The sequence below is a fragment of the Lissotriton vulgaris genome, unplaced genomic scaffold (genome assembly GCF_964263255.1).
Source record: "Lissotriton vulgaris unplaced genomic scaffold, aLisVul1.2 SCAFFOLD_1201, whole genome shotgun sequence".
In the NCBI taxonomy this organism is placed as follows: domain Eukaryota; kingdom Metazoa; phylum Chordata; class Amphibia; order Caudata; family Salamandridae; genus Lissotriton; species Lissotriton vulgaris.
The window spans coordinates 158,918-447,275 of record NW_028254650.1 but is presented as its reverse complement, the minus strand read 5'-3'; the positions used below and the strand labels follow the sequence as shown (position 1 = coordinate 447,275).

The 288,358-nt window shown below is 46.4% G+C and overlaps 2 protein-coding genes and 1 pseudogene across 7 annotated transcripts; 1 reads left to right on the top strand and 2 right to left on the bottom strand.

The window, feature by feature from the left end:
- Nucleotides 1-37,027: 37,027 nt before the first annotated feature.
- Nucleotides 37,028-40,873, bottom strand: LOC147659478 (uncharacterized; annotated as a pseudogene).
- A 38,285-nt stretch (nucleotides 40,874-79,158) lies between these two features.
- LOC147659476 (uncharacterized) lies at nucleotides 79,159-282,874 on the top strand. 6 transcript variants are annotated; one of them, XM_086951726.1, is made up of 4 exons: nucleotides 79,179-79,457; nucleotides 116,973-117,075; nucleotides 167,851-167,950; nucleotides 276,783-282,874. In XM_086951726.1, exon 4 carries the CDS (start codon nucleotides 276,855-276,857, stop codon nucleotides 278,148-278,150), a length of 1,296 nt encoding a protein of 431 aa, XP_086807852.1. In that variant the 5' UTR covers nucleotides 79,179-79,457; nucleotides 116,973-117,075; nucleotides 167,851-167,950; nucleotides 276,783-276,854; the 3' UTR covers nucleotides 278,151-282,874. The 6 variants fall into 6 exon arrangements, 5 of the variants coding, with proteins under 5 accessions (XP_086807851.1, XP_086807852.1, XP_086807853.1 ...); XM_086951725.1 differs by lacking the exon at nucleotides 116,973-117,075 and having other exon boundaries at nucleotides 79,159-79,457; XR_015307232.1 differs by lacking the exons at nucleotides 116,973-117,075; nucleotides 276,783-282,874 and adding an exon at nucleotides 202,964-203,228.
- Nucleotides 89,529-91,670, bottom strand: LOC147659477 (uncharacterized). The gene has a single exon (XM_086951729.1). The coding sequence runs from the start codon at nucleotides 91,612-91,614 to the stop codon at nucleotides 89,563-89,565; it is 2,052 nt and encodes a 683-aa protein (XP_086807855.1). The 5' UTR covers nucleotides 91,615-91,670; the 3' UTR covers nucleotides 89,529-89,562.
- Nucleotides 282,875-288,358: the final 5,484 nt, after the last annotated feature.

The following is a 288,358-nucleotide window of genomic DNA, read 5'->3' as shown; positions in this document are numbered from 1 at the left end:
AACCCGCCATCAGTGCACGGCAACAACCACAATAGGATCTGTGAGAGGACCCATTAGGAGAGTAACAGATCTGTAAGGTGTGATCGCCTATCGGGACTCAGGGCGAGCTGCTTCTTCATTTTCAGAGTCGCTGGGGGCGCAATAATCCAGTAGAGCCTGTACTAACGTCTCCCATTCCAGCGCTGCCTCCTGCGCCTTCTCATTATGCTGTCTCCTAGCTAACTGGTACCTCAGCGTGCTCTCTCCCGCTGCCCATTTCAAGAGTTCGCTGTGCCATCGGCCCCCCGTCGGACCAGCCCGTGCCTTCCAGTTCCTGGTCACCTCTCGTTTAGCAAGGAGAAGCCCCAAATCCATGAATTTACTAGTAATTTTATTTTTGGGGGTATGTGGAAACCAGTGCAAGAGTCCCACCGCCGCATCAACCGATAAGGATCTCCCTGTTACCTCCTCCAGGGTCTTCCCCACTTCCGTCCAGTAGGAGGACAATCCTGGGCAGGACCACAACATGTGGAGGAGGTCTGCCTCCGGCGCCTGGCATCTGGGGCAGTCCGCAGAGCCCGTAGCAAAGTACTGTTGGATTTTTGCCGGGGTCAGATATGCCCTATGGAGTACGTAGTAGTGGACCAATTGAAAGCGGGCATGGCGCGTGCCCTTCCAGGCTCGCCGCACCAGTTGGGACCAGGTCGTCTCCGGGATCTCCTTACCTATGTCCTCCTCCCACCGGGTTCTCAAAGTAGTGAGGGGGGCCAGCCCCTCATTGATTAGTCTACCGTAGAGGCAGGTGACCGCCTTCACCGTACCAGCGGACATCATGACGTACTGGCACACCGAAGACGTAGGGGGTTCCTCCTGCCCGTGCTTCCAGTGCGCCTGGATCGCTCGGACCAGGGCCGAGTGCAACAGAAAGTCGCCGCGAGGAACCTCGAAGCGGTCAATGAGCTCCTGAAAGGGCAAAAGCGCCCCGTCCTCGTAGAGGTCCCCTACCAATTGTAGGCCCGCGTCCTCCCAGTCCGCCAACCGCGACCAATCACCGCCATGGGGCAAAGCCGTCAGCATGCCCAAAGGTATTTCGGGCGCATACGGTGTTCGCAGTTGGCCCCGGGCGTGGACTCGGTTCCAACACAGGCGAATGGTCTTCTCCTCCAGCGATAAGTCCTGTAAGGCCAAACGCTGTTGCAGCTCTATGAAGGAGAGAACATGTCTGGCCATCCCCGTGCCTCTCCTGTTCTCTGGGCCCCGGAATTCCCCGGCGATTTCCTGGGTGAAGGTCTGCAGTTGCGCCGCCAGGTAGTACTTTTCGAAGTCCGGCACCGCAAGCCCCCCCTCGTCTTTCGGCCTCATCAGGGTCTTGAAGGCCACTCTTTGGCGGCCCGAACCCCAGAGGAATCCGACCACCATCGACCGTAAGAGTCTAAATGTGGCCGGCGGGACCCAGATCGGTAATGCTCGGAAATAATACAGCAACCGGGGGAGCGCCACCATTTTGAGCAAAGCGATCCGCCCTGCCACCGAGTGCGGCAGCGTGGCCCAGAAATCCATACTACCCCGTAGCGCTCGGGTGCTGCGAGCAATGTTCCCATCCAGGAGGTCAGCTGGGTCATGGTAGACGTACACCCCCAGGTATTTAAAGCAGTCAGGTTCCCATCTAATCTCTCTACCAATAACAGGGCTGGGCGTGCCTCTGCGAACCGGGAAAAGACAGGTCTTAGCCCAGTTTACTCGAAGGCCCGAGACCTCCCCAATTAGCCGTGAGCGCCGTCTCAGCCCCCTGCAGGGCAGCAACCGGGTCTTCAAGAAAGAGCAACAGGTCATCGGCGTACAGCGAAATGTAATGTGGGCCGAAGGTGTCCACAGGCCCTTGTAATGGGCTCCCGACCGGAGTAGCAACGCCAGTGGCTCCACCGCCAACGCGAAGAGAAGCGGGGATAACGAACAACCCTGTCTCGTGCCTCTCTCCACCGGGTATTGTGAGGAAACCAGCAGGCCTACCCGAACCCTGGCCGATGCCGAGGCATATAGGACCATTGTCCACCTGATGAACCCCTCGCCGAGGCCGAACCGCAGTAACACAGTGCGCAGGTAGTCCCATTCGAGGCTGTCAAAGGCCTTCTCCAAATCTACCGATAGGACCACCGGGCACGGGGCGTCCACGAGCGGTTCTCCCAGCAAGCGGAACAACCTACGGATGTTCATGGTCGTGTTTCGCTTGGGGATGAAGCCAGCCTTGGCTTCGTGTACCAGAGCGCCCATGTGACCTAGCAACCTCGAAGCCAAGATGCTGCTCAGTATTTTATAGTCGACCGTCAGCATTGACAAAGGACGGTAGGACGCCGGGTCGGATGAGTCCCTTCCCGGTTTGAGAAGGGGAACCACCAGGGCCTCGCACATCGAGCCGGGGAGCCGACCAAGCCTCTTCGCCTCTCTGTACACTATCAATAACCTTGGTGCTAGGAGATCAACGTAAGCTGCATGAAATTCAACAGGAAGACCGTCTAGGCCCGGGGTCTTGTTCCTTGCCATCTTTTTAATGGCGCTGCGGATCTCCCCCAGTTCAACGTCGGACCCCAGGGCTTTCGCTACGTCCGGCTCCACTGTCGGGAGCTCCAGGGGTCGTAGATAATCATCAAGCAGGTCAGGGTCCCTGGCAGAACGACTGCGGTACAAGCGTTCGTAGTAGTGCAGGTAACAGCTCAGAATCTCAGGTTGAGTGTGCACTTCGGTCCCATCCGCCATGCGCATGGACGTCGTCAGTGAGGTCTGGCGCGTAGGGTTGGCCAGCCATGCCAGCAGTGCGCTCGACCTATCCCCCTCTGCAAGGGATCTAACCGTATAGGCCTTGTAGTCGAAACAGCGCAGCCGTTCGACCTCCGCCGCTACCGCTTCTTTCGCCTCTGCCGTGCGCTCCTGGAGTTCAGGGCGCCCGGGGCGGCGGAGTTCCAACTCACGGAGTTTCCGATTCGCAGTATCCAAGTCGTCAAGGATAACTCGCCTCATGCCTACCTTCTTGGAGATGCAGTAACCCCTCACTACCACCTTAAAAGCATCCGATTCCAGCGCCCTCGAGCTCGCAGTGCCCCTGTTGGACGCGAAGTATTCCGAGATCTTATCTCCTAGGTCCGCTTTGAAGACACTGTCCTCAAGGATCTCGGGACGCAACCTCCAGGTGGGCACCGCAGGCACGCCAGGGAACCAGCGAAGGTCCATCAGGAAGGGGTTATGATCTGAGATGGTCCTGGTCAAATATTCAGATCGGATCGCCGCGGAAACCAGTTCAGTCGAGCCAAGAAATCCGTCCAGTCTAACGTGTAACTCGTGCAGTCCCGAGAAGTAGGAATAGTCTCTCGCGCCGGGGTGTTGCGCCCTCCAAATATCCGTTAGACCCCAGTGCGTCTGCCAGTCCCTACGACCTTTAGCCACACGGCGGACCGGAGAGTCAGGGAGGGGCGGATGCGAGCGGTCAGCTTCCACATCCACTACTGAATTGAAATCTCCACCGAGCAGGAGGGGCCCGGAGAAGAAGTGGGCCAACGAGCCCGATAACCTGGAAAAGAAGGCAATCTGGTCCACATTGGGTGCGTAAACACAGCAAACGTTCAGGTCCCTCCCCCCCAGAGTGCCCGAAATGGCCACATAGCGCCCCTCCGGGTCCACCACTGACTTCGTGACCTGGAAGGGAACCCCAGCCCTAATCCAAATCAGCACCCCCCTAGCATACGCGGAGTATGAAGTGCAAAAGACCTGCCCTCTCCACCTACGCTGTAGCGCCGCCCCTTCCGCTTTGTTCAGATGGGTCTCCTGCAGCAGCGCCATTTGTACCCCTCTACGCACTAAATAAGCGTGCACTTTATGACGTCTAGACATGGTGTGAAGCCCCCGCACATTCCAAGTAACACATTTCACATTAGCAACATCAGCCATTGTCCCATATTGTTCGTGCAAAGTCTCCCCATCTGGGTCCCGGCAAAGAAAGAACAACAATCAACCCAGCACCGATGGCGGCCATTTTCCCCAACCAAAACTCAACAACCCCCATTCGACCCAAACTCCCACCCACCCTCCCCAGAACAGGACCCAAACAGCACCATCTAGTTCCCATCCAAACCGTACCCTCAAAAAAAACCCTGTCCCCGACTAATCCTGCGGTCGCCACCGTAGGAAGGCCTTAAGGGCCAGGTGCGGGCTGGGCGTTGGCAGTGGGCCCTCGATGCTCTGGCTACCAGGACTAAAGCAAGCCCAAAACAGTACAGGAAACCCTCAGGGCACGAGCAAGGCACCCCACCCCCACCTCCCCGGGAATCATGATCAATCGTCGGTCCCCGCCACCCCCGCTTCGGGCCCCCACCCAAACGGATGCAGCTCACCCCATCAACGTTGTCCATCAAGAAGGTCCTCAACCGAATTCGGCGTGATCACCGGCGTGTGGACGCTATCAGTCACCGACTCCTCCGAGTCCGTTGGCTCTCCCTCGTCGCCAGGGTCCGCTTCCTCTTCAATAGTGCCGTCCCGTGAGCCAGACAACGCAGATAACGCCTCCAACACTCCCTTCCGCTCCGTCGATGTCTCCGCAGTTGAGGGTCCTCCCGATCGGCCACGGCGACTCCGAATCCTCTTGGACCGCCGTCTCTGTCTCGGCTCCACCGCCAGCTGAGATGAGGAGCCAAAGCCATCTTTCCCGGCTCTATACAGTTCAAGCCAGTTACAGACATCCTCCGGGGTATCAAAAAATTGAGTCTTGTCATCAACAATGATGCGGAGCTTTGCAGGAAATAGGAGCGAGTATTGGATGCCCTCGCTTCGGAGCTCGCGTTTGACCGCCAGGAATGAGAACCGCCTGCGTTGGGTCTCATAGGTGTAGTCCGGGAAGATGTTCACCTGGTTGTTCGCCACCTTGAATGGGCCATTATGTCTGGCGGCATTGAGGATGAGGTCTCTGTCCCGAAAGTGCAATAACCGTGCCACCACCGGTCGCGGGGCTCGGCCCTGCTGCGGAGGTCTCGCTGGAACTCTATGCGCTCGCTCCAGAGTGTAGAAGGAGGACAGACCCTCCGGGGCCACCGTGTCTCGGAGCCAGGCTTCCAAGTAGGCCACCATGTCGCCATCCTCAATCTTCTCCGGCAGGCCCACCACTCGAATGTTGTTTCGCCTGTTACGGCCTTCTGCATCCTCCGCTCGCTGCTCCAGAGCAGTAATCCGGGATAGGGCATCCTTCATCGTCGCGGCCAGGGTACGCTGCGCCGGCTCCAAGGTTTTCACCGAGCCCTCCACTTCCTTGACTCTGTCCGAAAGCTTGCCATGATCTGCTCTAAGGAGGCCCAGACTCGTCGCCACCTGAGCAATGTCCTGCTGGAGGGCCGAGCGTGTGGTCGCAATCGCCTCTAGGACACGGTCAAATTGTTGTTGCAATGGTGCGCCACCATAACTCTCCGGGTCTCTACGTTCCTCTTTGTCCGCTGTCTCCGAGTCCGATGCGGCTGGGGTAGTCCCCTTGGCTCCCCTTGGTTTCCCCATGTCGCAGGAATCACACTGTGTGGACCCAGCCAGAGGCGCCACCGAGTGCGGGCTTCGGCTATGCCTCTCCCGGCTATTGGTCTTCGGGTCGAGGGCCGGCGATCCCCGTCTCCAGGGTCTATCGGGCCTCCACAGCTTCGGCCCGCGCCACCACCACGTCTTCGGAGGGCGCTGAGGAGGAGGCGGAGACAATCGGCGCCAGGTCGGGCAGGCCCGCTCGGCTAATGAGGACCCGGAGCGAGGGTCACCAACACCACCGGAGACTTTGTGGCGCCAAGGGGCAGTGCCTCCCATTGGAGTGGGTCGGTCGGGGAGATGCAGCCAAATGCGGCCTAGGGGGGTCGGTGCCGCGGCCAGGGCTTCTAGGCGTCCGTGTGCCGAGGACCCCTATAGTGAGGGCATCCGACCCTCCAGGCGCGTTGCCAGAATCCAATCAGATCCGTACCCCAGGGAGACGAAAAGGTGGAGGGTGCGCTGTAGCTAGCGATGCTCCTCCAGTTCAATGGTCCCGTCCAAGGGGACAATGAGGTCCGGGCGCCATGTTGGGTCGCACTCCGCGGATCCACCAACTTCGATTTTCCACCGGATCACCTCATATTCGGGCCGTACTAGGTGCCCCGGCAGGTCCCAGTCGATCCGATCAACAGTTTGCGGGGGTTAGGGTGCCCCACGGCCTCCGATTTACAGGATAATCCCGGGCACAGTCCCGGAGCCGAGCTCTCAGGCGACCATCGCCATCGGCGCCCAAGCCACGCCCCCTACTACAAATGTATGATGACGAGGCATTATCTTATGTCGATGACATCTATCTTACAGACGACGACCTGGAGACACATTCGAAAAGAGTGAACACCATAATACTTGGGTTCGCAGCTGAAGGGTACAAATTCAACTTTAAAAAGTCACGAATTACCCACCTAACTGTCTTATTTTTAGGATATGAATTATCAAGTGAAGGCAAAAGCCTAGCAGACAACTTCTTAGAGAGTTATGGGCTACACTGAAGAAAATCGGGGTTCCACCAAAACGACAACTAATTAGGCTACATTCAGGGAACTTTGCTAGGATAAGATGGGGACCAAAGGGAGAACTAACCCAACCGATTCCGGTGAGAAGAGGAGTAAGACAGGGGTGCGTACTGGCACCAGCCCTCTTCTCACTGTATGTAAATGATATTCCTAAATTCATATTGGATTGTATGTATGATTCTCCACACCTTGGGGGCGAAGCGGTACCGGCTCTCTTATTTGCAGATGATACTATTTTAATTTCCCAAACCCCCAAGGGACTCCAATGCTTAGTGGATGCTTTTAATAGTTACTGTTTGCAGAAGGGTCTTGAAATAAATTCCAGTAAGACTAAATACATGGCACTAAACCCACACAAGTCATTTAAAAAGAATATTATTTTAAACCAACAACCATTGGAATATGTAGAAAGTTTTAATTACTTAGGAATTACCCTAGACAGCAAAATGTCTTTGAAAGGACAAATCGAAAAGAGTAGAATAACGTTGCTCCAGAATTTGATACCCATATTAAAAAAACATGAGGCTAGTACATCCAAGGCTGTATCACCCGCATTGGAGGTATACAAATCTAAAGCCCAAGCGGCAGCTCTTTACGGGGCAGAGATTTGGGGATCCCATTGTAAAAAGAACTTTGAGCGGGAAGGAAATAAATTTTATAGGCAACTACTAAAACTTCCAACAAGGACACCATTGCTCCCAGTATTTATGGATCTGAATACAAAACGTACAGACCACTGTGCAGCATTAAGACCATTATTATTTTGGATCAGCATATGGTCAACTCCAGAACTGACTCATTATAAAGTAGGGTTGGAGGAAATTATAAAGCTAAAACGATGTAGAGATATCCCGTGGTTAAGACATCTCATGACATGGATGCAAAAGTTAGGTCTATCTCATTATTGGGAAGATCCTCATTGTTTAATGGGATCTTGTAAAAAAACAACTAAAACTGATATATTGGAAACACATAGCAAATAGTCTGGTACACAGTTCGTCCACTGGACCTTTATCTATGAGGTTCCTAGCCTCCAAAGATGTCGCTTGTCTAGAGCCTTTTTTGGATGAGATAGAACCACCACTAGCAAAATCCTTATTTTGCAATTTAGATACGGAATTCTGCAAATAGGTGCCAATACATTTAGATGGAATGGGGAAAAGGGGGGCAAGGGAAGTGATTTGTGTCCCCTATGTGCAGAGGAAACAAAGGAAAAAGATGCTCATTTACTATTCTTTTGCACAGCATATAATTCCTCAAGGAAAGGTTGGATTAAACCCCTTTGCAGATATCTAGGTATTAGGAGTTGCAGCGAAGCTGAGTGCATTTTAAGAACTGATTCCTCTCAAATAATTGTTTTTTCTGTAAGTAGGTTTCTATTTAATGTATTTCTGATAAGGAAAAGAATGGGGTTAAAGTTTTAAGGAAAAATCCCACGTGAATGAGACTTATAATATTAAGCTGAACAAGAAATGCACTTGCACTTTCCAATTGGTTAAAAATTCCATGTGACTCAAACATCCTGTATTTGTTTATATATGTACGTTTTTAAATTGTTTTAATGGATGCTTAGCTGTTTTATTAATATTTATTTATTACTTAGATAGGTTTTATGTCATGTAGAGGCTTTGATTACATATGAACATTCGTATCTGCTACCTGTTGCTTCTGTGTCCCTATCGCTCTTGATTATGTAAGTGGAAAAGGAAAATAGTAATATTAATGAAATGTTGATTTTAAGGTATCTTTAATAGTTGTAAATTGACCGAAATAAAGATTAAATGAAAGAAAGAAGTGTGCAGTACTCCAAGCTCCAAAAACGCTGAAGAACTTACAATCAATTCTAGGTTTCCTGAATTTCGGAAGAACATATATTCTAAATTATGCAGAGAGGGTTAAACCTCTCTACGAATTAATAAAACCTGATTTCAAACCAATTAATTGGACTCAGAAACACACAGAAATTTTACGTTCATTACAAACAGATATGTTAACTAAAACAAAACTGCAAACACGCGCAAACGAACGCAACCTTTAAATCCGAGTCATCCAAGGAAGATGCGGATTCACATACCTGACCTCTAATGAAGGAGAAACTGTACCAATAGCTTATAAATCACACTTGTACACACAAGCTGAAATGAAATTCAGTTGTACTGAAAAAATTCTGACTGCGGTTCAAACTGCTGTAGCAAAAGAAAGAGCCCTAGCCCAAGGGAAGAGCATATCTGTTTTAACAGCAGTATCAGCCCTTGAGGCAGTAACAAGACCAAGCATTCCGAATACTAAATCTTTAGATCCAAAATGGATACAATGGGAAAATTCTCTTGCTGCAACAGACGTGAAACACGCATTTGTTCCCAAAATGAAAAAAAGTAGAAGATCTGGAATACGAACAGGAATGTCCTCTGCCGACCGAAATTCTGCCTCTCGAACAATTCACCAGTGTAATCTACACGGACAGATTTGCACAACACTACGTTGTGGAAAAACAAATTTACAATGCTGCGTGTGCGATTGTCAAAGGCAGCTGGCACTTAAGTAAATTCAGACCGATGATCACTAAAACTGAATCACTCAGAAACTGTACAGCTCAGCGAGCTGAAATAAGATCTTTAAAGATGGCACTTGAAAATGTCGATCGCGAATTCCCCACACTAATAGTGTGCGATTCGCATTACTGCGTCCAGTCTTATAATAATTCCATGCAGACCTGGATTGAAAACGGTTACAAAGATGAGACAGGTGCCACAATAAAGCATAAAAAGCTCTGGGAACAAGTAGTTCTTTTACAGAAAGAACTACGAAAGACTCATGTGATACATACACAGAGACATCGACGTGATGGCGTTCACATTGCAGGGAATTCATTGGCTAACAGAGCCACGGCAACAGCTGTTCAATCGGCTTCCGTAGCTACAAAAAAGCGTACTAAAAAACAAATAGATGGTGAAACGCTACTAGCAGTAAAAGCCTCAATGGAAGGCAACTATGCGGCGTTACCTCTAAATTATCCACTCGGAAATACATACATAATTGATGCGAACTCCGTTCCTTTTGCTCAAATCCCTGGAGTGGAGGATAGGGTAATTCCAAACACGAACCGGAGTGTCCAACGTAGTCTTAATAATCTGCCAAGAAATTCTCTAGGAGATATCACTCCATACGAACTTTTGTTTGGTACTAGAATGATCATTCATGATCTCGATTGTCAGACTTCAGTGGTGAAACAAAAAATCCTTTGATATCAAAGATCGTTTGGCTGTTTTACAGGACTTAAATAAAACAAGAAGAAGTCTTAGTAACACAAAGCTAAAGCCAACAGCCACTGAAGAAAAAACACCTGTCCCAGCAAGACCTGTCTGGATTCCAAAGATTGGGGATCTGGTCAGAGAAAAGATCGCGGTGAAGAAGGAATTTGGGCCTTTTTACAGAAAAGCAGTACCTGTCTTAGCTGTCAGCGGAACAAGATCAGTAGTACTACCGCCCCTTGCTGGTAAAAAGGAGAACAGAGTTGTATCCATCGACCTGGTAAAACCACAACCATGTGGCCAATAATAAGTAGTAGGCCCAGTGGACTCCCAAGAAGTAGCAGAAGACCAAACCTTGCTACGATCCAAGAGGTTCAAACAGAGAGACTAATCACATTTCATAAACCTGCAGTGAATAAAAAAGGACTATGCAACAAAGCCATGGAACTTGTGCCTCTTGAAACCCAAATTGCAACAGTTTGTCAAGAAACACCTGTCTATAATGATGTAGCCTCTGAACATACATATCCAAAGATTAATGAAAATCCGGAAGCAATTCCAACAATTGACAGAACTGAATCTGGCTACTTAATCAATTTCGATGACTTTTCTGATGATCCAAGTGAACATGAAGAAACACCAGCAACAAAAACTTTCAAAGACAAAATTACAGAACTCTTTCATCAAATCAAAGAAACATATCTGATTTCACCATGGATTGAATTATGGATTGTGTTAGGTGTACTTTTCCTCCCACTCTGACTCATTTTGGTTTTAATCTTGGGAAAATTCATTGATGGAAAATATAGTACAATGGACACAGCAAGTCAGAACATCAACTTGGTTCTAAAACCACACAGATCGTCTCACATCGAAAAAAGAGAACTGTCATCAGTGAACATCACAGCCATTCCAATACCTGGTGGGGTAGCATGGGACAAAACTGATTACCAAATCTATGGCCCGATTGAGCTCTTGAAATATCCACACCAGTTCAAGGTTTCCTTAAGTGACTTTGTATCACCTAGTACTTTCTCTGATGATTGGGACTTTGAAAATATAAATAATATGATGTCAGATTTAAAAATGTCAGCAAAATTCACAGAACATGATTATGTACAGGGTTCATCAAATTATGAAGAAATGTACTGTTTTAATCATTATGGGCATCACTATTTGCATAAATCTGCTAATCCTAGAAATGTTTTTACTTATAATCAATGGGAACATTGTCCAACACCACCAAAAGGCAGTTTGAAAACCTTTTATGAGAAATTCCCATACTTCTCAGGGTTTAACAACACTGATCCAGAAACGTTTTATTTTAAAATACCAAATAAGACAGGAATGAAAAACATGTTGACAAATACTAAATTGATTTATTCTGAAAAATGTTATGAAAAAAATGTCTACATTTGGTTTTGAATTTTGGAAAAAAAACATTGAGACAAAAGCCATCTGGGGTACAAAGGACTGGCAGGTACAAGGTTTAGAATCACTATTCAGAGCTTGCATGATCCCAGAACAGATAATATTCCTGAATGACACCATTTAACAAACAACCTGTCTTGGCTTAGCCAAGATAAAAGACTTAAACAAATTGTCTATTCCAAAGCCCATACCTGATAGTAATAGCACTACAGATGTGGCGATAGACGTATCCCATATTTTACACCAAAACAGAACTAATCCTGATTGGAAAAAATGGTTGGTCTGGCCCACAGACACTAATAACTGTCAAGATAGATTCCTGAACAAAACACAGGGGTTCAAACAGACCAGGCCAGACCCAAGATATTCCCAGAGACAACATCCAGGGATAATTACAACATACAGTGTAGGGAAACTATGCCCCGAATGGCTACAGAAATCCACACTGCCGGAAATTAAGCAACACTTGACTTTACTTAAAGAAGGTGCTGACTTGCGAGATTTCATACTGGGACCTCGCAAAAAACAGCGTCAAAAACGGTTCATATACGACGGTATATACGCTGCGTACAACGAAGCTTGGAAATTAATGCAAATTGAAACTGCTGAAAAAATACGAGAAATTTATCGTATTAATTTGGAAAAATCACTGTCTGTAGTGGACAATGGGCTAACGACTCTGTACTCCAGAATTTATTCACTGGACAGCATTGTATCATCTGCTATTGATATAATAGAACAGGATATGCTAATGTTACAACATGGCCAGTCCCAATTACGTTCTATTGTACAATTAGGCTGGACGTTAAAAAACCTCCTTTCAGGCTACGTGCCATGGCGTCTAATCAACACAACGTCATTATTTTCTATCTTTAAACTTACAGATAAACAAATCTCTGTGGCACAAAAAGGAGCAGACTATGCGGTGCTGAGCATTGAAAAACTAGAGAAATTACCATTGACAATGTCAGAACGACCTGTCATTGAATGGATAATGCATGGTACAATTACAATTCCGATAACGACTTTTCAGTTTCAATATTGCCAAAAGTATATACCAGCAGGCCTGTATGAAAGGTTGGTTAAAGGATACATCAAGTCAACCTTGAATTTACCTTATACACATAGATGTTATAGTGAAGGGAAAAAAGAGGTATTTCTTAGTGGTAAGAACTGTAAAAATTCACTAAGCGGTACACTTCTGTGTCAAGGTATTAACTTGCATGGAGCCTGCGAAGGTTCATCAAACAACCTTTCATGTCACCTGCACGGCACTCCTGCAACACAGATAGAGCCTTTTTTCAGACAGCTTTCCAACGGCAGCTACGTTATAATAAGTGACCACAGCTGTTGTGGCATGGTGCCAGGAAAAGCCTATCTCGTGAGTGTTACTTCCAGGGTCATTTGCTGTATGCAAGTATTGTATCCAAACAGCAAACCAGACAAGGAGGCAGCAATATGGCCTTCTCTGAATATCTCTTCTATTCAAATTGATACTTTAAGCAGAATGAAGTCTATTCTTTTACAGACAACTGTGCCTTTAACCTCGTCCAAAGAGACGGATGATCTGCAAGTTGCAAGGACAGCGGCAGAGATACATACCCTATTATTGACAAATTGCCCTGTGCATTTTGTAGAAATGTTAAGTCAAATCTTAAACATGTCTGATACCAGTGGCATCGCACATGTATTTAAGACAATTTCTTCGGGACTATTAGCACCCTTTGAAGCAGTCCTGAACATCTTCCCGAATTTCGTGCACTCTGTGTTCGGCGGCCTGCCTCTCATCTTGGGACTCGTAGCAAGAATTTTATTTTTGTTCCTTCTGCTTCGATATGGCAAGTCAAGTCACAGACAAAACCCAGGCAACAATGGAAGAAACGATCCTAGCGATGAGATACCGAGAAAGGATTACTAAGTTCCTCGGCTTGACGAAGCTAAGAGATCTGAATACTACCTGGTTTCTTTCATTCAGACCAATCTGGCAAGATTGCATCTTACCTGTACTACGATGCCTGCTATGCGGAGAAGAATGCATGTTGGACGTCTGTCTTACACTACCATCAGCAGTACCTATGGATATCGATACTTTGCTTGGTTCGGTAACGGCTCATGCAACGTGTTGTCCCCAGCGGTTACCTATTCTGATGACGGCATTCGTTGAGACCTCACCATTACGATTAGGTGGCGGTGAGGTACAAGATGAAAGTGGCAGACAGGTACAACCTTCTGAGAACATTGCTGATCCAGACATCGATGATGGCAATGAATCTCACATCTGCACTATTTCTACTTTTTCGGACTTGGTCCAACTTTCACCTACTGTTGTAGACAAATTCTTTGCCAGCCTATCTGAACTTATGTTCTCCCCTAACAACGAGAATAATTTTTTTAACAAAACATGAGCACACAACGTTCCCTGAACTCTGAATTCGGCCTTCAGTTTTGATAAACAACACTTCTGAAAACATTGGAACTATTTTTTCTCTCTTCCCCTGAAAGCGAAATTATTTTTCCCGTTCCCAAAATATTTACCTTTTTTTGGCACATGGTACTCTGCTTAAAGTAGAACTCTTCATAGAGAACAGAACTTCTATTTTTAAATGCTCTAGAGAAAATATTTTGACTTAGCCTCTAGCACATGTACAGTCTTGTATAAATATGTGATGAAATGGTCTCGACCTTCTCTTCTGTATTAAGAGCCATTTCATAAATGTAATTTTCGCAAATCATTCAGCCAACGTACCATATGTGCATTAACTGAATGTTACCTCTGCTTGAAAACGTACAGTATGATACTCATCTTTCGTGTATATACCATTTCAAATGCATTTAATGTATTTTGGGGTGGGTGGAAAACACATGCATCGTTATATGTTTAGTATTGCTTAGTATTTAGTAATGATGGATATTGTACGTGGAGTGGGTTTTGTGAACGTATCTAGGACCCTATTTAAACATTCCCGATTCATGCCCTTATGTGGTTATAACAAATCATATCCTTATAAAGGCATAAGAATCATATCTATATTTAGTCATAGCCAATGCAGTCTAAATACGACAAGGCTACTCCCATAGACTCCTAGAAAGAACAACACGTTCTTTAAACAAACCAAGCCTCCAGCAGCCCGGGAATTCCCCCTGCTTTTGTTTTGATTTGTCTAAGAACTCCTGGAGTCCTAAAAGAACTGCAAGTTCTTAGTGAAGTCTTATGTCCAACCTTACGTCAAACTCGACACCTTCCAGGTATAAATATACCAGCATCTGCCTTAAGCAAACACACAGTGGTTTGGAGCAGATCAGCTATCTACTTACCTGAAGCCCAGCTGTAATGAGTGCCGAAGGAAGCCGACCCTCCCATTGACGCACTGACAGAGACGCTGTCTTTTCTCCTGCCGTGAAAACCAGCTCCAGTGTTTCCAGTCACCCTTGCGGGTTGCTGGGAGATCGAGTCCTGAGAAAGAGATACAAGACCTCCTTCATTCTATAACCAAGGTACGGAGCTGATTAGATCCTTAGAGAATTCTTGATTCAGATTCTTGGCAAAAACTATCTTAACTAAAACTATATCTCACTTACTCCTTCCCACGTACTAGGCTAAGGTTAGGTTCACCGGGGTAGGCGTATTTTAGAAACACCAGTTGAGCACGTTTAGTCAACATTTATCATTGTATGTATTTTATCAGTTTTAAGTATCTTATGGCTTAGAAACCATATCAATGCTTTTACAGTGTTATTTCATAATACTCCTTTTACTGTACTCACTTTACTTTATGACAAGTATTGCAAGTGTGGCAATTCACTTCTCTCGCATGAGAAAGAAGACTGCTCAATAAATAACCACTTTTATTGAAAACGCCCGTCTCTCTATTTCTTTGCACTCCTGGTGAAACTAAGCATGCACGATTGACTGAGTGAAATAGCTGTCTATTGTTTCCGCGACTCTGGAGATATACTCCTTATTCTGGAGGGAGCAAAGTTGTCATGTTTATGCGGTTGTCAGAAACTAATCCCTTCTTGTCTATTCAGGAAAGTTAACACCTTCCTGTTCACTCGAGAAAGTTTCTAGTGACCACTGAGCTAGCTGGCATTCATAATTTAGTCTAACATATTCAGTAGAGACCTAGTCGACCTTAGTCCTACGTCTAAACTATCGTTTATGTTATTCCAATGCGCAGAGCCTATTGGGAATATAGGAACTTTGCTCTATTCAAACAATAAACATGTGTTAACCTGTTGTATTTTTGCAAGGCAGGCTTCTACTTGAATTACAGTAAATTCAATTACTGCTACACAATATACAAAAAAGTGCTGTAAAGTGATGCTATGAGGGGGAGATGGGGCCAGGATATGGGCCTGCTCAGATGAGAGTGTAGCTTGTAGCCTTATTTTTCTAGCTATTTTTGAGAAAAAGCTTTTTTTCTGGCTTGCTAGAGGAAACAATGGTAGGATGTCCAAGAAATGTAAGCAAGAGAGTAGATGCTATTCCTTCCACTCCTTCCCTGGGCAGTCCTAATACAATGAAGGCCGAAGAAGGTCCACCTCTGACCCAGACCTCTTTCTTTTGAGGAGATCTGCAGTCCAGGACTTCTCCAACATGGGAAAGTACATTTCTTTACGGCACAGGAAGAGGGCTGCACTGCTCTCAATATCTTCCTCTCGTTTGGTGGTGACTGACAGTCTCCAGGGACAGGAGGTTTCTCTACCTGTTCCCTTAAGGGACTCCTTCCTGGTAGATGCATTTTAGATTTTACTGGTGATCTCAAGGGGCCATCTAACATCATGGATCAATCAGGTCAGGTGAGGTCAAAAGGTACTTTATTCAGCCACTGAAAGCCATAAAAGCAGACATTTCAAAAATACATTTCACCAAAGATACAATCAATTAATAAAACCAAAATCATACGAATAAATATAATAAAAACAGCTATACAAATCAATAAAATGACCAGCGTTGTTGTTTCCGGGACCAGATTTTTTTTCACAGCACGGAGTACAATATATAAAGTGCAACAGTGCTAAGCATAAAACTAATTGCTGTGAATGATATAACATAAAGTGCACATAATGACACATGCTAAACCCTGAGCACAACCTGCAAAAACAGGCTAGCTACTGCGGAGACAGTTCTTCCTGTGTCTAATGGCCCCTGTTAGGAAGCTCGCAACCCCTGAACAGACCAAGGGAGAAGATAACATTTGAAGATATAATAGTGCAGGCCTGACTCGGGCAAACTGACAGTTTCTGAGCAGCCGAAGTATAAACTTTCTATGCAAGGGGTCATAATAGTCACAAAAGAAGATAAAATGTATGGAATCCTGTCTGAGAAATTGTCTCATGGACAGGGTTTTAAAGTGCCAGGTTTTGCATATCCTTTGGGAAACGCCAATAGCCAGGGGACCAAATTCGAACGGAATCTGGTCAGCACAAAGCGATGATATGCATTGCTAACGAAGAATACATACGGTTGTGCCTGTTGACTCAGACTCAATGTGGAAAACTGTCTGACAGAAGGCAAGGCTAGCTCTTTCTCTTCCCTGAACCCCAGCTTTTGTCCAAGAACTGCTGTTTGGTATCTCTAATAGCTGCCTTTCCCAAGGGCCCGGGGTTCAGATACAGGTCGGAGCAGCCAAGCCATTTTGTCCGCTCCATTATATATTTTAGCCACGGAATGTGTAATGCCCCTTCAAGCGCGGAGCAATCCATGATTATAGATTGATTTAGATTAGGGTCAGGACAGGCCCAGATTCTTCAGCCAACACAACAGTGGGGCTACCGCTATCAAGTCTGAGATGTACCTCACCCACAGTTCCTCGTGTGAAATAAATGTCGAAGTGGCAGGCGGGACTCCCAGGAGCTTACACATGAATTTATTCTCATCCCCCTGGATGTCCTTCACATTCTTGTAGCCCCAGACGTCACACCCATATGTGGCCATATGGATACTTTTTTATTTATAGATCTTCAACAGTGCAGGGATATGTTTTGACCCCAGTCTTTTTGCAAAATTCATTGTATGTATGTATGTATGTATAACACACTTATAAAGCGCTCCTGTCACCCAACGGGAATCCTGGCGCTGTGATCTAACAGATCCTGAAACACAGTCAATACTATATCAGCAAGCTACACTATCCTAGGGAACAGGTGAGTTTTTAGTTATTTTTAAAAGGAGAGAAGGTCTCCTAAGCATCTGATCAGCAGTGGCAGATCATTCCACAACTTGGATGCCGTAAAGCCAAAGGAACGGCCACCCATCCACTTTCTCCGGATCTTGGGTACAACTACCAAGTAGTCTGAAGCAGAGCGGAGAGATCTAGTAGGGATGTACCAAGAGAACATCTCCTGTAGGGGCAGCGGTCCCAAGCCATGAAGGGCCCGGAAGACCAAGCATAAAGCTTTAAACTCAACCAAATGGGCAGCCAGTGCAAGTGCTGCGGATGACGAGTCAAGACGTCGGCGGGAAAGTGCTAATTTGGCAGCGAAGTTCTGTACCCATTGTAGTTTGCCGAATGCCGTGACAGGTGCCCCCAAAAGCAGTGCATTGCAGTAATCGAGTCTGCTCAAGATGATACTGCGCACTACTTCTGGTCTGGCATGGGCGGGAAGCAAAAGGAGAATCTTCCGCAGGGTACGCATCAGCCCCATGCAGGTAGACACTGTTTTATCAATGAAACCATCCAGTTGAAGATTAGGTTCCATTGTCACACCCAGGTTTCGAACCGAGTCTGCCGCTGCTACCGTGCCCTGAAAGGAGGGGGGCCAGAAGTCCTGCGGTAGAGGGCGCGGGACACGGTCCACTGAGCAATGCAGCACCTCCGTCTTGGAGCTGTTGAATTGCAGCGAGTTGTTACTCAGCCATGTTGCCGTGGTGACCATACAATGGTGAAAGGTCTCCTGTGACACCGCATCCTCCCCCTCAAAAGAGAAGATGAGTTGGGTGTCATCAGCATAGTTCGTGACTGCAATGCCAAAAGATTTAATTAGCTTGACCAGGGGGCGGAGGTAGAGATTAAAAAGAATGGGGCTAATGGCCGATCCCTGGGGTACGCCCTGACCAACCCTTCTGATGGTAGACTTGAAGGGAGGCAGGGCAACCACCTGATGTCTATTGGCCAGGTATGAGACAAGCCAATCCCGGGCCAGACCCATCACACCAGCCTCCTCCAATCTCCTGGTCAAGATGGCATGACTGACCGTATCGAACGCTGCCGACATGTCAAGCAGCACTAAAAAGGCTGCTCGTCCATAGTCGGCACGTGAACGAAGGTCACTCAAAACAGTCACCAAAGCTGATTCGGTTCCATGCGCTGGCCTGAACCCAAACTGCGCCACATCCAGACAGTCATTGATTCCAAAAAAATGGACAGATGTTTCGTAACCAGTTTCTCCAAGATCTTAATCGGAAAAGGGAGTAATGAAATGGGTCTGTAATTAGCGGGCATAAGGGGTCCAGTGATTCTTTCTTCAGCAGCAGAGAAACTACTGCAAGCTTCCAGCTGTCCGGGACCTGGGCGGAACCAAGAGACTGGCAGCAGATTGCGTGGAGAGGAGTGAACAACTCTTCCCTAAACATTTTCCAGAGTTTGTGCGGAAGTACATCAAGGGGGGAACCTGAGGACACACTATCCGCTAAAGCGCCAAATTCTGTAAAGGAGGAAAGAGGAAAACTATCCAATCTTGATTTCCCCGCCTCCATCTCTGATGTAGATGAGAGAGCAGCCCCTGGTGTCATGGGACTCAAGTTAATCAAGATGGTCGCAATCTTATCTTCGAAGGCCTTGGCCAGCGAGTCGCATAGTAACTGAGAGGCTGGGATAGCTGTAGTAGCACAGGCCGGTCGTGAAGCCTGAGCTTTATTTGAGGCTGACAATAAAGTCTCCTCTAGGAACCTCGCTTTTGCACACTTATTCTGTGACTTATAAGCTGCCAGCTCCTGCTTAAAAAGGACTTTATCCGATGCCAGATAGTGTTTCCTCCATCTCCGCTCTGCACGTTTACACTGATGTTTAAGTTGGAGGAGCTCCCTCGAAAACCATGCATGGCAGTTTTTGTTCTGTCTCGCGTTTTTCTTAGCGGGGCCAGATTGTCCAGAGAGGCTGTAATTTGCTGGATAAGGGAATTATAACTTTCATCCGCATTGTCTCCCAGCTGAAAAGCTTCAGAGAGCAGATTTGGTAGGGTTGCGCCTCTCAAGAGCCTTGACCATTGTCTCCCAGTCTTAGCAGTTCCCGTGCTACTGTTCTTAGAGTAGCCTACCAGGAGAGCTGCAGAGAAAAGAACTAGGGCGTGGTCCGTCCAGCATTGCGGTAGGATGTTTCCAACCCTCACCTGACTAGAGTCAGCAAAGATCAAGTCCAAAACATGTCCCCTCTGGTGAGTCTTAGAAAGAACCAACTGCTCCAGATTAATGTTACAACATGCCTGGGTAAGGTATGTGAAGGCTGAGTCTGTTGGCCCATCTGGCCACAGATTGAAGTCCCCCAGTACCATCAGTCTGGCATGGGAGTTTGATAGATCGTAGATCAAGTCAGTGAGGTCGGACACGGCAGACGTAACACCAGCCGGGGGTCTATAACATAGGAGACCAGCGAATAGCACCCCCCCTTTCCCTTCAGAGAAAAACCCATCAGTTCATACTCCGTGATTCTCTTAATTTCTAGCTGGGAAAAGTCCAGCGATTCCCTATAAATCAACCCTACGCCTCCTCCTCTAGCCCCAACACGAGGATTACGTCTAATCTTATATCCTGGGGGGCAGGCTTGCCACAATTCTACTCCACTATCTGTCCTCGTCCATGTTTCCGTCATGAATAAGGCGTCTAACTCATGTTGTTCTATGAGTAGCGCTATCTCTGTGTGATGCCTGCACAAGGATCTCACATTTAGCAGACCACAGGCCAAGGAATTGTGGCTTTTAACAATAGTAGAGGGCTGGTGTTCTACGGAAACACCAGGTTTCAGGACAAGAAGATTTTCTTTCGTGTAGGTTAAGCGCATAAGGGAGACGGGGGCAGCAGTTCCAGCCGCCAGCGCATCCTGTGCGTGGACGTGCGCAAACGGGCTTACCTCTGGCGCACCTCCACCAACTGCTCTGGCTAAGACATTATTTTTGCGTATTCTTTGTGCACACCAAGACCCTTGTTCATCAAATAGTACCCCTAAGTATGAAAACATGGGTACTTTAGTTAGCTCAGCCCCTTTACAGAAGAACTTAGCCTTGGCAGCCTTTCAGGGGCCGATGGACATAGTGTGTGATTTAGCGAAATTTGGGGTTAAATCTATTGAATCCATAAAAACTATAAAACCATATAAAAGTTGTTGGAAGCCCACAGCGGTTCTAGCAAGTAGGACTGCATCGTCTGCATACAGGAGTGCTGGGATCATCTTAGTCCCAGCTCTAGGAGTGTCTTTGCTGCTGGATAATACAAAGTCCCATAACTTATTGATGTACAATGCCTTCTGAGATCATCACCGATGTGCCAGGAGGTGCGTTAAATCGCCACCGGCCCTCCCGCAGTGGGGGACGTGTCACTGGGCTGCCCGCTCTGCCGTGAGGGGAATGGCCTTTCAGAGTTGTTCTGCAGCCTACTTTGCCACCAGCCTTGAGGTGAACGGCTCCAAAGTCATGCTGCCCAGCCCTCCTGCACTCCAGGCCGCACAGTGAGGGGAACGGCTCCTGTGGAAACTACAAGATGCTGTGGGCATCACCGCTGCGCCAGGAGGCGCGTTAAATCGCTACCAGCCCTCCGGCGGTGCGGAACACGTGAAGTCCGGGCCAAGGGCGGGCATGTCCTTGCCCGCCATCGCCAGGAAGAGGCAGGGCAGGGCCAACACCCTTTCATCTGACTATGTGGACCTTGTGCAGGTACTGTGAGCTCAGGGATCTACTTGTTTTTTTCCCTTAGATAGTTTTTAAGACCAAGGTCTGCGCTGTTACCTGTACACTTTAGTACTTGTGACCTTGACGTTTTTGGAGTGCCCATATGGACTACGTATATATAAAAATCAAGGACGATTTTATATGTGGAGACAGATCTTTTTAATTGCATATTGCATTTTAGCATCCCCTATGTGATTAATTGCACTGTTGATATGCTAATCATTTACAGTATAAATTCCTAAATATAGTCCTGAGGAATATTTTAAATGTGTTATTTGTACTTTTTATTGTAATTTCACTGTATTTTGCTCATTTTTTATTGCACTAGTCACCTTATCTTCATTAGCGAATTTGCACTGTATCAGGGAATTTAATAAATAACCCTGAATGTTCACAAGCAGTAAAAAAATGAGTAGGCAGAAACTAATCGCAGTAAAAAGTGTGTCAGGAACTCTAGATGCCTTTTTAACGAGGGCTGAATCTGTCCTCATTAATGAAATTAAATCAACAGAGCACAGGTTATCATTGGAGCCTTTTACTTTGCAAGGCTTTCTCTTACTCCTGCCTTTCCTGATGCTCTGTCGGTCCCAAAACAGGACACACCTTTAGATCAGCTGAGTCAATCTCCACTTGCTGACACAGCAACACCAAATAATTCAGTCTCCTCTATATCTTTGGAGCCGGAACCCAGCCCTGTTAAATCCAAATTGAGACCTAGAGGGCAGAAAGCAAAAACAAAATCTAACCGCCCCAATAACTCACCTGTTGTAATAAGGAAGAATCGGGGAGCAACGAAGCAAAATAAACCCATTATGGGTACAACGGGGAGGAGTGATTTAGTTGTTCCCATCACAGGTGTTGGTAGTGAGGGAAATCCTACCACTTCGATTCAGAACAGCTCAGGGCCATCAACTGTCAGTATACTGGAGGGGGACTTTTGGGGTAGGCTTGAAACTATGTTGACTACCTTAATGGACCCCATTTAAAAAAATAAGTACAGTAGAAGACAGGCTGTCCAAATTAGAAAGGCTGATGGTGCATATCCCTCCTGATACTCCGACAGTAAGTTCAGACAAGTCCAATGCCCAAGTAGTTATTGAAGTTGTAAGCAATGGGCGGAAAGGAGAAGGGGTAGCCCCCAGTGTCAGGCTAATAGCCAATAGCCAATAGCAAGGTGCTAGATAAGAACAGTTCAACTAGTCTGAGGACCCCCAGTATAGACACTCCAGTCCCCATACAGCAGGCAACTAAAAGACTTGGGCCGACTATGCCTCAGAGGGACAAGAGATTAGAGGGCAGGTCTCCTCAGGTGACGACACTCCCTACTATAGATCTCCCACCCGAATCCACTCCATATGTAATGATTTTGGGGAGTGTTCCTGCTCTCCCATCTGGAAAAAGTGAAGATTTTGGGCAGCTATTAAATAAAATAAACCACTGATTTACACATAATACTACTGTGGGTGCTCATATATCTAATAACATACTCATGGCCCGCAGGGTCAATTGGATTGGGAGCTCACGTAAACAGGGGATTGGTGAGTGTATTATCATAAATTTTGACAACCCCTATACTGCAGGCCGTATACTTTCTAGGGATTGCAGTTTCAACCCCTTAGTGGGCTCTGTCATCAAGGCACTACCTTTGGGCCATCTCTAAATAGGGACATGACTGTAGAGGGCCAAGGGGAACCCCTTTTTGGGGGTGACCAAATAAGACCATAACCTAGCCACCACTCTATTCCCCTGGTGCAACCTCTGCCAGTTGCGGATAGGCAATGTGGCTTTGACCAAAGATTGGTCTCAAAGAATAGATTTGCTGCCCTGACAGGCATGGAAGACTGCTGGGCCCTGTATCTGCAGGGACCGAGCCGGCCGCACAACCACAGGATCCAAGGGAGGTAGCTGTAGGGCTTCCAAGGCCGAGTTTGAACAACTTCCTATCCTGGAACATAGCAGGTTGGCAGCAAAGGTCCAGGATCCAAGATGGGTATCATTTGTTAAGCAATTTGCGGTAATTAGCCTATAGGAAACGTGGTTGGTAGACTGCGACCTTTTCCTGGAAGGCTACAAGGCCTTCTTTGTCCCAGCTAGACCATCTATGAGTGGGAGACCAAAGGGTGGTCTAGTCACTTATACTTCTGTGGCTATTGTTTGCAAATTCCAAGTTATGCCCACTACACATTCAGGAATTTTAGCAATAATGGCCCGAAGGGGGTTATCAGTTGGGGAATTGTCAATTTTTATAACTCATTCTCCTCCCTGCCCGAGCCTAGTAACATAACTGCCCTGGGAGAAATTATAAAACAATCCTTGAGATGGTACATGCTCTGATTAATGAAGTAGATCTGGTGCCTACAATAATCATAAATGACCTGCGCACTAATTTTCCCGTGCCCACATTCAAAGGACAGGGGTGGAGGTCTTTTATTGATTTTATTTTAATCTCGTCCTCCCTACATTCTTCGGTTAATAATTTTAAAATAATAGAGAGTGAATTTAGCGACCATAACCCCCTAACTCTTTATATGACAGGTCCATTGGCAGAAAAATTTGGGGATGCACCAAAGAAGGGCCTACTGCGACCAACTGATGGAAAGCGCAGACTAAAATGGTCTCAAGTATCCCCAGAAACAGTTTATGATAAGGTCAAAACAGTATGTGCCGATGAACTGTTTCTTTGTATAATGGAGCGGTCGTCGCCAAAAGAGATCCTCGGCGCATTTAAGTCCATTTCACAAAAGGTGGCTGAGCTATTATCTGCTCCAGCTAGAGGCCACACTTTGTCCAGTCCTAGATGGTTTGACTCCCATTGCTCAAAAGCAGCCAAGAGGTTGAGGGAAGTCCTGTCAACTAAACCTAGAATTCAATCTGATGTCTCTATATGTCACAGGGAATACAAGGCAGCCCTTTGCACACGAAAGGGAGCATTGAAGGATGAAGCGTGGAGGGAGCTGATCGATTCCAGCACTCTCAGAAATAGCTTGAAGTTCTGTAGCGTTGTGAAAAGGTCCCTGTTAGATCACGAAGGAGGGGCCTCGAATCACATATCACTGAGGAGAAGTGGGTACTTCATTTTGAAACTATGTTTGATTGCCCGCCTGAGCATAATTACAGGAAGTCCCATGACATGAAGGAGCCAGTAATAATATTTGAGATGGGTGAGATCATGGAAGGCATCACAGGATTATCTGCTGGAAAATCACCCGGCCCTGACGGGATCCCTCCAGATCTATTTAAGTCAGACCCCTCTTTTGGGTGCTGATACTGGAGTCAGTCTTTAATGCGGCAGCAAAGTATGGTTATCCCCAGTCCTGGCAACCTCTACCATAGTTCCCGTTTTTAAAAAAAGCAACAGAAACAGTACCCACTGTTATAGACCTATCTCGCTTATTGACTCAGTGGTAAAAGTAGTGGGACAGGTCCTCCTTCAGAGACTATCATCCTGGGCAGAGGACCATATGATTATGTCGGAAGTTCAGTACGGGTTTCGACAGGGACAGTCTACTGTTTCTCAGTGTCTCAATTTATTTTTGATATTAAGAAAATACACTGCTGCTCGCTCTGGGACCATTCACCTTGCCTTCATGGATCTGTCATCTGCATTTGACTGTGTTAACAGGAATAAGCTTTGGCAGTCCATGAGGGCAATGGGAGTGGAGAACAGTGTAGTTAACTTTCTTCAGGACCTGCACATTTCCACTAAAGCTAATGTCAGGTTCTCACAGGATTTGCTGGTCACAAGGGATTTTAACATTAGAAAGGGAGTCCGGCAAGGTTGTATTTTGGCCCCCTTTTTATTTAATGTGTATATTAATGAATTGGACAGTGTATTAAGGGCAACAGGTGCTGATTACCCTAGTGTAGGACGGCGAGGGATCCCCATCCTGTTGTATGAGGACGATAACGTTCTCATATCCAGGACTGAAATGGGGTTACAATCGCTTTTATCAGCCTTTTTTAGATTCATGTCAGACAGGGATCTTGGAATTAACAATTCCAAATCATATGTCATGCAAGTGGGGCGCTCGGGGAAGAAGAATTTCCAATTTAGAGTGGGTGACTCTAAGATTCCCCGTACAAATGTGTTTTCTTATTTAGGGGTCCTCTTCGAGGATAAGCTCAAATGGGGTCCCCTTTTACAGAAAAAAAGGGGATCTGGTTAGGGTGAATTCAGCAATCTTCAATTTTGCTTCTAAACTTGGGAAGAAACCTACAGGAGCTATGCTACAAGTGTATCATTCCAAAAGCCTGGCCATAGCCTCATATGGTAGTGAAATATGGGGATACAATGTTGGAGAAACCCTTCAAGTAGCGGAAAATAACTTTTTGAAACGCCTACTATGTGTTCCACAGGGTACATCCAATTTAGCAATTCACAAGGACCTGGGGGTCCCCTATGTAAATGATGTACTCTCTGCGGCCCCTGATTTTTTTGGCTAAAATGTTGGTTGAATATAGAACTCTCTCTCACCCACTTTATTTTAAGAGATTGTATGTCTCTTGACAACTTGGCTTGCATTCCGTGGCTGAGTTATGTTAAAAAAAGTTTTGGAGGGTTAGGGCGGGGGGACCTATTCACCAATCCTGAATGTATCACAAAGATGGATCTGGAAAGCCTTCTTGTCAGTAAGGAATATGGAAAGGGAAGCCAAGGAGGTACATAATGCTTAAAACAACCCCAAGGGCAGAACGATACCTCATCGGGTCTTTGACGACACATGAGAAATTTCTGTTAACTAGGTTTCGGCTGAACCTTCTTCACCTTTTGCTCGCCAGACCCAAAGGTTTTACTAGAGGTAAAGAGGCAGCTCCCTGCAGCTGCGACAGACAGTCTCCGTAGGATATGCTGAATTTTATGTTTTTATGCAAATTATATGAATTTCCTCACAAACGCTATCTGGTTCCTATTTTAAAAATAATGAGTTTTAGACAGGCTCGCCCAGCATTGGTGTATCTGCAATTACTGAAAGAGGACTGCATATTTTTTATAGTGGGGTTTTTAAAAGCTATTGTTAACTCTATGAATTATATGGATGTGTAAAGAGTGTTTACTCAGGCTTTTTATCTATTTATTTAATTTTTATTGCTGTTTTAGTTGTCATCTTAACTTATGCACTGTCACTTAAATAGTTTTTATTACGTGTAACTTTTATGGTTTGAACCAAAAACCGAATAAAGTTTTTTTGAACTTGAACTATATCTAACCGCAGCCATAGTGTTTTCATGGACAGTGTGTAAGAAAGCCACCAATTCTATATCCAAACCCATGTCACCTAGGATCAGCCATAATTTGGACCTATTTAGATGCTCAAAGGCCGATGTTAGATCCATAAAGGCCAAATGTAAGATTCCCTTCTTGGCAATAGTATATTTCCCAATCACTAGGTGAAGGTTAAGGCATTGATCTAATGTCCCTTTGCCAGGCCTAAAGCTGTACTGTAGGTCAGAGATGACATTAAGATGGTCTAGCCACACTGCTAAGTGATCCAATACCACTTTCCCCATGATTTTGGCAGCAGAATCTAACAACGAGATCGGTGTATAACAGGTGGGGTCATCCTGTGCACCCTTTTCAAAAATGGGGATAATGACAGCCATTGCCATGAAGTTGGAAAGCCACAAGAGCAGGCCGCGTTAAAAACATGAGCCAATATCTTTGCCTAAACAACAGGGTCGGCCTTATAAAGGTCAGTGGGTACCCCGTCTGGGCCGGGAGCCTTACAGCCGGATGTCGAGTTAAGGGCTTTGTGGACCTTGTCTCCACTAAAGTGAAAGGGAGTGCAAACTAAGCCAATATCCCTTTGTCCCTCAGGCTCTTCTTTTTTTTATTAATCTTTTTAATAAGCAGTTGTGATGGTATATTGACAAATCATAAACCACACAGCAATGACATGTGAAAAGCAAAATACTTGCAACAGATCATAAACAAGATCACTCAATGATCTGGCATAGGACAGTCAAAGAATCTCTATCCAAAACATGTTCTTGCAATTCAATCGAGGGAGAGATGCATATATCCCCACAGTACTTGTTCCAGTTCGCCCACTTACGATCCCATTTCGAGGGACAACCTCTGTGCTTGAAAACGTCCTTTTCGGCAATCATGGTATTATCCATATCATTGGCCCACTTTGAATATTTAGGAAGATCTCCAGATCCCCATCCTTGAGCTATGTTTCGTTTAGCGAGGACGAACCCTAATGACACCCATGTACGCTCTGTGTGAGTCAGGTCCGTGGCATCCCACAGATTTAATAGACACAGTCGCTGGGAATGAACGATGGTCTTCCCACACCCCCGCCATTTTTGAGAATATTTTCCCCCAATAAGGCTGAAGCTTTGGGCACTCCCAGATTATGTGAAAGAAGGTACCCTCGCGTGCATCCTCTAAGGCAACGAGGATCGGAGCAACTACCCATCCTGACCAGTATGTGTGCTGACAGATATGCTCTATGTAAAGTTTTCACCTGTAAAGTTATAAACGCATTGGGATGGCCACCTCCCTATGGGAGGAGATGGCTTCTTGCCAGTCGTCGTCCTCCAGAACTCCCAGGTCTGTTTCCCACTGCTGTTGAAGGTGTACCAATGGGCTGGGGTTGTTATTGATTAGTTTGCGTTAGGTGAGCGAGATCGCTTTATGTGTCAGGGGATCCGTCAGAAGCCTATCCTCCAATGGAGAGGATTCAGGTATTGTCTCCCTGCTAGTGACAACAGTGGGGATTGCATGTCGAATTTGGAGGTAGCAGAATGTCTCTGACTCAGCCAACTGGTAATCTTTTTGGAGATCAGCAAATGAGACCATAGCATTTCTTTTCCATAGGTCCCCAACTGAAGAAATACCAATCAGGTCCCACTTATCAAAGGCTGGGCACCTACTCAAGATACCGAGCTGTTTGAATTCCCATAGGGGTGTGAGCGCTGTTAGTTTCTTGTGCCAACCCAATTTCTTTGTTGCACAGTTCCACTGTCTGTGCAGTGGGGCCGGTAAGGTGTTGTGTTTTGGGGATAGAGCACACTGTTCTCCCCCCTAGCCATTACCTATCTGACCGTGCAGTATGCCGGCTCCGGTTGTGGGGCGAACACGCATTGGTTGACCACCGCTAGCTTGGAGGCCCAATAGTATAGTTTCAGGTTTGGTAGCCCAATCCCCCCATCATACCACCCTCTAGTCAGTTTATATGCATCTATAAGTGGGCTTTCCCCCTCCCATACACGAGTTCAGACCTTGCGTTCCACGCTGACAAAATAGGCATCAGGGACTCTGTAGGGGGTATCTTGTAGGGCGTACAAGAATCATTGGGGAGCTAGCATCTGATACAGTGCTGCTCTATCCAGCAAAGTAAGAGGCAAGGACCTCCAGTGGAGTACGTCTTTCTGGAACCTGGCCAATGGAGGTTGAAGATTAGCGTCATTGAATTGGACAGGGTGTGGGGTAATATAAATAACAAAGTAGCGAAAGCCGTCAGTGGCGACCGTGATAGTAATGTTTTTGTGCAGCCGTGGTACAGGGCCAGCAGCATGAACATAGCCGACTTTGTCCAATTAATAGTGTAGCTGGAGTGTGAGCTAAAAATTGCTATAATATGCAAAATTCTGTGGATCGAGGTTGAGGGAGTTGCCACGTATAGCAGGACATCATCAGCATAAAGTGAAATGCTGTCCTCATGCTGGTCTGTCCACTTCAATCCTCTGATCATGGGGTCACCTTTGACCCAGGCTGCTAGTGGCTCCAACACAAGAGCAAATATAAGGGGTAACAGGGGGCAACCCTGCCTAGTTCCCCTTCCTAGACAGAAGCTATGGGAGGTATGCTGGTTAGCTATCCCCTGCGCCGTAGGACCGGTGTATAGTAGTTTGACTCACCGTATAAAGCAAGGACCAAACCCCAATCGTTTGAGGAGTGCAAATTAATAGGGCCATTTTATGGTATTGAATGCCATTTTTGCATCCAGTGATAGCAATGCAGCGTCCTCTAGGATGGTATTAGTTCTCCCCATCACCCCGTGAAGTCTATGAAGAATAAGGGCCGTATTGCCGCAGGCATGAAGCCCAATTGGTCGGGATGGACAAGCTGGGTTATAACTGGTAATATACGATTGGCCAATGCCTTTACCAGGATTTTGGCCTCGGCTGGCAACAATGAAATAGGCTAGAGTGTGGGGTCAGTGGGCCACTGGTCCCATCCTTGTATGCACACTCGAATTCCTCTGTGTGTCACAGGGGTTTCAAAAAACTTTCAAAAAATAATTGCAATAGTCGGTTTAATGATGAATTTCTTTGTTGTCAATCATTAATATTTTTCATTTTTCATTTTTCATTTGCATAATATGATACCATCCTTATGTATATCCAATGCATTTCGGGGTTATCGTACACCCCTTCATCAGGGAAAGGACAGTGTATCATTCAGAATGTTCGCGCATGATTCTGGTGTTGGTTAGTAGGTTCCTCCTTTCATGGACGCTGGTTCTGGCGGAACAATGAAATAGGACAATAGGATCCGCATCGCATCACCGCTTTACCAGGCTAGCATCAGTTCGCGAGGTAGTAAACCAACCTTGGTAGCTCACTAGATGCATGGCGTACGAAGCGGGCGTTATATTGGAGGACACTAGTTTAAAAATCTCTATTGGAGTTTTTCGCACTCTCAACATGCTGCTCACGTCTCTGCTTTGGGCGAGCCGGCGTAGCAGAGTACTTATATTACTATGAGGCGCAGTTACAGCCTGCGGCCCGGTGGTTCACGGATGTGGATAACTGGGAGACCTGTCTCCTTGCGGGTAGGGCAGACACCCAGAGGCTACAGGTTGCCCTAACGCAGGGCAGGGGGGCGGACGAGACTCTTCCTTATGTTGTGCATCACACGGCCGGCATCTGGCAGCGGTTTATTGAGAGAGTCTTACGGAGGGCACCATTTCATAGGGAGCTACCGGTCTGTATACTGGCCCCCTTCATTGCCATGGAGAAATACATGTCTTTCCACTCCTGGCGGGAGGGTGGCTGTGAGGTTCTAGCGGACCTCTACCCCGACTCCTTCCTAACTTATGAGCAGGCAGGGGAGGCCTTCGGTCTTGGGAGGGGACACTAGCTACATTATCAGGGACTTCTGGATGTAGTGAAGGTTACCTGGCCTCAGTGTCCGGATGCACCACCAATGACCCACACCATAGACATACTCCTCTCCTGCGGTAAGGGGCGTAAACTGGTCTCTCTACTGTAGGAGGCCATGAAACAGGATTCCACCCCACCGGTGCCGCCGTCCTGGATGACCTGGGAGGCGGATCTCGGTACTGCGCTGGAACAGGGGCAGCGGAAGCGTATAGGTTCCCTTACGCGAAAGGTCTCGTGCAATGCACGGTTCAAATTGATACACTTTAATTTTCTACACCGCACCTACCAGTGCATTTCTGGGGATAGAGGGGACAGCTGCCCCAGATGTAGCGCAGAGAGAGCGGGCTTCTTACACTTAGCCTGGGACTGCCCTGCGGTCAGGCGTTTCTGGGTGGGGGGAGTGGATCGCATAGTTACCACTACGGATCTTCAGATAGCGATGGACCCCTTGCATTGTTTGCTTGCGTTAGTCCCAGGCCCAAGAAAAGGAAGCTCTCATACAAGCTTTTACAATTAATATTGGTGCTCGCCCGGTGCAGGGTAGCGATCACTTGGATGGGTCAGAGGGCTCCAGAGGTGCCCATTTGGCTTAGGGATGTTAGAGAGTGGTCCCTGGCTGAGGAAAACACATGCAACTTACTTGGCGAGACGAGAAACTGAAAGACGACTTACTCGCCTGGCGAGTCATGTGTGCCTCAGGACTAGCGGAGAGGGTGCCCTCCTCCCATGGCGAGTCTGACAGTGCGAGTAGCGGGGTGTGTACGCCTGTGGAGTCGGGGTCAGATGGTGAGGGAAGGGGTGTCCCCTAAAGTGCTATACCACCTGTAGTTGTGATGTGCTTGGCTGCTTCCTCTTGATATATGTATTTCTTTGCTATTGGGTTCCTTTCCCATGTGTCTGTTCCTCTCTGGATGCTGCCTACATTCCTAACTGCTGATAATGAGGTTGTCGAACTGTATACATACATTGTAGTGATGCCAATGGGGTATTGTTGTATATGTTGCGAAAACTGAAAAATAAAGGTTTAAAAAAAAAAAAAGCTCTATTGGAAGCCTATTGGGGCCCATAGCCTTGCTGGACGTATTGCCCCCAATGGCTGTCGTTAATTCCTCCTCAGTAAGATCCCTCTCTAGGGCATCTCGATCGTCCAGTGTAAGCCCGGCTACCGGAATGGTGGACAGGAGATCCTGGAGTCCTGTGGGGTATTGCGAGTGGTGGAGGAGTATATAGAGGCAAAGTAAGAGACAAATGTCTCAGCAATATGCTGTGGGTCTGTCACTGATTCCCCAGCATCCATCTCAATGAGGGGAACCCATCGTTGAGCAGTCTTCGCCGTTCTACCCTCAGGCTCTTCTTGACTGGCACCACTGTAGATATTTTTGAAGTGCTGTACCCAGTGCTCAGCGGATATTGTGCAGTCTGTGTTAGAGTTTAACGTGTCGGAGAAGAAAAAGCTATTAATCAGAAACCAGAACGTTGAGCTATCAGCCCAGATGCTTGCTTGACTGAGGGGCTCCCAGGCCTGCTCTCTAATCTGCTTCTTCCTCTCAAGAGCTGCAAACTTATAAGCCTTCCTGCGGCTCCTGACTACTGCTTCATCCCCTGGATTTTTTTGAGTGCCTGCAATAGCCTCCTATGGGCCACAGAACAGGTGCCATCACACCACCTCATAATCGTCGGGCGTCTTGCCCTACTCTCAGTGGTTAAGTTAGATGCTATCTGCTTGGTTATTTTATCAAAAGCCTCTAAGATAACACTATCATGCATAGTAGGGTCCATATACGCTTGAATCTCTGTGGCACAAACAGCATACAGGTTGTCCAGGAAGCTTTCCGGAGTAATCCTTTCCCACTTCAGCCTACATGCTTGATCTTTAGTGCTAATATTTGGGTTTGGAATACAGCTAACCACCACCCCTTTTAGAGTGTCAGAGTAAGACATGGATCAGTCAGCCTCCACAGCCCCATCTTGTTTCCATGTCAATTGTTTCTCTTTGGTCAGGATAAAACAGCATCTGGGTCTATTTCACCAGGAGCTCAGGTAGCTCGACTAACCTGCATGCTATTCTGGTGAGAATCTAGGTTCCTCCATCCCTAGTAGCAGAAATGTAGGTCACCCCTTTCTGATGTATAGGCAGACCCTGGGCTTCTCCTGGCCTTACTCACAATGTAAATGGAGACCACTGGGGAGTATGAGCCACCCTTAACTGTCCAGAGCAGAGGCCAAGCTAGATTGGCAGACACTAGGGGGCCTGTGGGAGAGCCGTTAGCTGGAGCTGGTAGGAAGAGACTGTGTCTCCCACCCAGAAAGTAAGTACTCTTATGGCCCTCCGGAGGCAGTCAGGTGACATACCCTTGCATAAAAGAATACACGTTTCATTTTCTTAGAACATCAAGGCTCAATTGATTGGCTGAGTGTGGGTTGTGATGTGAGCTTTGCAAACCTATGGTTGAGACTGGGCTGTGCATGGTGGTACTAACAACCAACAAACAAATATAAGTGTGCATACACATGGAATAATTGTTGTTCCTAATCACTCAAATTATTATAAGTTGAAGGAAAATAATGCAAAGAAAAAGTGAGTCCATGATAGTGGGTTACCATAGAAGGTGCAAGCAACCAGCTATACATGCATGACGGTATTAGTTACTATGTCCCTGCTCGCTACCAAAGATTGCTGGTTCACATCAAGTAGGGAAATATAAAATGCTGGGTCTGTACAAACTGTATGGCTTGTGTTTTAACACCTGGGGTAATATTACTTATTTATATTTTAATTTATTGTTTTAAAGCACCTGCCTGTCACCTTAAGCCATGTCATAAAGCTGGAATGTGATTCGATTTAAAAGACTCCGTGAGGCCTTCAGAAATGAGAGGTGGAACCGTCAGTCGCTGGTGTAGGACTTCAAAGATTGAGTTATGTGGGATCCTCAATACCGTTTTGGTAGAGTCCAGTCTCTCTGTGAAGGAGAATGGTAGCACCTCAGAGAACTTGATGCAATATGAGTGATTCCTTAAAGAGACTCATTCTCGAGACTCACTTTTCTATCACTTAGATCATTTGATCTTGATGCAGTGCTACTCCCAAAAAAAATTCTGAAACCATATCACTTGTCCCTGAAACACCATAACATACATTCACTAACCAGTGGGGCCCATATCACTGTGAGTTTCGTACACACAATCTTCTACCACACTCTAGGGATCAGTGAATCTCAATGGAGAGCTGCTGTATCATAGCGAAATGTCTACATTCTAATTAAACGTTTATACTATTTACACCTGCAGTTTTTGCGAGTTTACCATGGTTTTATCATCAGAAAATATACATTTAGACATATCGCCATAAGGTTCAATGGGTCTGCTAGTAAAAAACTCAGGCGTAGGAAAACTCAAGACCAGCTTTAATTCTTCATTTATCTAATTTTTATTAAAGCAAATTTAACATGTCTAAAAGTTTCTTCTCTTTTATTTATTTATTTAATCTTCAAATGACATTTTAACGGAAGCTTAGTTCAAAACAGTTAATTTCATTTATTTTTGAGAATTTCAGAAATAACGTTAACATTTTAAGTTCAGAACGCAAATATTAGCAAAAGACAGACAGTTTCCAAATCCATTCTCCTAACTCCCTAACTAAAATCCCTCACTAAAGTGCCATTCCTGCAAAGAAAAATTATAGGTCAGAAAGAATCTTACATCACAGGAACTTCAGCAATCCAGCAGCATCTCTGGTAGAAATCAAGAAGAAGTTTTTTACTTGGTAAAATCAGCACTTTTTATACCTTTTTCACTAGCTCTATCTATCTAAAAGAGTAACTTTTAGAGAAAAGTCGGGTCCTCATTGGTCAGTTTGGGGGGGATGAGCATAACCTCATTGTCACATTATACATTTCTTTCTGTCAGGGTTTTTTTAATGCCCCCATTGTCTTTCATAGTCCGGCCTAGTAGAGTTTCCTTAATTTGCAACTTCAAGTAAAGTTCTCACGTTCAGGACCATGGCTCTCATCACTTGGCAGCCATCTAAACTTCAAGGCCACAGCGGCCTTGAACCGCCTTCTGTACAGGCCCAAGCAGTCCGCATTCATTCTCATCTCTTCTGCTGCGCATGCGCTCTGTCTTTTGCTGTCACAGTAAACCAGTGACTCCATTTTGTCACAGGCCTCTCGAGTCAGAATGGGAACTATCATAGAAACAAACACAAATAAACGTTAATTTAAGAAAAATAGCCTTTCTGTTTACCTCCCCCTTACTAAGGTTTTCCCTATTAATAATTACCCAGCAAATAAGCGACATTTATGCGTATTATACTCACTTAGGTCCACTTTTCTGGCCGCCACAAATACATCGATAAAAGCACATTTATGCTTCATTCCGTTATATTAATGCAGCACATTAGTACAGGACACGACAAAATTACATCGTTAGTTAGTTATAATTGCAACATAAGCAGAGATTAATTCCCACATGTATGTGTATGTTCAACTTTTTATTCTAGGTTGATTAGTCTCATGCACCACTCCATTAGTTTAGATTACATGTTATCAAAGTGTGATTTCACAAGGGGTATACAACATTTTGTTTCTCCACCTTGCTCCATCAACTCCCCCCTTTGGTGATTTATCACTAAATATCTCCCAAAACTTGCACATTTTTATCAAAACATGTTCCAAGTTCTTCAGATTAATAAGCCTTTATACTTGAGTATCCTTTTCTTTAGTTTCTTTAAAAATCTTTTCTCGGAATTCCTCCATTTCTATATCACCTTTTTCTCTCTCCCTTTCTCGTTTCACTTGAATTATCTTCTTTAATGACTTTCTAACATTCCTTCTTTTTCTGTATATGCAACATAATCTTATCACTAACATAACTAATACTATTGGAATTAGTATTTTGCCTATAATTGAACTACCTATTTCTTGAAACCTATGTTTAACTGCTGTAAAACTTCTACCAAGACGATAGAGAATACCATCAACCTCCAGTGGTTCAATTTCTCCATGTAACGTTGTAATGTTTGTTATGTACTTTTCAATATTTTGACTTTTATCTGGAATATAGGTACAACAGTGTTGCACCTTCAATATCCCACAGACTCCTCCTTCTTTTGCTAATATAATATCAAGAGCAAGACGGTTTTGCATTACCATAGTTCTCATAGCAATCATTTCGGTGTTTACCATTAGGAATCCACCTGCTGTGTCTGTTGACAAATGATCTACTATCGTTGACAATCTTCAAATTCGGTTTGCATTGAAAGATATTCCCACTGCTGGTATCAGTGCTCCAAAAACATCACCTATTATTTCTATAACACTCTCTCTTTTTCTACGTCTTAACGGTTTACCTATCTCATGTATGCCATTTGTTCCCCTATCTACATGAAAGATTTTTGGATAGACCAAACCCACATAGGATGTCCTATACCAATGGTCAGGCAATCTATAATAAGCTTAGTTTCCACAAATGAAATAAACACCAGGAAAAACTGGATCATCTCCTCCTTTAAATCCCCAACCCCCTATTATTCTATAGGTATCTTTACATTGACTTGCTCCCACAAAATAATTATCGTAAACAGTATTATCTCTCCTGATACAAAATTTTCCCATTAGTGGAGTGTCAATATTTATAGCTACATTCACATTTCTCTCATCAATATTTTCATCATTGAATGTCCAATATTTTGATTTCTCATGTTTCACCCTTTCTTTGCGCTTATAAGCTATTCTTCTTTCCTCAACCATGTCTAAAAATACCTTTTCTTCCACTCTCATTTTACATGTCAGATTATTTTTAAAAGCATAGTCATGACTTAATTCATCAATTTCTAGAAAGTATTCTCTCATAACTGTAGCAGGCTTTCTTTTATTCAGTGTCTTATCAATTTTTACCTTTGCAAATACTTCATCTGAGTTGGAATAATGATATTCCAATTAACCTGTCTGGTAAAACAGGCTTGCAATCACACTACATGTAATCCCATATGTAAGTGGAAGGTGATGGTATGTCACCCCCTCAGAAACAGATGCAGGCAATTTCACACACACATAGCAATCACTTGCATCCATTGTCCTGATATACTCTGATAACAATTTTGAAAAAGTATTTTTCGAAAAGTCACTTATTGAGCTATCCTGATGTACTTCCGGCCTATATACATGCTGTTTGTTAGACTTTGACTCTGTCTCCTGTTCACTTGAACTTACATTCTTTTTCAATTTCAGTAAACTATCCTGGAAAGGAATTACAATAGCCAAAATTATCCATATCATTGTTAATAATCCAGTGCAAACCATGCATAACCTACACCATTTTATAATATAGAACATTTCGTCTTGTACTCGTTATTCACCATTTTAAAAAAAAATGTACACAGTGATTTTTCTAACAATTATTCTTCGACCTTGTGTCACTTATAGTTAGTTTTGTTACCTCTAACAATTTTTCTTCGACCTTATGTCAATTACACTATTATTTTTGTTTTCTCTAACAAGTTTTCTCCAACCTTATGTCACTTACAAGTTTCCACTTCCCTCTATAATACTTTTTTCTTTATCAGGATTTTCAGGATCTATTCTTTTTATCTTATACTTTGAGCAACGGTTGTCTTTTTCAACAATTCATCTCTTTACTCACTTTTCCCACTTGTCTTTGGGCAACTCAAATCTTCTTGGCTACTGTTTACTTCTTCAATTAACGGTAAAACAATATATGTCCAATCAGGTGATTTGTACTTCTGATTTGGTCTTCTCACTCTTTTTGGTCGGTGTACCACTTCAATCTTTTTTCCCAAGGACTCTCTTTGACTGGTTATTTCATGCACTTGTTCTTCCTGCTTTCTTTCTCTGTTAACCAGTTTAATTTTCGGCTCATCATTTTTCTTAGGCCAATTATCTCCTTTACAGAATCTTTTTGTCTTAGGCTCTGTGGTGTTATGTTCCACTCTCCAGGCCCTTTTCCTTGGACTCTTTCTCACTGAAGTTTCATCTGCACTGTCGTCAGTTTCGCTTTCAGTGTCTTCGACAGTTTCATTTATAATAAACTTCACAACGTCTTTGTCTTTTCCAGAGTCAATTTTCTTTTCTGACAGTTCTTTCACTCTGTAAGGAACATTTCCATAACTGGTACTTGGAATCTCATCCTTGTCGTGAGTTACTTCCGCTTTTCCAGTATCAGGATTTTTGTTCCTGTCTTCTGAGTTTACAGACTGTTCTTCAGAGTTTTTCTGATCACCAGTTTTCTCTCTGTTCTGCTCAATGTCCTCACTGGTGCTTTCTTCTACCAATTCTTGATCTTCAGATTGATCTTCAGAATTTGGTACTTGAACAGTTTCTTCTTCTCCGTCACTAGAACTAGCCTCTGAAACCTCCAGATGTCGATGTTCTTGTCGAGCTTCAGAATCTGGACCTTCCTCTGGTTCACCTTCAGAATCTGAATCAGTGGTACTTTTACCTTCGTCTGGGTTTTCAGGTTCAGGCACACAGATTGTATGGCTCGCATGAACCCACCTCTTCACTCCAGCACATTTAACTGCGGTTGTGCTAACCAGGATAACCTGTCGTGGTTTCTGCCAATGAGGCACCAAGCAATTTCTCCTGCGGTGCACCTTGATTCGGACCCAGTCTCCAGGCACTAGGTCATGAGCTGTTTTTTTCTCTTTCGTGTCTGAATCAGTTCCCACCTGATGGAACACAGAAGTCACTACATCAGACAGGTTTTTGCAGTAATCCAGTATGATGTTATCATTAATAGTTAACAACTTATCAACTGGTACATATGCCTGTCTCATTGTTCTACCCATCAGAATCTCATGTGGACTCAGTCCAGTTTTCCTGTCAGGAATGCTCCTCAACGTCATCAGAACAAGTGGCAAGGCATCTGGCCACTTCAATCCTGTCGCCAAACACATTTTTGCAATCCTGTTTTTAATAGTCCCGTTTACCTGCTCAACCACTCCTGAAGCCTCAGGCCTGTAAGCACAGTGTAGCCTTTGGCGTATATCCATTGCTTTACATACCATTTGTATGAGCTCATTTTGGAAATGGGGACCACGGTCCGTTTCAATGGTCACCGGAAAGCCAAATCTAGGTATAATCTCTCATAGAAGTAACTTTGCAACAGTTATTCCATCATTCCTCCTTGTGGGGAAAGCTTCCACCCACCTTGAGAACAAACAGACGACCACCAGAACATATCTGAGTCAATTACACGGTGGCAATTCAATGAAATCCAACTGCATTAGTGTAAATGGACCTCCCTTCCGTCCTATGGTTCCCAGACTCACAATTGTTTTCCTGTTTGGATTGATCTGCTGACACACCAGACACATCTGGCACAGACTCTCTGCAATCATCCTGAATCTGGGATTGTACCACGTTTGTCTAAACAGACGCAACCTGGCATCTCTCCCAATGTGAGCTTGACCATGGTATGCTCATGCCATATTTGAGATCATACTATCAGGCATTACTGGTCTTTCATCTTTATAAACCCAGATTTCATCTTCCTCTCTTTGTCTACATCCTGCTTTTAACCATGTATTGTTCTCCTCCTCATCTGCCTCTTCCTGCATTTGCCTCACCTCCTGCCAAGTTTCAACTACTGTGGTTAGCATTAAAGGACTTGGAACATGTTCTTTCTCTCTGTCCTTATTAATTGAAGCCAAATTCTTTGCACATTATTTTGCAATTGAGTTAACATAACGATTACCTTAGGGTGATGTAGTCATCCCCCTTTTTGTGTTCTGCACACTTGACCACAGCAATTTTGTTTGGTAACTGAATTGAATCAATTAGCATTCTCACAAACTCAGCATTTCGTATGGGAGATCCTTCAGAAGTCAAATAATCTCTTTGGGACCACAGTTGCCCATAAGCATGGACAACTCCAAAGCCATACTGACCGTCAGTCACTATGGTGACCTTGATCTCTTTGCCCAATTCACATGCTCGAATCAAAGCAATCAATTCCGCTATTTGAGCAGAACGGATCCCTTTCAGACAGGATGCTTCCAATACTTTTTCTACAGTGCACACGGCATAAGCTGCACTCAAAGCACCATCATCCGTTCTCAGACAAGATCCATCCACAAACATCACATAATCAGACTCAGATAAGGGCTCATCTCTGATATCTGGTCTTGGTTTGGTACAGTATTCAAGAACATCCAAACATTTGTGATCAACCTCACCTCTTACCTCAACTTCCTGGACATCAGGCAATAGTGTAGAAGGATTTACATTTACACATCAAGAAATTGCCACATTTTCTGCTCCTAGAATTGTCTTTTCGTACTTGGTGATCCTGCTATTGGTCAGGTATTGAGTCTTTGTCCTAGTGAGGAGCATCTCCACTGAGTGAGGTACATACACCCTCACAGGAAACCCATCACTATCCCTTCGCTTTGTTCTACACTGACAGTTGTAGCTGCCACTGCTTTCAAACAACCTGGCAATGCCTTTGCAACAGGGTATAAAACAGCTGAGAAATATGCAATTGGCTTTCTCAGTTTTCCATGTCTCTGAATCAATACTGACAATGCACATCCTTCCCGTTCACTGCAATACAGTTCAAATTCTTTTTCATAATTTGTCGTCCCTAAAGCTGGCGCTTTGCAGAGACTCATTTTTAACTGCTCAAATGCTTCCATTTCAGTTTTAGTCAGAACAATAGGGTCTCTGATATCTGCTCTGGTCAACCTCTGCAATGGCTTTGCCATTAGTGAAAATCCACTAATCCACTGTCTACAGTAACCTACCATTCCCAGAAACATTCTCACTTGCCTTTGAGTTTTTGGTGGTTTAATTCACTGTATCATTTTAATTATTTCTGCAGTAACTTGTCTTTGGCAATCTTATGACCTAAGTATTGCACTTCTTTCTGACAAAATTGTAATTTTGATAGAGACACTTTATGTCCCTCTTCGGCCAAATCATTCAGCAATGCAACAGTATCAATTATGCATGCATCTTTTGTCTTTGATGCCACCAAATGGTCATCAATGTACTGAACCAATATGGACTCTCCAGGCATACTCAAACTCTCTAATGATTTCTTCAGCAACTGATTAAAGATTGATGGACTTTCAGTATACCCTTGAGGAATTCGGCACCATGTCAAAATACGATCTCCGAACCGGAACGCAAATATTGGCTGGCTTTCTGGATGCAATAGAACTGTGAAGAACGCATTACACAGATCTATGACTGTATACTATTCTGCATCATGGGGAATTTGATATAAAATCACTGCTGGAGTTGGTACAATTGGACAACATGGGACAACTATCTTATTAACCTTTCTCAAATCTTGCACAATTCTAAAGGTTCCATTTGGCTTTTTCAATCCCATTATTGGTGAATTACAAGGACTACTCTCTATTTCTCTCAGTATTCCCTGCTCAATCATCTTGTCAATCACTGGGGTTATTCCTTCGATTATTTCTGCAGTCATTTTGTACTGGGGAATATTCGGGTAATTTGCACCTTCTTTTACTGAGATTTTTACAGGGTCTACATCTTCCATTAACCCAATATCTTCTCCTGTGAAATCCCATACTTTCTCTTTCACTGTCTCTTTCAATGCATCGGGTATCTTTTCTAGGTCAAACACAGGGAACAATTTATTCTGCTCAGCCTCAACCATGAGCATAGTCATTTTATACAGGCTATCTTCATCTGGGGTTTGCAATTCTATGCCATCTGGTGAACAATATATGGCACAGTTCATCTTGCAAAAGATATCTCGTCCTAACAGATTCACAGGACTACTATCACATACCACAAATTGATGCATGTCTTTGAAATTCCCAATCTCTATTTCAACTGGTTGAGTCAAAGGTGTTTTTATTTGTCTGTTAGCTACACCTACAACTTGGATGCTGTCTCCTGAGAGAGGAATATTTTGGACTTCCACTGATCTAACAGTGGAACGGGTAGCACCCGTGTCCACTAGGAAAGTTATTTCTACATCATTCACCTTTCCATTCACAAATGGACCAGACTGATCTACCTCAAGAGTGGCTCCAAGCACACACTCTTCTCCCTCTCTCAGGTACCGTCGGAAACTTTCATCCGACTCACTTCCACCCTCCTCCTGTAACCAATAATGGGGACACGCATTCACTCTGTGTGGTCTTGTTACCTGCTCACCTCCGCTGAATCCTGTCTCTGCACTGTATCTCTGTTTGTTTACACTGTGTTGAAGTGGCGGTTGTGGCACCTGACTTTGTTGATTTACTATCTGCTGTTGTTGCGGTTGCTGCTGGTCTACCTCATACTGCACCTGTGGATTCAATTATGTGTTTTCTGGATTAACTCTTGGTGGATACTTACACTCTTTTCTCCAATGCTCTATTCTGCCGCAATTATAACAGGGATATTTCTTCTTCAATTCTTCTATATTTCCTACTAATTTTGGTTTTCCAAAACTACCTTTCGGTTTTCCCTGTTTTGCATCAGTGCCTTTATTATCCAATTGCGCTACCTGCTCTGCCACTTTCACCTGTGCCCACATAGCGTTTTCTTTTAATTTCTTTTGCTTTGCATCAATTTCTTCACTGCAATATTTGGCCTTTCTCAAAACCTTATCTACTGTGCTCGACTGCCATCCTATTAAGGTATGTCGGATCATGTCTCCAATTTCCGGCCTCAATCCATACACAAATCGGTATACAAAGTGACTCATGTCTTTCTCACTTAATTCTTCATATCCACTGTACTGTTTAAACACCAACAACAGTCTCTCATAGAATGCATGTACAGATTCTTTTGGCTCTTGGGTTGTCCTATCTATTTTAACCTAGTCTGTCTATTTTGGTGGAATTTTATTCTTCAAGAACACAATCACTTGTTCGTATTTTCGCATTACATCTGGTGATGGGGCACCTGTCACTTTGTCACGGGGGTACTCTTCTCTTGGCCAATCTACAGATATTTTACATTCAGTCCATAAGTCTGCTGGCACAACTAGGTCGAATAATCCATCCAAATCAACCCATAGTACTTTTGAAACTTTCACAAATCGATGCACCTGTCAATACCAATCCACTGGCTTTTCTCTCAATCTAGGGAAATCATTTGTAAACAATAATATATCCTGTCTGCTCCAAGGAACATGTACATATCCTCCTCCAGCTATTTCTTTCATGGGGAATTCTTTTGCAACTGCCTCTTTTTCCCTGACTGGAAACGCTAGGGTAGATTTATCACTAATCTCCTCTTTCTTCTTTGCCCATTTAACTCTCCATTTACTCACATCTCCCCATTTTCGCAACATCACAATTAACTCTTTTATCTGTGTTAGTCTTCCAGCAGTATCCATGTTTTCAATGTCCTTTTCTGAAAAATCTACTCTATAGGATTTCTGCAATGTTTTATTTTTGGTAAACTTCACTCCAAATTCATTTGCCAATCCCTCCAATTGATCATGCACTGTCTTTGCTTTCCAAGTTATACTTTTACACATGAACATCAGTTCATCATCTTGGTACGTTTTTAGTCTGTCTGTTCCGATTGTTCCAATAATTAATTCTTCCATGTCAACTTTTATAATCTCGCTACATCCAGTACTTTTGAATCAAGCTCTTTCCATTTTAAAGTTTTAATCCAATCACTTAGTTCCTGATCTGATGGTCCTACAGGGGTTTGCGTTAAATCTATTTTCTCTACGCTCCTTTCTGGTGTAGCAGAGTCAGATTCTGCTCCACTTGCATATTTATTCGGTAAACTCTGATTAAAAGTTAAGTCAGGCGGATTTACATTATTTACTCGTTTAACTGCTGACAAACCTGGATAAATGTTTCTGTTCAGCTTTTGTAAGCCCTGCCCTAATGGGATTGTTAGACTTGGTTCTTTTACTCTCTGATTTTCAAACACTGGAATCACAGGCCCTATCGTCACTGGGACTGTCACTGCTTCTATATTTTTCGTAAGCTCTTGTATCTTTTCAGTTAACTCATTTGTAGTTCGTATATACTCTGCAGTACTTGTTTGTTCCTCAACTTGTTTTTCTGCTCTTTTAACACTCTCTTGTTCATGACTTTGTTTAGGGTTACCGAAAAGTCTTGATTCTACTATTGAGGTATTTGGGTTGTATCTCACTTCTACTCTTTCTGGTACATCTCTAAAATGTGAAAATTTGCCTTGGGGTTACTGTCAAGCCCGCCCTGGTGTCAACACGCTGTTCTCCACTGCCAGGTATAAGACTCAAGAAGTTTCCCTGGTTTTACCGTTCCTGTGGTTGCAGAAACTCATTGATTCAAGAACGGTATAACAGGCTGGTCAAGTCAGCGTTGTGCCGCTCTAGCGCAAGGTTAGCGTTCTAGCCTTTCTTAATTCGAGCGGCCATTTCGTGCACGCTTTCCCTGAGCACTGCGCACTTCAACCGTCATTCTGAAGCGAGCGGCAGCATTCCGGAGAACCTCTTCTAGGTTCTCATTCTGGTTGCCGTTCCGTTGGATTTCATCATCTGGTGAAGATTCTTCTTGTCTGATTCCTCTCAGCCTGTCACGGGTCATCCCTGAGTCGCAGTTTTTCCTGTTTTGACCCTTCGCCTCGACAGTTGTGAGGTAAGCCGCTTCGGCTATTCCTAGCGGATTATCTTCCAGTTTTGGTTTCCTCGATGGAGTTCGTCTAGCGCATCCTTTGTATGATATTAGCGCTTGGAATTTCAGAGACTATCAAGTGATGCTGTGTTTAGTCCTCGTCAGAACTCAAGCCTTTTCAGTTCCTTCGCAGCATCTCTGTCTAGCGACTTAGTCCTTTGAACTCTACCAAGCAGTCGCACCTATGAACTCTAGTGCCAAGAGTCATTAACGAGACTTCGTTGGTTTAAATCATCAGAGCAGCCTTCTAATCACCACAGAGACTCAAACATTGATCATATAGCGGAATTCCAGTTTGGAGCTTGATTCTCTACCTTGCGGAACTACTTCTTCCCTGAACTGTATCCAGTCGGAGAAGTGTTTAGGGGTTATAATATATGCGCATATAGGTTATATCTTTATTCACACCAAGTGATGTCCTGGCTTCCACTGGAGTAAAGTCTTCTTCCACTATCTGCTATTTGAGTCTTCAAAAGAGAGCAGCTCAATCCACACTCTTATCAGGTACTACTTGAAACTGTGATGTCATTGAAGAGTAAAAGGTCAATTGAACTGTGAACTGTGAATTGGGAACTCCAAGCCTTGAGAGGACGTATTAATGTGTGGTTACTTTTACAGGTGTCCTCAACACATCGCAATCTAGACGACACCAGGGTGTGGCAGTCTCTCTTGTTTGTTATCCACTTCCCCTTTCCCTTTCGTTCCTGGGCTCAGAGGATTCTGGGTGCAGGGGCGATTGGGAGTTGGGAACATATCTTCTGAAGACCCCCGCTAGATCGCCCCCACAGACCACAGGAGTACAGGTTAGTCCTCTTGACAGATTGAAGTGCCCCAATAGACACATTGTGCCTTCTGTCTGGGCGAGATGGCTGAGGGTTGGGATATGAAGGCTTTGACCTCGGTGCTTGAGGGCATGCAAAAACAGTTAAGCGACACTCAGGAGGAGATTAAAAAGTCAAATCAGGAGACTAGCTATTTACGGCAAAGATTAGACGAGTTAGCTATTAGTCCAAGTCCCAGTTTTGAAAGATCAAAGTTTCAGAGTTTTGCTCCGTCCTCGTCTTCTTCAGAGTTAACTACCCGAGTAGTACATGCCATGTCACCTACTATTCCTTTAGCTCCTCCTGAGAGGTTTCATGGGGATCCTCATAAGGCCCAAATTTTCCTGACACAGTGCTCGTTGCACTTTTTGTGCAAACCCATTTTGTTTAAGGAAGATCAGTCCAAAGTGGCTTTTGTTCTGTCTTATCTGAGTGGAGATGGAGCAGCATGGTCTCTACCCTTGGTATCAGCAGATGATCCAGTACTCTACAAGTTCGAAGACTTCAAAGCCGAATTTCTACGCATTTTCGATAGAAGGACCATTTCACAGGCCACCGACAATGAATTGTTGGATCTAAGACAGGGCAATAAGGAGCTGGTAGCTTATATTGCGCAATTTAATCAACTCATCGTAGAGACCAACTGGCCCGCTGCCAAGAGAGCCGCCATTTTCTACAGGGGACTTAAAGATGAGCTCAAGGATGGTCTAGCTCAGATTCCCAAGAGACCAACGGATTTGTCGGAGTTAATCGATTTAGTGTTGCACATCGATCAGCGGCAGTCAGAAAGGCGGAGTGAGAGACGCAAGGATTTCAGGTCGGTTCCGCCAAGGTTGGATCGAGCTCGAACCGAAGTCAGTAAGAGTCAGGAAGTCACTCAGGCTGAGGAACCTATGCAGATCGGATCAGTGCGGGGTCCTCTCAGCATGGAAGAACAAGAGAAGCGTCGAGCAGGAAGGCTGTGCATGTATTGTGGCCTACCGGGCCATTTTGTTCGCGAATGTTCTAAGAGGCCTAAGAAGTCTACGTTGGTAAAAGATCGGCTCCACCAGTAGACGGAGTTGCACTGGTGGAAGCGACACAAGAGTCAGCTCCAAAATCGCAGTCTTTGGCCAACACTTTACAATGTTCAGCACCCCATCTCATTCTGTCCAGTAGGATTCAGTTTGGAGAAGCAGTTCACCAAAACATCTCAATTATGATTGATTCCGGAGCTACTGGAAATTTCTGCGATATTCAATTTGCTAAATCCTTGGGAATTCGATTTGAAAAGAAATTAAAGCCTGAGCCCGTACGAGCTGTTGACGGAACAAACCTGTCTTCTGGGCCCATTGTAGCAGATACGGGGACCATCACGGTATTAGGTCCAGGGAACCACCGGAGTTTGGTGCGATTCAATTTAATAGACGCTCCACAGTTTCAATTAATTCTTGGTCTGCCTTGGCTCACCGAACACAATCCCAAAATTGACTGGGCCAAGCGCACGCTGGATATGTCATCAGAATATTGTCAAGAACATTGTCAAGCATCTTCTCCAATGGAACTTCATCAGTCCATGTCCTCTAGTTTGGCAGATCAAGTTCAAACCATTTGCTCTTTGGAGATTCCGGAGATTCCTGAAGAGTACCTTGACTTGAAGGAGGTGTTCAATGAACAGGAGGCGCAGAAGTTACCTCCTCATCGAGTTTACGATTGTCGCATTGAATTGGAGCCAGGAGCAGCGCTTCCATGCAGTCGCATTTATGCCCTTTCAGAACCTGAGAATGAGCATCTCAAGGAATACATCGAACAACATTTAGCCAATGGATTTATACGGCCATCCCAGTCTCCAGTGTCGTCTCCTCTCTTTTTTATCCCTAAGAAGGATGGATCTTTGCGAACCTGCATTGATTATAGAGCGCTCAATTTGGTCACTAAAAAGAATCGCTATCCTTTGCCCCTCATTTTGGAGCTCTTGGACCAGGTCAAGGAAGCATGTATTTACACAAAACTAGATCTCAGAGGAGCTTATCATTTGGTTCGCATGGCCGAAGGAGAAGAATGGAAGACTGCATTCCGCACCCGGCTGGGATTATTTGAATACCAGGTGATGCCTTTTGGGCTCTGCAATGCCCCAGCTGCGTTCCAGCACTTTGTAAACGACATTCTTCTGGAATATCTGGATCGTTTCGCAGTTGTGTACATTGACGACATTTTGATTTTTTCAAACAGTCGAGAAGAGCATGTGAGTCATGTACGAGCCATTCTGGAAAGATTACTTGAGAATCAGCTGTTTGTGAAGCTTGAAAAGTGTGTTTTCCATTCGTCCAAAGTAGAGTTTCTGGGATTCATTCTGTCGCCTGAAGGGGTGTCTATGGATGACACCAAATTGCAAGCCATCAAGGGTTGGCCAGCTCCTCGATCAGTCAAGGAGATACAAAGTTTCCTTGGATTTGCAAATTTTTACAGACGATTCATTCATGATTTTTCAAGTAAGAAGAGCCCCATAACTAAATTGTTGCGGAAGAACGAAAAATTTGTGTGGGAGTCAGCAACGGAAGAGGCTTTTCAATCTTTGAAGGGGGCATTCACCACAGCACCTATCCTTCAGCATCCTGACTTGAATGTTCCCTTTTTTGTGGAGGCAGATGCCTCGAATTTAGCTATTGGAGGAATTTTATCTCAGCGACATAAGAACACTGGTCAGCTTCATCCAGTTGCCTATCATTCACGAAAACTCACCCCTGCAGAGATTAACTATTCAATTGCTGATAAGGAGTTATTAGCGGTCAAGGACACCTTTCAGGTCTGGCGGCATTATCTTCTGGGAGCCAGACATCCCATTACAGTTTTCACTGACCACCGAAATCTCCAGTTTCTGAAGTCCGCGCGAACTTTAACTCCTCGACAACTGAGGTGGTCACTCTTCTTTGCAGACTATGATTTTGTCCTAGCCTATAAGCCCGGAGCAGCAAATGCAAAAGCAGACGCCTTGTCCCGGTTGGAGTTTGGAAGCGAAGCTGAGCACCAGGCGAAGAGTTTTGTTATTCCCACCGAAAAGATTGTGGCCACCTCCGTGGAAGACGATCTGGAAGACAGGATCCGTGTGGAATTTTCCCAAAAGAAGTTTGAAAATTGGATTACAGAGGGTCCTGACCGAGAAATCAAGGAAGGAAAGCCTTATCAGTCGGGAAAGGTGTTTGTTCCCAGCGAAGATCTTCGAGTAAAAATAATTCAGCAGTTTCATGACCATCTATTAGCTGGCCACAAGGGAGTTGCAAAGACTTTGGATTTGATCAAGAGAGAATTCATTTGGCCGGGCATGGAAGCTCAGGTAAGACAGTTCATAGCCACTTGTGAGCAATGTGTCAAAGGAAAAGTCATGAGACAACTCCCACAAGGTTTACTCCAACCCATCCCAGTGGCCCCATCTCCCTGGCATACCATCTCTATGGATTTTATTGTTGATCTCCCCTCCAGTCAAGGGAGTACAACTATTTGGGTGGTGGTGGATCAGTTTTCCAAAATGAGCCACTTCATTCCGTTAAAGTCCCTGCCGACAGCTCCTCAGTTAGCGGAACTGTTTGTCCAACATGTGGTCAGGTTACATGGTATTCCCAAGGTTGTGATCTCGGACCGTGGTCCCCAATTTGTGTCCCGTTTTTGGAGGTCTTTTCTAAAAGGAATGGGAGTGGACTCTCGTCTGTCTACCAGTTTTCATCCGGAAACGGATGGACAGACCGAGCGGGTGAACCAAGATTTGGAACAATATCTCCGTTTGTACCTTATGGATCGGGAAGGCGACTGGCCTTCCTTACTTAGTACTGCGGAATTTGCGTACAATATTTCAGTCCATTCTGCCACATGTTTCTCCCCGTTCTTTTTGAATTCTGGGAGGCATCCTAACATGAGAGTAGGAAAAGTCGATATAGAGGTTCCGGCTGCCCAAGAGGTTCTTTCTAACTTACAACAAGCTTATCAGTTGGCCTTTTCTAATCTTTCTAAGGCTAAGGCTAATTATAAGAGGTCAGCGGATCGTAAAAGAAGGGACAGTCCTCAGTTTAAATCGGGAGATTTGGTCTGGATCTCTACTAAACACATGAGACTTGGGGGGACTAAGAAGTTCCAACCGAGGTTTGTGGGCCCTTTCCCGGTGGTCAAGATGATAAACCCTGTCAGTGTAAGAGTCTCCCTCCCCAGTACAATGAAAATCCATCCCACCTTTCATGTCTCCTTGGTCAAGAAAAGTCCGCCTCAACTACGGCGGGAAGCCCCTCCAGTACCAATATCGATCCAGTCTTCAGAAGAGTTTGAGGTTAAAAGAATTTTAGATTCCAAGCTTAAGAGGGGAAAATTGTTCTACTTAGTAGACTGGAAAGGTTATGGTCCCGAGGAAAGATTAGTGGCAGCATTCCACAAGACTTTCCCTTTGAAACCTGGAAGGGGGGTTTTGGTGGGGGGTACTGTCAAGCCCGCCCTGGTGTCAACACGCTGTTCTCCACTGCCAGGTATAAGACTCAAGAAGTTTCCCTGGTTTTACCGTTCCTGTGGTTGCAGAAACTCATTGATTCAAGAACGGTATAACAGGCTGGTCAAGTCAGCGTTGTGCCGCTCTAGCGCAAGGTTAGCGTTCTAGCCTTTCTTAATTCGAGCGGCCATTTCGTGCGCGCTTTCCCTGAGCACTGCGCACTTCAACCGTCATTCTGAAGCGAGCGGCAGCATTCCGGAGAACCTCTTCTAGGTTCTCATTCTGGTTGCCGTTCCGTTGGATTTCGTCATCTGGTGAAGATTCTTCTTGTCTGATTCCTCTCAGCCTGTCACGGGTCATCCCTGAGTCGCAGTTTTTCCTGTTTTGACCCTTCGCCTCGACAGTTGTGAGGTAAGCCGCTTCGGCTATTCCTAGCGGATTATCTTCCAGTTTTGGTTTCCTCGATGGAGTTCGTCTAGCGCATCCTTTGTATGATATTAGCGCTTGGAATTTCAGAGACTATCAAGTGATGCTGTGTTTAGTCCTCGTCAGAACTCAAGCCTTTTCAGTTCCTTCGCAGCATCTCTGTCTAGCGACTTAGTCCTTTGAACTCTACCAAGCAGTCGCACCTATGAACTCTAGTGCCAAGAGTCATTAACGAGACTTCGTTGGTTTAAATCATCAGAGCAGCCTTCTAATCACCACAGAGACTCAAACATTGATCATATAGCGGAATTCCAGTTTGGAGCTTGATTCTCTACCTTGCGGAACTACTTCTTCCCTGAACTGTATCCAGTCGGAGAAGTGTTTAGGGGTTATAATATATGCGCATATAGGTTATATCCTTATTCACACCAAGTGATGTCCTGGCTTCCACTGGAGTAAAGTCTTCTTCCACTATCTGCTATTTGAGTCTTCAAAAGAGAGCAGCTCAATCCACACTCTTATCAGGTACTACTTGAAACTGTGATGTCATTGAAGAGTAAAAGGTCAATTGAACTGTGAACTGTGAATTGTGAACTCCAAGCCTTGAGAGGACGTATTAATGTGTGGTTACTTTTGCAGGTGTCCTCAACACATCGCAATCTAGACGACACCAGGGTGTGGCAGTCTCTCTTGTTTGTTATCCACTTCCCCTTTCCCTTTCGTTCCTGGGCTCAGAGGATTCTGGGTGCCGGGGCGATTGGGAGTTGGGAACATATCTTCTGAAGACCCCCGCTAGATCGCCCCCACAGACCACAGGAGTACAGGTTAGTCCTCTTGACAGTTACATTATTTCTCTTATCTGCCGATGGAGCATTGGGTGTAATCCATAAAGAACCTGGTTGATATGGTGGCGGTCTCCTATTTATTAATTCTTCTAATACAGCATCCTCTGATTCACTGTCACCATAACATTGTTTCCCTGTCTCTATGTTTTTCCTCTTTTCTGTGCATTTTCGCCCTTCATAATCATTCACTAATCTAACTGGAAACATGCCATCACACATGTCAGCATTTCTCCATCTACGCATTCTACTCTCATGTGTCTCTCCCCATAAATTTCGAAATCTACCTCTTGGTCTGACATGTCCTTTCACTCTTTCGCTTTCTAATTCATGCATCTCATCCTCCCATTCAACTAAAGCTTCAAACTGAATTGGTCTGTGTCTTGGGTCAAGATTCATCATCTTTTGTTTCAAATTTCTCAAAACTGCCACATCAAAAGATCCTCCTTCCAGGAAGGCTAACACACCATCATTTCTGGTACATCGTGTCCAATTTTCTCATTAAACACATGTATGGTAACCATATTTTGACAACATGTAGGAAGCAGGCGTTTTCGGCGGAGGAAGCAATTTTCCCTCTCTTGTGACTATCGCCTTATCCTTTCCAAACACATTTTTCAATTTCTTAAACCATGAAGGTTTTTTCTTTTCCTCTCCGTAATAGTAATCCATTTTTCTGTAAATTCCCTGTCTTTCAAAAGATTGCGTACTTCCCTGTTGCTGTTTCGTAACACCAACCTATCACAGCAAGGTTTACATTAACGCACCAATTAGAACAAGATACATCTATGCAGTGCTTAACTAATAGCTTTCGCTGCTTTCCGTGATGCACCAATCAGCCTTTTCCCTGTCTCGGTAATGCAGACCAATCCCAGCGCGACACTTTTGACGTCACCAGCGCTCCGGCTTCTGCAGCGCCGACTGACCCCTCCTTTACAGGATTTTTCAAGAAGTCGTATTTACAAGCTATTTTACAAAATCGGTTAGTAACTTACACAAAACAACTCCATTTGTCTGTTTCTCTAAAAGTGATAGAATGTTCTCAATCGCACATGTATTCTGTATTTCCAGTAGACAGCGCTTACCTCTTCTCTACCACAGAATTTTTACATTCGCCGATAAAGTAGCACCACTTCCTCTACTTTACCCTTCTCTCAAGCTCGGGTTAAGCTCTATTACTCTCCGAACAGTAAGTTTTAAACCAGGATACGCAATAATCACTAAACTTGAAGGCTAAGACTTTATAGATTGTCCTCACTATACATTTATCCTTTCACACTTAGTGTCCCTAAACAGTGATATACGACGATACCACCACAGTATACGACAATACTACTTTTTTTTAAACACACTATGGGATGTGCGACTGCATTGCCACACTTCCTCTGCCTGCAGACAGAGTGACCAGCTTCACGCAATACTCAGAAGCCTTTTCAGGACTACATATAACGTAATACAAACTCAATAGATGTTAGTCATAATTCTGTACAACAAAACTCTTATTTAGCACTTTATACATAATCCTAGCTAATTTCTACAGCAACCACTACTCTTCTACCAAGCTTATAACTGATGCTGCGCTACTCCAAAAAAAATTCTGAAACCATGTCACTTGTCCCTGAAACACCAGAACATACATTCACTCACCAGTGGGGCACATATCACTGTGAGTTTCGTACACACAATCTTCTACCACACTCTAGGGAACAGTGAATCTCAATGGAGAGCTGCTGTATTATAGCGAAATGTCTAAATTCTAATTAAATGTTTATACTATTTACACCTGCAGTTTTTACGAGTTTACCATGGTTTTATCATCAGAAAATATACATTTAGACATATCGCCATAAGGGTCGATGGGTCTGCTAGTAAAAAACTCAGGCGTAGGAAAACTCAAGACCAGCTTTAATTCTTCATTTATCTAATTTTTATTAAAGCAAATTTAACATGTCTAAAAGTTTCTTCTCTTTTATTTATTTATTTAATCTTCAAATGACATTTAAACGGAAGCTTAGTTCAAAACAGTTAATTTCATTTATTTTAGAGAATTTCAGAAATAACGTTAACATTTTAAGGTCAGAACGCAAATATTAGCAAAAGACAGACAGTTTCCAAATCCATTCTCCTAACTCCCTAACTAAAATCCCTCACTAAAGTGCCATTCCTGCTAAGAAAAATTATAAGTCAGAAAGAATCTTAAATCACAGGAACATCAGCAATCCAGCAGCATCTCTGGTAGAAATCAAGAAGAAGTTTTTTACTTGGTAAAATCAGCACTTTTTATACCTTTTTCACTAGGGCTATCTATTTAAAAGAGTAATTTTTAGAGAAAAGTCGGGCCCTCATTGGTCAGTTTGGGGGTGGATGAGCATAACCTCATCGTCACATTATACATTTTCTTCCTGTCAGGGTTTTCTAATGCCCCCATTGTCTTTCATAGTCCGGCCTAGTCGAGTTTCCTTAATTTGCAACTTCAAGCAAAGTTCTCACATTCAGAACCATTGCTCTCATCAATTGGCAGCCATCTAAACTTCCAGGCCACAGCAGCCTAGAACCTCTTCCGTACAGGCCCAAGCAGTCCGCATTCATTCTCATCTCTTCTGCTGCACATGCACTCTGTCTTTTGCTGTCACAGTAAACCAGTGACTCCATTTTGTCACAGGCCTCTCGAGTCAGAATGGGAACTATCATAGAAACAAACACAAATAAACGTTAATTTAAGAAAAATAGCTTTTCTGTTTACCTCCCCCCTTACTACGATTTTCCCTATTAATAATTACCTAGCAAATAAGCAAGATTTATGCGTAAAATACTCTCTTAGGTCCACTTTTCTAGTCACAAATACATAGACAAAAGCCCATGTATGCTTCATTCCGTTATATCAATGCAGCATATTAGTACAGGACACGACAAAATTACATAGTTAGTTAGTTATAATTGCAACATAAGTAGAGATTAATTCCCACATGTATGTGTATGTTCAACTTTTTATTCTAGGTTGATTAGTGATGCACCACTCCATTAGTTCAGATTACATGTTATCGAAGTGTGATTTCACAAGGGGTACACAAAATGTTGTTTCTCCACCTTGCTCCATCAATCTCATGCTTCTTCCTGTTAAATTTCATTTGAGTTATTAGGGCAGCGTTTTCTGGTCTTGATATTTAGAAAAAGGTACGGTGAGGTGCCATGTTCTTTTTTTTCCACTTCTGTTGAGGGTGTAGGACTAAGGTGAGAAAATGTCTATTATATCTCTTTGTACGTGATTTTCCACAAAGCTTTGGACTGATGCTGCTGGCTTTTCGATTCTGAGAGTGCACTGAAACCTGCTAACCAAACCTCAGTGTTTGTGCTCTGACCCTCAAGAGTATATGTTTGATTGGCGTGAACCCAATAGCACAAGTTAACCTACTTATAAGTCCTTAGTATATGGTACCAGGGTGATCCAGGGCCTGCAAGCTGAAGCGTCCCTCATGGGCTGCAGCACTTATTGTGCCATTATAAGTGTGACAAAGTAAAACATGTCTCTCAGACTGCCACTACGACTGGTAGAGAAGTTGTAGACAGCTAACTCACCTTTGCCATTTAAACTAATGACAATGTCCAGACCTCCCTTTTTAATATATATAAGTCACACCCAAGGTCGACCTATCGGGTCCTCAGCCAGGGTTCTGGCTTAAAAAGTAGAACATATATTTTTGAATTCCCTAACTGTAAAAACCACAAATTGTTGTTTTTACTGTGTAAAGGCTAGTAGCCCAGTGGAGAGTACATGGTTATACTATGACAACTCAGCTATGCTAATTCCTGAACTGGACTACTAAAGTTGGTACTTCAAGGTATCAAAGGAATTGTTACATTAAACCTGTTTGATTCCCAAGTCAAATTTAATATACAATTTATGTAAAAGGCAACTTTAGAAAGTTGCCACTCTGTTTCCAGTGGCCATTCACAGATGCTGGCAAGACAGCCTTCTGTCCTTCTGGGGACAGGTGTGAACAACTCCCAGGAAAGGACACAATAGAGGCCTGCTGCTAGAAGAGGTGTTACCTCACCCTGGCAGGAAGCCATACAGAATGTGAGCCCAAAAGGTGAACTTCAAAGGGGAAGCCGTCTTTGGAAGGTAAATAGTGGACACACACGAGAGGGACTGCTCTTTTGTTCTGGTAGACAGAATGGCATAGGAAAAGAGCTGCCCAATGTTTTGCTGTGGGCTTGTAGCCCTCAGGTAGCCACAACTCTAGTGTGGGCTACCACACTCCACACACCGAGAGAAGGGTCCTGCCTTCTTGGAAGTGGGTAGAATATTTCACTTTGGGACAGCTAGGTGCCACACATTGCAGGAAGGCTGGAAATGACCTGGTAGCCCATTGGCTAATAGTCACCACATCCCAGAAGGCAAGTTGTGGGCTTAAAACTGGCACCCTGTCCTCATATCACTTCTGTACTAAAGAGAGGACTGAAGACGAACTGACCCACTGCACCTTTGACCTGGAAAACAGAGGCTGCAACAAAGATAGAACTATACCTACTGCTCCTGGGCTAGCAAAGAGAGGACTGTGCCTGTGGTGCCCTACTCAAGCAAACGTCATTCCTTGAGTCCCAGACAGAAGAGGTGAACTTCAAGAGCCAGTTGGCTGACTTTCGATTAGAGCTCCAGGGTCACAAATGCTGAAGAAGCTGTCTTACCAAGTTAGTAGCCACAATTTGTTGACCTAAGCTGACTGCTGAACTGCAGCCCATGAGACCGAACCTTGACCCTCATAAGGTGCACCCTAGTCTACTGGAACTGGGAGAGTTGTCAAAGTGCAGTTTGGTCACCCAAGACAGACAATAGCTGTAGTTAAAGGGAACCGCTGATATTGTTCTGACTAGAGTCCAGTGCACCAGTGGCAAGTGGTTTTTGACTGGACTTCACCTGGACTTCAAGGAACATCATCCTATGTGGTTAAAGTTACCCCACTGTGTTCATGGACCAAGGGTGGCTCCAGGGTCCCCCCTTCGACTGGATCAGCATTCTCTGCATCTTGTATCCCTTTCTTCAGGACCACTCCATTGATGTCTATGGTGGTTTGCCAATAGAGCCAGGAACTGAACTGGAGCCTATTTTGTCTGCAAGGTAACTGTCATGCTAAGCCTCACTGATCCCCCTGACTTGCTCCCTGTTGGAGTTGCTGAAACCATCCATCCATCCTTTCATCTGTCCATTTACCCATGCATTCACTCACCCTTTCACCCAATCATCCATTTATCCACTCATTTACCCACTCATCTATCCACCCTTCCTTTCATTCTTCCTTTCAATATTCCTTCCTTCTTTCCCTTTAACCATTTTCCTTTCTTCCTTCTTCCTGCTTGCTCTAATATTGATGCTGTATTCCTTTACAACGTTAATTATGAGCTTGTCTGCTCAATTGCAGGCAGAAGAGATACATAAAGAATCCCATCCTCTCTAGCTGCTAAAGCAGGGAGTTCACAACACCCCTGAAACTCCAGCAGGCTACAGCTTAGCCACAGATACGTACATTACTTTTCGGTGAGTGTCGAAGACACAGCCAAAAAAACAGGACATGGAGAGGAAGGGTAGATTTTTATAACTTTAGTTGTAATTTGTGAGTGTGTCTCAGGCTCACCGCCTCTCAAAAAGTAGTTAATCATTTATTTGTATTTATTTTATTTTTGCATTTTTATATAGCGCGGACATGGCCTGAAGGCATCAGAGTGCTTTACAGTAATACCATGATACAAGGGTACAACAAGTTACAGTTACAATAATTACATTCAGACATATTGACTTTTAGCTGCGACCAGGACAAATGTAGCAATTGGACAAGGGACGTACATGGTTCAAGCATTTATTAAGATGGTGGGGATACACAATGAAGTTAGTTTGTATGCTGGATAGAGTACTTGGGTATGGTCGAGGGTGTCTGTTCAACAAGAGGAACTTGAGGTCCTTTTTTTGAAAGGTGGCTATGCAGGCTGTTAGGATGACTGGCTCATGTACCGTTCTAGACTGAAGGCGAGGGGTTCAAGAAGCAGGGATTGGGTTTTTCTGGAACCCCTATTTGCTCCAGAGATTTTCAGTTTCTCACGTAAATAGGAGGGTGAGTAGGAGTGCAACACTCTGTGGGTAATGCAGGTGGTTTTGAATTTGGCCCAAGCTTCAATGGGGAGCCATTGGAGGGTTAGGGATATGTGGTCACATTTCTTGAAACCTAACACGAAGCACCCTGCTGCATACAGAGTTGCTCTCAGTGGGCCTAGATGAACTTTGGCATTGCCTAAGAGAAGGGCAATTCCGTAATCTAGTCTGGAGAGGATGAGGGATTGCACCACAGTTATGAGGTCTTGTTCTGGGATCGGTTGTCTGATGCCCCACAGCTGCCTGAGATGGTGTTGTGTGTTTTTGACCATGGCTGTGATGTGACTGTAGAGGTTTAGATGATTGTCAAGGGTGATACCAAAGAATCTAGAACTCTGGACAATTGCAGGGCAGCCACCCAAGGCCAGAAAGTTGGCCTTATCTTCCTGTATTCAATACAATAAGTTTGAGCACCATATAAGATGATATAAGCATGCCAATCCAGTGTTCATAAAGTTTCTATAAATATCAAAGACTCAGATGGGGGGTGGAGCTTGCCGGCGAGCGAAATGGCAGCCTGAGCCGTGAGCTCCGCTGAGTAGTGCCATTAATCCTACATTATCCTGCCCTCATAGTGTTCCCTGTGAGGCAAGAACATCGCCCTTGTTATCAGCGAGCTTGCCAGACGCCAACGAAGCCATTGCGGATCCCCTGCGGTGCCTAGTTCCGGTGTGCTGGCGGACTGGACGTGCCTCAAGTGCGGGGTGTGAAGCAGCGGCCTGGAGTTTGAGGCCGGTCCGTGCTGCGTCGCCGTGCATGCGGCGAGCGTGGCTGCCCTGCACCGGTGGCGACCGTACAGGTTCCTTGAGGTGGCCGCACAGGCACAATGAACACCGGTGGTGCCGGGTGGCGCGGGCTGCCCCCCTCCACCCTCTAGGCACCTGAAGAGAGACTGGATCGGAGCTGGGCCCGGCTCCTTGAACGACAGAGGCACGTTCGCCCTGAGTGGTGTGACGGCGCTTGAAGAGGCCCAAGCTCGCCGCCATTGGAGCCCTGCTGGGACCCCTGTAGCGGCTGTACCATCACTGGCGGTGATGGGGGGCAGGTAAACCTGGAGGCCCTGGTGCGAGAACGCTGGTCCCTAGGGGGGCCTATAAGCCTTTGGTGGACTGGGCAGGCGCCCCCCCCTTCTAAAGCCTGGTAGGAGAGCACAGTAGGCGGCTGCGGCGCCCCTCTGCTGGTGAGGTATCACAGGAGGGGGCGCCTGGAACTCGAAGAGATCGGGCTGCTGGTCCTGGGGGTGAGAGTCGTCTTCCTCCGAACGCTGCCATACCTGTGAGTGTCTTGCCGTCTACTGGTCTCCCGGTCCCCGAGATTGTGAACGCCTGGGGCCCTGCGTTGGGCGGTGCTGATGCCTAGGTCCTTGCCGGCGTGAGTGAGTTGGCCTGCCCCTGCGACTGAACTGAGGCGGGAGAGGCTGGATTGAGAGTGACGCCACCCCACAGAGCAGCCTGAAGGAGCACGGGGCTACGCTGCTGCAGCTGGATTGGGGACCATCCTGGAGGTTCAGTCGGGCACCCATACGCAAACTCTGCCCCTAGATCTAGGGGGGCGCCCCAGGGGGCCGGTGTAACCCACTATCTGCACTGGGTTGTTGCGTTGTGTTGTGGCCAGACCCATCTGGCGGAATCCACAGGGCAGCATGGGGAGAAATGACGGATACCAGACTAAAATGAACTTTGAGCAGGGGCGCTCGAAATCCCAGGACCCGGCTGGAGAGGCAAAGGAACACGCGCCCACGGCTCCATCGGAGGACCCTATCACGGACATTAAAAGCCTACTAATGGCAATGGAGAAGGGTTTGCAGTCCATCATGGCCTCGCTAGGCACAAAAATTGACGCACTCACGTACAGGATGGAGAGGATGGCGGAACACCTAGATAAGCATGCCGAGAGATTAGATATGTCCGAAAGGAGGATCACTGAGGTGGAGGAAGACCACACTGAAATGGACTCGGGGCAAAAACAACTTGGAAAACTGATGCAAACCCTGCAGGACAAAGCGGAGGACCTTGAAGCTCGTTTGCGGAGATGTAACCTCCGTATAACGGGCCTGCCGGAGACGACCGCCACGGGGAACATGGAACTGTTTGTGGAGAAGCTTTTGGTCACCGTAATTTGTAATGGAATGGGCGCATCGCTCGCTGGGACCCCGGCCACGTCTGGGAGCCCCACCCACACCCAATAATTGCAAAACTGTTAAATTATAGAGACAGAGATGTGGCACTACACCTGGCGTGTGAAAAGAAGTTGTTGCAATATGAGGGATCGGAGATCTCGATGTACCCAAACTTTACCACCAGGGTCCAGGAGGCCAGGAAACACTTTGTCCCCTACAAGCGGCAGTTGCGGGAGCTGGGCCTAGACTACACCATGCTGTACTCAGCCAGACTGAGAGTGAATCGGCAGGGGAAAACCCATTTGTTTACTGACCCAAAGGCACTGCAGCGCTCACTGAAGGAGTGGTCGCCAGCGCACCGCAAAGACTCGGCTACTGTCCCAGCAGAGGAGGAGTTGGATGGGCGGCTGGATGAACAGGACTGAGATAAGCTGTCTTGTGTTGCGGGGGGAGGGGGCGGCAACTTCGCGATTTGTTGGACACTGGGTGTTAGCTACTGTCATTTATTCTGCATTCGCAGGGAGTTTGCTGCGACGGGAGGTGCTCAGGTCCTGCGGAACTGTGAAGTGGAGGTGAGGCGTAAAGTCACACTGCCCCTATGTTGGGGCGCATCTGAGAAGCAAGAATGGTCCCCGGGTGGAGCGCATGGCCTGCTGAGATGGGCCTGGGCCTCCGGTCCTGGATGCTATAGCTCAATATGTGAGTAGTGACACTGAGTAGATGGTTTGAGAGAGTAGCGGAGGGCCCACGGGTTCACACTGAGGCATACCTTTTGGCACTACGGAGGCGGGGCGGAGCGGTGACTGGACTTATGGAACAGTTTGGTATCGTTTGATTGCGAAGCAACCTCTGCCCACGAGTGCTGTGCACCTTTCTCACCACCGTTTGGGGCCATTTGTTTTGGTGGGGGGTGGGGGGCTCTACATTCTGTTTGACCAGTTTGGGGGTGGTCAGCTGTGGGTGAAGGGGGGAATGTTTGGACGCGAGGGTGTTCCGTTGAGAGGTTGGGGGGATTTGTAGATATGCGCACACTGCTTAGTACACACACACACACAGAGGGTGAGCACACGTACTACCTAGAGACTGCAAAGGAGGTAACCATGATAGAGGGGGCACTTCTGACCGGATGTGTGAAATTGGAGCTGACGTTATGACTTGCTGCAGGGGGGATGACAGTATTGGGTGACACGGTAGCCCCACGGACGATTGACTCATTCCGGGCCTTCTCTTGGAACGTCCGGGGTCTTAATGATAACCGGAAGCTCCGGAAAGTCCTGAGTTATCTGCAACGACAGCAGATCGATGTTGCGCTCCTGCAGGAGACTCATCTTCCCCCAAATAGCTCAATGTTAGGCTGCAGGGGACTCACTGGGAACTCCACTTCGGCGGGCTTTACATCGCATGCTAGGGGGGTACTGACGTGGGTTAACCCCAAATCACAATATACATTAGAACTATTGAATGCTGACACGGCAGGTCGCTTTGTGATAACCCGTTGTAAAGGGCACGAGTTGGACCTGGTGCTAATCAATGTGTATGGGCCGAACTTCGATTGTCCAGAATTTTATGAGTCACGGGAGACCGTAGCCGGCACTTACCGCCACATGCAACTCATATGGGGAGGGGATTTTAACTTGGTACTGGATCCGAGGCTAGATAGATCGGCTGGCCCAGCTCGCAGGCCTTCTGCCGCCGCGCGACAGCTAGACTGCACCATAACTAGCTTAGACTTGGAAGACGTTTGGAGGGCGGGCCACCCAGAACAGGGTTGATACACTCATTACTCGGCCTACCACAATATTCATACCCGAATAGATTATTGGCTTATGTCATCATCATTGATGAACCTGCTGAGGTGCTGTAGGGTACTCCCGCGAACGCTCTCTGATCACTCGCCACTTCTATTGGTCCTTGCCACCCCTAGGAAAGTTATCACCTGGCACTTTCCGCCCTATTCCCTACTTGATCCTCTTTTCAGGGGGGAGATAGCGGAGGCAATAGACACATTTTTCTAGACGAATCTTGGCTCGGTGGACAGCTTTCAAACTGTATGTGAGGCATTTAAAGTCTACATCCGAGGCGTAGCGATATCCAAGCACTCAGGGGTCCTTCGGTCCATTAGGCAACGTGTGTCCGATCTAGAGAAACAGCTGGGTCAACTAGAGGAACGGCAGAGGGGGGAGGCGGATGCGGATGCGGCTACGGAACAGGAGATCAAAGTAATACTTGAACAGTTCAATGAGGAAGCAGACAGGGAGATCCAGCACATGGGAAAGTACGCAAAGGCGCGCATATATGGTGAAGGTGACAGACCAAGCTCGGTTTTGTCGAGAATCCTGAAAGGGAGGAGGGGCCGGACAATGGTTACGTCAGTTCGGTCAGAGACAGGAGACGTTCTTACGGATGAGACAGATGTCGCACGCAGGTTCAAGCAGTATTATGCAGATCTGTACTCGTCCAAGAGTAGGGCGATGGGAGGTGAGATATTGGATTATTTAGAACACATTGAGCTCCCGAACACACATAGAGAATTCCTAATGTGCCCTATAGAGAAGGATGAAATAATGGAGTCATTGACAAGCATGAGAGCTAATAGTGCTCCGGGGGCGGATGGGCTGACGGTGGGGTTCTATAAAGCCTTCCTGGACGTACTGATCCCCCACTTGCAAACATTGTTCGATGACCTGTGCGAATCGGGCTGTATGCCACAATCGATGAGTGCCCTGAACTAGACCTCCTCAAAAAAGGACTGTCCTTTGTACTCACCATCCGCCCCAACTTTATGGAATTGCAGACTGAGCTGCTGAGATTCTTTAGACTGATTCGTCTCAAAGCCTTTTTCCAGCTACACCCCTCACCCTCTATTAGTTCCAATACACATTTCCCCCAACCATCCACTTTCTCACCCACTGCCAGTATGATTCCATCTGAAATCATAACTTTTGAAAAACTAGTCCAAAAAGATCTGTGTGACATAGAGAAGAAAAAACTCTACATTCCATATAATATCTCACGGCAGGAGAGAGACGCCATCAGTACGCTGAAAAGCAATTCATCTCTCATAATAATAGTCTGGAACCTTGACATTACCACACTAAACTTGTTCCTCCATTTGCTAAACAATAACTGTGCAGACCTAACCTTCACCCTGACTCACGACAAAACACAAATTGCTTTCTTGGACTTAATAATCTATCACAATGAAGGCGAGTTGTTAACACGCCTCTACAGAAAGCCTACAGAGCGGAATACTCTCCTAAGCTATAACAGCAATCACCCGAGAGCTCTGAAAGACTCATTGCCCTTCTCTCAATTTCTAAGAATAAGGCGCAATTGCTCATCCAATATAGACTACTTCAGGGAAGCGAATATCTTGGCCAACAAATTAAAAACACGTGGCTACCCAAGAAGGTTAGTTAAAACCGCTTCCAAAAGGGCATGGTATTGTCCTCGTGATGCTTTGCTAACACCAAAGACACGGGACAAGACAGAAAGGATAGCCTGTGTAACCACCTTATCCCCGGTCTCAAATAAAATCCGAAAGTCTATTCTCCAACATTGGCCGACTATAAATGCAGGCCCGGTCAACCTAGAGAGGCCACTCTTTGCCTTCCGGAAAAACTAAAACCTGAGAGATCACTTAGTCAGGGCAGCTTTACCAGCCCCCACACCCAGAGTAACTATAGAATCTAACTGGGGACTTCCACCATTGTTGGGACATGTGAAATGTGGCAACTGCACTGTCTGTGAATATACAATTGAGGCACGTAACTTCTTTCATTATGGCATTTCCTTCGAAATGAAATCTTTCATTTATTGTAACACTTGCAATGTCATTTATGCGATAATCTGCCCGTGCCCGAAAATGTATGTGGGACAAACCACCCAAAAAGCAAAGACACACATCTGCCAACATGGGAGCCGTATCAGATGTGGAACTCCTAATGCTCCCTTGGTTGAACACTTTTCAGATTTAAACCACACTGCAGATGACATCCGATGGACAATCCTAAAAGCCATCAAGCTGCCACAAAGAGGAGGAAACCTGTCTCAACTCTTGAACCGAGAAGAACTCAAGTCCATAATCCAGTTTAACACCATCCAGACTGGATTAAACAGGAGTGAGGATTGGACAAATCTGCTTTAGCTGTAACACGTGTCAGAGACATTGCCTCATTCTATGCTAGATGTGTCACCTAGCTGACCAGTGAACACTGAATCATGCCCGTTTCCATAATGTTGCAGAGCCTTTTATGAGCTTTGTATATCATGTGTATAATGTAATTTGTCACCATCACACAATATTCACATTTGTCACTTGCGCCGTACTTTATGCACTTGACCAACACTAGCCTTATAAATTTCTGTTCGCCGCCTAACGCAAGCTGCTGCTTGATCCAACACACCGGTTGCTCTTAGGCCGCTATTTTAATTATTTTAATAATTCTCCGAATCAATTCACTCCCACTTGCGCCGTTTTTCAATTAAGCACTCTTTCACTTGCGCCGTGCGTTCTCCCTTCATCCCATGCAACCTTGAGTTGGCATTCACCGCCAACGCACCACTCCAAGATGGCCGATCCATAGCCCATAGCCACTATTGATCCATCAAACGCCCTGATCACATGGTAGGGGTCACATGATTGTGCAGCCTTAACCTAAGATGGCGCGCTCATTCCCCAGGAAGCATTTCACACGGGGAAGCGCCAGTGGACCCACAACGCGGCCAACTGCTCAACAGATATTATTCTACTTATCGGTAAGCATTTTATCTGCAGGCAAGCCGACGCCCGCCCCTGGATAACGAGCCCCATAATTAACTGTGGTACCTCCCCTCAGCGGATCGCTTTATTCATCGACCGCCACCCCATTCCAAGGCCGGACCACGGACCCGCCATGAAACCGAACACCGATCCTTGAATCGGTAAGTCGTTAGCTCACTGGCATATTGCTCCACTGCCCAACAGTCCTTAAATCCATTGATTCTCCTTTTCAGCAGTTCATAATCGAAACGCATTTAACCTTGAAGCCATCACCCCGCGCCCCCTCTATAAACTGCAACACCGTGCTATTCTGGACCAATCTTTGCACGCATGGTATGTTTCATTTAACCTTTTGTCCACCCTTCCAACCTTGGTCGCATTAACCTCCCTAACCTCTAATAAATTCTATTTCAGCGCCAGTGTTAATTCACGCCCAGCGCCGAGGCCCCCACGCCTCTTCTGCCCGCAACCGGTTACCTCGCATTGTTGTAGAGGTAAGCGCTGTCCCGTGGCAACCCGTCCAACTCGCTAAATCGTGCCTCTCTCAGGCCACCACCTGTCACTGTACACCAGTAATAAGCATATGTACACGCTGTCTTACTCCTCACTTCCACAGAGGTTACAGTTTCTCACGGATATTCGTCCTCACAGAGGCACAACGTAATCGCTCAAGAAAAGTTTCATTCCAAGCTCCACCACACTGCAGTCCAGAAGATTGCAACTTACCAGTGTGGCTGAATTGTCTTTCGCGATCCCCGGAAAGCCACGTGCATGACTAGATAATCCTTCACTTACACAGTTAAGTGCACCAAGCACCAGGACTCCGCTCTAGTATATTCAATTTAAGTAACACGCCGGCTGGCAACATCACTGCACTGCGAATCCGAATTGTGTAAGTATGAAATGTGGCTCAGTTGACCTCTCTCTATTGCACTAGAAAGCAACCTAATTTGTATTGCTTTTCTGTTTTTGTTTCCCTGTTTTCCTCCCCAACAGGCATACATAATGTAGAATCAGGCAAATATACTGTTAAGTCCTGAAGATGATCCCTCTGTAAATTGAGCACCGGATCGAAACGTCGACTCCTTTTAGTAGACATACAGTTAACTAATGTATACTATTGTTTGTATGTGCTACTCTGGGAAATACTGACAACTTTGATGCAAAACAGTGCCCAGTCTGCTCACTTTCTTTGCCTGAAGAAACTTTCTTTTTGACTATACTTTTTTTTCCCCATTTCTTCCTACCTTTTAGTACGGTACAGGATTGTGCTTTACTGCAACAAAAATGTTTGCTGCTAAAATGTATTCTAAGTTCTAAACACTTGATTCGTTCTAATGCAAATTCCTTGCCCGGCTGGGCAAAGGAAAGGTATATAGCAGCCTATTGTGGTCTATATAACATTAATATGAAATATTGTTTTAAGTTTAGGACCTTTGTTTTCGAAAAATAAACAATCGATGAGGGAGGCCATTCTAGTGGCAATCCTTAAGCCGGGCAAGGCACTAGACGAGTGCAGCTCGTACAGGCCCCTCTCCCTACTGAACATTGACACTAAGTTATATGCCAAGGTGCTGGCGACCCGATTGGCCCTCCTCGCCCCGTTGCTGGTAGCACCGGAACAGGCGGGATTTATCCCGGCGAGGAATCTTACATACAACATAAGAACGATTTTCGGCGTGATGCAACATGTTAGGCAGGACGTAAAGGCGGTGGCAGTGTTTCTCGATATGGAGAAGGCTTTTGATTCGGTGGAATGGCCCTTCATGAGACATGTTTTAACTAGGATGGGGCTAGGGGCGCCGTTTTTGCAAATGATTGGAACCCTGTACGACAGACCAACGTCGAGGATCCGCCTTGGTGACCTGGTTACTGACCCCTTCCCTATAGGCAGAGGGACCAGTCAGGGGTGTCCACTGTCTCCCCTACTGTACGCCTTAGTGGAGGAGCCTTTGGCCTGCGCTCTGCGAGAATACCATGGGCAGGAAGGTATTGGTTTCCCTTCTTATAAGATTATAGTCTCCATGTACGCGGACGCCACGCTATTGTATGTTCGCGAGCCTGAACATAACCTTGGGGCTGTCCTGCGTGAAGTTGTGCATTTCGGTGCGCTATCTGGTCTCTGAGTTAATTGGACGAAGTCCCCGGTTTTTCCATTGACCCCAGTCACGCAGGAGTTCGAAGTGGAGTATCGGCTGCAGTGGACAACGGAGTCCATTAGGTATCTGGGTATACAATTGCATACACACTCTGATCAGGTGTTTAGAGAGAATTACGGTGTGGCTGTTAGCAAATTGGAGGATGACGTGGAAGCGTGGTGTAAGCTGCCCCTGTCCCTGCTGGGTCGCATCTCAGTTATGAAGATGGTAGTGCTACCGAGGATGTTATTTCTTTTTACCAACCTTCCCATAGTGTTGCCCTGTGCGTTCTTTCAGAGATTGAATCGACTGATGGTCAGACTTGCTTGGGCGGGCTAACTACCACGGGTGAAATGAAGCAGACTTACACTACCATATAGGATGGGAGGCCTGGGAGCTCTGGATTTAGAACTATATTACAGAGTAGGGCAGGGGGCGCTCCTGCATGCATGGGTACATGGTAGCCCGAATAGCCCACATCTGAGAATGGAAAAATTGTTTGCGGACCCGCTACCTTTACCTGTAACAATATTTCAGGTGGTGGACCGCAGAACGGGCATACTAGACTACATAGCATCTACCAACCACGCGTGGCATAGTCTATTGCAGCACCAGGGCGGGGCACTGTTATACACACCGTGTATGCCGGCGGAATGGGCTCACTGGTTGTCCCCCTGCAGAGATAGGGGAGTGATTGGGGCATTTCACGCGCTCAATATTGTCAAAGCAGGAGACCTATTTCAGGAGGAGAGGTCTAAGACATGGGAGCAAGTACGGGGCACTGAGGGTACTGAAACTCTGCTGCAACGCTTTCATTTCCATAGGGTGCGAAGAGCCCTTCTAGAGCAACTGGGAGAAGACCTTGCGGAACCCCAGGAGGTCCCCAAATTAACTTTTGTCTTAAAATCTGAAGATCCGGGGAAACTAGTAACTAAATTATACAGAATAGCCCTATCCCATAGAGAGACGCAGTACACAGCGGTGCGCCTGGCCTGGCAGAGAGACTTGGAAATGCCAATTGGTGACGATATGTGGCGGTATTGCTGCAAAAATAGTGGGCAAATTTCCCTCCATGGTAGACATAGGGTGTGGGCGGGTGGGGGGGATTGATGGTTGCTGGGGATTGTTCCTTGTCTGGATTTCTGAAACTTGATAAACCAATTAATAAAAAAATATATATATCAAAGACTCAACAGTGGCATTATAACCACCCTCATGTGTGCTCAGCATTAACTTTTCTTCGAAGAAAAGTTAAGGCTGAGCACACATGCGGGTGGTTATTATGCCACTGTTGAGTCTTTGATATTCATAGAAACTTTATGAACACTGAATTTGAAATTGTATGACCATCTGAAGAAGATATTGTATGCCATACCTTGAAGCCCTGAAGCAGTCTCTTGGGAGACGAAACGCGTTGGCTATGATCATTTATTTATGGAACATTAAAGAAAAAATCCTTTTATGAAAAATAAAGAGAAACTTCGCCAAGAAATATACATCCTGGATCTGGACGTTTCTTTATGCGCCAATTGTTTTTTAATTTTGATGTGACACGCTTATGTCATCTTTTATGGTGCTGAAACTTATTGTATTGAATGTTGCTGTAGGACTTGTTCCTATTTTTGGAGAGCATAGAGGGAAGAACTCCCTGATTTCGTGCACTATTTGACATTTAGACTCATTATTCATTTGTTGAGTGCGAATCCAAATAACCTCTACCCTCAGTTTTTTGCTTATCTTCCTCTACCAGGGTTTTTGCTTTTTGAGGTGAGATCAAAAGAAATGTTTGTTTAGTTGGGTTGAGTTTTAGATGATGGTTAGACATCCAGTTTTGAATCTTGAGGAGTGTGATTGAAAGGAGGGCATGGTCTTCAGGGGAAGAATTTTTCATGTAAGTATCATCAGTGTAGAGGTGGAAGAGAATCCAAGCGTTTCTGAGAATCACACATAGTGGTTCTAGGTACAGGTTGAAGAGGGTTGGTAGGAGGATCCAGCCTTGAGGGACCCCTTGATGTAAATTGAATGGTCTCGAGAACGAGTTGCCCATTTTCATAATATGGGAGTGGATGGTGTAACTCTCACCTGGAATTTCATCACGGGCGAGATGTAAGTCCTGATGCCAAGTCCCAACTTCCTTCACCCACCAAAATGCCCAACAATGTCAAAACAAAGAATGGTGCAATGGGGGAAGAGGGGAAAACAAGGGAAGAGAAAAATCCTGTGCAAGACGAACTTATGGAGGATGGGTAAGCTTCGGATAATTCCTACAGGTTGTCTACATCGAAAGAAAAGAATATATGTATAAGGTTTAAATGGGATAGACTGTAATTCTGTGATAATGTTGTTCATATATATATATATATATATATATAAAAATATATATATAAATGTAATATATATACATATATATATATATATGTATATATATCTTTGTGTATATATATATATATATATATATATATATATATATATATGTATATATATCTTTGTGTATATATATATATATATATATATATATATATTCACTAAAAAACCATAGGTTTTAGGCCTTATATAGTTAGGAATTAACATATAAAAAACCATTGAAATTCCTCCTATATAGTTAGCTGGACATTTTATTGACATAAAACCCAATGAAATTCCATATATAGCTAGTTGCAATAACTATATATCGCGCACCCGCAATCCACTGCTGATGATGTCACATATTACATCATTCATGACAAGGTCAGTGACATCACTGATGACATCACTGATGACATCATCCAGTGACTGTGTGTTTCTGTAAAGTTTAAATATGTTTTACATATTGAAGAATGAGTGGATGTATAAGTGTCTGGATGAAGGATTTAGTAGGTGCGTGACTGACTGAGCGAGTGAATGAATGTGTCTTACTGAATGCATGGGTTAATAACTAAACTGTCTGAAAGTGTGCATCAATATGTCTGTTGTTGTGCGAGCTGCTGCATGTGTTGATCAGAAGCTATATGAGTGGCTATATAGCTTATTGATTGGTTGCCCAAGTATTTGTATGGAAGACTGAGTGTGTGTGTAACTGGCTGGGAGGCGAGTGACTCTGTGCAGATCAATGTGTACTTGTATCAGTAATTGTATAAGAGAGTAAGTATGTGTTAGTATATGTTTGAAAAAGTAAGGTGTTCTGTGTTTAACTGTATAGATGAGGAAATCGAAGTGTGATTGATTCTTTACAGGACTGACTAGGTGTGTGAGTAACTCCATGGATGAGTGGCAGTGTGTGAGTGTCTGCATAGCTGTATGAGTGCATATGACAGTGTTGTAATAATGAGTGACTGTATGTACGAGTGATTGTATGGGTGAATGAGTGAATGTGTGCGTAGACGTAGGAATCAGTGAGTGCATATGTAGTAACTGGGGGGCTGATATTGCACTTGGAGGGCTTCCTACCTGTGGGCAGACGCTGGTTCTCTTGCTCCTGGGCTCCTGACGCTGTAGTCTCGCCGCCGCCGCTTTCCACCTCGCGGCTTGAGACTACATTTCCCAGGGTGCTTTGCGCCCACTTCCTACTTCCGGTTTCCGGCCACAGCCCGCCCGGAGGCGCTACTTTAACTGGACGCTCCCTCGGTGGAGCGGGGGCTGATATTGCACTTGGAGGGCTTCCTACCTGTGGGCAGACGCTGGTTCTCTTGCTCTTGGGCTCCTGACGCTGTAGTCTCGCAACCGCCGCTTTCCACCTCGCGGCTTGAGACTACATTTCCCAGGGTGCTTTGCGCCCACTTCCTACTTCCGGTTTCCGGCCACAGCCCGCCCGGAGGCGCTACTTTAACTGGACGCTCCCTCGGTGGAGCGGGGGCTGATATTGCACTTGGAGGGCTTCCTACCTGTGGGCAGACGCTGGTTCTCTTGCTCCTGGGCTCCTGACGCTGTAGTCTCGCCGCCGCCGCTTTCCACCTCGCGGCTTGAGACTACAGCTCCCAGGGTGCTTTGCGCCCACTTCCTACTTCCGGTTTCCGGCCACAGCGCGCCCGGAGGCGCTACTTTAACTGGACGCTCCCTCGGTGGAGCGGGGGCTGATATTGCACTTGGAGGGCTTCCTACCTGTGGGCAGACGCTGGTTCTCTTGCTCTTGGGCTCCTGACGCTGTAGTCTCGCCGCCGCCGCTTTCCACCTCGCGGCTTGAGACTACATTTCCCAGGGTGCTTTGCGCCCACTTCCTACTTCCGGTTTCCGGCCACAGCGCGCCCGGAGGCGCTACTTTAACTGGACGCTCCCTCGGTGGAGCGGGGGCTGATATTGCACTTGGAGGGCTTCCTACCTGTGGGCAGACGCTGGTTCTCTTGCTCCTGGGCTCCTGACGCTGTAGTCTCGCCGCCGCCGCTTTCCACCTCGCGGCTTGAGACTACAGCTCCCAGGGTGCTTTGCGCCCACTTCCTACTTCCGGTTTCCGGCCACAGCGCGCCCGGAGGCGCTACTTTAACTGGACGCTCCCTCGGTGGAGCGGGGGCTGATATTGCACTTGGAGGGCTTCCTACCTGTGGGCAGACGCTGGTTCTCTTGCTCTTGGGCTCCTGACGCTGTAGTCTCGCCGCCGCCGCTTTCCACCTCACGGCTTGAGACTACATTTCCCAGGGTGCTTTGCGCCCACTTCCTACTTCCGGTTTCCGGCCACAGCGCGCCCGGAGGCGCTACTTTAACTGGACGCTCCCTCGGTGGAGCGGGGGCTGATATTGCACTTGGAGGGCTTCATACCTGTGGGCAGACGCTGGTTCTCTTGCTCCTGGGCTCCTGACGCTGTAGTCTCGCCGCCGCCGCTTTCCACCTCGCGGCTTGAGACTACAGCTCCCAGGGTGCTTTGCGCCCACTTCCTACGTCCGGTTTCCGGCCACAGCGCGCCCGGAGGCGCTACTTTAACTGGACACTCCATCCGCGTCGCAGGACGCGCGCGGGACCGCGCCGGGCTAAGCCCGGGCAAAGGGCGGGCCCTCTGTGGCCCTCATAGGCACGAGGAGGCCGGGACGGGCCACCCCACTTGGCCTTCGACGAGGAGGTAATCCCACTTATTGTCCACTCCACTGACTATCACAACTGGCCTGATACTGTTACTCATACCCATAAGGGAGTTGTTACTTACTATATCCCCCTGGTTGAACCTAAGCCCCAAGACACAAGACGGTCATGGTATTGTCATGGTAGTACGATTGAACAAATAGTACAGCAGTTTGTCTTGTTATTCTTGCATTGTTCACCCTACACATTCCCCTATCAGTATGGATCCCCCTTCTGAAACGTCTAATACAGCGTCCAATCCTTCCTGGCTAGACGATCTAAATAGTATGTGCAATATCAGGTATACCTTAGTTACCTCACCCCATCTGGTAGCTAACGTCAGCTCGCTAGCCGACATTGGCAGCACACAGGGGCTTCTTCTGACACCCATAAAAGTAATAGCAAAAAGCACTACCCCCGTTATGGTTACATCTGGTAAAAGGAAACATGACGGGGTTGGAGAAAGTGGGTCCCCAAACAAAACATCTAAACTGCAAAGGGCATCATCAGATTTTAACCCGCCTGTTATCATGGAGGTGTTAACTCCTGATCTGGGCAAAAAAGTAGATGACCCTGCATCCTCTCCCCAATTGGTCTTACTGACCATGATTGAACAGTTGATCAAAACTATTATCCACCCTTTGATCGACAAAATCAACACCTTGGGGGACAGACTGACGGGGATTGAGGAAACTGTCAAACTTAACCAGGCAAACACAGTAACTTCTAAGTGTTTACCACAGGTTGGTCTTCCTGAGTTGCCCAAACAAACTACGCAAAACCCGGTTGCCCAATCACCTGAAACTGTCTCCACTACTGTGTATCCATCTGTCCCTGTCCCTAAAGCTCCATCTATACCTGCCTCAGAACGTATTGTTGAGCCTAGATTAAAAAGTACTAAGACTCTTCGTATCAATCTTCCCCCAGTGGCCGCTCCATTCGTGTCCATTCTATCGGGGGTTCCTCCCCTGAAACATGGTAAATCTGAGAGATCGACTGATTTGCTAAACAAAGTTAAGTTCTGGCTATCAAAGCACAGACCCCTACCCCACAATCTTGATGGCAGGATAGTCAGCGTGAGGAGAGTGGGATGGTTGGGTCCCCTTCGTAAAGATATTGGTGGGGATCTGGTTTTAATCAGATTCAGAAGTAGACTAGTTGTCCCATATCTCCAGTCTTGGCAGCCCCAGGAAGGTGACGGTCCTATAAAAACTTGGGACCTACATGACTTCTATCCAAGTGAATCATTTATCCCCTCCCGGGAACAAAATGTCGATCACAACATTAAGCAGGGTTATAGATTCTGCCCATCAAATGAGCACATTTTCCCATCTCTTAATTTTTATCCGCAATGTATTTTGAAGCATAGCAAGCTACCTCAATTCAACCCTTTCTCGCCATATAACAACTGTCAATACTAGGCGGGTGCTTACCGTGTAAACTTCTTAGTCACTAACAACAACTGGATCAGCATATTTTACTGGACCTAACGAAATTTTGTTGCTTTTAAAAATGTATGTTGTTTGTTAAATTATGACTGTGTTTTTTATATTTTGTACGCTTTTATGGTTGAAACAAAACCGAATAAAGCTTAATGAGTAAAAGTAGTAACTGGTATTGGTGTGTCATGATGTCATCAGTGATGTCATTTGAGATGTCATCAGTTATGTCATCAGTGATGTCATTTGAGATGTCATCAGTGATGTCATCAGTGATGTCACTGACCATGTCATGAATGATGTAATATGTGACATCATCAGCAGTGGATTGCGGGTGCGCGATATATAGTTATTGCAACTAACTATATATGGAATTTCATTGGGTTTTATGTCAATAAAATGTCCAGCTAACTATATAGGAGGAATTTCAATGGTTTTTTATATGTTAATTCCTAACTATATAAGGCCTAAAACCTATGGTTTTTTTTAGTGAATTTCATTGGTTTTTTAAAGGCTAATTCCTAACTATATATAGTGTATAACCTATGGTTTTTTCAGTGAATTTCATTGGTTTTTTAAATGCTAATATATAGATATGTAAGGGCAGAAACCTATGTTTTTTTCAGTGAATTTGCAAGGTTTTGAAAATGCTAATTCTGTTAGCGGATAACGTTTAAATATGTTACTATCCTTGTGGGACCACCTGAGCAGCCCTAGGGATCCGATTTTTGATGCATGAACGATGGTTGGATGCATGATGCATGAATGATTGTTGGGTGGATGCATGGATGGATGCATGCATGATAGATGGGTGAATGGATGCATGAATGATGGATGGATGCAGGATGGATGGATGGGTGGGTGGATGGATGTGGTGCATGAATGGTGGGTGGGAGGGTGGGTGGGTGTTGGATGGATGCATGATTGTTGGCTGGAACATGGATGGATGGCTGGTGAATGCATGATGGTTATTTAAGCACAGTAGTGGCTGAAAACCATAGCTGGCAAGGTTTCAGATTGCTGTGTGTGGCATTTTCATAAATTCACCGTAATTATGAGTGACATTTCAACAAATATGAGGGACACTTTGTCGCAACCAAAATCAAGCAATGAAAAACAGGAAAACATATAAATAGGAGCAGTTAAACCCATTTGAGCAACAAGACATACTAAGAAGATGTTAAAACTGCTGGAAAGCAAAGCACCAGAAACTGAAGCACCTAGTCCTGTTCTAAACTGTTCGTACTGTTATACAAAACGAGGACTCGTGTCTGTACCAGTCATTTATAGTGTGTGCTGTGCCACTGTAAACAAAAGAATCTTTCTGTAAATTTTAGTGGTCAGTTATTGTAGTGGGCTACATAATCTTTTTAAAAAAACTGCAGTTTGCTTGCCACTTGCTCACCTCAGGTACAGAGAATAACGAGCAGTACCTCAACGTTCGCTGGGGTATGGAATGTAGCCACACTGTGGTAGTAGCGCGGGTGTAGCCAGGGACTGAGCCGGCCAACGGCCCGTCCTCTCTCGGTGCGCAGGCAGCTGAAGAAAAGGACAGAAAGCCCGCCGGCAGGCTCTCGCCTCCCGCGCGGTCTCTGCCTGTCTCCTCCCTCAGTTTGAGGGAAAGTGCTGTGACCGCGCTCCACTGACAGCACCAGAGGGAGGCGGCCAGCGCTCCCTCCGCGGCAGGCACCGGACCTCCCTGGGCTGACATGACGTGCTGACCGAGCCGAGTCATGATGAAGGGTGGGGGCGGGCATTGCCGGCCGGCCGCGCTGGGATTGGCCAGCCGGCCCCAGCACTTCCGGGTCACCGCGGACAGCGCGGCGGCCCGATTTTAGGCAGGCAGGTGGGGACCAAAACGAGCTGAGCAGTCAGCTGGGCAGATGACGCTTCTCTTACAGGTGGCAGGGCTCCCTCCCATCACGGGAGCCCTGCAAAGTCAGCTGTTATTATTCACACAGCTCTGATGATGCACCTCACGTACGGGGCTGACGGAGTTATTATTCACACAGCTCTGATGATGCACCTCATGTACGGGGCTGACAGTTATTATTCACACAGCTCTGATGATGCACCTCACGCACGGGCTCACAGCTGTTATTATTCATACAGCTCTGATGATGCACCTCACGTACGGGGCTGACGCAGTTATTATTCACACAGCTCTGATGATGCACCTCATGTACGGGGCTGACGCAGTTATTATTCACACAGCTCTGATGATGCACCTCACGCACGGGCTCACAGCTGTTATTATTCACACAGCTCTGATGATGCACCTCACGCACGGTCTCACAGCTGTTATTATTCACCCAGCTCTGATGATGCAACTCACGTACGGGGCTGACGCAGTTATTATTCACACAGCTCTGATGGTGCACCACACGTACGGGGCTGACGCAGTTATTATTCACACAGCTCTGATGATGCACCTCACACACGGGCTCACAGCTGTTATTATTCACACAGCTCTGATGATGCACCTCACGTACGGTCCTGACGCAGTTATTATTCACACAGCTCTGATGATGCACCTCATGTACGGGGCTGACGCAGTTATTATTCACACAGCTCTGATGATGCACCTCACGCACGGGGCTGACTCAGTTTTTATTCACACAGCTCTGATGATGCACCTCACGCACCAGAGGATGATGGAGTGCTCATTGAGGGTACAATTGCACACACTTGAACTAGATATTGCCCCACTTGACAAACCGCCTGAAAGTAGTGGTGAAAGGGCAGCCTGGGTAACCCTTCAGCAGAAACACCCCCCCTCAAAAAAAAACCACAAAAAAAACCAAATCAAGATCCCTCAAACCGCTGTGAAAAGGGGAGCTAAATTTCTGGGTCAAACGGGGGCGGCTGGGAGATCTAGGGAAAGAGAACATCCTGGCAGGATGTTTGCCTCAGAGACAGGGGAGAAGGGACTCTTGAACAAGCACATGGGTTAAAAAAATGAGAAGACATGGTACTTACAGACACACATTAGAGACGTTCATGCAAAACTATTTTGCATTACATATTACATGGGACAGTTAAACCCCAGACACAACTTCAAGATACCAAACTTCAATAGCAAAGGCATAGATAGCGAACTAGAGGTGGCCTATGTAGTTGTAGCCTCATTACAATATAGGAGAGTAAGGCAACTAAAATACAAGTGTAGGAGAAAATATCTAGAACTGACAGTCTGAAGCTGCTGACCCTCAGTGTGTGCGTGTTTTGGGGTGCATGCATCCCCAGGCTATATCCATAGTCTAACAGATGCCATTCCCTCGCCTACAACAACCCCCATAACTCACACCTCAGCTGGTTCTGGGCCTCGCAGATCCCTGCTGTAATTGCCCTACAGAACCGGATTATCCCTTCGCCTCCACCCACTAACGTAGCTCATCGTTCTAGTTGCCCTTCACATGCTGGTGGCTGTATTCACCACAACATCTTATGCCACCCACTTTCCACAGTTACTCACCTGCTGCTGGTTGTAGTTGTTCTGCTGCTGCTGCAGAAAGGCGGCCGCAGCCTGGTGCTGTTGCTCCTGCAGCTGTGGACTAGCCGGGGAGCGCCGGTTCTGCGGCGGTGGAACACTCATCTGCGGTCCGGAGAAGAGTCCCCTGAAGCCAGCCAGGGCCTGCAGGGCGCTGTGCGGGAAGCTCTGGAAGAAGGCTCAGTCCGGCTGAGGAGGAGGGCGGTGGGTAGTAGGCGTCCTCCGACTCCTGCAGCAGTGGACCTCCGCCATTCCCGGGGTGCTGCATCGGTGATGGCGAGGAGGTCTGCACAGACCAGGGAGTTCCGAAGCCTGGCAGCGGAGGCGGCGAATAGCCTATGGAGGATCCTGCGGCAGGCGCCGGACTGTGCGGCTCCAGAGGGAGATTCCATGCCGGGGATGCGGGGAGGCGAGGGCATAGCATGGGATGGGGGTCGACCCCCTCCTCAGTGGACAGCAGCAGATCGGCGGGGCCGCCGCTCTAAGGGGAGGTGGCGGGCAGGTACTGAAGCTCTGTCCCGGATTTACCCAGCTCCGCGGGGCCGCGGCGGCCGATAGTCCCCTGTCTTGTAAGGTTTCTCGTGGCTCAGTAGCGGCTCGTCCCGCATGGGCGTCTCACCGTTCTGGTGGTGCTGCGCTGCAGCCGCCGCAGGCAGGAAGAGCGAGGAGATGCCGCCACCACCAGGAAAGAGGGCAGATCCCGAGGCGGATAGCGGATATGCTGATCTGCCGCCGCCGCCGCCAGGCAGGTCAGCCGTCGGCAGGAGGCCGAAGCTGTAGTCCCCCATGGAGAGAACGGGCCGCCGCAGTGCCGCCATCTTCCTTCTTCCCCCTCGCGGCGGGGGCGGGCATTTCCAGCCGGCCGCGCTGGGATTGGCCGGCCGGCCCCAGCACTTCCGCCGTAGTCCCCCATGGAGAGAACGGGCCGCCGCAGTGCCGCCATCTTCCTTATTCCCCCTCGCGGCGGGGGCGGGCATTTCCAGCCGGCCGCGCTGGGATTGGCCGGCCGGCCCCAGCACTTCCGGGTCGCCGCAGGCAGCGCGGCGGCCCCATTTCAGGCAGGCAGGCGGGGACAGTGCGCGCACGCGTGCGCGCTTATAGATATATAATTGCTTTTAAATGCAATTTTCTCAGCAAATACTGGACGGATTTACATCATTTAAAAAAAAGCGTAATCTGCGAACCAGTCTCTTCCATTTTGCCAAATTTCAAATAATTCTGTTCAGCCGTTCGGGCTGTAGCCGAGTCTAAAGGTCCTATGGAAATTAACATGGGGAAAACACGTTTTGGGACCCCCCTTTTTTCTCAGCCCCCACTTTACGAATCCCCCCCAAACTTTCAGGGAAGGAGCGGAGCGGAGCGAGCCATCTTCTTTGAGAAATTTGCAAAGATTCATCAACCAGGGCCAAAGTTATTCCCAATAGAATGTTGCGGATTTCCTATGGAAACCAATCCTAACTATATATACCTACTGGCTATCGCCAGTAGGTAATGTAATATATATATATATATATATATATATATATATATATATATATATATATATATATATATACAAAATTTATATCAGGGTTAACTACCATTTAATTTCCGCCCTCCCACTGAGGATTTAATGCTGGTAGAAGCAGCTATCTTTTCACTAGACAAGTACACATGGAAATGAGATCTCCAGAACTTTGTGGACAAGTCAATCAGATACGTAACATCACCCATTAAGTAAATAATGTACAACTTAGCATTACAGTCTGTTTGCAGATAATGTAAATTCTTTGTAGGTATTTTGTTTCCTTCTTTTCTTGCAGGTTTTCCTGGAGCGGCGAGACTAGTGCCTGTGGGATTATGGACACCCCGATACGGCGACAGCAAGGATCAAGAGCTGGCATTCAAGAACGTGGTGAGGAGCCTCCGGAAGTGAAGTCCAGTGACCTGGAAGCAGGTGAGTGAAAAGATAGGATGGATGACGCGCACAACAACTTGAATGCGTGGCGCTCTTCCGCCTGTGCCATCAACTTTTATTTATGGATTGCTCCGCCCCGTCTGCAAATGCAATCAGGAGTGGAGCAGTCGTGACAGTTGGTTAGGTAAGAGGAGAACCAATTGTGGACTGTGCCTCCATAGCCCATTCATTGTTCACAAGTGTGAAATAGGTCCAGATGGTTTGCCCAATGCAGTGGACAAGTCCAGGAGGACCAGGAGGCAGGAGTTACCAGATTCGAGGATTCTAAAAGAGTTGTCGACTATTTGTAGGATCGCAGTTTCTGTACTGTGGCTCGGGTGGAAACCTGATTGGAGAGAGTCTAGGAAGCTGTTTGATTGAATGTGTGAAGTGAGTTGGGAAGTAACACAACTTTTAATGACTTTGACTAAAAATGGAAGTGTGGAGCCTGGGTCGAGAGATTGTTTTTCAAGACAGGATAGACTTGATCCACTTTTAGCCGTTCTGGAAATAGTCCCTGTTGAAGAGAGGAGTTGACTGTGTTGATCCTTAGGGGGAGTAGGCGTGTGCAAGCTGATACACCCGGGAATGGCATCCTGAAGGTGGCTCAAGGGTTTCACTTTGGAGATTGTTCGCTGTAGGTTTCGTTCGGAAATGGGAGAGAAAAGATGACCACGAATAAAGGACCTTGCACTGTAGAATCTCCGTTTCTGGAGGTTCACTGGTGTGTAGCGAGATATGTATGTCTGACTTTTCTATCAAAGAAATCCACAAAGTTGTTTTAGCAGGCCACTGATGGCTCGAGACTGAAGTTGTGGAGAGGTTTCTAGTTTGTGCGAGAACCTCGAACATTTGCTTTGGTCTGCTCTATGCAGAATTCACGAGTGCTCTGAAGTGAGAGGATTTGGCTCTAAGGATTCAGCCCTTGCACTGTATTCGCACTATGTGAAGCTTATTCATACTCATGTGAGAGGGTGCTAATCTACATTCTTTCTCACAGTTTCTGATAAGCTTCTTTCTTCGTAAAAGTCTGTTTGAGTGTTCATTTGACACTCCCCGCATACGCAAAAGCAAAATTGGTGGTCACTCATTCTCCTACATCGCACCGAAGACATGGAACAACTTCCCTCAACACATTAGAGGCACCTCCTCACTTCTTAAGTTCCGCAAGAAGCTGAAGACCTAGCTCACCATACAAGCACCTTGGAACCACACACCTACAATAGCTTGGATAGCCTCTTAGGTTATTAGTGTACTATACAAATCAACATAACATACTATAACAATGAACAGTTATAGAAATGCACTAGGTGCAGGCTGCTTATTACTATAGTCTATATCGTGGAAGCACGTTATCAATCATAAACCTAAATCTTTTAGCAGATTTTTTGTAGTAGCCTATCTACCGTGTGTAATGTAAGTTTTTAATGTAATGACTATAAAGTCACAGTACTTTCTGACACAGAATGGGTTCTTTTACCACTAAAAACTATTCTCCACAACACCAACCAGGATATAATTTGGGTCTGTCTAGCTACTATGCATTGATGTTTCATAATGTGAAATTTCTCATTGACTAGTTGAAATTGAATTTATTTTTCATTTAAGTTGTGCATTATTTTATATGCAGTTACCAGGATGGTGAATAGAATATGTTATTCTTTTATATCCACGCCTTTGCGCCTGTGCCACTCTCGGAGACCCCACCCCTATTGCACAGGTAAAGTAACAAGCGGGACACGCCCTCAGTAAAAGCCGGAAACGGGGCTCGGTAGTTGATGCAGAATCGAAACCCGGGGCTTTCCACCTTAATTTTACAAAAGGCGACGCCACAGATACGTAAGCGCCAACTGTGACCTGAAGGCTAGAGACGAGACAAAATCTCTGTGCCAACCGTGCGACAAGGGGAACCTGCAGCCGACCGAAACTCCTCTTACTTTTCACCAGCAGAAGCTGTGTTTTCGCCGTCCCTAATTTGCGACCTCTGTACCTATTGCAACTTGAACTTCGAAATTTACAGATTGGAGCACGGAAACATATTTAACAGGTCTGTACTCAGCTCAGGTACGACACTTGCGTGAGCGCTCGGCTCCTGTGTTTGATCAGAGAAAGACTTCGAAATAGGTATTTTGAAAGCTTATCGGATGACTCCATATCATGCCGGACACTGTTTCTGTTCTATCGATTCCAATAACAATTAATACATTCTGGTTTACCTCAAATTCAATTAGTTGCAAACATGTACATTCCGGTAAACAAGTCCTAAAAACAGAAGGGAGGGACTAACCTAAGTATTCAGTATGCAAGGGGCATCACATCAGGGCGCGTGCCATCGCGGCGCGTGTGACATCACAGCGTGTGACATCACAGGAAGTGGCATCACAAGAAGTGATATCAGATCTTAAGCCCTTACATATGTTTATCAGGTCTATCATGAGTACATTTGAGCACATTTTGAGTATACTTGCAAATCCTCCTGATTTAGGCAGAAGATTCCCACTTTTTTAAGCTTCACATAAACCAATGTTGCCTTTTGTCAGCGTAAAGCTTCCAATACCCATAGTGCTTTAAAAGAAAAAATAGTGATATTTAAATTATTACAACGCCTCCTCAGGGGTAGGGGTAGTAAGCGTTACATAAATGCTATTTATGTTGTGCAAATACTGGGAAAGGCCAACACATATGCATGCACTGTAAGAATGTCAGATCTCCTAAATAGAGCCTGGACAAAGTGAAAAGCTGCCTCTCAAGTCTGTGTGAAGTGCTAACAAGGTGTGAGCCTTTGTTTACCATAGAGCCTGAAAGTGTGCGTGTGAGAGTTTGTGTCTGCATATTCAAGTAAAAATCCTAAGAGAAATCCGACAAACACCTCACCATCCCCGACCTACTGCATACTTACTACAGAATACACTTATTGGAGGGGTGTAACACCCCAAATAACACCCCTCCCTAAGTTACGCTTCTGCATATAGTAACCTTAGATTCTTGTCATGAAAGAAATAATCAGCAGTTGTAATTGTAATTGGAAAACTCTGGTGAACCTGGTTTAATCTACAGAGAAAACCCTTGGACTGGATTAACTACTCGTGCATGGAAGTATGCAGTTTGATGCCCCACTTGACTCTGTTTTGTCTGCACCAATAGAGGGACTGAAAAAAACCCAGGAGTTGGCCCTGGTTGCAGAATAATAAACACCTTAGTACGCAGTGCTTTAAATGGGGAAAGAAGAGTGCAGGTACTCATCAGATCGAGCTGGGGGCGTGTGAAGGAGGCGGGGCTAGAGGCGGGACTAAGCGTGGGTCTAATAAAAAACATTTGAAGGGTCACAACACTTTTTTTCTTTTGTGTGAAGTACTCCATTAGAGAGTGTGTTTTCAAGCCATCTCCCTTGTGTATGCCTTTCCTCTGCACTCAGTGTTGTTCTGTGTTGACTGACAGCTTCTCCCAGCCCCTCACTTTTACTGTGCTCACCCACCTGCTTTTTCACATCTCCTCACCTCTGCACTCCATGTTGCTTTTCCCCAACCCATGTTTCTTAAGCTCCCACACAGTTAAAAAACACTGGCAAACTCAACAGGTCACACAAGTGAGGCCTACTGACTTTGCCAATGCTTGTATTCATTGTTGCTTTTGCTGAGGGCATTAGGTCCCACTGCCGGAGACATAAGTAAAATCAACAGGTTCCACAGGACAGGTCAAGGGCTTGGCCAAGAGTCGCATCTCTAACAGCCTTGATGCATGCGTCACACAGAGAACGTCTGGCAGCCCAACACAACACTTGTTAGACAGCAAAACCTGGGGGAGGATTTACTTGTTTACAACCCTACCGGGTGTTTGTTTAGCAGGTAAAAGTACACAAATAGAGGATGAAATGCTGCCCCCTCCAGAGGGTACAGTGTGCTTCTCTTTACAAGCCCGTGCTCCACAGCGGATGTACTGTAATGTGGTAGAGGGGAGAGCCCCTCAAGAGCAGCTACATGCTCTGCCCTTAGGTGTGGTAGGATTCCCACCAGATGCCGGGGGCTTCCTTTGAGTCTTGTGAAATACCACTGGGCAAGTCCTATAGGGTGCATTCCATGGGAACGCTGCCATTTTCCCCTAAAAATCAGCTGTCTAGCCTTTAAGGTGATAACGCATATAGATACCGGCATGCACAAATGAGTGCATACTGTTTTTTCCTCCCCTCCTTGCACCCCACCTTTTTCTCTCGTCCAATGGCTGTGCACAGTTTCATTTCATTCTTCAAGCAAAAGTCAGAGTGGAGCTGCGGGGGCTCTCTAAGAAGTTGTGAAACAGATCAAAACCTCATAAAGTAGCAAAAAGGTCTTTCAAAGACCTGTGAAGTACTCGGTTGCGGCTGTGTGTGCGCCCGGCAACCTGTCTCAGCTGGGCTGCCACACACGGCGCGGGCGGGGTCTGGGGGATGGAGGAAGGGGGGCCGGGGGGAGGGGCATTGTTGTACTGAAGTCCAATGGGCATTGTGCGCCTGGGTCACACGTTGCTCTGCCTTGGCGCCATGGCGTTACTGCCCTCCTTGTGAAATCACCAATATGTGAGCATGCGCCGCAGTGTAGAAATGCGATGCATGCTCACGACTATGTGTGACTGACTACCAGTACTCTATTTGGTAACGGAGAAGTGGCGGTACTCTTAGGGGGAAAAAAAGAAGTGCCGGTACTCCGTACCGGTGAGTACCGGCCCGGGTTGGATTGGGATTAAAAATCAGCCTGGGCACAATAAAAAAAAAATTAAAAAATGACCCACATTTGCATTTTGCCTTTGCAAAACACTGCTTCGGCGAAGTTTTATAAAAAAAAAGGGGGGGGTAAAAAAAATGCACAGATTAGCTTGCAGTGGTGAAACACCCCTGAATACAAGTGAGGCCACTTTTGCTCCGGCCCCCTGCCCCCGCTCAATAAGCATATGTTAATGGGCGGGCCCCAGTGAGAGAAGGGAGTGAAACCTCTGTCCTTAAAAAGGGAAGTGATTGAGGCCCATCTGCCTCCAAAAGGCCACTCAGGCAACCTCTGGTGGCATCCGAAGAATGCAGAAACCGCCAAATCGCCCCCCGGACTGCTAAGAAAAGCACCCCACAGCTGGAACTGGACACCGGCCCCTCGGGCATTGCCCGAGTGCCCGCGTTACCAATCCGACGCTGGTACCGGCCCATTTAAAGCACTGTTAGCACATCATTATTAGACCATCCATCAGAATAGCCCTGATGGAGGAGACACATAAAGTGAACGCTCTCCCTGAGGATGGGCAGGAAGAGGACCTACTGCGGCTCAAGTCCCTTGAACAGACTGGGATGAAAAATAGGCCTGGGAACCTAACTAAAAGTGGCACCCATTAGCGAAGCAGATAGCTAAAAAAAAATAAGCATTTGCAATGTAACCGGTCTCTCATTTTCGAGTTTTAGAGCTATTGGCATTGTAAATTACATTGCCTTTTATTTATTTGTTTAAAAAACATGCAATAATAAAAGGCCTTATCATTTACAATAATAATAGGTTAACGTTTTGAAAATGTGAGACCTATTGCATTGCAAATGCTTTACTTTTTAAAGGTGACAGGTCTGATACTCTGTCATATATGGGTATGTTGTAACCGACGAAAACACTTCATTAGCATATTAACATATTGTCCGATAATTTCCTCCATGTTAGATGCTTGAACAAAATTTAAACATACATCCCGCCCAAGAAAACAGAATTTTGCAATTCTCATTTCTTTAGGGGTGACTGCAGCTACTTAGCCACACAAACTTTGGCACACTCCTAAAGATCCTCACCCAGTCTCTCATTCACATCTCATTTCCAAGTAATGAGTTTGGGAGGTCAGGTTGTTGAGTTAGTGAGACAGTAGTAGTGGTAGTAATTTTATTTGCACAGTTAATTAAAACCAATGCAATGCAATACAAAACATGAAAATTAAAACACAATATAAAATCACATATGTTTAAAACCATCATTGTATGAACATTTATGTTCTGTTCTTAGTAATTATAAAATCATATCAGCCATTCAGTTATCTCTCAGTATTTGAAATTAAGTATAATTTGTGTTACAAGACAAGTTGGAACCAAGTCAATTCAAGATTCTGGCCCTGACATTTTGTCCCCCACAGCCTTTAAAAATGTTACCAGGCCGCAGCTCAATTGAGGGTCCTGAGATGCAAAACAAGTTAGTACTGCGCTCCTTCGTGTACGTATCCCAAGCCGAATAAAGTGTGGTTTTAAAAGGAGTTTCCTCTCATCCAGCAATTTCTCACAAGAGCATAGTAAGTGAATCATATCTTCTTCTATATGACCGCATAGCCGGCATGACAAACCTGCTTTCTTTTTTAACCAGTGCGGGAGATGCTGGATGCAGGGCAGCAGCCCAAATCTGTATTTTAAGAAGCACATTTTTGTCTTTTTGGCATAGCCCAAGCCCAAATAGTTCTGAGGAGCTTTTGCAGAGTAAGAATTCAAAATCATCCAAGCATGCGTTCTTTTTGCAAAAACTGTTTTGTCTTGTACCCACGACTGGTGTTTGATAGATTTCTTTACCAGTTTATTGAAGGTTTTATGGTCTAAGGAGGATGCCCAGATCTGTTCCAGCCCGGTGTTTACAAGACTTTTTGCAAGATATTTGGCTGCAGGCGAGGTCGAAGTCTGCTCTATTTCCCTCCATAGATGTTCATTCAAGGTTCCCTGTGCAGATTTCCTCACTTTGTCCCATACACAGATATAGGCCCCATGGCGTGCCAGGAGCTGTTGTTGAATGCCGAACTCCAGCCTAATCTGTGATGGGGAGGTCCACTTAGGAAGACTAAAGATGATTCTATATGCAGCTGTGATTGTATTGTCAAGTATTGTTGCATCTCTGCCTCGTAAAACCTCGCTTCCATAAGTGATTGTTGGCAGTAGTTTTGCTCGGATAGCTTGTACCAATGGTGTTAATGATGGACCAGATAGCTTGTTATTCAAGGTTTTTAAAGCAATTGCCAGAACTATCCCTTTGCCTTTGATGCAAGACCTTTGTGCAATGAATCGGCCGCCGTTGTCGATTTTCACGCCTAAATATTTATATATTGACGTGTCTTTAATGCGAGATTTGTTCCAGAGCCACGTGAAGGTTTTTCTTTTTCTTTTACTGATGGTCATAGATTGAGTTTTCTCAAGGTTAACTTTTAGATCATTTGCCTCGGAATAGCTCTGAGTGATGTTCAAGAGTCTTTAAAACCCTACTTTAGTATGGCTTATGAGAACAATGTCGTCCGCATATAAGAGGCATGGTATATTAAGCCCTCCTAGTTTGGGGGCATGAGAGTTGCAGTCAATCAGATTTGGCGCCAGGTCGCCCAAGAACAGGTTAAACAGTGTTGGGGCCAGGACGCAGCCCTGCTTGAGGCCGTTGTTTGTCGGTATGCGCCTGGACAGCAGTGAGCCGTCCCCCACCTTTATTCGTATCCAGGTCTCCGTGTGCAGGTTTATTAACAGGTCCAGCAGCGGTTTTGAGATCCCCCAATTCTTTAGTTTAGACCACAGGAGATTCCGATTGATGTTATCGAAAGCCGCTTTATAATCTATGTAGCAGAGATGTAGTGGCAGTTTTTTCGTCTCTGCCTTATCTATTAGTAGGCCCATGGTTAGGATATTAGTCGTCGTGCCCACTGTTTTGACAAAGCCTGTCTGATAAACCGGTATCAGCGATTTCTTTGCAGCCCATTCCTGTAGTTCCTCCAGCAGTAATCCTGTGAAGTACTTCGCCTCATTATCTATTAGGGCCACTAGTCGGTAATTTTGAGGAAGAGCCCTGTCCCCTGCTTTGTATATTGGGGTTATAATAGAGCCCTTCCAGGAATCTGGCAAGATGTTCGAGCACCTGATTTCCAAAAAAAGGCGTTCGAGAGCTGCTGCCCAGTAACCCGCATCTTGCTTGAAGAGGATCGGGGGGATTCCATTAGGTCCCGGATCTCCTTCCCTTCTACCTTTTTTAATTTGACATTCAATGCTGTGTTGGAGCGTTGAGATGTTGTTAGGTTCGTATTTGTCTTCAGTTTCGGTGCGCAGTTGGGTTTGTTGTGCAATGTTGGCATTGTCGACTGTTCTGTTATCTAATGTAAATAGGACCTTGTTTTTAGGAGGTTCTTGATTGAAATGCGTGTCAAGATAGGATGCCCATATTTCCTCTGTAATGTTTGATGAGACCCCCAGGTGTGCTGGACGTATCAGCGAGTTAATGGTTTTCCAAAACCTCGCCCCATCATTCTGTTTAATGTCTGAGTGCAGTTTTGCCCACAAGTCCTCCTCTGATGATTTGGTTGTGTTAGTGAGACTGGGGTGTGAGAGGCTTTTTATATTGTTTCTTTTTTCGTGGCGTAGCCAGTCGACTTGATAGTCCGCTTTAGCCCACTTCCAAACTTATGTCATTAAGTAATATATATGAGTGTGTGGAGTTTTTAAAGAGGTGAAGATGATTCAGGCTTGGTCATATTCCTCAGGGAGGGAGACATGCATCTCCACATCACACAAGGGCACGGCATAAAAAAGGAGCTGCTCTTCCATTATTCTGTTGTAACTGTTTTCACAGGAAACACTTGGGGAGTGCCTACAAGCAGCTGGGAATTGGAAAGCAAGAGAAACTGATTGCACAGACGCAGCATGTTTCCTGCCACGCAAGTGTACAGTGCATCCTACCGCTGAGGAATGGACTCTTGATAAAGACACTATACAAGTGGTAGGAAATAGCCTGGGCCGCTGGAATTATGCAGCATGGGATGGCCAAAATACGCGTCAGAGTTGAGTAAATTATGCAGCAAGAAAAAGCAATATATGCCTTGTAATGCGGTATATTTTTGGGAAGCATTACTTCATTATTTTTCAATTTTACTAGATTATGTGGCAAATGATGTACTATGTGGCAAATACGGCAAATCTTTTATTATGCAAAAATCGCTGTGGCCGCACAATCGCATAATTCCTGTGGCCCTGGACATAGCAAACCTACAGTCATTTGCAGAGTAACTTCAGTTCTGATTCTGGTGACCAAATTCTGTAAAGTCATCAAAACGTTAATCTGGTGAGATCAAATCTGAACGAACCAAACCAGAAAAATACAGCTCTTATGAATGGCAGAACTGAAGCATGTTTAATTGTCAAAAAAGAAACATGATGAAACCTGGAGGTATTTGGTATAACGTCGAGAATTTGATTTCTTTGTTTTAATACAGGGTGCTAAAGAAGGAAAAAATAGAAAAAGTGTATCCGCTTAAAACAAGGAAAGCTAAACACAAGAAACCATAAATTGTGCATGAACACAGCTAGAATAAGCCTCCCGCCTTTATCTAGAAAGAGGTAACTCATCCAGACAGCAGAATCAGGAGGCGGAAGCGCAGTCAGAGAATGTAAGGAAGGTGATCTGAGAAAGTGGGAGAGAAAGGAGAAGCATTCAAATCTCTACTGAGAACCCCCTCAACTAAGAATGAGTGAGGACTGAATGGAGGGTGGGGAAAATGGAGCAGAACGGTCCGCGCTAGCAGTGGGAAAGGGGATAAAACAATGAAGGGGGGGGCATAGAGAATAGGCCGAACCACCCGTGCCTATTCCTTCAAGTTACCCAGATTATCTTCGAATGAATGGAGAAGTGTCATCGAAAGTAAAGAAACCTTCTGCTGCTGTCCGTCATGTCTGCAGGGGCTATATTAGAAGCTGCTGACAGTGGACACGGGCGCCATTGCTAAAGTGCCACAATTTGCGGTTGCTGGGTAAACAAGCATTTACAATGCAATGGTATCGGCATTATTAAAGGTAGAGCTATTGGCATTGCTCATTACATTTTTTTCATTTTTTTAAAAAACATAAATAAATGGTATTGTCATTTACAATGGCAATAGGTGAGCATTAGAGAGTAGTAGAGAGTATTCGCGGACACAGAGCCACACACACACAGACAGAGCCGTGCACACACACACAGACAGAGCCGCGCACACACACACAGACAGAGCCGCGCACACACACACAGACAGAACCGCGCACACACACACACACAGACAGATCCGCGCGCACACACAGACAGAGCCACGCACACAGACAGAGCCACACACACAGACAGAGCCACGCACACACACACAGACAGACAGAGCCACGCACACAGACAGAGCCACGCACACATACACACAGACAGAGCCACGCACACACACAGACAGAACCACGCACACACACAGACAGAGCCACGCACACACACAGACAGAGCCACGCACACACACAGACAGAGCCACACACACACAGACAGAGCCACGCACACACACAGACAGAGCCACGCACACAGAGGCACAGAAAAACCGGGATGACAAGCAGCAGAGCTTGTGCTTAGTAACCCAGTACAGAGTGCAGACACCCTGCTCTTTCAGATGTAAACACTTGCAACACCACAATCCTCATCCAGCAACGAAAGGCTGGTTGGAGAAAGATACCACACCAGTTCGCTTCCCCACCCAGATCCTTTACTTTAGGCTCTATCCCCACAACCCCATTACAACGCATGGTTCCTAAATCCCTACCTTAAGATGTTTTGATTTCGCCTCCGGAGTCGAAGCGATGGGGTCGGCCTGCGTGCCTGCGGCTCTTCTTGGACAGTGTCTGCTTCCTGCGATGGTGTGAAGGGGAAAGTCTTGACCCCTTCGGTCAGTGGTCACCACCTTTAGGTGTGGCTAAAACTCGCACATCACCAACACAGCACTTCACTGAGTAAAAAAGGAATACAAATGTAAGATACCAGACGTTCCAGTTGGAGTGGCACTTTATTTTCCAATTAACAAACAAAGAGCTAAATGCATATCAATTCAAGCAACAATGTAATTTTCTAAATATGACCCAGACTTCGCTCTATCTGGTAAGAATGCTGGATGACTAATGCTCAAAATATCTCAAAGAAATACTGGAGTGAAATGTATTTAAAAAACATAAACACAGATGATCAAAGATGCTACACTACTGAGTACAAGAATATAGAGCCCAACTATCTATGGGCCAACCATCTGAGACAGGTCCATTGTCATAGATTGCATATTTCTATCAGAGCCCTGAATTATGAGGGCAGGGCAAAAAAGGTGCAAGTAGATTTAGCTAAGACACAACATTTTGCTACTGATTCAGTGTCTGGAAATGGCTGAGAGTGAGGCCAGTTACCTATGTTAAAAGGAGCCTACCATACAGGAATATATCCATGAAGAGAGATAGTTGAAGGGTCAGAGATCTAGAGAGAGAGAGAGATGGGCTATCTGCCCTGGGAGATCCACAACCTGAGTGAGGCGTCGACGTCCCAAGTCAGATAGTCTTCGGCTAGCCGAGAGATCCTTCCACGCTCGTGCAGCTGGGCATCCGCAGGAAAGGTCTGCTTTCAGATTTGACAGTTGGGCCTGTTATACCCAAATTTGAGGAACTAGGGTTCTACGATGACGCTGGCCCCTGGCCTTTTGGTGCAGGTGGTTTAACCACAAGTGTTTTGGACACCGGAAGGAAATGTTTTCAGTACATTATGTTCCGTACAGAACGTCTTGTACTTTTGAAAGAGAACATTTTGTACCTTTGAAAGAGTACATCTTGTACCTTTGAAAGAGAACATCTTGTACCTTTGAAAGAGAACATCTTGTACCTTTGAAAGAGAACATCTTGTACCTTTGAAAGAGAACATTTCCGGAACCTCTTTCTAAACACAATGGTTACATGTTGTACATTACTAAAAAAGGACATTTTTTCTGTCACGCGCATTTCTACATATTTGAAAGTGTGAATTTCCATGATAGATGCTGTTTATCGCTAGAAATTGCTGCTTATACTTGTGCAAGCTATGTTTCAAAATATAACGTTAGCAGAGGTTTCAGGAAGCTGTACCACGTGTACCAGGGTAAGTGTGTGTGTGTGTGTGGGTGTTGGTCTGGGAGCTGACAGTGAAGCTAAACACTCTTTTGAAGGCCTATTTTCATCTTGTTTATTTTGGTGCACAGAAACGTGTGTTTGTAAGCCTGCATGCATAGTGGGCCCTGGGGCCTTTATTTACTAATGAGGAAAGCTAGTTATTTTGGCATGTTTTCAGATTTTTATCATGCAGGGCCCACATCAGACCTTCATGTTACCAAGGCTGTCAGAACTTTCCTTTCTGGTGGTGTTAGATGGTAGAACGGGACCCTCCATCATCTGCCCCCTCTTGTTCATTTATGAACACACTCTTAAGTGAGTATTTTGTTGAATTTTCTGCTAATGGTGGAATCCATGGCATGTCATTGACATAGCACTTAAAACTAGTTGGACGTGCAACATTTTCGTCTGACCTTAGTAGTTGGATATACTGTTGACCTGATTTGTTGAGCAGGCGCTCATACTGAGTAGCTGCAGTGTCGTTGCTCAGTGTGTCTCTACCTGGGGGAAGAGGTGGGGCTGATGGTACTCCAGAGTGTGTGTCAGGTGGTGCTGGATGTGTACTACATTGTCCTAGCTCGATCATTTGTACCTGTTCTCCATTCCCGTCCCCAGGAGCCCGATCTATGTCTTCATATTTTGGTGTCTGGTAAATCCCTGTCCTAGCATAATTCATCCCTACCGCTTTTGTGCTCAATCTCTTGATACAGTGACTCCCCAGCTGAAAGGTGCAACACAGAAAGACCATAATCCCGACTATGGGTATCATCAGCTTTAGAATAGCAGTTAGCCAGGAGGGCATCCAGTCAAAGTCGAACCAGTTCGTTGGGATAATGTCTGCAGGGGCACCTCCTTCCTCGATCATTTCTTTTCCCAAGTTAGTCAACTCCTCAATGGCCCTTGATATGGATCCGTTGTCCTCGTCGTTTCCAGGTATGAAAGTGCAGCAGGATTTCCCTATTTGATGACACAGACCACCATCTTTGGCCGTTAGCATGTCAAGGAAGTAGCGATGTTCCAGAACCATTAGTCGTAATGGGCGCAGTTCTTCCCTTATTGCATTTAGGCCATCCCTGGTGCTGTTTATTGCTTTCATGACCTCATAGCGAGTTACTTCCAGCCAACGGGCAGTAGCTTGAGTTTGAAACATTGGGAATGCCCCTCCGAAGAAAAGCTGGGCCTCGCTGAAGAGGCGGAACTCTTCTGGGACCTTACCACGGGCTTCTCCTGCAAAGTACTCTGCTGCTCGCCGGTGTCGATGGAGGAATGTCAGGTCACCCGTCATTGGATGTGACAGGATGTGGGAAGCATTTGATGCTGGTACGACCAGATGAATTTCATGCAAAGTTACCAAGGTACACAGTCCGAGCCACTGAGGAGGTAGTTGGGGATAGAGGTGCTCTCCGCAAGCCCAGTAATAATCCATTAGAGTAGTGGTGCCGAACTGCATATCGAAGCTGAAAATCGTGGAATTACAATCTGTGTTGCGCCCAACAGCCACCGAGCCATTTCCTATGAAACAAAGAGAAGGGTTTTTTAGTTTGAATCCTTTTTTATGTTCTGGCATTCCTTCCCCACTCCACGTGTACCTCCCGCTCTCCTCAGCCCATATTTGACCACACTTTTCCCCTTCGTTCCCGTCCGCCCAAGGGGGTCCCAAGGCTGCCGCCTTACACCAAAACCCTCCGGGGCTCTGCCACTTGTTGTTAAGGTAGACCTGCGCTAGGAGGCGTAGCATTGTCCTATCCTTGCATGTGCAGTGGCGTTGGCCTGGGGGGTGGGGGTGTCTATATGATAGGTCACATCCTGTCCGGGGTGTGTTGTTTGTTATGTACCCACGTTTCCTAATGCCCTGTTCCTGCCAATCCATGTCCTGTACCCCTGTCCTTCGCATTTCTTTGAATTCCTCCCCGAGTTCAGCTAGGTCGGTGACAACCTTGTGCACAGTGTAAATGTAATCCCATGTAGTGGTGTTTACAAAGACTACTTCCTTTCGGGCTGAAAGGACCCGAATCTGCCCTTTTATCCGGCAGAGGTACAAGTGAAGAAGGCATGTGGCTATGTGTGGTGGAACTTCCTTGGGAAAAATCAGTCTGTCAGCCCCTACTGCATGGGGAATGTAGGAACATACGTAGCAAGACTCATTTGTTACTATTTTCCCAACTGCTGTCATGTCCCTGTACCAGGAGTTGTCTACCATAGAGGAGTGGACTGAATGGTCCCTTACTATTTGGGGTAGGCTGAGCATGGGCCCTAGGCCTTCTTGTATTTGCACGAGATGTTGGAATGTTTTTAGCGACATTCCTTTGGGCTTGTGTCTTGTGTCTATATGGGTGCCGGGGACAAACGGGGAGGGGATACGGGGTTTCGATTTTGTCATGTATGGGGGTATGGCGAAGGCAAATCTTCGTGGTCTATGGTGGCGGGGAGGGTGGCGACGGGACACTCGTTCTGTGGCGTTGGTAGCTGTATTCCAGGGACTAGTCCTTTCCTCTGGGGTACTGAGTGAGAGCTCAAGGTGCACACTAATGGACGTGTTGCTAGCAGTGCTGTTTTCTGGGAGTTCAGGACCTAGTGTGCTGTGTGGTGCTTTTTGCTGTTTGAGTGTGACCGCTGGTACAGTGGATGGAACAATAGGCAGTGAGGCAACTTGGCTGTTTCTATCACTATAACCTTTTACAGCAAGAAAAAAGATATACCAGTTGAATGTTGCTAGTGCCACTCCAACAATAATACAAAACATAAGAACAGTGAGTATACATAACTTTGCTTCATAGGCGCTATATTCGTGGACGTCTTCTTCTTCTTCTTCTTCTTCAATGATGGATGGAACGGTGGATGGGAAGTCGTCGTCCTCATTCAGGGGGATCATGGCCATGTTGCTTCCCTCTTTTAGTCCATTGGCTGTTGCTGCGCAGGTGCAGGATCGAAGCGGACGTCTCTCCTGTGGATCCATGCTTTCCTTTCGGCTATCCGGATGGCAGTTGGAGAAGAGTCAATCACTTCAAAGGGTCCGTCAAACTTAGGATCTTTCCAACGCCTGACGTGCCTCCGGATGAAGACGAGAGTTCCAGGACGGATAGGTGGGAGCTCAGGATCGATGGGGCCCTTCTCCTTCCTTTTGGATACCTGGACAGAGAGGAACTGCGCAGCGCGGGTTAGTGTGCACAGGAAGTCATAAAGCTCAGCCTTAACAATCTCAGAGGATGACTCGCTATCAGTTTTGGGCCTGCTGGGAGGGACTGCTACATTTATGGATCGTCCAGTGACAAGTTGGTGGGGGGTGAGGTGGTGATCCGAGCTCGGGGAATTTCTTAATGAGAAGAGGGCCAGTGGGAGACAGTAGAGCCATTTTTTGCCAATGGTGGCGCTAATTTTGCTTATTTTGGTTTTGAGTAAACCGTTGAGGCGCTCACAGATGCCATTGCTTTGGGGGTGGTAAGCGGATGTCAGCTTGTGTCTGATGCCTAGCATTGTGGTGAGAGAGGAGAAGATGGCGTTTGAAAAATGGCTTCCGTTGTCAGTCCTGATGGCGGAAGGAATTCCAAAGCGGGAGATGACGTCACGGAGCAGGAATGTGGCTGCTGCTTTGGCATCGCAGTGGACGCATGGTCCAGCTTCGATCCACCGTGAGAAGGGGCATACTACCACAATGAGATATCGGTAATTTTGGCACCGATCAATCATGTCGACATAGTCAAGGTGGAGTTCTTTGAATGGGCCAGAAGGTTTAGGAATAGTGGAGGCAACGGTTTTGAGAGTTGGGTTTGGGGAATACTGTTGGCAAATGATGCATTTGTTAACAAATAGCTGTATTAGTTCATAAGCATTGGGAATGAACCAGTCTGCTTGTAATGTGGTGGACATGTTATCTCGGGAGACATGTGCGGGAAGGTGAAGTTGATCTAACGCTACCTGTAGTAAGGCTTGTGGCATGACAGGTTTTCCGGACATGGTCTGTCTGTAAATAAAATCAGCAGGGTCCTGCTGTACTCCCCTCTTTTTCCATAACTCTTTCTCTTGTGGTGGTGCACTTTCTTGTATCTCTCTGAGATGCAATTGGGCAATGAAATCGTATGGTTGTGTGTCATCGAGTGGGCAGAAAGCATTTGGATCAAGAGGGGTGGTGTTTGTGTCGTTGTTGTTGTCTGTGTGTGGTGTTAAGGGTACACTGTCTTCATTTGTCTTTGTCAGTTCTGTTGGTGTTACAGCTTGGGCAAGTAAAATTGGGGTGTTGTGTGGGTCATGCTCAGTGAAAGGTAGGGGGGGTCTGGCTGCAGCTTTGGCTGCCCAGTCTGCCAGAGCGTTGCCTCTGGACACAAAGTCTTGTCCATTCGTGTGAGCAGCACATTTGACAACGGCTACCTCTGTTGGAAGTGTCAGGGCTTCTATTAGTTCTTCCAACAATTGTTTGTGACATACCGGTGTTCCATCTGATTTGAGGAATCCGCGCCTTTTCCAGCGCAAGATGCTTGAGTGTGTCGTTGTTGTGACATATGCAGAGTCTGAATATACAGTGATGCGGTCACCAGCCCCGTTGTTTAAAGCGGCAATTAGTGCCACTAGTTCAGCGGCTTGGGCGGAGTAGTGCGATGGCAATGTAATTTGTTGTACAATGTCTAGGGAGTCAGAGGACTCATGCTGCTGAGCCCTAACCACTGCGGCTCCTGTGTATCTGATCCCTGTTTCTTGGTCTATTGTGGAGGACCCATCTACAAAATATACAGTGCTGTTTAGCAGGGGGTCCTCTTTTGCTGCTCCTGACTCATCGGGACAATATGTGGCACAGTCATGGGTGTCATCATCAGATGCGGCAATGGGATGGGCAAAGAATGTGGCTGGGTTGACTGTGTGACATTTAACAACCTTCAGGGTGGGTAACGACAGTATGACTTCATAACCTGACACTCTTTGTGTTGTCAATGTTGTTTTAGCTTTCTGAATTATGGCAAAGACAGCGTGCTCAGTGTATAGTGTCAAAGGGGATCCCATGACAATGGGTGTGCTTTTATCCACTGCGAAGGCTGCCGCAGCAAGAGCTTGCTCGCAGGGGTAATGACCTTTCATGACTGAATCTAGCATTCCGCTGAAGTAAGCAAGGGGCTTGTGGCCCATTGGGTATTTCTGAGTGAGGACGGCAGTCATGACCTGGCCATTGCAGTGGGTAAAGAGGTAGAATTCTTTTGTGTAGTCAGGTGTGCCTAACACTGGTGCGTTTGTTATTTCATCTTTGAGCTGTTTAAAGGATGCTGTCATTTCAGGTGTCCAGTCTATTTTGTTGCGTCTGTCTTTGGCTGCTTTAACTGCTTTCAACAAAGGGGCAGTTATTGTGGAAAAATCAAAGACCCACTGGCGGACATAGTTCACTAATCCTAGGAACTTTTGCATGTCTTTGACAGTTTGGGGCTCTGATGTCCCTTTGATGGCTTCAACTCTGTCTGGCGTGACCCGTCTCCCTGATGCTGATATTAACTGACCGAGGTATTGTACTTCTGTTTGGCAGTACTGAAGTTTGTTTTTGTCCACCTTGTAGCCTCTGTGAGCTAGTGTGGTGAGCAGAGAGACTGTATCAGTTCTGCACTGGGATTCTGTAGTGCTGCAGAGCAAAATGTCATCGACATACTGCAGTAAGGTACTGTGACATTGGAAGTTCGATAAGTCCTCTTTGACGACTCTGTTGAATACGCTCGGGGACTCACAGTACCCCTGAGGCAAACGCCGGTAAGTCATTTGCACCCCGCCGAATACGAAAGCCAATAGGTACTGACTGTCTGGGTGAAGGGGGACGCTGAAAAACGCATTTTTCAGGTCAATCACCGAAAAGTATTGTGCATTCGGGGGAACATTGGTGAGGATGACGGAAGGGTCTGGGACAATGGGAAATTCTGGTACCACTATGTTGTTAATTGAGCGCAAATCATGAACTAGACGCCACTGATTGGTCTTGCCCTTGCGCACAGGAAAAAGGCAGGTGTTAACTGGAGATACACATGGGTATATGACCCCTTGATCTAGCAGGGCTTGTATTGTTGGGGCAATGCCTTCCTCTGCTTCCTTGGAAAGTGGGTACTGTTTTATTCTGGGTAGGATCGCGCCTTGTTTCAGTGTTATCTTAAAGGGAGTAGCAGAGCGGATGAGGCCCACATCATTGGGACCAGTGGTCCACAGGTGTGGCGGGACTTGAGCTAAGTCAGCTTCACGCACTGAGTCATATTCCTGCGGGCAGTGGGCGTTCTTTTTTCTACCGTCACCGATAGAGGTACCTCATCCATATAGACAATCTCTGTTATTGGATGGTTGTCAGGATCACCAAAGAGCTGTTCATCTGAGATGTCCCTCACTTGGTGTCCGGGGTGTATGAAAATTACACACGCCCAGGAGCGCATATTGTCGTCTCCTGCTATGAATGCCCCGTATGTAGGTGTAATGTGAAGAGCATGTATGCCTAGGATCATGCTTTTGTCCCATATGTGAAAGTGCTGGGACTCCGGACGAAAGAGAAATTCCTTCGGGAGCTGGACAGTGCGCTGGTGCAGTTCAGGTGTGTTGGCTACAATGATGTGTACCGCGGTGGAGAACGCTTGTTCATCCACAGGGCGAGCCCTCATTTGATCTGTCAGGGAAGATTGAGCTGTGAGTGCCATCATTCTAGCTAAGGGTGTGCCAGGTATAGAGCAAACCATTGTTCCGTTCTCATGGAAGTGAATAGTCATGTTCAGTTTAGCCATTAGGTCTCTCCCTAAAAGGTTGACTGGAGAGTGTGGTGAATAAAGCAGTTGTTGCTCCAGCACCCGGTCTCCTATTTGCAGGGGTACTGGCTTTGTGAAGGGGACCCTTGCTATTGCCCCAGAGAATCCCTGTGTGTCCGCTACTTGATCAGAAATAGGCAGGTGTCCGCCTGTAATGCAGGAGTACGTGGCGCCTGTGTCAATGAGGAAGCTATATGTTTTGTTATTTATCGTGACCAGGACGGTGGGGTCATCTTCACCGCTCATGATGCATGATAAAACTGGGCACACAAGAGTTGTCTGTGGGCTGTCCTAGCGTGAGTATTGCTGGATGGTGCCTTGTGCAAATGGGTTATTGGAAGTGATTACCACACCACCTGGTGGTGGGGCAGCTTGGGCTTGGGGCATCGCTTGGTACAAGGATGACTGTTGCTGCAGTTGCACGGGAACTTGCATCATTGTGGATGGCTGTTGAGCTTGGGTCATTACAGGTGTTTGGAGCTGTGCTAGTTGCATATTCTGCTGCGGTGCTTGTTGGGCATAAGCATACACCATCTGGGGTGCCTGTGCGTACATTTGTTGTTGTGGTTGTAACTGCAGGGGTGCTTGTTGGGCGAGACCCATAACTTGCTGGGCTTGGTCTCGAATCCTAGAGCGACACTCTCTTTGCAGGTGTCCCACCTTGTGACAATAGAAGCATGTACGTTGGCCTGACTGTGGTTGGGCCCTTTGCTGTCCATTGCCCCTTCCCTGCATCCCGGTATTTCTATTGTTGTTGTAATACTGATGTTGGTCATTACTGTAGGCCGGTTGTGGTGCCAGATACTGCACCGGGGGCTGTTGTTGGATGTACTGCACTGTGGGCTGCTGCTGGGCTTGCACATACTGTACTGTCTGTTGTGGTGGAGTCTGCACATACTGTATGGCTGGCTGTGGTGAAGTCTGTACATACTGTATGGCTGGTTGTATTTGTGGCGGCTGCGGCTGTGCTTGCGCATACTGCACGGCAGGCTGCTGCACTTGCTGTGGAGGGGGCTGGGGATTGTTGGCGAGGACATTTCGAGCGTCCTGTGGAAAGGTGGTGACAGCTGTCATTTGGCTGACTGGTGCCGCCAGCATGAGATTGTCCACTGTATCCTTTTTCTTATTAAGCTTCTGCTGTACTAGCTTTGCGGCTGCATTTTCAATGGCTAATTGTCTACTTTTTTCCTGTTCTATTTTCTTTTTGCAGAAATGTATGATGTGGTCCTGTATTTCAGGCCATGGTTTTGCTTCCATGGCTACTACCCCATCTAATTTCTCCTGCACGTCGTCTGGCAATCCCCTCTTAACCATGTGGTAAAAGAGCCTGCTATTTCCTCCAGTTGTATTCCAGGAGTCACCTAGCTCTTGATGCCATTTTTCTTTCATTCTAGAAATGAAATTAATAGGGTCCTCATTTGTTTGCATAGTCAGAGACATGAGAGACCCAATGTCGGGAACATCAGGGTATTTTAATTTCAACTTAGTCCAGACTGCCGCCCTTATTTTATCAAATGGTTCCCCATCATATTTTGTCTCGTTCATTGTTATTAATCCTCTACTGATACTTGTGAAAATTTCTTCTGCTTCCCCTCCCATGATGGATATAAGCAAACTTTTCATGTCTCCAATCCCTGGTTTGGTGCCGGTGGTGTTCTTCTCTAGGGCCACTATCCATTTGCTGGCACCCTCTGTGAGGGGTGGAAGGTTCTTTTTAATGGCTTCCTTTTCTGCATAAGACCAGCAGTTATATATGGCGGGGGCCCCTGGGGTTTTGTATATTAGCGGCATCTGGCGGCTAATCCCTACACCTGGATATCTTGGTCTTGTGGTGTCGTATCTTATGGCATATTTCTGCCAAATTTCGAGACTGGCTCGCATATAGTCGTAATCCCAGTCTTCATCCCCTACACCCTCCAGGATACATTCTACAGCTGTGGCCATATGCTGTGGTTCGAAAGACCCTTCCCTTGGCCAGGGGATCATCTGTGGGGCTAGGGACTCTGTCCATCCGGCCAGATTGTCTGTGAAGGGGATGACAGCGAAGTCTGAATTCTCGCCTATCTCCACTATTTGGTTGGGAGTAAGGTCCTTGTCCCGCAGGGCACAAGGCCTGCTGAGGAACATGCCATTGCCTGTTCTAGCTCGAGTGTTTCGCATGGAGGCAGTGCCGGTGACTTGGTATTTGATGGGAGCGCCATTGCCAGGGGCATCGTATGCGATGTCCTCTGGGCGTCCGTGTGTTCCCAACACAGTTAGTCTTTCTACCTCCGTTGTCCTTTTCTTCTTTTTCCTCACTGGGTCCCTTGTGTTTGATAATTCCTGATTATCAAAGAATGGGTTTATTGGACGTTCTGTCTGATTGTCAAAGAATGGGTTTGTTGGTTGTTCTGTCAAGCTTGGGGCGCGTGACGGGCTGAGGGAGTCTCTCATGGCTGGGGCGGATAGTTGAGCAAACGGGTCTGCTATGGGCGCGAGATGCCGAGATGGTGTGTCAGGGAGTGTGAAATGGACCTGTGACGACCCCATGGGCATGGGTGTATGGTCAGGCGCAGTAGTCTGGTGGCTCTGGGAGGGGGACCCATGGTACTGTACTCCGGGTAGTCTTTCATAGTTTCCCATGTCCCGAGAGGGACCCGCTTTTTGCATGGATGTGGACGGGAAAGGTAGTGTCTGTAGTTGACCGTGGCCTGGGTCCCTAGTCCCTTCAGCACCTCCAAAGGGATCGGCCTGTGATGTTTGCTGGGTGGGTGACGTGTTGGGGTGAGTGATTCTGAGAGTCTCAGATAGCCTGTCGCTGATGTGTTCTAGCTTACATGACGCGCGTCGCATTAGCCGCATTAGGTCGTCATGGTCAGGGTCGTGTGGTGCTTCACTGCTGATCATGTCTGCTCGGGTATCCCCGTTGGGACTGCACTCTAGGCTTTTATTGAGCTCTGTGGCCGGTCTCCAGTTGTCATAATGGATCAACTCAGGTGCCGGCGGGCCCTGTGTCTCCCTGTCCTTATTTTGTTGGTGAACAGAGGCGAAGGTTATCAACGGTTCGGCTGTGTTTGTGCCGCAAAAGGGCATATCTTTTTGCGAAGTGGGCCCTTGGTCCTGAGAGAGTGGAGCATTGGCCTCGCGGAGGCTATTGGGATCATGGTAGTGCGGGAGTGCATGGCGAGAGGAGTGGTGTGATGACGCGTGTGAATTGTTTGGTGAGGCGATGGACCTACAGTCCGCATTTTCGTCCTCCTCCTCACCCGGTAGGGCTGGGACGGAGGTGGGGTTCAGTTGCAGTGAAAACTGCGCACTTATTTGTCCTGGCAACCCTGGGACTGTGGCGTGCAGTGTTGGACTGCCACCGGCGGCAGGGGTTACGTGGAGGGGACTGACTGGGGCTTGCATTGTGATGGGTGTGGTGGTTGGACCTGTGACGGGGAGTAGTGGGCCACTGCTGATGCCGGGTGGCGGCGATGAGGCAGTACTACCGTCACCACTTGGTGGAGGGTGTTCGGGTGTGGAAAAGAGGTCACTTGGGAGTTGATCGTATCCGACAGTGGGTAAGGAGTTAGTTGTGCTCTGTAAATCTAGTTCTTTGTTCTTTGCTGATCCTAGGGCAGGGTACATGCCATTGGCCTGATATGGTGGGGGCGCAGAAGGTGCAGTGGGCAGGGTGGCAGGATGCTCTTGCGTGTTTTCTTTAAAAATACGCCAGAGAGCTAAGGTTTCTTTCCTTTTTTGTAATCTGGCTCCAGAATATTTGGTGTTTAGGAACGTGGTGGCGTGCTCGAGAGTATTTACGTCAAAAGAACCTTCAGAGGGCCACGGATAATCCATATTCTTTGTTAATTTGTGAAGCTCCCTACAGTGTTTGAGTATGCGTTTTTCTTGGGCACTGAAAGTTTTCAGGACATGTTGGAGTGGTGTTGCCATGACAAGATATTTGTGGGCCGGCAAGGCAGGGACTTCAATGTGGGGTATTGGCCACGCTTCTCTAGAGATCAGGCACGAGTTCTTCTGCTACTCCTGCTAGGGCGTGGTCATAAACCTCCTTTTGCAACTCTCTATTTTGTGTGGGGGTGCAACCAGGGAACTGGAGTTGGCCACCAAAGCAGGCGTCTGCTATCTGAGACTGGAGTGGGTGTCTGGGGAAGAATCCTGACAGGATTGCTGGTCCTCCCAAATTTGCAAGATGCACAATAAAATATATATGATAGCCGTGCGGTGTTTTATACACGGTGGGGTTCTGTATCCTATTCATGAGGTTACTTAGTGCCTATATGGTTGCTGCAGACCTGTGTGAGATACCGTCTGATGTATATATGAGAAACTGAGCAACCCTGCCTGGTTGTGTTTTCGCCTAGACGTTGTGAGGGCTAGGGTCTGTGTGCTGTGAAGTTTGTGCAGGACTAGAGTCGTGAGGAGGCAGGTCTCTGATGAGTTCTTCTCCTACTTCAGTACAGACGATGTGGTAGAGTATGAATCTTAAATCTATTTCGTCAGGTCCCCTGTATTTTCCCTCTGGGGAGAAGTCAGGGAATTCAAGATTGTGACGGGCAAAGGCGTCGCGAATTTTGCTTTGCAGTGGGTTCCGTGGCCAGGAGGACTCGAATACAGTGGGAAGTTCTAGGCCTGGGGATAGTAGGCGGATCCTTATATAGATCCACTCTGGAGTTCTATGCACTGACGTGCCAAATATTCGTTTATCATAAACTGCCTGAAGAGCCTGCATGGGGTTTGTTTCCTGTGATTTGATTAGGCAAGTGATGCAGAGGTGTAGTGAGTGCTGCTGTGATCCTTTACTATGGGGGCGGTGGTGCGTGGAACTGTTTGTGTGGGAGAGCCTTTACTACAGGCTCGGCGGGGCGTGAAAATGCTGGTGCGAGAGATAGAGTGACTTGACGAGGGTAGGCGTAATCGATATTGAGTGCCCGAAATATTGAGAGAAGAACAGTGCTACTGAGGGGTGTGACGTGTACGAAACAAGAGGGGTGGCCGTCAGAAATGCCTACAACGTTGTTGTTTATCAGGAATATGGTGATATGATCAGTGGTATGATCGCACATTCCCTTATGTGAAAGTTGGAGCAGTGTGATGGACTCTGCAGGTGTGGCAGAATGCTGGGGTCAGGATTTTATGAGGGATCAGACAGAAGTGCTCTCAAAAGGGGTAATGTATCTTCGTTGGGGCCGGATGGTTGAGGAGAGTTTGGTCCTCTTCCTTCTGGCGGTGGGATGTATACTATTTCAAATGTGGTACCTGACAGTATTGATTCCAGTGAAAAATCGTTGTTAATGGTGAGAATTGAATCTCGTGAAGACTCGTCGTCAGTGATGAGAATGGGTGAGGTAGCAGGGTGATATGGGTACTCTGGGCATTCAGGGGGAAGTGAGTGGGGAACAGATAGGGTGGAAGAGCCAGAACTAGAGGTGTCCTCTGTATATAACTGCTGAGGGGCAGCGGTGTCTGGGGATGGTGGGGTAAGAGATATGTCTGGAAGTTTATCAAGAGCTTGGGTGGAGATATTAAGTTGGGTGCCTGGCGTAAGATTAGCTCCTAAAAGCGTCCAGGCGTCTTTGAGTATGGTGCGGTCTTTGTCGGTAAGGGATGTGAACTCGTTGGTTGCGGAATTGTGAAGTAGGTCAGGTATGCCGTGAAGGAACTGAATGGTACACTGATGAATGTGTGGGGGGCTAGTGGACATTACGGAAATAGGCGGGTGTAAGGCATAACACGTATAGGCAAGGGATGTAGGGAGGCAAGAGAGGATGAATGACTTCTTCCCTCCTGTTGGCAATCAATTGTGAAGCAAATGATTGGCACAAAATGGGCGAGCTATGTGTGGAGAAAGGAAGGGCAATGTGGGAAAGGCAATGCGAACAATGAGGCGTGCGAGGAATGGGGTATTTATAAGGCGTGTGGTACACTGTATCTAGGTGAGGGGCAGGGCAGAGAGATGAGTAAGGGAACAATGGGTCACAGGGAAGGGAATTGGTGTCACAAAGCACAGATGCTACTTACACAAAGCACATGAATGCAAGAGCACATGTGACATAGAGCAGGGCAAATGAACAAAACATAAAATTGAGAGGGTCAATATTGAACATAGTACATAGTCAACAAATGACAGAACAATAAATACTGATGACATACAGAGGATGCATCCTGAAGTACACGATGTAGAAGAACAGATGAATCACCAAGATATAAAAGAACGATGTAGATATTAAATGTCAGTACGTGAAGAGCAGATCAATTACCAATATGAAATAAAAGAACAATTACCAATATGAAATAAAAGAACGATGTAGAAATTAAATTTCAATACTTGAAAAGCAGAACAATTACCAAGAAGTGTCACTATTTGACAATGTGATAAATGACCTGAAGATATCCACGACCTGGGTAATAAATTCCAGCAATGGAAAAGCAGAGATGTAATACCTAAGAGCGTGGAAGAACATGAACGTCACCAATGTAGAGATGTAATAGCAGGGGAAGAGAGAGACAGTGTAAAATAATGTCAGCAGCAATGTAAGCACAGGCAGGGGCAAGGGTGTGATAAATGTGAAGAGGAGGGAGGGAAAACCAGAGTGGAGTGAATGAAAGAGGTAGGTATGGATAGGGAGAGAGAGATAGGCAGGGGCAAGGGTGTGATAAATGTGAAGAGGAGGGAGGGAAAACCAGAGTGGAGTGAATGAAAGAGGTAGGTATGGATAGGGAGAGAGAGATAGGCAGGGGCAAGGGTGTGATAAATGTGAAGAGGAGGGAGGGAAAACCAGAGTGGAGTGAATGAAAGAGGTAGGTATGGATAGGGAGAGAGAGAAGTGTAGCAGTGGTGGTGAGAAAAAGAATGAAGGAAGAGCACGGAAGAGGAGAAAAGATGAGCGAGAGAACGTGTGTAGAGTTTAAATGTTATAGACGGGTGGGTGCTCGGGGGAGCTGTGAGGCAGAGTGGCGCTGCTGCGCCAGGGGAGGAAGTGAGTCCGCGATGAGCGGAATGAACCACAGATAGCACAGAGCAGTTCCTCTTTCTGCTGGTGTGAAAGGCAGGAAGTCCGTGGGCGTTGGCTGGGGCGCTGGCTGGGTGGCCGTAGGAGCGGCTGGGAAATGTACAATAATACAGCCAGACCGTGTAAAAATAGGTCTGGAGGAAAGTAAAGCGAAGGCAGAGCCCTCATTGAAGAGGGGTGGACAGAAGAGGGGTGGACAGTAAAGCTGAGAAGTGGAGTGAAGGGAGGGGTGGGTGGGGGAGTAGAAGGCGGTGAAGAAAAAAAAAAGGTATGACGATGAGAAAAAAAGGGAAAGAAGACAGTGTAGTATTTTAGTAAAGATTGAAGGGACGCAGGCAGTGGTAAGGGTAGGTGGCAAGGATGCCAGAGTGTGAAAGGTAGGTGGCAAGGATGCCAGAGTGTGAAAGTCAGAGTCAAACGACCCCCAGTGGAGAACCTAGAACCTCCGACCCTGGATAATTCCAGGGGACACCCAGCTCCCAAGACTCGACTTGGAAGAGGGATCAGGAACCTGCCCACAGAAAAGGGGCAGGGTGGGTCTCAAACCCGAGCCAGGACCTGTACAGTCCGGACCACACCCAGCTCACAGACTCAAACTGTCGAGTGGGATCAGAAACCTGGGGGAAGTTGACAGGAAAGAGTAACCACAGAGGCGCTCTCCTCGGCCTGGAACCGACAGAGAGAGAATTGTCTGACACCGACAAACCACAAACCACAACAGCAATTGTTAAGAACAGATATGTGCAAAAATGAGGCGCAGAACCATTGACATGAAAATCGTAAATGACAAGTTAGAAAATGTGACCACTGAGGGGCACAGAGGGTTCTTGGATCGTGACCATGTGCAATTCTGTGGGGGGGTTAGGAGTCTAGGCCAGAACCAGGCACACGGGGCCCGCACAGCCAAATAGCCAACACCGGGACTCAAGGGGGGAAAAATAAAACGTTCCTTGACTCACCAATGGTAGGCAAGAGGCTGCGGCGGGGGCACCCAATGCGGCTCGTGGTAGACCACCGAATTCCTCCTCAGAATGGAACAGGCAGGTACGATGAAGTTGGGCGCCACGTGTGAAGGGGAAAGTCTTGACCCCTTCGGTCAGTGGTCACCACCTTTAGGTGTGGCTAAAACTCGCACATCACCAACACAGCACTTCACTGAGTAAAAAAGGAATACAAATGTAAGATACCAGACGTTCCAGTTGGAGTGGCACTTTATTTTCCAATTAACAAACAAAGAGCTAAATGCATATCAATTCAAGCAACAATGTAATTTTCTAAATATGACCCAGACTTCGCTCTATCTGGTAAGAATGCTGGATGACTAATGCTCAAAATATCTCAAAGAAATACTGGAGTGAAATGTATTTAAAAAACATAAACACAGATGATCAAAGATGCTACACTACTGAGTACAAGAATATAGAGCCCAACTATCTATGGGCCAACCATCTGAGACAGGTCCATTGTCATAGATTGCATATTTCTATCAGAGCCCTGAATTATGAGGGCAGGGCAAAAAAGGTGCAAGTAGATTTAGCTAAGACACAACATTTTGCTACTGATTCAGTGTCTGGAAATGGCTGAGAGTGAGGCCAGTTACCTATGTTAAAAGGAGCCTACCATACAGGAATATATCCATGAAGAGAGATAGTTGAAGGGTCAGAGATCTAGAGAGAGAGAGAGATGGGCTATCTGCCCTGGGAGATCCACAACCTGAGTGAGGCGTTGACGTCCCAAGTCAGATAGTCTTCGGCTAGCCGAGAGATCCTTCCACGCTCGTGCAGCTGGGCATCCGCAGGAAAGGTCTGCTTTCAGATTTGACAGTTGGGCCTGTTATACCCAAATTTGAGGAACTAGGGTTCTACGATGACGCTGGCCCCTGGCCTTTTGGTGCAGGTGGTTTAACCACAAGTGTTTTGGACACCGGAAGGAAATGTTTTCAGTACATTATGTTCCGTACAGAACGTCTTGTACTTTTGAAAGAGAACATTTTGTACCTTTGAAAGAGTACATCTTGTACCTTTGAAAGAGAACATCTTGTACCTTTGAAAGAGAACATCTTGTACCTTTGAAAGAGAACATCTTGTACCTTTGAAAGAGAACATTTCCGGAACCTCTTTCTAAACACAATGGTTACATGTTGTACATTACTAAAAAAGGACATTTTTTCTGTCACGCGCATTTCTACATATTTGAAAGTGTGAATTTCCATGATAGATGCTGTTTATCGCTAGAAATTGCTGCTTATACTTGTGCAAGCTATGTTTCAAAATATAACGTTAGCAGAGGTTTCAGGAAGCTGTACCACGTGTACCAGGGTAAGTGTGTGTGTGTGTGTGGGTGTTGGTCTGGGAGCTGACAGTGAAGCTAAACACTCTTTTGAAGGCCTATTTTCATCTTGTTTATTTTGGTGCACAGAAACGTGTGTTTGTAAGCCTGCATGCATAGTGGGCCCTGGGGCCTTTATTTACTAATGAGGAAAGCTAGTTATTTTGGCATGTTTTCAGATTTTTATCATGCAGGGCCCACATCAGACCTTCATGTTACCAAGGCTGTCAGAACTTTCCTTTCTGGTGGTGTTAGATGGTAGAACGGGACCCTCCATCAATGGGTAGCCGTTGGGGTGCCGGGATATGCCATGCACCTCGAGGCTGGCACGGAGCGGCGACACCCCGGCTTTGTACCCTTGTCATGAAGGGCGAACCAGCTCCACAGGCCCAACAGAGCAGCAAAGAAGGATGAAAAAACCCAACATTGCGATGGTCCAGCCGCACAGCCCCTCATCGATGTTTGTCCTTCAAAGGCCCTTCACTCACTGAGGGACTTTTCTCCCCTGCCGAAAACGTAATATTAATTAACACGGAGGAAACCCGCTTTCAGCAACAAAGAACGGAAAAAAACATCAGTACCTCCCTGCTATGACGTCGGAGACATTTACACACTTCCTGAGAAATCGGGCGTGCAGTCGATTTGTGATTTACAACCTTATAACCGGCTGAGAGACACTGCCTCAGAGTGAGAACCCTAAGCTATTCTCCCCCCCCTCCTCCCCCAAGTAAAGTCAGACCGCCCAACACACACAGCGAGCTGCTCGTATTAAATACCTGACGGTGCTTCACGCACAGGGTGAGGTATAAAGGTATGTGCTTCAGAGGCAGGTGCGCGAGGCACACCCCCAAGCAGTGCTTCTCAAACAGACCCACTGAGGGGGTGCCTGAAATTAGAAAATCGACAATCGAGGCAGCGCCTATAGTCGGGGGCTGTGGCATGACTGGTGTGTGGTGAGCCTCACACTAATAAAGAGGGGGCGCAGCAAGAGGTGTTACTTGCTTAACCAGGGTGTGCTGAGCCTAGCACTGCACATGAGGTGCTGTGGGTTACTCTAGGCACACAGCTGGGGGAGGTGGAGGGGCGGGTTGTACTGGACCACAGTGAGACCCACATAGTAAAGGGAGCGGGGAGGGAAGCGCCCTGCTCAGGGGACGTAGCAAGATGGAGGTGGCTCAGGGGTGAGGTAGTACTGGACCACAGCGAGGCCTAGACTGTACAGGGAGGGGAGCAGCTTGCTCATGGCACGTGGCACGAGGGCTAAGCTGTGTCCCTGGTGTGAGTGAAGCACGCACTGCACGGCGAGTGGTACCATCTGCTCGCGGTGCGCGGCGCGTCTTTACTACTACGTGGTTGGTGTTGCACTGCAAGTGGAGATGGTGTGGGGGGTGGGGGAGGCTGGCTCGCGACGTCCGGAGTGATGAGTTCCTGTGTCCGAGCCCCACACAGCACAGAGAGGAGGTGGCTTGCGTGCAGCAAACAACACAAGGGGCGACCTGTTTCCCTGGGGTAGCACATCGTGGTGAGCCTTGCACTTTGCTGGTTGCACATAGCACGTGGAGGGAGGTGTTAGCCTGGCACGGAGCACGAGAACTGGGGCAGTACTGGGTACTGGTGAGCTCCACATCGCCCAGAAACTGAGCCTGCCTGTTCCTTGCGCACAGCACGAGAGGTAGGGGCACTGAGGCTAGCTGGCCCCACACTGCAGATGGGGGGAGGGGATGGTGTCTCCGTGGCACACAGAGCACGTGAAGTAGAAACACAGCTAGACACTTACTGCAGTCCGACCCCAGCACCCCCCATGGATTATCGTCAAAGGGTGGTGCATTTGCATAATTACCCCCCAAAGCCAGACCTATGCTTGGCAGGCTGGGTCCACCCTCTAGCTGCCGGAACGAAGCTGAGGAAGCACACCGAGAAAGCACAGGCGCTATGTGCAAAACGCAGCGCTTTGAACGGGCAGATTATCTCATGCACTGAGTGATTACCCGTCTTCAGTTTCAGCACTTCTTAGCAGGTGCGCATTACATTTAATGGGAGAGGTACTTACTCAGTGATACGTTCCTGCACTTATGGCCATTTCAAGCACTGGCAAAATAGAACCGACCTCGAATATTATGAATTATTCTCGGGTGCACCGCCGCTGCCTGTACAGGAATCCCACGGCCATGGCAGCCTCTTAAACTTGTCTGAGAACAGGAACCCGGCCTTATCGCCGGCCTTTCCCCGAGGGACGGGGGCTACACAGGAAAGGGATGTTAGCGTAAAGGGAAAAGACTGAAAACAAGAAGAAAAAAAAATGGCGGGCGCAAAGCTCTGAAATTGTCGGAATCGGGGGCTTGTTTTTTGCTGAGTGACGGATGACATCACAGATAGAAAGAACAGAAAAAACACGCCCCTGAATCCGAAAAAGACGGGGCTTAAAGGGAGTGACGCCCCTCTCCTCCAATGGTTGGCCAGCATTTACTAGGCCAGCCAATGGAGAAAAGGTGCGGGTTCCAAGCCCCCTCTAAGAATCATTAAATCTCGGGCTCCGCCCACTGCTATGCAGTGCCACGGTCCTCGACCTAAAAAACGATGTTTAAAAGTTGCTTTTGGCCAGCCCCAGCACACATGAAAAGCACGCGCTGACATGTTAGATTTGAAGTGCGGGCGACTCATTGAAAAAACAATAATAATGTTAAAAGTTAAAGCACGACATTGCAGAGATTTAAAAATAAAAAAAAAAGCAATACCATTTGTTAACCTGAATATGGCTAGCGATCTATAAAACATCCACTTCAAATGCAATGGTTCTCGCATTTACGAGAGTATAGCTCAAATTCTCGTGAATGCGAGACGTATGGCTTAACAAAGAAGCGGTCGCCATTGTCTTGGCTACTTGGAAAGTGAAGGCGGCATGGCGCGCTGGATGTAAGGAAAGCATGTTGTGCCTGCAGTAGTGCAAATCCCATTAAAGAAAATAGTGCTTACAGACTAAATAAGACATTCCGTGTAACAACAGAAGTAAAAGGGCCAGTGGCCATGGGAGGCTTCAAATGAGGACAAGCATCGACTAACAAGGCGATTAAGGAATCAAAAGCCAGCATTTACATAGGACAAGGATACAAGCCAATTCTCAAATCCATTCTCTAATACCGCATGCCTCGCAGAGCAGCGCATGAGCGTTGACTCTAGCTTGGCCTAAGAAGGGTACTATCAGGGAAATCAACAGAAAAGACTGACCCACCTGCAAATGAACCAGCCCACACACTGATCTGTCAGACCAGCCCATCGGGCATTGCCTAATTGCCCTATAGGCCATTTTGTCTCTGTCTGCCCAGGCGCTGCAACACAGGAGACTTGCTGGCTTGTTGAATTTCTTAATTTCCTTACTTTGGCCCTAATCAGTTACAGGGTGGTTTTCGTATCCTGGAGTTAGTCTCCCGCACGTCTGTGCTTCCGTTCTTCTGCAAGCACAACCTCCTGCTGTTCCCTGCCAGAAACAGGATGTCGTGAATGACTGAAGGGCTGACCTAGTCAGCTGCTTTTGTGCCATGGTACTCCATCTGTTACATTACACTCCCCCTTCCTTCAGAAAATGCCATCTCCCTTAGTAGTTTGTTATATTTCTTCAATCATTCTGGTTGGATTCTTGTGGCTTCATTTCGATTGGCATCTCATGGAGTTTCCTTTTGTATGCCCTGCTTCGTCTTCACTGTCTGAGCATGTGCTGCAGTGACGCATTCTTTTCCCTTGTAGTGCTGCTAATAATATGTTTTAAAGTGTGAGATGATCTGAGTTGTCTGCTTGTGTCCTGCTGCAATAGTTATGGTATCTTGCTTCACAGGTAGACTGAGCAGAGTGGCATCATATTCAGCATCCCCATTCCAGTGATGCTATTGCTTCATGAAGACCCACTCACCTTCTCAAACCTCTTGGCTTTGAGCATGTCTTCAGGAGTCCCTGTATAGTTTCAAAATTTCTTGTTCCTTTCGAAACTTGAGCTGCACTTCAGAGGCTCTCCTTGTCTTCTCGTGATTCAGCATGGTTTTTTAGCTGGGTGTTCTTGTCCTGCGGTCCCATGCAAACATGAGGGTCACCCGAACCATATTGCTGTGTGGCTTGTTTGTTTATGCTCTCTGGATAGTGCTCAGCAACTATTGTAGATATTGATTATTGCTTGTTGTATATTCTGTTTCAAAGTCTGCATGAATCGTTCTACCATTCTATTTGATTGGGGGCCACAGTGGTGTTGTCTTCCAATGTTGAAGTTCAGGTGATTTACAAAGATTGTTATTAGTGCCTGGTGACAGTAATGATGTGGAAGTGTTGCCCGTGGATGACAATGTGGTAGTGCTTACACACCAATACTACTGCCAAGCTCTAATTGTTTGGCCTGGGAGAAGGAATCCCCACATCTGACATACTGCACCTGGCTTGGGTACGATTTGTAGGCAGTCATACCCTTCACCGGTGCTGTGGTGGGATGGCTTCTAGGCTCACTAGACTGGCATCTTTCGTGATTTGATGCACAGTGTAAGGTCAAAGTAAGTCATGTTGGTTGTATGGATCACTCTGTCTTTGATCTCTTGAAATGCTTATTCACATGTTGCGTTTCACTCAAACCCACACCCTTGCTTGGTGAGCTCTTGCAGAGCTTTGCTGATGGTGCCATAGTCTTTGGTGTACCTTGTGCCATCGTTGGCTATTCCGAGAAGGGATCTAATGGTGCTGACATTCTTGGGAGCTGGGAAGTTACTGAGAGCCTAGATTTTATCTGGGTCTGGTTACATTCCTTTGTCTGAGAAGATGTGTTCATAGAATTTCAATTGTGTTTTGTGGAATTTGCACTTGGTTGCGTTGCAGGTTTAGGTTGGCTTTCCTTAGTGCCATGCACACTTGCTCTAGGGCGTGGTCATGTTTCTCCGGCGTGGTCTCACACAGTAGAATGTTGTTGCTGTAGTTCAGGACATTTACGACCGAGATGATGACACAGCGTCTGGCTCCCTAGAAAATTTCAGTTCACAATGGTAGCCCAAATCTGAAGCATTTGTAGTGAAATAGGCCAAGGCAAGCGATGAACGTTGTGATGTTCCTCAAGTCTTCATGAAGCTCCAGTTGATGATATCCCTTATTGAGGTCCAGTTTGGAGAAGATTTGCCCATGATTGAGGAGCATAAGCCCTCAGCTAGGTGGGGCCCAGGGTGTGGTTCTCACTGGATGGCAGGGTTGGGTATCCACACGTCGAGCAGAAGTATACCTATCCCTCTGTATCTCATATCAGGACTACTACTAGAGGGGATACCCATGGGCTTGGGCCTTGTGGTTGCACAGTGATATCTGCTGTGATTAGCTCTTGTAGATGAACTAGATTTTTCCTGTGGTGTTGGGCCATGGGCTTGGCAGGCTCATTTATTTGTAGTTTTACAGTAAAGTCTCTCATCTTTCCTAACCCGGTTAAGAGTTTTGAATGTTTGTGCTCAGTGGATGGAAGGACCTCCACCATATAGAGCATGGGTACTCATAGTACGGCCCGCGGGCCATCAGCGGCACCGCAAGCCTTCCCTGGCGGCCCGCGGACCTTGCAGACAATTTACCCGTGTTAAAAAAAAAAATCACAGTGTCTGCAAACACTAGGGGCCGAGACTCTGCTGCTCTGTGGGGGACCGGGAATTCCGTGATAGTCAGAGTGGAGCAGCAGGGGCAGGGGCGCTAAGAGGTGAAAGACAAAGGCCTCATTAACATACAAATGGTCTTTTAAAGACCTGTGAAGTGCTCGTGCAGCTGTGTGTGCCCTGAAGCTGTCTCAGCCCGGGCACAGACAGGCAGGGAGAGATGAAGAGGGTGACAGAGGGAGATAGAGGGAGGAAGACAGAGGGAGTGAGAGAAAGGGAGGGAGACAGAGGGAGAGCGAGGGAGGGAGGTAAAAGAAGGGAGATCGAGGAAGGGAGGGAAAGGGAGGCAGAGAGAGGGAGAGCGAGGGAGGTAGGGAAAGGGAGACAGACAGAGGGAGAGCGAGGGAGGGAGGGAAAGGGAGGCAGAGAGAGGGAGAGGGAGGGAAAAGAAGGCAGTTAGAGGGAGAGCGAGGGAGGGAGGGAAAGGGAGGCAGAGAGAGGGAGAGCGAGGGAGGGAAAGGGACGCAGACAGAGGGAGAGCGAGGGAAGAAAGGAAAGGAGGGAGGAAAAGGGAGGCAGACATAGGGAGAGCAAGGGAGGGAGGGAAAGGGAGGCCGAGAGAGGGAGAGGGAGAGCGAGGGAGGGAAAGGGAGACAGACAGGGAGAGCGAGGGAGGGAGGGAAAGGGAGGCAGAGAGAGGGAGAGCGAGGGAGGGAGGAAAAGGGAGGCAGAGAGAGGGAGAGCAAGGGAGGGAGGGAAAGGGAGGCAGAGAGAGAGAGGGAGGGAGAGAAAGGGAGGCAGACAGAGGGAGTGTGAGGGAGGGAGGGAAAGGGAGGCAGAGAGAGGGAGAGCGAGGGAGGGAGGGAGGGAAAGGGAGGCAGAGAGAAGGAGAGCGAGGGAGGAAGAGAAAGGGAGGCAGACAGAGGGAGAGCGAGGGAAGGAGGGAAAGGAGGGAGGAAAAGGGAGGCAGACAGAGGGAGAGCAAGGGAGTGAGGGAAAAGGAGGGAGAGCGTGGGAAGGAGGGAAAGGGAGGCAGTGAGAGGGAGAGTGAGGGAGGGAGGGAAAGGGACGCAGACAGATGGAGAGCGAGGGAGGGAGGGAAAGGGATGCAGACAGAGGGAGCGCGAGGGAGGGATTGAAAGGGAGGCAGACAGAGGGAGAGCGAGGGAGGGAGGGAAAAGGAGGGAGAGGGAGGTAGGGAAAGGGAGGCAGAGAGAGGGCGAGGGAGGGAGGGAAAGGGAGGCAGAGAGAGGGTGAGGGAGGGAGGGAGGGAGGGAAAGGGACGCAGGCAGAGGAAGAGCGAGGGAGGGAGGGAAAGGGAGGCAGAGAGAGGGAGAGCGAGGGAGGGAGAGAAAGGGAGGCAGACAGAGGGAGAGCGAGGGAGGGCAGGAAAGGGAGACAGAGAGAGCGAGACAGAGGGAGAGAGACAGAGAAAGGGAGAGGGAGGGAGACAGACCGGGAGGGAGACAGACGGAGGGAGGGAGACAGACGGAGGGAGGGAGACAGACGGAGGGAGGGAGACAGATAGAGGGAGGGAGACAGACAGAGGGAGGGAGACAGACGGAGGGAGGGAGGGAGATGGAGGGAGGGAGGGAGGGAGGGAGACAGAGGGAGGGAGACAGACGGAGGGAGGGAGACAGACAGAAGGAGAGCGAGGGAAGGAAGGAAAGGAGGGAGGAAAAGGGAGGCAGACAGAGGGAGAGTGAGGGAGGGAGAGAAAGGGAGGCAGACAGAGGGAGAGCGAGGGAGGGAGGGAAAGGGAGGCAGACAGATGGAGAGCGAGGGAAGGAAGGAAAGGAGGGAGGAAAAGGAAGGCAGACAGAGGGAGAGCGAGGGAGGGCGGGAAAGGGAGACAGAGAGAGGGAGACAGAGAGAGAGAGACAAAGAAAGGGAGAGGGAGGGAGACAGACCGGGAGGGAGACAGACGGAGGGAGGGAGACAGATGGAGGGAGGGAGACAGACGGAGGGAGGGAGACAGACAAAGGGAGGGAGACAGACGGAGGGAGGGAGACAGACGGAGGGAGGGAGGGAGATGGAGGGAGGGAGGGAGACAGAGGGAGGGAGACAGACGTAGGGAGGGAGACAGACAGAGGGAGGGAGACAGACAGAGGGAGACAAACAGAGGTAGGGAGACAGACAGAGGGAGAGCGAGGGAAGGAAGGAAAGGAGGGAGGAAAATGGAGGCAGACAGAGGGAGAGCAAGGGAGGGAGGGAAAGGGAGGCAGAGAGAGGGAGAGCGATGGAGGGAGGGAAAGGGAGGCAGAGAGAGGGAGACCGAGGGAGGGAGGGAAAGGGAGACAGACAGAGAGGAGCGTGAGGGAGGGAGGGAAAGGGAGGCAGAGAGGGGGCGAGGGAGGGAGGGAGGGAAAGGGACGCAGGCAGAGGGAGAGCGAGGGAGGTAGGGAAAGGAAGGCAGAGAGAGGGAGAGTGATTGAGGGATAGAAAGAGAGGCATACAGAGGGAGAGCGAGGGAGGGAGGGAAAGGGAGGCAGACAGCGGGAGAGCGAGGGAAGGAAGGAAAGGAGGGTGGAAAAGGGAGGCAGACAGAGGGAGAGCGAGGGAGGGCGGGAAAGGGAGACAGAGAGAGGGAGTCAGAGAGAGAGAGACAGAGAAAGGGAGAGGCAGGGAGACAGACCGGGAGGGAGACAGATGGAGGGAGGGAGACAGACGGAGGGAGGGAGACAGACGGAGGGAGGGAAACAGACGGAGGGAGGGAGACAGACAGAGGGAGGGAGACAGACGGAGGGAGGGAGACAGAGAGAGGGAGGGAGACAGACAGAGGGAGGAAGACAGAGGGAGACAAACAGAGGTAGGGAGACAGACAGGTGGAGACAGAGAGAGGGCGACAGACAGAGGGAGGAGGGAGGCAGAGGGAGACAGAGAGAGGGCGACAGCCAGAGGGAGAAGGGAGGTAGAGGGAGAAGGGATAGAGAGGAAGGGAGACAAAGAGAGGGAGACAAAGAGAGGGAGACAGACAGAGGGAGACAAATGGAGGGAGAGGGAGGAAGACAGAGAAAGGGAGAGGGAGGGGGACAAGAAGAGGGGGGAGACAGAGAAAGGGAGAGGGAGGGAGACAGAGAAAGGGAGAGGGAGGAAGACCGAGAAAGGGAGAGGGAGGGAGACAGAGGGTGACAGAGGGAGGGAGGAGGGTGACAGACAGAAGGAGGGAGGAGGGAGGGAGGAGGGTGACAGAGGGAGGGAGGAAGGAGGGAGGAGGGAGGGAGGAGGGAGGGAGGAGGGTGACAGAGGGAGGGAGGAGGGTGACAGAGGGAGGGAGGAGGGTGACAGACAGAGGGAGGGAGGAGGGAGGTTGAGGGTGACAGACAGAGGGAGGGAGGAGAGCGACAGAGTGAGGAGGATGACAGAGTGAGGAGGACGACAGAGTGAGGAGGGCGACAGAGTGAGTAGGGCGACAGAGTGAGGAGGGTGACAGAGTGAGAAGGGCGACAGAGTGGGAGAGGGAAGGAGAGAGAGGGAGACAGAGAGGGAAGGAGAGAGAGGAAGACAGAGAGGGAAGGAGAGAGAGGGAGACAGAGGGAGAGGGAAGGAGAGAGAGGGAGACAGAGAGGGAGAGAGGGAGTGAGACATTCAGAGTGAGTGAGACAGAGGGAGTTAGGGAGAGAGAGAGAGGGAGAGAGAGGGAGTGAGAGGGAGTGAGACAGAGGAAGAAATAGGAAGAGAGGGAGGGAGAGAGGGAGAGAGAGGGTGAGAGAGGGAGAGAGAGGGAGAGAGAGGGAGAGAGAGGGAGAGAGAGAGATGTGTGTATGCGGGGTCTGGTGGCTCAGTGGACGAAGGCGTCCGCTGCAGGGAACTTTATTCAACCTCATGTCACAGTTTTTGTTGTTGTTACTCTAGCCCCGCCCCCTCCTCCACTGACCCCGCCCCCACCGGTGCAGCCCTCAGACACAAACAACACTGTAAATTTGGCCCCGAGAGCAAGTTTGTGAGTACCCATGATATAGACGATGGCTAAGAATTTTTGTTGTTGTGCTGTGGGCAGACTTGAGAAGGTAATGAGGGGAAATCGGTCAATCAGTTACATGGATCTCAGTCTCAGGGCTGCAGTCTTTGTAGGTGAGATTTATTGTGAACTTGAAGAGACATGGAATTGGTTTCTTAGCCATCCAGGTGTAGACCTGCCTATTGGTTCTCGATAGTCTGGGCTTGAGGTTCATTTTTGTTGCATTCTGTGATGCAGATATAGTTTTGTCACGCACCACAATTTAGTGCAAAACAGGCAAAATGGTCTCACATCAGAAGATTTAATTGTGGATATTGCTTTCTTGCTGTGTTGTTATGAGCAATCATTAACAGATATTTGTCACTTCCTTGAGTGTAGGATAGCCGGGAGATGCTGGTGGAACATCTGGATAATAACATGTCGTGGTGTTTGAGGTATAATGGGGCATTGATGAACTGCTCCTTTTGTCCCTTATAGGTTTTGCATGGTGACTATTTGAGAGTTCCTTTAGTTCTGCCAGCACCTAGTCTCTTTGCACACTTTCCCATAGTTTTGTCGATTAGCGCTGTAGACTGCTAGTGGACAGCCAGTCCACTTGCAGTCTATGGCACTGATTTGAGTGCCACAATGGGGTGGATGGACCCCTTACTTTGAAATACAACTATAGAATATATGTTGGCTCTCTGGATATCTTAACGTATAACATTTATGAATGTCTATGGACTGCATCAAGTCTGCATCATCTGTCTTCTTTTGGGGGTCAGTGATTTGCTGATTCGCATTCTTCATTTACTTGGGACCAAGAATTATGTTGCGTTTCTGAATTTTAACCGATGATATTACTTTTTAACATAACTTGCCCTGAAGAAGTTCATTGCTATGGATGAAATGTGTTAACTGTTTCTGCTGTAAATTTGGCAACGGCTTTTAGAAGAATGTGAAAAGAATAAAGAGGAATTGAACATACTTTGGATTTCCTTCTTGACATTTTTTTACACTGTTATTATTTGTGGAGCACCTTTATTTTGTTTAAATTTGAATGGTCCTGTTTCTAGGGCTGCATCTTGGCAGCAGGTTCTGAAATTGTGTGCACACATTTGATTGAATCACTGTATTACTAATTGCTTAGGGACATAGGATAGGTGCGGCGACTTGCGTTCTGCTGCCGCTTTTTGGCTTTAGTCAACTAAATGCCCTCCCTTTTTCTGAGAAACCAGGTTGAATGTGTAGTGTTCGTGGTCCACGTAATTTTTTGCTAAACATTTTGTATCAAGGGATTTCCATAATTTTTGATAGATGGATGATTGGACCGTGACCAGCTCATTGATGATTTGGCATACTTTAGAATGTATCTTTCATCTTTTTCTCCCATTGCTTCAATTAAGTTGTCGAATTCCTCCAACCATTCTAACAATCTGGGTCTCATGTTGTTGCCTGAGGTCAAGATAAAGTGGGGTGGAGAAATGACGCTGATCCTTCTCCTGGTTTCGTTTCAGGGACTTGATTGTTATTGTTTTTACCTCTGTCTTGTGTATGTGTTTTCCTTCCCCCTTTGTGAGGTTGTTGTGGGTATACTATCCCCCTTCACTGTAGTATTTGGCTTTTCTTTACCGTACCCTGCTCTAAAATTTCTGCTTTTCTGTTTTAAATGAGGTCGCTTGACCTCAGTATGGCAGCCCTGTAGTTTGATAAGGGCTGCATGACTCTGGAATTGTTTTCTTTGTTTGGATGAGGTTGCCTGGGCTCAGCATGATGACGTCTCTCTTTTCAGTTAGCCATGTGACATTGATATGGTGTTTCACTGTTTTGAATGAGGCTCCATGTGCTTAAAATGGCAGTGCCTTTTTGGTCATTCACTTTAGAGGTAGCACGCTGGCTGGAGAGCATTTTCTTTTGTTGTGCAAACCATGTGCTTTTCTCATTTTGATCTCTCACTTGCTTTCTTCTCTAGTGAGTTCAGTCTACTGAAACACCTGCTAGTTTGTTGAAATTCTAAATTTCTTTACTTCAACCCTATTCTGTTACAGGGTGGTCTACGTATGCCAGAGTTAATCCTTCCTCCTGCATCCAGAACCTCTGGCTTTTAGCTGCGGGAAACAGGATGTTTTGAATGGCTGCAGTGCTGACCTCGTAAGTCGTCTTCGTTCTGCGGTGTTCCATCCGTTACATAGCACCTCTCTCATTTGGAGGGACTTGCTGTCCTTCAAGTCATCTTAACCCTCCTAACTAGCAAAAAGCCTCACATAGACTTCAGTAGGATTACACTCCCTTGAAACTCCCTCACCTTTCAAAAGATGTTTTCATCTCTGTGGGTTTCATGGATTTACCCTTAAAAAGCACTTGATTTCGCAGACTATCTTAGGTTAAAGGTGTGAACAAAATGCATGTGGATTGTTTTCTCATCCTGTTGCTGGTTGCCTCCAAGTTTTCCAAACAAACCTGCTAGTTACTGTGAAAACCCAGTGAATCCAGAGATCTTAAGTTTCACAATTCCAAGCATAAGTAGGAAACTCTATTGAGGATTTCTGTTTGCATTCTGGTACTTGGAGTCCTACTTTTATAAAGGGATAAAAAGCATTTAATGTACCAGAATGTGAGAATAATACAGTGCATGGATAAACTTCTCACACTTGGATTTGGGTATTTTGAGAGGTCCTCCAAGGAGCCAGTAAAATGGTTGCTCCCTCCCTTAGGGCTGATTGCGTTCACAAGGGTACTCTCACATTGCAGCAGCTGTGAGGCAGCACTCTCACACTGCAACAGCGGTCCAGATACACGTTCCAGAGAAGGACCAAAACAATATGATCTCTAAACGTGTGGTGTATTGTTTTTATGAGTTGCAGATTTTTGACAGCTGTCAAACACACCTATTGTCTATGAGATGCTTAGAGCCTAAGTCAAATGTCGGTCGGAAAGCCTGACCGCTTGTCAGAGGCTTTCTGACTGACATTGTAGGTTTAAAGCCTGACCGCCTTTTTACGATGATATTGGTGAGAGTTTAAACCAGCTGGGGAATCCATTACCGTTCCGACTGGCTCAAGGAGAACTTCGCCCAGTCGGTAAGGCCTCACAATTCCTTAAGGACAGTGTTTTTGCTGTCGTGATTATGATGTTGGTTTCCAAAAGCCAATCCATGTCGGCCTTTCTGATATGGATGGGCAGTTGGAAACTGACTTTAAGGGCCCCTACCAGGGCCCCATTCCCCCCTGGCTCTCCGCATTTGGCATTGGGGGGCCAACATCTCTGCACGGTGTGGCAGGCATCCTGAGGTGCCTGCCATACCGTGGAGGGTTATTTGGAAACATCACATTTTCTATGGGAACTTAGGCTCCAGGCGTTTTCCATCCGCCGCACACGCTCCCATAGAAAAATTGATGTTTCTACCACTCTGTGTGCGGTTGCATCCAAATGATGCGGTTGGATCCGCCGACCTGATTTCAGTCAGTTCCCATTCCGCAACGGTTTCAAGAAGAAGTGAGTCTGCCCAACATTGTAATCAGGGCCTGTATTTGGGCTTTGGGGCCCCTTACACCCACTGGCTTTTTTTGACTAAGCTGTTTTTAGCCATTGACTTGCGACTCTGTCACTCATAGCTTGGCTCGGAGTAGAGATATATCTCTCTCACCTGATGCTATGGTGTAGCTTTTCACCTCCTATAGAGCACTTGCACTGAAGTGCTAGAGGGACTGTTGTACAGCTCAAAGGCAATGATAATTACACTTGAAATAGTTTGTGTCACACACATGTTCCCATCCTGTTTTTGGTTGCCTCGAAGTTTTCCAAACAAACCCCACTAGTTACTGTGAAAATACACTGAACCCAGAGATCTCAAGGTTCACAATTCCATGCATTAGTAAAAAAACTCTGTTGAGATTTTCTGTTTGCATTCTGGTACTTGGAGTCCTAATTTTATAAAGGCATAAAAAGCATTTCAAGTACCAAAAAGTGAGAAGAACACTCAGGCCTGGATAAACTTCTCACACTTGGATTTGGGTATTTTGAGGGGTCTGCCAAGGAACCAATACAATGGTGGCCCCCTAGTTTAGGGTTGATCGAGTCCCCAGGGGCACCCCCACATTGCGGCAGCTGTCAGACTGTACCCTCACATTGCAGCAGCGGTCCAGATGCACTACCCAGAGAAGGACTAGAACAAATTAATTGTTAACATGTGTGGTGTATTCTATTTATGAGTTGTAAACTTTTGACATCTGTCAAACATGCCTGTTGTTTATTAGATACTTAGTTTGGGCTTTGGGGCCCACGTTTCAGCCACAGGCTCTTGTTGGCAAAGATGTTTTAGCTATTGGCTTGATACTTTGTCACTCACACCTTGGCTCGGTGTAGAGAGATATCACTCTCACCTGATGCTATGGTGTAGCTTTTCACCTCCTATGGAGCACTTGCACTGAAGTGCTAGAGGGACTGTTTTACAGCTCAAAGGCAATAATAATTACACTTGAAATTGTTTCTGTCATGCACATTTTCCTTAGAGAAAACCTTTTGTTAATTTATCAGAGATTTTAATTTAATGTTTTAGTCAGGACTGTTGTGCGAGCCTTACTTTAAAGTGGCAGCCTGTTGTGTTGTTCTGCAAAACAAATCCCCAAGATGGCAACCCCCTAAAGTGTCGTGAGACCAATAACCGTATCGATCTTCCTTCTGCAGGGCGAATGATACCATATCTATATTCAACAATGGGATCATTCTACTACAGTCCTCGAATGAAAACCGGACTCTAATTGAGAATATCTTCCCTACTCTTAAAATGAGGGTTCACAACAAGCTCAATCTCTCCACTCAAAACCACCCTAAAGCTCTTTATGAAACACTATCCCCCCTTTCAACCCATATGGCTACCCCAATTTCAATCAGCCCACTTCCAGCCACAAGCGATTACCTCTCGACTAATACCACCACTCCCACTCCAGAACCATCCTCTCAGTCAGAACTTGAGAATAGTCCATCATTTTTATCGCCCCTCTCCCAAAAACCAGAACTAGTACAGATCCCGACTTCATCGAACATCTACCTCCCCAAACACCCCTTCTGACCTCCTCAGGGTGTCCCAGCGAGTGCTGTCCAAGCAATCCCACAACTCTCCTATACACATGTTACAACAAGGCCCACAAACCTATACTCCAGCACCATTCCAATCTTAGGTCACCCAGATCTACTGACCATATCCCCACCACTTCTTCTACACCTCCACCCTCATATCAAATTATCCCCATGTATATCCTCAACAAAATTGTCCAGATGCACATGCAAGCCAGGCCCCCATTGAAGATTACTACCCCCAGTATGGTGCAGCTTATTTTTTCCCTCCATCTCCTGACCTCCAAACCCAACCCACTACTACCAGTAAATACGATTATTGGGAAATGCGATTCAACAAGATCGATCGTAGCCTACGCCATCTAAAGGATGATCTCCAGAGACTCACGTCCATTACATCAGATCTACAACTCTCACAAGGCTCAAATAGTACCACGGTATCCAGAACTGATCCCGATACAGATATGCCCACACTCCATGTTCCACACTTATCCAAGCTTGGTTCGGAGTCTATACCATTCCCCAGTGACCTTTCTCGTCCTAAGAGATTGAATCATGATCTATCGAACAGTGAGATCCATGAACTCCTCCACTCTTACTGGACCGAAAATAATATTAACAAGATTGAAAAAAATCTAATCCAAGCAAACCCATTCAGAGAACCGAGCTACAATCACAAAGTAGTACTCAATAACAACCTCAAGCATGTCAGTATATCACAAACGACCTCTCACCATTCTAATAATCAGTTGAAATGCATGCTCCTTAATTGCAGATCAGCAAACAAACATGCAGCGGATATTTATGACCTTATCCTCTCATGTAAGTTTGATATAGTTATTCTCACAGGAACATGTGTAAACAGACCTCTCATCCCATCATAGACCTACTAGTCCCCCCTAGTCACAAAATCTTTCGACTAAATAGACCAGAGAAAACAGGTGGGGGGATAGCATGCATCTACTGCAACTCTCTCTCAGTAGCTCAATCGGAAACAAACACTTTAACTACATACGAATATCTTAGCATCAAAGTAGCTTGCAACAATACATCCATTTATAATATTCACACCTTCTAATACCCTTGGGCGATAACTCACTGTTCATCGAACAAATCTTGGAAATCATTACAATGAATGATAATCTTCAAGGGCCCCAGATCTTCCTAGGTGACATTAACCTACACTGGAACAATCTGAATGACCAGTCAGTAAATAGCCCATGAGTTGTCCCAAATTTGTGACAGGCCAACTCACATCAAGGGTGAGATTTTGGACCTTATAATCTCAAAGACAGACAACATCTCCTGGGAGTCCATTAGTCCCTGTGACTGGACAGACCATTATCGCAACCGAAGAAAATAAAACATTGGAAAAGGAATCTTCATAATATAAACCACAATGAACTAACTACCCTTTGCAATATTACCTTGATTCCACAGACCAACATAGATGATGTCAAGGACCTCACAGATTTCTAAAATACTTCCATATTGAAAGTCATGGACTCGGTTGCTCCCCTCCAACTAAAAAACATGTCCAATAAAAAATCAAAGCCCTGGTTCGATGACAACTTGAACACCGAAAGACGCAACCTACGAATAGAAGAAAGAGCCTGGAGACATTCCTCATCCTTGGATCTTCTAAAATGCTTAAGAACATCCCGTAATACATACAACAGAAGAATAAGACACATGAAAGCTAATTTCTTTAGAGCACAGCTTGACCAAGCCAGAAATATGCCCCAAAAATCATTTGAAATAGTCAAGCAGCAATCACTTAATGCATCCAACCCATTAGACCCCGAATCCAATACCCTCCCAAACTGTGAAGAACTGACCGTCTTCTTCATGGAAAAACGACAAAGAGAAAGAATGAACTACAACTAGCGAAAGAACTTCTATCCACTGCCTTATCTAGCTTCTCTTACTCCACCCAGTACAGTGAAGGGAGCATTCCATCCAGGCACCCCTCCAAAAACAATGCCTCCTGGGACATCTTCTCAACAATCAGCGAAAGAGACATCTACAACATTCTTTCATCACTAAACCCATCTAATCACTTTGCTGACCAGCTTCCCCCGGCTATATTAAATGAGATCAAAACATCCATTCTCCCCCTATGGACTAAGATTGTAAACGCCTCACTACATCGAGGTATTATCCCTGATTGCCTAAAAGTAGGACAAGTAACCCCCACTTTAAAAAAAAAGACAACGCAAACTGCTCTGATCCTAATAACTTCAGACCCATCTCTAAGATTTCTACTCTTGCAAAGCTCTTGGAAAAATGTGTCCTGATCCAACTCTGTGATCACATAGACAACTATCAACTCCTTGACCAACACCAAACAGGCTTCCGTCAAGGTCACAGCACTGAATCTGCAATTACTCATGTCGTCGATGACATACTAAAAACGCTGGATTGAAATTAATCATGCCTTCTCATACTACTTGATCTATCTGCCGACTTTGACACGGTCAAACATGATGGTCTACTGAAACTACTAGAACAAAGGATGGGCCTATCAGGGGTTGTATTGCAATGGTTTTTCTCATTCCTCCTAAACAGATCCCAGAGAGTAAAAATTAACCAATCTCTGTCTAAGCCCCATGCGATCACTCTGGGTGTTCCACAGGGATCTTCCCTCTCCCCCATTCTTTCCAATCTATTCCTGGAACCACTAGCAAATCATTTAAAATCCTCTGACATCCATTATCATATATATGCTGATGACACTCAGATGTATCTCAAAATTGCCTCCCCAGAAAACATCATATCCCTCAATCTCATCCTGTAAAACACACATTTCTGGCACACGGATAATCATCTCAAACATAAAGCTGCCAAAACAGAATTACTTCTCATCTCACTGCCGAATAACACCCCGAAGATTGAGCCTTGGCTGGAACATCTTTCAGCCCTTAACTGCTCCCCTCACATTATAGACTCTGCTAGATCCTTGGGTATTTATTACACTAGACAAACATCTGAATATGCAGGAACACATTAATGCTGCCGCTAAAGGAGCCAATTACCAACTGAGCATTCTGCGGAAACTTAAACCCTACCTTCCACATGAAGACCTAAAACATGCGGTCCAAGCTCTTGTATTGCCCAGACTGGACTATGGTAGTGCTACATTATGTGGCCTACCTCGATACAAGTTGGCCCCTTTAAGAGCCTCCCTCAATGCGACAGCCAGACTTGTCTCCAGAACAAAAAGAAATACACACATCTCCCTGGTCCTAAAATCCCTGAACAGGCTACCATAGCAAGCAAAAATCAAAAATAAAAATTGCCTACTTGACACATAAAGCGCTACATTTCAATACCTCCAGATATCTGGCTCAAATGCTAGAAAAATCAGGGGGCTGCAGACCCTTGCGAAGTTCGCACACCCTGCTCCTAAAACCCCAACGACCCCAAGAAAAGAAAACAGGCAGCAGAGCTTTCTCGGTTGTCGCTCCAACGATCTGGAACTCTCTACCTCGGGATGTTTGCCTAATCTCCTCTACTGCCGCTTTAAAAAAAGAAGCAAAACCTTTTTTGATGACTAAGGGGCCCATTATGATGTTGGGCGGATTGCCCCCGCCAGGCTGGCGATAGCCACCACCAGCCTGGCGGGGGCAATCCGCCCGACATCCACACTCGTTTCCCCCCCCACCATATTAGTATGGCGCTCTTTCCGTCCGCCGCTTTTCCGCCCCGGTCGCCTTCCGGCCGCGGTGGAAAAGGAATAAAATGTTTGCGGTGTCTATCAGACACCGCCAGCCATATTATGATGGGCATTTTTCAATGTCTTTCCGTGGCGGCAATGCCACCACGGAAAGGCATGCGGAGTCCCCCTGCGGGGGCCCGTTGCGGGCCCCCAGGGACTCCGGGGGGTGGGGGGTGCACATGGTGGGTACCTATGGTACCCCCCTGCATTTCAATGCACAACATGACAGGCACCTCGCAGTGCCTGTCTTGTTGTGCATTGAAATGCACAACGTGCATATTTAGCATTACGGCGGGCGGTGTTTTCAGCACCGCCCGCGGCAATGCTAAAAATGCGGGAAGCGCCCGCCACTGTGGTGGGCGCATCCTAATCTGTAGGACGGGACACCTGCCCTTATGGCGGATGGTCCCATGCACCGGAAGGATGACGGGCAGACTTTGTCTGCCCGTCATCCTAATGGACCCCTAAGTTTTTACCCTAAGACAATTGATCTGTGCCTATGGAAATGTAACCATATTAACTTCACACTAACCGCTCGCACCCACGGCGCCAAGCAGCATGGAATAAAAGATCTCTGCCAAAGAGCTCCTCATAGGGAGCCTGTCAGGTATTGCAGCGCCAAGAAGCAAGCCCTATTATTAAGCATGACACACAGCTCGTTGGGTGTGTGAGGGCCCTAATTCCAAGAGGAGGAATCCCTCTTTCCTCCCACCATTAAATGAGGACATTCTCTCACTTAGCTGACCTTGCTCCCCTTCGCCTGTTAGGAACTGAATACCTATCTTGTTTGATTTCACGTTGGCGTGTATGATGGACCTCGATATAGCCCACAGTCCCCCTTTTTTGGTTAAATACTCTTACATTAGCACATTTCAGATTTTTTCCCGTTACCTTGAAAATTGGGTCAGAAGTTGAAAGCGTATTCTATCTTCCAGTTCTTGTATTGGTATACAGAGAAATTGATAGGCATAGGCGTATGTATGGGGCTAATGTAAAGAGTACACATATATACATTTTCGTCCCAAAAAGTATGTTCATGGGATAGAAACCAAAACTCAAAGCAGTGAGATTTTGCAGATGAGCAGATTTCTCATGCGTAATGTGCCAGAAGACCTTGAAACTAAGCTACTTGATGGAAGCATCATCTGCTGAGCTAACAGGATTCTGAAACCTCTTGTTGAATGCCAGGAGAGAAAATGAGGTTGTGCATGCCCAAAGCTAGAAGATCTAAGCTGTGGCATCAAAATTAATGTTAAATAACGAACAATTTGACAGATGGTATGTGGTAGAATTCTCAAGTTTGCTAATCCGGTTAGTGCCGTACACTTGAAGGCTAGTTCTTTGTTGGATCTCTATTTGTATCTGTTGAGACTACAGGCATTACGAGATTCCAGGTGCAATGAGCCTGAATCACTGACATAATATCGATAACACAAATATCGATGTAGCAAAATATCGAGTTAAAAATATAGAATACAAAAATATCGAACTCCTATCTCCAAACAGGTAAGTGCAAAAATATCGAATCAAAAATATCGAATCACAAATATCGTTGTAAAAAATATAGTCAAAATATCGAATTTTGTAAATGTCTTAAAAGTAATTAAAAATAATAAAATATTAAATATAATTAACTTCAACATACTTAAAATACTTAAATAACCTTAAAATTAATAAATAATTAATTTCAGTTAAAAATAAATAAACATACAATTTAATTTTTAAATACATACATATATATAAACATATTATTAATAAACAATATACAATATTTTTACCGTAGGTTAGCGGGACAGTAAAATGTACTATTACCACTCCACTGCGTGCAACAGTAGAGAAACCGTTGGATAGCGTAGGGGTAAAAATTACTATTCCCACTCCAGTGAGTGCAACAGTAGGGAAAGCGTTGGATAGTAGGAGGGTAAAAATTACTATTCCCACTCCAGAGAGTGCAACAGTAGGGAAAGCGTTGGGTAGCGTAGGGGTAAAAATTACTATTTACACTCCAGGGAGTGCAACAGTAGGGAAAGCGTTGGATAGTGGAGGGGTAAAAATTACTATTCCCACTCCAGGGAGTGCAACAGTAGGGTAAGCGTTGGATAGCGTAGGTGTAAAAATTACTATTCCCACTCCAGTGAGTGCAACAGTAGGGAAAGCGTTGGATAGCGGGAAGGTAAAAATTACTATTCCCACTTCAAAGAGTGAAACACTAGGAAAAGCGTTGGATAGCGTAGGGATAAAAATTACTATTCCCACTCCAATGAGTGCAACAGTAGGGAAAGCGTTGGATAGCGGGAGGGTAAAAATTACTATTCCCACTCCAGACTGTGCAACAGTAGGGAAAGCGTTGGATAGCGTAGGGGTAAAAATGACTATTCCCACCAGGGGCGGTGGGTGACATTTGAAAGTGGTGGGGCGCAAAGTGATTTGCATACAGCACCGTAGCGAGCGCAGCGAGCGAGCCCGAACCCCAAAAGGGGGGTTTGGGGGATAACCCCCCCCCCCCCCCCCAAGAACATTTTGAAAAAAAAGAAAAATCGTGCATTTTCAAGCAAATTTGAGAAAGCAGGAAGGTTGATGAAGCAATTGTGAAAGTGCAGTTATTACATTAATAGATGGCATAACATAGGTAGCTGCTTATTCAGTATAACCACAGAGCTTCATACATTCCGTCCTATTACGCTCAGGTGCTGAATTCAGACTATAAGACTTTCATGGAAAGCTCAGCTCTAAGAGTAGAAGAAGTTGCACAGCAGTTGGGAAACAGCCTTCACAAAGCATTGGGAACCACAGCCCACACAGCTCTCACAGCCCACACAGCTCTCACAGCCCACACAGCTCTCACAGCCCACACAGCTCTCACAGCCCACACAACTCTCTCAGCCCACACACCTCTCTCAGCCCACACAGCTCTCTCAGCCCACACAGCTCTCTCAGCCCACAGAGCTCTCTCAGCCCACACAGCTCTCTCAGCCCACACAGCTCTCTCAGCCCACACAGCTCTCACAACCCACACAGCTCTCACAGCCCTCACAGCTCTCACAGCCCTCACAGCCCACACAGCCCACACAGCTCTCTCAGCCCACACAGCTCTCTCAGCCCACACAGCTCTCACAGCCCACACAGCTCTCACAGCCCACACAGCTCTCTCAGCCCACACAGCTCTCACAGCCCACACAGCTCTCACAGCCCACACAGCCCACACAGCTCTCACAGCCCACACTGCTCTCACAGCCCACGCAGCTCTCACAGCCCACACAGCTCTCACAGCCCACACTGCTCTCACAGCCCACACTGCTCTCACAGCCCACACAGCCCACACACTCCTCACAGCCCACACAACCCTCACAGCCCACACAACCTCACAGCTCACACAACCCTCACAGCTCTCACAGCCCACACTGCTCTCACAGCCCACACAGCTCTCACAGCCCACACAGCCCACACAGCCCTCACAGCCCACACAGCCCTCACAGCCCACACTGCCCTCACAGCTCTCACAGCTCTCACAGCCCACACTGCTCTCTCAGCCCACACAGCTCTCAGCTCACACAGCTCTCAGCTCACACAGCTCACAGCCCACATAGCCCTCACAGCCCTCACAGCCCACACTGCTCTCACAGCCCACAGCGCTCACAGCCCACACAGCCCTCACAGCCCACACAGCTCTCACAGCCCACACTGCTCTCACAGCCCACACTGCTCTCACAGCCCACACTGCTCTCACAGCCCACACTGCTCTCACAGCCCACACAGCTCTCACAGCCCACACAGCCCTCAGAGCCCTCACAGCCCACACTGCCCTCACGGCTCTCACAGCTCTCACAGCCCACACTGCTCTCTCAGCCCACACAGCTCTCACAGCCCACACTGCTCTCTCAGCCCACACAGCTCTCAGCTCACACAGCTCTCTCAGCCCACACAGCCCACACAGCTCTCAGCCCACACAGCTCTCACAGCCCACACAGCTCTCAGCCCACACAGCTCTCACAGCCTACTGCTCTCACAGCCCACACTGCTCTCACAGCCCACACAGCTCTCACAGCCCACACAGCTCTCACAGCCCACACAGCTCTCACAGCTCTCTCAGCCCACACAGCTCTCTCAGCCCACACAGCTCTCTCAGCCCACACAGCCCTCATAGCCCTCACAGCCCTCACAGCCCACACAGCTCTCACAGCCCACACAGCTCTCAGCCCACACAGCTCTCACAGCCTACTGCTCTCACAGCCCACACTGCTCTCACAGCCCACACAGCTCTCACAGCCCACACAGCTCTCACTGCTCTCTCAGCCCACACAGCTCTCAAAGCCCACACTGCTCTCTCAGCCCACACAGCCCCCATAGCCCTCACAGCCCTCACAGCCCTCACAGCCCTCACAGCCCACACAGCCCTCACAGCTCTCACAGCTCTCTCAGCCCACACAGCTCTCTCAGCCCACACAGCTCTCTCAGCCCACACAGCCCACACAGCCCTCACTGCTCTCACAGCTCTCACAGTCCACACTGCTCTCACAGCCCACACTGCTCTCACAGCCCACATGGCTCTCTCAGCCCACACAGCTCTCTCAGCCCACACAGCTCTCTCAACCCACACAGCTCTCTCAGCCCTCACAGCTCTCACAGCCCTCACAGCTCTCACAGCTCTCTCAGCCCACACAGCTCTCTCAGCCCATACAGCTCTCTCAGCCCACACAGCCCACACAGCACTCACTGCTCTCACAGCTCTCACAGTCCACACTGCTCTCACAGCCCACACTGCTCTCACAGCCCACACAGCCCTCACAGCCCACACAGCCCTCACAGCCCACACTGCCCTCACAGCTCTCACAGCTCTCACAGCCCACACTGCTCTCTCAGCCCACACAGCTCTCAGCTCACACAGCTCTCAGCTCACACAGCTCACAGCCCACACAACCCTCACAGCCCACACAACCCTCACAGCCCACACAACCCTCACAGCTCTCACAGCCCACACTGCTCTCATAGCCCACACAGCTCTCACAGCCCACACAGCCCTCACAGCCCACACAGCCCTCACAGCCCACACTGCCCTCACAGCTCTCACAGCTCTCACAGCTCTCACAGCCCACACTGCTCTCTCAGCCCACACAGCTCTCAGCTCACACAGCTCTCAGCTCACACAGCTCACAGCCCACATAGCCCTCACAGCCCTCACAGCCCACACTGCTCTCACAGCCCACAGCCCTCACAGCCCACACAGCCCTCACAGCCCACACAGCTCTCACAGCCCACACTGCTCTCACAGCCCACACTGCTCTCACAGCCCACACTGCTCTCACAGCCCACACTGCTCTCACAGCCCACACAGCTCTCACAGCCCACACAGCCCTCAGAGCCCTCACAGCCCACACTGCCCTCACAGCTCTCACAGCTCTCACAGCCCACACTGCTCTCTCAGCCCACACAGCTCTCACAGCCCACACTGCTCTCTCAGCCCACACAGCTCTCAGCTCACACAGCTCTCTCAGCCCACACAGCCCACACAGCTCTCAGCCCACACAGCCCACACAGCTCTCACAGCCCACACAGCTCTCAGCCCACACAGCTCTCACAGCCTACTGCTCTCACAGCCCACACTGCTCTCACAGCCCACACAGCTCTCACAGCCCACACAGCTCTCACAGCCCACACAGCTCTCACAGCTCTCTCAGCCCACACAGCTCTCTCAGCCCACACAGCTCTCTCAGCCCACACAGCCCTCATAGCCCTCACAGCCCACACAGCTCTCACAGCCCACACAGCTCTCTCAGCCCACACTGCTCTCTCAGCCCACACAGCTCTCACAGCCCACACTGCTCTCTCAGCCCACACAGCTCTCAGCTCACACAGCTCTCTCAGCCCACACAGCTCTCAGCCCACACAGCCCACACAGCTCTCACAGCCCACACAGCTCTCAGCCCACACAGCTCTCACAGCCTACTGCTCTCACAGCCCACACTGCTCTCACAGCCCACACAGCTCTCACAGCCCACACAGCTCTCACAGCCCACACAGCTCTCACAGCTCTCTCAGCCCACACAGCTCTTTCAGCCCACACAGCTCTCTCAGCCCACACAGCCCTCATCGCCGTCACAGCCCTCACAGCCCACACAGCTCTCACAGCCCACACAGCTCTCACAGCCCACACAGCTCTCAGCCCACACAGCTCTCACAGCCTACTGCTCTCACATCCCACACTGCTCTCACAGCCCACACAGCTCTCACAGCCCACACAGCTCTCACAGCCCACACAGCTCTCACAGCTCTCTCAGCCCACACAGCTCTCTCAGCCCACACAGCCCTCATAGCCCTAACAGCCCTCACAGCCCACACAGCTCTCACAGCCCACACAGCTCTCAGCCCACACAGCTCTCACAGCCTACTGCTCTCACAGCCCACACTGCTCTCACAGCCCACACAGCTCTCACAGCCCACACAGCTCTCACTGCTCTCTCAGCCCACACAGCTCTCACAGCCCACACTGCTCTCTCAGCCCACACAGCCCTCATAGCCCTCACAGCCCTCACAGCCCTCACAGCTCACACAGCCCTCACAGCTCTCACAGCTCTCTCAGCCCACACAGCTCTCTCAGCCCACACAGCTCTCTCAGCCCACACAGCCCACACAGCCCTCACTGCTCTCACAGCTCTCACAGTCCACACTGCTCTCACAGCCCACACTGCTCTCACAGCCCACATGGCTCTCTCAGCCCACACAGCTCTCTCAGCCCACACAGCTCTCTCAGCCCACACAGCTCTCTCAGCCCTCACAGCTCTCACAGCCCTCACAGCTCTCACAGCTCTCTCAGCCCACACAGCTCTCTCAGCCCACACAGCTCTCTCAGCCCACACAGCCCACACAGCACTCACTGCTCTCACAGCTCTCACAGTCCACACTGCTCTCACAGCCCACACAGCCCTCACAGCCCACACAGCCCTCACAGCCCACACTGCCCTCACAGCTCTCACAGCCCACACTGCTCTCTCAGCCCACACAGCTCTCAGCTCACACAGCTCTCAGCTCACACAGCTCACAGCCTACACAACCCTCACAGCCCACACAACCCTCACAGCCCACACAACCCTCACAGCTCTCACAGCCCACACTGCTCTCACAGCCCACACAGCTCTCACAGCCCACACAGCCCTCACAGCCCACACAGCCCTCACAGCCCACACTGCCCTCACAGATCTCACAGCTCTCACAGCCCACACTGCTCTCTCAGCCCACACAGCTCTCAGCTCACACAGCTCTCAGCTCACACAGCTCACAGCCCACATAGCCCTCACAGCCCTCACAGCCCACACTGCTCTCACAGCCCACAGCCCTCACAGCCCACACAGCCCTCACAGCCCACACAGCTCTCACAGCCCACACTGCTCTCACAGCCCACACTGCTCTCACAGCCCACACTGCTCTCACAGCCCACACAGCTCTCACAGCCCACACAGCCCTCAGAGCCCTCACAGCCCACACTGCCCTCACAGCTCTCACAGCTCTCACAGCCCACACTGCTCTCTCAGCCCACACAGCTCTCACAGCCCACACTGCTCTCTCAGCCCACACAGCTCTCAGCTCACACAGCTCTCTCAGCCCACACAGCCCACACAGCTCTCAGCCCACACAGCCCACACAGCTCTCACAGCCCACACAGCTCTCAGCCCACACAGCTCTCACAGCCTACTGCTCTCACAGCCCACACTGCTCTAACAGCCCACACAGCTCTCACAGCCCACACAGCTCTCACAGCCCACACAGCTCTCACAGCTCTCTCAGCCCACACATCTCTCTCAGCCCACACAGCTCTCTCAGCCCACACAGCCCTCATAGCCCTCACAGCCCTCACAGCCCACACAGCTCTCACAGCCCACACAGCTCTCAGCCCACACAGCTCTCACAGCCTACTGCTCTCACAGCCCACACTGCTCTCACAGCCCACACAGCTCTCACAGCCCACACAGCTCTCACAGCCCACACAGCTCTCACTGCTCTCTCAGCCCACACAGCACTCACAGCCCACACTGCTCTCTCAGCCCACACAGCCCTCATAGCCCTCACAGCCCTCACAGCCCACACAGCCCTCACAGCTCTCACAGCTCTCTCAGCCCACACAGCTCTCTCAGCCCACACAGCTCTCTCAGCCCACACAGCCCACACAGCCCTCACTGCTCTCACAGCTCTCACAGCCCACACTGCTCTCACAGCCCACACTGCTCTCACAGCCCACATGGCTCTCTCAGCCCACACAGCTCTTCAGCCCACACAGCTCTCTCAGCCCACACAGCTCTCTCAGCCCTCACAGCTCTCACAGCCCTCACAGCTCTCACAGCTCTCTCAGCCCACACAGCTCTCTCAGCCCACACAGCTCTCTCAGCCCACACAGCCCACACAGCACTCACTGCTCTCACAGCTCTCACAGTCCACACTGCTCTCACAGCCCACACTGCTCTCACAGCCCACACAGCTCTCTCAGCCCACAGAGCTCTCTCAGCCCACACAGCTCTCATCCCACACAGCCCACACAGCTCTCTCAGCCCACAGAGCTCTCTCAGCCCACACAGCTCTCAGCCCTCACTGCTCTCACAGCTCTCACAGTCCACACTGCTCTCACAGCCCACACTGCTCTCACAGCCCACATGGCTCTCTCAGCCCACACAGCTCTCTCAGCCCACACAGCTCTCTCAGCCCACACAGCTCTCTCAGCCCACACAGCTCTCTCAGCCATCACAGCTCTCACAGCCCTCACTGCTCTCACAGCTCTCTCAGCCCACACAGCTCTCTCAGCCCACACAGCTCTCTCAGCCCACACAGCCCACACAGCCCTCACTGCTCTCACAGCTCTCACAGTCCACACTGCTCTCACAGCCCACACTGCTCTCACAGCCCACACAGCTCTCTCAGCCCACAGAGCTCTCTCAGCCCACACAGCTCTCAGCCCACACAGCCCACACTGCTCTCACAGCCCACACTGCTCTCACAGCCCACAGCTCTCACAGCCAACACAGCTCTCACAGCCCACAAAGCCCACACAGCCCACACTGCCCTCACAGCCCACACTGCCCTCACAGCCCACACTGCCCTCACAGCCCACACTGCCCTCACAGCCCACACTGCCCTCACAGCCCACACAGCCCACACAGCCCACACAGCTCTCAGCCCACACAGCCCACACAGCTCTCACAGCCCACACAGCCCTCACAGCTCTCACAGCTCTCACAGCCCACACTGCTCTCACAGCCCACACTGCTCTCACAGCCCACACAGCTCTCACAGCCCACACAGCTCTCACAGCCCACACAGCTCACAGCCCACTGCTCTCACAGCCCACACTGCTCTCACAGCCCACAGCCCTCACAGCCCACACAGCCCTCACAGCTCTCACAGCTCTCACTGCTCTCACAGCCCACACTGCTCTCACAGCCCACACTGCTCTCACAGCCCACACAGCTCTCACAGCCCACACAGCTCACAGCCCACTGCTCTCACAGCCCACACTGCTCTCACAGCCCACAGGTCTCTCAGCCCACACAGCTCTCACAGCCCACACAGCTCACAGCCCACACAGCTCACAGCCCACACTGCTGTCACAGCCCACAGCTCTCTCAGTCCACACAGCTCTCACAGCCCACACAGCTCTCACAGCCCACACAGCTCTCACAGCCCACTGCTCTCACAGCCCACACTGCTCTCACAGCCCACAGCTCTCACAGCCCACACAGCTCTCCCAGCCCACACAGCTCTCACAGCCCACACAGCTCTCACAGCCCACACAGCTCTCACAGCCCACACAGCTCTCACAGCCCACTGCTCTCACAGCCCACACTGCTCTCACAGCCCTCTCTCAGCCCACATAGCTCTCTCAGCCCACACAGCCCTCACAGCCCACACAGCCCTCACAGCTCTCACAGCTCTCACAGCCCACACTGCTCTCACAGCCCACACTGCTCTCACAGCCCACACTGCTCTCACAGCCCACACAGCTCTCACAGCCCACACAGCTCTCACAGCCCACACAGCTCACAGCCCACTGCTCTCACAGCCCACACTGCTCTCACAGCCCACAGCCCTCACAGCCCACACAGCCCTCACAGCTCTCACAGCTCTCACTGCTCTCACAGTAAGCATGGGCGAATTTTGCGGATCTCGCGTTCGCGAATTTTGCGGATTTGCGGATTCGCAATCCGCAAAATCCGCGAATTCCCGCGAATTTGCGGATTTTTTTTTTTTGTGTTCGCCCGTGTTTCTGCCAGTTCGCGAGGGTTTTTACAATTTCGCAATTTGCGAACTTACCTGTCGGGTTGCAAGTTTTGCGAACTTGTTGTTTCTACGTGTCCAGCCTGTTTAGGACACTCTTCTTCATCACTGCCACTCTCTGTCACCACTGCCACTCTCTGACTACTCATGCCACCCTCTGGCCCACCCATGCCACCCTCTGTTTCATCACCACACCCTCTGGTTGTCCAGTGTACATTATTTTCGGCAAAGCAAAGCACACCTTCCCTGCCTCAAGTGACCTGAATTAATTTGGGGCTGATTAATGTGTCACAGAATATTTTTTTAGCTGGCACCTGCTTCCTTAGTGCGCCCTGATTAGTGATCTTTTGCACTTGCTAAGTGCTTTCATTGTTGCAAAATTAGTTACAACACCTGCCCTGCCCCAACTGACAATAATGAATTAGGGGCTGATTAATGGATTTTAACTTCCAGCCTGGCTCCTGCTTGTCTCCCTTAGCTGTAATTCAGGACCTTTGTGGCATATGTGTAACTATTCTGAGGTTCAGAGCAGGGTCACATAATAGTTTCAACTGGCAACTGAACTCTGGAGGGGCCCCTCAGGAAGCACTACAGGAAATGGCTACTAATGATGAGCCTGAACTTTTGAACCTGGTAAGTAGTTACTTTCAGTTTTGCTAAAATCGTATTTCTGCAATTTTGCACTTATTCGCGGGGCGCGAACTCACGCGAACTCACGCGAACAGTGCGAGCAAAATCCGCTGCTCGCGGATTTGCGGATTTTGCGGGAGATTCGCGAATCTCGCGGATTGCGAATTTCCCGAAAATCCGCAAAATCCGCGAGCGGAACGGATTTTCCGCCCACACCTATCTCACAGCCCACACTGCTCTCACAGCCCACACAGCTCTCACAGCCCACACAGCTCACAGCCCACTGCTCTCACAGCCCACACTGCTCTCACAGCCCACAGGTCTCTCAGCCCACACAGCTCTCACAGCCCACACAGCTCACAGCCCACACAGCTCACAGCCCACACTGCTGTCACAGCCCACAGCTCTCTCAGTCCACACAGCTCTCACAGCCCACACAACTCTCACAGCCCACACAGCTCTCACAGCCCACTGCTCTCACAGCCCACACTGCTCTCACAGCCCACAGCTCTCACAGCCCACACAGCTCTCACAGCCCACACAGCTCTCACAGCCCACACAGCTCTCACAGCCCACACAGCTCTCACAGCCCACACAGCTCTCACAGCCCACACAGCTCTCACAGCCCACACAGCTCTCACAGCCCACTGCTCTCACAGCCCACACTGCTCTCACAGCCCACACTGCTCTCACAGCCCACACAGCTCTCACAGCCCACACTGCCCACATAGCCCACACAGCTCTCTCAGCCCACACAGCTCTCTCACCCCACACAGCCCTCACAGCCCACACAGCCCACACAGCCCTCACAGCCGTCTCGATTTTGAATAGAAGTGATTACACAGAAAATCACGATGGGGTGCGTTTAAGAGGCGTCTTTTCTCTCATGCCTTTTTATGACACCTAACTAAATTAAGGTATTTTAACTGCATTATATCTGATTTGTGATTTACAATCTGGAGGATAATAAAAATAAGTTAACTATAAAGCCTGCGCCCCTTGTAAAGTAAAGGGATGTTTTGTCACACTCAAATGTGTGTATTTTAATACAGAAAGGTATTCATGTATCTATAGTTTTAAATAGCACGCAACCAACATATCGACGTGGTTATAAAACAGTTGCAAAATAGAAATTATGCATTGATAAAATACTATATAAATATATCAAAATGACATTGACTCCACATTATCAGGCTAGAACACGTTGAATCATTAATTGCCCATGATATACTTTTATGTTTCGTGGCGGAATTTGGCGAAAGCAATGACAATCTTTTCAAAAAACGAGAAACATGACAAAAGTATCGCTAACGCCCCACAAGCTCAATCAACTACACCTGAAAAACACAGAAACTAAATAATGGGTTCATCTACATAGCGCATTCCAAAACTTCTAAATACTTCTGCGTGCAACAATTACATTGGCCTTAAACATTATTTAAAATGCACGGACCTAGCAAAATTCCCACGTAGTACCTAGCCGTACTATTAATGTAACATTCACTGCTTGAACTTCACAAACCTTACAATGAATTACATAAAAGTGACATCGTATCCGTTTGACATATTCTGTAAACAACGGCCCCTGCCGGGATTTACCGAGTGAATCTGACCCGGAAGGAAACACGTCCCCGCCGCCGTTGAAACTCACCGAGCAGAGCGGCTTTTTTTTTTACAAAACACACAAACAACACGGTACAATAAAGTTAAGTAGGCAGAAAGTGAGTACTTCCCGGAGTGTCTGCACTTACCCTGGGATGTAGTGCGGGTCTGGGGTCATCAGCGCGGGGCTGATCTTGGGGGCAAACTCGGTGGCCATGCTGCTGGATGTGGAACACACATCCACCCCCCCACCCAAACACACATCAACCCCCCCACCCAAACACACATCCACCCCTCCACCCCCATCCAAACATACATCCACCCTCCCAAACACACATCCACCCCCCCCTCCCAAACACACATCCACCCCCACCCCCCACATTGCATTTTATTTTCCTTAGGCATGGCAGAGTCAATATATTTCGACACTGGAGTACCTCCTTCCAGTTATAGTTGACACATATCTGTAAATCAGCAGCGACTAAGAGAAGCAGCCCTTGGTGTCAGCTGGAGATTTCAAATCTGACTTGTCCAAAACTATTCTGAACTAACCCTTACTAAGTTGCACCCCAAGGGCAGTGTCAGTGGGCTGAAAATACCGCTTCAATTTGATCTTAAAATGATTTAGGAGTTTGACTTCTAAGGAGTGAAAGCCAGAATTGTGTAGAATATTAGAGCATGCCTGCGCCTTACACAAAAGTGTCTTTAAGACCGGGTTCTCGCCTTGCACGCCTGTTAAACCACAGTTCCTCGAGGATGCGACCACAGCTTCAGTGTGCCCCCTGATGTCGAGGCATGCCCTGGACCAACAGATGGCCATATCAAACACGGCAGATGAGGACATCCGACTGCCTGAGCGAACCTGTGAGGCTAGTACAGGCTGTGAAGACAGCTCAGACTTTTTAACAGCGTTTCAAAAACCCATCGGCTCCAGACATTAATCACACCTCCGGGCTGTGAAGCGCCAGTGTTGAGGCTGCGCTGAAACCCACCAACCCTAAACAGCAGCCACCACTTAAAGGCGCCTATTTGCAGCGTTTAACACGAGTGACCCTGCTAGCCTTAGACATGTCTTCAGTACATAAAATGTAAAATTGGTAAAATGTGTTTATATGTACAGTAAACTCTAGTCTTCTGCAGAATTTTCATTATGCCTGCATAATCTTGCATAGTGCCCGAATTTAATGTAGATAATATGAAATTCTTTATTGTCTGTGCGAGGCTACCCACCGACCTTGAAAACATGATATAAACGCCCAGAGGAGCGCTTCCATTCGAAAACACCACCATTTTGCTCTAAATAGTGCAAAAACAGACACATCGAATGCTCTATGGCAACAGCAGGGGCTGGGAAATTCAGTGAGAGTTCGTCATTCACATTAGCGTAAAGAAAAAGTCAACTGGAAAACCCAAGAGATATTTTCTTCTAACTTTTGAATCTACGACACAAAAAGATGTTTTCTTGTCTATATCAACATTTTATATTTTGCATTTTCAAATAATGGTTCAAATAATAGTGCAGCGGTTCAAGCCCAGAGATTTGCTGATGGCTTCCCCATTGGTAGCAAATTGTTTGATGGGCAAGTCCTTTTCTAAAGATTTAAAACTGGGCATTTAACCTTCAAATTGCCTGAGCAGAGTTTTTCAGAATGTTATCTGTAATCAAATTAGTAATATGTTAGTGATTAGTACATTGCTCTCTGGCTCAGTGAAAGCGCCTCAAAGCAAACTCGTAGCAAACACGTATTGTTTATGCGCCAACAGGGATAAGAGTGTCTCTGCAAAGCTCAGAGCACCTTGCGGCGCATTACATCTGGAGCCCCGCTTACTACCTATAGCATACCTGCACATATATTCACTAAACCACCTGGGCTCACTAATCACCTGGACTCACACTCATCGGACACTCCTTCACAACAAGTCACTTGTCTGGAACTGACTGGAGCGAGACCCTATAGTACCTGAAATCGGGATCCTCCACAAAAGAAACACTCACATACACCCTTCCCATAGGGGAAGTGCTTCATTAGTGAGCCCGCACTTCATAATCCTAGGCCGCCTTGCAACATATGGGGGGAGGGGGGTCCTGAAATCCTCACCAAGTTCTCTGTAGAGTCCAAGGATCTGGTACTGGTACGTGCATAAATTGAGTCTGCTTCTCTGAGCTAGATTCATCCAAGAGCTGTTGATGGGGTCTGGGGTCTGGGGTCTGGGGTCATCAGCGTGGGGCTGATCTTGGGGGCAAACTCGGTGACCATGCTGCTCCTCTCCCCTCTCTCTGCAGAGTGCCTCCACTGATTTGCTAGCCAATCCTGGTGCTGCATGCCGCGCCAGGATTGGCTGGTCCAGTGCAGGCCAATTAGTGATTGGCCTGCACTGGACCAGCCAATCCTGGCGCGGCATGCAGCGCCAGGATTGGCTAGCAAGGCACATGGACTGCTCGCCCTAGGAAGCCTTTAGGGAAACCTTTAGAACCCGCCCGGCTGAAGCCTCACCCCGGCCTCTTCTCTATGCCTAAGGGCATCAGCGCATGCGCGGGCAAGTCGCCACACGGTGATATCATGCGCACAGTGCTGGCCTGCTGCAGACTGTCACTCAAACAGCTGCAGCAGGCCAGCAGCCCCGCCCCCCCCACCCCCTGCGCACTTCGAGTCCGACCGCTTGACAGACACTCAGTCGCGCTGCGTGCGCTGTTATATTTAATGTATAATATTTGCTTTAGTCGGAAACCACGGTGCGTCCAGGGCTTGCTTAGTGGGGCTACGCCCCTACGCCCCAATGGACGCACCGCTGCTGATTCCCACTCCAGAGAGTGCAACAGTAGGGAAAGCGTTGGATAGCGGGAAGGTAAAAATTACTATTCCCACTCCAGGGAGTGCAACAGTAGGGAAAGCGTTGGATAGCGTAGGGGTAAAAATTACTATTCCCACTCCAGAGAGTGCAACAGTAGGAAAAACGTTGGATAGCGTAGGGGTAAAAATTACTATTCCCACTCCAGGGAGTGCAACAGTAGGGTAAGCATTGGAGAGCGTAGGGGTAAAAATTACTATTCCCACTCCAGTGAGTGCAACAGTAGGGAAAGCGTTGGACAGCGTAGGGGTAAATATTATTATTCCCACTCCAGAGAGGGCAACAGTAGGGAAAGCATTGGAGAGCGGGAGGGTAAAAAGTACTATTGCCACTCCAAAGAGTGCAACAGTAGGGTAAGCGTTGGATAGCGTAGGGGTAAAAATGACTATTCCCACTCCAGTGAGTGCAGCAGTAGGGAAAGCGTTGGATAGCGTAGGGGTAAAAATTAATATTGCCACTCCAGGGAGGGCAACAGTACGGAAAGCATTGCATAGCGGGAGGGTAAAAATTACTATTCCCACCCCAAGGAGAGCAAAAGTAGGGAAAGTAAATAATTCATATATAATACTAAATAAATTAAATATTAATAACAATTACAAATTATTTAAAATTAATTACCAATTTTATATATTATAATAAATAATCAATTAAAAATAATACAAAAAATTAATTGCTAACAAAGAATTACCTATTAATACAAATTAATTATCAATAACAATTAATTAATTAACAATTGAAAAATAACTAACAATTAATTCAAAATAAATACCAATAAATAAATTAAAATATTTGATTAATTATAATCAGATTACTTCCCACCCTATTCCCCTATAAACCCACAACCTGCTACAGAAAATAAATAAATAAAATTAACATAATTATCAATTAATCAATTAATAAAAATTAATTACCAATTATATTTTAATTAATTACCAATTAAAAATTAATTAACAATTAATTCAAGAGGAGCTTCGCACGCATCCGAGATGGCCGCGTGAGCACAGGGCTCCCGAGACCCTCGCGACCTCGCGCATCTATACTGAATCCTATCCTGATTACGAAGACGGGTTATTGAAGACGCAACCCAGCTGATATAATAGCTGATTTCAGAAATTAATTTGGACTCCGGGAACCGCAACTACGGCACTTTGAACTTTTGTGGCCCGCCCCATGGAGGTACCCGGGGCTCGAGTTGTTAAAGTGCCCAGGCAGTAGTTGAACAACAACGGCCTGCGGGGCTCTGATCACTGCCTTGGAGTTGACTTTCGGTTTCGTTTTTGGGTCTTTGGCCTCATCCTATCTCAAGACCGATCTGTTAGCCTGAGGTGCAGCCGGACCCCGTGAATTCATTGTGTGCCAACGGCTGCGTGTTTATGGTTGCTGCGATATAACTGCTGAAATTCACTTTTGGAGATTCCGGTGGGTGAATTGTGAGGAGACATTTTTACCAGGTCTCAAAGGCCCCTCGGGGGCACATTGCCCAATATGGCGGGCAGGCCCGATAGCGAGAAACGGAAAACCAAGACCACTCACCGGGGGGATACTATTCAAACAAATGTTATGGATCGTTATACCCAATCCAAGGGGTCCCCCGGTGGCGTGAGTAGGACTATGGAAGAGGGAGGTGAAGGCCCTACCGCATTGGCCGTTTTAACTCTATAGGATGTCATGGGCGCCATTGCTGGTATGAAGACTTCCATTGGCCAGCAGTATGAGGCTCTGGCCCTTAAGCTTGACACTGTGGCCATCGATGTCAATTTGATTAGAGTGGACTTATCAAAGACTACAGGAAGGTCAAATCCTTAGATTTGAAGACCTCCAGCCTCACGACTGATGTGTCCGACCTACAGACGGAGGTTCGCAACTTACGATCCTCCAACTATCTATTTGCTCGAAGGCTGGAGGATTTTGAGAGTCGGGCCAGACGCAATGATGTACGTATTATTGGGGTCCCTGAAAAATCGGAAGAACCCGCTGCAGATCTCCTTGTGGCGACCTCATCCTAAATCACCTCTACCCCAGAGGCCTGAGTAAAATCTTTGCGGTGGAACATGCGCACAGAGTGCCGGGTGGGAAGCCGAAGCTGGGTGCCCCTCCGCGGCCGATCATCGCCAGAATTTTCAACTTCAGAGATAGAGACGCTATCCTGCAGGCTTCGAGGGTGGGCGGCCCCATGAAGTTCGAGAACACTACGGTGAGCTTCTACCCGGACTTCACCCAGTTCGTTCAGAAGCAAAGGATGGGGTTCCAGGGAGTGAAGCGACGACTGAGGGACATGGATTTGAAATACGCAATGCTTTCCCAACCCGGCTGCGTGTTGAATATGAGGATCGGACGTTTTTCTTTGACCGCCCTGAGAGAGTGAGTGACTGGCTTGATACATTGCCTACGCGGCGTGATCGCACAGAACATTCTGGTGGAGCTGAAGGTGGCCTGTTGGAGCAAGAATGAGAAGCGGTTTCCGGTTTCCGAACATTGGCATTACATACAGCTGTGGTTCGATGACTTTAATATTTGCGTGACTTATGGTGGAACACCCAGGGGTAGCGAGGGGAGTGAAACTCTTTCCTCCTCCGGGTTTCTTTTTGTAGATTAGTTTAATGTTAGGGCGACAGGCACACTGCAAGTTGGGGTGGCTTTTGAGTCTAACGCAGGGGTGAAGGGTGAGGGGGGTTGTATCGGGCTTCTGTTGGGGGGTGGGGGGGGTTTGGGTGTGTTTCATTTTTTCTCAAGGCAACATATTGTATTACTTCTGGATCTGGGTGTTGTGTTCGCTGTGGGGTGGGTTCTGCACTCACTTATGGGATGGGGGGTAGGGGGTTGAAACTACTGTGTTGGAATGTTAACGGGTTGGGGGATAGGATAAAACATGGGGTAGTGTTGCAACTGTTGAGACGCCTCTCCCCTGATGTAGTGTTATTGCAAGAGACACACTTGATCGGAAACACTTGTTACGCTATGAATCGACGAGGATATCGTCTTGCTGTACATTCTGGGTTCACTACTGGTTTAGGGGAGTGGGTATTCTAGTTAAGAACTCTCTCCCCCTGGAAGTAGACAACATAATCCTTGACAACAGGGGGCGCTATGCTGCTCTCACTGGTAGGTGGGAGGGGAAGACTGTCTCACTGCTTTCTGTATATGTCCCACCTGGTCTGCAGAGCACGACTTTTGCTGATTTGGGGAGGGTAGTTCTGGGGCTTCCGGATGGCATCCTGGTGATGGGTGGAGATTTCAATTCTGTTGTTTCCGGTAGGGAAGATCGGTATCCACCCAGGGACCTCACGAGATCACAGTCTTGGCCGAGTGGCTTTCTGGAGACGCTGGGACTGGTAGACTGTTGGAGGTTGATGCATCCAGGACAGGCGCAATACACCTTCCACTCGGGTGCCCACGGTAGTCACTCCAGACTAGACTATGTCTTGATGCCTGCAGCACAGGCCTCGTCAGTTAGGGAAGTTAGACATCTGGCTCGGGGTATCTCAGATCACTCCACACTGTGGCTCCTGATGGACGCGAGGATGGGTGCTGAGGGACGGGTGGCCCCGATTAATCCCTGGTATCTCCGTAACCCCAAAACCCGGGCTGAGCTGGTCAAGTCTCTGGATCAGTATTTTGCTGAGAATGAGGGGTCGGTGTCCTCTTCTGTTTCACTGTGGGAGGCATTTAATACGGTTATCTGTGGACAGGCACTATCGTTAATTGCTGGTGCCAAGAAAAGCAAAAATGAGGCGGTAGTCCACCTCAAGACCGAAATAGCTGAGCTGGAAGGGGATTTGGAGCTGGGTATTACTCGTGACAAGGTTCATGTCCTCAGTCTCAAACAACTCGATTATAGGGCGTTGGTAACAGACGCCGCTAAAATTATGAGTAGAGAGCAGCAGGGACGGCTGTATGATGTGGGGTACAAGGCTGGGAAACTGATTGCGTGGTTAGATAGAAAGGAGAGGGCGAGTCGTGTGGTTCCTGTGATTGAGAGAACTGATGGAGTGCGAGTGACTGACCCTGTTGAGATTGTCGAGTGCTTCGCTGAATATTTTCGGGATGTGTATTCCCCAGTCTCCGATAGACCTGAGGAAGACTACCATTTGCTGTTGCGGGATGTTGCGTTGCCTTGATTGTGGTTTAATTGGTACTTTCCTCCATATAATTTGGGAGTGTCCGGAAGTGGTTGCGTTTTGGAATCGACTGCAAGCTGTGATGGTGGAGGTCACGGGTGTCGCGCTGTCGTCTGAAGCCAGGCGTTGTCTGTTGAATGTATGGGAGCCGAATGACTATGATGTAGCGCAGACGCAGTGGGCGACCCTTGGCAATATGATTGCCAAGAGAGACATCGCGCAGTTGTGGGGTTCCCAGAGACCTCCCACGGTCTCGGCATGGAAGGAGAACATGGACTGGTGTATGTTTAGAGAGAAGACGGTGTATGTGGCGCGGGGCAGACCTAAGAAGTGGGGTAAAATCTGGGGTCAATGGAACTCTTACCGTGGAGATATATGCACACCTCCCCTTGCAGATATTCCGGATGTTCCTCTTTCCCCGTGACCAGACATTCCTAGTGTTGTTTAGCCTTGATGTTTTTTGACTCTGGTTTCTCCCCTGCCCCCCCCTGCACTAATGATTTTTTGTATTATACTGTAATGCACTTTCCTTCCTCCTTGAACACATATCCAATTGTACTGCTTATTATTGCCTTGTCTGTTTGTTCTTTATTAATAATAAAAAGAGTTACAAAAAAAACAATTAATTCAAAATAAATACCAATAAATAAATAAAAATATTTAATTAAATATAATTAAATTACTTCCCATCCTATTCCCCTATAAACTCACAACCTGCTACAGAAAATAAATAAAATTAACATATTTATCAATTAATCAATTAATAAAAATGAATGACCAATTATATTTTAATTAATTACCAATTAAAAATTAATTAACAATTAATTCAAAATAAATACCAAGAAATAAATTAAAATATTGAATTAGTTATATTTAAATTACTTCCCACCCTATTCTCCTATAAACCCACAACCCGTTCCAGAATTGTATTACGCAAAAATTAAATACTATAAAATGAATTAATTAAAATAAATATGAAATGAAAATACAATTTTAATACATATACTGACATAAAAAACACTTACATATTATTAAAAATATAAACATTAACTTACTTCCCTAAAATTCAATATTTTTGTTGTCTATATTCTGTCCATCGATATTTTTGTTGTCTATAGTCTGTCGATTCGATATTTTGTCCATTCTATATTTTGGATTCGATATTACTGCTATTCTATTCGATATTTTTGTAGTCTATATTCTGTCCATTCGATATTTTGCCCATTCTATATTTTTAACTCGATATTTTGCCCATTCGATATTTTTTACTCGATATTATGACTGTATACCAATGAGCCCTCATCATCCATTTCTTCTACAGGAGGTTGACTCTACAAGCACTTACACACCTGTGCTCTAATGCTGATTCTTATTCACTTCCACACTAGATCTCTGAACATCAGAACTTTATGTGTAGGTTTATTCAAGCCGCTCGTCTTGCAGTATCTGCTACTGTAACGTAAATATCAAACTTTCACCTACTTAATTTAGCTCCAATTCGTAATGCTTTTTTTTCAGTAGCAGTTTTGCCCAATTCCTGGAAATTTTAGAATAACTCAAAACTATGTCTTATTTTTAAAAGAAGTTTTTGCCAGTGAAGGTAGTCCTGAAGTGATTATTTCAGACAATGGTGTACAGTTGAAATCTTTTGAGATGATGGAGTTTTTAAAATGTCATAATATCCGTCATATTACCACAGCCCTTTATGAGCCTCAAGGGAATGGTGAAGTGGAAAGGTTCAATAGGGTTCTCAAGCAAGACATTCTTTGGGCACGTAATTTTGGTACAGAATGGAAAGATAAATTAAGAGAGAAGTTATGGTTGTATCGTATAACTCCTCATTCAACAACTGAAGTTTCACCTTTCAGTTTACTTAAGGGTAGAGATCCAGTATCTAAATTGTGCCCTTTGTGGTTTAAAAAAATTGTCAGAGTTCAAACTTCTGAACTAGATAAGAAAGACATAGCTCAAAGAGTTGAAGGAAAACAACAGAAAAGTAAGCCTCTTTATGATCTTCGCATGAGGGTTAAGATACCAAAATGTGCGGTTGGAGATTTTGTTAGAATACGCAAACCTGTAATTCTTCTTAAGAACGATACAAGGTTCAGCAGGCCCATGAAAATTGTCAAAGTCAATCGCAATAGTGTAGTCACTCAAGATGGGCAGGTATGGAATGTAAGACGTGTTTCTAAATGTCCTATGGTTTCTTCTTAACATTTCTAAGGGGAGAAATGTGTTGCATTTTCTGTATATCAGTTTTATATTTCCCTTTAAATTATATATTGCCCTTTTAATTGTACTGTGTATTTTTAATTATGGCACATGCATTGTAGTTGTTATTACATCATATAGAATTGTTGTTCTTACATTCTTTGCTTGAACATCAACAACAGCAGTACTGTGCTCATCCTATTAAACTGGACTATAATCTTTTCTAGATTTCAAGTCTACTTTTATGGAATTTTACATAGTACTCACAGAAAACTCTGCTAATAGTGCTTTGTACTATTAATGCTATCTATGCATGGCTATGAAATCTCCAATTAGGTGGTACTGTAGTTTCAGTTTATTGGGTCTCCTGAGTAATTTATACCCGAGTCTTTTAGTAACAACAACAGAACCAGCTTGGTATCCCCCTCTGTAAAAAGTGTTGCTGCAAAACTGCAAGGCTAAACGCTGTGCGTGCCTGCCTGTTTGCAAGCAGAATCTGGAAAGAGCTTTCTTGTTGCCTCACCAGTTCGTTTCAAACACATTTTCTCAGAGCCTTGGTGTGGTCTTGTGCTTTTTTCTTTCAATGTTATTTTTTCTCCTTTCTCTTGTGTTTGTGTTTTCCATTTGATAACTGAATCAGTGCCTTATTTTTAAGGACTTTGATATCACTCAGAAAACTCATTTTAAGAAATCGATCAGTTTTCAGTAGCGTTCTCTGCAGGGGATATGGTGATAACAGTTTTTGTTTTGGCGTAAAGGGAAGACGGGTCATAGGCAAGAATCAAGAGTGACAGTCAAGCTTGTTCATAAATTCAGAAGGGTGGATCCTGATGGTTGTTTAAAAAAAGAAAGGATGAAGAGTAATCAGTCAGGATGAAGTTCAGAAGTTGTTTATTTTGTCATCTTGCTCAAAGGTGTCTTTTGTAATCACCTGTACTGTACTAGACGCCTCATGTACTATTATTCCATTCACAAACATTGTTTGCATATTGTGCACTGTTTTACTAATGGAATTGTATTTTGTGATTCAACCTATGTAGAAATAGATTCATTCAAAAATACTGAATCGTAGGGGGTTGCAAAACAGCCTGTCTAATAATATTCATTAGGTAGGTCATCATTTGTGATTCTCTCTCAGCTCTTCCTGAAACTTTTATCAGCATTCACAAAGGGGAAGAGATCCAGAGGACACCCCTTCCCCTTGTGAATCAGTTACAACCCCCACTTGAAAGTTTGTAACTTTTGAATGTTTCGCTATTGAATTAGTTGCAGGACATTGATCATTCATCAGGTTCCAAATCGCCTTGCCAAATAGCTATTCTGCAAATATTTCTTAACCTATTCACCAGTTCTGAACTTTTCAAAATTGCTTAATTTGTTTAGTACATGGGAAAAGGGATTTTAATGTTTGCAATTTACTGAATCAAAGGGTTTGCAAATGTTAAAACCCTATGTACGTGAGACCCTGGATTTCAAATATGCTTTTGTTTCCTTGATTTCTCCAATTCATGTCGAAGTTCTCATGCTTCGTTTGCACTGAAATGCATTTTTACATGTATTTTGCCTTGATCTCTTGCTTTTTAAATTAAGTTGATATGCCTGAGGCTCAAATATACTGGGGCCATCTGCTCCTAACTTCATGGCACCCATTCACATTCTGCTCGTACTGTACAACCAACCCACGCATTTTGGGCCTCTAATTTTCTATAACAATTACTCCTTGACTCTTGATTCTTCTCAAGTGCATAGTATAAACTACAAATTTTGTTCAAGTTTACCTCTAAATTAAATTTACCAGACTAGAGAACCTTAACAAAGAGAACTGTGTGTGTCCTGGCACTCAAACCTTGGTGACTTATTTGGCGGCTATTTCTTCCCATCCTAAGAGTATTTTTAATACTTGAAATCGATGTATGGCTCATCATTTGTTGCACTCTTTTACCTTTGGTGATACTTTGTTTAAAATCATTTGGTCCTAAAGAAGACCTGATTTCTGGAGATGTTTGTTTTTATTATTGTATTGTTGGATTGTCTGAGAAATTGGTCGTTAGTTGACTGGGTTGTGACCCATAGTCAAGCAACAGTCACAATCTTTGGCAGGGTGAATCACAAAAAGTCACTAAATTGACCTGTGCTTAACCCTGGGTAGCTTGGCACAAAAAGCAGTCAGACTTAACTTAGAGGCAATGTGTAAAATATGTGTGCAGCACACAGATAGTAATAATGTGGCAACACAAGAAAGCTCTCACACCAATAGAGTAAATTCAAATACATGTTTAACACCAAAACAACAAAAATCCAATCCGTAGAACCGGAGTTATGAATTTTTAAAAGTTTTTTGTTAAAAGGAGCACCTTAAAGATTAAAACGCCAATCACAAATGTCTAGTTGCATTAGACCGGGTCAAGGTTGAAAAAAATAGGATGACCCCAATGGAGTTAGTTCTGTATTCAAGAAGTGGATTGTGCCCGGTCAGCGCTTACCTTCAGACTTAGAAGAAGTTTCAAGGAAAATGCTTTGAGAAGGTAAAGTTCAGTGAGGCAAGGCTACTGGTAGTGTCCGAGGAGGGAGCCTCGTTTTCGGGGAACACCTGGATGAAGTTGCAGTGAAGATTTTTACTTTCGGACATAGTCAATTGTTTGGAAGTTGAACATTTCCAACAGGATGAGGCAGGAGGCTGCAGGTGAAGACAGTTCAGGAGGTTGGATACCTCTTTGGTGAAGGACCACTGAAAAGGATTTGCTGCTACCTGCAGAGGATGTTGCGGGAGTAGCCGTAAAGTCAGGCTGACCGGCAATGCTCCTGAGTTGAATCAATAAGCAGGTTAATCCGGGTCTGTCCTCAGTTCTCAGAGCAGTTTTTAGCCAACCTTTTCTAATCCTCAAGTATTGGATTTTGACAATCTGAGCACCTTTAGCATCACTACCAAGGGCCCCGGACTCAGGTTCAGGTCTCTCTCAAAGGAGGTCCAGGTTGGGTTCAAGATGTGGGAGCTTTTTATGTTCCTGTGGCCCTGAACAGGAAGACCAGCAAACTAGCCCTTGAAGTCACTCTGGTAATACTGGGCCCGATTCACAGAACTAACTTAAGACAAAATCCTAAACGTACTACTTTTGGTATTCACAGAAGTTAGGATTTTGTCTTAAGTTTGTCTTAAGACAGACTTAAGACAGACTTAAGACAAAATCCTAACTTAAGTCTGTCTTAAGTCTGTCTTAAGACAAACTTAAGACAAAATCCTAACTTCTGCGAATACCAAAAGTAGAAAGTTTAGGATTTTGTCTTAAGTTAGTTCTGTGAATCGGGCCCACTGAATTCAGGTGAAGGTACAGGGCTCAAAAAGCAGGACTGTCCTCTGAAGGCTCAATGCAGGCTCCAGGCAGCAAAACAGTCTTCTAGGTGCGACAGAGCAGTCCTGTGGAGTACACAGCATACATCAGCAGCAGCCACTCCTCTGAGAGTCCTTCCGCAGGTCCAGAAAGTGAACTGAAGAGTGGGTCTGTGGGCCCCATTTTTAGGTCTCGCCTGGCGTTGATAGCGCGCATGCGCTGCTTGCTCTGCGAGGGCCTTTTGGGATCGATACAGTTTGGAAGCGAACTTTAAGCCACGCCCTTGTTTCAACTGGCTCGCATCAGTGTTTATGTTAAGCGCTGGAGCGTGTTTGAAACTCGAGCTTTTGGGTTACCGCCTTATCCACTTTTAGGACGGCCCATGTGGACAGGCCGACGCCATCTTTGTTTGGTGTGACGTAGGAGGTGTGATAGTAGCTGGTTTATTGGCTCCCCATTGGAAATCCTACCCGCTCCTCCCTTCCCCAATTCCAAACCAAACTTCCCAGAGTTGCGCTCTTCACTTTTTCATGGGCTTCCCGAGGCGGAGGGCAAAGTTAGCCGCGCCGTAAGTTTAATTGGAGCTCATGTCGCTTATTCTTTACTTTTATCAATGCCTCAAGCATTTGCTGGAAAGGTAGACGGAGAAACATTATCCGGCTGGAAGAACAGAAAAAAAGTGCTTTGTGGTATTTACAATTGGATTTTTCCACTGTTTCCGTCGTTTTCGTGTTTATGTGGGTCCGCCATCCTCCTCGGGAGGGGCCTGTCCTGCGTTCGAGGGAGCATAGCACATTCTCAGGTTCCTGAGGAGCGGCTGCACAGAGGCTTCCTGGCTCCCGCGCAGGCTCTAGGAGTTTGTGACGGTCCCTTAAGCAGGGGATGTGCGCACAGGGCTGAGGTGGGGGAGGCTGCGGTTGGAGCCCGAGAAGAGGGAGTTCTCAAAGACGCGGTGCTGCTCCTCACACTGACCAGTACGTGGTTACATACCTTTTGCAGAGGTTACGCATACCCCTCCCACCACACACACTCGCTCACCAGCACACCATTATCACTCCATTCTTTTACTAAAGAGGCTGATTCTGTTCTAGGAGTGTATGTTTGTGACAGCTGAACAACATCAAAGCATACAGCCCTCTACAGGAAGCCCCTACAAAGAAGCAAACAAACAATATCACTCATGACCAAAGAGGCCCTGGACATAATTGGATTACTCAGAAAGAAGCAGCATTTCTTTGCACCAAAGAACTTGTGACTCCATATTTCTACGTGTTACCAAAAATCCACAAATCACAAAGGCCACCACCTGGGAGGCCCATCATCTAAGGCATTGGTTTGGCGTCAGAACCATTATCAAAATGTGTAGATTTTGTTCTACACCCACTGGTGCCGTTGATGCCGACTTATCTGCAGGATACCATAGACGCTTTGAGGGTCCTAGAAGGGCAATCATTTGACTGCAACACTGATTACTTAGTATCCTTCGACATAAAGTCACTGTACACGTGTATCCCCCAAGACCAAACTCTGGCCACCATTGAACACCTCTTACACCTCCATCCACCTAACACCATGACGCCGACCTCATTTTTTATGAAATGTGCCACCAAGGCAATGAAGCATAGCTTTCTCATGTTTGAATCACAACTGTATCCGGCTTGCGGAGCCGAGGTTCACTGCTGTTCAGTTATTTATTTAGGAGGGGACCTATCGTTTCTAGGCTGCTGACTCTGCATGCCGCCTTGAAGTGGAGCGCCTCATTATCTTCGGTTCAAAACGTCTATTATTTACCCAGAGGCTGCCTCCGTTTGCTAATTGTCATGTATTCAAGTCCTTGAGCTGCCCTCCAACGCTGCTATCACACTGATTTATTTCAGGTCTGTTCTTCCCCTGAGGTGCTGTACTGTCCCTGACTTTCAGAAAACAGTTTTCCGCTATACCTTTCACCCAGTTATCCTTGGGCGAAATAGCCGAGACCTGTATCCCGATTTTGACGATCCCCCACTCCTTTGTAAAAGGCGAACTCTACCCTCCCTTGTTCCAGCCTTAAGGGATCCCCTTGCAGACAGGTTTTATGATTATTTCCTCCAGCCATTACTGTTATTAGGACACCTTCCAAGGATTGGGCTATTGGATCTTGAAAGACCCCGCAAATCCATATAATTTTTATGTGTGCGCACTGATGAAGGAAATCTGTACTGGCATTTTTCCGAAACGCGCGTCGGCGCTGTTCTTGGCTGTTGTGTGATTGTGATTGTGTGAATAGGTTGGGTTTGACTGGAAGAGTGAATGATATTTGTGTCAATCTTTTAATGCCCCTTTGTGTCCTTAGGCTGTTATCATTAATCTCTATGTATGTGCTTTTTATAAACAAACTTGATAGGAAGAAAATTATGAAAATGAAATTGACTGTATTAATGTTTTAGAACTAAAATATTTTTCTATACTAATAAAAATAAATATTTTCATATCCAGCTTTCCTTTGGGCTTTTCCTGCTTATTTTGGAATTATTCCTCCCTATTATTAGGAACTCCCCATTTTCATGTTTTTCTGACAATTATCTCGCCCTGGCGGGTTGTTCCCTACTGAGTGATTCCCTGATCTCAGGGCCCCTCTCATGTTTTTTGCATTGAATCACAACTCCACCTTCAGGTGTCAGGTACGTCAATGGGGAGTACTTTCACGCTGAGTCTGGCTAATCTATATATGCACATGTTTGAGAAAGAGGTTGTCTTGTCAATTAACACCTTGGCTGCTAGGCGTTTTCCCCCCCTGTGCTGGAAATTGCTCTTACTATGTATTCATGACGAGCTCAGCTCGTCATCAGCACAGCTCAACTGTGCATCATGACGAGCTGAGCTCGTCATCAGCATCGAAAGGGTTAATAATCCTTTCCAGACACACATCCATCTCTGGAAGAGATATATAGACAGTATCCTAGTGATCTGGAGAGGGGATGAGAGAACCATTGTCTCCTTCAGTGGCTCAACACCTGCAGCGAACAACACAAATTCATGTGTGATTATAGCAAAGACAAACTTGCTTTCTTGGATCTGTCCATTTATCCATTAGATGGCCTCTTGGAAACTGAACTTTTACCCAAGCCCATGGCCAGGAACGTGTTGCTTTACTACAACAGCTACCATCCTATATCATTGCGGGAAAACCTTCTGTTTGGCCAATTTTTGAGGCTACGGCATAACTGTTCAATCACTGACCAATACAAAGAACAAGCTAGGACTTTAAGAAACAACCTCCTTGACAGACAATACCCCAAAGCTTTAATCAAGAGATCAGCCAAACGTGCATTGAACAATAATAGAGTAGCTCTACTGGATAGCGCATCCAAGACACCGACGCAAAACAGGCTGGTGTGTGTGAATACCTTAGGTTTCCTTACAAATGTAACAAAAAGATCAATACTAAAGAACTGGAGCATTCTCAACAAAGTCCAACACACGTTACAAAAGCCCTTGTTTGCGTTCAAACTCAGTGCCAATTTGAGAGACAATCTGGTGCACAACAGACCGTCAACAGGGAACACACAGAAACCAAACACTCTTTGGCACCTACCAGCAGTACAGGATGATTTCCCATGGGGGTCTTGTTCTGTCTGTCCGCAAACGAATGTCATCAAAATCATAGATATAGGCACTACAAGACCATGTAAGTTGATAAAACATACAAACTGCAATACTGAGCGGGTCATTTACCTCATTACTTGTCCCTGCAAGCTTCGGTACGTGGGAATGACCACTCGTAAGACACGCATGTGCACACAGGAACACAAAAGCACTAATTTGATGCTGCAAACAGAACACCCAACTAACTAGACATTTCTCGGAGATGCACCATACAGCAGACACATTCAAACGGACAGTATTAGGTTAACCTAATCTGAATGCCACTACACCTAACCTGGCCTTGTGCCTGTTCAGGGCCGAACAGCGTTGGGCCTTTAGGCTGAACACCAACGTCATTGAACTTAACGATGATATCCCGTGGCTTGCCCTGACCTGAGATCCGTGACCTGTGCTTCTTCGGCAGCCATATGCTGCCCTTGGCTGTTTCATCCACTTCTGGCTTATCTTTCATCACCTGGTCACATCCCTAGCGAGTAAGTGTTTGAATATTGTGTCATCTGGGAGATGGATTGACATCTCCACTCCTATGAGCTTTGTCACAGCTCCACATTAGGATGGTTACCATCTATTTTCCAGCTTTTTTCGTGTCACTGACTTTGTATTTTCCCTAGCTCCACACTCTGGTCTCTCTATTTTACAGCGTCTCGCAGTAATAAATGCATGTTTAGCACTTGCTTCTTTCTTGTGTTGGCCAATGCCTGTCTACATTAATATTGTACCTAGTCTGCCCGTTTATTTAGTGAGCCCCGTTTGGGACTCCATTTCCCATGCTTCGCGCTGTTTAAACGGTGCCTGGTACGCATGATGCGAGGCAGTACCTCGCTGGGACCCTATTTCCCATGCTCCACGGGTTTCCTGTGGCGCTTGGCACGCATGACGCCAGGCTGAGTCCCGTTGGACTTCATTTCACATATTGCCGCCCATCCCCACATGACACAGAATGCCGTAAAATACGGCAAACTTCCTGATGGCCTGTTTCCCTTCTGGAAGGACAGACGCCTGAATAACCCAACACCTGAATAAAGGTATGGCTTTTAGGTGTGCGGAGCCTGTATTTGCTTGCTAGTTCAGCGCACTTGTTCCGCTCCTAGCCCTCTTTTCAGCTTTTTTTTGCTGAGGACGGAGCAGCCTTTAACGATTGCTGTCATTCTGTGGGTCCATATGCGCCAAGCTTACCTTCCACTTAAATTGCGGTAAGCGATATCATTGCAGTGTATTGTCCACCACGTTTTGCATCTGCGCGCCACTTGCTGATTTTACGGTGCTTTCGCCGCACACTCCCTGCTCTTGACAGATGAAGCTTTCTACCGATTCGATCCTCGAGCGAGCCAGTTTGCCCACGGTTGATAGTGTATTGGTGTTAAGATCCCACAGTTGGAGATAGCTGATCCAGTCCTGTCTGGCCGCCTTTATAACCAGGGATATGTCTTGGTGGGATTTTGTCTTGAGGCTGATGACGGGGGTTGAACGCTTCTTGGGAGCTTGATATGTTCCTTCAAGCTACAGACGTCATTATTAGGCATACTCAGGTCAGCACATAATACAAATAACACAGATAACTGTTGATTCTCTCTTGTCAAAGACTGTACATGTCAGTCTCTTCCCATAACTTGCTCATGTGCAGTCTCTTTTCTTTGTGCTCCTTGTTTATCTCTATCTACTTTCCTACTGACCACCCCCTTTCTCCTTTCTGGGTGGGGGTAGCGTTTGTACCTTTGGCAAAATTAGCCCCGGACAGATGCAGTAACTTTTGAGACCACATTTGGTAAGTGCCGCTCTGCTATTGCCTTGAACACAGTTGCAATAGTTGCTACACTTCATACTACTTGTGTTCAAGTTGATTTTACTTGGCATGTGACACCCATTTAATATTGACACTAGTTGTATTTGTCTCTTCTCTTCCCATTGCAGGTTGTATCAGAGTACTTCACTGAACACACTGATTTTTGGTTCAGTATACACCATTTGTTGTTATTGTTTTCATACTTTTTGCAGTAGCTGTTATTACCCACTTGACCCTGACGAAGGCCAAGACACTCTCATAGGTCGCAGATGGGCAAAACATGTAGATCCACTGGATGCACCTGTTTTGAATTTTGACACCTGCATCATTCAGCCTATTGTTTTTAATCCTGTCATAAGGTGGCTAAAATAAAGTTTTCGTCAGCTAGCTCTATAGGCAGTTTTAACCCACATTCAACAGCACTGCACTTTATACTCACCAACACACCACGCTCACATAGGGTTTTTAGGACAACCCATGTGCTCAAGTTAAAAAACATCCCTGAGCTCCTCCCTCGTAGAGAGGGGGTTGTAGCCCGCTGGTCCCTAATGCGAGGAGACACCCCTATGATGAAGCATGACACCTTTGGTGTGTGAGGGGAGTCGTCCTTAAAAGAGATACCTTCCCCTGTCAAGTAGATTCTTTTCTGGTGTCAATTTCTTTGAGTGTCACACCCATGTGCCATCACAGATCTGGACCTGTGGGCTCTTGTGTGTGTTATATGGTAGGGTGGGGAGTGTGCCCAAGCTGGTCCTTAAACCTCCTCCTGGCCCTCTTTGTGTGTTATAATTTGCGAGGAGCGGCTCAGCTGCGGGCCTTGAAATTTTTCAAGAACAATTTTTTGTTGTCTTAACTCTTTCTTTCTGGATTTTCTATCTTTACCTTATACACTGTACCTTTGTGCTACCACCATAACATTCTTCTCCATCATGGCAGAACTGACGGGGTTAGCTTTTGATGATGCAATGGTTCTTGATATATTAACAACTCCAAGCATACTGGGCACACCACTCACACAGACCCTCACAACATCTGATAACTGGAACAAACAACAAAATTTGAGACGGCTCCATATCAGAACTACAATACACGGGTCAATAATGACCGAATGCTGGAGAGGCACTTGTACTCCAACTGGTCTTATAGGGCCATATGTATCAACAACCAGATTTGCGATTCTGAAATAGCGATTTTTTAGAAATCGCTATTTCAGAATCGCAAATTGGGATATATGTACAAATTCACATTTTTTTTGCGAATTCTTAGTATTACTTAATTGCGATTCGCAAATTGCGAATTGCAATTAAGGAATACTTTCCTATTCATTTCTATGGGCCAGGAAGCCCATAGGATAGAATGGGAAGTTATTCTCAAGTTGTGGTTCTCAATTTGAGAATCGCAAATTGAGAATAATATCAAGGGTGCAGGGGTGTCCAAAGGACACCCTGTTGCACCCCTAAAATAAGCATTGGTGCACATGTGGCGCACATACATGCCCTAAGGGCATGTATGTGCGTCACATGGCACTTTGAAAAATGCAAAAAAGTGCATTTTTCAAGGAATTCGCAAATTACCACCAACTTGAAGTTCGTGGTAATTTGCAATTCCTTAAGGCCAATATGCATTTCTTTTTGCTTCTTACATTGCATTTAAGGAATCGCAAAATTTGCGATTCCTTAAATGCAGTCGCAAAATAAGGAATCGCAAATTTTGCGATTCCTTATTTTGCACGCAGTTTTCATTCATACATACCATTTAGCACTAATGAGTTCGCAAACACTGAACTTCTGCGCATTTTGGCGTTTGCGAACGCATTAGTGCTTGATACATATGGCCATAGTCACCAACACCCCAAGGTTGTTTTTAGATAACAAGATCTTTCTCAAAGACTGGTCCCTCATTGCATAGCGGTGCACGAGGGACTGGCTTATTCTTATTATCAACACGGCAAAGAAGGTGGCTGACACAATTCTTATCGATATCCAAACTTTGGAATCAGAAATCAAGACAATAGTTGGTGCCACAATTTTCAAAAAGAACCTGAAAGAAGTAACCAAAGTCTCCAAAGATTACAAAGAATCTCTCCTCACTAGTAAGATCACCAAATTTAAAAAAGATCTGGCCAAATTTGCTCTGGAAAGAGTTTATCCATATACAGCCGACTCCTATCAACCTCAAGTCTATAATAACAAAGACAGGCGGTATGGGTTGAATTACTCCTACTCCTGATGGAAAAGGATCAAGCGACTCGGTTAATAGTTCTGAAGCACCGCACCAAAGGGCACAAAATTGAGGCAACAGGCAATGGAGAGGGCAACGAAGTGGCCCACATCCAACATAATGGTGGCCACCGACACCTTGGGGCTATCCACCCTTTCCTTCATTTGGTCCAGGACAACAGGGCCCACTGATGGCTCCCCCCCCCCCCACAACAAGGCTACATTCAGCCTTTTTTAGGGCAGCGCTGTGGCCGCCACCGAGGAAGAAGAAGATCCCAACATCAAGTACACTGGAGCACTCCGACGTCACCACCGAACATCAGGACCAAGACTGGACACCCCCTTTAGCTAACCCAAATACCCCCACCCCCTTTAGCTAACCCAAATACCAATTTAACCGATTTTCCAGTGAGGGAGGCACCACCAGTTACCCACCTTTCACCATCTCTCTCTGCAGAAATACCACTCATGTTCAAACAAGAGCATATTGAACTTTTCGATAAGCTCTTAAAAGCATATATGCTTCCATTAATGGAGAGAGTCAGGATCTTGGGGGGAAAATGGATAGCCTGTTAGATTCAGCTGATCCAACCCCACTTCCCCATTCAATGAATTCCAAGGTCCAGTCCCAACTGAAAGGTCAGCCTAGTACTACTACTACGATCCCAAGTAAACCTCAAAAAAAGAATGGAAACATAATTCCTAACAACTCCAATGTCCCCCAAAAATTTACTAAACCAATGTTAGTACCCAAGTCAGTTAAAGAGAAGCCCGTGATAGCTGCAAATAAACCAATCCCACCTACAAACAAGGTAACTATGTTCCCCGGGGTAGACAAAACAAAAGCCACAAATCAAAGAGCACCTTTTAATCGTAGAAACACAGTGGACCTACCCCCTGACTCGGCAAAATTTGTGATTCTTTTAACCGGTGTCCCCCCGATCTCAAATGGTAACCCTGAACACAATGTAAACTTAAAAAATAAAGTTATCTTCTGGCTGAGAGCAAATAGACCCCTCCCTGCCCACCTAATGGAGAAATCATTTTGGTAAGAAGATGTAATTGGGTGGGTCTTCGTCCAAAAGATATAGATGGAGACATTGTGATCATCAACTTTAAAGTCCACAGAGTTGTTTCACATATAAGTGACTGGTACTCAGGGAATAAGGAAGGAGGCATTACTACACGAAATTTAAGCTATTTCTACCCAGAGGCTTTGATTAGACCCCCTGTTTACCCCAGATCTAGTAGGTACGTCCACCCTCCGAATCTGGTCAACCGTACATCCCTTTTTTCCCACCCTGTTAATAATCCCATTACTCCCTTTCCCCCTCCTCCCCGTTGTCATCCCCCTAGCCACTTTTCCATACCAAACAACCGTATTAACTATACCAACTACAATGAGTACTGGAATATCCCGTTGCACAATTTGTATGAACCCCTATCAGGGTTGGACTATAATGATTGACTTGTTATTCCACACTTAGATCCAGAGGCTAACTTAGATTGTACAGGTATTCTCTCTACCCCAGATATTGTTACTCCCCATGTAGAAGCAATAAAGGTCAAGCCATTGTACTGTGGGAATGGGAAGTTTGACCCTCTGGTTGGGGCGTGTGGTATGAAATTGGAAACAAATGTGGAGGTTCAGGTTGTAGTGACTCCAGAGGTTGAAGACAAGGTGACTGGCCTCAATGGAGAGTCCCATATTGGTTGCCGGGAACCATTGTTGGTAGCTTACGGTGAGGTTGGTCTGGATAGAATGGATATAAGGAGTGATGATGTACCCCTGCAGGATGCACCAAGTTATAGGGGGTCATTTGATGATAATGGAGCTCTTCTACCCCATGATGTAATATCCCCCTACCCCAAGGCGAAAACTACTGACCAGGTGGTCTTAAGTGGCACTAAGTTTGGTAGTTGGAACATAACTGGGCTTGAGTCCCGTATGTGTATTCCGGATTGGGTGAATTTTATACAGCAAGGTGATGTATGGTCATTCCAAGAAACCTGGGTACACTCACCGGTGTTCTTTGTTGGCTACTTAAACTTCAGTAAGCCAGCAATTAAAGGCCACAGAGGACGTGCCATGGGAGGTTTGACTACCTGGGTACGCCAGTACGAAGGTGTAAGAGTGGAGGAGGTTTCGATTGATAGCCCTGATATTTTAATAGTTAGTGTAAAATCTACCAAAGGCCTTAACATTCTCCTGATTAATATTTATGCTAGGGGCATCCAGGGCGGAAGGGTCTCTCCAACCCTCCGCCTCCTGGATGATTTCCTATCAGGTGCACGTGCAGATGGGCCCACGGTTTTGATGGGGGACTTTAATTCCTGTTTCGAACCCCTGAGCCCAGATGATGCCTCACTTACTGAGGCTGAAGATATGACCTGGGGGATTCCCCAGCTTGAGTTACCCCCGATTGGTAAATGGACACAATCTGCTACATTCATTAAAGGGGTGTGCCTGGACCAGGGCTTGCGAGCATTAAACGGTAGAGTGCGATCAGATAGGATGGGTAGACATACCTTTAGCAACGGCAGACACAGTAGTCGCATTGACTACATTTTAGTCGATGTTATGCTATGGGCTGCAGTTGAGGATATGGTGGTTATGTCCCGCCCGGAAAGTGACCATGACCCGCTGGTAGTGGAACTAAGGGATCACAGCTTTCTTGGGTCAGAAAGTCGTATCCCAAATGTCGTTCAGGACGAAGTCGTACTTAGTAACGACATGAGAAGGGTACGTTGGCCAAAAATGTCTGTTAATGTTGAGGCACGTAAGGAGATTAGAACTCTGGTAGCTAACTCCTTGGAAGGAATCCTTAAATCTGTGTCACAGGACGTCATCAATGCAACTATAACTAACACTCACACCAGCTTATTTTTGGAATTGAAAAAGCTGTTTGTGAAGTCTATCTCTAAGCAGGGTAGGAGGGGGAAACTGAAAACCATAACCTGGTTTAATGAGGAGTGTCGCCGGACCCACGAGGACTTGTTTACAGCAATTAAGCAAGAAAACCTTAGCCAAATTGGGTCCTGTAAAAAAGGCTTACAAAGATGCCAAACACAAAGCCAAGACCAACTGGGATGAGGAATGGTGGCTATCACTATCCGAAGCATGTAGCTCGCGGAATATGCGACAGTTCTGGCATCTTCTAAAATGGGGTGTATCCCAGGAAAACCGCCCAAGTCCTGCTTCGGTAGGCCAACATCAGTGGGTATGCTACTTTGAGGAACAATTTAAGAATCATAGTAGTGCCCAGGTAGATATTCCTTGCCCCCCCGCTGGCTGCTCCTCTCATGTTTACGAGCAGTGAAGTTAAACATGTCTTGCAATCTACACCGAGGGGCAAGGCACCAGGCCCGGACTGCATACCAGCTGATATATTCCAGAATGACCAGGATCTTTGGGTCCCTTATATAGTCCTATTGGCAAATGCTCTAGCCTCTGGTGCTAAGGTCCCTGAGTCCTGGTATGGGGCAGAAATCCTGCCAATTTACAAGAAAGGCGATCGGTCAGTTCCTTCCAACTACCGGCCGATCAGCCTTATAGATGCGGTTCAAAAAATCACAGCCCGCCTTGTACTTGGCAGGATTCAGGACTGGATTTGTGAGTTTAATATTCTTACTCCAATCCAGGCAGGGTTTCGGTCCCAGGTGAGTACCCTAGACCAGGTCCTACGGTTCATTCTTCTTTATTGGAAGACTGTCATCCTAGGCAAAGGTATTCTCTACGCAGCCTTTGTGGACTTAAAGTCTGCATTTGACCTTGTCCCAAGGGCAAGGCTGTGGAACTGTCTAGCAAAGTTGGGTATGCCAGCCCCCCTTGTTCACCTCTTGGTGAATTTACACGCTCAAACGTTTGCCCAAGTACGCTGGGGTAAAGCAGGGGAGGTAACGGATACATTTCCAGTTGTTAAAGGTGTAAGGCAAGGGTGTGTATTAGCCCCAACCCTTTTCTCATTATATATAAATGGGGTCATAAATTATTTTATCAATCAACCCACCGATGCCCCGTCCCTGGCTGGTATGAAAATCCCTTTGCTCATGTTCGCTGACGACACTCTTCTAATCTCCAAGACCAGACAGGGTCTCCAACAGGCCCTGATAAGGTTTGAATTGTTTTGCAGTGAGCATGAGATTGAGGTGAATGTGTCAAAAACAAAATTTATGATACCTAGAGGACACACCCCGATTACAGCTAGGGTTACCATGGGGGGCACACCCCTGGAACAGACTAAACAGTTTACCTACCTCGGAGTAACGCTTAGTGAGACCCTTAGCTGGTCCCAACAGGTTGATTTATTGGCATTAAAGCATGTGCAGATAGGAGGAGCCCTGATTAAAGAACATAAAAGCTCCTTTACCCGGCCCATGTCCCCTTTAATGAAGATTTATGGAACGAAAGTTCTACCATCTGTCCTGTACGGGGCGGAGCTCTGGGGTTACAGTAATCTGGATCCCCTGAAAGCTGCTCAAAGCAAATTCCTCAGGGTGGCCACTGGCCTTCCACAGTCTACACCGTGGATCCCACTTTTGTACGATCTTGGGTGCCAGCCTGTGAAGGACCAACCCAGATTGCGACCATTAGCATTCTGGCGTTGCCTTTGGACAACACCCGAACTCCATAACAAGCAGACTGTTCGAAAAAGAGCAGCGCTGGGTGTATTGTTTAGGCACTAACACCAACGGCCTCAACGACGACATCCCGTGGAACACTGTGCTTTCCTGAACATAATATCTTGGGTCCTCGAAATAATGTGAATAATTCAAGTAGCATGTGCCTAACATTTGAGTGCATGTGCGTATTCTTTCTTTTTCCCTTTCCATGTACCCTTCTGTAAGAATATTCCATCCAAGGAATTTCTCACTATCAATCTCGCTTTCCCACTCCTCGAAAATAAGTAGGAACACCCCTGCTTAGGGAGTATCTCATAAATACAGCACACACAGTGCTTTGAATCCGCATAAGGTACCCATTGCCATTATACACCTTTGGCAATCTTTTCTGCAAATGCCCCCGTTGTCTTTATCACACTGCTACCTATTGTTATAACTTAGCCTTACAAACGCAGGAGCGCACCGGCTTAGATTCCGGTCAGGCTCCCGATAGGCTCCCGTTTCCAAACCTCGCTTTGGAGACGGGCCGCGCCTCCTCAGTCTGGGCGGGTGCGTTCCAAGCCTCGGTTTGGCTGGACACGCCCACCCGGAAGAACGCGCTCGGCAGCAACAACACATTTATACTCAGTTACCGGCCCCGCTCACCATCGTCGGGGTCCGGTTTTGAGGCGATACAAAGGTTCAGAGCGGGCTGCGAGCGCTGAGGGCGTGAGTGCATTCCGAACACAGGACTACTGGCATCCCACTGTAACGAGCTATGTACTACATGCTTTGGAAGCATTTACATCAAATCCTCTTTCTTTACAGGATATGCCAGGTACGCTCCAACCCTCCTCCTGAGACCCATGGTGCAAGTAGCGCCCTGTTTTAAAGTGAGATATCACCCAAGTTACCAACTTAGGGGGTCACAGACCTTTGGTCCATTGATCCCTCCATAAGGAGAATTTACATCGTATTTTTAACCCCACATCTACAGTTGTAGTTTTTAATAAAACACCTCTAGCACTTCACTTCCCAGAGTTAATCGCTATCATCCCCACAGGGCTACTTGGATGGTGCTAATAATAGCGTCTACTGTGGGCACACCATTTTTTGCCACAAACTATGGAGCACTATGATCAATCGCAATGGCCTATATTAATTATATGTATGTCTTTTTGTGTTTGTATGTGTATTTTCACTTTACAGGTGCTGAGATACTCCAGAATTTGGAGTTCTTTTTCTTTAGAATGAGCGTTCCGCTCTTCTAATTTTTTAAGCACTTTTTTCACCTTTTTATTTTCACTTACAGAAAAGCAGTACCTGTCTTAGCTATCAGCGGAACAAGATCAGTTGTACTACCTCCCCTTGCAGGTAAAAAGAAGAACCAAGTTGTATCCATCGACCTGGTAAAACCACAATCATGTGGCCAATAATAAGTAGTAGGACCAGTGGACTCCCAAGAAATAGCAGAATACCAAAATTTGCTACAATACAAGAGGTTCAAACTGAGAGCTTAATCACATTTGATAAACCTGCAGTAAATAAAAAAGGACTATGCAACAATGCCATGGAACTTATGCCTCTTAAAACCCAAATTGCAACAGTTCGTCAAGAAACACCTGTCTACAATGATGTAGCCTCAGACAATGCTAATGAAAAGAAAATTCCAAAAGCAAATGAAAATCCGGAAGCGATTCCAACAATTGACAGAACTGCATCTGGCTACTTCATCAATTTCGATGACTTTTCTGAAGATCCAAGCGAGCCTGCAGAAACGCCAACAACAAAAACTTTTAAAGACAAATTAACTGAACTCTTTTATCAACTCAAAGAAACCTATCTGATTTCTCCATGGATTGAATTTTGGATTGTGTTAGGTGTACTTTTCCTCCTGCTTTGGCTCATCATGGTTCTTTGTTTGGGAAAATTCATTGAGGGGAAATACAGTACAATGGACACAGCAAGTCAGAACATCAACTTGGTCCTAAAGCCACACAAGTCATCTCACATCGAGAAAAGAGAACTATCATCAGTGAATGTCACAGCCATTCCAATACCCGGTGGGGTAGCTTGGGACGAAACGGATTACGAAATCTATGGCCCGGTCGAGCTCTTGAAATATCCACACCAGTTCAAGGTTTCATTAAGTGACTTTGTAAAACCGAACACATTCTCTGATGATTGGGACTTTGAAAGTATTAATGATATGATGTCAGATTTAGTAATGTCAGCAAAATTTACAGAACATGATTACTTACAGGGATCATCTAACTATGAAGAAATGTACTGCTACAATCACTTTGCACACCATTATTTGCATAAATCTGCTATTCCTAGAAATGTTTTTAATTATAATCAATGGGAACATTGTGCAACTCCACCAAAAGGTAGTTTGAAAACATTTTACGAGAAATTCCCATACTTCTCAGGGTTTAACACAAGTGAAGCAGAAACATTTCATTTCAAACTGTCAAATAAAACAGGGGTGAAAACAATGCTGACAAATACTAAATTGATCTATTCGGAAACATTTTATGAAAAAATGACTACATTTGGTTTTGATTTTTGGAAAAACAACATTGAAACAAAAACCATCTGGGGTACCAAAGATTGGCAAGTCCAAGGTTTAGAAGCAGTATTTAGAGCCTGCATTTTCCCAGAACAAATTATATTCTTGAATGACACCATTCAACAAACAACCTGTGTTGGCCTAGCCAAAATAAAGACTTAAACAAACCGTCTATTCCAAAGCCAACACCTGACTGTAATAGCACTAGAGATGTTGAGATAGATGTATCCTATATTTTTAACCAAAACAGAACACATCCTGATTGGAAAAAATGGTTGATCTGGCCCACAGACACAAATAACTGTCAAGATAGATTCCTGAATAAAATACAATGGGTTCAAATTGACCAGGCCAGACCCTAGATACTCCCAGAGACAACATCCAGGGATAGTTACAACATACAGTGTAGGGAAACTCTGCCTCGAATGGCTACAGAAATCCACACTAGCTGAAATTAAGCAACACTTGACTTTACTTAAAGACGGTGCTGACTTGCGTGATTTCATAATGGGACCACGCAAACAGCGTCAAAAACGTTTCATAGCGGCCGGTATACACGCTGCGTACAACGAAGCTTGGAAAGAAACACAAATTGAAACAGCAGAAAAAATATGAGAAATTGATCGTATTAATTTGGAAAAATCACTTTCTGTTGTGGACAATGGGTTAATGACTCTGTCCTCCAGAATATATTCACTGGACAGTATTGTATCATCTGCTATTGATATAATAGAGCAGGACTTACTAATGTTATAACACGGTCAGTCCCAATTACGTTCTATTGTACAGCTTGGCTGGACGTTGCAAAATCTGCGTTCAGGCTACGTACCATGGCGTTTAATCAACACAACGTCATTATTTTCTATCTTTAACCTTACTGATAAACAAATCAGTTTGGCACAAAAAGGAGCAGACTATACGATACTGAGCATTGAAAAACTTGAGAGATTACCATTGACAATGTCAGAAAGACCTGTCATTGAATGGATAATACACAGGATAATTACAATTCCGATAACAACTTTCCAATTTCAATACTGCCAAGAATATATACCAGCGGGCCAGTATGAAAGGTTGGGTAAAGGGTACATTAAGTCATCATGGAAATTGCCTTACACACACTCACATGTTACAGTGAAAAGAAGCAGAATGTATTTCTTAGTGATAACAATTGTAAACGATCACTAAGCGGTATACTTCTGTGTCAAGGTATTAACTTGCATGGGGCCTGTGAGGGGACTTTAAATAACCTTTCATGTCACCAGCACGGCACACCTGCAACACAGATGGAGCCATTCTTTAGATGGCTTTCTAACAGGAGTTATATTCTAATAGTGGACCACAGCTGTTGTGGCATGGTGCCAGGGAAAGCCTATCTCGTGAGCGTGAGTTCCATGGTCACTTGCTGTATGCAAGTATTGTATCCAAACAGCACTTCAGATACGGAGGCAACAATTTGGCCTTCTTTGAATATCTCTTCTATTCGAATTGATACTTTAAGCAGAATGAAGTCTATTCTTTTACAGACAACTGTGCCCTTAACGTCATCAAAAGAAACGTATGATCTTCTAGTTGCAAGGACAACGGCAAAGATACATACCCTTTTATCAACAAATTGCTTTGTGCATTTCGCAGAAATGCTAAGCCGAATCCTAAATATGTCTGATGCCAGTGGTATCCCACATATATTTAAGATAATTTTTTCGGGACTGTTAACACCCTTCAAAACAGTTCTGGGCATTTTTCCCAATTTTGTCCATTCTGTCTTTGGCGGCCTACCACTTCTTTTGGGTCTTGTAGCAGGAATTTTATTTTTGATACTTCTGCTCCGATATGGCAAGCCAAGTTGCAGACAAGACTCCAGCAACGATGGAAGAAATGATCCTAGCTATACGCTATCGGGACCGCATACTAAAGTCCTTGGATTAGCCCGGCTAAGAGATCTGAATATGACCTGGTTTCTTTCATTCAGACCTATATGGCAGAATTGCATCTTACCTGTGCTTCAATGTATGCTATGCGGAGAAGAATGCGTGTTGGACGTCTGTCTTACACTACCATCAGCAGTACCATTGGATACAGATACTTTGCTAAGTCATGCATCGTGTTGTCTCCAGCGGCTACCCATTCTGATGACGGCATTCGTTGAGACTTCGCCACTACGATTAGGTGGTAGTGAAGTACGAGATGAGAGCAGCATCACCCAGGTACGACCTTCTGTGAGCATTGCTGATCCTGACATCGATGATAGCCATCATTCTCACGACTGCACTGTTGCGGCATTTTCGAACTTGGTCGAACTTTCACCTGAAGCCGTAGACCAATTTTTTGCGAGTCTATCTGACATGATGTTCTCCCCTGAACAAAAAGAATAACTTTTAAGCAACAAGCACACAGCGTTCCCTGAACTCGGAATTCGGCCTTCAGCTTTGATAAACAAGAGCTACTAAAATTATTTGGAACTATTTTTTTCCCCTGAAAGCGATTTTTTTTTCCCCAATTCCAAAATATTTAATTTACCTTCTCCTGCCACTTGTACTCTGCTTAAAGTAGAACTATTCTTAAAGAACAGAGCTTCTATTTTTAGGAACTCTAGAGACAATATATTACCTCAGCCTCTAGTACATTTACAATAACTGTATTTATATGTGATGGAATGGTCTCGACCTTCTTTTCTGTATTAAGAGCCATTTCATGTGTAAATTTCGCACATCATTCAGATGATATATGTATGCATCCTTTTAACTGAATGATTACACTGCTTGAATAGCGTACAGTACCAATAATCATTTTCGTGTATTTCGCATACACCATTTCAAATGCAAAAAATGTATTTTGGGGTGGGTTGGAACAGACATGCACCTTTAAAATGTTTACTATTGCTTAGTTTTAGTAATGATGGACATTAGATCGTGGAGTGGGTATTGTGTTTTTATCTAGGAACCTAAATCGATATTTCTATTTTATGCCTTTGTACGGGTATAATCAATAATATCCCTATAAAGGCATAGGAATCATATCCATATTCAGTCGTAGCCCATGCAGTCACATTAAGCAAGGCTACTTCCCCGGACTCCTAGAAAGCACAACGAGTTCTCTAAACAAACCAAACCTCCAGCAACCTGGAAAATCCCCATTGCTTTTGTTTTGATTTCGTCCTAGAACTCCTGTAAAGCACTGTAAGAACGGCCAGTTCTTAGTGACATCTTTATTGACGTCTTATGTCCAACCTTACGTCAAACCCGGCACCGTTCAGGTATAAATATACCAACGTTGCCTTAAGCAAACACACGGTGGTGGTTTTGGAGCAGAGCAGCTATCTACTTGCCCGAGAGCCCAGCTGATGCGAGAGCCCACGGACGCTGCCCCTCCCCTTTGACGCACTGAGAGAGACGCTGTCTTTTCTCCTGCCGAGAAATCCGGCTCCGGTGTTTCCAGATACCTTCGCGGGTTACTGGGATATCGAGTCCTGAGAGAGAGATACAAGACCTCCTGCTTTCTATTACCCAGGTACGGAACTGACTAAACCCTTAAAGAGAAATCTTGAGTCAGATTCTTGGCAAAACAAACTTAACTTAAACTGCTACTTACTTACTCCTTCCCACGTATTAGGCTTTGGTCAGGTACACCGGGGTAGGCGTATTTAGAAGCACCAGTTGAGTACGTTAGTCAATGTATATATGTATGTATATATTTTATCTATTTTAAAGTATCATATGGCTAAGAAACCATATCAATGCTTTTACAGTATTATTTTATAATCCTCCTTTTACTGTACGCACTTTACTTTACTATGAGTATTGCAATTGTGGCAATTAATACTCTTGCATGAGAAAGAAGACTGCTCAATAAATTACACCTTTTATTGAAAACGCCCGTCTCTCTTTTCTCTGCACTCTGGTGAAACTAAGTATGCACACTTGACTGAGTGAAATAGCTGTCTATTGTTTTCACACGACTCTAGAGATACACTCTTATTCTGAGGGAGCAAAGTTGTCATGTTTTATGGTTGTCAGAAGCTAATCCCTTCTTGTCTATCCAGGGAGGTTAAACTCCTCCTCGTTTATTCGAGAAAGTTTCTAGTGACCTCTGATCTAGCTGGCAAACATTAAGTCTAATATAGTCAGTAGAGACCTAGATGACCTCAGTCCTACGTCTACACTACTGTTTATATTATTCCAATGCGCAGAGCCTATTGGAAATATAGGAACTACACTACAAGATCTTTGCAGTCGACGTAGTCGATCTATATATTGACATGGCACCAATACAAACGCTCAGTTTATCTTAATAAATCATGCCCTGATTTTTCAGATTGAATTGTCTGCCCATTGAAAACGATTGATTCCCTTGGTCTCCCCTTTCGCCTGACTACAAGTCCCACAAGCCTCCTCCTTCCTAGAAAAAGAGCCTGGTATGTAGACTTTCCTTATGTACATACTACTAGTGAATGCATTTTTAAAGTTGAGGCTTTCATTTCAACAAAATGGTGAAACGCTTTTTTCTTTGCATCTTTCAGTCACAAAGAATAAAAGCCCTGATGAGAGCCCAGGGACACTTGTCCTGGTCTCGAAACGCGTTGGCAGCTTTGGTGGAATAGAGCATTATCAATAAACAATATTAGGCTTGGCCAGTTGAGATATTATCAATTTTGAGTCATTCAGCTGTTCTCTATTCCCAATTATTTTGAGTTTTTCATTAATTGATTCTATATGTATGTGATATTTTTTTCTGTTATGTAATAATTTTTTTGTAGGATGTTGGATGTTTAAATATCATTTTGACACTGTTTTGTTTCTATGTGTATCAAACCATTTGTATATAAATTGAAAGTACAGTCCTTATTTCTGTCTATTGATGTTAAAATATATTTCTAAAATTTAAAAATAATTGGCATTGAATAAGCATGCCTGGTTGGGATGTAATAAATATTTTTCTAACCTGAAAACGTTTTTTCGTTCAAGTAAGAGTGGTTGAGGCAATTTTCATGTTGTATGCTAAATAAGGGTCTAGCCTTAACCACGTTTTCATAGACCTATCTCCTTTGGGTTCCAACCATGGCAATGAGCATAACTTTTTCAAGTTTGAATCACAACTCTACCTTCAGGTGTCAGGTACGTCAGTGGGGAGTATTTTCGTGCGAGTCTGGCTAATCTATATATGCACATGTTTGAGTAAGAAGTCGTCATGTCAATGAATAATCCTTTCCAGACACACATCCATCTCTGGAAGAGATATGTAGAAGATATCCTGGTGAGCTGGAGAGGGGATGAGAGAACCCTTGTCTCCTTCCATCAGTGGCTCAACACCTGCAACGAACATCTCAAATTCACGTTTGATTATAGCAAAGACAAACATGCTTTCTTGGATCTGTCCATTTATCCATTAGATGGCCACTTGGATATTGAATTTTACACCAAGCCCATGGCCAGGAACGCGTGCTTCATACAACAGCTACCATCCTAAATCGTTGCGGGAAAACCTCTTGTTTGGCCAATTTGTGAGGCTACGGCATAACTCTTCAGTCACTGACAAATACAAAGAACATGCTAGGACTTTAAGAAACACCCTCCTTGACAAACAATACCCCAAAGCTTTAATCAAGAGATCAGCCAAACGAGCATTGAACAATCGTAGAGAAGCTCTACTGGATAGTGCAGCCAAGACACCTACGCAAAACAGGGTGGTGTGTGTGAATACCTTTAGTTCCTTTCCAAATGTAACAAAAAGATCAATACTAAAGAACTGGAGCATTCTCAACAAAGGCCAACACATGTTACAAAAGCCCTTGTTTGTGTTCAAACTCAGTGCCAATTTGAGAGACACTCTGGTACACACCAGACCGCCACCAGGGAACACACAGAAACCAAACACTCTTTGGCACCTACCAGCAGTACAGGGTCATTTCCCATGCGGGTGTCGTTCTGTCTGTCCGCAAACTAATGTCATCAAAACCATAGATATAGGCACTAAAAGACCATGGGAGTTGATAAACCATACAAACTGCAATAGTGAGCGGGTCAGTTACCTCATTACTTGTCCCTGCGGGCTTCGGTACGTGGGAATGACCACTCGTAAGACACGCATTCGCACACAGGAACACAAAAGCACTATTTGATGCTGCAAACAGAGCTCCCGACTAACTAGACATTTCTCAGAGATGCACCATACAGCAGACTCATTCAAACGGACAGTATTAGATTAACATAATCTGAATGCCACTACACCTAACCTGGCCTTGCGCCTGTTCAGGGCCGAACTGCGTTGGGTCTTTAGACTGAACACCTCCGTCATCGGACTTAACAATGATATCCCGTGGCTTGCCCTGACCTGAGAGCCGTGACCTGTGCTTCTTCGGCCAGCCATATGCTGCCCTTGGCTGTTTCATCCACTTCTGGCTTATCTTCCATCACCCGGTCACATCCTTAGTGAGTAAGTGTTTGAATGTTGTGTCATCCGGGAGATGGATTGACATCCCTCACGGATGATGCTCTCCACTCCTACAAGCTTTGTCACAGCTCCACATTAGGATGGTTACCATCTATTTTCCAGCTTTGTTCGTGTCACTGACTTTGTATTTTCCCTAGATGCACACACTGGTCTCTCTGTTTTACAGACTCTCGCAGTAATAAATGCATGTTTAGCACTTGCTTCTTTCTTGTATTGGCCAGTGCCTGTCTACATTATGATTGTACCTAGTCTGCCCGTTTATTTAGTGTGCCCCGTTTGGGACTCCATTTCCCATGCTTCGCGCTGTTCAAACGGCGCCTGGGACTCATGATGCGAGGCAGTGCCTCGCTGGGACTCTATTTTCCATGCTCTGTGAGTTTCCTACGGCGCTTGGCACGCATGACACCAGGCTGAGTCCCGTTGGACTTCATTTCCCATGTTGCCGCCCATCCCCACATGACACGGAATGCCGTCAAATACGGCAAACTTCACGATGTCCTGTTTCCCTTCCAGAAGGACAGACGCCTGTACAACCCGACACCTGAATACAGGTATGGCCTTTTGGTGTGCAGAGCCTGTATTTGCTTTCTAGTTCAGCGCACTTGTTCCACTCTTAACCCTCCTTTTAGGTTTTTTTTCGCGGAGGACTGAGCAGCCTATAACGATTGCTGTCATTCAGCAGGGCCATATGCGCCAAGCTTACCGTCCACTTATATTGGGGTATGTACGATCATTGCGGTGTACTGTCCACCGCTTTTTGCATCTGTGCACCACTTACTGATGTTACGGCGCTTTCGCTGTGCACTCCCTGCTCTTGACAGGTGAGGCTTTCCACCGCTTCGAGACTCGCGCAGTCGAGCTTCCCCACGCATGGTAGTGTACTAGTGTTAAGATCTCACAGTTGGAGATAGCTAATCCAGTCCTGTCTGGTCGCATTTATAACCAGGGATAAGTCTTGGTGGGATTTTGTCTTGAGGCTGATGATGGGGATTTACAGCTTCTTGGGAGCTTGATATGTTCTTTCAAGCTACAGACGTCATTATTAGGCATACTCAGGTCAGCACATATTACTAATAAGACAGATAACTGCTGGTTGTCTCTTGTCAACGGCTGTACATGTCAGTCTCCTCCCATAACTTGCTCACGTGCAGTCTCTTTTCTGTGTGCTCCTTGTTCATCTCTATCTACTTTCCTACTGACCACCCCCTTTCTCCTTTCTAGGGGGGGATAGCGTTTGTACCTTTGGCTAAATTAGCCCCGGACAGATGTGGTAACTTTTGAGACCATTTTTGGTAAGTGCTGCTCTTATATTGCCTCGAACACAGTTGCAATAGTTGCTACACTTGACACTACTTGTGTTCAAGTAGATTTTACTTGGCATGTGACACCCCTTTAATATTGACACTAGTTGTATTTGTCTCTTCTCTTGCCATTGCAGGTTGTATCGGAGTACTTCACTGAACACACTCATTTTTGGTTCAGTATACACCATTTGTTGTTATTGCTTTCATACTTTTTGCAGTAGCTGTTATTACCCTTTGGATCCTGACGAAGGCCAAGACACTTTCATAGGTCACAGATGGTCGAAACATGTTGATCCTCCGGATGCACCTGTTTTGAATTTTGACAACTGCATCATTCAGCCTATTGTTGTTTTTAATCCTGGCATAGGGTACCTAAAATAAAGTTTTCGTCAGCTAGCTCTATAGGCAGTTTTAACCCACATTTACCACCACTGCACTTTACATTCATCCACACAGCACGCTCACATAGGGTTTTTAGGACAATCCATGTGCTCAGTTAAAAAACCATCTCTGAGCTCCTCCCTCATAGAGAGGGGGTTGTAGCCCGCGTTAGAACTAGGTTCCTAGCGCGAGGAGGCGCCCCTTGGATGAAGCATGACACCTTTGGTTTTGTGTGGGGAGTCGTCCTTCAAAGGGATACCTTCCCCTGTCAGGTAGATACTTTTCTGGTGTGTGTTTAAAAGTGAGAGGGCAACCTCAGGCGCATGGCACACATGGCGGGGATCTTATGAGTGAACATCTGGAAGGCCCTGGTGATAGAGCATCAGGCCATTAATCCCAGGCCCTTCTGTTATTTTAAATTATTAATGTTATTTTTATGTGGGGCACAGTAGGCTTGTGAAATGCAAAACTCAAAGGAAACACTCTATATACATTTCCAACAAAAAAATATTCAAAAGCTAAAATTCAATAGATTTCAGAATGACATCATATGAAAAAAAAACATTTACAATGCAATAGGTCTCCTATTTACGCGACTGTGAGCTATTGCCATTGTAAATGACAATTACTTTTATTTATGTTTTGGTTTTTAAAACGTAAATTAAAGGACTTGTCATTTACAATGCCAATAGCTCTAAATTTCACAATTGCAAGACCCTTTGTATTGCTCTTGTCCTCCAAACGCTATGCTTTAAACTACTACACAGCTAACAATTACAATTCTAACAACATAAAGCCACAACATATCACATACAAACACTCAATAAGACATAGCTAAAATACAGCACCATTAGCAAAGCAAATAGCTTTAACTTAAACAAAGGCGAGACCAATTGCATTTCCAATGCTTGTTATATCTGGTGCCTCCTATGAAGTTGTCTGAAGTTTCTAGAGGTTTCTTTGTGTGTGAAGGCATTGCACAGCCTATTCAATTGCAAGCGGGCTGTGCCCATCTCTGCTCGTCCCTATTCTGACTGCTGATGGCACATTCAGGCATACCGAATCCCTCTAGTGTGTGACTGTCTGGGAGGAATTCACAAAGACTGTCAGTTACACCAAGTCATGTGACCCAGGGGAGGCTGCAGGCATCAAATGGCTAAGGGCAGGAAAATGCCAACTTTCTAATAGTATCAACAATAATAACCTGGTATCCTTGTCACTTATATTTCAATTACTTACGAAAAAAACCACGCTATATTCTGTTCGTGATTGGGTTATTTAATCACCCAGTTTTTTCAAAAATTTGTTTTTTTTCCATAGATAAAAGGACTCTGTTCTCCTCAGAACCACATATACAGTTTACACACATTTATCACAATAATTTACAATACTCACATTTACATATACAAACAATTGAATCCTTCTCACTTAATGAGATTTTCCTAATACTATACACAGTAAGTTTTACTATAACCAGTACAACCACATTAAGAAGCAAAAAACCAATGTGGAGCAAAGATTATGCTCTTTGTCATTCAATCCAGTTGAACAGCAAATTCATTTTCAAATTTTTTAATGCAGAGTCTTTCCAAAGTGTCATTCCTATATTATTTATGTAGGCTCTTTAATTTGACTCAGCGGAATTCTCGCTGTGCCGACGCGTTTCGAGCCACACTGTTGCCTTTGTGGGCTCTCGATTTTGGAAAAGGGGCTGGTGATGGACAGAGTTTCTGAATGATGCAGAATACTCTTACCCAGTCAAGAGATCAGGGCTTGATCCATCACCGTTTTTTAGCTCACTGCACCATCCCAGCTCAGAACCTGGCTACATGCAAATTAGTCTGTTCCTGTCCCAGTGCATGATGGGAACAGGGCAAACCAAACTACCAAGCCAATTCTTATACTGGGAAGGAAACAAGCTACCGGGGACCGGTTTCTGGCATTTCAGCCGTCGTCGGCCCGGCTTGCTTGAATCCTGATGGTGCAATGAGCAAGGGAGTCACGTCTGAGTATACCCTCCCACACATAGTGTGGACAAAATCGATTTTGGAAAAGGGGGTGGTGATGGACAGAGTTTCTGAATGATGCAGAATACTCTTACCCAGTCAAGAGATCAGGGCTTGATCCATCACCGTTTTTTAGCTCACTGCACCATCCCAGCTCAGAACCTGGCTACATGCAAATTAGTCTGTTCCTGTCCCAGTGCATGATGGGAACAGGGCAAACCAAACTCCCAAGCCAATTCTTATACTGGGAACGAAAACAAGCTACCGGGAACCGGTTTCTGGCATTTCAGCTGTCGTCGGCCCAGCTTGCTTGAATCCTGATGGTGCAATGAGCAAGGGACTCACGTCTGAGTATACCCTCCCACACATAGTGTGGACAAAATCGATTTTGGAAAAGGGGGTGGTGATGGACAGAGTTTCTGAATGATGCAGAATACTCTTACCCAGTCAAGAGATCAGGGGTTGATCCATCACCATTTTTTAGCTCACTGCACCATCCCAGCTCAGAACCTGGCTACATGCAAATTAGTCTGTTTCTGTCCCAGTGCATGATGGGAACAGGGCAAACCAAACTACCAAGCCAATTCTTATACTGGGAAGGAAACAAGCTACCGGGGACCGGTTTCTGGCATTTCAGCCGTCGTCGGCCCGGCTTGCTTGAATCCTGATGGTGCAATGAGCAAGGGACTCACGCCTGAGTATACCCTCCCACACATAGTGTGGACAAAATCGAGTTTGGAAAAGGGGGTGGTGATGGACAGAGTTTCTGAATGATGCAGAATACTCTTACCCAGTCAAGAGGTCAGGGCTTGATCCATCCCCGTTTTTTAGCTCACTGCAACATCCCAGCTCAGAACCTGGCTACATGCAAATTAGTCTGTTCCTGTCCCAGTGCATGATGGGAACAGGGCAAACCAAACTACCAAGCCAATTCTTATACTGGGAAGGAAACAAGCTACCGGGGACCGGTTTCTGGCATTTCAGCCATCGTCGGCCCGGCTTGCTTGAATCCTGATGGTGCAATGAGCAAGGGACTCACGTCTGAGTATACCCTCCCACACATAGTGTGGACAAAATCGATTTTGGAAAAGGGGGTGGTGATGGACAGAGTTTCTGAATGATGCAGAATACTCTTACCCAGTCAAGAGATCAGGGCTTGATCCATCACCGTTTTTTAGCTCACTGCACCATCCCAGCTCAGAACCTAGCTACATGCAAATTAGTCTGTTCCTGTCCCAGTGCATGATGGGAACAGGGCAAACCAAACTACCAAGCCAATTCTTATACAGGGAAGGAAACAAGCTACCGGGGACCGGTTTCTGGCATTTCAGCCGTCGTCGGCCCGGCTTGCTTGAATCCTGATGGTGCAATGAGCAAGGGACTCACGTCTGAGTATACCCTCCCACACATAGTGTGGACAAAATCGATTTTGGAAAAGGGGGTGGTGATGGACAGAGTTTCTGAATGATGCAGAATACTCATACCCAGTCAAGAGATCAGGGCTTGATCCATCACCGTTTTTTAGCTCACTGCACCATCCCAGCTCAGAACCTGGCTACATGCAAATTAGTCTGTTCCTGTCCCAGTGCATGATGGGAACAGGGCAAACCAAACTACCAAGCCAATTCTTATACTGGGAAGGAAACAAGCTACCGGGGTTATTTATGTAGGCTCTTTAATTTGACTCAGCGGAACTCTCGCTGTGCTGACGCGTTTCGAGCCACACTGTTGCCTTTGTGGGCTCTCATCAGGGCATCCTAATTTCCAACATTGGACTTTTCTAAAGGACACAAAAAATGAGACACCTATCACTCATCTGCACAATTCCCGTTGTTTTTATGCTTTTACCTTTGGCTAGTTGGGGACCTACCCGCCAATGCGGTAAAGCTTTTTTGGATATAGGGGCTCCTTAACAGCTTTCACAACTGATTTAAAGGTGTACCTGTAGGCAACAAAACATAATTTTCGTTTTTTCTACCTCCTGGGCACCGAACTGTTGCTAGTGGTAATTCGCCATATTTTTGTTTTCAACATACCTGCACTTCCGTTTATTGTGCGACTTATTGGCTTTCTCTCGTCATTACCAGGACATTCTGTTTGTAAAACAAAATGAAGACCCACGTTCATTCAGAACAGCTCTCAATCATGCCATTACGAATGATGGTATGCCTGGGGCATGCACGTACCTTTCGGCGTGTTGTTAGTTCACCGCCTACTCGTATGTGCTCGCTGGTCTTAACTGTCACGTTTCCTATGGAGGTGACACAAAGCTTTAAGTTAATGCTTCTACATGCTTTGTGTGCTTATTTAAATCTATTCTGCGGAGACGCCAAGTGCTTACCTTACAGTATTTCTTGGCTCCCTTCAATGTTGCGCTCGCTCGACACGTTTCCTCATTGTGCAGCGCACAATCGTAGACGTGTACACTTATTATGGCTTGGTGCTGCTGGGATTTGTAGTACATTATACTCCCGCAGCACCAATCTGTTGGTATTTTATAGGGGATTTCAGGTTAAAGTTAAATACTACCTATTCCTCGCCTAAATGATAAGGAGCTTGCAATTATTTCAATTGAGTTTAGATGCCGATAATTACTTATATACAGGCATTATACCAATGTTTAACTATATTCAAAGTTCTCAAAACTTTATTGTTCTTGTGGTCTATCTCTGACGTGTGTGAGAGCTAGCGAGTTAGAGGGAACTCCTACATTAGCATATATTCCTTCGTATTTATACACAATCAGCCTATTCGTATGAGGCTACCTGAGTTCACATTACTAAAACCCACCATATATTATTGTACACTTACATCAATGTTTCAAGAAACAAATCAATGTTAAAGCCATGACAATCGATTCATAGTTCACATATTGGTCCTCGGCTAACGCTTTCAACCATTGTAATTTTCATGACATTCCAACACATGATTGAATCAATACTCTTAGCAGGGCTCATGCAAAAAACATTATTTTGATGGACAGTACACACTCTTGGCATTAACACAACGCTTTAACTCCTGGAAATTTCGGACATTTCGTTCATCCCTGTCTGTACAGTGTTATATTTCATGATCAGATAGGCTTTCTTTCTAAGCAAGAGAGCCTCAATGTTAGACACCTTATTCATTGCGTTCAGTGATATTAATACTGTCTACTTCAAATCCCTCTCTGTGTGCCCCGCACTTATATAATGCTCCACCATAGGAGCAGTCATTACCTTTTTTTTGAGACGGGACCTGTGTTGGGTGATTCTTTGATTGACCTGCTGACAAGTTTTTCCAATATATAATTTCGCACATGGACAAACTACAGCGTAAACCACATTTCTGGTTTTACCGTGTGTTTCCATTTCACTCCATTGTGGACAAATTCTGTGCCTTCAATAGTGTATTCACAGGCTCTGTCTGACTGATGAGTCGTATTTAAACAGGCTGATAAGGGGGGTGCCATAGTCATCTGGCCCCGGGAGATGTATATGAAAGAAGGAAAATCTCATGTACTCAACCAAGAGTGCTATAGGAAGATCAATACAGATCCAACCACGGCGATTCAAGGCCAAATAGAAGAACTAATGAAGGAGGGTTTTGATCAAGGGATGCTGGGTCCACCGTAATTTGACTTTTTAAATAAAAAATATCCCAGGGTACCGGTGATCTACTTCCTCCCAAAAATTCATAAGCTACTAGAAGAACCACTGGGGCGCCCGATTGTTTCGGGGTGTGATTCTGTTTTAGAATCGATATCGAAGCATGTGGATGTGTTTCTGAAGCCATTCTTGGCTGAAGTAGAATCGTACTTGAGAGATACAACAGAGTTCATAAAGAAGGTTGAGGGAGTGGAGATTGACAGTGCAGAACAATGGAGGGTTTCCTTCAATGTAACCTCCCTATATACTCAAATACCGCAGGACGAGGCGCTCGAGGTGATCGAGCTTTATCTCGACAAGAGACCAAGGCCGCACAGAGTCTCTACAGAATTCATTCTCAAATTGCCCGAGATTGCCCTCCGAAAGAATTACTTCAAGTTTGAAAATGAATTTTATTTCCAGACGAAGGGGACCGCCATGGGATGTCCCTTTGCACCGGAGATGGCGGTCCTCTTCATGGCACAATACGAGGCCAAATTCAACTTCAACAATAATCCCTTCTCGAGTAATGTGAAGCAGTGGCTCCGATATATAGACGATGTCTGGTGCCTGTGGTCAGGCTCAGAGGAGACACTAGCTTGTTTCTTTGGGTGGCTAAACTCCAGGCACCCAGACATCAAATTCTGTTACACGAAAAGTAAAACCAGATTAACATTCCTGGATGTGGAAGTAGTCCCTAAAGAGAGGACACTAACAGTGGTTTTGCACCAAAAAGTGACCGACAAAAATTCAATTCTTCACTATAGAAGTGCTCACCCCAAGAGTCTTAAAGACAACTTGCCTTATAGGCAATTGCTACGGATTCGTAGAAATTGTACAGAAAAGGAAGATTTTGAATATCATGCTATGAATTTTTGCGATCAGATGGCTACTCTAAAGAAATGTTGAAGCACGCTAAAAAACGTGCGTGGTTCACCCCACGGGAAACACTATTAGAGAAAAAGACCAAACCACCACTAGACAGACCGGTGTGTGTCTCAGCGTTTGGACCAGATACCAACAAATATAAACAAATTGTGTTAAAAAACTGGCACTTGCTTGAAAACCTTGAATGCGGATTCCCTAGACCGCTTTTTGCCATGAAAAGGAATAGGAGCATAGGCCAGGAAATAATCAGGTCTGATATATTCCCCAGAGATGTTAGAACGGATCTCCGCAGTCAGTTGGGGTTAAAACCAGTTGAGGGGCACCACAAATGTGGTAATTGCGTAGCCTGTGAATACACTATTGAAGGCACAGAATTTGTCCACAATGGAGTGAAATGGAAACACACGGTGTTCAGTAACTGTAAAACCAGAAACATGGTTTATGCTGTAGTTTGTCCATGTGCGAAATTATATATTGGCAAAACTTGTCAGCAGGTCAATCAAAGAATCACCCAACACAGGTCCCGTCTCAAAAAAAAGGTAATGACTGCTCCTATGGTGGAGCATTATATAAGTGCGGGGCACACAGAGAGGGTTTTGAAGTAGAAGGTATTAATATCACTGAACGCAATGAATAAGGTGTCTAACATTGAGGCTCTCTTGCTTAGAAAGGAAGCCTATCTGATCATGAAATATAACACTGTACAGACGAGGATGAACGAAATGTCCGAAATTTCCAGGATTTAAAGCGTTGTGTTAATGCCAAGAGTGTGTACTGTCCATCAACATAATGTTTTTTGCATGAGCACTGCTAAGAGTATCGATTCAATCATGTGTCGGAATGTCATAAAAATTACAATGGTTGAAAGCATTAGCCGAGGACCAATATGTGAACTATGAATCGATTGTCATGGCTTTAACATTGATTTGTTTCTTGAAACATTGATGTAAGTGTCCAATAATATATGGTGGGTTTTAGTAATGTGAACCAGGTAGCCTCATACGAATAGGCTGATTGTGTATAAATACGAAGGAATATATGCTAATGTAGGAGTTCCCTCTAACTCTCTAGCTCTCACACACGTCAGAGATAGACCACAAGAACAATAACGTTTCGAGAACTTTGAATATAGTTAAAGATTGGTATAATGCCTGTATATAAGTAATTATCGGCATCCAAACCCAATTGAAATAACTGCAAGCTCCTTATCATTTAGGCGAGGAATAGGTAGTATTTAACCTTAACCTGAAATCCCCTCAAAAATACCAACAGATTGGTGCTGCGGGAGTATAATGGACTACAAATCCCAGCAGCACCAAGTCATAATAAGTGTACACGTCTACGATTGTGCGCCGCACATTGAGGAAACGTGTCGAGCGAGCGCAACATTGAAGGGAGCCAAGAAATACTGTAAGGTAGGCACTTGCCATCTCTGCAGAATAGATTTAAATAAGCACACGAAGCACGTAGAAGCATTAACTTAAAACTTTGTGTCACCTCCATAGGAAACGTGACAGTTAAGACCAGCGAGCACATACGAGTAGGTGGTGAACTAACAACACGCCGAAAGGTACGTGCATGCCCCAGGCACACCATCATTCGTAATGGCATGATTGAGAGCTGTTCTAAATGAATGTGTGTCTTCGTTTTGTTTTACAAACAGAATGTCCTGGTAATGACGAGAGAAAGCCAATAAATCGCACAATAAACGGAAGTGCAGGTATGTTGAAAACAAAAATATGGCGAATTACCACTAGCAACAGTTGGGTGCCCAGGAGGTAGAAAAAACGAAAATTATGTTTTGTTGCCTACAGGTCCACCTTTAAATCAGTTGTGAAAGCTGTTAAGGAGCCCCTATATCCAAAAAAGCTTTACCGCATTGGCAGATAGGTCCCCAACTAGCCAAAGGTAAAAGCATAAAAGCAACGAGAATTGTGCAGATGAGTGATAGGTGTCTTATTTTTTGTGTCCTTTAGATAAGTCCAATGTTGGAAATTAAGATGCCCTGATGAGAGCCCACAAAGGCAACAGTGTGGCTTGAAACGCGTCGGCACAGCGAGAGTTCCGCTGCGTCAAATTAAACCGCCTACATAAATAATATAGGAATGACACTTTGGAAAGACGCTGCATTAAAAAATTTGAAAATGAATTTGCTGTTCAATTGGATTGAATGACAAAGAGCATAATCTTTGCTCCACATTGGTTTTTTGCTTCTTAATGTGGTTGTACTGTGTATAGTAAAACATACTGTGTATAGTATTAGGAAAATCTCATTAAGTGAGAAGGATTCAATTGTTTGTATATGTAAATGTGAGTATTGTAAAGTATTGTGATAAATGTGTGTAAACTGTATATGTGGTTCTGAGGAGAACAGAGTCCTTTTATCTATGGAAAAAAATGAATTTTTGAAAAAACTGGATGATTAAATAACCCAATCACAAACAGAATATAACGTGGTTTTTTCGTAAGTAATTGAAATATAAGTGACAAGGATACCAGGTTATTATTGTTGATACTATTTAAAAAAGGCCCTACCTTGTTCCGGTCTATTGGGCCTATCCCCCCCAGTTCAACTTTCTAATAGTGGCATTTTCAAAATTGTAATTTTAAATCCAACTTTGCCATTAAAGAGGATTTCCAATTACAATTTCATTGACCAAACATGGAATATTTTTCTGCCTTTCATTTCAAATATCATCACATACCAGGGGGCCGATTCCGATTCGGTAAAAAAACCGCTCTGAATAGCCGTTCGGAGCGTTTTTCCCGTACGAATCGTACCCTGCAACGTCCCCCTTACATACTACGAAGTACGATTCATACCAGGAGCCGGACTCCGTACGAGTCGTACAGAGACCGTACGACTCTAATCTCCGCACGATTCTCCCTCGGAACCCACTGTACACGACATCGCGGCTGGTTTTTACGACCCAGCAAGTACTATACGTGTCGGGTACGCACAGGACGACCTTTTTCTACGGGAGCTGAAAACAGCCCTAAAAGCAGAATTTGCGCCGAAACAGGTACGGAACGCCTCCCGGGTACGGTACATACCCCTGCGATCTTGGGGTGTACGAGCCATACCCCATGTACTATGGGTGTACGAGCCGTACCCCATGTACGATAGATGTACGAGCCATACCCCATCGTACATGGGGTACGGCTCATACACCCATCGTACATTGGGTACGGCTCGTACACCCATCGTACATGGGGTACAGCTTGTACATCCATCGTACATGGGGTACGGCTCGTACACCTCATGATCGCAGGGGTACGCACCGTACCCCTGCGATCAGGGGGTGTACGGACCGTACGGTGTGTATGTGCTTGTGTGCTTTTCCGTACGACTCGCCCTTACCTGACGTGGACCGTACAAATCGCATCCTCATACCCCGGTCCGGATCATACTCGTCGGGTCGTACGGCATGTGTACGAGTCGTACGGCATGTGTACGAGTCGTACGGTTCACGGTTTCAGCCTTGCAATACGTTCGGATCGCGACGATTCGGACGGATTCACGGAAAACGGATCGTACAACGCGACTCGGACGGACGGGTACGATTCGTACAGAGAGGGCTCTGGATACAAATCGTGCGGACGTTTTTTTTCCCGAATCGGAATCGACCCCCAAATGTAATAAGACAACCCAATATTATCCCATGGGACAGGTAGGCCTCGCAGTATTGAACAGTGGATTCATGGGTTTTCACTACCAGGTCATGTAGAACTAACTTAAAAGTACATGTACAACCTGTTAATTACCTTGCCCTATTGGGTTCCTAGAGCTTACCTTAGGGGTGACATATATGCAATAAAAGGAGAGTTTAAGGTTTGGCAAGGGGGCTATATTTACAAGTCGAATTGCCATTTTAAAACTGCATTCAGGCTGCAATGGCAAACCTTGGATATGTTTTAAGGGGCTACCTAAGTGGGTGGCACAATATGTGCTGCAGGCCCTCTAGTAGCATTTAATATATGAACCCTGGGTATATTGTAGACCTCTCTACAAGGGACTGATAAGTAAACTAAATATGCCAGTCAGGTGTACACCAATTTAACCATGTTTAGACGAGTCAGGACTGGTGGCCAGTACAGCTTGGCGACTGTCCAACCCACAAGGAATCAGTGCGGAACCTGGGTTTTCACATGGACAATAAACTATCCATAAAGACCCAAACTAACCATATCGTAGGAACCTGTTTTGGACTCATGCACAGTCCGTGCAAAGTTTTCAAGTGGATTCCAGCAGATGCACGGAAACCCTTAGTGCAGGGTCTAATTATAAACAGGTTAGACTACGGTAATTCGCTCTTACTAGCGATAAATGAGCACCACCTGAAAAGATTACAGGTTCTTCAGAACACTGCAGCGCGGTTGGTTTTAGACCATCCCCGAAGAATGCCTTCTGCCCCATGCTTCAGAAGCCTTCATTGGCTCCCTGTTAAGAAGCGAATTATGTTTAAAACATTATGTCTGGTTCATAAACATATGTACGGAAATGGCCCAAAATATTGGTCCCATAAGCTTAGCATAGCATGCTTCAGCATCATCAAGGAGTTCGCCCAACCCACCAGCGAGTCTACCAACATCCCTCCCTCTCAAGACCTCTGCGACAAACTCAGCACCTTTTTCCACCACAAAATCAAGAGCATCTACGACAACTTTGACGAAGACAACCAACACACTGAACTCTCACCAACCACCCCCGACACCCGGAAACCAGCGATTGATGACTGGACAGCCCTCACCATCGAAGACACACTGAAGACAATGAAGTCAATCCACTCAGGGGCCCCCACGGACCCCTGCCCCCACCACATCTTCAACAGAGCCGCCGACACCATCGCACCCATGCTCCGCCACACCATCAACCGCTCCCTGGCGACCGCCTCGTTCCCCGATGACTGGAAACACGCCGAGGTCAAAACCCTCCTAAAGAAACCCTCAGCGGACCCCACCGACCTCAAAAACAACAGACCCATCTCCCTGCTCCCTTTCCCAGCGAAAGTCATTGAGAAAGCCATCAAAACCAAACTCGCCACATTCATTGAAGAACACAACATCCTCGCCTCCTCCCAATCCGGCTTCAGAAAAAACCACAGTACGGAAACCGCCCTCCTCGCCGCAACAGACGACATCCGCACCCAACTGGACAAAGGAGAAACAGTAGCCCTCATCCTCCTAGACCTATCAGCGGCGTTCGACACAGTCTCCCACCGCACCCTAATACGCAGACTCTACGACGCAGGAATCCAGGACAAGGCCCTCGACTGGATCTGCTCCTTCCTCTCCGGCAGGACCCAACGGGTCAGACTCCCCCCTTTTCTCTCAGACCCCACACCTACCACCTGCAGAGTCCCCCAGGGCTCCTCCCTCAGCCCGACGCTCTTCAACGTCTACATGGCTCCACTTGCCCCCATCGTCAGAACCTACGGACTCAACATCGTGTCATACGCAGATGACACCCAGCTCATCCTCTCCCTATCCAACGAGCCCAACACCGCCAGACGCAACTTTCGAGAAGGCATGGAAGCTGTCGCCAAATGGATGAAAAACAGCTGCCTACAACTAAACAGCAACAAAACAGAAGTACTCATCATGAGCCCAAACCCGGACGCCTGGAGCGACATCTGGTGGCCCACCGCCCTCGAAACCCGCCAACCCCCACAGACCACGCACGCAACCTGGGAATCATCCTGGACTCCGAGCTCAAAATGGACCGCCAGATCAACTTTGTCTCATCTTCCTGCTTCCACACCCTCCGCCTCCTTCGTAAGGCCTTCAAATGGATCCCCCTCGAACACCGAAAGACAGTCACTCACGCCCTGGTCACCAGCAGACTCGACTACGGCAACGCACTCTACGCCGGAATAAACAAAAACCTCATCCGCAAGCTACAGAACATCCAGAAAGCCGCCGCAAGACTGGTCCTCAACCTGCCAAAACACTGCCACATCTCCCAGCACCTGCGCACACTCCACTGGCTCCCCGTCGAGGCGAGAATCACCTTTAAGATGCTCACCCACGCACACAAGGCCCTCCACGGCACCGGACCAGCATACCTGAACAGCCTGCTCAAATTCCACGCACCCCAAAGGACCCTACGATCAGCCCAGCTCTCCTACGCCGTGGTCCCCCGCAACAGAAAGACCAGATTGGGAGGCCGCTCCTTCTCCTTCCACGCGGCCAAAGCATGGAACGCCCTTCCGCTCCACCTCAGACAGACATCAACGCTCCCCATCTTCGCAAGAAACCTCAAAACCTGGCTCTTCGACAGACCCCCTCCTTGATGGAATGGAACCTGCACCCCCCCCCACCCCTAGCGCCTTGAGACCCTTACGGGTGAGTAGTTGCGCTTTAACAAACTCCTGATTGATTGATTGATACATGGTACATACCCAGAAGGCAACTTAGATCCAGCACTTAGTCGTTGCTCACCCCTCTGAGAATACAAACCTCCAGAAATGGGGGTCGAGCTTTTTCCTTTCTTGCCCCTTCCTTCTGGAATAAAATGCCCCTGAACCTGCGCACTACTTCAGAACACATCTGTTTTCGTAAGAAGATGAAAACTTGGCTTTTTGCAAATTAAGCTGTCCACCTCTAGTCAGAGCCGTCTGCAAGCGCCATGAGACTCTTTGGATGTGATATGCGCGCGTTACAAATGCCTTGACTTGACTTGACGTGACTTGAGCACAAGCACTTTAGCACTTGTTAGTAGCGGTAAAATGCACAGAGTCCTAAGGCCAACTAAAAACTAATTTCAGCTGCAAAAGGGAGGTAAGTCGTTAAACGATTGAGGGAAGACTACCCTAAAGGGAAGATGAAAAGGGACGTATTCCAGAGGTTGTTACTACCTGTTATTAAGAAGGCTGGAACAAGGCATTATTACACTAGCAGATTACATGGTATGGGAAGAGCTACTCTAAAAATGTAGAATACGTATTGGTAAATGTATTATAGTTAACGTTAAAGTGAGAGATGGGACCCCTGGGGTGGTACCATCAGTTACATCATCCACTTCCATAAAATGAAAATAATACTGTGACACCTCATTTGGGCAATTCCATTGTAAATTGACTTTGCAGACTCACACTATAATTTCATGGCAGTAAAGATATGTGACACACAGTTGAAGATGAATAATAAAGTGATACTGACTTGAAGACGTGCAATGGAAAATGACCCAAGCTGCAAAGGTAAAGTACAGCCTGATGCTTAATAACTGGAAGTGAACTCAGAAGCAAAAGTAGGTTGTTAACCAGTGGTCAGGGGACCCCTGAGCGTCCGTAGCACCTACTAAGAAGCTACTACCGACTGTTGAGAAAATGAATAATATTAACGGATTAATGAAGGGTATATAAGTAAAGAAGCAAAGTGTAAAACTGAATTTTTTTTAATGTTCTGTTAAATATTAATCACAACCTTAGTAGGTTAAACCCGCCAAGTCACTAAATTAAGGTGAGCTAAACCTCCTGGTAGCTGTGTCAAAGAGCAGGCTTAGCTTAGGGAAATGTGTAAAGTATTTATGCATTACCAAAACAGCAATAAAGTCAAAATGCTAAATTATAAAAATCCCAAATCAAATTAGAAAAATAGAATAAATGTTAATAAGCAAAATGACACCAAAATGACAAAAATGTAATAAGGAGAACCAGACATTTGATTTAGAAAACATTTTAAAGTAAAAAAGAAAGAGTCCCGAAAACGACATAGCGCCAAAGATAGTCCATGCTTGCGGTAGACTGGGACCTAGATGTAACTAAAGGCTTACTGCTATAGAGCGCATGTCGGATACACCAACTAGGTTCATCCTGGTCAATGATTTTACCTTCTGACATAGCCTTTTAAGTTACAGACAATCACAGGAGTACAGTTCTAAGGCCTCCAGGACCTCAGGTGAGGCACTTAAAGACTCAAAGGGTGTCAGTGGGGGACACCCTATGGCACTCTACCTCTCTGACCAATAAAGTAAAGGTTCTTACAGACCCTGATCTTCCTAGTAGTTCCTGTGTGCCTTAGTGGAAACAGGCCCAAAAAGCCTTGTCCATCTAGTTTGAAGTCTGCACTGTACCCACAACAAACCTAAAGAGAGAAGTCTGACAGGGCAAAAGCAGGGCCCTTCAGCAACCAGGCGGGGGACACACAAAAATTGTATTGGCTTCCTGTTCTCTCCCTTTTAAGTGTGCCCCAAGTGTTGATGACGCCCCTCACGTTTATCATTCAGCACCCTTCTGGCGCACACCTGGTTTCCAAACTTTACCAACTGTGCTGCGATCTCCTCCCCTCCCGGGATCAGGTTGTCCGTGCTGCTTGGGAGGCCGATTTGGGATACGCTATTTCCGATGACCAGTGGCTGTGGTGTTGCAGAACGACCAAACACGTATCTATTAACAGCAAACAATGCAATAGTGGAGTAAGGCAGGGATGTATCCTCGCCCCCTTCCTTTTCTCCATTTACATTAATGCACTGGAACAGGACCTTCTTAAACTTAAAGTTGACTCACCCCAAATCGGTCATCAAGCTGTACCTGTACTACTTTACGCCGATGATGCGGTTTTGCTCTCGAGAACACCCCTGGGCCTGCAAAAACTAATTGACGGGTTTGTCAAATTCATGGACAAATTGGACCTGGCAACAAACCTGGAAAAGTCCTTCATTATGACATCAGGGAAACCTACAAAAGGATCTTTTACCTATAACATCGGGTCACACAAAATAGACCAGGTCAAGTCTTTCACATATCTAGGGGTGTTATTCGATCACGATCTATCGTTTAAACCCCTGATTGAAAAACACTCGACCAAATTGGCGGCCGCAGTAGGAGCCATCATGGGGTATGGGCAGAGACTAGGGAAATGGTCCCCGGAACAAATCCTGACCTTATACAGATCCATCTGCTGCGCGAAAGTAAGTTATGGAGCGGAAGTGTGGGGCTTTCTGGGTAAAAAAGCTCAGCCACTCCAGACGGAAGAAAACAAATTCCTACGAAGAATATTAAAAGTCCCACAGAGTGTTTCGGCCCACATCATACATGAAGAGCTGGGAGAACCTTTCCTGGAGGACAAAATTAAAATTAAACCTCTTCTGGCTTGGGTGAAGGTATGGACCAACCCCGAGGCGGCCCTAACCAGACAAATTATCGAGGATTGCCTCAAAAGAGACAAAGGCCATGTAATCCCCTGGCTGAAATTCGTTAAAGAGTCGCTAACAGAGATTGGCTGCTCTAAATACTTCTTCGCCCCCGACTCTTTAACTCCGGAGTGTAAAACCTCGGTCAAAAACCTCTTCCTCACACAGCTGAAGTTAACAAGGGCAGAAAAAGAGAGGCTTAAACCTACCAATCTCTCTTACAATAATCTCACACCGAAGCAAGGCATGGAACCTTACTTAAGGGTCATGTACAATGCGCAGGATCGCTACCTCATAACCCGATTTAGAATCAACATGTTACACCACATCCTTGCAGTGCCATCTGGATTTACCCACACAGTGGAGGAGAAGGGTACCTGCGGCTGCGATCATAGATCTCCGCAGGATACCCTTCATTTTGTCTTACTGTGTCCATTCTACGCGACACCAAGACGCAAGTTCCTGGTGGGTATCCTGAAAGAGCTAAAATTCAAGCACGCGAAACTGGCGTTGAGATTCCTACAGGAAGCCGAGGACGCTTTTACCCTATTTTGCACGATAAACTTCATTCGGATCGCAACAAGACTGAGGTCTACCAGAGACATTGTCCCTTAATGGAATTGGACATTAAATTTTTTTTTAAACTATCCTGGCCCCCCCATCAAGTACATAACATTTTAAACACTTATACTTTTTAAGTTGAACATTATTAATACCGCTTTTTAACTTGTGTATGTATATTGTATCTGTGCTTTTATGGTGTCTTTTTAAGAACCGAATAAAGTTTATAAATTGAATTGAACAGCAAACACAAACTCTTACACTTCAAATTCCTGCGTAGGTTGTACTTTACACCAGCATGACTCCACAGGATAGACCCCTCACGCTTTCATACATGTCCCAAATGCGGTGGCCAATTCGCTGATTTTGCACACCTTTCTTGGACCTGTCCTAAGCTGCATGACTACTGGTCACTAGTACATTCCACCCTTGGTACCATGCTAAACTTAAATCTAACCCCAATACCTGAGATCGCCCTGTTGGGTTATGTGGCAGAGTTCCCAAAGGCGGTGCGTAGACTAGCGGCGCTAGGCTTTCTTCTAGCCAAACGAGAAGGTGCGCTGAGATGGTGCGACAGCCGTCCCCCTCTCCACAATTCATGGCTCAGGAGAATGGCACGTTGTAATCTCAACAGCACTGAATACTCGGAAATGGTCCCCTCGACATCCAGACCGATTGACATCTGGGGCCCATACCGTGCGTACATTGCGAGCACCATCGAGAGCACTCAAAATACACCTGCTCCTGAGAAGGCCCCGGAGAGTATCGGTTGAAGGGTATCGTTGGTCAATGTTGCTGCCCGCCTGTAGTCTTCACAGTTGGTGGCTGCACCCTTGTCCTCCCTTTTTCCTTTTTGATTGCTTGCCTTGCTGAATGGATTACTGCATTGCGTGCACACCAGAATGATGGCGCTTGATGAATCTGCAGCCCTGGATGCCCACAGTAGATGTTGTTCCCTGGCATGGTCGCTCCTTCTATGTTGGCTCTATCATTGGAGCATGGTTGGTTATTGATACACTTGAATGCTAAGACTGTAACGACACCTTTTGAATCATCATTTTATGTTACATTGATCTGTTTTTCTTTCTTTGGTTTTTATTTCTGGAAAAAATTGACTATTTTATCAATATGTTCCTTCATTGCACTCCTGAAAAAGAAAAAGTTCATCTGTACCGATACACCACATCTGTATTGCATACGGTACCCACTGCGGGGCATACACTACTATCAAACGCCACCGGGCCCCCGAGCTGTCGGTACCATGGCTGTGTCTTACCATCGCACACCTGTTCGATGCCCGCTCTACTATGCCGCCGGCCTCCGGGTTGTAGGCGCAAACGGCAGTGTACTATATGCAACATGCAATAAACAGTTGAACGCAAAAAAAAAAGTGTGCCCCAAGTGTTACATGTGACACAACAGACCTGTCAAGAAGGATTTGTCACTGTGCTGTCAAAAAGAGGACTACAGCCCCCGCATATTCTACTGATCTCAGAGGTGTCGTCTCTGTCCATTTAGGTCAGCCTATTGTTTCCTCATGGGAGGCATTTCAAACCTTTTTTCACATCTATTTAAGGTTAATCACTAAATTGGAGGTGGCATACTTGGGACTTGCAAGTTAAATGTGCCAATTAGTAATTACCAAATTTAATAATGCTTAAAAGGCATAATTCCTAAAACTTCTCTTTCAGCAGACTCAAAAGAAGTCTATTGCCACAACAATGCATACCATGTCACAACCATAGCGTTCAGAGGTGTTTTACCTCATATCAGTGGTTTGCAACTAGAATCTTCAAAATATATTTTCTGTCTTCAAATAAAGCAGACAAGCTGTTAGCCAGTCATCTCTTTTGAATTTCATTCTGGTACCACGAATCCTGATTTTTAAAAATCTGTCAAAATTCAACCGTTTTGGAACACTTTTCATTGAAAGGAATCTCAAAATCATAATCAGAGGGGAACTTTTGAGGGTTTATTCCAAGTAATTGATGAATAAATTAACGAGTACAGGCACCATAATACAACCTTGTCTTTCTCTTTGAATGTGTTGTTCATTAGATCTTCCACCATTGTATCTCATCATTGTGGCAGTTGTGTCAAAACAGTACATTCTTTCTGCTTTTAACCTTACCTGAAAAATTACAAGCTGAAATAGGGCCCTTCATGCATGTGCATGATTCTCAGTAATTAGAGGACCTGGCCCACCTTTCTTGAAGATTTTGAAATTAATTTACAAAAAACAACCATACACAGTTTAGGCAAAGTAGTCGGTCTATTCCTTGAATATACAAGGCATGTCTATTATGACATATATAGTACAGTCATCCCCTAAAAAATGAGAAGTACATATTTAGTTTTCTCTGGAAGATCCTGAATGGACATGGGCTTGTAGTATCAGCAGGTCTTTCTTACAGCATTCGTTTTTGATTTGGTCCACTACAAGAATCTCCAAGGTTCTTATCTTGCCCATTCACGTCAGATAAGTTGAACAACTCTTTGTACCTTTCTCAAATGTGCTAATACCCCATTGTATTTTGTATCTAAGTTGTTAAGCTCCCTTTCATTGCAACTTACTGCTGAGGGTTTAAACAATGGACCTAAGTCACATAGTTTTTCCATTAAATAGTTGTGTCATACTACTAACTTGTGTGTCACCTACACCTGAATTTTCAGAAAGATACACTTACTCAGTGAGGGAGGATATTAGCTATCAGGAGAAAGAGTAAATAAACCAGAACTGTGTTATGACATTGGAACATTTACTGGCTAAACAATCTATTAAATGCACTGGAAGTCCTTTGACCTGTCAGTAGCCAAATGATTCGGCAGACTCTGGAAGTTGTTTGTAGCAGAGATTGACTTCCAAGCAGCAAGAACATATTCTTGGGCTGTGAATCATTTATTTTCCTTGTGGGAAGAATATTTAGATTCTTTGCTTTATCCATTGATATGATGGTTACTTGTATTGAGTGAGTAATGCTCTTGAATATTTCCCTTTATGTAACATAGTGTTTGTCTTTAATGGTGTTAGATGCTGTTCATGTGGGGGGCATTAGGCAAGCAGGGGCACAACAGTGGCGCGCTGTCGCATGCTTTCAAGGAGGTAATTTAGGTTTGCTCGAGCTAAAAACTCTGCATTCGCCCAACAGCACAATAACTATTTCCCAACCCAGTGCTTAACTTTATAAACAAAAAAGTACTTAATTACTAAACACCCCGCATCCAATATTAAACAGATACAGCCCAAGCAGCTGGGGCTATTGTGCCTCAGTGTGCCTCTCACCATTAGTGCCCTCACCCTTATCCGGTACCCCTCCTTCTCTGAGTTAGGGGGGCCTACCACTCCCGAATAGTGTCTCTGAAAAGGCATATATTAAGGCTTATGTGCTGATTGCATATTTACATGTAGAAACGGTCAGTTCAGTACCGTTCCCCTGTTTCAGTTAGTAACATCTCATCACAAGCATATCTAACTTTGGTCAGGGCCAAGGCTGATGATGGACCTGCAATATGTGCAGTCTCTCTATTCCACTTCTGGGAGAGGGTAAGCTCTTAACACGGGTGAAGCCTCCCTTAGTCCTAGTGGGAGGGGACGGGGTTTGCGGCAAAAGGGAGGCCGTCAGCTCTGCCGTTGGGGCTGTTCAACCAGAAGCACAGCCAATTGTTGGGGTGATCACTTAAAAGAGCTATTAGAACAAAGGAGCGATATTTCAGAAAGAAATTAAATTCTCAATAAAAATGTAAGTGACTCATAGTATAATGGATGTGATTTAAAAAGTTAGCGGGATGATTATTGGCTTTCTTAGCTTTATTATTAGGGCAGTGGCAATGAGTTGTAACGAGAGCTGGCTTTTTACAATTTGTGGAGACCATGATTGTGTGCTGGTCAACCTAACTCCCAGGTAGTCGAATTGCTTCACCTCCTCAAGTAGGGTGGAACCCACCCTTATGCTCCCCCTAAAAGACTTGTGCTGATTAAATTCAATTAATTTGGTTTTCTAAATATTAATTTCTAGTTCAAATTCCTCGCAAGCCAATCAATCAATCAATCAATACATTTGTAGAGCGCACTACTCACCCGTAGGGGTCTCAAGGCGCTGGGCGGGGGGGAGTGCCGCTACTGCTCGAAGAGCCATGTCTTGAGGTGTTTCCTGAATGTGAGGTGGTCCTGGGTCAGTCGTAGGTGGGCGGGGAGGGAGTTCCACGTCTTGGCCGCCAGGTAGGAGAATGATCTTCCTCCGGCGGTGGTCATGCGGATCCGTGGGACGGTGGCGAGGGCAAGGCTGGCGGAGCGGAGTTTGCGTGTTGGAGTGTAGAACGTGAGGCGGTTGTTGAGGTATTCGGGATCTATGTCTTGGAGCACTTTGTGTGCGTGGGTGAGGAGCCTGAACGTCTTCCTTTTGTTGACGGGGAGCCAGTGCAGGTCTCTCAGGTGTGCTGATATGTAGCAGTGGCGGGGGATGTCGAGGATGAGTCGTGCGGATGCGTTCTGTATGCGTTGGAGTCTTTTCTGAAGTTTGACTGTGGTTCCTGCGTATAGGGTGTTCCTGTAGTCTAGTCAGCTGGTGGCGAGGGCCTGGGTGACCATCTTTCTAGTTCCGGTAGGGATCCACTGGAAGATCTTACGGAGCATGCGCAGGGTGTTGAAGCATGATGATGAGATGGCGTTGACTTGCTTGGTCATCGTGAAAGAGGAGTCCAGGATGAATCCCAGGTTGCCTGCGTGGTCCGTGGGTGTCGGTGCGGTGCCCAGTTCTGTGGGCCACCAGGAGTCGTCTCAAGCGGATGGGGATGGTTCGAGGATGAGGACCTCCGTTTTGTCTGAGTTCAGTTTCATACGGCTGAGTTTCCTCCATTCAGCGACGTTTTTCATTCCTTCCTGGTGGTTGAGTTTGGCGGTGGCTGGGTCTTTGGTGAGGGAGAGTATCAGCTGGATGTCGTTGGCGTATGAGATGATGTGGAGGTTGTGTTTGCGTGCGATGGTGGCGAGGGGGCTCATGTAGACATTGAAAAGGGTTGGGCTGAGCGATGAGCCTTGGGGTACGCCGCAGATGATCTCAGTGGCCGCGGAGCGGAAGGGAGGGAGGCGGACTCTCTGGGTTCTGTCGGAGAGGAACAAGATGATCCAGTCCAGGGGTTTACCTTGGATCCCGGCGTTGTGGAGGCGGGTTATTAGGGTACGATGGCAGACTGTATCAAAGGCAGCTGAGAGGTCTAGGAGGATGAGAGCGGTTGTTTCCCCGTTGTCAAGTATGGTCCTGATGTCGTCAGTAGCTGCGATGAGGGCGGTCTCAGTGCTGTGGTTGGCTCGAAATCCAGACTGGGATGGGTCGAGGGATCCATTGGCCTTGAGGAATGCGGTCAGCTCTTTATTGACGATCTTCTTGATATTTTTTGCAGGGAAGGGAAGAAGAGAGATGGGGCGGAAATTTTTTGAGGTCTTTAGGGTCCGCTGTGGGTTTCTTCAGTAGGTCGTTTATCTCAGCGTGCTTCCAGCTCTCTGGGAAGGTGGCAGATGTGAGGGAGTTGTTTATGGCGTTCCGTAGGTGGGGAGCGATGATGGTGTCGGCTTTGTTGAAGATGTGGTGAGGGCATGGGTCGGAAGGAGAGCCGGAGTGGATGGTGTTCATAGCGTGGGCGGTGTCTTCGGTGCTGATGGGAGTCCAAGCACTGAGGGTGGCTGTCGGGGGCGTTGGTTCGGTGGCTGGGGGCGGAGTCTGGGCGCCAAAGCTGTCGTGGATATCAGCGATCTTGCGGTGAAAGAACGTGGCGAGGGAGTTGCAGAGGTCTTGCGACGGTGTGATGTTGTTGCTGTTGGCATTGGCATTGGAGAGCTCTTTTACGATGCTGAAGAGTTCCTTACTGCTGTGTGTGTTGTTGTCCAACCGTTCTTTGAACAATGTCTTTTTGGTGGTGCGGATCGGCTGGTAGTGTTTGCGGGTGGCGTTCTTGAGGGCAGTAATGTTTTCTGTCGTCTGTTCGCGGCGCCAGGTTTTCTCGAGGGTTCAGCAGGATTTCTTTGATTCTTTGAGGTCGTTGTTTTCCTGTTGCCGGGCTTGCCTGGATGTTTTTTCAGTGGTGCAAGGGCGTCGGCGAAGTTGACGATCTACTGTGTGAGGTTGCGGGCTGCGTCATTGGTGTCAGTGGAGTTGATTGGTGGGTTCTGGCTCAGTGATGTGGTTAGCTGGTCAGCGGTGACTTTGCTCCAGCCTCTGCGGGGGATCTGTTGTGGGCGGTGGTGGGATGTGGTCTTCTTTAAGGTGAAGTGGATGCAGCTGTGGTCGGTCCAGTGTAGTCCGGTGGAGTGGCTGAAGGCAACGTGGCTGCTGGCAGAGAAGATGGGGTAGAGCGTTTGGCCAGCCTAGTGGGTAGGGGTGTTCACCAGTTGCTTGAGTCTGAGGTTGGCAAGGTTGTCGAGCAGGGTGGTGGTGTTGTTGTCTTTGTTGTTCTCCAGGTGGAAGTTCAGGTCCCCTAGAAGGATGTAGTCTGATGAGGTGGGGGCATGTGGGCTTATGAAGTTGGCGATGGCTTCACTGAATTGTGTGCGTGGCCCCGGGGGTCTGTAGACGAGGGTTCCTCTGAGGGTGGTCTTGGGGTCGGTGTGGATCTGGAAGTGTAGGTGTTCCGCGGTGGTGAGGGCATCTTCGGAGTTGGTTGTGACGTTGATTCCTCCTCTAGATTGGTTGACGCGGTCCTTTCGGGTGATATTGTTGCCGTCCGGGATGGCTATGGCGATGTCGGGGGCTGAGGAGGCGTTCATCCAGGTTTCTGTGAGGAAGGCGACGTCTCGTGCTGTTGTGTCGAGGAGGTCCCAGAGTTCGACGGCGTGCTTGTGGACGGAGCGGGTGTTGAGCAGGATGCACTTGAGGTGGTTGTTGTTGTTGCCTGGTCCGGGTGGTGGGGTGTAGGTTTGGATGCAGGTGAATTTGCAGATTTGGCAGGAGAAGGAGCCGTGGGTGCGCTTCGGAGTGTCTAGGTAGCAGGCGGCTGGTCAGCCGGTGTTGAGTGCGTGGAGGGTGGTGGTGTCGTATCTCAGTCGGGTTTCTTGGTTTTGGCGAGGGCCAGGGGTTCTGGCGCTGGGCGCGGTCTAGGCGTGGACGGGCGCAGAAGGGCTTGCCTTCGGCGGGTCGCGCGGCCGCTGCACAGCTTCCTCATGAGGGGCTATTGGAGGGAGGAGCAGCTGGGAGGCAGGAGCGGGGCGGCGAATGGGGCACCAGGGGGGGGCGGGCCGCAGGGAGGCAGCGGCGGGAAGCGCGAGGGAGGGGAGCGGGTAGGGGGCAGGGGGGAAGGCATAGGGCACTAGAGGCGACAGTGGCAAAAGAAGCAACAATTAGAGGCAGAAAAACAGTAAACAGTGGCAAAAAAAGGAAAAACAGTAAACAGTGTGAAAAAAGGAGAAACAGTCCGAGGCAGAAGAAAAGAAGGACGGCAACAATCCCAGGCAACCAGGCGAGGACACAGCGGGCAGCAGGACAGTGGCACAGGGGGAACATGTGGCAGCTGAGGGGGGCACTCTACCTGGTGACAGGGTCAAAGGTCGCCACACAAAACTGTCGGAGTTCTGGACATGAGCAGGGTATCGTCTGCAAAAAGCAGTGCAGGCTCTGCTTGTCCTGCAAGCTTGGTAGGATCGGACCTACAAATCTGATAAAAATTAAATCAAACCAATGATGTAAAGGGTGAAGAGAGTGAGTGCAAGGACACTCCATTCTTTACCTAAACCCGGTTGGTCAGCCCACCTTCGCACCCCCACCTAACTTGGGCATAATTGTCCTTATGGAGTCAGTCTAAAATTGATCTGCAATAGATTTCTCGGATCCCCATTTTAGATAGGACTACCCAGAGGTTTTCACGGGGGACTAAGTTGAATGCGGCACGGAGGTCTACGAACACAACGTATAAAAGATCCTTTTTCACTGTCACATGTTTCTATAGGATCAATAAGAATTGGAAGAGCTGATCTATAGTGGTAGTGCTATCTCTAAATCCCGCCTATAGAGGTGACAGTATGTTCCCATCCCTCATCCAATCTAGGAGTCTCTGTGCAGGCAAAATATTATGTGTGCGATGTCAATGAGGCTGATAGGCCTATAATTTGCCGTATTGTTTTTATCCCCTTTTTTTAATATGGGCACTACCTCTGCACCTAACCAAGAGTCTGGAATTTCAGCCCCAAATTAGATCACAGACAAAACTTTAGGCTCAGAGAGATTAAGGTCCCTCGGTATTTTATTAAGACCTGGTGCCTTGCCCCATTGCAGAGTGGCAATTGCTTCCTGGGTTTCTTCTATAGTGAAGTTAAGTTTATCTATTTCGAAATCTAATGCAGGGTACTTAATGGTGTATCAGTTAATATCCTTTGGTCCTGCATACAGTTGACCTTTAGATATCAAATGCCAAAATTGTTTACTATTTTTGGCTAGTAGATCTCTCCAAACCTCTTTGTGCCAGTTCCTTTTTGCCTCAATTTGATCATTTTTATAGGCTTTCCTTTTTTTTGGCTACCATGGTTCTTGAACCGGCTTTGTTAGCTTCCATCAGAGTTTGTCAAGCTTGCTTACACAACACATCAGACCACTTGTTCATATTTCTGGCCGTTTTCTTGCCACTGTTTCCCTTATAAAATTTTTTTTGATATTATTTAGTAAATTTGTGAATGTGTCCACCAGTAGTTGCTTCTTCAATCAGAGGATACCCATTTGGCTAATGAGTGGACTACTATATGGTGAATAGTTGCCAGGGTATTAGCATTGCTCACGATTGTGGGCCACTTAGCCCTCCTTCTATTATTACCAAGAACAGTTGGAGTGGGTAAGATGGTCTCTGGGGCTGGTTGGTAAGAATTGAACACATCGAATAATTCTAAAGTTAGGGCGTTGTAGTTGCTGTCAAATCTCTCAGTTATCCTCATGTTGACCAACTTGGGCCAGAGAAATATATCAAGCAAAAAATAGTAACTCCTTGTTTTGCAACTGGCTCTTTCATATGTATGGCCATGCTTTAGATCAGAGGTAGAACGCCTGTTAGCAGCTCTCAACCCAAATTTGAGGGTAAAAGAGGCAACTTGGAATGCTACCTTCTCCTTTTTTAACTGGCTTTACCTGACTCAGGCATGGTATGCCTAATTCAGCGTCCTCTTCATCTGTTACATTTTTAGTTACCTCAAGGGGCTCAAATGTTGGAATTTGGGTCCCCCGCAATAACTATATTGTGTGATGCCACTTCCCTTTCGAGGAACTCTTTTAGATCAAGAATTGTGGGGGGGTTGTAATGTTGAAAGGGAAATCTACTGTATATGTTAACCAGGAGCACTGAGCTGTTTTTGGTGATTCCTTTGATGTTGAGGGCCATTATATCAGTGGAATTTATATAATACTTTTTGAGCTAACCCCCAGGTTAGTTTTGATCCAAATAATAAGGCCACCGGCTGGGCGACCCTTCTTTGAATATGCAGCTTTAACACTATGATTAGTAAAACCCACTCTAAATATTTCATCAATGGCCCATGTCTCCTGAAAAGACAAATGTCATAACTATTCACAAATTTCCCCCCTCTTCACAAACGATTTTAGACCGGAGACCTGCTAGGTTCCAGAACAGAAGTCTCAGTATCTTAGTAGGATCAGGATTTAATAGAGATTGCATCTCCTCTAGGGTGGACAAAAAATGAATGGGTGTAGATAATAACGTAATCATTGAGGTAAGGGACTGCCTTTCCCCATCACTGTTTGCGTTTACCCCAGGTAGCTGTTCTGGCTTAAGTGGTGTACGGGAATAATAACCTTCCTCTTTGTGTTTATTCTAACACAGTGGGGAAACAGTCCCTGCACATGTCAGATGTACTTAACCACAGGATATGTTTCACCCGTGGGATTTTGTTTGTGAGTATTATCAGTTAGTCTCACATGCTTTGGGTCGGTTGCCAGGTCCTTAATTGATAGAAAATGTTCCTGCATATATTCAAGGCATGTGGGCTCTAGATACTCATGCTTTGCATACTCCTGCCATTTAGGGCTGGGACAGGATGTTGCAAGTTGTTTTTCTTCAAAGGAGTTTATATCTATATCTATATATTTACATCTATGTATGCATCTTTTTTGTCATTGAATAATTGTGGATGCTTCATATTGTCAACACTATATTAATCATGACAAAGGGGTGTTGTTCATATTTCCTTCGGGAAATAGGTTCTGAAGGTCCTGTTAGGTAACCAGTAGGACGTCTCTTTTTATGTTTCGTATTGTCAGAAGCAGCAGAGATTATGTGTCTTCTATCAGGCATTTGACCCTTTAGGTCCTCCAGTCTTCTTTTACCTTTTTGGGGGTGTAAAGGGGTCATGTTTGTCTTCTAACACTGGACTCTTAAATGCTTAAAGTCGACTCTTGAAGCCTTTTTAACTTTTTCCCTTCAAGGGCTGATTCTCTTGGGCGGTCGGGCCTGTATAGTTGCTTTTATTTGTATGCTTCATGACACAAGTCACAGGTTCTATTAAGAGCCAGCTCTTGTTTATCAATCCTACATGCTCATGGTCAGTCTTTAGTTGACCGCCTAGTTCTCCTTGGGAACATTTGTAGGATTAGTTTGCAGACCCTCCTCCAGTGGGGTATAGCTATGGTATTTAATTCAAAGTTAAGGAATCTGCAGCTAAATGTCTCTATTAGATGTAAAAGTTACTTACCTTGTGTAACTCCATATCTGGTATATAGCTCAGATTCCTTAACGCCATGCCCATCCTCCCGATCTGCGAATGAACTTTGAGGTAAGGGTTATACCCCTTTAGTGATGAGTTGATATACTAGTGATCACTATCTCAATCTATTTTGGGACTAAACAAATCGCTTGACCTGGCCAGTTAGCTTTTGTTTAGATGTTGCAATAACTTCCATTTCCAAATGTGTGTGGTTGGTAGAGTGGTGGAGTGTTCTCTTTCTTTCTTCTGGATGACACACCAGCGAGAAGTATTACATTCTTTGTTCTTTCTATGAACGTCTTCTTGCTGTCTTTATACCTTTACATTGCTGCTGTCAATTATTACGTAATACTGTGATTTAAGAAACAACCGGGTGTTGTTTTTGTAGGTTCTGGTGGCTTTTGCCATACTTTTTCTTACCATTGCTGAATGGTTTATTTTATTTAAAATCTTTATTTCGGCAAAATAGCCATAAAAGACACATGAATATACATACATAAAACAAAAGAATTTGAATTCCAATTAACAATTCATAGAGAACATGCATAAGCATTTTCCTTAGAAAAAGGTCACCAATCAAAAATAGTTCATTTAACATGATTCAGTTTAGCAACAGAAATGCACTACAGAGTATACCTCTTTGGAGAATCTGACACAATTTCTCAAAACATTTGACCCAATTTTTTTCGAATAAAGAAAACTGAAGCTAAAAATCTGCTAATACTGAACACAATGAACTGGTCAGTATTCGTTTTAACAATCCTATATGCAGTATGACAGCTTCTAGTTCCTAGGAGAGCACACATAGGTTTTAACCATTTTTTCCGTGCTTTTGTGTAAGCATTGCATACAAAGAGCATGTGAATTTCATTCTCCAAACAGGAGGCAGAGCACATAGGACATATTCTGTTATTGTCAGTTGTACATTCCGCATTTTTCTTTGACCATCGTTCAAGGTTAGAAGTTAACATTCGAGTCCCATATCTGAATTTCAGGTAGAGGGTCTTGGCCACAGGAGGCTCAATTTCGTCCAGAAATGTTTCAAAACAAGGTTCAACTTTAAACAATAGGAATTCTTTAGTTAAAGTGCCAGTTCTACTCTCGTGTACAACCTTGTTATACATATAGGACCAAAAAGCTCTCTTCACCATGGTTTTTGCAGATGGTGGCAGGTTCTCAGGGTGTTCCCATAAAGAATACAACCCCAGCAATCTAAACCATTTTTGTATATGCCCATACCATGGGATGGAATTAAAAGTGTCGAGGTTTAATACCTCTTGAAGACAGTTCCTATAGTCCAACAATTCTGGGGTGGACCAAACTCTAATCCAGAACATTAAGGGTCTTAGAATTGTAAAATGATCAGTTCGTTTAAAATTTAGGTCAAATTGGAGGGGGGTTAGGGGGGTGCTAGTAGGAACCCTTACAATAGATCTCATAAATTTGTTATCCAATCCTTGGAAGCACTCTCTGGCCCAGGGACCCCATATTTCAGCCCCGTATAGAGAGGCAGATTGGATTTTAAATTTGAAGAGTTCAAGAGCAGGTGTTGCACTCTTACTTATACTAGCATTCAATTTGCTCATTATAGGTTTGACATTTTGAGCATATACCACCCTACTCTTCTCAAGTTGGGCCTTCCATGTTAACTTTGAGTCAATTACCACCCCCAAGTAAGAAAAGTTATCAACGACCCCAAGAGTTTGTCCATTTAGAGTCAAAATCCCTCTATCTGGTCTGCTAGGGTTTAATGCCATACATTTAGTTTTGTTAGTGTTTATTTCCAAGCCTTTTTTTTCACAGTAACCACTAAATGAGTTTAAGAGTATCTGGAGGCCCCTCTTAGTCTGAGAGATGAGGATGGTATCATCCGCGAAGAGCAACGCAGGTACTCTCTCTCCATTTAGCTGAGGTGAATCGTTGTTACAGGCATTTAAATGTTCAGGAACATCATTAACAAATATGGAAAAAAGAGTGGGGGCCAGGACACAACCCTGACGAACGCCGCGCTCGATTGGAATATCGCGAGACAGTTCGCCATTTGGTCCCCATCTAATGTTGGCATGGTTTCTAGCATGTAACTCAATTATCTGGCTTAACAGGCACCCTGGCATCCCGGCTTTGTTTAAGGAGCTCCAGAGCAGATTTCTAGGAACAAGATCAAATGCAGCTCTAAGGTCAACAAACGCTACATACAAATGACCCTTCCTAATATGCACGTACTTCCAGTAAATACAACAGAATCTGAAGACCTGGTCTAATGTACTGGTCTTAGACCTAAAGCCTGCCTGAAATTTAGTAAATATTTTTGACTCCTCCAGCCAGTCATTCATTCTAAATAATAAATGCTTGGCATAGAGTTTCTGCAGGGTGTCCATTAAGCTAATGGGTCTATAATTAGAGGGATCAGATTTGCTACCCTTTTTAAAAATTAGTACAACTTCTGCTGCACGCCAGCTTTCGGGAAACGAACAATCAATAGACAAAACATTAAATAAACAATTGATATAAGGAGCCCAAACTTCGATTGCATGTTCATAGAGGTCGCCAGGTATTTTATCCGGACCGGGGGCTTTACTGCTTTTTAGTTCATTAATTGCCTTCGTTGTTTCTTCCAAGGTAAAATCAAGGCATTCAGGAAGTGGGGGTAACCATGTGTCCTCAACAGTAGCACTGTCATATTGTTTATACAGGGATGTGAAATGGTTTACCCATATTAGTTCATCCAAAAAAGTGTCCTTAACTGCTCTTCCTGCATGCCCCCCATTAGCAACCAACCTCCAAAAGCCAACATTGTCGTTTGTTTTGGCAGCAGCCAGCATATCTGCCCAGAGAAGTTCTTCCCAGGCTTTTTTGGAATCTTTTATGACGTGCTTGTATTCTTCCCTTGCGAGTTTGACATCCAATTTAGAGCCCTCTTTGATTGCAGTTAGAAGGCTCCTTTTGGCCATCTTACACGAGCGATTAAACCAAAGCTTCCCATGGCAACCCATCCTTATATTTTGCTGGTTCTTCTTTGGCATTTTAGACATGTGAATCTTGAGCTTGTCAAAGAAGGTTTTGTGCAATTCAACAAAATGTGCATAATTCTCAGGTAGGAGAGGAAAGCCGGCTATGGGGCCAAAGGTTGAATCAAAGAGAGAATAAACAGCTGCAAGGGTTGTGCCATCTGATAGCAGATGCGGCCATTTTAGAGCATGTCTATTATTATTAATGTGTACAGTTTCGCATGGCGCATCTGCAACTTCATTGGGCATAGAGTCACTGAACATATGTGCTTCAATATGGAGTTCCAGGGGAAAATGATCACTCTCAACCCTGTTAGATACTCTAAAGTCCATCATAAAGTGCCAAATGCTTAATGATACAAGAATAAAGTCGAGCCTACTTTCAGACTTTACAAAGGTTGGTTGTTTGGATAGGTCAGAAGGAAGGCGACCATTGCAAGCTCGCAAACCGTGTTCAACTGTTAGCCTTAGAAGTTGGACTGCTAACGTAGTGCACTTGACATGTATGGCAGACTCGAGCTGGGGGATGTTATAGGCATGGTCTTCATCCTCAAGGGCTTCAGTAATGCCAAGAATCGGTTCAAAATTACAATTCAAGTCACCCCCCAAAATTACTGGGACATCACCGACTACTGTTTTTAGGAAAGAATCCAAGATTTCCAGCGTGGGTGAAACTCTAAATTGACCTATAGGTCTATTGTAAATATTAATAATATAATATTGATGCCCCATTGCTTGTAGTGATCTTTAAGGCTAGGATATCCGGAGTTCCTATGTCTATGCTTTCAGCCTTTATAGTTAGTGTAATTTTAATCCAAATGATTAAACCCCCGGCTGGTCTTCCCCTCTCTGATTGAGTTGCCACTTTATCAAAAGTTTTAAAACCCATCCTATGTGGGGTTTCCATGGTCCATGTTTCCTGCAAGAGGCAGATTTCACCAGAGTCAATATAATCCGCCCAATCAGAGTGGTGGAGTGTTCTCTTTCTTTCTTCTGGATGACACACCAGCGAGAAGTATTACATTCTTTGTTCTTTCTATGAACGTCTTCTTGCTGTCTTTATACCTTTACATTGCTGCTGTCAATTATTACGTAATACTGTGATTTAAGAAACAACCGGGTGTTGTTTTTGTAGGTTCTGGTGGCTTTTGCCATACTTTTTCTTACCATTGCTGAATGGTTTATAGAGTGCATAGTTTTTTCCCTATTATAGTGGTTATTCAGAAGGGCGTAGAGTTTTTTGTAGCCCTGTGTTCGTTGATTTTTTTGGGGGGTGTTATTTAAAATCTACGTCTGGTATTACTATACCATTTGATGTGTTTTCTTTCTTAATGTTTCAAAGATTTTTTATCTTTTTTGGCACACTGTCTCCACACCCAGTTTCTGTAGTGGGTCCTCGTTCTGGCGCAGAATGTTACACAGAAGAAACTGACGACGTTACACAGAGGAAACTGAATGACTTATTTGGCTCTACTGATGTCATATCTGGGGACGACGTCATCGCGGGGCCACACAACGCTGTCCCTTGGCGGGCAGAAGTACTGCTGCAAAATTTCCGGATCCAGACTGGCACCTGGAGAGAATTCAAAGTTAAGGAATCTGCGGCCAAACTGTGTCCCTACCAGAGATAGCCTTACCGAAGTTAAGTAACCTTTACATTAAGATTCTTCAAAATCTATGTCCAATGTTTCTCTGTAGATTCTTTGCATAACAGTACATCTCATTCATCGCAATAGGTGTGATTTGACTCAAGTACAGCACAAGAATTAGTTTGTGTATACTGGAGATATTTCCCTTTGTACGTGGAGTTCTGCATACAAACCCCTCCATAGGGGATGAATCTCTAGTGCCTGCTTCTTTATTTGGAGGTTGTAAAACCCAATGTCAAATTGGTGTATAATGGATTCCATCCTTCGACCCAACTTCAAAATCTTGTTTACAGTCGTTGAAGGATTTAATATGGCCCTTGCAAATATATCACTCATCATGCGGCAATTGCCATCTCTACATGTACCAAAGGGGCCTAGTTGTAGTGCTGGGGTGAATGCAGGGTTATAATATAAGGAGTGTAAGGAGAGGGACCCCAGATGTTTACTTGCCCTATACTGTCAGTGTAGTTATTTTGGGTGTGCTGAGGTAAATATTGGGTGGTCTGTCTCCTCGAGGTTTCCACACCAGATCCCACATTGAGGGATCTGCAATAGCTCTGTCCATATGTAGCCTGAGTTTTTCAGACTCAAGTGAGCTTCAGTCTACTAAGACTCACAACTGTGCTGCCTTATAATAAGTTTGCATACCTCAGCGGGGCTAGGCCTCCTCTCGCTCTCTGGAACGAGAGAGAAATCTGTAAGCTACCATGGGTCTCCTATCCTCTGATATATTTTTCAATCACTCTTAAGAGTAGCAAAAAAGGTCAGGGGCATCAGTATTGGTAGGGTGTAGAACAAATAAAGCAGATGTGGCAAAATATGAATCTTATTTTTTTTACTCTACCTATTCAGGAATTCAGCATGTCCACTTATTGTCGGAAATCCCCTTGCATATCTGCTAGGAATGTTATTAGAGGTTGACCTTATCCTAAGAGGTCTGAAACCATAGATGTTAGTTTTACTCCTAGGTACATAATCCATGTAGGTGCCCAGCAGAAGTTGGACTGCTCTGAAATTTCATTGATCGTGCATTGTGGAAGAGTTAAGAATCTCTGATAAATTTGTATTAATTTTAAAACCAGCCACTTTCTCAAAAAAGCATAGATGTTTCTATATTCTAGAAAGGGAAATAGTTGGTTTGGTTAGTGTCAGGAGACATAATCAGTGAAGCGCATGCTTTTTAGTACTTCCTGGACAAAGTGCAAGCCTGTGATATCAACGTCATTTTGTAGCTGAATGACTAAACATTCAATATTAAGGTCAAACAAAAGAGATGATAATGGGCAGCCCTGGCATGTCTCCCTCTCCAATTGAAAAGGACTGGTCATTCCCCTGCTCAGAATCACTCGAAACCTGAGTTCTGGTACCCAACTATGGCCATCGTTAAAAACCGGCGATCCCTTCAATCATTTTCCTTTGAAGTACCCGTCAACACAATAGAATGATTTCGCTGTATCGAATGTCAGCATGAGTGCGGGGATCTCTTTTTTCTTCTTTGCTTTTACGATTAGATGTATGACTTGACTAATATTATTGTGTGTCTGCCGATTTCTTATGAGAAATTATTGGTCTAGGTGTATGAGTGTTAGAAGGACCATCTCCAATCTCAGGGCTAGAATTTTTGTGTAAATTTTAGCGTCAACATTCAGGAGGGCTATTTGCTTGTAAGAGGAGCACTGCTCTGGGTCTTTCTCTTTTTTGTGGATTAGTGTAATAATGGCCTCAGCCATTTTGGGGGGGGTTACACTCGCTATTATCAAGAAAGATTTATGCAAGTGGGTTAAAGTAGGTGTTAGTTTATCCAAGAAAGCTTTATAAAAACTTCTAGAGAATCCGCTGGGTCCTGGTGTTTTATTAACCTTTAGAGTTTTACGGTTGCTTTGAACTCATCTTCTGAAATCAGGGCTTCAAGTTCTAAGGCTAGGGGGCTAGGGAGTCAGGCCGGGAGTGAGTCGCTATATAGGTGTCATGCAATGACTCTAGAGAGTGCTCTGCCTTGGAGAGTGAAGCATAATAGTCCTGGAAGACTTCCAGTTTCTCCTCCCCTTTAGTTAATTTATCTCCATTCTTTAGATAGGTTTCTTTCATTAAGCCCTGTTCTTGCTTGATGCAAATCTGTTGCACAAAATTAGTTCCTATTAATCAGTCCTAGAGTATGTCTGATGGACATGAAATTAAAATGTGAAATCCCTCTTTGTGTTATGTTGTTCTCTCCAAACATCACACATCCCAAGGTTTCGTAGCTTAGCTTTAAGTATTTTGGAGAAACCCCTAGGTGTATAATTGGCCCTGTTGTATCTAAGGCTGGTTCCATACCATGTTAAAGTCTTTCATTGGAAGAATATCCCCTTCTGTTAATTTGATAGTACCCAGCACAAGTAGCTATCCTGTCCAGTATTTGTGGCGTAAAGCGTAGCTATTGTAAGGTTGTCCCCACCAGTAGAACCCTCAACAAAAAGAGACCTCCTCTACTTGTCACACCTAGTGTCTTCAACTTTAAAAAGTAGATGTCTATGGAGGAGAATTGCCACCCCATTATGTCGTGAGTATGCCAAAGCATAAAGTGCATATAGCACTTGAGTTTGTGCTTTAATCTGCTTTCCTGATTTTTTTCAAATAGGTTTCCTGAAGTCTAATTATGTCGTACCTCCCTCCTGTTGCCCAATTTTCATGCGTTTGTCGAGCTAAAAGTCCCCTAAATTTCTTTATTTTATAAACAAACTTTATTGGATTTTCTCTGCCAAAGACCTGCTCGAAGAGCAATTTTATGCATGTGAAACAGGACATGCTATGGCGTACATATGAAAAATAACATTTTTGTACATTAATAACGGGAACCGAAAAGACGAAGAAAAATAAAACCAAAGAAAGAAAAGAACAGGCTGCAGTAGTGATGGAGAAGAGGTAGAATCTTGGAAGTATGATCATGTCTAGTCTCCTAACTTTCAATGTGAGTACTTGTACCATTCCATTCCACCTTGCATGAAGTTGTGTATTTAACATAAGAATGTGCAGGTTTTAGTGTCTGCATCAAATCAGCCTCTGTCAATTTACTGTCTCCTTCTGGCATCTCAACTTGTTTGTCCCAGAGATAGTTATGGGACAAACTTGTTGGTGTCTAGCCAATGTGGCTGGAGCAAAATCCTGGAAAAGAGCACAGTCTTGGTCCTCAAATCTGATGTTCTCACATTTTTGCACCCCCTTCAAGACCTTCTCTTTAGTTTGGAAATTCAGAAATTTCACCACTATATCTTTTGGGCGGTTAGTATCAGCTGGAGGTCTGAGACCCATTATGTTTCCTCTATTCAATAAAATATCTTCTGGTTCAGCTCCCAGCAAGAAAGCCGATATTCCCTCCACAAGATATTCCACATTTGAGCCCTTTGTTTGTTTCTTGAGCATCTTCTACGAACATTTTCAAGCCTAGCATGGTTTTCAAGGTCTTCTAGCTCATATGTAATCTCATCATTTTGAGTAGACCGAGTTTCAGCGAATCAATTTGGCTTCTTGCAGAGATTTCCCTTCTAAGTTTTAATATGGGTAATAGGTCAGTCTTAGTGATGGCCATATTGGTATCCGCTTGGCCCACAGGTGGTGTGATAATGCGGCAAAGAACTTTGTGACCTTGCTTTGTGTTTGCTATCTGGGGGCATGGGCTTGCTTTATTGAATCCCCTTTGGCTTAGGGTCGCAATCTTCCTGCGTCTTGTTACATGCCTCCAGAACCAAATATAAGAGACTTCTTCCATGCTCTGTTCCGCCTCATCTCCCCAGAGGGAGTTCAGAAAACTTGCTTTCTTTTGTTCGTCGATATTCTTGGTTCGCCTGCGCTGGTGTTTCCAAAATGTTGTCAGGACATATGTTTTACTTCTTTTGTCCATTTCTGTTAAAATTTTAATTTCTCTCCAAACTGCGTCTTAGGCGGGCAGAAGTACCAGATCATATACTCAAGTGCAATCACCAGAGAGGTTGAGATCTCTTCATTCAAGGTAATAGCATCTCAATGTAAGTTCGGTCCTCAAAGATTCCGGGATCACTCGCATGCTGCCCTACATTTTCTGCAGCAATTGCTCATCTAAGTCCATGTACAATCCAATGGCAACTTTTGATAGTTCTCCTTCGAGAATATTCCTGCAGTGGTCTCTGAAGCACTATCTTCCCCCAAGGAGAGACCATGCGCAACTCAGTTGCAAACTTCACTGGCTCTCGGTGACTGGGGCCCATGGACAACCTCATACATCCACTTGTTTATGACACTACTGGTCCTGTAGTTCTCACAAAAGCACAAACCTAGGGAACCGTGGTTGGCATCAACGCCAAAGGAATGGGGCAAGAAATACGAGATCTCTCAAATACTCCCAAGCCAAAAAGTGTGGCTACTTTCCCCTTAATTCACTCCTGGAATGTGTCAGACAAGCTATAAATCTTGCTTTTGGCCAACAGTCTCCATCTCCGTTGTCAGTCTCATAAACACAGACAGACTTAAAAATTTGAAGTCAGCGAAAAAAGATGGGAACATCTTCCCAGCACCTCTCTACCCTCTTTCTGCTGCTCAAGTTTGTAAACATAGTGGCAAGCTTACCACGTTCATGTATCTATTGTTCATGTCAAGAATCTGGCAGAGACTTCCTTTCTTTAATTTCCTCTTGCATAACCATGATGTTCACTGTGTAATCTCTCTGGATGGCATGGCTTGAGTTTATTCTTCTGGAACACCTTACTGTATTCCTTTGTGGCATCTCTGTCCACCAACTTGTTGACATTAGAAACCTACTGCACTACCTTGTGGGGCCCACACCCTTTATCTACCAAAGCTCTAGGACTGGGCTTCAGCATCAACCCCGCCTGATGTCTTAGTACCAATCTACACCCCTTTCTGATTATACCACTCTTTCACCTACTCTTTGCTGGCCTGAAGGTTTTTCTTTACTTGGCCTATGTTTTGTCTGGAGGGCAATAATGTAATGCACAATATGCTCCTGAAGTGATTCAGAAGTTCTTTCCCACTCTTTGAACAAAGTGAGTGGGTAATAAACTATTTGCACAAACAGAAGTTCAAAAGGAACAGAAACCAACACCTTTCTGTGCAATCTCCATGTAAGCACACATGAAACATGACAGGAGAAGATTCTGCTTCCTCCTGATGTTCTCTGGTAGAGTTCCCATCATGCTTTTAATGGTCTTGTCAAACCGCTCCACTAATTCCTTGGCTTGTGGACTGTATGTCTCTGAGCAATGGTAGGCCACCCTAGCTAGCTCCTGCATCTCTCTCAAATAAAAGGAAATAAGATTGGTTCCTCTGTCTGAAATCCAACTGCAGAACATATTGAAAGGAGAACCTAGGGCCAGATGTAGGTGGCCGTTTGAGGCCATTTACCGAGCGGTAACGGCCGATTTTGGCCGTTACCGATCGGTAAATGGGTGACAGGTATGGAGGGGGCATTATTTTACCGAATCGGTAAAATTACTGAAACGGTAATTTTACTGATTCGGTAAAATAAAAAATCGGTAAATTTACCGATTCTGAGGCACCCAGATGTAGGTGGGACTCTTCAGAGTCCCAGAGGCCTTACCGAATCGGTATTTTACCATCAAATCCAATTTGATGGTAAAATACCAATTCCGGTGTGCATGCACATGTGTGCATGCACACCTATGCCATGTGACAGGCAGACCTGCCCTTAGGGCATGTATGCCTGCCACATGGCACCCGAGCCTGTTTTGGGGGTGCCAGAGGGTGTCAAAGAGACACCCCCTGCACCCTTGTGAAAATCGGTATTTACCGATTCGGTAAATACCGAATCGGTAATGCCCATTCATTCCTATGGGCTTCAAAGCCCATAGGAATGAATGGGCATTACCGATTCGGTATTTACCGAATTGGTAAATACCGAAATCTTCTGAATCGGTATTCCAGCACATCTGGAATACCTACATATCCACACCTTAGATTTACCGATTTTTAATTACCGAATCGGTAAAATTCGGTAATTAAAAATCGGTAAATCTATTTTACCTACATCTGGCCCCTAGTCATTATGTTTACACTTGTACTCCTCAGATGCACCACCTGGCTACCTAGTGGCATGATTTACCGTAACCAAATGAACCAACAGTATCTATTCCCACTTGTGCAAATGGAACACTTTTAACTGCAGAGGTGTTAATGTTGCCTTGATTTTACCTCTTAACATACCACTTAGATGGCAAGTGGAACTGGTTCCTTAGAACCTCATTGTGTGTCTGAATATCCCAGTCCAGTAGAACTGAGGGTGCAACCTATTCTGGGTCTTGCTAATGGCACTTTGTGGACCGAAGACAACAGAAAGTTTGTGCGCACTAGTGAGACCACTTGTCTCTTGCTAGCTCCTGGTTTAGGAATAAGAGGTCCACTATAGAGCAGTTAATCCTCACAGCTAACACAATGCTTTTTCACCAACCCATCACTGAGCTGTTCATGGTAGTTATTCTGAAGACGCACAAGCGTAGGGCATTCAAATTGCTCTGCCAAATTCCTGGGATAGGTATTCCAGTAGCTAAGCTAACATCCCCTGAAACTGTCAGTGAGCCAAACACCAACATCTGGTCCGAAGGGGGTATCTTATCATTCTCTTTGTCTGGAGTAGACAAATATGGATTGGTCCCAGTCTCCTACTGAGGTTTCAGCCTGTGCTCTGATTAACACAGCTGAAGGGGTCCAAGCCATGTAGGCTTCAGGTCTTGTACAAAATCAAGGGCAACCGAAAAATTGCCCTTGCGTTATTCAGCACCATGCAGCGCCCTCACTTCCACCTCAACCATTCGGACTTGGCATTGATCTCTACCTCAACTTTAGCAATGAGTTATTCCATGTCATCTCCACTAGCTACCAAGCCTGTTCCTGGGTCACCAAGTAGAATCTCCTTGGGTTTGAGATATTTCCTCTCAACCATAGTCCTATACAGTTCTGTATCTGTTGGGCCAGGAACTTTCCTCACGTTGATACTAACTTCTAACACAAACCCAATCTCTCCCGGTTCTTGGCTGAGAAAGTGGTACCCTGACTATAGAGCCGGACGGAGTGCCCCCAGCAAAACTCTCCACTAATTTCTCATTAATTGATGGAATTGGATTCTAGCTAATGACCCCTCTTTTCTAGCACCTTTATATCTACCCTAAACCCTATAACACTACCCCCAACACGACCCTACACTACACTACACAACCACCACAACACTACACTACACTACACACTCACTGCCCCAGCACGACCCCCACCCCTAAAAAAATTAACCCAAACCCCCTTACCTCTCTCTCATCGTGGTTCCTCTCTCCTCCTGGTTCCTTCTTCATGAAGTGTGTTTTTTTTTCACAACGCGTGAGCATTTACCATACATGCCTTTAAAACATAGGGGCATATTATCAAGGACCGGTGATAAAATTATCGCCGTTTTATCGGCAGAAAAATGCAGATAAAACGGCAATAATGGGCTTGATAATACGCCCTTGTTAATTCCCATAGAAACCCATGGTATGGTGTTAACATGGGCTTCTCTGGGAATTGACAAGGGCGTATTATCAAGCCCATTATCGCAGTTTTATCGGCAGTTTCCTGCCGATAAAACGGCGATAATTTTATCACCTGTTCTTGATAATATGCCCCGTAATTCGTTGTAAAGGCATGCGTGGTAAATGCACACCCGTTATGAAAAAATTTGGAGTGATGGTATGCGGGGTCAATGACCTCGCGGAGTAATGGTATATGGAGTCAAAGTCCGCTGAAAAAAAGATTTGTAGTAAACGTGGATTACCTTCATTTGCACCTTTTGGTGCTTTCCAGTTCACAGGATTGCCATTTTGTCTGGGGTCACCCTCCTCAATTTTCCAGAGGATAATTTTCCACGTTTATAGACATGGAAAATCAGATCAGGTGCTTCCAGGATGGCATATTGGTATTTAGAATGGCTAAAAGGGATCATTTTGAGGTAGTAACAAAAATGTGCAGAAGATTGTCTACAAGGAGATTGGGTCTATGTGCAGAAAAATGCTGATTATTTGCTTCCCAGTTGAATTATTTGGGACTCAAAATATCAGCCAGAGGTGTAGAGCCAAAGGACAACTTGGTGGATGATATAAAGAAAGCACCAGCACCTAATGACAGATCAACTTTAGTCATTCATTAGACTCTGTGAATATAATAGTACATTTGCATAAGATTTTGCTTCTGTGAAGGAACCGTTAGAGAGGCTTCTGCACAAGGATGTCGATTTTGTCTAGGGTCAGGAATAGCAATAAGCTTTCGATTTCTTCAGGAAAGATAGCCACTCAGTAAGTATCTTAAAGGTACTCTGCACTCGTTTTCCAAGGTTCCAAATTCAGTGTTGAAGGAGATTTTATTTTCTGAAATGATAAATGTGCGCCATCTGCAGGCGTTTGTTAGCCTTTACTCAAAGCGTGTCACACTGATCACATGTGCATGTCTGCACTTAAGAGGTTATTGCATCGTCAATATCATGTAATGAAACATACTTCAATTTTGAGGTGACTTGTTTATCAGTGAATATTTATTGTTCTAACGTTCTCAAGGTAACTTTTGTCGAGTAGGCATTCACACATTTTCCATTTCATTTTAAGCCACCAAGGACAAACTAGTAAAGTCAGTTGCCAACTCAAATGGAGACACTCCACGACAGAGTTTGGAGTAATTCCACAGGTCCATAGCCTTTCAAGCTCTGCTATGATGAAAGAGATCCCTCCAACCATGTCCAAATTGATACTCTCCTTAAAGTAATGGTTAATGTGCTTCACTTCACTGGGACATTGCACCGGGGATCGTACATCGCTGTCCCAAATGTTTGATACCGTCACTTCGGATGACATAAATTGAACCCCATTATCTATAACCAGAACTTATGAAAATCCCTCTCTACCGAAAATGTACATCTGAAATTCCAGCACAAAAGACGTAGTCACTCTCTCTGAAAACAAAACTTCTGGTTATCTGGCATGGTAATCAACCAGAACTGCATATCTTTAAAGGGCCTGCAATGATAAATCAAACTTTTTGCACCACAAACGTGGGCCACTGAACATTTCGCATAGGTGGAGTTTGAGTTTTACAATTTGTATCAGAAACAGCACAGATATGGCACTGATTAACTATGCCGTATGCCTAGGCATCCATTCCTGACCACTAGTAATGCATGTTCTAAGCTGTATGTTGGTGACTGTGCCAGAAAGCAATTGCCCAAATGAGTGGAAAAGGGTAAGAGGAAATTTTCCAAGCCCATGGAAGTGGTTATGACCAACAAAGGGAGTGTCCTCACCTTAGATGTCTAAACGTGAGGGGCATCTAACCCTGATTATCTCGCAACAAAGTAATGGAGTAATTGCTATGACCATAATGATGGTGATTACATGAATGTGTTTGATGCAAACTTTGACTTGCCTGTTAAACATTCGGAAAATCATACCCAACCCAATAGTAGTGTTGAGCTAACAGTTCCTGTTCATTGCTTGTTGGTGTTCAGTGCAAATCACCCCGAGCTACTAATGGTATTAGCTGTGTAATAGAAACCACATTAGACTAGATTGCATTAGTGGCCACCTTATTCTTGAATATTAGTAGTGACCAACCAACTTTGTAAGCCTGGGCTCCTACCAGTTATATAAGAAAGGCTTTGTTAATGTGGAATGCCTGTAAGTGGGTAATACATAACAACCATAGCTACATTTCCCCTGGCACTAAAGTAATTAATTTTGTAATATGTCTCCATAACGGCAAATGATTATTCAAATATACATTATATTTTGCAAATTCAATCATTTTTCTCCAAACATCGGCTTAAGAGTTCTGAAAATAAACCTTTTTGTGGGGGGGGATTTCAACATTCGTACTTGTCCTCACTCCTTTACCAATGTATGTGGGTTTGATGGGGATAACGGGGAAAACCGGGCACATTTTACCCACACGCCCTACGGCGACCCACTTAATTCCCTTATGCTTAGTCACGATTTACTGATTCATTATCCGGCTACAGATAATGAGGGTAATATCATCCCAACTTTTGTAGGTAGGAATACGCCGTCCGTTATTGACCACTTACTGATATCTGCATATATTGCACCATATTGTTCTGTCCCGACTGTTGTAGACTTTGGCATCAGTGACCATAACGCAATTACCATGTCGACCTCTATCTGGGGGCCTCCCTCCTGTGATCAGCGCATGATAATAGAAAATATAATCCCCTGCAGGCAAAACGGTATCCGTATTAAATGGTGTGGAGACAATTCGGAGAAGCTGTTGCATAAAATAGTGGAAGCAGGGCTGGAAGTGATAGTTAAGTGTCTGGATTATGATGCCACCGCCTGGTGCATCATTGCTGACTTTGAGGAACTTAATACTATAATAAAAAAGTCCCTTACCATCACCAAGGGTATATCTAAGAGGGCTGCGGTCGGATGGTTTGACAGTGCTTGCACTAAATCTCTTCAAGAACTTAGGCACGCACTGACAAAACAACCTAGAGACAGGAATGTTATCGCACACCTTAGGTCGAACTACAAAAAGCAACTTATTTGTAGGAAAAAAGAGTTAAGGGAGCAGGCATGGGACAACCTGACAAAAGCAGCAACCTTGTGTGACAGTAAGCTTTTTTGGAGCACGGTCAATAGTCCCTTTCTCCTTAAAGAAGATTTTCCTACACTTACAGCCCAGGTTAGCGAGGAAAACTGGGTACAACACTTTACAGGAATTTTCGACGGGGTTAGGGGGGCCCATGACATCCCTTTTGCCACCCCTACTAATCCTCAGCTACCCCTGGAGATCACTGTTCTAGAAGTTGAAACTGCCATCAGTAAGAGCAAAGGTGGGAAGGCACTGGGACCGGATGGGGTCCCGGTTGACCTGTATAAAACTAACCAGGGACTTTGGAGCCCACTCCTGACCCAGGTGTTTAACACATCCGTTAGTGATAGTACACCATCTACATGGTGTGAATCCATAATCCTGCCGATCTACAAGAAGGGAGATAGAGGAGAGGCTAAGAACTACCGCCCTATCTCCCTTCTGGATTCTTCACTTAAAATCATGAGCAGGGTATTACAAGCGCGATTAGAGGATTGGGCCGAGGAAAACAAAATTCTGGCGGATTCCCAAAATGGCTTCCGTAAAGGCCTCGGGACAATCGAGCAGTGCATCAACCTTGACCTTATTTTAGGGAAATATACTAAGGCTAAACAGGGATCTTTATTCCTTTGCTCCGCTGACCTTTCAAGCGCATTTGACCTGGTGGACCATACTTTGTTATGGTCCACCTTACTTGAAATGGGAGCTCCCACAACTATAATTTACTTCCTGGCCAGACTTTATACCAAGCTTTCAGCTCAGATCCGCTTTGGCCAGGCGGGGGAATGCACCAACAAGATCAGGGTCAAATCTGGCATAAGACAGGGCTGTGTGTTGGCCCCGTTACTTTTCTCCCTTTTTATAAACTCTATGGAGTCCGAACTTAAAAGGGTTCAAGCTGATTCTCCCCAGATTGGCGGCCATCCGGTCCCGGTACTGTTATATGCCGATGATACGGTCCTTCTTTCAAGAACCACAAACGGCCTCCAAAACCTTATGAATTGTTTTTATGATTTTATTCAGGGGAGAAAATTAAAAATTAATAACTCTAAAACCTTCATTATGGCTTGTGGGAAAAAGATGAAACCACTTAAAACATTCAAATTTAAAGAACACAGAATAGAGGTTGTGGATACATTCTGCTATCTAGGTGTAACTTTTAACAGTAGTGGGTCATGGGCATCTGAGATTTTAAATGTAAAGGCTAAGCTGGGCAAAAGCTCCTCGGGAGTATTTCTCTTTGCCACAAAGTTGGGTAGTCGCCGCATCCCGGACATGTTAAAATTTATAAGCATAGATGCGCCTCTATTGCCCTTTATGGTTCAGGTGTATGGGGACACTGTAACCATGGGGATCTGTTAGTGACAGAGAATCAGTTCCTAAAAGACTTTTGTGCCTCCCCTCTTCGGCATCCACCGAACTGATTCATAACGAGGCTGGGTTAGACTATTTGACAGATCTAATGGGCATGAGACCCCTTATGGTTTGGAGGTCAATTTGGGCAAAGGATGAATTAGAATTCACCAGGCGAATTATCCTGGACTGTCTTCGGTTGGATAATGTTCGTAAGATCCCCTGGTTAAAATACGTTCTTATGTCCTATAAAGAAACTTTTAATCTGGACATTCTTGATGATCCTTCAAGTGCCGTTAACATTCCCGAACAGAAGGTCAAAAAAGTTTATTTAGGAACTAAATCTAATTTGCGTAGAGCCCAATGCAGCCATTTTACAACCCATGTTTTTTACCATTCTAACAAGGAGGTTGGTAGGGACATGCCTATGTATCTAAAAGAAATTACCAATCAATCTCATCAGTTTGTCCTCACCAGGCTGAGATTAGGTATTGTCCATAATTTGGTGGCATTCCTACGGATGAAAATACATAGTTCAAGCCCTTGCCCGTGTGATGGTACCACTATACAAAGCACATTGCACTTTATGCTAATTTGCCCATTTTATCTGCACATCCGACTTTGTTATCTTAAACCTGTTTTTAAGAAATATTTTGTGTCCACTACTGCCCATGCCATGAATTTACTATCTGGACTTGACACTTTGGATATTTGCTTTTTTACCGCTACTTTTATTCTTACAGCAGTGTCCCATAGGAAAAGCCTGGTTTTTTAATGTTTGACCTACCTGTAAAAATGTATTTGTACGGTTGAATACCTGTCTCTAACTGAGTTGTCCCATTTATTGAGACATATGTTTTTACTGTGTACTTTATCTTGTAATTTTTATTGTTGTACGCTTTTATGATTGTTTATCAATAACCGAATAAAGCTTTGAAATAAAAAAAAAAACCTTTTTATCTCAAATACTTGCTTTTAAATTTTGGTATAAAAATAATAATTAAACCAAGAAAACGCTTCTAATTAAGTAAGCTAAGCAGCAGACAGGAGCGTTACTTGCTGGTATCTGAAGAGCTATCACTAGCTCACAAGATACTCGGAGAAGCCTGTTGTACGCAGCAGCTAAGAATCTGTTGCTGATAGGGTCAAGAAGTATCTGAGGTCCAGGATGCCATCCAGGATGTTTTTATTTGATGATTAGTGCTCTGTTGTTGCCTTACCTTTTGTTAAAGGATAGAGATTTGTTTGTTTTATAATAATGTAATATTCCATTATTCTCCACCCATAGTCCCCTATCGTTTCCCTTCCTCACCCCCCTCCTTACTCATTCTTTTTGGTATGTTTTTGTTTAGAACATAATGACAGTGTACCCTGTACAGCCTTAGCACCTGACCCGCTATCCCCAATTATTATCTATTCAATGGGATTTCCCTTGCAACATGTGTGCACACTGTCAATGCACCCACTGCCACGTGCAATCCAATACAGGATTATAGTAAATTCAAAACACAATGCAAAGGTGCATCTCTAGACAATAAGACAAAAAATCACTGGTCCATGTCCATAGTGTTTTTCTTAAATTTCTTCTTTTATTCACAATTTTCTGTTTGTAAAACAACACAGCACAGCTGACGCGTTTCGTCCAGTGATGGACTTCTTCAGGGCATGCAATCAAGGAGCCGGGCACTCCTAAAGCATAGCAATGGTGGGGTGTCCACAATTAGTAAAAAATTGTATCAAGAGGAATGAATGAAGACAGAAACTTCTCTTAAGGAGAGAAGGAAAATCCAGGGTGTAATAGCACCTTTCTGAGATATTTTAGAGGCCTCGTCACGATAAGGTGGGCCAGATGTAATGGGAGAGTGACCCAATAAAGCTTTGATCCGACTAAGGTCCAGACCTAAGCACCTCCCGCAGGGTGCATGCCCTGAAGAAGCCCATCACTGGACGAAACGCGTCGGCTGTGCTGTGTTGTTTTACAAAAAGAACAAGGTTATGAGAGTTCAATTGGTGGACAGTTGAAGTTTTCAATTAGATGCTGATTTATTGTATGCTAGCAAAACAAGTACCTGGTAAGTTTCAACTTGTGGTGCAAGTTTTCTTCCTGCTGACCACGTATTTTTAATCAATGTATTGACCTCTCTGCCCAGGACCCTGGGTAGGATGAGAAAACAGGTCACTTTAGATGTGGACTGTAGGAACGTAGGATCTGCTTCTTATGGTTACCCCTACTTGTTGCGTGAAGTTACACTGTTTTTGACTAGTCTTACTGGCATCCTGCTAATCAGGACCCCAGTCTATCTGCTTTTTCCCTAAAATGTATTGTCATGTACTTAGGTACACTCCAGATTGGATACTGGGGTGCTCTTATAAGTTCCTAGTATATGGTACACATGTACCCAAGGCATAGGTACCCAGAGGCCTCCCATGGGCTGAAGCATGTATTATGCCACCCATGAGAGGCCCTGCAAAATGGAACTACAGGCCTGCAATTGCAGCCTGTGTAAGATGGTGCATGCACCACTTACTTTGGATATAGGGTTACTATATCTATAGGTCACTACACTTAAAACCTTTAAGTCACCCCTATAGCAGGCCTTGACAATACTGAAGGCAGGGTGCTGGGTTTTACATGAGAGGCTACCCCTGCATGAGCAGAGCACCCCTACAGCCTTTGGAGACCATTCTCCGGGGTTGTCGGTGATGCAGCCCGACATATAGGTAGAGGTGCAGTATATGCTTGCTTAAAATGCTATCTCGAAAACGGCTGCAACAAACCATGGCGTGTTTGGTATCAAACACCTTGGAATCATATGTCCACTTCAGTAAACCGTGTGGGAGGTATGATTCCACCCCTCAGAAGCAAGCTTTGTGTGTCCCTGGTCTTCCCAGTACCAGCCTTCTTGACCCGACAGCACAAAATGGATGCTGCTGACTAGAGACACATTTCTGCCCTCCTGCTGCTGAGCCAATCTTGAGCAGAGGAAGGCAGCACAATAGGCATCCTGTCACAGGGAGGTGTCACCACCTCCTAGACAGGATTTAGTGTATTGGAACTGGGAGGGTGCAATTCCAAAGTGCCTAAAAGTATGCACGAGGGGCACATTTGGTGTCCCTGTGCATAGTCCAGTTCAAACCAATTCTGGGAGCCGTTGACTCCTGCTCTGGCGCAAAAATGGACAAAGGACATGGGTGTAACACCCTCCTGTCCTGAACCTTCCCTGGGAGGGGTGCCCTGAAACTGTCTAACCCTCTCCTGTGGGTAAAAAAAGGGCTTACCTTGCTGTAGGACCCTAGATTCGACGTGGACAAGATTCTGAACAAGAAACCACTGACCATCGACCGTCTAGACACACTGGACTTCGCTGGACTTCAACTGGGCTCAACTTCGTGTCGCTCTCCCTCCAAAGCATTGTCTGTGCCAGTGCACCATACAGGCTCTGTGCAGGACCCGTGGAGCTTAAAGGACAACTGAAGTATCTCCCTTGGAGTGAAGGAGTCACTCCCCTGCGTTTGCAGGCTCAGTAACGCAACTGACCGTTCTGCTGATCCTGAGCTCCTGCAGACTTCGAAGGCTCCAGCACCACAGGAGGTGGGTTCCTACGTTCCTTGAGGTTGAGCTGCCCTCTCACCAAGTTTGAGGCCAGTATCCCTTGTGGGGACCGCATTACCCAAACCCCTGTGCACTGAATACTTTTGCTGTTGCATATACTTGTTGGTGTTCTACAACTTCCTGCATTGGGCTGTTGATAGCCCTCACCTCTGGGCATATTTTGGACAAAGGACTTCTGCCTCCTGGCACTCTGTGCCCTGCAAGCTGTTGCTTTGTGAAACTGTTAGAGGTCCCCTTGTGACTCCTGTGCCTTCGGCCTGTGGGTCCATTTGAGGGACAACACTGCTTTTCTTGGGCTCTCCTGGTTGCTCCAGGCCTGCCCTGACTCCCCTTGCTGTGGAGAGTCCTCTGGCCCTTGCTGGGCTAGACCGTAACCTTCATTGACTTTCTTCGTGGTTGCTGCTGCCAAGGCTTGCTGGTGCTCCCGGCGGACACCGACCCCTCAGCACTCGACATCCTTCGTGGGACAGCTCGTATCTGGCTCCTGGTTGTTCTTGACCTTTCTTAGTCCCCTCAGCTGAAGAGTTACGGTCCCCTTCTTCGCACCTGAAGCACCAGACATCGGTGGGCATGTGTCTACCGAGCCCCTGGTCACTCCTAAGTGATCCAGACTTTGTCCCCTCTGCTTTCAGGTTCCTTCAATCAAGAATCCACCTGCGGATCCACCAGACGCTTTTCTTCTTTCCAGCAGTGGCATTTCTTTGAAGACTCCCATTGAGAACAACAGCGGTTTCTGACGCCAATTCAGAACTATGCACCCGGCTTCCCTGGGATAGGTAAGTCTGGCACTTTGGTATCGACGGATGGGGTGGCTTTCCAACCTTCTATGTTCGAAAGGGTTTCCTCATAATCCACTGGGAAGGGTCCTTAAACTTAAAACTGCAACCACAGGGGCGTGTCCAAGATGGCGGACGTGTAGGACATTCCTGCTCGCCGCTCCTGCCCGTGACCGAGGCCTTCCATGCACAGCTTTACCTAGAGTGTCCCCCGCAGCAAATAAAGTCACAGGGACACTCTGTGACCCTTACCTGATCACGGAACAGCGGGTGAACGGGCGGACATCTGGCTTTAGCATCCGAGTTCTGAGGCAGCCGCGTTGAGGCTGTCCGGCGCTCCTGGTATTGACGGCGTTTGTTGGCTAATGGTGGTGGGGGCGCCGCGGTCGCTCCTGGCGGCACTGCGGAGCCCAGACTGAAGTGTGGCTGCTGGAGCCCTTCTGCGGGGACCTCGCGGAGGAGCTCCTATGGAGTCGACATGCCGGTGGCGGGTCCTGGCGGCCGGGACAAGATGGCGGCCCCATCCGCATCTGAGGAACAGCAACGCCGGCGGGGGCAGACAGTAGAGTGCAGTCGTGGTGACTGGAAACTGCCCCAGTGAGTCTTGGTGGCCCTGAAGGGGTCGCCATTGCCCGGGGTCGGAATCCGAGCTGCCGATGTGTTGAGCCCCAATTTACACTAGGATGGCGGCCGGGCGCTAGGCTGTTGGAGTGCTATGGAGCCTGTTTGCAGACGGTGTGTCTGGGACGTGCTGGGCTGTTGCTCGACTGTGGAGCTTGCGGCTGCTGCCCTGGTGGGTGACCCAGCGGAGTGCGGGAGACGGACCCGGCCGACCCGAGGAGGAGGGCGAAGGAGCATACGGGCTCGACACCACTGGAGAAGCGGAGAGAGCTTGGTGATGACTATGGGGCCAGGCGGGGATGGACCTGCCGGCGCATAGCTGCTGGCCACTCCGGTGAGGTGCAAGCGATAGCGGTGTGGGGCTCGTGTCCTGAGCCTAGCTTGTGGCCAAGGGAGACGGCGTGGACAGGCATGGAGTGCCTGGCAGGGGCGTGAGGAGCCAGGTGAGGCCATTGACTGAGACTCGCGACGCAGGAGGGGTGGAACGGTGTCCTTGTGCTCTCCCTAGGAGAACGGCTGGCTTCTCCCCAGCCAACTAGCGTGACTGATTGGTTGATTGGTGGCATGACACCCGGAGCGGTGGTGCAGACTGGGAGCTTTCCTAGAGCAGGGGGTTGGTACACGACTGGGTGGCCATAGCAGATAACCGTCTGCCCTCTCTGAGAGCCCAAACGGGATTTTTGTGCTCCGGACTTTGGACTAGGGGCTTAGCTACATCCAGGCTCCGATCCTGCACACCCACAGCCTGTTCTGTGCCTGCCCAACATTGGGAGAGCTCATCTTCGGTCTTCCCGGGACTGCCACTACTACCTGCGACATAGCTGGCCAATGGTGCGTAAGTGAGAGCACTGCTACTCTCCCCTTGACATTGGCTTAGTGCGGTGTGGAAGTACCAACTGAGGGCACCTGGAATTACTTTGTCCCCTCTCAGCTGTCGCACCCCCATGGCGACCCCATGGCGACCTCCAGGAATCGGAAGGACAAGACTGTCAAGGACCTATTTCTCAAATCTACCATAGGCGGGGCAGACGCCCCGTCGCGAACCGCCGAGGCAGCCGACAAGCAGGCTCCGGCGGAGACCGACGGTCAAGTCACGCGCTCGGTCTTGGAGTCACTCTTCGCTGGCCTCACCAAGGAGTTCCACGCCATGAAAAGGGATCTCACGTCGGAGATCCGAGAGATTCGTAGAGATCTGGACTCAGTGGCTGGAAGGGTGGAGGACCTTGAGAACCAGACCGCAGCCAGAGATAAAGAACTGACTCAGCTTCAACAAGAGGTGCTGCGCCTCAGTGAGCAGCACTTAGATCTCCAGACCCACACGGAAGACCTGGAGAACCGCTCACGCCGCAACAACATCAGGATCAGAGCGGTCCCACAGGCTCCGGACATAGAGGCTTTTGTCATAGATCTGTTTCGGTATGTCCTGGGAGGTCCTCCTGACTTGGAGATCCGGCTGAATTGCATGCACCGAGTGGGCCTCAGGAGGTCGGCGACGGCACCCCCACCTGATATCCTGACAGGCGTTCATGACTTTAAGCTCAAGGAACGTATCCTGCGGGAGGCACGGATGAAACACCCTGTCGAGTTCCGCTCCTGTAAGCTGCTATTTTATCCAGACCTGGCTGCCACCACGCTCCAGAAGAGATGCGATTTCCGGCTTGTTACAGCATTTCTCCGCTCCAAAGACGTTGCCTACTCTTGGGGGCACCCATTTAGACTCATCTTCAAGTGGGAGGGTAGGCTCCATCAGGTCGGCACAGTGGAAGACGTATCTTCCTTCCTTCGCATCCTGGGGGCGAACGGTGGTGTTCCCAAGAACCCTGCAAGCCCCGCTCCACGAGAGGACAGTGGCCGCTGGTGGAAAGTGGAGAGCTCGAGACCGATACTTCGCCCGGACATAGAGACTATGGCTAAAGAACGATCAGCGGTTCTTCGCTCTTTGTCGGAGGACTCTACTCTCACCTCCGCTGATTGATTCAGACCCTACAGCTGTGGCCAGTTACAGGCCCATTGCGTGTCTGCCCTTTCCTGCCAAAGTATGCAAATTCCTGATGAATAGACAACTCTCAGAGTTCGTCGAGGCTCACCAACTTCTCGACAAAACGCAGTTTGGGTTCAGGAAAGGGCATGGAACCGAGACCGCCTTGATAAAGGCCTCTGACGAGATCAGGGCGATCATGGACCAGGGAGGAGCGGCTGTCCTGATCCTTCTGGATCTATCGGCAGACTTTGACACGGTCGACCATAACATTCTGGTCGACCGTGTCACTGCCCTGGGGATAAACGGATTAGCCAGGGATCTTATTTCATCTTTCCTGAAAAACCGTACCCAGACAGTAAGGCTGGGAGATTTTTACTCTCCTATCTCTGCACTCCCTTGTGGAGTCCCACAGGGCTCCTCGCTAAGTCCCTTGCTATTTAACATCTACGTAGCGGACTTGGCGAGGGTAATCAAGGCCCATGGGGTACGACTCACATCTTACGCAGATGATACCCAGCTGGTTCTGGCCATCCACAGAGATGGCCCTACTGTGGCAGCTAATTTCCAAAGAACCACGCTTGAGGTCAGCTCCTGGATGGCCTCGAATTGTCTGAGGCTCAACTCGGACAAGACCAAGATCATGACCTTCGGCAGGATCTCCCCTGAATGGTCCTCCATCTGGTGGCCTGAAAAGCTGGGCCCCCCACCTGTCCCAGTGGAAAAGGCCAGAAACCTGGGAGTGATCTTTGACAGCAAACTGTCCTTTGACTGCCATACTAATAAGGTTGTCTCCTCATCTTTCTTTATTTTGAAAAAAATTAAGAAATTACTGCCTTACCTCCCTACCTCAGCCGGGAAAACTCTGGTTTCCACCTTAGTTTTCTCAAAATTGACTATGGGAATGCTCTCTTTCTACATACTCAGAAGCGTGTCCTAACCAAGTTGCAGTCTATCCAGAACGCGGCTGCAAGGATCCTCCTAAATATCCCCCGCCGCAAGCCCACCACCCAGGCCATTCGCCACCTCCACTGGCTGAGAGTCGAGAGCCGCATTAAATTTAAGGCCCTCTGCATTGCCTATAAAGCAGTGCATGGCATAGGACCCAGGTTCCTCACCGAAGCTTTTCAGCCCTACACTCCCAAGAGGCAATTAAGATCGGCAAACACCAGCCTCCTCCCTGTACCGCGTACTAGAACTGTCACATGGGGAGACAGGCGATTTTTGGTGGCCACTCCAAAACTTTGGAATCTCTTGCCACTGGCCATTAAGACCGCCCCTAACCTGAGCTTCCGCAGGCTCTTAAAAACCTGGTTGTTTAACCAGTAAGATGATGGTTGATTCCAGTGGCTCCACAGCGCCGAGACACCCCAGGGTATTTGTTGCGCTATAAAAATCTCGAAAATAAATAAATAAATAAATAAATGTCTGTTGCGGTCCTGCTGTCCGCCCACGCCTCTTAGTTTGAACTCCGGTGGGACTGATCTAGCACTTTGGGATGGGCCTGGGTTTGTGGGGGGGGCGAGGGGCACCTCTGCTATCCATCCCACGTCTCACCACAGGCGGTTGCCTGGGACTCTTGTGAACTCCATCTATGACTGTTCTTTTGGGTCTGTTGGTTCTGGGGAGTTGTCTTATGGGGTTTTTTCTTGGTTCTTTATGGGGTACTCTCCTCCTCCTTTGTTATCGTGCCATGCTCCTATTTGGGAGCCCTGTACCGGCCTGAGCGCCTCCGCCGAGGGGGATCCACTGCTTTAGACATACCTTGCCACCCTTATGGTCTTTGAGGTTCGTATTGTATCCTTGAATGTGAAAGTCCTTAACAGTCCCACTAAACGAAGGGCGCTGTTGTCCTATTTGGAGAATACTGACGCCCATATATGCTTGCTTCAAGAGACACACCTTCTCTCAGCTGACATCCATCGCCTTCGATCACGGGCGTTCCCGATTCAATTGTTCTCATCAGCTACATCCAAAACAGCAGGAGTGGCCCTCTTGGTTTGCTTCCGTTTCTCAGGCCGGGTGGGAGGGAGGAAAGCTGAAAAAAAGGGGAGGCTTCTGGCCCACGCCTTTACACTAGACACTCACACGTTTGTTCTAGCTTCAGTTTATTCCCCTAACACTGGTCAGGAGAGTTTTCTTAAAAGGGTTATCCAGGAGCTTGCAGGGTTATCGGAACGGACTGTCCTGTTGGGAGGAGACATTAACTTAGTACTGGATGGGGACATGGACCGCTCGGGTCAGCGCTGGGGTCAAACGGGGTCATTATCCAATGCAGAGAAATGCCTCTTAACGGACGCAGGACTCACTGATCTTTGGAAACATAAACACCCCAGTACCCGAGCCTATACATTCTATTCGCACCCTCATAAAACGTATAACCGCATTGACTACATCTTAATTCCGATCTACTCATGCAGCACGCTAGAGAGATTGAGATCCTTCCCTGCCCATTGTCCGACCACTCCGGGCTGCGACTCTCTCTGTCCTTTCCCCCAAGGCAAGCTACTCGACGATTTTGGCGCTTGAGGGAGAGCATGCTCCAGCGCTCCTCAGTTGTGCGACAGATTGAGGAGAGCATAGCGGATTACATAGCTCTGAATGACACGCCAGATGTCACTACAACGATCCTCTGGGAAGCTATGAAGGCAGTCCTTAGAGGGGTCTTCATTGGCTTTGCATCTGCAGACAATAAAGAAAGGAGGGAGAAATGCGCACATCTGATGGCCAAGGTAGAGGAGTTAGAGCACATTCACCAGCGCACCGGAGCGCCAGGGGTGTGGCAACAGTTGAAAACAGCCCGCGTGCAACTTGCTGGGCTAGATATTGATGGGGCGGAGTACGCCACTTTACGCCTTAAGCGCTCTTTGTACATTGGGGGCGATCGATGTGATCGTCTACTTGCCAATCGGCTTCGTGCTCAGAGACAAGCACATAGGGTGACACTGATACAAGACGATGGGCGGGAGTGTGAGGAGGACGAAACGATTTTCAAAGCATTCCGTCAGTTGTACGCCTCATTATATTCGGCTCAGGGATGTATGACGTTACAACGCATACTTTTACTCCGCATACCATTACAACGCGGTATTTACAACGCATACCATTACAACGCATAGCGCTTTGAGGTGCTGGATAGTGGTAAGTATAATTTACTATTCTAACTCCAGTCCCCGTGGACTCTAGGGAAGGTGTTGGATAGTAAATTATACTTATTCCCTATCCTAGAGCGCCCCCCAGCGCAATGCGTTGTAATGGTATGCGTTGTAAAAGATGCGTTGTAGTGGTAGTGCGGAGTAAAAGATGCGTTGTAACGGGTGTATACCTCGGCTCAGGTATTGCCTGCGGCTGCCCCATCTCAATATCTTCAGAAGGCGGCCACCTCCACACTTTTGCCTTCTCAGGCAGAGAAACTGGGAGCCCCCATTAGAGTGGAGGAGGTTATCTCCACGATTGCCCGTCTTCAGCATAATAAATCTCCTGGCCCCAATGGGTTTTCCTCAGGTTTTTATAAGAAATTCTGTGGCAAGCTGGTCCCTATTCTTTTTAATTCCATAGGGGCGACCGAGTCTTCTTCCCTGCCTTCTTCTATGTTGGAAGCTTTAATAACTGTAATACCCAAGCCGGGGAAGGATCACCGTCTTTGTGGCTCATACCGCCCTATATCGCTTCTTAACGTAGACTTAAAGATCTTTACAAGCATCTTGGCGACGCGGCTATCTAAATGACCCCCTGGGTTGATAGACCCAGATCAATCCGGTTTTGTCCCCCGACGGCAATGTTCGGATAATACTAAACGCCTTCTCCACCTTATGGACCGATCTGAGCGATTTCCCAGCGGAACGTATGGTCCTCTCTGTCGACGCCGAGATGGCGTTCGACAGGGTTCTTTGGTCGTACCTCCGAGCAACCCTGCTTCATTTTGGCCTTCCCGCACGTTTGATAGCCTGGATCTTCCAGTGCTATACGAATCCCACAGCCACAGTACGGGTGAATGGGGTGGCGTCAGGCGCATTTCCAATACGAAGGGGGACCAGGCAAGGGTGCCCGCTGTCGCCGCTCCTTTTTGCTTTGTACATGGAGCCCTTGGCCCAACGCATCCGAGATGACCCATTGATTCGAGGGATACTGTAGGAGAGTAGGGTCTGCTATCCTATGGTCACCCCATTTTTTTGCTTTTTGCTTCACTGGTTTTCGACTTAATGTGGCTGTGGGCCTGCTAATCAGACCCACAGCCCTGCTGTTCTCTCTCTAAAATCACAACCATGTACTTTAGGTACATCACCAATTGGGATTGGGTCACCTTATGAGTCCCTGTACAGAGTACTATAGGTACCCAGGGCATAGGTGCATCCAAGGCCTACCAGGGGCTGCAGCATATCTTTTGCCACCCCTGGCTGGCCATCCAAACTGACACAATTGGCTGATCACTCAGCTGGGGCAAAGTCGTGTAATTACTCCTTGCTTAGATATAGTATACCTATGTCTAAACCTATATCTGGACACATATCCACCTATAAGTCACTCCTATGGCAGGCCTTAACAATCCTGGAGGCAGAGTTCTTGGTTTTATGTGAGATGGTGCTCTAGCATGAGCTGAGGCTGTCTGCAGCTTTCGGAACCATGTCCTTATAGCTGTTCTGGGAATACTGCCATACCATATACTCTTAAGTGCATTATAATCCTCGCGGTTAGATGCTATCTTTAGTTTGGCTTTATCAAAACATGTCGTGTAAGGTGTCATACGCTTTGGAATACTACCCCCTCACCAGTTCTGGCGACGGGGGTAGCATTCCACCCTTCTAGAGGGAGAAGACATGTTAATAACCTTAATCCCGGTTAAAGTTAACCAGAGCCTCAGCATAACAAAATGGATGCTACTACCACAGACACAAGTCTGGCCTCCTGCTTCTGACCCAAACTCCGGCAGGGGAGGCCTGGACAATAGGTTTCCTGTCACAGGGAGGTGCTAGCACCACCCCAGACAGGAGATAGTGGATTGGGGCAGGGAGGACTGAATGAAACCAGACACTGCCTGGGGCACCCAAGGTGTCCCATGCATAGCCCAGTTCAAACCGGTGCTGGGGCACTCCAGCCCCAGCTCTGGTGCGAAACTGGACAAAGGGAAAGGGGTGTAACCACCCCCTTCCTGGGTCCCACCCATAGGAGGGACCTAGCAGGTAATCCAGCCCCTTGATTTGGAATAAAGGTAGGAGCTGTGTCCATAGACTTTAGATAATCCTGACTGAAACTTTGAAACGGAACTCTGCACCCTTCGACATCCTACTCGACGTAGAAGACTGAAGAATCTCCCTTGTGGTCAAGGAGTGACCACCCTGCACAAGCAAGCACCATCAGTGCTCAAAGGTTTTCTTTGTTGTTGCTCCCGCCGAAGCTCGAACAACAGAGACCAACAAGAACTGGACTTCCAGACATCCAACAGCCCAATCCACAGCCACTGCAAAGCTGAGACCCGTGGAGGCGACGTGAGACGTGGGACCGGCCATCTTGGAAAGCCAGCGAAGTGCTTTCTGTGCAGCTCCTGAGGCATCCTCAAAGCTGTGCATTGGGGATTGAGAAGCCTCAGCCTCAGCTTTTGCACCGAAGATCACCTCTCCACACTCACCGAGTGCTGCGTGGGGCCCTTTTGCATTTTCCTGATCGACGTGTCTATCCGGTCACTTGCCCGTTGGCTAGTGGCCTCTGTGACGACGAACCTTCGAATTTTCAATGCTGGTCTGGTTGCTCCAGACTGGCCCTTGCTCCCCTGAAAAGGAGCAGCCCATCAGACTTTGCTGGTCTGATCCAGAGGCCATCTTTGATTCCTGCGTGAGTGGCATTTGCCAAGGCCTGTTGACTCCGAATCGAGAACCGACACCGCCGACAGCGAGAGCCTTTGTGGGACAGTCCGTGTCCACCTCCTGGTTGTCGTCGATGCCTCCTGGTCCAGGTGGCAGCGGAGACAAGCTTCACGACAACACCTGATCGCAACCCGACATCGCCTGGTTCCTTCCTGGTTCCTTCCTGGTCACTGGCTAGTGACCCAGACTCTGTCCCCTCTGCTTTCAGGTACTCTACATCTTCGATTCAGCCTTGGATCCAACCAGACTCTTCTCTCCTGGTCGCCTGCAGCATCTTTTCTCCAAGGCTCCTTAGAACTCCACGACCAAACCCGACACACTTTGACACCTATGCACCCGCTTCCTGTGGGTGAGGTAACGAGAGTACTACGGTGCTCCTGTAGAGATTTACATCCCTAGTGTCCTAGTTTTAAGTGGTTAAGTTGTAGTCCAGTCGGAAGACGTCCAAATCTGCAACTTTCTAACTTTACGCACCCATTGACTTCTCTTGGTGCACGCGTGTGCATTTAGACACTGCACCCGCATCCTGGTGGCCTCCCACGTCCTAACTGTTGTTAGTCCAGTGTAGCCCCAGCGATTCCCAAGGCCCTAGGCCTTACCATTGTTCGTGACGTGGTTCTTATACCACTATTTTAGTATATGGTTTTAGAGGCCACCAGGGCCTATCCATATTTGTGCAACTTTTGTATGCTATATTAAGTTATTTGTTATACGCCTGTGCTCCTATGCTCATAAAGAGTTAAGGGGATTTCTTTAGAAATAAATACATATATTTTGAATGTATAACCTGTATGGTGTCCTTTCATTTGGTATTAAAAGGTTTGCATATGGTAAAACAGCTGGCTTCACATGCCCTCTTGAGTTTAGCCTAAGACTGCTTTTGTCCATGCTACCCCTAGGATAGCTGGTCTATAAGGTTGACTTTACAACCATCACCATAAGGGTTGTTTGGACTGGTACAGGGTGGTCACTAGAATAGTGAACATCATACACCAGGCCAACTTCTCACAGATACCCTTTGGGGGGTCTGAGCATAAACTGTGCCTTTATGCTGATGATGTAGTGGCGACCCTGGAGCGTCCTCGTGATTCCTTACCGTTACCGGCCTTTTTGGATGAACTAGCTCACTTTGCCCTAGCCTCGCGTTTTCAGATCAATGTGCATAAGTCACAAGCTCTTAGCCTATCCTTGGAGCCGGAGACACTGGCGTTCCTCCAGCAGAATTTTCGAGTTCAGTGGGCCGAAGATACCATTTTATATCTGGGGCTCCACGTGGCACACACCATCTCCCTCACCCGACAGGTGAACTACTCGCTCCTACTGAAACAAGTATGCACTTCACTTCGCAGGCGGAGACCTCACTCTCTCTCCTGGCTCGGCCGCACAGCGGCGTTGAAGATGGTGTTGTTGCCTTAAATTCTTTACCTCTTTCATACCCTCCCACTGAGGCCCCCTGCCGGGGTCCTGCGGGCCTTGCAGAGGGACATAGAGCGACTTATCTGGCGGGACCACAGAGCTAGGATGCGACGCGTTCTCACCTACAGGGATCCGTTGGAAGGGGGACTGGGTATTTCAGATCTTCTGGCATACTGGCGGGCGGCACAGTTCCGGGTCTTGGTGAAGTGGACTCAGCCAGAGTCCGAGAAGCATTGATTGTTTACGGATAGGGCGCTTGCATCTCGCACTCTTTGGGGCGTTCCCTTTTTGCTCCGACATCATCGCCATCGTAGTCTATATTTAACGGAAGTGACCCGCCCCATCATGGATGCTTGGGACCGGACTGCCCCTGAGAGAGGGCTCACAACGCTCCCTATAACGCCTATTGTGAAAAACCCGGATTTCACACCCAGCCTTGACTATAGAGAATTCCAACAGTGGACGACTGAAGCTACTCGCTCTATTGGGCATTTCTTTGGCTTTTCTGGCTTGCACCCATTTGAAGAATTTCGTAATGATCTTGGACTTCCGGAAACAGAGCGGTTCCATTATTTTTAAATCAGACACTGGGTGCTCCAGGAGGGGGTGCGGGAAGGAGCAGAGCGGCTGCTGATGCCGTTTGAGAAGTGGCTGATTACGAGACACAACGATGCGAGGCTGATGTCGGATCTGTACACATTTTTGAGGGTTCCCTCAGGCGCTGCGAAGACTGCGGGGCAACTGAGGTGGGAGGGTGAGCTAGGAAGGGAACTTTCCTCGAAAGAGTGGAAGGATATTTACCATGGGGCTCGTCGCACGGCCCGTAACATGACATCTATTGAAACATCCACTAAACTGGCCACCTACTGGTATTTGACACCTGTCAGGCTCCACAGAAGCGACCCCTCACGCAGCTCGCTGTGCTGGAGGGGGTGCGGCGTGCATGGCACCCTCACTCACTTGCTCTGGGATTGCCCCTCCTTAGAAGCGTACTGGTCACACACACTGGATGAGATTGACTCCCATTTTGAGACTCAGATCCCGAGATTCCCAGCCTATATTCTTCTTGGCCTTCCCAACGCTATTACTTTCCCGCTTCATTCCCGGCAAGGTAAACAAATGGCACTGACAGTGAGAGCAGCAGTACAGAACGTTCTGACTCACTGGGGGTCTGCGGTGCTACCTACTAGGCTGGGTTGGCTACACAAACTGTGGTTTATCTTGGGGATGGAGAAAATCTCTCTCTCTTTGACTCGCCCTGGGGCTTCCTTTCATAAACTCTGGCCCCCCTAGTCACGTTGCTGACATCTGAATTTACTGAGCTCACATGTCCCAAATATCTTAGACTCCTGCGCTTGGCTGATCCCCCACAGCCACTTACCCCTGTTACATCTGCTCTTTAGCTGGTTGAACCTTCATGCTGGTCTACACTGACTTTGATGCGCGGTTTTCTTTTCTTTAGAGGAGGAGGGAGGGGGGTGAAGGGGGAGGGGAGGGGAGGGGGGAGGGGGAAGGGGAGTGGGGGTTCTTGTTTCTGCGTTTGCATTTAGTGTTCCTTTGCCAGAAGCACAATCCTACTATGCCGGGTTGTTCCCGATGTTTGTGGAGCGCACAGGCTCTTGTTCTTCTTGTGAAAACTAATAAAGATATCTTAAACAAAAAAAAAACTGCAACCACGACTCTCCCATTGAATTGCACGTAGCATGCAGTTGTGTTCTCACACTGCACCCGTCCTCCGTGGGTCCCTACTTACTCACCATAGGTGGTTCCTTGGGGTCCCAGCGATTCGACATCCTCTAATCATGGTTCTTATACTACTATTTTAGTATATGGTTTGGTATCCCCCTGGAGCCCACTGGGTATTAGTGCTACTTGCTATTGATTCTGTGCTAAAGTATTGTGAGCTTTGTGTTTATCTGCATGTAGCAGATACTGTGAGGTATTTATGGTGTGTTATAATAATAAATATGTATTCTTTTAACTACTGGATAGCTTTCTAAGGTTATCTTTGACCTCTTAAATCACCATAAGAGCTGTTTGACTGGTGCAAGATGTCCACTTTAATTCGTGGACATCATATACCAGGCCAACTTCTCACATGGATGTTTCACTATTAAGGTTATATTATTACATGGAGCTCTCTGGAGAAGGTTAGTGAGATTACAAAAATATTTGAATAGGTTATGGGATACAAGGTTAATAGCGGAAAAATAGGAAATTGAGTATGGTGTCTATCGCAGATGCCTATATCCACCAGGAACATCTAACCCCAATATATCACTGTAGCTCAAGGAATCTGTGACATTCCAATGAAGATTTTGGAGAGAGTGGAAAAAGGTCAGAAATGCCTTATAAATGTAAGAACAATAGAGATTTGCTGGAAAGTGAACATGGTAAAAAGACAATCCTCACTAAATTAACCTACATCATTAATTGCCTACACCTAAGCTTCGATAAAAGGGTAAATGACACATTACAAAGCAAAAAAAAAGTTTCATCTAGAGCTCTAAAGCTATGAGGTTATCCTGGAAGAAGCTAAGAAAGAGATTTACTAAGTGGGGGATTAGCACTTCTGGGTCAGCAGGTATATTGCTGGGCATTCCACCTTGAGCTCTTTAGGCCCCTAATTAAATATCCAGGGAATACAAAACTGGGGATATTATTGCAAGAAATGTTAAAAGGTTTATGGCAATCTAACTTCTTCGACAAATTTGGTGGACCAATGTTTAAAAAACACAAAAAACAAATTAAGGATCTTGAACACAACTGCATCTCTGTGGTATTAGATCAAGAAGACATTTAGTATTCCATATTAGGGACAATTAGCACTGATATGAGCCTCCCCTCAAAGACCCTAGTGAATGATAGATCATGTGAGACTCTCCCTTGCGAAAGGAGAGGTTGTAAGATGGGGACAACTGGTAGATCAGAAGGTACTTTCATGGGGCATACTACATGACAAAAACAGGGGGCCTTAATTAAATTTGTTTACTCGCAATTAACATTATGGTGCTCCCTGCAAAAGTGGACTGAATGCTCTATATCGGGCTTTGAGGAGGTTTTACAAAAGGCACCTCCAAGGAAGAAAGAATTGACATCCTTTTATGGGGGGTTACTAGAAGAAGAATACAACAAAAGACCAGTGTCATATATGATCTGAGAGGAAGAATTATCTATGACGGCTGCTGAGAATGTCTGACAAGTATCTTTATACTCACTTTATAAAACAGTTAGAAACTTAGCACCACACAAGGAACCATGCACCATATTATCAAGAAAGGGCGATACATTATCGCCTCTTTTATCGGCAGGAAACTGCCCCTAAAGCGGCGATAATGGGCTTGATAATATGCCCTTGTGATTTCCCATAGAAGTCCAGGTTCTGGTTTTAACCTGGTGTGCTGATGTCACTTGCTATGACTATTTCTTTTGTTTTAGAGGTGGGGGAGGGGGGCTGCAGGGAGGTATGCAGAGGGACATTGTTTTAGACTTGTTGTCAGCGAGCTACCTACGCCCCTGCGTGTTAAACACTTTTCTACGTGAAGCTCCTCCATTTGGGGGTCCTTTCTCATATTTGATTTGTATTTTGGATTTTGTATTGGTCTTAAGGTTGGTGGGAGGAGGGTTGCGGGAGGTGGGGAGCTTTGGAGTTATGAGGGGGGCTGTAGCGGGGGAAAGGTCGGGTGGGGAGCTGGGACGCGGCCGAGTTGGGGTTGGGCAGGCGTGGGCGGGACTAAGGGTAGATCCACATGTTCTTCTTTTGGAGCTGTCTTTGGGTGGGGGGATTGTTTGTCTGTTGTTCGTTCAAAAGGGACTCTTGCTGGCACGGGCATAACTCGGAGGAAACTTTGGTCACTGGCATGGACAGTTACGTCTGATTACTTACATATTTATTTTATTTAAAGAGTTTTATATAGCGCTGGCTAGACCCGGAGGTATCAGAGCGCTTTTCATGAGAATCAACAAAGTAACAGAAAAAGTTCCACAATTACACAATAAATCCCAGAAAAATAGGCAATACAATTAGGAGGAGAGAGAGGAGAGCGAAAAGTAGTGGAGGGAGCAGGGGGGTGAGAAAGGGAGGATAAGGGAAGAGACAATAAGGAGAGACGAAAGGAAAGTCTGTCTAAAGACCGACTAAAGACCGACTGGGTAGTTGAGGGCCCAGGAGGAATCCATGGCCCATCTCACCTATAGCTAAACCAGGTAGCTCCATTGGGCATCAGACATAAAAGTTCTGTCTTAATACTTTGAGAGAGGGGAGAAGGAGAGACATAAATAGAGGGAGGGTGCGGGAGGAGACGTCAGGAGCGACGAAAGGAAGTGCAACAATGTGGTTTAACAGTGTAACAGAAAATGATCAACAATTACAACATTACATCAGACAATCAGCAATACATTAGGAGAGGAGAGAAAGGAGAGAGAAAGGAAGTGGGGGTAGGTGAGGTGAGAACGTGAGGATAAGGGAAGAAACAACCGTAGAGACGAGAGGAAGTCTGTCTAAAGACCGACTGGGTAGGTGACGACCAAGGAGGGAATCCACGGTCCATCTCCCCTATAGCTAAACCAAGTAGCTCCATCGGGCATCAGACAAAGTAGTTCGGTCTCAAGTGTCGAGGGAAGAGGATCGCAGAAAAACAGGATGGGAGGGAGATACGGCAGAAAGACGAAGGAAAGTCTGTCCAGAGACCGGCTGGGTAGGTGACGGTCGAGGGGGAATTCCCAAAACCCATCTCCTTCATAGCTATCATGGAGATCCACCAGGCTTTGGCCAAATAGCTAGGTCTCAATGAGAAACATTAAATAACATGGAGGGCAAAATAAATGGAGCGTAGAGGGGGGGAACAGGAAAGGTGAGAAAGGTAGGATATGGGAAGAGACAGCAAGGAGAGACGAAATGAAATCTTTCTAAAGGCCGACTGAGTAGGTGACAACCAAGGAGGGAATCTATGGCCCATCTCCCCTATAGCTAAACCAGGTAGCTCCATCGGGCATCAGACAATAAAGTTCAGTCTCAATACATTGAGAGAAGGGAGAAGTAGAGATATAAATAGAGGTGGGAAGCGGGAAGAGACGACAGGAGAGACGAAAGGAAGTCTGGCTAAAGACCGACTGGGTAGTTGACGTCCAAGGAGGGAATCCCCGACCTAGGAGAGGAGAGAAAGGAGAGAGAAAGGAAGTGGGGGTAGGTGAGGTGAGAACGTGAGGATAAGGGAAGAAACAACCGTAGAGACGAGAGGAAGTCTGTCTAAAGACCGACTGGGTAGATGACGACCAAGGAGGGAATCCACGGTCCATCTCCCCTATAGCTAAACCAGGTAGCTCCATCAGGCATCAGACAAAATAGCTAGCTCTCAAATGACGCAGGAAATTCACAGGTAAACCGGGTGGGGACTAGGGCAAGGACAGGTGGGGGCAAAGGTTAGTAACAGAAAAGAGGAGAGGACTAGAGCAGGGAGAGGAAGGGGGTAGGTAGTTCGGTAAAAAGTTCCTATGGATCTGCTGCAAGGCATTCAGAAAGCAGGTCCTTTTCTTCACAGGCGCCATCTTGAGGTTAAAACGCCGGGTGAGAGTTATGTCAGAAGTCTTGTGTCGTCAATCACCAGGCAGGGCGGCATCGTGGACACGTTTCGGCTTTTCAAATGAGCAAGAGATGTTGAAGTTTACATAGAACCTTTCTTGCCACAGTAGACAAACTGCCCCGTGTGAATACCCTCAGCAGCAATAAATAGTTTGGTCCTTTTCTTGAAGCGGTAAGGATCTCGGAATGCCACCTTTGCCAAAGGGGCACCACGACCAGGATCGTGCACTTGCGCCCTTACAGTCCGACGCTACACTATAGGGGTTTATATAACAACATACATGCTGCTGGTTTCACCTCTCACGCCAGGGGCGTTCTAACTTGGGTGAACCCTAAGGCCTCACTGACAATGACCCCAGTCGCCACGGACAAGGAGGGACGATATGTAAAAACGAAATGTGTTGGGAAGGGAATGACTCTACGCATAGTCAACTCCTATGGCCCTAACTTTGACAGCCCTTTTTTCTACTTGACGTTGGCTTCCAGGGTGCGCGACCTCTGCGGGGAGCATGTTTGTGGGGTGGTGATTTTAACATGGTCAGACAGCCTGCGCTAGATAGGTCAGATGGCCCCGCCAGAGTTTTGGAAGTTGAGATGACACGACTGGGATTGCAGGACATATGGCGATCTAGACAGCCGACACAGGGGGGATACACACACTATTCTGCTCCACATGATATCCATACCCGCATAGACTACTGGTTGACCACATCACACCTCCTCTCTATGGTACAGTCGTGCGGAACGCTGCCCCGCACTTATTCGGACCACTCGCCGGTGCTTATTACTCTGAGAGCCCTGGCGAGACGACCCCCCCCCTTTTTCCTGGCGTCTCCCTCCTTATTCGTTGCTGGACGATGCCTTTCGGGAAGAATTGGCTACTGCCATTGAGGAATTCTTCGATAAGAATGTGGGCTCGTTGGACTCCTTTCTGACGGTTTGGGAGGCCTTCAATGCCTATTTACATGGAGTCGCTATCTCTAAACACGCGGGTGTTCTTAAATTCATAAGGGGCCGTCTGTCCTTACTAAAAAATAGACTCAGAGACATCGAGGCGTGACGACTACATGACTCTGGAGCAGAGCTGCTCGAAGACTTGGCCCAAAGGATTTGTGAATACCATGAGGAGGCGGACGCAGAGGTGAAACACTTGGGCAAATATGCTACTGCAAGATCATATGGAGAGGGAGAACGCCCAGGAGCGGTACTAGCAGGCATAGCGAAACAACGTAGAAGCTGTGCACCGACGCCTGCACTGCGATCCCCGCAGACTGGGGACGAATTACCCGACGTACAGGTGAAGGCCCGCTTTCGGGATTATTATGCCAAACTGTACGCTTCTAGAGGGCCGGAGGAATGCATCTTAGACTATTTAACACATATCCAGCTACCTTGGCTGACCAACACACACAGTGAATTCCTGGCTCGCCCATTTGAGAGAGAGGAAGATGTTTGGGCATTGACGTCGATGAAAGCTGGTAGCGCTCCGGGCAGCGATGGCTTCCCGGCCTCATTTTACAAAACGTATTCAGTTTTGCTGATACCCAGATTATTGACACTCGTTGAGCAGATGGTGGAGGCGGGGGAAATGCCCCCTACGATGGGGGAAGCTATTATAGTAGCTATCCTTAAACCTGGGAAACCCCCTTAGGACTGCGCTTCATATCGACCGCTATCGTTGCTTAATGTAGACGCAAAGATATTCGCGGAAATTATTGCCAACCGCCTGAGCCCCTTGATCCCCATGCTTGTGGCCCCTGAGCAGGCGGGCTTCGTCCCCAACCGCAACCTAACTTATAACCTGCGGACCGTGTTTGCGGCATTCCAACACACACGCCAGGATGTGCCTGCGGTAGCAGTTTTCCTGGATATGGAAAAGGCCTTTGATTCTGTCGAATGGCCTTTCCTCCGACTTGTGTTGCGCCGTATGGGGGTGGGTGACCTTTTCGTCCAGCTACTGAATACGCTTTATGCTTCCCCCTCGGTGCGGGTCCGCATAGGCTTGCTCACGACTGAGCCCTTCCCTATAGACCGTGGCACCGGACAGGGCTGCCCCCTTTCCCCCATCCCGTATGCCTTGGTTGCGGAGCCTCTGGCTTGCGCTCTGCGCGAGTACCACAGCCACTGTGGTATACGATTTCCCATGTACAACTTGATAGTGTCCACGTACGCGGACGATACTCTACTGTATGTGCGACACCCAGAGGACAACCTCTCGACGGTGCTGCGCGAGGTGATGCTGTTCAGTTCGCTTTCAGGGATACACGTGAACTGGAGCAAGACAATAATGTTCCCGCTCACCCCTGCCACCAAGAGGGTTGACTCGGACTATCCCATTCAGTGGACCACTGATTCGGTCCGCTACTTGGGTATCCGGCTCCATACGGACTCGGAGGTAGTCCTCAGGGAGAATTACGGGATGGCAATTTCTAAGCTGGAGGACGATGTGAACAAATGGATCAATCTGCCCTTGTCCTTGATGGGCCGCATATCCTTGCTGAAAATGATCGTACTACCCCGCTTTTTATTGCTCTTCAGTAATATTCCTATGGTCTTATCGGGAAAATTCTTTAGGCAGCTCCACACTCTGCTGCTGCGGCTTGCATGGGCTGGGAAACAGCCCAGGGTGGCATGGGATATTCTCATCCGACCCTACGAGGAGGGTGGCTTACACGCTCCGGACTTGGAGCTATATTATCGAGCAGCACAAGGCGCGCATGCGTATGGCTGGATACATGGCCCGGCTGACGCGCCGCATTTGAGAATTGAAGCAATAGTGGCTGACCCGACCCCGCTGCCGGCGCTGATGTCCCGACCTAGGGACCGGCGGACGGGCATCCTAGATTCTCTGAACGTTGTGACACATGCCTGGCATCACCTGATGGATGCTCAGGCTTGCTCGCTGCTATACTCCCCGGATGCGCAATTGGCCTGGTGTTCATGGCTCGACCCCTGCAGAGATAGAGGCATGGTATCAGCTGTAACTAAAATGAAAATTGTCAACATAGGCGACCTATTTATGGATGGTAGGGCTCGTACCTGGGAAGACTTAGACCCGGAGGACGATTATGGTGCCCTACTTCCGCGATTCCAATTCCACAGAGTTAGACATGCTTTGAAGGGGCTGCTAGGCGAGGATATGGCTGAGCCCCAGACAGTCTTGGCGTATGACGTTGTTGTGACTGCTAAGACGCCAGCTCAATTAATTACGAACTTGTATCGCATCACACTTACAGAACGGACAGCGGATTATACTAAGCCTCGCCTGGCATGGCAGGCTGACCTGGCCACTGACCTCCCTAAGGAAAAGTGGAGATACTGCTACGCTAGTGTTAAGAGAGTGTCTCTGAACGGTCGCCACCGTCTGATGCACTTTAAATTCCTGAACAGGGTATACTACTCCCCTGAGTGTTTGTTCCGATACGGGTTAAGCGAGACCTCCAGATGTGAAAGATGCAGGGAGCAGTCTGCGGACTTTTTGCACCTAGCCTGGCTGTGTCCGAAGGTTTCGAACTTTTGGTGCGCAGTCTATGGCGAAGTGAACAGAGTCACTGGTCTGACGCTGACCCCATCTCCACTACTGGCCCTACTGGGGTATTCTAAAGATATTGCACCTGCGAGGCGAAGGCTTGTGGATATGGCCTTTTTGGTTGCCAAGAGATGCGTCGCGCTCTACTGGATGCGAGGGCCGACCCCGACGATAGCTAAATGGTCTAGTGATATGTTATATTGTTGTACGCAAACAGAACTATATAGTGAACTGCTTCCTCCCCGTAACCGTCCTAAGAACTACTGGGCGCTGTACCTGGAGAGGAGGTCTGTGCAGGGCGCTGGTGACCAGAGCGAACCACACTTAGTTTTGGAGATGGGGGGTCCACGGGAGACTCATCACAGCACACTGATGAGGAGACACTTGTGTAATGGACGCTGACTGGGGCTACTGTTTCTGGGAGCGGGGCGAGAGCAAGGAGTGCGACAAAGGCCTGTGACGTGGATGCGTATTGTATATGCGTCAACATTGATTCCTGTGTGGGGGTTATGCCCTGGTCCTTGATTGATGTGTTCATGCCAAACAATGACTGTGTCATTATAGTACTGTATGTGCCAGCTCCATGTTCCTTGATTGTATGTTATTGAAATGCCAATAAATACATTACAACAAAAAAAAAGAAAATTCTTGGCCTCCATCCCTCTCGTTCCACTCTTTTCTTTAACACAACACACAACAAATCCAAGTCTGAAATGGACCACTGTCTGTTCTCTTGCTTCCTTTAAACCCCTGAAGGTATTGGGCTGGCTGCAGCCTAACCCATCTGATTATATATTCCTTCATTCACTCATAGTTCATTTGCTTAGATTCAGGCATCCTTCCAATGCCTGCTGTACCTTCTGTAAGCAAGTGATTTATTAAGCTGCCTGCCTCAAACACATTATTCGAAGTGTGAGCTCTACAAGGAAGCTCAAAAGCAGTGCACACAAGGTCTTCTAGAACCTTGTCAGGTACTGCAATGAAGTGGGATCGCTTTGCCCTGATGTAGATATGTTTGTTGCTGTCCTGAGCTTCTCTTTTTCTAAAGCTATCCAGTTTCTCTTAATGATCACTAATGTAACTTATAAGGACATACCTGTCCATGTTTCCTTGAGCCCTTCATCCTGTTTTCAAAATCATCGCTCAACTGGTCTAAGGACGGAGAGTTAAAAGGATTCCAGATCTAGGCGTAAGGGCCAGATCAATTCCCAAATTTCCAAGGTGTGCCACAAGCGGAAAGGGAATAAAAAATCTACCTAGACTAGACTTGCATCTATCATTTTATCGTGCAGGTTATAAGGTGTATAAGCTGAACTTTTGGCTCTGTTGTTGAAAGTTGAAACTGGCTTTTGCAGGATATCACTCCACTTGCTGCTAGTTTTCAGTTCCTGTTTGGGTGGACAAGAGACAAGCAGGGACTCCTGTTGTCTTGTGATTCACCCCCCTGTGGATTTGCGAATTGGGACAAGTACACCCCTTTCAACTCTTGGCTCTCAGGTAGCACAGGTGAGTAGTCCTAGTCTTCTCAGAGAGGTAGAGAAGGGTGCTTGAGGTGTGAAGTTAACAGTCACCCAAGCAGCACAATATCTGATTGTTCAACCCTGTTCTTTCAGTAATATCACTGTTGCAATATCTATCAAGTACAGTTCAGTGTACAGGCACCGGGGCTATCGTGCCTTGGTATGACACTCTCCCTTTTCCAGCTGTTGAGTGTCCCTCCTTCTTTGGGACAGACGTGTCTCCCCTGTGGGGTAGAGTATCTCAGAAGGCACAAATAAAGCCTCAGGTGCAGATTACCCCATCTAGAGGTACAAGCTTTCAGTTCAGTAAAGTTCCACTCTTACAGTTGGTAAAGTCTCTTGAGGCCAGTGGTGGACCGACAAAGCATGCAGTGTCTTTCTCTCCCTCTTCTTGGAAATGGCATGCAATTCACGGTGCAGCAGCCTCCTTCAGTCATGGGGAGATTGTAGTGTGTGATGGTAGCCAACTCCATTGCGTGATCCCTCTAGCAGGAAGTACAGGTAACAAAATTGCGGTTGCCCCTCGGATCTGAGCAGATCATGATTGACTTCTTGCCCACTTCTGGGCACTACCAGCAGTGGTTGATGTGAGTGGGTCATGCCATCCTGAGGTCGCAACGGCATGGTGACCCACAGTGGTGAACTTTGCTGGTCGCTATGGCATTGGCTTCCGTGGTTTGGTTATTTTGCTTACAACTGCATGGAGATCTGTGGGTTCTCCTCTATTGGTCACAGTAGCCACACTTTTCTTCATCACAGTAGCGAGGACAGCCCTGGGCACACTGCTTTGGTTGGAGAGGTGTTAGCAGGCAGATCTGTGGTTCAAACCACAACTAGCATAAAGGAGCGTCCAATGCCAACCAATACTTGGGGTACACAGATCACACTCCTCTGTCAGACCACACCAGCACAAGGGTCTTGCTGCTCCTAGCTTATCCTAGACAAGTGCACCATCTTTAGGGTTGGCAGGGGTCTTCCCTCTCTTGATAGACAAGTTGGCTTTTACACACTTTCAGTTCATATTGGCTACTTCTTCGATCAAGGCAAGACTTAAGGTAATATCCCCTTTCTCCTGAGATGGTGGCTTTCAGTGAGTCAACAGCTCTGGTGGCACAACGGTCCTGTTAGTACGATGTACAACACTCACTTCTTCAGTGACAGAACTTAGGACTGGAACAACGGGAACATCCATAGCTCTCACATCTATGCAGTAAAAGCAGACAGAAGCTGTGGATTCAGAACCAGTCAGGGTGGTTTCCCTTTCAAATGTCCTTTCGAGACTGCTCTTTGGACACAGCCTTTGTGTAGAGTAGTGCTCCTCACAGCAGGGTTGTCTCATGCCTGTAGCACCCACAACAGAGGCATAAAGAGGTGTGAGCTTTCTGTCCCTGGCTCTCATCAACCACACTGCTCAGTTATCAGGAGTGAGACAAAATGCCCGCCTCACCTAGGGTCTTCCGTTCACCTTGAACTACGGAGGCTGCAGTTCCATCCTTCATTCCAATAATTTCCCAAATGGCATTGCTGCAGGAAGATATTAGCAGTGCCTCTTCACGAATGACCTAATTGAATTACTGAACAAGCCTTGCATTCTCTTTCCCCATTTCAGTGTCTAGGTCTCCTTCCTCTATCTTCAGGAATGTCAGTACTACATTCGCTTGGAAGGCAATCTCACCTCCATCTTTTGTACAAGGCCAAGCGAGGAGCATCCAAAATGAAGCCCGCAGGCCTCCATTACTCTATCTCACTCATGCACACAAAGCTTGCACAGAGGCCTTAGAATGTTAGTGTTAGGATTAGGGTTACTACATAGAGGCTGAACAGTACACGAGTTGGCCCGTAGGCCTCAATCAAGTGACACAGAAAAAGCCGTCCGGTCAACTATGAATTCATGAAAGATGATATGCTGCCACCATCGCTTTACATGCAAAACCATAACAGGTCAACTTCCTCAATGCCCCCCAAGTCTTACATGAGGAACTTCCTCATGTGATGTGCGTAGCTTATGCCACGCCCGGAGACCTAACAGCTGCGGCGGCTAGGTGTCTGGCCGTGATGCGAGCTACACACATCACATGAGAAAATTCCTCATGTAAGACTTGCCGGGCATTAAGGACGTTTTTAATAATCCGAATAGGGTAGATCCTGCATTATCAGGATTCCAGCACTACCAGGTATTCTACACAATTAGAAGTTAGAGTGGTTAGTAGTGTGATATTTTGACCACATCATTACCCTAGGTGAAGATAGCTGACATCAAGTTTTTTAGGTCCTGACGAATCGCCCCTAGATTTAAGATTAGGTGAGAAAAATGTTGACCTCTCACATGAAAGAGCGCCCCAACGGAGACATAAATCCCAGCCTTGCGCTTTTTGTTTTGTTTTTACTCAGGGTAGGAGACACACTCATTAAAATTGTCAATTCTGGTGCTCCCAACCCTGTTTTAATTCACCCTTTTAACACATTTCTGACATCTTCACTTACAAGGCCCCTCACCCCCCACGGCGCCAAACGGCTACTGGAAAAAAAGATCTCCTCCAAAGTGCCCTGCATCGGGAGTCCGTCGGGTATTGCAGCGCCGACCCGATGAGGAGCACCCTGATGGTGAAGCATGACACCCATCTGGGTGTGTGAGGGCCCTAAATTCTAATCAAATCGATTCCCACTTCTGCTTCCTTCATAGTCGAGCACTTCTAGATCCCTCTAACTGACTCAGTTTATAAACTGTTAGGAACAGCATATTACTTGTTTTTCTCATGATTCTGGACGCATATGCTGGACCTTGCCAAAAGCCCTTCGTCCCTCTTTTGTATATCTGTATTGTAACAAATCGAACGAAAGCGTCACAGAAATATTGGAAGAGATGTCTCACTCATTCATTCGTTGGAATAACTGCTCAAAGAAATATGTCACCAACAGGAATCTGATATAACGAGAGTAAAAAATCAGAGTGGCTTTATGTTATAACCCCGAACACTTGCAGATAACTGGAGCCATCAAATTTGAATATAGGAAAATGCTCTCTGATAGTGAGTCAGCGACCACCAAGTACAGAGGAATGGTCTTCCAAGAAGCCAATAGCTAAGGCCACATGTATGTGAATTATCTAAACCATTGTGGGCCAGAATAGTAAATATGTTAGATAATGAGAGAAAAGTAATAGTGGATCCTCATCAGATAATGCATTTTTAGGCAGTTGAACCAACATGTTTACTCCACACCGTGGCTGTCAAACAGTTCCTTTTTTGCATATATACACATTCTTTTTTTAAGTTGAATCATTTTTATTAGTTAAAAATGAAAAAAGGAGCTGAAATACATGCATTACATGCAAAATCCAAGCAGTACAAGATGCACATGTAAATACAATTGATTACACAGAGCAAATTGGTACAGTAGAGTCATGGAAGTTAGACAGATGAGTGTGGACATAGCAGAGGGATGCGTAGGCAATGTTATGACTCAGAAAAAATGTGACCAAGAGCACAAAAATAGCCGTACTACAAGTAAGACTAGGTATGGTGTAGAGCAGTACCAGGTAAATGGACAATATTTGTGTCGCCTATGGTACATAGAAAAAACAGGGGGGGAAGGGGTACGACGAATAGTTTGAGATGTCTGTCACATGACTGCAGCATGATCCTTAAGAGCCAATAGTGAAAGGGTCAGTTTACCCTGAGAGCCTAGTTCCATGTAATTATTAAGGGACTGCCAAACCCTACTAGGGAGTGGTACGGAATGTTTCCCTAAGAGTAATGTATGAGCCCCACAGAGATATGAAACCGAAGCCCACCAGGTGTGGAACGATAGACTTTGAAAGGACTTCCTTTCTGTAAGTATGACTTCAACTGCAACTGTTAGGAGCAAGTCTAACAAGGACATATCTGTAGAGTCTAAGGGTTCTTAAATGCAATACAAGCAACACCTCAGATAATGTTTTATCTCTACAAAGCATCAAAGAAGCAATCAAAACTCTTAAACATGGCTACTATACTAGTGTAACGGGCGGTTTTAGTGCATGTTTGTCTAAATAATTAGCTGACTGATTATACCACAATTATTGTAGCTTTTCAGAAGATAAAGGATACCTACAAAGGATTATGATTGAAGCCACATTCATTACTTTTTGAAATGAGACGCAGATAAAGAAATGCTGGCTAAACATAACAATGGTTCCTTACCAGGTCCAGTTTGCAAAATATATGCAAATATCTTAGCAGATCCGTTGTTCATAACCAGTCTAATTGTATTAGGTGCAGAAAGAGTGTATTTGTCAATGGACAATTGTGACGTGACAAGATAAGATTGTTCTCCCACCTAATTGAGAGTGTGAAGAAGTGTCTCAAAACCGATTGTAGTTTTAGTCCTGTATACCCAAAAAGCATTTAATAGAGAATCGATGGGTTTCCTCTGCATTATTAGCTTTACAGAAATGCCCATTCACTTGAAAATAACTTTGTATGCCACCTTAAGCTGTGGAGGCATTAAGTAATATCACGATCCATTTATTTGCAATTTTATAAGGTAAAAGACAGTTGTGACTTTTATAATACTTTCTTAATAACTTGTTATAATAGTTCAGAGACTTAAAATTATGGAATAGCTCAAAAAAGTACATATATTCTTTTACGCCTCATGCATTTACTCTCAAATCCCAAGGTGTTCGTTCAGAGACTCCAGAAAATAATATTGTCTTGTATTTCTGGATACGTTGGAAACAACACAAATTGGAGATAAGGACCAGAAATTATCCTAGTTTTCAGGCCAAGCTGAAAGTCTGAAACTGCAAAATGTTCTATAACAATATTATGTGTTCTTGTCTCCATTTTTTTAAAACATATTTTAATTGCTTTTTCTTGCCCATACATACATATTAGTATTCAGCGGTGCAGCTTGGTATATTAATCCGTTCTATTAAGCCGATTTCTTATCAACTTATAGTATTCATAATATTATCAACTTCCTACTACAAAATATACAGTGGTACATTAGAGCATCCCAGTGCAACCAACTCCATTGCATCATGTAACATAAGTCCAGAAGATCTATATACTTAAGAACTAGTTGCAATCAATCTCTCAATACTATTAAATTACCCAAACTCGTTACTCCCACCCCTCTCCCATCCCACCCCCTGCCACCGGTGTTTCATTCCTTCATCATCTTCATTCCAACGAGTGTCTCCTGCTCGGAGATTCTAATCATATGCGCACTTACACTTTGTTCTGTAATCTGTATGTACTACCACCTCCTGCCTTTCTGATAACTCATTAGGGGAGGTTGTGCCTTAGTGGATATGTGTCTCTTGACATCTTTCCTAGCACTTTCAAGGTGTGGATGCTTCTACATCCAACTCCTGGCCCTGTAATGACTGAACCAATGCCTCCCAAGCCCGTGAAGCCTCCAGAGCCTTATCATTATTGAGTCAGTGGGCTTGCTAAAGCCGGACTATACTTTCACTTTCCTCCCATTTAGTTAAGTCTGCTTTCCACCTCCTAAATCTGGTTCGATCCTGTGATTTCTAATGAGCCGTTATTTCCCGCTTTGCCAATAACAACCCCAGGTCAATGAACTTGCTTGTTACCTTCGATTTAGAGGTGTGTGGGAACCAATGTAGTAAACATGTACCTACTTCAACAATTATCTGGCGATCCGTTGCTTCACAGAGCAGATCCACCACCTCCTCCCAGTAGGTTCCCAGCCGTGGACAACTCCACATCATGTGTTTAAACTCAGCTCCTTCTAACGTACATATGGGGCATTGGGCAGTAACAATTTTAAAGTATTTCTTAATCTTTGCAGGAGTGAGGTATGTCCTGTGCAAGGCAAAAAAATGTACCAACTGAAATCTGCCGTTTCTAGTGCTTTTCCACGCTCTCCTAACTATCTGTGCCAACGCCGCTTCTGGAATTTCTTTCCCCAAGTCTGCTTCCCATTTCCTTTGCAATTCATCCAGGGGTTCTGTTCCCTCCCCATCATACGGCAATATAAGCATGTTACTGCCTTGAAGGTTCTCGCTGCCATCACTACATATTGGCACACCATGGTCGTGCGTGGTTCCATTAGTCCCTCCCTCCAGTGTTTCTGTATTGCTGTGATCAAAGCAGAGTGTAATCAATAATCACCACGCGGGAGATCATACCTGTCTTGTAGGGTCTGATATGGTAATAAAATCCCATCTTTCTTTAAGTCCCCTAAAACCTGTACCCCCAATGCCTCCCACTCCAGCAGTGCCGTCCAATACCCCCCATAGGGGAGAGCTGTGCACATTCCCAATGGTCTCCGGTGCATATGGGTGGATCACTACTGTTCTATGTTGACTCCTGATCCAACATAGTCGCAGCGCCTTCTCCTCATTAGTGAGCTCCCCCAAGCCCAATCGCTGCTGAAGTACGATGAAGGATAATACATGATGCACCGCTAAACAATAGAGCTCGAAGTCTGATATGGCTAGGCCTCTCCCTGCTTTCGGTTGCATCATTGTTTTAAGGGCTACCCTTCTCCTACCCGTTCCCAGGAGGAACCCCCCAACTATTGACCGGAGCTGTCGAAACCTGGAACTGGGGATCCATATTGGTAGTGTTAAAAAGTAATACAACAGCCGAGGGAGTGCCACCATCTTCAACAGGGCTACTCGACCTGCTACTGAGAGGAGCAATGTGCTCCAAAAGGATCACTGAAATAATATCGAGGGACAAAATATCGACTTGCCAAAATATCGTGGACAAAATATCGACAGTCAAAATATCGAGTTTGTATCTACAAACAGGTAAGTACAAAAATATTGAGTACAAAATATCGTTTACAATAATATCGTTGTAAAAAATATCGACTTTATTAAAAACAGTGTTAAATTAAATTAATATTAAAATGTAATTACTAAAATATACTTAAAAATACTTAAATTAACTTTTAATAATTAAATAATAAATGAAACCCTAAAAATACCCCTTTACCCAAAAACTGAAAACTGACCCTGAACCCTAAAAAAACTCCTTTACCCAAAATTAAATAATATTATTTAATTACCAATTAATTATTAATTAACAATAACAATAAAGTAAATTTATGAGCACATTAGGTGTAATTAATTTAATTTAATAATTATTATTTTTTCCAAATTAATTAATTACCAATAACTAAAAATTAGATATATTAATAAATTACTCTAATTAATGTAATTAACTAATTAATATTATTTAATTACCAATTAGTACTAATTAAAAATATGTAAAAAATTATATTAATTAATTAACTAATTAATATTAATTAATTACCAATTAATTATTAATTAAAAATATTTACAAACATATATTAATTCATTAATTATTATTAAATTACTCCCCACCCTTATCCCCTATTAACCCAACATCCCGCTTCTAAACATTAACTACAATTTATATTAATATTAATAAAAAAAATGTTTTTTTAACTTTTTTTCTACATATTATCGAAATTTGTTACTTTGACTATTTATATATATTTTGTCTTGTCAATTTTTTTTAGTCGATATTTTTGTACTCGATATTTTTTATCATTATTTTAATCGATATTTTGACCAACGATATTTTTGTTCTCGATATTTTATTATTCTCGATATTTTTAACTCGATATTTTGTCTATTCGATATTTTGGAGTCGATATTTTGTCTGTGCACCGCTCCAAAATTCAAAGGTACCATTAAGACCCCGCACAGCCCAACCTATGTTCCCCTCCAACAGATCCTCTACTGAGTGGTAGATGTTATTTCTGAGGTATGGCAAACAGCTAGGTTCCCAATGCATATCCCGCACCCGGAGAGCATCAACAGTCTTTGGGGCCACTGGGAACAAACAAGTCTTTGAGCAATTCACTTTAAGCCTGGACACTCTGCCAAACTCATGGAGCAAGTTTGTCGCTCCCTCCAACGCATCCCCTGTATTGGCCAAAAACATGAATAAATCATCAGCATATAGGGATATGTGCTGTTCAGCCCCACTGTAGTCCAACCCTGCATATCTCTGCCCCAGTCTGGCATAAGTTGCCAATGGTTCAATCGCCAATGCAAACAATAACGGCAAGAGTGGACACCCCTGCTGTGTCCCCCGCCCTACTGGACAAAGGAGGAAACAACGGCTCCGGTTCTCTCCCGGGCTGATGCAGAGTTATACAGGACATTAGTCCACCTCACAAACTCTTCTTCCCGGCCAAACTGTTGTAGCACACTGAACAGGTACGGCCACTCCAAACTATCAAACGCCTTCTCTATATCTACGGACAGGATAGTCACTATGGGGGTCGCGCTGTGCTCCTCCCCCATTATTCTAAGTTAGCGTCTCACATTAGTTGCTGTAATCTGAGTTGGTATGAATCCCGCCTGGTCCCGATGAAGCAGCTGGACCATATATGGGAGAAGCAGAGATCTTATAGTCAGATGTTAGCATGGACAAAGGGCGGTAAGAAGTGGGATCTGAAGCTTCTTTCCCAGGTTTCAACAGGGGTACTATAATCGCTTCTCAGGTGGAGGCCGGTAATTGTCCAATGTCTCTCGCTTTGTTAAAAACAGTTAAAAGTCTAGGTGCCAGTAAATCTACATAGGGTGAACAGAATTCTATGGGCAGTCCAACTATATCTGGTGTCTTATTACGCGCAATGTGTGTGATCAAGAGTCTAATTTCCCCCAATATAATTTATTGTCCGAGTTGTTCTGCCTGCGTTTCATCTATTCATGGCAGGGTTATATCGGTCAGGAAGGCATCTATGTCCACCTCAGTACCTCCGAGTTTACTCCTACACAGTTCCGCATAATAGGTCTAAAATAGCCCATTAATCCCCCGCTGAGAGTAGACCGGACTCCCAGCCTGTGTTGTCAGAGTTAAGGTAGGGGCTGGGTTTGCCAGCCAAGCAGTAACGTGCCAGCTTTATCCCGTATTGCGTGTGCCCTCCCCAGATATTTCTTATGATCAAAACAATGCAACCTCTCTAATTGCGCCACCATAGCTTCTTTTGCTTCCAAGACTTCCCCCCGCCCCACTGGGTTTTCAGGGCCCTCCCTTTCGGCCATCCTCAAGCGCTGCTCCGCAAACTCAATCTCTCATAACAAAGTCTTCCGCACTCCCACCATTTTTGAAATGCACAGCCCTCTCACAACAACCCATTCAAGTGCCCTTGTCGACGTCGTCCCCTCGTTCTCGGGGAAATATTGTGTAATGCCCGCCCTGACCTCTTCCCAAAAGGCAGGGTCTTCCAGGTCGGTATCGCGGGTCGTTCCGGGGCCCATTTTATCCTATTCAGCAGAGGGTTATGATCTGACAACGTTCTTGTTAGGTATTCACTATGAGCTACATCAGCAAAGACATCCGGGGAACACAGAATAGTGTCTAGATGTACATGCAGTTTGTGCAGCGCTGAGAAAAAGGAGTAGTCTCGTTCTCCAGGGTGTTGCACTCGCCATGAATCTATCAGTCCCCATCTGTCTTGCCAATCTCGTCTGATCCTTGTAAGTCTGTGTACGGGAGAGTCGGGCAAAGGGGGGTGTGATCTATCCACAGCAACATCCGCTACAGTATTAAAATCCCCCCCCCCATAAGGACTGGGCCCGTCAGGAATTGCGCCAGTTTACCTGATAGTTGAGTGAAAAACACTGCTTGGTCTACATTGGGGGCATATATACTACTTAATACAATATCCCTCTCATGCAGGCGCCCTTCCACCACTACAAACTTCCCTTCAGTGTCCACCAATTGGCGCGCCGGCTGGAAGGGGATCCCTGCTCTAACCTATATCAACACCCCCCTGGCAAAGGCTGAATATGTCGTATAAAATATCTGCCCTCTCCATCTGCGCTGTAGGGCCTGGCCCTCCGCGTGTCTAATGTGTGTCTCTTGGAGGAACGCCGTATGGATTCCCCTTCACACCAAATAAGCGTGCACCTTGTGACGCCGCACCATTGTATGCAACATCCACACATTTCATGTAATACACTTTATTTCAGGTAATGTCCTCATAGTGACTCAGTGCCCTCTCAAATGCTTCCTGCTGTCCGATACACAGGTGGCCCCGCTTTCCCAACAACTAACCCAACAACTCCCATTCTCCTCCCTCCCAAGAACAGGTGCTAAAAATGTAGTTCCCATCCAAACATAACTAGAGCCCCACCCTCCCCAACTATGTCCACCAGTAGCCACTGTGGACATATCACCTTAAGGGCACTGGAGGTGACCAGAAGCCGATAGGACCCGACTCAAAGTAGTACCCCCCCCCAGTGCCCTACCCTCAGAACTATTTCGGGCCCTGGTGCACTAAGTCCCAAGGCTCCTCAACTATCTCCTCCTCGGCCTCCCTCACTAGCATATAAGTAACCATTGATACTGGTCCCGGCAAATCGCTATAAGGTGTCTCCCACAACATCACCCAGCCATTCCCCCAGAACCTTAGGCATCGACCAGTTTGTCTGCTGTTCCTGAGTGTGGCATGAGGCAAGGAAACACTTCCCATTTCAGAAGCCTCCGATTCTGACTGTTGTGTCCCCCTTTCTGAGTCCGTATCTACGGTTGAATGGGCATTCTGCTAGTGTGAAATTGCAGACACAGCCTTCAGCGCTGCCTGCCTCTCGGTTTCTGTTTGCGTCGCAGTGGGTTTTCCCGCATCTTGACGGCGTCTCCTAGTATGCTGCGACCTGCGTGGACGGGGCTCCCCAGTAGCCATCCGCCTGGGGCCACCCGCTTCTCCCTATCCTGCCCGGTAAGTTTCCAACCAATTCCAGGCCTCCTCTGGGCTATCATTAAAGTACGTGCCACCGTCCATAATAATTTTAAGGCATGCAGGGAACATCAATGAATATTGTAGCCCTTCTTTCGCAACTCTTTTTTGACTGCCAGGAAGGATGCACGGCGGCGTTGCACTTTGAGGGTATAATCTGGGAACAGTGTTACTTTTCCGTTGTCCACTTTATATGGACCCTCTGATCAAGCTTTTTGCAGGAGTAAGTCTCTGTCCTTATAATGAAGGAGCCTCGCCACCAATGGTCTGGGAGGACGCCCGGGTGCCGTCGGCCGCATTGGTGCTCTATGAGCTCTCTCCAGCAGATAAAAGGAGGACAGACCCTCTGGCGCCACCACTGTTTTCAACCAGACCTCCAGGTATTCCACCATGCTGACCCCCTTCTGCCTCTCCAGCAGCCCCACCACTCTTATCTTATTGCGGTGGTTACGACCTTCCGCATCATTGGCCCTCTTCTCAAGAGTTTGTACTCTACTCAGGATATCTCCCATCTTGACCTCCAAAGTCTTTTGAGCAGGTTCCACCACCCCCAGTGCCACCTCCGTTTGCTTCAGTCTGTCTGATAATTTAGAGTGATCCGCATGAAGAAGCCCCAGGCCCGTGGCCACCTGCGCAATATCCTGCTGTAGAGCCTTTCGAGTATCTGCAATGGCTGCCAAGATTTGATCAACTTGTTGCTGCATCAGGGGCTCTGGCAGCGAATCCGTAGTGTCATGTTTTTCCTGCTCGGGTGTCGTTTCCTCAGGCTCCTGGGTTGTGCCGCCGTTTCCTTCAGGGTTTACCCATAATGTAGGCAGCTCCTCAGGCCAAAGCCGTCGGTAAGGGTCACGAGCTGCAACTCCAGGTCTCTCCTCTGGGCCAAGTTAATTCCTCCTGAACCACTCAATAAGGGGGCGACAATTTGCTGTTCAATGTGTTCAAGGTTCACTTTGACCTGGAAGGTAGGAGACATTCTTGGTCACCACTAATCTGTGAAATGTCTGCACATCTGCGCCCCCTCCTCAATGAGCCATAGATTTGATTACTGGGCAGGGTCCTGTGTTATCTTGACGGACGCATTCAGAGCAGGCCCAGTTCCCGCATCACCTTAACGTTGTTCTCCGAGGCCCAATAATGAAGGAGGGTTCGCCAAAATTTAGTGTGGGCCCAGAATCTCCTCGCCGCCCCAGTCCGCCTTCAGCCAATGGGTCCCCCCAGGCAGGAGTCGCTGCAGGGCATCCCCTCACGATGAGCTAATAATAGCGGTGTTCCCCTACCCCAGTGAAATGCGGGACTGTAGCTCTCCTCTCCGCTTCCCAATACTGCGCCGGTGAACAATGCACCGAGTCAGTATCTACATTCAATCAGCTCATATCACCCAGTGCAAATTCCCTGTGTCCTCGTACTCATTCCTATCCCTCAATCGGCCAGCGCTCCCCGTCAGACATTCAGGACTGTCCTGTGGACATGCCTCAGTACTTCCACTGATCTCTACGCCAATCGCACCTCCAATATCTACTAGCGTCGATTGGGTGTACTAGTAATGCATCCGGTCGCCCAAATCCTGCTGTATAATTTCCCAGAGAAGCCAGCCCTGGACCCCCTGCCCCAGGCAACGTCCCAGCGATCCAGTTAATCTTGTCTATCCTCCTCTTGATGTCAGAAACTGCGAGAGGGCAGAGTCATCTGGGTCCTCGGCGCCAGGGAGCTCCATGCAATCACCAGTGCCCTGTGCTCGACGCCACCATAAAGTTTGGGTCGGTCACGCTGTCTCCCTCGACCTCCGCGGCCTGATGCCAGTCTGTCCAGGAGCCACCTCCGCCGCTTCTTCGGCCCCCTTGTGTCCCCCAGGTGCAGGTTTGCCTTGGTCCGCTGCCTCCCAGCGAGGACAGGCCTCTCAGTGACGCTTCTGTGGCTCCCCTAGTAAGGCAGCCAATATCACTTAGATCAGGGGTCGCAATCAACTGACCGGGGCAAATACCGCTGCAGCGCCACTCACTGTACAGTCTTGTGGGAGGTAAGTAATACTTTATTGTACAGTTAATAAAAACCATTACAAAAAACCAGCAGCAATAAAAGCAGTTAAAAGTACCTATAGCAGCCTAGGGAATAGTACTTGTGATAAGTTAAAAAATAAAAAAAAACATTGATTAGACGGTACTTAAAATTAGAATTAAAAACAATTATTAGGGAGGAATGCTCGTCCGCCACTAAGGCACTTCTGCGATTCCTCAGGGGAGGTTTCTCATGGTTAACCTGACCCCCTTTCCCTTTCTGAGTGTGTTGCAGTCCACATTCCTTATAGGAGGCAGACCGTCCTTTTCCCCATATGCTCGTGCTTTTTCGTGGTCTGTCCATGTTTGTTCCTGTGAGCCAACTGTGCCAATGTGTGATCCGAGTATTTTAGCTCTGGGGGAGTGGAAAATGTGCTTTCTTTATCTGTTTATTCTTCCTTTGTGTTGATTCTGGCTTCTGCGGCTTCAATATATTTTACCAGTCGACAAGCCATTTGGACTTCGTCACCTGAAAAGCAAGCCAGGACTGCTTGCCTGCAGGACCTGATCCCTTTTTTGTTAAATAGTGGTCTCAACAGTTTCCTGCGTTCTTGCTGCAGCTCCTTGCAGATAGTGATGAGGTGTAAGATGTTTTCCTCATCATTCCCGCACAGGCGACATTTTTCTGGTTTTGGGGGACACAGCTAGGGGGCCATATGGTCTACTGGGGGCAATACTCCTAGCCGATATTTTAGGAATGACTCTTTTGTTTTTTTGGTGAAGCTGGTTAGAAGATATGTTTGTGGTGTAAGTTAATTGTAAGTTTGTACAGTTAGCCAACCGCGTGCTCGCTCCGTCAGTGAAGCTTTGTCCTGTAGAGAGATTCTTTCCTGACAATGTTTTTTACTGCTTTTTTGAAGCCTGCCAGGTTCCCTTGTAGATCCCACAGTTATCGCACCCCCAGTTGTTTTATTGCGTCGTCCAAAAAAAGCCTTGCTGGGTTGTTGTCTTTACTATGTAGATCTTTCCAAAGAAGTGCGTTAAGGGTATTTGCCTCTCCCTTGCTGATTTTGTACCAAATTTTAAGGTATACTCCCTTGCGTGCCCCGGTGAGGTGTACCGCGGGAGGCCAAAAATCATGCGCATTGCTCTTGTTATTACTCTGTCTACTGTTTCGGCATCCCTGCCCCCCATTGCTTCGCTTCCATAGGTAATAGATGGGATCAGTTTGGCTTGGATCAGCTTTATTAGTAGGGAGAGATTTGGCCCGGCAATCTTGTTTTTCAAACTTCTTAAAGATACGGCTGTCATTAGGCCTCTCTTTTTTATTTCCTCTCGTTGTGGTATAAAGCTGCCCCTGTGATCTATGGTTACTCCCAGATAGCGATATTTATTTGTGACATCCAGTTTCCTTGTATCTATGAACCAACTGGGTGTTTATTTCTTTTTACAATGGTTGATGCACATGACTTTTGTTTTGTCGTAGTTGATACTGAGTTTATTTGTTTTGGAGTATTGCGAGGTGATGTCAAGGAGCCGCTGTAGGCCTATCGGAGTCCGGCTAATTAGCACCAGGTCGTCCGCACGGAATAAATTGGACAGCTGGATGCCCCCTAATTTAGGTGCGTGGGAGTTATTTTCGTTTAGTGTCGTTGATAACGAAGCCATAAAAGGATTGAACAGAGTTGGCGCTAGCACGCATCCTTGCTTTACTCCTGTGCTGGTTGGAATTTTCTTGGTTAAGAAGTCCCCTGCCCTTAATTTAACCAGGACCCAGGTATCGCTGTGCAAAAGAATTACTTGGTTCAGCAGTATTGAAGGGATTTTCATTCTCTTTAGTTTTTGCCACAATAGATTTCTATTTACGTGGTCGAAGGCGGAGCTATAATCGATGTAGCACAGGTATAAAGGTTGTTTTGCCTCTAGCGTTGAGTCAATCAGAAGTGATAAGGCTAGTATGTTGGTGGTCGTCCCAGATTTTTCCTGAAACCGGTTTGGTTGAATGGGATTGCTGATGTTTCGTCCGCCCATGATATTAGCTCCTGGAGTAAGAGGCCAGAATAGTATTTTGCCTCGTTATCAAGTAAGGCTATGAGGCGATAGCTTCTTGGGTCATTTCTGTCTCCTTTTTTAAATATTGGGGAGATAATTGCTCCCCTCCATGAACGTGGGATTGTTGAGGTATGCCATATTTTTTCGAACATTGGATGAAGACAGCGGCCAGTATTCTGGCTCTTGTTTGAATACGATTTGAGGTATGCTGTTTGGGCCAGGGACTGCCTCTCTTCTCCCTTTCGAGATTCTATTACATATTTACGAGTTCGTAATTAATAGTTGCTCGTAACTTACAGGGGTTTCTTTGTGTGGGGACTTCTGTTCTTTGCATCTGATATTAGCATTACATGATTCATTAGGCAGTTCTTGGGCATTGTTAAAATGTGTGCTAAGGTAAGTTGTCCAGGCCTCTTCCATTGCATGGGATTCGATGTTGTTATGTTATGTTATTGTGATTTTTATAGCGCACAGTTGCCCCAGCAAAGGGGCGTCCCGGCGCTTTTAACTGGCAGAAGGAAAATACCAATACATAACTAAACAGAAAGCAAAAAGGAATAGACCGAGGGCGCTCTTATGGGCCAGGAGGGAAGAGGAATGTTTTGATGGCCCTCCTGAAGGCAGTAGTTTAATCAAAAAGAGACTAGCTAAGTTAGAGAGGGGGTTTAGCAAGATTTTAAAATTTAAAATCTATGTGACTCAGTATTGTTTTGTCAAAGGGTTGTGGCACATGGTGTGTGTGCTCATGAAGCCCTCACCCACCAACCTAGTTGGTGGCATGCTTCATCATCGGGCCCACCCAGTGATACCTAGCGTGTCCCGGGTGTGCTACGACGCCTGGTTACAGCGGAGCAGGTATGTCACTGTGTGTGCGGTGAAGGTTGTTAAGAATGTGAAATTAAAACGGCTTGGCAGAGGTCCCAGTACCCGAAGGTTGAAGAAACTTTAATACCTGGGCCTCCGTCAGCGGTTAAGAATAAGGCTGTGGGACGTTAGAGGCGGGTTACGACCTCCTACGTCCTTTGGTGGGTCAACATGTTTCAGCCAGTGCCTTATGAATATGCTGGCTTTCTTCAGGACAGATAAAAAGTGTGTGCGATTAAAACTAGTGGGTGTGTGATACAGACTATGTGTCTACACGCCCTAAAGTGTATCTATGTGTGAGAGGGGGGATTCCCTTCTCAAGTACACGCTAGTTTTAAGGAGTTTTTTCTTCAAGGTTTTTGAAGTGGTAAGGGTTTGGTCAGGATTTCTGGCCAGAGCCTGCTTTGGACCTGTAGTGCCTCCTTCGCAGAACCTGAAGGCAGACACGTCCTCTTGGGCACGGATATGAGCTGGTAGTGGGTTCCAGAGCTTGGCCGCGAGGTAACGGAAAGACCGACCTCCGGCCCGAGAACGTTTGAACCGTGGAACTGTGGCCAGATTTTGACCCAATGACCTAAAAGAGCGGGAGGGAACATATGTGGTGAGAAGATGCGTCAAGATCTGGGGGGAAGACAGCTTGAGAATTTTAAAAGAAAGACAAAGAGTCTTAAACTCGATCCTTTGAGCCATGGGGAGCGAATGGAGCTTATGAATGGTTGCTTTCGCCAAGCAGAACCTAGGTAAGCCTACCAGGGCTCTGGCCGCAGCGTTCTGAACAGGTTGCATCCGGATGACTTCCGCCTGATTGGCCCCAACAAGAGTGAACTCACATAATCTAATCGCGAGAGTATAGTGGCCTGGATTATCAACTGTCTGGCCGGGGCATCAAAAAATTTCAGGACAGGTCTAAGCTCACGCAATATACCGAAACAGGTAGCAGCTACTTTTTGGGTGTGTCCGCAAAAGCTAAGGGCGGGATCTAACCAGACACCCACATTTTTCACCTCAGACACCGGGATGGGAGTTGGACCTAGCTCTGAGGGCCACCACTGGTCGCCCCAGAGGTTGCTGTGTTTGCCCACGATTAGAACCTCTGTTTTTTTTTGCATTAAGCTGCAAGCAGTTCGCCGTCATCCAGCCAGCCACTCCTGTCAGGCCATACCTGAACCTAGAGGCCCCGGAGACGACATCCCCACTAAGGGCCACCGCTAGCTGCGTGTTGTCAGCATAGGATACCATATTCAGGCCCCACTGCTTGGCGACCGCAGCCAGCGGCTGCACATTCAGGTTGAACAGTGTGGGGCTAAGTACCGACCCCTGAGGTACTCCCTGCTCAATGGAATAGGGCTTAGACTCAAATGGGGGTAGAGCGACCCGGAATGTGCGATCTGCTAGGAATGACCGAAACCAATCCAATGCCCTCCCAGAGACACCTGCTTCTCCCAGACGACGCAGCAGTATCACGAGGGAAACCGTGTCAAACACGGCACTGAGGTCAAGTAACACCAGTGCCGCAGTCTGACCGGAATCCAACACGGAACGCAGATGTTCCCTCATACCAAGGAGAGCTGTCTCGGTGCTATGACCTGTCCGAAACCCATTCTGACAAGGGTCAAGGATATTGGCGGTTTGGAGGTGTTTAGACAGGGTCTCATTCACATGAGCCTCAGCGACCTTAGCGGCCCATGGGAGAAGAGAAATTGGGCGATAATTTTCCAATTTAAGCGGGTCCAGCGCAGGTTTCTTCAAGATAGGCGTGACATAGGCTTGTTTCCATTTGGTGGGTACTATGCCAGAAGAGAACAAAAGATTGATAAGGTCGCGGACAGGGGGAAGGCACACAGCAGCCGACTCTCTCAACGGCACAGGTCTAAGCGGATCCGCCGGAGACCCAGATTTAACTTTCGCCGCCAGCCTGTCCAACTCCACCTCAGAAATGCCAGGAAGTACTGATAGAACCACGTTAGTGATAGAGTTGGGCCTCTGGTCCTCACTCTGGAGGACGGCGCTAGGGAAGGAGCGATAGATGGTCTGCACCTTTTCCAGGAAAAAGGTAGCAAGTTCTTCACAGTGAGACTCAGAACAGATCTCAGCTGCTGGGGCTCTTTTGGCAGTCAAGTCTTTAAGGACTTTAAAGATCAGCTTGGTGGGATTAGAGCTAAGCATGGGCGAATTTTGCGAATCTGGCGTTCGCGAATTTGCGAACTCGCAATCCGCAAAATCCACGAATTCTCGCGAATTTGCAGATTTTTTTTTGTGTTCGCAAGGATTTCTGCCAGTTCGCAAGGATTTCTGCCAGTTCGCGAGGGTTTTGTACCAGTTCGCAATTGCGAACTTACATGTTGGCTCGCAACGGTCACGATTATGTTGTTTCTACGTCTGGTTCATCATCACAGATTCCCAGAACCCTCTGTTTCACCCCTGCCACCCTCTGTTTTACCCATGCCATCCTCTGGTGCATCAATGCTACCCTCTGGTTCATCATCACTGTAGATTATGGGGGGGGGAAGCAAGCACACCTGCCTGCTTCAACTGACATGAATTAATTTGGGGTTGATTTATTAATGTGTCACTGTTTTAAAATTCCAGTCTGGCACCTGCTTCCTTATCTGTAATTTGCTTTCTGTTGCAGTGCAATTTTTTTTCCAGGACCTTTGTGGCCTACTTGTAGCTATTCTATGAGCCTGCTGTGAGGGTCAGAGCAGGGTCATATAATTGTTGCAACTAGCAACTGAACTCTGGAGGGGCCTTTGTCAGGAAGCACTACAGGGAATGGTTACTAATGATGAGTTTGAACTTTTGAACCTGCTGAATGCTTTTTTTGTGTTCGCAAGGATTTCTGCCAGTTCGCAAGGATTTCTGCCAGTTCGCCAGGGTTTTGTACCAGTTCGCAATTGCGAACTTACATGTCGGCTCGTAACGGTCACGATTATGTTGTTTCTACATCTGGTTCATCATCACAGGTTCCCAGAACCCTCTGTTTCACCCCTGCCACCCTCTGTTTTACCCATGCCATCCTCTGGTGCATCAATGCCACCCTCTGGTTCATCATCACTGTAGATTATGGGGGGGAAAAGCAAGCACACCTGCCTGCTTCAACTGACATGAATTAATTTGGGGTTGATTTATTAATGTGTCACTGTTTTAAAATTCCAGTCTGGCACCTGCTTCCTTATCTGTAATTTGCTTTCTGTTGCAGTGCAATTTTTTTTCCCAGGACCTTTGTGGCCTACTTGTAGCTATTCTATGAGCCTGCTGTGAGGGTCAGAGCAGGGTCATATAATTGTTGCAACTAGCAACTGAACTCTGGAGGGGCCTTTGTCAGGAAGCACTACAGGGAATGGTTACTAATGATGAGTTTGAACTTTTGAACCTGCTGAATGCTTTTTTTGTGTTCGCAAGGATTTCTGCCAGTTCGCAAGGATTTCTGCCAGTTCGCGAGGGTTTTGTACCAGTTCGCAATTGCGAACTTACACGGCACGCAGCAAAAAATCTGCTGCGTGTGAATTTGCGGATTTTGCGGGAAATTCGCGGATCTCGCGGATTGCGAATTTACCGAAAATCCGCAAAATCCGCGAGCGTAACGGATTTTCCGCCCATGCTTAATTAGAGCTACGTTTGAACTCTTGGGAGTAATAGGCCGCACGAGCCCTACAGATGGCTCTGTGGTACGTTTTAACTTTGGCTAGGTATAGAGTTTTTTTCTCAGTCTCGTAGGTTTTACGCCAAACTCTTTCTGCTTGTTTACATGATTTTTTTAAGAGCGATAAGGCGTTATCAAACCAAGGGCTTGGTTCGAGTAGTCGACATTTACTCCATGTTGCAGGGACCAAGAGGTCGAGGGCCCGGGAGACCCAGTCACAAAAAAATATCATAGCCAGATTCAACGTCATTGAAAGGGCCAGGCGGATGTTCGCCGAGCAGCCGATGGAAATCCTTAAGTTTTAGCTTCTTCCATGGGCGTTTGAGAAAGACCCTGTCTATGGTTTTGAAAGGGGGGGCTCTAATAGCAAGATGAAATTCCACTAAGTGATGGTCGGACCATGCCATCGGGGTTGGCGGCAAGGTCGTAACCCCGGACAGATTAGTAAATATAGGGTCCAGGGTATGTCCACCCTCATGCGTGGGGTGAGTAACCACCTGTCTTAGCTGCAATGCCTCTAGGTCTGCGAGTGTGCTACCAATAGCAGGAGAGTGGCAGAGTTCGAAATGGAGATTGAGATCGCCAAAGACACTGAAGTTGGCAGACCCAACAGCCAGAGAGCTCACTATTTCTGGAAAAGCCTTTCTGAAAGAGACATCACTGCCAGGGGGTCTATAGATCAGAAGACCTGAGAAAGTGAAATGATTGTTGATTGAAATGGCGAACTGTGCGCTCTCACAACCAGCTATGGCTAATTTCTTCCAGACACAAGGGTAGCAAGATTTAACTATCGCTGCAATGCCCCCACCCCTGGAATTGCGATTATGGGTGTAAATGGAATAGTCTGTAGGGAGCACTAGGTTCATCTCAGCCGTGGCTTCATCATGCAGCCAAGTTTCGGTCATGAAAAAGACATCAGGGGCCTCCTCCAGAATAAGGTCATGGATTTCGGCATGATGTTTGACCAATGACCTAACGTTAAGATAGAAGGGTATAGGTGCCTTCAAGGGAATTCGTTTAAACATCAATTGATATTTAAGATTTGACTTGGAAGGATAAATCAAGGATCCTTATAAAAATTAAATTCTTCAAAATAAATTAATAATTATAAATGAACACAATTCATCGAAATACAAAAGGAATACATAAGATAACAAACACAAACACAAAAGGTGTATAGGAAAATAGAGTTTATCAAGTGGTAAAGCAATTGGTTAATATAACTGTATGATCAGAATAGCTTTACTGGATCATTTCAAACAACAATTCCTAAATGTGTTTTGTACATAATTAATTGTCAATATGTTTTTGTATATTTGGCAGTTTGTGTAACTTTGCCAAATATGAATAACGGCAACATCCTTTGGTGTTCTTTTAATAATATGAACTTGATGCATATGCACTGTATGAGATTAATGTTTTCTCTACTAGCTCATGATGTTACCACAGCTCCATAGTGGTTAATGAAACATATGTGATTGCGATGATAAGATAAGTCGTGTAAATATTGTGAATATTAGTATTGGTCAATGCAAAGTAACGAATTCTGCATACATGATTTGTCTATGGTTCAATGTCTTTTGTAAATATATTGTCTTTTGATGTAGTTTGTTTTTTCTACCAGTGTAATGTTTGTTTGGTCACAAAGGTGTTATAGATAAAATGCTTAAATTGGAAGTATTGTTGTGTAACTGCCAGCATTTATGTTTCAGATTACACCTGGTTATTATACAGTTTCCAATTGACATCAGTCTTGAACATGGTCTCACAAAGTTCTCTCTAGGAGACCGAAACATCGACTTTCGCCTTATCCATATTTTATGTTACGCATTTTTTACTTTGGATAGGTGCAGTTAGTTTCTGTTGAGTTACTTATTAACATATTGTTGATATACCGGCAGACCTAATTAATTTGGATTCATCATATATATCTGTATATAAATCCAATTGCTTTACCACTTGATAAACTCTATTTTCCTATACACCTTTTGTGTTTGTGTTTGTTATCTTATGTATTCCTTTTGTATTTCGATGAATTGTGTTCATTTATAATTATTAATTTATGTTGATGAATTTAATTTCTATAAGGATCATTGATTTATCCTTCCAAGTCAAATCTTAAATATCAATTGATGTTTAAACGAATTCCCTTGAAGGCACCTATACCCTTCTAACCATTTCAATCTTTATTTCGGCCGATTTGACCATCAAAGATATACAATAAGAACACATTTGAAACATTATAAAACCATCGAAGATAAACAACAAATACATATTGTACAATGTAAAATCGTTCCACCCTAAGAATTAAGTACTACTCGAGTGAAAACAGATAAAAGACCATACATTTAAAATTGTTTAAACTAAAAATTAGGTGGGAACCTGCGACTTTAGAATACGGGTGCGAGTATGCCAGACATTTACAAGAAATGTAGCCAATGCAAACACAGTTGGACCCGAAACGAAACATCAGTTTTTAAAATTCTATACATAGGGAGATACTCCCTACAACCAAAGTTTCTAATGAGTGGTAGGAGCCAATATTTCCTGGCGGCCTTGTAAGTTGGACAAAACAAGACCACATGTAAATCGCTTTCCTCAGCACAGGTGCATGCCGGGCATTGCCTGGTAGAGGGCGGTGTTGACCAGGAGCTAGTATAGGATCGCAAAGGCAATGTGCCATATCTCCATTGGAGAAATAGCTTCCTGGCCTGCACGGGGGACATAGAGTCCAGGACCCTCTCCAGCCTATATGAATCCTTGCATTGCGTAAATGCAGATGTTAATGACCCCTCACCCTGGCAGTCCAAGGCCATAGCTAATTTTTGCTCATGGTAAGCATTGGCCAAAGCTTTTCGTGGGATCTTTAGTGAGGCACTAGCTGGATCGAGCCACAGATCGGGGAGCCCCAGTCCCACACAGGACTTTTGTATATATTTTATCCATGGGATCTGTAAAGCTTTGGGGTGGGGAGAAACTCCCTCAGTTCCGCCCTGTAAGTAGAAAGTTCTTCACTACTCCATAGCCTTCGCCAGAAGACTATGGGTCTGAGACCTAGTTCATCTGCTATTGGTCTCAGTCCCAGATCCATCCTCAAAGGGAGGAGCGGAGTGCTGGACGGGAGTGCAACTATCTGTCTAATGAAATTATTCTCGGTTATAGACAGACTGCGGGAGGATGTATAACCCCACAGTTCCGCCCCAAACATAATGGCACCCCTGGCCTGTGCCTTGTAGATCTGAATAAGCGGCCCCAGCGGACTATATGTGGAACTTTTCATCCGAGCAATGCCCCCCGTGGTCTGCACTAATTTAAGATTGGCCCTAGTCTGGTGTGTTCCCCAGGACATGGTTTCATTCAACGTTACACCAAGGTATTCAAAGGTGGAGACTCTCTCTAGACGTGATGATCCCAGTAGGGGGTTCGGGCGTGATCTTTGGGTTGGGTTCAGGACCATAAACGTAGTTTTTGCAGCATTGATTTCCAACCCCCTATCAGCGCAGAAGGCCACAAAAGAATCAAGGATCCTCTGTATCCCCATGGGGGTTTTGGACAGCAGCAGGGTGTCATCTGCAAACATGATTGCAGGCACCCTGCTGCCGCTCAACCTTGGGGCGTCAGTGTATTCAGTGCCGTTGAGATGGGCGATTACCCCGTTGACAAAGAGGCAAGAACAGGGTCGGTGCCAATACACAACCCTGTCTAACCCCCCTGTCAACGGGGAATCTGTCCGTCAGTTCCCCAAGTTTCCCGCACTCGACCCGGGCATAGTTATTATGATGCAGTCTCTGTAAAATTATCAGGATATCCGGGGGGGACCCCCATCTCGGCCAGAACACTCCAAAGTTTCCCTCTGGGCACCAGGTCGAAGGCGGCCCTCAGATCCACAAATATTGTGTATAAGCTGCCACCTTCGAATATCGCTACCCTCCAGTAGATGATGTTGAGACGAAAAACCTGGTCCACTGTAGAGACTCCCTTCCTGAAGCCCGCCTGATACGCACTAAGGGCGCCCGTCTCTTCCGCCCAGTCCTGAAGCCGGTTCAACAGTATCCTGCCAAACAGCTTCTGTGACACATCAATTAAGCTGATCGGTCTGTAATTGGCTTAGAGCAGAGGCGAGCCCTTTTTAAATATAGGAACCACCTCTGTCCCCAGCCAGGTACTCGGGATTTCCATGCCGTGCAGAACTCCATTGAACACAGCAGTAAGGTAGGGGGCCCAAACAACGGGCTCCTACTTATACAGGTCCCCTGGGAGGCCATCCAGCCCTGGCGCCTTTCCCGATGCCAGTCCTGCTATTGCTGCCTTAACCTCCCCCACTGTTATCAAATCCCCGTCATACTCAGCCAATCCATTACCTATGTCCTTCATGGTTTCTCCCAGCTCAGAACTATAGAGAGACTTGAAGTGTGCCTGCCACACCCCTGCTGCAATGTTTGGCTCTATTGCCGAGTGGAGGCTCCCCGTCCCCCATTTACTACTCTCCAAAACGTTCGGTGGTCTCTTGTTGCGAGGGAACTAGTGAGCTCCTCCCATTGGTTCTCCTCCCATTCAATTTTAGCATGGGCGACTAATTTTTTTTATGCCCGTCTACTTTCTCGTAGCTTCTCTCCACCTAGTCCCTCCTTGATGCTTCTGAGAAGTTCTCCCTTTGCCTTCCTACAGGCTGTATTGTACCATGAGGATTTGTGTTGCTGCCCCCTCCTCGAATTCTGTCCCTTACTAAAGAGCTCAGAGGCCGCTCCCTTTGTGAGGTCCTCGTGAGCCTGATATAGTTCATCATGGGAATCTTTATTGCCCACCCCGTTCGCTAGATCTCCCACTTTTTCCAAGATAGGGATAAGTCCTGCGTAGAGCCTCGGGAGTTTCACTTGGCTCGTGGCTAGTTTTTCCCACCTGATTCTTCTCCTATTGTTACCCAGTAGAAGTTCAGGTTTGTTCTCCTCCTTAGTTGTTATAGAGGCTTGTAGACCGGGGTGGATGAGATCGAGTTCAAGGGCGTTATGTTCACTATCTAGTCTCTCAGTGACCCTATTCCAGGATAGATGACCAATTCACTATCTGTACAAGGGCGTAGTCCAAGCGGGACTCTCTTCCCACTCTGTTATACGTAGTTTTACTTGGTACATCTGACTTGATACGCCCATTGCAGGCTCTAATTCCATGCTTTAGGGTGAGGGCAGTAATCTGCAGTGCTACAGGTGTCCAAGCTTTCGGGGGAGGTGCTACTACAGAAGGCACTGACCACCTGGACTCTTCTCCCATGGGGAATCCCTCTAAGAGACCAGCCAGCGGCTCAAAATGAGAATTTAGATCCCCTCCCACTACATAGGGTATATCTCTTGGCATTTCAGATAAATAAACTGAAAGCTCATCTATGGTGGAAGATTCTCTCGAAACTCCCACTGGCCTGGAGTAGATGTTTATCAAGGCAAGTTTCGCTAGGTTCGGCCATACCAATAGAAACACTAGGATGCCATCTGATGGCACCAGTAAGCGTGAAGCCTGGCAACCTAGGTGGGATGCCACCCAGGTTGTGAGTCCTCCTGAAGGGCGGCCCTTGCCCTCCCACCTAGCCGGGATGGAAAATGACAGGTAGCCCTGGTGCTTATGTTCTTCCCTAGACCAAGTCTCCTGAAACATGCAAACATCCCCAGACTCAATATATGTTACCCAGTCTTGAGTGTCCAGCTTATTAGCTAGGCCGGCCACATTCCACCAGATTAGTCTCAGATGCGCCGGAACAACAGCGGGGGGAATTGGAGAGGTAGAAGTGAGGGGGGAGCCAATGCCAGATGCTACACCAATTACTACATCAGGACCATTGTCAACGGTAAGTCCAGTTGGATCAGAAGGTTCACTGGGAACGTTATCCGAGGTCACAGGATTAAAGTCAGGGTTTGAGGACAGTCAATCAACCCCATCCAGTCCACTCAGACAATTAAAACGATTGTAGACCAAAAAGGGTGTTTCCGGAGGTCGGTAGATTGGACGTGCAGCATATCCCCTATATCTGGGTCTCCGTTCGACCCTTGTCCAATTACCTTGTGGCAAATCATGGTGCATACGAGTAGGGGGAAAGAAGAAAGAGACTGGCAGAGTCTGTATGGTAGAATCCAGTGATCTATTTGACCCAGCGCAAATATGTAATACTGTCCCAGGGTCTCGGAAAGTCACCATAATGCAGTCCCCTGTTATTGTTTTTCTCGTCTTCCCCAACCATGGTACCCTTCTCACCATGATGATCTCGTTGTTGAGATGGGCTGGGAGAGGTCTATTCCAATTCAGCCATTTGATGATTTTCCTCTTGAGTGATTGGAAGTTCTCACTTTCGCCCATTTCGAGAGGGGGAGCACCCGCCAAGACCACCATAAGGCTATTAGCCTCCGGCGGCAAGTCGGGTCTCCGTGGTCTGGGAGCGGGCTTGCCAGGGAGTAGAGGAGCAATACTAGCATTAGGTGGGACCCCAGGATTTATACCAGGGGCTAAACTGTGGGAAGCTGGGCCTACTGACTGTGGAGGTAAGGTGTTAGAATTGTTAAATGAGTTTGAAACTGGATCGGCCATGGGTGGCTGCAAAAGGGGGACGGCAACGGCACCCAAGGGGGGTCCCGCGTTGGTAGGAGGGTTTTGAATGTTGAGGAAGGTTCCTATTGGTGGATTAGACTCAGTGGTTCTACTCTGTTTGCTGGCCGAGGTTTTCAGGCTGGTTAGGGTTGCCTCTAAGATGGTGAGCCTGATCTCTACTTTCTTCAAACTCTCGCTAATGGGCAGCAGGAGTGATCTAAGTAGAAATTCTATGTTCCCCAGAGAAGTGACAGGGGGTGATATATTAAGTGGGTTGTCCCCGTGGTCGCTGGTGGAAGCAGCGGTAATGGTATTAGTACCCTTAGGAGGAATAGCATTGTGCACATTGACTATGGACCTGTCAGACGTAGGTACGGACTTGTGTATTTTTCCAAAGTCGGAATGGGGGATCTTAGTCTTCCCCTGCCCACCCCTCAACTTCCTTCTGCGCTTGTTTGGTGGTGGGCCATGCACCTCTGCCACAACGATTTGCTTTGGCTTATTTTTCCTGTTTTTAACTACGGGGGCGTTTGGGTGACTAAATCGACAGCCATACTGCTGGAAATTGGGAGTAGGATGATGTCCATGGTCTGTTCAGGGAATAAGCCGGGGTTGGAAATGCTATCCCGTAATAATAGGGGGACGCCTTCTTGGGATAGTGGATCCTGGCTACCATTGAGGGGACCTTCCTCTTGAGAGATAGGATAGGGAATTATGTCACTAAGGGGCCTATTTTTCATATGTTCAATAGAGCGGCGGCGCTCTGCCCTACGCTTCTCCAAGGAGCTTTCCTTTCCCCCGTCACCCTTTGCCGATTTGAAGTAATTGTCCAGAGTCCCGGTGTTACCTCCCCCCACCTTCACTGGAGTTCCACCTGGGGCCGGTGAGGGCATGTCCAGAACCTACATCACAATCCAACTAGGATCAAAAAAGTACAGGCGAAAGAGAGTGGGCCCAGCCCAGCCTCCTTAGGCCCCTGACGGCCCGCCCTTTGCCCGGGCTTAGCCCCGGGCGCTCCCGCGCGCTTCCGCGCAGCGGTGACCACTATCGCTTATGTAGACCTAGGGCGGGGGCGTTGCCGTCAGGGAGAGCAGCCTCAGGTGTGGCGAGCAGGGACTCCTGGGAAGTTGAGTCCCTGCTGTACTGCTCGCAGCCCTGTGGGTTCCTGAAGTCGATGTTACTCTCACTATCCTCGCAGCCCCAAAGTCCCTGATGATGCAGCGGGACCCGCGAAGCGGGTCCTGCAAGTCGTGGGCGAGGGTCCTAGTGAAAATCCAGCTCCCAGCGATAGCAGTCCAAACACAGCTTTGCAATCCTCGTGAAATGATTCCCGCAGTCAGGTTCCACCAACGGGCTTTTGAAGGGGCGGGGGCGCTGCCGTCAGGAAGAGCAGCCTCAGGTGTGGCGAGCAGGGACTCCTGGGAAGTTGAGTCCCTGCTGTACTGCTCGCAGCCCTGCGGGTTCCAGAAGTCGATGTTACTCTCGCTATCCTCGCAGCCCCAAAGTCCCTGATGATGCAGCTGGACCCGCGAAGTGGGTCCTGCAAGTCGTGGGCGAGGGTCCTAGTGAAAATCCAGCTCCCAGCGATAGCAGTCCAAACACAGCTTTGCAATCCTCGTGAAATGATTCCCGCAGTCAGGTTCCACCAACGGGGTTTTGAAGGGGCGGGGCGCTGCCGTCAGGGAGAGCAGCCTCAGGTGTGGCGAGCAGGGACTCCTGGGAAGTTGAGTCCCTGCTGTACTGCTCGGAGCCCTGCGGGTTCCTGAAGTCGATGTTACTCTCGCTATCCTCGCAGCCCCAAAGTCCCTGATGATGCAGCGGGACCCGCAAAGCGGGTCCCGCAAGTCGTGGGCGAGGGTCCTAGTGAAAATCCAGCTCCCAGCGATAGCAGTCCAAACACAGCTTTGCAATCCTCGTAAAATGGTACGCATTATATGTTATGAGTGCCTCATATGTACAGTTCGTGAATTCAGTCTAATGTCCGTCGTCCATTGTTGACGCCTTAATGTTAATCCTTCTAACCAATTACCCAAGCCCTCAAGGGTATTTTGGGTGCTCACTGTTCGAATCTCTAACGTTAAGATGCCAGACTTTTAAGACTCGGTGAGCCGAATGCTTGGGGGGCACAGGTGCTATAAGAGGAGGCTCGGTAAGGGCACTAATAGGAGTGGAGGATGTAAGCACGAAGTTACTGCAAGGACACTGAAAGGGGCCGCAAAGCAGGTCAAAAGGGGAATGCTCACAGTGCGAGGACAACTGCCGGATACTGAGTAGCTCTTCCCTTGTATACAGACCACCGACAGGCGTGAAAGGTACAGAGTCAAAGGCCCCTGGCGCCTCCTTAGCGCTGACGGGCGCAGACGGGCAGGACTCTGGCATGACTCCAGCGTGGGTCCGGCTTGTCTGCAAAACGCGTCTGCTACGCGGAGAGAGGTCGTCCCCTTTTATACTCAACTAGAGCGCGTCAGAGCGCTTAACACCCCCAATATGGCCACTGTGGAAACTACGTCTCCTCGGGACCGATCACTCAGCGTCTATACTCAGCTGAGAGTGGCCCGAGTGGTGGAAGAGGGAGGAGGGATGTCTGGCGGGTAAAACGCTTCGAAAATCAAGCTGTATTGCCAAACACGAAGTTATATACAAACGCTTATTAAATCAAGCAGAATACAGTTTTTACATTAAAAATGCTCGAGTAAAGTTTGTAGGGAAAGGACCTCCCGGCTTCCTCCTCAAGAGGGTGAAAAATTGCACAGCTAGATCAGGCGCAGGGGACAGGTAAATCCTTTTTATACTCAACTAGAGCGCGTCAGAGCGCTTAACACCCCCAATATGGCCGCTGTGGAAACTACGTCTCCTCTGGACCGATCTCTCAGCGTCTATACTCAGCTGAGAGTGGCCCGAGTGGTAGAAGAGGGAGGAGGGATGTCTGGCGGGTAAAACGCTTCGAAAACCAAGCTGTATTGCCAAACACGAAGTAAAATACAAACGCTTATTAAATCAAGCAGAATACAGTTTTTACATTAAAAATGCTCGAGTAAAGTTTGTAGGGAAAGGAGCTCCAGGCTTCCGCCTCAAGAGGATGAAAAATTGCACAGCTAGATCAGGCGCAGGGGACAGGGAAACCCCTTTTATACTCAACTAGAGCATGTCAGAGCGCTTAACACCCCCAATATGGCAGCTGTGGAAAATATGTCTCCTCGGGACCGATCTCTCAGTGTCTATACTCAGCTGAGAGTGGCCCGAGTGGTGGAAGAGGGAGGAGGGATGTCTGGCGGGTAAAACGCTTCGAAAATCCAGCTGTATTGACAAACACAAAGTAAAATACAAACGCTTATTAAATCAAGCAGAATACAGTTTTTACATTAAAAATGCTCAAGTAAAGTTTTAGGGAAAGGACCTCCCGGCTTCCGCCTCAAGAGGGTGAAAAATTGCACAGCTAGATCAGGCGCAGGGGACTATCCCCTGGCTTCGCTCGATGATCAGGCTATTAATCTTTTTCCAGAACTGTTCGCTATTGTTTGTTTTGGCATCGTGTAGAAGTTTTTCCCAAAAGGCCTCGTCAGCATCTTTTTTTAATTGCCATATTAGTTTCCTGCGGTTACCTTTTAACTGTCTCAGCGCTTGACAGGCGGTAGGATCTGTTTTTACTCTTTGCAGAGTGTTGTTAGTCTGCGTCTTCAGTCTTTTTAGCCGGATATCATTTCTGAAATTGTAATGGCTCTTATGTTTCACGGCATTGCCCTTTCCATCTGGCTTTATATATCTGTTTCTTTCAGCTATGTCTCTCAGATTTTTTATAAATGCCTCCCAGTAATTAGGTTTGGGGGTGCAGATTGTGCCTCATCTAGAGCTTGTTTCGCTTGCAATAGGAGGTTTTGAGTGTCATTGTTTTTCCGCTTTTTTCGTCTTTCGTTTGTTGGGAAGTCCAAGCCTAGTTTGCTAGCGCCTGGAGGGCTTGGTATTGCTGGTGCTTCTATCGTAGTTTCCTGGGGGAGGTGATCGCTGTGGTCCATCGTGCAGATGTGAAAATCTCTTACCCTTTGATACAGGCTGCGAGAGAAAAATGTGAAATCGATTGTGGAGCTTGCCGTTGTGCTGTGAAATGTTGCAGATTGTGGTAGGTTGCCTAGAAATCTGCTGTTAAGTGCCCTGAAGCCCAGCTCTTCTAATTTGACCAACAGGCTCCTGGCTGTTTTCGTGCTTCTGCCTCCCAAGGTGCTGTCTTGATGATTTGTCCCAGGCAAACGGATCCTCCTTGTCTGTGTTTTCAGGCACCAAAGTGCTGAGCATATTTAGATTAAAGTCCCCTGTGAGGATTATGCTGTTCATTTTCTCAGTTTTTATTAATTTTACAAGTTCTTCCTTCAGCTGTGTGGTCCCTTGATTTTCTCCCTAGGATGCAAATAGAGGTTTATTAGGGTTATGTCCTCTTTTTTGTTCTGCTCGTGGAATGACAGTCGCAGTGCTTGCATTGCATTTGGGGGAGCTAGCTTGTAAGCCAATGGTACTGCTTCAGCAATCGATTGTATCGCACTATATATGGCAAGACCTCCTTTCTTGTGGCCAAACGGTGAGCTCTGTGTAGATGATAGAAAATTCAGGTTGTATCCCGACAGCGCTGTAGGAAAGTCGGACCAGGTTTCTTGCAGTGATATGATGGCAAATCTTTGCAGGTAGATGTTTAAATCTGCGTCAGAGAACTTTGTTGTTTTTGCATTGCTTTGTCATAGGTTTGTCTCTTTCGCATTTAGAGTCCTTGAAAGCCAGCTCCAATTATACGAGGGGAGACTGTCGATGACCAATGTTCTCTTGTTGGACTGTTCTTGATGGACTAAGTTCTCGGGGGGTTTTCTTCGTGCCCCTCTTAGAACTGTATTCTGATATGGTTGTTCATTTGTTTTTATCCTTTGTTGGCTGACGAATAATAAAGGATCTGGGTATCTTGGTTTAAAGAAAGGCTGTAATTTTATTCCCCAGGAGTCGAACTTTGCTTTTACTTTTAATAGTCTCTCCGGGAATTCTGCTGTGGCCCATACTGTTTTTGTTGATTCTACTTCAAGGAGTCCTGGGGGTTCTATTAATTCTACTGATTCCAAATCACTAGATGATATGTTTTTGATGCTATCTATGGTTTTCAGTAGCCGTAAGATGTTCCCCCTGTTTAGGATGTCTATTGGGCCCCTTGATTGATACTCCGGGTGGAACATTATTGAGGTCATACCGGTTTGCCCCCTATCCTGTGTCCAACTGTTATTAATATTGTTGATTGGATCTTCCCCTCGGCCGTGATTTTCCTCGATTCCTACTGCGTATCGCTTATCGATCATTTTACTGCTTTTTGTCAGTTTTTGTCTGGGGGTACTTGCTGTAGTTGTTGCGCCCAGTTGAGGGCTTGCTCGAGGTTGTATATCTTCCTTTATCTGGGGAGGATTTTTGATATGACCTCGATCTTGGGATAGGATTCTTTTGAGGTTTTCCCTATCTGTTGAGTTTATAGGTTCTTGTGTGTTATGCCCCCTATCCGTTGGGTTTCTAGCTTCTTGTGGGTTATGCCCCCTTTCAGTATCGTCTCTTATGGCATTCTGCCTTGCTTGTGGTGAATAGGGTGTTGCTTTCTCGCTTTTTTTGGGGGGGGGGGGTTATTGTAGGCCTTCTTTCTGGTGACGGATTTTTTTCAGGTTTTTTTTCCCCTATTCGATTTTTATTTTCTGGGGTAATGCACTCAGAGTCTGATGCATCTCTCGTCTCAGTCAGCCTGTCTTGTGATATATTAGCTGTCACTTTCTCACTAGTAGAGCCCTTGCACCATGCTATTACCGCTATTGTTTTCTTTTGATTTCTTCCCTTCCTTTTCTGTTTTCTTCCCATTTTTCCTTGTTGATAATTGTGTCAACGCTCTGTCTATTTGGCAGGTTTTTTCAGGTTGCTCTATGCTCTCTGTTGGAGGAGTTTGGGGTCCTTCATGTTGTTGTCTATTATTAGCCGGTGCGTTCTTTTTGTTTACTTTTTCCCTGGACGGGGGCAGGTCTAAGATTGTCTTTAGTTTCTCCTGGGTTGGATGCAGTGATCAGACTTGCATGGGCAATGCCGTTTCGTATCTTTTATCGACGGGGTTGCTAGGACTGTTGTTTTTTACAGCGTCCCTGATGTCAGAGAGGAGGTTATCCATTGCTGTTAGTAATGTTGCCAGTTTGTCCACAATTGTAATGCAAGAGCAGTTAGATTGTATTAATTGAGTCTCGGCTTGCGCCCTTTTTACCATGCCGTTCAGCTCTGCTAGCTTACTGTCAATATTAGCAATGAATATTGACAAGGAGTTGAGGACAGAGAGTTGTAGGTCCATCTTATCAGACTGGTATTGGATGGCATTTACCGATAGTTGCATTGTGTGCAGAAGGGATGCCCAGATGCCTTCCTTTGCCTTTGGTGTTTCCTTCCCCAGGTTTTCGCTGATGATCTCTTCTGGCAAATCCCTCTTCGAAGCCGCGGGGTAAGATGCTACCAGTTCTTCCCACTCTTCCGGGGTGAAGTACGAGGTTTCAAAGTCTGTTATCCTTGGTGATGTAAGTGCTGTGTTAGATTGTATGTTAGATACAGAAGATTGGCTTGGAGGTTCTGTTTCAGTCGGTTTTGGGGCGCGCCCTTGCTCGGCGCCCTCCTCTTGCTTCTCAGGTTTATCAAGTTTCCCGCATTGTGGGTCGTTAGATTGAAATGAGTGCTGACCCTAGACTCTTACTTCCTGTATAGTTAAGGTGTTTGATTGCCCAGCTACGTCTGAGTCTGCCCTTGTTGTAGGTTCTCTCGTGTCCCTGGGTTCATGCCTTGCTAGCCTGTCCACTGGCGTTGTCACTGTGTGTTTGCAGGTTGTTATTTCTTTTTATGTTGTTGAATCAGCGTACTGCATGAGTTCGCTCTTCTGCATGTCATCCTGCAAGGATAAGTCCTGGGGCTCCCGGTTTACTGCCCTGTCTGGTCCGCCATGTCCCTCATAGCTTCCCAGTGAGCGAGCCTTGCCCTCTCTTCTTAGTTACTGAGCATTCGAGGTATTCCTCCTCAATACGATTGTGGTGATTGTTGTGTCTTGTTATGCTTGTGGAGGTTGTGGAACTTCTCTCCCTGCTGTTAATGAGAAGTTATGGTTTGGAGTCACACTTTGGTCCACTGTTGTGTATTCCTCCGTGTGGGCTTGCTCGATTCCATTTATGGTCGTTTTTGTACTTGGGTCTGCCCGCTCCTGTCTTTGTCCCTGGGCCTGTGCTGGTTGATCCCCCGGAGGTCCCTTATTCGCTTCTCCTCTGGTTGCCGATGCACCCACCTCTGCGCTTTGTTCCCTTTTTTGGGGGTCAGCTTGGTTCTTTTCCTCCTTCGCCAGTAGTTCTTGCTTTGAGCGGGGTTTCCTGGTTGCTTTGATTGGTTGGAGTGGTGTTGGTAGATCACTTGTGTTGGCACTATTTAGATAGAGGGCCGTGCTGGGGTCTCTGATAAATAAGAATTTTGTGTACATTTTTGGTTGAAAGCCCGGTTTGCTCCCTGAGGGGCTGTATGAGCACTCACACCCTTTAGTGTCTCCATGGCTAATGTGCAGGGGGGAAATCAGGGAGAGTTCTCCTTCCTCATCTCCATTCTTTCCCTTATCCTTCCTGTTTCCTTCGTTACAAACATCCATTAGATCCCTTTTGGGGTTCTTCTTTGCTTTCCTCAGTCTTTTAGGGGGGTTCGTCGGTGCCGTATAGTTCCTTGGCTTCCCAGACCTCATTTCGCAATTTTCCTTTCTTTGATCTTTTTTATATCCTTTATCTCCTTTTTCTCCTTCCTCTCCGTTGCTTTTGGAGTTACCTTGGAGTTAATAGGAGTTTTTATTTGCTTATCTATACTACTGGGTTACTGGACTACCAGTAGGTCCTGCAGGTAGCACCGATCACACACCTACTCCTGCACTGGGTTTGACTCCTGCATCGCAGCGCAGCACAGCCTTTCCCTGTGTTCACTAGTCCATGGAGCAGCGGTGCGTGACGAGACACTCTGGGAGAGGCTCTGCGAGACACACAGCCGCCCGCTTGTAGCCGGCTCGTGGCCCGTTACTAGCTACCACTGCCGCTTTCTTGAACCCCAAACTTTTTGTGTGACCCCCGCAGCCTAGCTCTCCAGCCCCTGTCTCCCTTTTTTCTGTGAGGAGAGGGTAGCAAGGGTGGGGGTTGCAGGGAGGGGAGGGGGGGATTGGTTCTCGATTTTAGGCTTGTTTCTTTGGGCTGGTTTTTAAGTTGCAGGCAGGGCCGGCAAAAAAAAGCGCAGAAAAGGACAGAATCGCGCTCTCTCCGGCTTTCCTACTCACCAGCTTGCAGCACGATCTAGCTCGATGCAGTGATGCAGTGAGGTGGGGCAAAGCGGGGCTGCGGCCGCACGGCAGGCAACCGCAGACAGACTCACCCCCTGGCCCTCCCGCTCTCACCGCGCGCTGCTCTTGCTGCTCTTGCTGCTCCTCCTCGCACTCCTCGCACTCCGGAGCACAAGAGCCGTCGGACATCAGGTGCCTGATGTCAGGTGCCGGGTGCCGGGTGCCGCTCTGGTTCGGGGCTCGGGGTTGAGGCTCGTCTTCCTCGTCTCTTCGCGTCTCGGCTCAAGCTTTGGTCACCTGCCTCGCCTCAACCGGCCATTCGTTCTTGCACCTTCCTCCCTGTTAGATACTGCTCGACACTGCTCAGTAGCGCCCTCTGCTCATCACAAGTGAGCACGATCTATGGATCATGGTAGCTAGCTGACAGCCCGAGGATTGCCCAACTCGCACTTCACAGTTTTGTGCAGGGTTTCTGTTCCACACAGGACCCAGTATTGTATGTTTCCGACCTGTGCCAGTAGTTTCTTACCTCTTCAGTCTCGTGGGAGGGTTCCCCAATTCTCTCTGGCAAACTGGCCGTTCCCTTCGTTGCGCAGCGATATTGCAGTGCTGCGCCGCCGTCCGGGCTCCTCACTCAGTGGAAGCAATTCAGCAACAGTTACTCTTTTCGGTTCGCCGAGGTCTCCCCCGGTGACTCCGCTCGGCCACAGCTCTTCGCCTGTAGCCTCAACCCCAGCAGGGCATCCAGTTTGCTGGGCTACTCGCTCCTGCTCAGTTTCCCAATCTCCGCAATCGGTGCTGTTTTGTGAGGGAGGTCAGGCCGGTCTCACTACTCCTTTCGCCGCCGCTCCTCAATGCCTGTTCGACTCGGCTCAATCTCGCCGCAGGTGGGTCCCAGACCCTGTTGGTGCTAGATTCATGTCCCCAGCAGCAGTGCAGTGGCTCTCAATACAGGATAAACAACGGGGTTGGCGCGGAGCTCCGAGATCACGTGACCGTCTGGATGTATGACGTTACTCCGCATACCGTTACAACTACCTACCATTACAACGCGACCATTACAACGCATACCATTACAACGCATAGCGCTTTGGGGTGCTGGATAGTGGTAAGTATAATTTACTATTCTAACTCCAGTCCCCGTGGACCCTAGGGAAGGTGTTGGATAGTAAATTATACTTATTCCCTATCCTATAGCGCCCCCCAGTGCAATGCGTTGTAATGGTATGCGTTATAAAAGTCGCGTTGTAATGGTAGTGCGGAGTAACGAATGCGTTGTAACAGGTGCATACCGACCGTCTCCATCGGCTCCTTGGCCACGGCCCCCCCATGGCTGCTTGTCTCCATGCTTAAATAAATACACATATAAGGATTTATTTGCTCTTCATACTTTCAAATTCTGTATCATCTTCTGACTTTCTACAAACAGTCTTTTGCCCTTTCTTGTTAAATTCTGTGTAAGCACTTTTTTGCCTTTCTGGGTGATGTTAGTATTTTAGGCATCAAATCTTAAACGAAACATGACATGAGTAGTTGGAGGATGCACAGGATCTTTGGTGGTTCATGTGAAGCTCGATGAATAGTAAAACTTTATCCATTCAGTTTCTGCTCTCCCCCCACATTTAAGTGGGAATATTTTAGCTGCTCCATCAAAACGGATTTAAAAGTATTCACAATTAAAATGCTTCTGGGGGTCATGTTTATTTTTAATGTATGGGATAATTTTGAGTTAATATTGTAGTGCAATTTATTTTGTAAGTATGTGTGAAGAAACAACACCATCATTACCCTTTCCATGTTATTCAGGATAAAATATTTGTTGTGAAAGGCAGAGCAAGGTGTTCTGAAGAAATAGCAGACACTTTGTCAAATTTGCAGCAGGATGTCCATTTGACTTAGCTGATCTCCTGAACAGAAATGAGTGTATTATGTTCTTGAATTATGTTGGACAAATCTCAGATGGACTCTGAAAATTACTTGGACCATGCACACTTTGTAGGTCTCTCAATGTTGTATTCAAAATTAGGATTAGCTGAACTCTAAGTTCTAAAGATAAAAGGATGGTTCAAGTTATTTCCAAGAGCCTTCTATGTGGGCTCTTTTCATATTTCTACTGAAGATTCCTTTGAACTTATGCTTTTCCACAGTTGCAATTAAGCAATTTCTGAGAATTGTAATTTATGTATGATCAGCCCTTATATCCTGTAGGAGAAATATGATTGAATCGATATATTCTGTAATTTCATCTGGAAAGTGTGAAGGATGAGTATTTATGTTTTCATAGTTTCATGTGACCTGATTGAGGTATCCGTAACTTTTATCAGTTACCAGAGTGACTCAGACATTACATTTTATAGGTTTATTTTCTTTTACATTTCCTAAGCATGTTTTATTATCTACCAGTTTTAATTGTATCCTTATAATATTCATTTTTATAGCATTTATATTTTGAAATACAAACTGTTGTTCAATAAATTCCATTTTATTTTCTTGCAGATGTGTGACCTTTTGAAATTATAAAATCAAGTACGAGAGACCGGATTAATTAATTCAAATATATTGCAAGAAATGGCAGAAAATAATCCTGAGTTGAAGGATGGTTCTGATGAGATATTCCCTGTAGAAAGTACGTCTACAGCTGAGGATGCATGTAGAGTTGATCTGACGGAAGTCCAGAAAGAAGTGGCTTTGGCAACCATCCCAACATTAAGTGAGAAGGAGAAGTACCATGTTTTCATCAGCTGTAGTAGCTTGGATACTTCTTGGGTCCTTGACCTGGTTGGGAAACTGGAGGCCACTGGTCTAAAAGTGTGTTACCACGGACGGGACTTTGTCCCAGGGAAATTAATCACTGAGAATATGGCGGAGTCTATTGAGTGGAGCCAAAAAACACTGATGGTCTTGAGCCCTGACTTTGTACGTAGTGGCTGGTGCCTGTTTGAAGCCAATCTCTCTCTCCTCAAGGACTGCATGGAACGAAAGCCCATTGTTCCCATCATGCTGAAACCCTGCCACGTTCCTCTTCACCTGAACCACCTGACCTATATTGAGGCCAACGACTCCCAATTTTTCAGGAAACTGCTACAGGTACTGTGCACATCGAATCATCAGCTGAGACACTCCACCATGGTCCCTTACCAACCCAGTGCACTGTATAATGGAAAGACCCTGCTAACATTAAGTGCTATAAAAGAAGATATCCCAAAATGGCATACAGGGACTTTCAGCACTGCCCCTATTCCTGATCCGTTGAGAATGCTCATAGAAGACCCAATGATTTACCAAGCTGCGATTCAGGCAATCAATACCACTCCTTTCATAACGTTGTGCATTCAAAACATATTCTGCAGAGTTTTTCTCTTGGTGATAGTGGCAATTTTAACTTTCCTTTTAGTTTTTTGCATCGACCCCATTCCTTTTAATCCCCCATTTATCATAAGTATGCTTCTCTTGCTAATTGGTTTAATTCTTTTACCTGTTACATTTGTGAGTATCTGTTGTTGGGCAAAAGGGACTGAGGAGCATAATCATCTTGAGATGGCTCAAAGAACTGGACATGCCAATTATCTCCTGAGGGGCACCTTGGTTTTGATAGGCTGTGAATCTCGGGTGAAGCTTCATTTTGTCTACATCTGCCTTGAAGAATGCAACCAGACCTTTAGGGATACCTTCAGAAATGGACTTACATCAGCCGATGAGATGTTCAGGCGAGCCATTGTTTACTTCTCCTCAAATTATGCCGTCTGTGTGGCCAAAAAAATGTTTCCATTTTGTGAGGAGGTGCCAATACCGGGGCACCTAGACTATGGCATGTGCTTCTGTCAATATGTGTCACTGAGACTAAAGCAGGGGTGCTGGTATTAGATGGCAGGCAGGAGCAATAGTGGGAAATGTTTGAAGCACCCTCTGCCCTTTCACAAGCTAATCTGTTAGGTCAAAGAATTAAGGGCATTTGGGCTATGGCAAAGCACACTTGTTCCATAGTGGACACATAAGTAGAGTTCTAACCATTGGAGCTGAATGATTGGATTCTTTATTAGATATGGCAAGCACAGCCAATTGACTCATGGAGACAGAAGGCAGACTTGAGGAGCTAATTGACTGGAACCTGTGTTCTCTCTAGGGTATGGATTGTGGTAGCCATTTTGACTGTAGACTGTTCAAGCATTTTAGCCACATGCAAATCATGATAATCACAATCTATTCATATTATTTAATTCACTTGACAACATTAAATGATCATCAGCAATAAGTTATAATTCTGTATCACTCTTTTCCCTTACCTTCCAAATTTCATGAGCTTAGAAATTAGCCCAAAGCTAATTGTATGCGTATTTTTTAAACTATTTTTGTAATTGTCGTCTACGTTAGCCTCAGCATTCACCTTCAAAATTAAGCAGTGCTGAATGCAGGTCATAAACACATGACATGATGGAGTGGGGAGTAAAGTGCTCGCAAGGGATGTAATTACATATGTGAGAATGATTCAAAACAAACTACTCCACAGTTTACAGTTTTGTTATGAAAGTCACACTGTAAAAATGCATCAGGTTTTCTAAGCACATGAAATAGAATGCCCCTCTAATGAAAAACTTAATTTGCTATGCAGAAAGGGAGGGTTGTTTTGACTATAATCCTCAACTACTACATTTGAGAAGAGAGCTATCAACTGCTCAACGGAAGTGGTCTCAAATTAAAAATGGCGCCTTCGCCCATGCTCAATGCCAACGCTACTATCACCCTCCACAACAGCGGTATCATCCTAATCCAAGCCTCCAATATCAGCTTAATTAAGATGGACAATATCTTCCATATACTCAAAAACACGTCCTCAGCGAAACCCAATGACCCCTACACACTCCCTGCCATTACTCTGGTTCTATCCAGCCCTCCCCCCTCCACAGTGGGGATGGCCTCACTCTATTTAAATCATGCGTCGCCTTTAACTGACCGTAGAAAGGCTCTGTCCCCTGGTATCTTGTCCCAACCATCTAGAACCCCGAAAGCGAGAGACATTTCTGGTTCACTCTGCGCACAGCTCTCCAATCCGACCCCAACTGTTCCTCAATCTGAGAGTTTCCATAGTGACCCACTGTCATTGCTCTCAACAAAGGACATCCCTTCCCTCATCCCTCTCTCCACACTACCCTCTAGGCCAGTGACCCGGCATATGTCCTCCACGGACCATGATCGGACAAATCCAGTCAACCCTGTCTGGACCATACCTGAATCTACCTAACATCCCCTCCCGCCCCAGAAGATCGAAGGTCTACCTGGCGTCTACTGATATCAATGACCTACTCAACTCTTACTCGCCTATTATCTACACCAACACGATCTTTCCGGAGCAAATACAAACCATCAATTCTAACCCCAACAGAGAAGCCCCTCACAACCTTAGAACCATCAATAATGACAACCTCACGAGAGTGAACGTCACCCAGACTCCCCTCCCCTCTAATCTGGTATGACTTAAATGTAGGCTACTCAACAGCAGGTCAGCCAGTAAACATGCCTCCAATATCTTCAACCTCATCCAACATAAAGAGTTAGACATTATCATCCTCACTGAAACTTGGCTAAATCCCACCTCCACTCCTATCCTAGACCTCTTAGTACCTCCTACCCATGACATAATTCGCCTGGACAGAGTTTTGAAGTCAGGTGCAGGCCTAGCCTGTATTCACAGGAACATACTCTCTGTTTATCACTCAGAGTCCTCTACACCATCCTCCTGTGAATACCTTTGTCTCAGCATCTCTAGTAATAATCGGTCGGTGTGCAACTTCACCCTTTTTATCAGCCCCCTGGTGACAATCTCCCCTTCATTAAACAACTTATGGAAATTATCTCTGAGAATGTTGACTCGGCTACAGTGATTTCAACCTTCATTGGGCTAACCCCAAAGACCACACTGTATCCTGCTTTAAATCTTTCTTAGATGATCAAGAGCTGTCTCTGCATTGCGACCCGCCAACTCATATTAAAGGCGAAATTCTAGACCTCATCGTCGCCAAGGATCAATCCATCTCATTGGATACCATTACTCCTTGCGATTAGTCCGACCACCACTGCATCCTATTTTATATTAACAGAGAGGTTTCTATGGGGAAGGCCCAACCAACGAAATCAAAGATTTGGAATAGGGACCTCAGATCTATCAATTCTGATGAACTAGCAGCCCAATGTAAATCTGCCCTCTCCTTCAAATCAGACTTGGTTGAAGTTCAGTTACTCACTGACTTTTACAACTCTACCATCTCTTACATCATGGACGGCATTGCAGCACTCCCAAAAAAAAAAATGCTTCAACAAAAAAAAAAAAACCCTGGTTTAACGACCATTTAAACTCTGAACGCCACAACCTTAGGGCAGTTAAACGATCCTGGAAATCCAATCCCTCCTACTCGGACCAACTAAAACTTCTTAGAGATGTTAGGAGCTCCTACAACAAACTAATCAAGAACGCTAAGGCAGATTATTTTAGATACCAACTTGACCAGGCTGCTAACTGCCCAGAGAAACTCTTTGAACTGGTTAAACAGCAATAAGTGGTAGCTCAAAACAATCTGATTCTGGAGGTAGCCCACCCTCATGCGACAAACTGGCTGCTTTCTTCACAGAGAAAGCAAGTCTCATCAACATTGAACTCGCTTTTAAAAAGGCTCCACTGCCATCTTGGGGTCCCGCACCACCTCCGGACTTCTTTGAGAAGCTCAGCCTGAACAGCAAGAACAATGCATCATGGGGCATATTCACTGCCCTCAGTCAAAAAGACATCAACAATATTCTTCAGAGTATCAACCCATCTAATCATTTCAGCGAACCGCTGCCTCCTTCCATCTTCAAAGAAATCAAGAATATCCTCATCCCCACCTGAACAAGGATTGTAAACACCTCACTAACACAGGGCTCGATCCCAGAGTGCCTAAGAGCAGCTCAGGTATTACCCATATAAAAAAAAAACTAATGCTGATAGGGCCAACTTTAACAACTTCTGCCCTATATCCAACATCCCCACCCTAGCCAAACTCCTAGAAAAATACATCCAATCCCAAATCTGTGCGCACATAGAGAACTTCCAACTCTTAGACCAGCATCAATCTGGCTTTCGGATGGGGCATAGCACTGAATTGGCTCTCATTCAAGTCTTGGATGACATCTTAAAAATGCTCAACCAAAATGAATCCTGCCTCTTAATCCTCCTTGACCTTTCCTCCGCTTTCAACACGGTCAATCACGATAACATAATATCCATTCTGAAGAACAGGATGGGCTTCTCCGGTCATGTGCTACAAAGGTTCTCGTCTTTCCTCCACCACAGATCACGAGTCAAGGTGAACCACATTCTCTCCCAGCCCTCTCCAGTACTCATGGGTCCGCCTTATCTCCTATACTATTCAACTTGTTTTTGGAACCTTTAGCTAATGCACTAAAATCCACAAACGTTCTCTTCCACGTGTATACGGACAATACACAATTCTATTTGAAACTCCCGGACAACATGATCCTACTCAACTCTTTCCGAATGTCTACTCAAAACTGGTTAAGCGAGAACTACCTCCTGCTCAACACCTCCACAACTGAATTCCTTCTTATCTCTCCTCCGAACCACATCCCCAAGCCAGATTTTTGGTTGAATCACCTCACTGCCTTCAACTGCTCCCCCATCATTATAGACTCAGCTAAATCTCTTGGAATCACCCTGGACAAGCATCTGAACATGAAGACTCATATCGGCAATGTGTGTAAGGGAGCTAATCACCTGATGAGGACACTCAGAAACATCAAACCATTCTTTCCACAATCTGATTTCAAGCAGGTGGTCCAAGCGCTTGTGTTGCCAAGACTTGATTATGGCTATGATTAGTGCTATGCTCTGTGGAATCCCCAAATATACATTGGCTTCTCTAAGGGCTTCTCTGAATGCTGTGGCTAGGCTGGTTACAGGTACCAAAAGAAACGTGCACATATCCCAGTCCTGAAATCCCTTAAATGGTTGCCTTACGAAGCTTGAATTCAGCTAAAAATGGCTTGTCTGGTACACAAAGCCAACATTTCAAAACCCCCAGTTACCTAGCACAAAAACGTGAACTATGTAGGGGCGGTAGACCCTCAAGAAGTGCTAACTCTTTCCTCCTGAAACCACAAATCTATAGCAAAAGGAAAACCTGCCAACGAGCCTTCTCCGGCGCTGCCCCGAAGATCTGGAACTCTCTTCCACCAGCAGTACGCATAATCTCCACGGCTGGTTTCAAACTCGAAGCCAAAAGATTACTAATGAACAAGTTCTTACCTTAAATGGCTTATGATCATCCACTCGAAGTCTCTGATCCTACAACCGTTAGACCTTCATTTGATGCCACTCTTCTTTACCTCATCTTTTGCCAACTTCTCAGCCCGATGTGTATTAGTTGCTGTATTTTTTCCCCTTTGAACCCTTTACACTGTAATTATTCATGCTTATTTTGCTTTTTTTATGTTAATATTGCATTCGTTACCTTCCTTCCATCCTTTTGTAAAGCGCTCTGATATCCTTCGGGATTTTGTACGCACTATATAAAACTTTATAAATAAAGTGGAACCAGAATGTTGCTGTCAGAATGTTTTCTATCATAACTGTGACATCCTAAATATCAAGTAAAGAAATATTGCCCTATTGTAGTAAATCATAAAAATGTATACTCAGCGCAATAGTGAGACATGAAATATAGCCCAAATATTTGCTTTCTCCTGGCAACAAGCAGCACATCTGTTGAACTAATAAGAGGTCAGTCATTTGCCATTTTACTTTTTTATTGCATGTGCATTCCCAAAATCATGTTGGTTGCATAGAGATTGTAGGAAATCAGTGTTTTCTGTTTGGTTACCCTGATTTTTTACCTTTTGCTAGAACCTATAGTTTTTGTTGGCTTTGAAATCTGTGCACTTTACCTCTGCTAATCAGTAGTAAAGTGTCCTACTCCTTATTGTTATAGTTAATTTACCTATAATTTCCTAGTATATGGTACAAAGAATACACAGGGCCTGAAAGTACTCACTAGTGGACTGCAGCACCTAGTGTGCCATCCACTACTGTGGCAGTGCAATAGCAGCTTCAGGCTACCCATGTCAAATATATGTAACGTTGATAAAACTGCAATTCAACCTGTCAAAATAAATCCTTTTGATAAGTCAAAACCTCCCTTTTATATATATTTTAATATGCCTCGAGTGGGAGAGGGTCTCAGGTCCCTTGAGGGCGGTTGTGAGCTCATCCATGCCTGTAGATTGTCTGCTAGGTAACGACCTAAAGCAGTACTAATAAAAGGATGTTGAGCTCAGGTCTCACTTGGCGATGCTTGGGTTGCCCGAGTGGGCATACGTGTCCACTCGGTCAATGGCAGCCAGAGAGGGTGATCACGAGGACTTGGAGCCTGAAACAGTGGCCCAAGTCCCTGCCAAGAGAAAGGGCCAGGGGCACAGGAAATCGGCCCCTGAAGTTCCCACGGATCGGGAGGAGGCGGACTATCAGGGGGACCCCCCGGTGCATACAGGGGAGCAGGTAGCTGACCTGGGGGACATCTGTGAGCTGACCCATTGGCAGCAAGAAGGGGGTCCCACCAGGGAGGAGTTCTGCAAGGAGCAGAAGGAGTGCCCTTCTCTGGAGGGTTTGCAGTGACAGGCTGCAGACCAGGTAGCTGGTGATCAGTCTGGATCGCATTAGATCTACTGGGAGAATGATCGCTTGTACAGTGAGCCTAAGGTCGCTGAGCCTAGGTCAGCCCGTGTGCTGGTGGTACCCCAGCGCTTCAGGACCTTCCTACTGGGTCTGGCTCATGACGTGACTTTGGCAGGACATTTAGGGCAGGACAAGACTTTTGACAGGCTTATCACCCACTGCTGTCCCCAAATGCGAAGGTGGTCAGATGCACATTGCAGAGCTTGCCAAACTTGCCAGGCAAGTGCTAAGAGTGGGAGGACGGTCAAAGCTCCTCCAACCTTTTCTAGTGGTTGGAACACCCTTTGAAAGGGTAGGGATGGACACTGTAGGGCCACTGGATCCCAAGACATCCATGGGCAACAGGTACATCCTGGTCTTGGTGGACCATGCCACCCGGTAACTGGAGGCAATCCCTCTCCGGACAACAACGGCCCCAGTGGTGGGCCAGGTGTAAATGGGGATCTTTTCCCGAGTGAGGTTCCCTAGAGAGGTGGTTTCTGACAGGGGGACCAATTTCAGATCCAAGTATATGACATCCCTGTGCAAGCTCACTACCCCTTACCATCCACAAGGTAATGGTCTGGTGGAGAGATTCAACCAGACCCTGAAGGGAATGATTAAGGGTTTAACAGAACCCAAGAGGCGCAAGTGGGATGTCCTCTTGCCGTGCCTTCTCTTTGCATACAGGGACTCTTGGGTTCAGTCCCTTTGAGCTTCTGTATGGTCACCCTGTGAGAGGACCTCTGAGTTTGGTGAAGGAAGGCTGGGAGGCAGCTCCCAGGAAAGCTCCCCAGGGTATGTTTAGTTACATGCTGGCCTTCAGACACCAAGCTGTCCACTTCAGGAAACTCGCACAGGCGAACCTAGAAGCAAGCCTGGAAGAAATGAGGAAGTGGTATGACCAGAATGCCACTCTGGTCGAATTTCAACCTGGGCAAAAAGTGTGGGTCATGGCCCCAGTGGAACCTTGTGCCTTGCAGGATAAGTGGACTGGACCATTTGAGGTGGTGGAGCGCAAAAGTGATATCACCTACCTGGTGGATTTGCAGACTCCAAGGAATCCTTTGAGGGTCCTCCACGTGAACCGCCTCAAGCCCCACTTTGAGAGGTCCGAAGTGAGCATGCTTTTGGCGACAGATGATGGGGTGGAAGAGGAGGGTGAACCTCTCCCTGACCTGTCTACCAAGGAGCGCGATGGGTCAGTGGAAGGTGCGATCCTCTCCCCTACACTGACTCCAGAGCAGCAGAGTGACTGTCACCAGTTGTTGGGACAGTTTGCCCCACTGTTCTCCCTGACCCCAGGTGTTACTCACTAGTGTACCCATGACGTAGACACCAGTGACAACCCTCATGTGAAGCACAAGATTTGCAGGTTGACTGACAGGGTCAAGGCCAGCATTAAAGAAGAACTCTCTAAGATGTTGGCGTTAGGGGTCATCGAGCCTTCCAATAGTCCTTGGGCCAGCCCAGTGGTCTTGGTTCTAAGGCTGCTTCACCCGGTGCCACTACAGAACTGCGGTTTTGTGTGGACTACCGTGGGCTCAATGCCATCACCAGGACTGACGCACACCCCATCCCCAGAGCTGATGAGCTCATTGATCGGTTGGGAGCTGCCAAGTTCCTCAGCATGTTTGATTTGACGTCTGGGTACTGGCAGATTGCCTTAACCGGTAGGGCCAAGGAGAGGCCAGCATTTTCAACCACAGAAGGACTTTACCAGTTCCGGGGGATGTCCTTCGGGTTGAAGAATGCCCCTGCCGCCTTTCAGGGGTTGGTCAACCAGGTGTGGGCTGGGCTGGAGAATTTCAGTGCTGCCTACCTCGATGACATTGCAGTGTTCAGTTCCAGCTGGGTAGAACACTTGCAGCACCTCGGTTAAGTGTTGAAGGCGCTTCAGAGGGCAGGCCTCATGATCAAGGCCAGTAAGTACCAGATCGGGCACGGTTTGGTGGTGTACTTGGGACACCAGGTAGGAAGCAGCCAGGTGGCGCCCCTACAACCTAAGATTTACACCATTATGACTTGGGAGCCCCCCAAGACTCAGACAGAGGTGAGGGCCTTCTTAGGACTCACCGGGTACTACAGGAGGTTTGTTAAGGGGTATGGCACCATTGTTGCCCCCTTAACTGAGCTGACTTCCAGGAAGCAGCCCAAGAAGGTGATCTGGGCTGAGTCCTGCCAGAAGGCTTTTGATGCCCTGAAGGCCGCCATGTGCAAGGCACCCGTGCTCTAGGCACCCGCCTTCTCCAAGGAATTTGTCGTGCAGACTGACGCTTCAGAGCATGGAGTGAGAGCATTGCTCTCACAACTGAACGGAGAGGGCCTAGACCAGCATGTAGTCTTCCTTAGCTGGAGACTACTTCCCAGGGAACAGAGGTGGAGTGCCATAGAAAGGGAAGCTTTCGGTGTGGTCTGGGCACTGAAGAAGCTGAGACCATATCTGTTTGGGACTCACTTCCGGGTTCAGACAGACCACAGGCCCCTCACATGTTTGATGCAAATGAGCGGTGAGAATCCAAAACCGCTGAGGTGGTCCATTTCCCTACAGGGAATGGACTTTATTGTGGAACACCGTCCTGGCACAGAACACGCCAATGCAGGTGGTCTGTCCAGGTTCTTCCACCTTCGTGAAGTGAACTCCCAGGATGGTGGGTAGTTCTCCCTACTTTCAGCTGGAGGGGACATGTGTTAGGCATCTTTTGGCGTGTTTCCCCTGAGTTTTTGCCTTCTGATCTCCCGGTTTTGACTTTTTTTGCTGGCGTATTGTTTCTGCGCACTTTTCTCACTGCTGATCAGTGGTAAAGTGCAAGCGCTCCTGTGGTAAATTGTGTTATGGATTGGTGTTTCCATGATTGGATATTTGATTTACTTGTTAGTCCCTAGTAAGGTGCACTGAGTGTGCCAGGGCCTGTGAATCAAATGCTACCAGTGGGCCTGCAGCACTGATTGTGCCACCCACGCGAGTAGCCCTGAAAAGGTAACTCAGACCTGCCATTGTGGAGTCTGCACACAGTTTATAACTGCTATGATGACTTGGCCAGTGAGCACCCTTGCCAGTCCCTCACCTTCCCTTTTTTTACATGTCAGCCACCCCTAAGCTAGGTACAAGGTTCCACCCTGGGCCTGGTGCAGTGTATGTGAAAGGTAGGACATGCCCTGGTGTGTGTGGCATGTCCTGATGGCGAATTAAGGCCAATTTGGTTTTTCGCTATTGCAAGGCTACCTGTTACCCATAGGACAGAATGGGGAGTTTGTTTATGTCTGGAACTATGTGGGGGCGGGAGACCCTCAAGAAGTGCAAACTCTTTCCTCCTGAAACCACAAATCTATAGCAAAAGGAAAACCTGCCAACGAGCCTTCTCCAGCGCTGCCCCGAAGATCTGGAACTCTCTTCCACCGGAAGTACGCATCATCTCCTCCACGGCTGCTTTCAAACTCGGAGCCAAAAGATTACTAATGAACAAGTTCTTATGCTCATCCGCTCAAAGTCTCTGATCCTACAACCGTTAGACCTTCATTTGATGCCACTCTTCTTTACCTCATCTTTTGCCCCCTTCTTAGCCCGATATGTATTAGTTGTTGTATTTTTTCTCCTTTGAACCCTTTGTACTGTAATAATTATTCACGTTTATTATGCTTTTTGTATGTCAATATGGCATTCATTACATTCCTACCATCCTTTTGTAAAGGTCTCTGATATTCTTCGGGATCTTGTTCGCTCTATATAAAACTTTATAAATAAATAAACATCTTATAAACATAACTGGCCCGAGGAATTAGGTAGGAAAATAAAGATAAATATGCCTAAACTCAGAATTTTGGTATATAAATACTGGGGCTCAGACCCCTGAACTTTAGAACTATTTTGGACCAAGAAGACTACCAAGAAGATGAGCTGGAGAAGTTCGGAGGAGGAACTACTACTTTGCTGTGTGCTTTGCTGTGTTGGCCTGCAGTGGCTGCTTATGTCTTGGCAGTGAAAGGACTGGACTGAACTTTCTGCAATCTACTTTTCTGAGTTTCACCAAGGGCTTGAGGTAGAGCTTGCTCCTTGTTAACGAAGTCTCAGGAACAGCAAAGACTTCAAGCTCCTCTGCCCTCAGCACTGGGGACTGTGTGTTTTGTGCTACAACAGAAGTAAAGCAACCCGACGACGTCTACGACGCCACTGCCAACTCCGTTTCCTGAACACCGCAGAGGGCACTGCCACAACGCCGCACTGCGACCCTGGTCTCATCCAAGATGCCTGCTGACTCCACCACTGAGACGCTGCTCGCACCGCGACCTGTGGGCACCACACTCCGTACCGCCTCACGACGACTCCTTGGTATCCCCGACAACGACGCTACACGGCGAAATTGATGCCGCT

Coding starts and splice junctions, on each gene's coding strand:
- LOC147659477 (XM_086951729.1), bottom strand. CDS start 91,614: ATGTCGCTAAAAACATTCCAACATCTCGTGCAAATACAAGAAGGCCTA.
- LOC147659476 (XM_086951724.1), top strand. CDS start 162,388: ATGTGGCCAATAATAAGTAGTAGGACCAGTGGACTCCCAAGAAATAGC.